Genomic DNA, 219,920 nt, shown 5'->3' with positions numbered 1-219,920 from the left:
ACATTAACCATCTCAAATAATGATGCCATAAAAATATATGTATTTTCACAGCTTAAATTTTGTGAACATTGAGTTTGAATAATAAGTGAGTGGAAAAATGACCACATACACAGAAAAGGACCAAAGAGAGGCGGTCAAGTAAGAAACAAAAATGGCTTAGTAGTAAAAGCCTGCAGAAGGAAAACATTAAAAAATTGTTGATGCAGAAAGACAAAGAAATAAACATCAATTAGGGATTTAAATACCTAATTAATATTGTTACAAAAGAACACCTGCAAAGCATCGACTACAGGGTCTTTTTACAGTTATTGATTGGTAGAAGGAGAAAAAAAGGGGGGGAGAAAATTGCTACTGCCAACTGTGGTTGAAAGGAGTTGACAAATTGACACTAAGTGCTCCCTCACATAGTGACTATCCACACTGTTATTAACTCAGCCCATCCTTGCAGATGCATATACTTTGTTTAGTGCTCAGTGTAATGATCTTAATTCCTCCTTGATTTGTTCTGTATCGCAATAATAGACTTGGTAAAATGCAATTCAACACAATAGATTAAATTTACCAAAGGGAAAGGAGTAAAGTATTTTCCTAACTTTAATTTTAAAAGTCATTAAAACTTAAGTGTATAGATGCTGACTACTTCTAATGCTGACAAAATGTTAGCATTTATGAAGTGCAGTTTTCCCACTTTTTGTAATACTACAGAGCCTGGGTCAATATACTGTAGAGTGTAACGCCTTACAAGATGTGTGTTGAAGATTTAATCCCAAGACTTTGGACCCTTTGCTTTCAAGACTGACTTGTTAAATATTATTGTAGTGAAATAAATATATCATCAAACATGTTACTTTGGCACAAGGAAAATCTTGCATGCATATTGCTTTGTAGCTGTTTTCATGCATATTGATTGTAGCTGTTGGATTGCGACTTCACCTGCTGACTGACTTCAAATGGGATCTAAACACCCATGTAGCAGAAGGCACAACATATGATCCAAAATAACATGCTGGGGAGTATCTATTTTGCCTCACAGTGGAAATTCAAGCTAGAAACTATACAACATTTTCATAAAAATGGTAGAACTGCCCTATCCCTTCTCCTCCCCCCCCCCCCCAAGGTTGTGTTCTAGAACTTGAGAAATATAACACAGGGAACTTTATGCGCTTTAAAGAAGTGGCATTTATTTAAAGAAAGGCAAATTGGGGGGTGAGTGGATATTTTAGAATGCAATGCAGCTGTGTGTGTCTGGCTGTGCTTAACCATAGCTCATGTGAAGAGTTTCTGTGTGTTTGAAATTGTGCAGCTACAGCACACTGCCTGCTTTCCCCTATCACTTCCTGAAAAAGCCTGTTAGGGTGCTGCTTTGGTGTCGGAAAATTTCACTCCATAAGTGAGACAGTGGGGTATAACCCATTCTAGCTCTGTTCCCCATTTGTAAGGACTGCAGCTTTTCTTCTGCTCTGAACTACAGCTGTGAGATTTCATGAGCAGCAGACTGAGCTCCAAAGAAAAAGACTAAAGAACCTGAACAGGGAGCACTAGCCTCATCCAAGTGTTTTGGGTTCAGCCAGAATCATGTCTGAGCATTTTTCTCCATCCTCCATCTGCCCCTGAGGGCAGAACAAAAATGTGTTGTACTTGGTGATCAAATCCACTGGAAGGTGCAACAGGATAAAGAAAGATAACCTTTCCTTACTTTAAACTGTGTCCTTTTAACTCCCTTTCCTACTCCCCCTGCCAACACTTTGGGCCCCAGCCAGCTGGATCTTCCTCCTCTGTCGGTATCCTAAATGCATAGTTAGAAATGAGTGCATTGTGGTTTGCATTATTTCATTTGTTTGTTTCTGTGATGAGTTATTTCTAGAAGCAGTGTTTTCTGTCTGAGGTATAATTACTTGGGGTTTTAGTAAATGAAAACCTCTTTTATTGATAAACAATAGCAGAGAATGACAGCGATAAGCATATTAGTTAAAAGGTTGCTTTTAACGTTAAGTGATACAAATTTATTTATTTTTTTAACCCATGGAGTACCCTTACTAAGAAAAAGCCATTGTTTTGACAAACTTTTGAAAAATTTTTTTCTTTTTTCTTTTTAAAAAAGCCTGCCCATGTTAATTGCTATTATTCAGCTACCCTCATTTGCTTGGTTTAGAGTTCTCCTATTTAATTTAGCAGTCTTGATACAGACCTCACCCACCAGGGAAGCTCCTGAGCTTTTGCAGCTGTATTTATTCTGCTCTTTTATGGAGTGTGTTAGCTAACAAAAAGTAGTTTCCAACATCCAATTTGTTTGTCAAGTTCCCAAATTACAGTATGGCCCCCTTCATTGTTCACAAGGAAAGGCTTCCTCAGCACCGTAACAAAAGCAAGTGTAAGGAGGCAGCACTAGCACAAAAGTGTTTTGGAGCAGTGCTCATCAACATGTAGTGCAACACCTGAACTTGGTTACTCTGGAATGATGAAGACCACCAAGCTCAACAGTACCTCCTGTTAACTGGGAAATGAATGAAACAGCACAACTGCTCTTGCCTGATGAAAGGGTGCTTCTTACCAAAATTCCATCTCTAGGAAGTTACTCATTGATGTACTTGATTTGTTCAGGCCAGTTTTATAGAAACTCTTTTGATGGTACCTCTAATCAGCTCAAATAGCCTTCTCCTTTGTTTTATTTCCAATATGTATGAGGTTCAAATCTACACTAATTAAAGCAAAATAGCAATAACCTGATGACAGTCAGGCAGAATATAAGCTCAGCCACCTGTCTTTTCTATCAGTCTGACAGTTTTCCTTTAAAACCAGAGACAAAACTGCCACTGATATGAGAGATGGATTGTATGCAAATGGAAGAAACCCACAAAACTACTAATACCTAATGCTTTTTTCTTATCTCAACACTCTATGTTTTTAGGAACTCAATAGAGACAGAGGCCTTACAGGCTTGGACTCTTTTCTTAAAAAAAAAAATTTCAACGCTACATATATATGTAGAATACAATTAGTTACACTAAAAATATGTTTCTAATAACCACTTTTAATCCTGTTTGGTAGAATGCTTATATAGTTAGATTGTGGTATGCAGATTGCCAGATTAGAGCTGTATGTCTTTGCAAGTACTTCCTGTGGGGTTCCCTAAGCTGATTTACAAATTTTGCAGTCTTCCATGCCATTCCATGAGGATGTCTGTCTGTCTGCCTGTGATGCACCTGCTTTACAATTGGCCTCACTTCACAGAGCAGGAGGAGCATTGATCACACCAGGGGTCAACCCTACCCAAGACATAAATAAGCACTCAAGGCAAAATTGCCAGAGTACTTTTCTTTCTCTCATTGTGAAACGCAATGGGGAAAAATTGACAAAATAATCACCAAGAGATGGGGCTAATTCAACCTTTTCAAGACTATTACTTCAGAAAATACAGTCATTCCTACAGATAAGAAAACTTGTAGTAATCAAGATCCAGGAAAAATCATTCCTGTTGGCTGATGTTCTCTGGATCTTTTTTATAAATTGGTATTTCAAGCTTATAAAAAGTCAGCATTGCAAATACATTTTTGAGAAATGAATTCTTAGTGAAGTTGCCATAAACCAATTCTAGTGGTTCGTTTGGAGCTCTGTGAAATGTAAAATCCTTGAAAGAAACTTCTCTAAGTTTGCCTTGTCCTTCTAGTAAATATACCCCAAACAGCATTATGGTATTCTTCCTTGAGCCTTTGGACATATATGTTTAGTGTTGAGATGTTGTGCAGCATCAGTATGATTATACTGATTTATTTTCTGTGATTTTATTTATTTTTTTAATAGTCTAGTAACAAACTTACAATCTAGCTCTTCTGGGTGAGGACCTCCTGTATTCATTTTGTTCCCTAGTATTCAGTTTATATATCAAAAAAGTGAGGTAGTAGATACTGCATGGATTCTTCAGATGTACCCAACATTAATTATACTGATTACACTAAATTCTGTGCAAATTCTCTCAAGAGATGTCAAGAGGGAGACAAAGGCTCTGGAGAATACAAATGGGCTGCAGCTGCTAATCTGAATAAGAGTGTAGCCCACTAGGAAAGGTAAAATGATGACACTGGCCAAAGATTAAATATAACATTTTTAAATCAAAATATTTAACTGTTTCATATAATAGTATAACACCAATATACATGATGTGGCAGACAAAGTATATTGGTGCTTTTTGTTTTCATGGGAGGAATAAAAGCAATCCCTTTTTCATAACTGGGGTGAAGAAAACAATATTTTTCTGTTGATTAGTTATCCAGCATGAACTTGCAAAAGAGAAAACACACAGTGGGGCTGAAACAAAGCCAGGAAAGCTTGAAGTGTTGTTCTCTGGTTTTGCCTCTCCACAACTCCAGTGAAAATAGAGAAATAGAAAAATATTTCCAATACAGAAAATGCTTAAAGCCATACCTAACTAATCCACTGTGTCAGTGCCTGTAATCGCTATGCTCTATAAAAGAGGGAGGAGACAAGATGGTGTCTCAGCTTCCTTTTGTGGAGTTATGAGTGTATTTACAAGTTACAGTAAGTTATGTTCACTAGAGACCATAAGCACTGCTAGAGATACCCCAGCACGGAGTGTGGTCCATCATGTTATTAGTTCAGTTTTCTAGTACCTTTTCTGCTTAACTGATTTACGTGAAATAGTATGTGACCTATAATCTCGAGAACCTTGACACTGTCAGTATAGCTACGGGAATCTTTAATAATTATAAAGATATATCATACAATTATGATGCATCTCATTTAATCTCAAAATGTAAATCTAAATGTACCTCATTTCATCTAAAAATATGAATTTGACTTATATTTTGCTTCCAATTCACTTAAAAAGAGAAATAACTTTACTCCTGAAATGTCATTACAAAATAAAAAATGGATGCTTTGGTTTGAAAAACATCAGAATAATATATATTGGTGAAATAAAAATGCTAATTTGATAAATTCAGCAATAGTTTCAGTCAACCCACGTGTACATTTTTGGTGGGGAAAAAAAAATATTCTGCCCAGCTCTCCCTGCACTGCTGTGGAGTAAGTATGACAAAATTTATAAGGAGGATGTTTAAAACTGTGTAATAAGACAATAAAAATCTATTGCCAGCAAATTACCTGTCCTCTAGCTCCTAGGCAAATAATAATTTACATCTATGTGGTGTCTTGAAACCAAATAGCATTGGCTTCATTCACATCTGAACACAGTGTTACCAGATGACAGTGATGTTAAGAGCTTTGAAGAAAAAGCTGAGATGTCATGAGGTGAATGTTCTGCTGGGCACAATATAGTTACCTTGGCAGCTGTCTGAAGATGATTGGCGCATAAGTGAGTTTAGTTCTGCCAGCAGTTTCTGGAGTTCTCGGGACTATGGTTAGATAGACAGTAAATAACTCCCAGGCTGCCAGAGTTGGAGCACAGCTTGCAGCCATGACATGGGAGGTACTGACCTCGCAGAAGCTCACACTGGCAACAGAAATTCCCCGTAAACAGTGTGACGGGTCAGCACTGTAGTAGCTGACTTTTTATGCCAGATGATTAGCTCTCATTGCATAGAGGGTCAGGAATTGTCTGTCCCCCTCACAGCTGACATAAAGCTGGCAGAGACTCCAGATAGCATGTTCTTTATTGAGTCAGGCACAATAATGCAGTTGGTCAGTGCCCAGGTTCTACTGAGCGTGGAAACAAGGCCTGGCTACTGGAAGTCTGTAGTTCCCCAGAGCATCTCTGGATGCTGTGGAGAAAAGATTCATGTAGCTCCACACTGGTCAATGACCTGAACAGTAAATTTTGACCACCTAATGGTTTGAAAAGTTCCTTTGCCAAGTAAATTATAATGTGACTCTATAGACCAAATCTGGCCACATGAGTAGTCATGAATAGATGTTTCTGAAGTGTCAGTTGAAGTGTCATGCAGCATATCTAGTTTGAGATAAAACCAGCACTTCTTCCAGCCACCTGTCTATGCTAAGAGTTCTGCAAACCTCATTAAAAGTTTTCTTTCAGGATAATTTGGCTAAATTGGTGCAGAAGATTCTGACTACTCTTACTGTATTTTGAATAGGGCCTAGTTCAGTTTACTGTAAGTTTGGGCACTTAAGCAGCATCATAATCAAGTGAACTATGACTGTATCATAATGAGGATGTACAGTTTGGCACGCTTTCTTTACACCTAGAGCAGGAAGCCCAACCAAAGTGAACAATGGAGATGAAGCATGGAGACATACAGTGACTCAGGCAATCCCTGCTTCCTCCTCTCCTTCTGACCAGACCTCACAGAGCAGCTCTGCTTCAGACCTTGACCTTAATTGGAGCCCAGCACAAACCCTCCCAAGTCTTGTAAACCTCTCTTTCAGCTAGAGCTACTTGTCCACACATCTTTTCATGACAGCCAAACCAATTACCATTGCATGTCTTCCCAAGCGACACATCTTGCTTGTCTGCCAAGACAAAAAATTTGGAAGGCTGTGAAGTGATATAACCTTGGGACACCTACTGTATTGATGTATTTTAAGCACTGCTACACAGAGCTCTGCTAGTGATCTGAATTCAGAGTACATCATTTGGTAATTGGGTGAAGCCAGACTGGTCTCTTCAGATTAATACTACCCCATGCAAGAGTCAGGACTGATCTGACTGCCCCAGCACAGCTTTTGTAATTACGATTGCTGCTCGTTAGTGCAATTTTACTTCTTAGGTGAAATTATTAGAGAAGCTGGCAAAACTAGCAGCATAAGAAACTGGAAGTCCCCACAGCTTCTGGAACCAGCAGGTAGAAGACATGCTAGAATAATGACAGCTCAGGGTCGTGCTTGCACTGTTGCCTCCCCTATGCTTATTGTCGTCCACACTCCCCAGGAGGGCACAGAGCAGTCGTGCAACACCGGTGCAGTTCTCAGCCCTTCTGCTATGCACATCATTAGTGGCCTAATGAAATGGACCTACGGAAATAGGACTGGCACAGCTGCTTTTACATGGGTCAGCCATAGCCATCTCTTCTGCTCAGGAACAACCTGATTCAGATTTGGGTAACAAAAAGTCTCAGTGGATTGTGTTACTGGCATCTGTACTATACGGTCCATTAAATGGACTGGCCCAGAGTCTGATCACAGTTCTCTGTGCGTAATCCTGGTGCTACTCCAGAATTACAGCAGACTAAATGAGATAAAAAAATTGGCCGCCTGCTTTCAATTCTACAACAGTCTTTTTAAATCAAGAGGTTTTGCTGCAGCTTTTCCTATTTTGGTGGACTAACTCCTTTGGGTGGCCAACAGTGTGGCAAAGACACATTGGTACTAACAAATACACATTCCCAAACTCACTCAAAGTGGTTTAGAGACACAATATGTGCTCCTGTTGACTGCAGATGGATAAATAAACTGTGACAGGCAAATAAAAATATTGGGCTACTACCCACCATAAACTAGTAAAGCTGCATTCAAGATATGCTCCCAGCAGGAATGATTGCTGTCAATATCCTTCAAGGAAGCCTCCAAGATTTTGTTACGAGCTTGTAACTCGAGCAACATTTGCGGCATGAATGTAGTGCTTGAAAACTTCAAGTGGCATTTCTGTGCTACATAGCTGAGTTAAACAGCATGCTGCTTTTCCATGCAATTTTTGTAGTACCTGTTGGAACATGGTCCTGATCAATTGATATCTTCTGTGTACCACTACTTAAAGCAACTCTCTTACTTTAGAGTAATGTCTAAATACTGCTCATTTTTATTTTTGATTTTTGCTTTGTGTGTGTGTTTATATCTGTGTGGAAGCCTAAGACAGCATAAACTACTGCCTATTTTAAGCAGTTGAATATTGAATACAAATATAAATTTACCAGAAAAATTTATGAATTTTCTGTTTTGTATGAAAGCATATCTGCATTGAAAAGTGACAGTCACACAGTTTATTCTGATCTGTGAGGAAGTACTAGTGATCTCCTCATCTGGTGTGAAGAAGCTACTGGAATTTCGTGGCCATGGGGAGAAGTGAGGCTGATGTGCGTTCACTGGATATATGAACTTCATTAGGCTAAGAACAAGAATTTTATTCCTAAAGCGAAGGAAACTTTTGTGCCTGAGATCTAACCTGGTTTCTTGATGCTAATCAAGCAAACAAGACATAAACAGTAAGTCCTTCATTTTAGAGTGGGCACTCCACTCGGCTGGTTACTCAGGGTCTTGAGCTAGTGATATGCAGTCTGTCAGTTTTCTCTTTTTCTTTTTGGAGTAGAAACAGAAGTTCAGCAACTTTAGGGGAACTTGTGTATATGTTTTTTGTCATTACTAACTCTTGTGTATTACAAAAAGTGCCCAGGCTGGGATTTTGAGGACTCACTTTTATCCCTTTTTTTTTTTTTTTTGTTATGAAACCTCAGTTTTAAAAGTTCTGTTGTTCTCCCTTTTGTGATATAACAGTTTTAGAGGGCACACAAAAAATTCTGGTAGTATCTCCCTCCAAAGCACAAGATTCAGGCATCCTCATTCCATAGTCCTGTCTTGGCTACATCTACATAATTGCTGCTACCATCTGAATTCAATTAAAAGCTTTTAATTGGTCATCCTCCCAAACGTTTCAGAAATGTCATTCCTTTTCAGAGATGCCTAGAGATCTGTTGCCTAACATAATTTTAGTCTGACACACAAGTCAATTACACTAATTGTTCAGCAGGAATTAACCTCTTATGCATCATCAGGTTATTACTGTTGCTAGATTCATTTTGGAAAGATCTGCCCGTTTCCTGTATCTGTACTTAAGCAATGCCAAGCACCAGTGCCTGTGAGCCTCAATGCTGACTGGGAAAGAGCTACTTCATTGAATTGGAAATGGACATAAATATTGAATGTACTTCTGAACTGATTGGAATATTGAAATATGCTGTGAAAAGACAGGTCATCTTCAGGTACAGAATAATGATACCAATTTTCTGATTAACATTAACTTTGCCTTAAACACAATTATCATCAATGAAGCAAATAGCCATCTGTGTATTGTCAGCTATTAAAATGATATCTAAAAAGCTGTTCATCAATAGATTTCAAAGCTTATGCTCCTGAGTTCACTTTGAGAACACACACTCATATCTCCCATTTAAGACAGGCTTATGAAAGTCCATTCAGAAAATTGAGTGATCTGGATGATTTGGGTATTGTAACCGAAGAGAGGCATACATATATGTGCAGAAGCCAGTTCACGTGTTTGTGAGACAGTGCTGGAAGATGAGCTCGCAGCGGGGGTTTTAGGAGAGCTGTGAGAACAAGGCGGGGAGGTTGGAAGTAGGAAGGGGAATATTGGTGTGTTAAGTTTTTGTCACTGCCTAAAAAAGGTCTTGCTGATTTGAGCAAAGAAATGTTTTCTTCTGCTCAGAAAATCATTACTTGTAAGTGAAGAAGGCTGCATTAGAGGTGTGCAACCCCCATGGTCAGTTTTCCCTCTGAACTGAAATCACAGAAATGTCCTGAGGTTTTGCCAGATAGCTCATGTCAAAGACTCATAGTAGGATCCTGAGATGGTTATGCACAGGCTTGTAACCGGTAGGGAGCTGCGGGCTCAGATGGGTACAGGCAGTGAGCTCCATGCTAACTGTAGTAAAGGAAGAGGTGGGACAGGCAGATCTGATAAGCGGTGCTAGAGCCCATGCTTTTTTCCAGATGATTTTGAAGGACTAGGTGCTCCATGGAGCAGCCTCCAGCTACCAGCTCTCTTTCTCTCCCTAAGAAGCAACCACAAGAACTGAATCAGAATATCTACAGACTCTTAGGATGTTGGCTCAGCAATAAAACAGAAACAGGGCTTGCCTCAACCATCCTACCAATGCATTTCCTGAAACTTCGCTGAAATATCCTAGGTGGAAATTCTCTCCGCATACACAAATGGTTTGTTTTGTTAAAACCAGTATAGTGTTTTTGATCAGCACCAAGGTCATGTGTGTAACTTGCAATGTTCTTCAGCACAGAGATGTCAGCACAGACACGAGGAGCTGTGCAATTAATTTTTCACGAAGGGCAAGCAGAGTCAGTGGGGGGAAAAGAGCAAGCTAGCAGAACACCAAAAGGCAGGGTGATAAAATGCCGGAGTATGCTGCATGCAGAAGTCAGTGTCTCTCAGTATTCAGTAGCCAGCTGTAAAGTGTGATGACAGAGGGGAGAAAACTGAAGCCATCTAAAATAAAGTGAGGCAGGGCAGACAAACCAGTAATGTCACAGGAGCGGTACACCTACTACTTGTGGTCATTTTGTGTGTGCCCAGATCACAAGTGTACAATGCGGCAGCTACACTTACACTAAAGCCTGCTAGTCACCTTTGCTGTAAAGTCTAGTGGAGACAATTATGCTGTAAAGTCTAGTAGAGACAATTACAGTTTTCCTCTTGCAGCTTGTCTCTAACGGGATTGGGCAGTGGGGTAAGGAACCGAAAGTAAAAGCCTACGTAAAGACAAAAGGTTTTCTTTAGCTGGGAGTGCAAAGCCACAGTCCTAACCTCAGTTTTGTTGCTGGTGGGTGCCGTGTTCTCACACACTTTTCCATGCCTCAGTTACGCCTGTTTGCTGTACGCGCATACAAGGTTCAGCCAGTGGGTGTTTCAGAGGGTCCTTTCACGCAGGACGGTTCGGCTACCACCTAAACGCCTCAGCAGGAGCCGGCAGAGAGCCGCGCTCCTGGCAGGGGTTACTCGCGCGGGAACCGGGCTGACAGCCGACACCGGTCCGTGTGCCTGTGCGGAGGTCAGAAAAGGAGGGCTTTTTGTGGCTGCCATCTGCCTATCTAAATCAGTCGGCAGCCTCCCAGGCTCGCCGGGAGCCCGGCTGAGCGGCGGGAGGGAGGGCGGGCGGGTCGTCAGCGACCAGGCGGGTGTCAAGGAGCCGCCCCGCCGCCAGCCCGGTTGTACGCCAAGCCGGCGCTGAAGCGGAGCCTGTGTCCCGGCAGCAGCCTCGGCTGCGGTGGGTGCCCCCAAGACGAGGTCCCCACTCGCTCGGGCTGCGTGATTTCTGGTTCAAGGCTTGGCTGGGTTTTTGGGAAGGGGAAGAGGGGCAGGAGAAGGCTGTGCCTGGCCGCCGGAGGAGTACGGCGGGCCCCGGACCAGCCGCGGGGCGCGGGCGGGAGCCAATGGGGGCCGGCGCGGCCGTGTGATAGGCGGGGCGGGGAGCGGCACAGCACGGCGCGCCGCTCGGCAGCATCATCCGCGGCTGTGGGGCTGACACACGCCTTCCTCTATCCTCCTCTCCCCCGGCAGCCGCTCGCACACGCCTCGCCGCGGGCGGAGCGGAGTGAGGGGCGCCGAGGCAGACAAAGCAAAGATGGCAGGGATCCTTGCCTGGTTCTGGAACGAGCGGTTCTGGTTGCCGCACAACGTCACCTGGGCGGACCTGCAGAGCACAGAGGAAGCCGCCTTCCCGCAGGCGGAGGACCTCTACCTCGCCTTCCCCCTGGCCTTCTGCATCTTCATGATACGGCTGCTCTTCGAAAGGTAACGCGAAGCCGTCCGCGCTACCTCGGGTTCGGCGGGGCCGGGCGGGCCGCGCGGCTTGCGGCGGCCGCTCGCTGTGGGGCAGCCGGGGAGCTCTGGCTACTCGCCGTCCTCCTCCCGACGCCGCTTCTCTCCCGGCCTTGCCTGGCGCTCACGTTTTCCCTCTCGCCGCGGTCGGTCACGTAGCGGGCCCGATGCAGGAAGGTGGAGGGGTTCGGGAGGCAGCCAGCGCTCCCCTGCCTCTGCCCGCAGCGCGGCCCGGCGCGGGCGCTAGGAGGCGAGGTCTTCCCGGGAATGGGCGCAGCCCGCCCTCCACCTGAGGCGGCCGCGACGCCCCGGCCCGGCGCTGTGGTGGCGGAGGGAGCAGGACCCTTCGACACCTGTGCGGGTCGGGGCCTGTGCGCCCGCGGGATGCGGCGGCGTCCTGTCAGCACCCCTCAGGGAAGCCCCGCAAGAAGCGCTGTGGGGACGGGCCGGGCGGGAAACTGTCCCGGCAGGAGTTTGCCCGTGTCCCCGCCGCGGGGTCGCTCACCAGAGAGTACCCAGAGGCGAGGCCCGGCTGCCCTCCCTCCGCGGGGCAGGACTCGGCCTAGCGCCCGCCGGCGGCCGTTAGACCTGGGGGTCAGGTAGGGATGGGAAGTTCGATGGCCGGCAGCAGCGTGAGGGTAAGGCGCTGTTGAGCGGCCGAGCGGAGGGTTGCTTGTCCAGTTTGTGTGGCAGCGGTAAGGACGGCCCGTGTCATGTCTCGGAAATACTCCAAGTACTTGTCAGGATGTAGGAGCTCAGTGAAGAAACACTCTAGACGCTGTTCATCAGTGAATCAAACTCGACGTTCTTTGAGATGGCTGAATTCAAAATACACAGTTCACAAACATGGATACTGTATATTTAACTACAAGATGTCAAACTAGCTGTTGGTCAGCAGTGACTATTTTCTGAGAGTGTTTCCCTGTGGGTATTTAACAGAGGCCGCCTGTCACAGGGAGGCAGCTGAAGCGAAGTGGGTTGCTCACCTGCACATGCTTCTGTGCTGCCTGACAAAGGTCGTGTTCCCTTCGTCTGCAGAGAACAAAAGAACGATTCCCTATGCCAACACTTACATGTTTTCAGTGCTGTCTTCCTAGGCAATGCTATTAGAGTAGTCAAGGAAGATAAATGAAGTCCAGTAGTTACCGCATGCCAAAGAAAAGCTATAAAGATACTTTAGAAATGATACAATAGATGATCTGCCAGGTAGCACTCCACATCTCGTAAGCATTCTCTTGCCCAGGTTAGAATATAGCACCTGAGATGTTGTTTTTTGAAAAAGTTGGCTGATTTTGTAACCCAGTTGACAGGACCATATTTGTTTTGAAAAAATAAGCAGTCCTGGGCTGCTGTTAACTTCTGTGTTGTTTTACAGATTTCCTGGAAAAGACAGCAAAACTTGTGGTCTGCCTGAAAAGCTGCGGTTATCAAAAGTTAATGCTTATCCAGAGTAAAATACAATGTAGTTACAATTTGCGTGCCAAGTATTATTTAGATGTCAAATCATTAGTGGGGTTTATTTTAATTTGCAGTCTGTACAATGTGTACTTTTGGGCGCTCAGACTGGCTGCGTGATGTTGCATCTCTTGCCGTCTGAACTGCGATATGTATCACAGCAGGGCTGTGTTTAGATGGAGGAACAGTTAGTCAGGGAGACAATTTCAGCCTGAACTTAGGATCATGTTTTTTCTGTTAGTTCTAATGCAGCTATTAGTGTTATAGAAACTACTCTGATTATTTGTTCGTCTGTATCCACTCCCTCTGTTTTTTTTTTTTTTTAATTTAATTAAAGTAATTCTTAATTTTGCAGTATAGTTTTTAGTGTTAAGTGTACAGATGAGCAAATCTGTACATTTTCATAATTCTCTTCTATTTGTTTGGCTAATTTTGAAATTTAGATCTGGAAATGCATTCTACTAGCCTGATAGCAGGTGAGAGACCCCCAAAGAGGTTTTATTAACAATTACTGAGGTATGTATTTTTTCCTCTTTAATTTGCAGTCAATTGCAAAACTCCACTGTGAGAGTAGGATCAGGCTGTTTTGTGTGGGATTAATCCACACAGCATGGTACAATTGTGATCTTTCATGTAGAGCATTTTATTAAAGCAAGCTGAACAAAAGTGACTGGACCTGCTTCCACTGATCAAAGCAGGGGGATTGTCTTTGACTTGAATGGGGGAAAGATCAAGCCTTATTATTGCTCATTAGTAATTTATTTTGTCAGACCTCTGTGCTTTGTTTGTTGGGAGCCACAGAAATGCCTCATGCACATCATTAATTAAAGGCTGTTTGCAGTTATTTCAATTGATAAAGCTATCTGGAAGGGAAGGATCTGGAAGGGAAAAGAGAGGAATGTCTGTTAAATTGATAATTTTTCCTTCTTCTGTGTATTAGAACCGATATTTTTTCCTTTCAAAACTTAAGCTGTTGATGACTGATGTACATGCTACATCCTGGAACAAGCTTTTGCAGATGTGTAACAGTTCCCTGTTTTTGCAGTGGTAGCAACTAAAGAAAAAATAATACCTTTAAGAAAAAAAAGGTCTGTTTTTAATCCATGGTTGCACTGCAATATTTGTAACATCAGTGTATTCTCTGTTTTGCGTTATAAGATACCTAATACAGGTGCTCTTGTAATTCTTTATACCGGTAGCTTAGCAGCCACAAGGTGTTAAGAATCTGATTACATACTTTATATCCATGACTTTCAGACTCCTTCACAGCAGCTGAATGCTAGGCTGCTGGAGCAGTATGGTTTTGCTTCCCTTGCTGTGAAGGGTGACTAACTTTATGGATCTTTACAGTAGTAAGAAATATGCTTCAGGGGGAGCTGTGATTTGGACTTCGTCTGTCTTTGCTTACACAGTTCTTGTATGTCTGGGGAATAAAGCTTGTCATGCTAAGGGTTAAAAGTTGACTTCATTTATCTGTATTTATATTTTATATACATATTTCAATTGCAGGCACAATTGAAACGACAGATCTTGGAAATTTTGTTCTATGCATATTCACCTGTTATCAACAGTTCATCCTACTGGGATGTTCTTGGGTTTTGGGGTTTTTGGGGGTTTTTTTGTTTTGTTGTTGGTTTGGTGAATCAACTAACCAAGTCAAGAAGAGAATCTAGACACTTCTGAAATTTTCTCCCCCCCCCCCTTTATTTTTTTCCCCCCTTCATTCAAATAAACGACTTTTTGTTGATTTCCTTGTCCTGCCATCCTTGACCAGCACTCTTGAATGAAAGGAAAAAGTAGATTAGAACATTAAGTGTATGCTGAATTGTTTCAGCAATTGGATCTGATGATGATGAGTGCTCTTGAAATAAGCTTTGCTCTGAGGTATAATCTCATAACCATGGGATTTAGTGGATATATCTGCTGAGGGCATCATAGTTATGGATGAGGTGCCAAAATACCTTAACAGCCTTTTCTCTTTTCCCTTCCTTCTCATTCATCTCTTTCTTTAAACACAAAGTATATTTTAGAGAACTATGATAACTCAGGGCAAAGATAGCGTTGCCTAGTAATTTGGAAGATGGCAGGAGTTTAGCAATGCAGTTGTAGCGTGGGGACATATTTCTTCATAGTATCCATCCACTTCGTATGCCGTACTATTTTTTTTTAAAGGCGTGTAAGCAATTAAGTATCCCCTCCTGTACTATACAATGCCTTCAGCTATAAGGAGATGACATAAGTGCTCAATAATACCAGTCTCTGTCTTCCCAGATTCTTTCAATTTCTAGTGCGTGCAAGCCAGGTTAAAGCTGAATTAAAACTGGTCTTACTAATAGCAGGGTGTTGTAGTTTTGGTTGACCTAAAAAGATAAAGAAACATCTATTATTCTGGGCAAAGATCATTTTTCTTTTTTCTTTTACGGGATCACATAGCTCTTCTCCCTCTGCGCTAAACCTCACTGCTCAGAAGCAGCATCCTTTCCTGCCCTCTGTGTGGGGTGTGTGGTTAAATGAAAACAATGTCGACTTAGCAGCCAGTGTGCTTGCTGGGCACAAAACAAGAGGGTAGCACACCTCTGCTTTAGAGACTTCTCTCAAGGGAGAAGTTGGCTGAATCATCCAGAAGTGCAAACTAAACAGATTTCTGATGTGGTCAATCTTCTGAGTCAAGTAGTCCAATATTACTGCTTCTTTACACTTGCCTCATCTACTAAAATTTCTCTTATCTCATGTTTGCATTGCAGTTGCAGTATACTTTATTCCCCTCACCTTTTTTGGACTCAGATCTAGTGAGATCACTCCATAAGTCGTCAAACTAGGCTTATAATGCCTCTCTATTGTCCTCTGGCCTTATTGGGGCAGGGCCAGTTTTCAAAGGTAGAGCTGATATTCCTTAGTTGATGGAATGGCTCATATGGTTAGGAATAGCTTGATCATATATAGGAACAGCCCTCCATCTGCGCCGATTTAAACTGAGCCAGCCTCATCATTTATTATCACTTAGATCAAGATTCTCTAGACATTGAGTGTATGAAAATTCACAGCTTTTGTGTGACATTTTGCTTTTATAATGATAATTCAGCCTCAAAGGTAACCTCAGCTGACTCTCATTTAGCGTTACACAGTAGAATTCCTAGTGGATCAGGGTGACACAATTACAATGACTGTGTGTGCACATTATATATATATTTTGCTAACTGTAGAAACTCATTCAGGTGACAGTACATTAAAACCTTGCAAGTGTTTCTGGTGTGTGGTGAGTACATGCAAGTTGGGGTTTTGTAATCCCCAAGACATCTAGTATTGGTGTTTTCTTAGAACAGCAAGGAGCCTAGACAGGATACGGAATTTGGAAGAGGGTGTACAAACTTGTTGCATTTCCAGCAGCCCAGAACCTCTTCTGGGGAGGTTGGGTGGGTCAATGATGGTTATTTCTGTCAAAACCTGTTTGTAGGCTGTAATATTTGTAGGTTTCTTGCTTAGTTCTCTTTGTGTTAAGCGAAATCTGATCATTCAGGTATAATTCACTTCTAAGTGGATGCACATGTTCACTGACTTTCTCAGTTTTTTCTATTTTATATATATATATAATTTTTTTTCCTTTTTTTTGGTAAGATGACCTGTAAGGTCATTTTTAAACTTTAAACCAAGATCTTTTTAAAATAGAGCACTAGCAGTAAATAGCTTTAAAATAAATTTCTATCCTACTGATTGTACTATCAATTTCTCTCTGTTTCTTTTCATTGGTTATTAATTTTCTGTCATTTATGTTTTCCTTTATGTAACCAGTTTTTGTTGCAGTGTTTGAGCTTCAGCCACTAACACAAGTAGATACCTTGCAGAGAAATTATTGTTCTTAGCTGGTGAGCCGTTGTCTGCCTTGGCATGGATGGAGCTCTGTTTTACTAGCTCTGACCAGTGCGGTGTATGCTCACCCATCCTGAATATGTCTCTGTTGGTTGGTGCACATCTTTGTTGTGCAATGTAGTTGTATGTTCGGATGCAAGCTGAGAGTGTTGCTTTAAAAGAAGGTGGAGTGGGTAAAATGCATACTATTTAAATATCCTTTATAAAGGACCATTTATAGATGCACATAAGTGCCAATCTTAAAATTGGGCGTTCAATTAGAAATGTATTGAGCTCCAGTAGAGAATGCAATTTAAACTGAATTCTGAAATATCCAGGTGGTAGAAGTATGACAGCCAAACCACAGCTCAGCTGAGGGAAAAGTTTCAGTGACAGGTCACTAGTGGGTACTGGAAGCCTGCTACTGGTGCAGAGCTGCTGTTAGTGGGTTTTTGTCTGAGTGCAGGTTCCAGTTACTGTTAGAAGCTCCCATTTGGTTCCTGCGTGGATTCCTGTAACTGAGCAGTTGCATCCCAATTGCCTGTGGCTCTTCTGGTTGTTCCTGCTTCTGCCTCTGTCGCTGATTAACAGGCATTTGCTAAGAATTTATTTTTAGAAAAAGAAGAGCTTCTCATATGCTGCCTCCTTCTATAGACCAGTGTCTTATTAGTTCATACGAAGTATTTACTACATTAATATTTGGGGAAATCTGTTCCCTTGATTCTTTCTCTGTTATCTGTCAACAAGGTAGAAAGGAAGGGGATGTCTGAGCTGAACAGTGCTTATGTGACCATATTTGTGTTTTGTTGTTTGTTTGTGTTTTTGCTTTTTTCCCCCAACAGTAGTTAAATATCCTATGCCTACAGTAGTTTTGATGGTTAATTAGCATGAGGGGTTTGTGTGCTTGTCTCAAGGTGGTCTCGGAGTTTTGACAAGAAGGCTAAAATTACCACATAAAAATACGTAGCTTTCATTAAGTTATGTAACCTTATATAATATTCAATAGTATGCTTAAGACTGTAGTTGTCACCTTTTAGACAGTCAGATGCATATGATGTGTATCAACAGTTCCTTGGAGGTGTTCATCTAATACCTTGATTGCTCTGTGGTCTCCCACACCAGTGACTCCCTTCACTCATTGGACAGTTACCAATTCTGGGGATACAGCAGGGATGGGCATCCAGGTCAAGGGAAAGGGAGGGAAATGTGTGGGTCTCTGATCACTTGAAAGGTGAGGAATCACCAATGTCTTGCTTTGAGGTGAGCAAGTTTCTGAGAATTGGATGGGCTGGTCGAAGGAGGTGATCCTGCCCCTCTACTCTGCTCTTGTGAGACCCCACTTGGAGTACTGCGTACAGTTCTGGTGTCCTCAACATAAAAAGGACATGGAGCTGTTGGAGCGAGTCCAGAGGAGGGCCACGAGGATGATAAGAGGGCTGGAGCACCTCCCATATGAAGACAGGCTGAGAAAGTTGGGGCTGTTCAGCCTGGAGAAGAGAAGGCTGCGTGGTGACCTCATAGCAGCCTTCCAGTATCTGAAGGGGGTCTACAAGGATGCTGGGGAGGGACTCTTCCTTAGGGACTGTAGTGGTAGGACAAGGGGTAATGGGTTCAAACTTAAACAGAGGAAGTTTAGATTAGATATAAGGAAGAAGTTCTTTACAGTGAGGGTGGTGAAGCACTGGAATGGGTTGCCCAGGGAGGTTGTGGATGCTCCATCCCTGGCGGTGTTCAAGGCCAGGTTGGACAGAGCCTTGAGCCACATGGTTTAGGGCAAGGTGTCCCTGCCCATGGCAGGGGGGTTGGAACTAGATGATCTTAAGGTCCTTTCCAACCCTTACGATTCTATGATTCTATGAGATATTCCGTCCTCTCTAGGGAAGCTGTTGTAGCACATGGTCCTTACAGAAGTCTAACTCTACACCATCTGGCATCCATCAGTTTCTCAGGAGGATGATACCTTTCTGGTTATTTTGAAATAGTCAAACTGTGGTGGAGGTTGGAGAGACGGAGTATTTACCATAGCCAGTTATAGTCTTAGAGATGGTTTTCATGCCTGTGAACCTGTAACAACACAAAGCTGTGAGTTCCGTACCAAAAGCAGAAAGTAAACTTTAATGTTTGTTTCTTTTTTCCAAGTAGTTAATACCTCTCATAATCGCAAATGTTGCCATTGGTAAGCTTTCATACTGCTGAGCAATTGTGAAGTCTCATGTAACTGTTACTGATGTAGCATAATCAAATTTTAACTCTCAAGGTAATTGTCTGTACAATTACTAAGAATGTCTGAGAGCAGTAAAGAAGCATAGCATCCAGTTAGCTATGTTGTGTATTTTATGATATGTAAGGTACATATATATTTGTATATCAGCTATTAATCCAAGTTACCTTTTGCACAGGGAGGAGCATAATGCTAAGGTTCTCCAGGCTACCTGGTATTAATGAAGTACCTTTCAGGTTCACTAACCTGAACCTCATTTTAGTATTATAAATGATGCATTTTAAAGTTTGGTCTGAAATGATGAAAAGCCTTCTTTGCACTCATAGGTCACACTAGCATGGTTAAAGCAATGTATCTAAATAATTTGCACTTTTTCTTAGTGGGAGTCCACTAAAGGCTTCCTTTTAATAGTATCTTCCCTATCCTGCTTTCTCCTGTAGGGATGGGGAGAATAACCTGTAATAGTATATTTAAAAAAACCCCAATCAAATCTAGCTGACATAGTTACATTGATGCAAAAAACAGAGGTTAGAGCCCAGAGGGTATTCATTGACATAAAATCTTAGATTCCTGAGGATGTTTGAGTATTTGTGCATGCAGTAGTATTTATGTATTCTTTTTAACAAGCTAGTTGCTCTATTTTTAACAGTGATGGGAGTGACTATGTGCCTGTTGACAAGCTTTTCTACAGTTTTCCATTAGATTTTCTTGGAACTTCCTGCTCTTTACTACCTGTGGTTGTCCAAAGCATGCCACTGATGACATGATCGGGTTCGGTTGGATGTATTTATTCCTCTTGTGGGCATTATGTTGGAAAGAAGCCTTTGAGAAAAAGAAAAGCAAGTGGTTAGACCACAAGCAGGAGCGTGTTTTGTATATATTGAAGCAATAATTGGGTTGTAATTGGGTGGTTGATACTTATCTGTCAACTTTTCCCACACACCTAGTATGAGAGAATGAAGAGAACTGATATGATAAGAGAGTAGCCTGAAAATATGAACAGTTCCAGTGCCAAATGCTCCCCAGGATTGCACCACTTGTTGTACTAAATAACTTTGCAGTGATTGCGTTGACATGGTGATAAGAAATTGAACTGCAAATGGAATCCTGGGAGCACTGGTCAACAAGTTGAACATGAGCCAGCAAAATACCAGCAGCATCAGGGAAAGTGTTGCCAGCAGGTGGATAGAAGGGATTATTCCGCTGTACTCTGTACTGATGAGGCCGTGTTTGGAGTGATGAGTCCAGCTTTGATCTGTCCTCTACAAGACATGAATATATTTGAGTGAGGGTAGTGAAGGGCTGCTAAGATGATTAAGGATTTGGAGCATCTGAGATGTGAGGAGAGGCTGAGAGCTGGAATGGTTCAGTCTGGAGAAGAGAAAGCTCGGGGGGATCTTATAATTGTGTACAAATACCTGATAGGTAAAGAAGGCAGAGCCAGATTCTTCTTGGTAGTGTCCAGTGAAAGGACAAGAGGCAACAATCAATATGCAGGAAATTCTGTTTAAACATGAGAACAAACTTTTTTCTGGGATGGTGGTGAGACACTGCATGGGTTACCGAGAGGTGTGGAGTCTGCAGCTATGGAGTTACTCAAAAACCAACTGAGCATCTTCCTGCTCTAGTTGTCTGTGCTATGAGTAGGGGGCTGGACTTGGTGATCTCTACTAACCTCAGTGATTCTTTGAAATTATAAACCTCAGTAAATGGCATGCTTTCACAATGCAGGGCTCCAAGGCGCTCCTGGGATCCTATGTCTGTATGAAGTTTGTAAACTGAATAGGTGAGGATTAGGTTGAAGTTCACTGTAAGCCTGCAGAAGAAACTTAATTAGGGCAGAGCACTTAACAATTGAATGGACATCTGGATTCTCCATTTGCTGCAGAATGGGTCTTTTGATTTTATTGTAGTCCAGCATGTGAACAGATGGGATGTAAATCAAGAAATAGATGTGGGCTTCCTCTACCTAAGACAGGAATTACTTTATGGGTGCCCAAAATGAAGTCGGAGTTGCTATGGTATAAACACATTCTGTTCCCTTCTAGGATCAATATTTTGAGTCTCCTACAGCATTAAATTTGGTTATAAAAGGCAATCTTGAGGGTAATTTTAGTTTTGTTCCCCGTAAGTTGATTCTTTTCCACACTGTAATACCTCGATACCTTCAAGATAATTTTTTGGGTTTATTTTTTGGGAGGGAGGGGGAATCACAGAAAAAAGTTCTTAGAAGACAGGGAATAGTGATCACATATGTTACTGGAAAAGCTTTTATTCCCTTTGTGTTCAAGATAATAACAGTAAATTAGTCTTAGGAAAAAAAAGGAGAAGCTGGTCTTCAGCTCCACATACACTAATTTTTATATAGGTAATATATGTATTGTTGTAAACATATATGTACGTGTGTGTGGCACAGTAATTTATACACCATAGTAGCATTATATCACTGCCATAATACTTTTTTTCCTATTTTATTAAAAATTATTAAATTAAAAATCTATAAGAGCAGCTATAAAATATTGACAGGTCTAGAAAATGAGATATTTTAAAACTGTCAGTTCTTGGGTGATAATGAAACAGTTTGATATCTGACAGAAGATACCCTACATTCTAATTAGAGGACCTCTTGTGTGTGCTAACCTGGAATTGCTATTTTCTAGAGCATTTATAGGAAATGTGAAAAATATCTGGTTTTCTTCCAGCTTAGAATGAAATGGAAATTTAGAAATGTCAAAATTTTGTCAGGAACAGATGTCCTGACTTTCAGCCAGCACTGATAAATGGGTCTGGTTACAAGACAACAACGTAGAGATAAAAATGAGTTCTCTGTAGCATTGCCAGCCTCCAGAAGCATACATTCTTGACCATCTCTTAATTGAAGAGTTAGTATCCGTACGCATGTTGCACAGAAGGTTATGTTGTGGTTTAGTTTTAATTTTATTAAAGAAAATTAATAAAGAATTGAGTCTCCTACAGCATTAAATTTGATTATAAAAGGCAATCTTGAGTGTAATTTTAGTTTTGTTCCCGGTAAGTTGATGCTTTTCCACACTGCAATACCAATACCTTCAAGATAATTTAAAAATACAATTTAAAAATAAAGAAAAAAAAAAAACCCACCCCTGAACAGGTTGATTTTCTTCAAAAGAGGCTGATGGTTTGCTGGAATCACTGCCAGAGCTCAAACCTTTAGCCTGGCATTTAGCTTCAGTTGTCAAGATGAAAAGTATGCCAGCAGAAATGGAAGAACACTACTTCACCTTGCTTACTTTTCCACTGAAAGCTGATTTCAAGGTTTGAAGAGAAAGTAGCATTTTGTATCCATCACCATAGCATTACTTGTGTTTTGCCTTGTTTCCTGATTGGAATAACTTAGGCGTCACGCCAAAGTGTCTTAGAGCTTTAAATACTAATAACAAATCTCTTACTCAAGTAAGGTGCCTTAAAGAATAGAAAACTCTAAAGTTACCTTGAAGCATCTGCATTTACACTTCTTAAGTGCATTGTAGTTAAATTGTTTTCCCTGCTCTGGAGGGTGGATTTAGTGGTGGTACAGAGCTTTATTTGGGGGGTGGGCTGGGTGTTGGTATTTGTTGTATTTTATTACAATGCTTTCATTTGTTACTCAAAATATGACAGCCATCACATCTTTGAAGCACCAGGGCTGTATGAATATACAGCTAGAATTAAGGATTCTGATTGTTTCATGTCTGCTATGGAAGCTGCCTATTAATGATTCAGAAAGAATGCATTGTTTTCAGGCAAAGCATGATTCATGACACTTTAACTCTCTTTCATTACAGCTGTGCCCCCATCTCTCCTACCTTAGTTTTTAAAATGGCATTTAATTGTAAAAGCAAGCATAGAGGAAGGCCTGCTAAGTGCAGTGGTGTGTAGGAAGACGGGTTTGGGTTGGCGAGGGGTTTCAAGCTGATACTAATTTTATCAAGGATCTTTCTCAGTTTGGTGGAAAAAAATATGTTGGTCATCTTAATCACAAGACCCTCAAAGTGTTTATTAGGAAAAATCATAGCTTCTTACACATTTTCTTTGTACAAAGTCCTGTATCTGTACCAGGAAATATTGCCTGAAAAATTGTTTGGAAATAACCCAAGGGCATTGACTAAGAAAATGACATTATCTGTTAAATAATCTGCCATTCTCTCCCAGCTCTCAAGACAAGTACAGCACGATGAGAAACCATATACAGAGAAGGAGATAGCTATCAAAACAAGGATGTTGCCAGCTATGTGGTCCATAAAATGATTCACAGAGCAAGGAGAAGGTAACCTTGATTTCGGTCTTCCATATTCCAAATTTGCATGCAATTTCCAAAGGATCTCTGCTTCCCTTGATAACTGTGTCTGATTTTAGACCTTGACCAGAATAGGAAGCTGTTGTATACTGGTCTGGTTTTGCTGTTGACATTGGAAGAGCAAGGCTTCTGGCCTCAGGAGGTCTAACTCTGGGTGGTACAGTAAAGCATTGGACTGAAAACCAGTGTGCTCATGTTCCCTGCTGATGACTTTGAGTGATCTATTATGCAGTCTTAGGGCTTGGGATCCTTTTTTATGGTATCAGGGTAAGAACAGTGACTGCTTCTTGCTTCGAAAATATTTTTGCCTTGTTTAATGAGAACCATCACAAATAGCAAAAGGTTGTCAGAACTTACTGCAAGGTGAGCCATTCTTCTGCACCCCTAAACTCCCTTCCCCTTGGACAGTTCAGTCTTACAGATGTAGTTGCTTCTATTCTGGAATAACTTAAAAATGTAACTGGGATATATGAGGATAGAGGGGAAGAAGGAAGATGGAAAATTTAATTTTCACACTTTAATTTTCTGGTATATATTCCTCCCTGCCTTTTAAATAAGACTAAATATAAGGTCTCAGTGACTGACAGTTGCCATCAACTTTAAGAATAATGATGGTGGTAAATAATACTTGCCTGTTCCAAATCCTCATTCCTTACCTCTAAATTGTATTGAAGTAGTAGTAATAATAATAATCATCATCATTATAATGGTGATAATATAATACTTGCCTGTTCCAAAAGGGTGTTTTGAGATCAGGTCTGTAAAGGGGCTTAATGCATATGAACAGTTGAGAAAGGTCTGGGTAACAATATGATGGCTGTGTAGCTGGCTGTGTGTAATAAGGTTGTGTGAACCTGAAAAGTAGCAGAAGGAAATGTTGATGTTTTTCTCTGGAAGCACAGAGTAATGCTTGGCATGAAGACCTGTAAGTAAAAGAGGGAGGGCTGCTGTGTGTGGCAGCACAAAGGAACATGTCCTCTTTATTTGGCTAAAAAGAAATAAATTTTAGAAAGTATTAAAATGTATATTTTAATAATGCTTTTGGACACCTGAATGCTATTTAGGACAAGGTATAAAAAGTTACTGTTTATCAAGTTATTGTCCTATCATTGCTATAATTTTAATGAAGGACTTTTTTTACTTTTGAGCTTTATCACAGTAGTACGCCAGTGCAGTGTAGTTCAGCTCTCTGCCCATAGTTACAGGTTTTGATCTTGATCCTGCAGCTGGATTATTTTGAGTATAAATAAAATAGTAATAAGATCTAAGTTCTTTTGGTCCTACTGCAGAACAGGCTGAGTGATTTGGTGTTCCAAAGCCTCTTAAGTAACAGTGTTAAAATAGTGAGTAATAAAACCAAAAGTTGGAATACTTCTGTGCCATCAATAAATATTTGTGTCTCAGATGACAGATCACGACAAGTCAACCCCCTCATCTGTGTGAGTAATGCAAATAATTTTTGTAGAGATACAGTGCAGCAGCCACATGGCTTGTGATGTGACAATCTGCTGCTCTTCAATATCTTGACACTTCTGTTGCTTACTTGAAATTTAAAGTTTAGGGAATTAATTACTCCTCAAATTCTTCCTGTACTTGCTAGGTAAAAAATTTTTAATAGAGAGGGTGAGGACCAGAGGTGGGAATGGGGCAGAGGAGTTGGAAGAAGCACACAGGTGTTTTCTGGAGCACGGGAGAGGGGTGTGAGACTAAAGATAGAGTGTGAGGGGAAAACCAGACCATGTTGTATGTGCATGCCCCTGGGAGGAATGTGGTGTAACCAGGCATGCCTATTTGATTGTCCTTGCGAAAACCAGTGTGTGTTTGCAGCTGTTCCCTTCAGATACACTTCTAAATTCAAAGGTATATGAGAACACTTCCTAGGAAAGGAGGAGACTTGACGTATGTGTGATTAGTCTGCCTCAAGTTGTGCATGGTACAGATCTGAAAATTCTTAGGAAGAGTTAACATTTCACTACTCTTTTTAAAGTAGGCAGTCAACAGCCATAGTGTTTGTGTTGTTGCAATCCCATCCCACCCCACATGGAAGGGTGTAACATGCCCAGGCACCACTCCCACCTTCTTGCAGCATCTTTAATGAACACAAATTGCAAATAAGAAAGAAAAGAAATGCCAGCTGGCTAATGTGTCCCCAAATGATTACAGACTGCTGTTTATCTCTGCTGATGGCATCCAGAAATCTGCTGTTTGGGAGAGACAGCACCCTTGCTACTCTTTGCAGATTAAGTCAATAACAATCATCTTCCATATTTGGTTGGAAAATGTAGGTACTGTTACTTCTGGCAGGTTTTGGTGAGAGATTGGATCCTTATTGTTCACCAGAGCCCTCTATGGTCAGGGAGAGCAGCAACACTGAAAGGAAATATTGGTTAAAACTTTGATTGGGGTAGGTGATTTCCATATGTGGAAGTTACGAACAGTATTAAAACGATACAAATGAATTGGTAATAAAACGAATTTCTGGTTCCTGAACTGAGAGCTCCTAGAACAGAATCACAGGTGGGCGTGAAATGTCAATATATCCAGGAAGAATGGGAGATCTTGAAGATGGAGCAAGAAGGTGAAATTTGAGTCTGATGGGCCTTTTGTGTGGAAGTATTATTGCATGCAAAGAGTTTTCTAAAGTGGACTCTAGCCTTTGAATGGAAAGAGCCTGTTTTCAACTGCCTGCCAAACTGCTGTTGACAAACCAAGACCAATAGAAGGATTCTTGATTTCAAGATAGCATTTTTAATCAGCTTCATATGCTTAAACTATCATGGTACAAAAAGTACGGCTTAAATCATCTAGGTAAACTTAGTGTGCTGCTCTGATGACTTCATTAGTGCTAAAGGTTTATTTTATGACAAAAAATAATGCCAAATAATTGGTTTTGCTTTATGCTATACTGTAAGGGTGGGGTGTGCATATGGATGTGTGCCTATGTGAGAGGAAAAATGGTAATATTCTCTAGTAACCCAGAACAGCTATGATCGCCTGTATCGTCTAGAAGCACAAGATGTTTTTAGCAATTAATTTATAGACTTAGCAGATGTTCGTTATGGCAAGAACCCAATAAGGGGCAAGAGCTGTTCTCTCAAAGACTGGTATGTTTTCCCAATAACTAAGGCTTAGGAAAGAAATCCAGAAACTTCCTTATTGAGAAACACCTAATTCATACGGGAGTTTTTCTGTTAAGTTTCTAATTAGAATATCATAAGATATTCTAAGAAGTCATAAGATACTTCAATGATCTAACAGAAGGAATTTAAACAATTGAAAAATTCTGCTTTCTTTACTCAATACCGAGTGCTCTTGAGAGCTGCTGTTGAATTGTATAAAACATTGGCTTGAGTAGCTTTTTAAATAAATGAAGGAAAAAGTAATTTCCAGGTTGATTTTTGAGTACACTGTAATTTCAGCCGGTAGTTTAAAAGTATAAATAAACATTGTTTCATATCAAAAGCAAACCTAATTGACAATGCTGTTCTGCTAGACATCTTTAAAGAACAATGCTAGTTCTTATGGTAGAGCAAGAAATAATACTTCTGCAAATGAAGCTGATCAAATTATTGTAGAATTTATCTATTGAACAAGATGGGGGGGAAAAAAACCCTCTTTTGAATCTCAGACTGTGTTTCTCATCCTGGGGTAGTATTTAAAAAATGAAAGAAAAATAAAAGAAGAATCATTTAGGTAAATACAGCCATTCTATCTGACCTGTGTTAAAAGGATTAATATAAAATGCTTTGAATCTTTATAGAAACAAAAGATCTTTATCAGAGCATCATGAATGAGCACTGCTCAAGAAGAAATATTGAGAATTAAGGTACAGCCTTCAAAACTGATTTACTTGTTTTGCTTGGAGTCAAAGTGTGCTGGATGCTGCTACCCGATAGTGTAGCAGTTCCAGAATGTTTTTAGTAGTTTGGCAATTTTCTCAAAGATGCTTGTTTTCACTACCTTGTCTAGCTCTTCAGGTCCACCTCAATAATCCCAGCACTGCCATTTTTTTACTTACCTTCTGATCCAGCAGAAATTAAGCTGAGCTTGTTAGATTGCATTTTGCATCCTATTTGGTCCAGATTCCAGCTGTTCTCCTGGGTTCAGGTCCAAGATGCCTCCCCCCTTTAAATGTGTCACTGTAAAAAAAATCCCAAATGAAACAAACAAAGCCCAAACAAACAAAAAAAAAAAAAGCCTGAAACTTTTCCTCAGGATTTCCATAGCTGTTTATCTAAGGTATTGAGGCAATAATTGTTTATGGCTTGCAGAGTTAAGGGTGGAAAATTACCCATAAGTCCGAAAGAACAACAGCGACTGCTATAGATAAGATCCAGCTCAGAAACAAAAGCCAGATGGGGCTGATTTAGATGAGTTATGGTTAGCATTGTCTTGGCTTCAAAGGAATTTAGCCAAAGGCGGGAAGGGTATAAGTAAAGAAACATCAAAGACAAAGGCTCCTGGTGAATGTTCTTGAATTTAGGATGCATTCTGTGTAGTCTGCTGCACAGCTATATACTGTTCTCCAGATAGCTTTTCTGGGTGGTCTGTGATAGTCCTGGGTGAGAGAAAAGGGCCTTAGTGCCATTAACAGTGCTGAACACTTGTGCGGAAAGAGAAATTATGGCAATTTCCATTAATTTGGACTAAAATGGCTTGAGACTGTTTGTATGTTTTGCCAGCCAGATCTACAAATGTCACATTCCACAGTGGTTTTAATTTTTCATCAGAGCAAATGAATGAGGGCGCTCCAGCCTAACAGCAGTGTGCTCCCCCCTGCCTCCAGCACTCCATTCGCACCACTGAAGTCCCTCAGCTGCTTGGAAATAGGGTATCCCAATCCTCCCTCCAGGGGAGGCTGCAGCCGGAGTAGTCTGAGGCCACTGTCACCACATGGTTAGAGGTGGCACTTTCCATTAAAAATCTGGACTGGTTCCCCCACGCAGTCTGGGGCATGCCAGCATTCCTCCAGCCTTCAGCTGTCAGCATAACATCCTGTGGCATTCAACCATATGAAGGTTGTGGTATGTATGTGGCTTGTCAAACCAGTTAGGTTGGCCATCACTGCAGTAAGTCAGGAAGTTGCTTTCTTTGCCTTCTTGCAGTAACATGTCAGGCAGCATATTGCCTGTGGTAGAAATGGAGTTCAAAAGTGATTTGTTTTAGTATTCAGCTGATACAGAATTGCCTTTTTTTTATTTTATCCTTTTTTTTTTTTTTTTTGGATGATGGAACCAAGTACTTTCTGTCTGTGCAATAGAGAGAAATGAATAAAAATGAGTAAGCTGAATTGGACTGGCTTGGTTCCTACATTTTATGAAAGATTTAAAAAAAACACGTAATGCCTTTGTGACAGTGAACATATGAATTGCAGTATGTGAGTCCTTTTTCCTGAAAGGTAATTGTTGAGAACATATACAGGGCGATAAGTAGATATAAAAACTGGTATTGCAGTTACTTGTTGGAAATCTAGTGTCAAAATGGAGATATTTATGAGGTTTCTAGAACCGTTCACCATGAAGAAGTAGAAAATACACTAGCAAGATGTCATTAAAAGCAGCAGATGCTATCATAGTTTTGCTGCAAATGCAGCAAAAATGAAAGCACAGCAATTCCTTTATTTTTGCCTCTTTCTAGCCTATCTTTGTCTGCCTCTTGCCCTGCTTCTTCCCCTTTTATTTTTTTAAAACATGCATCGTTGTTTGGCTGATAATGGACCCCAGTAGCATTGAGTACATATGCTCTAGGATTAGGATTTGTGAACTGGAAAGACTAGTGATTGAATTTCCCCCCCCCGCATCTATAGTTGCATAGATGACCACCCCCTCCCCGATATGCACAAGGCAGAAGTAATTTGAGACCTGCATGACAGGTCTGTTGCATTATCATTAATTGATTTCTTCAATAACTACTAAAAGCTAAAGGGGAGGAGGGCCAGGGAGGAATAGCAGTGAGAATAGCAAAAATTTGACCTAGTTTTTTCAATCTGCATGGCTCTGCAGAGAGATACAGTTATAAATCTGCCTTTTTAGAAGAGCTTTTATTTATTTATTTATTCATTTTGTTCCCTGCATGAACAGCTGCGTTTGTTTTGAATGTTCAGATTTTGTGGGTTAAAACATAAAATTTTGTCATCGTATATAGTGTCATGAAAATGTGCGTGTGTGGTGAGGAAGTAAGGGAAGAAATCTACTTCTGCTGTGTTGCTGTGGGGTTTTCTGCTTTCTGCCCTGCCCCTCCATCGTTCTCCTTTCTGTGTATTTGATAGTTGTGTGACATTACATGCTTGGGTTTTCGTTCTGCCTGCAGTATTACCAAGTATGTGAAATAATACCACTCTTCATGTTGTGCATAGCTTTGTGATGCTGCTTTACACACAGAGCTAAACAAGGCTGGAAGACTTTGTATTTTTTTTGAGTTTCTGATAACATCTCTAAGCTAGTAGTTCTGCCTTCTTATTTCTATTTTATATCAAGTGGTCCTGGCCTTTGCTTGGTTTGCTCGTTTGTTTATTTTTATTCCCTTATTTAGCAGAGAAGGACCAGGGATTAGTACTAAATACTGTAACAGCATGGAGATTCATGAACGGTGCTTTGACCCTCCAGATGCTCTGGATAAGCATTACAACAGACATCTGAAGGGGGATATTAAGTCGGCATGTGTGTAATGCAAAGGACTCTGTTGTTGACGGAGTGTTTTACCTGTTCTGTGTTCCATAATAACTGGTTTTGTTCTTGAACCACTTGAATCTGTTACAAGAAAATCATACCCCACTGAAAGCCAGGGAACTGACTTTTGTTTCTGAAACTGCCCTGAGATTTATCTGAAACTGCATCAGGAGACTGCATAAACCCATCCTTACCGGTTATACCCTGGCTCCATACTCTCCCTGTCCTGAGGATCTCTTCATTGTACTGTAGGCAGTGGCACTGGAGCACAGCTTCATGCAACTTTGCAGTTTCTTACAGTTTGCTTGGGATCTCTGCTCTCTTACGACACTGGCTGTGGCTCCAGTTTTGATTCTTGTCAGCTGGAGAGGCTCTTGAAGAGGACTAGCATTTCTAGCTCTCAGTCGGCAAGAAGGGGGCCACAGTGGTAGGGAAAGAGAACAGCTAAGGTGGTGATTGGACCAGGGGAGGTTCTGTAGGCTTTGTGGGAACTCCTCGGAGGTTGTCTCTCTCTTCAGCTGGCCTGTATGTGTTAGTCAACAATATTCACCTGCTTTAGGCCTGGAAAAGGATGGTTTCTGCATGCTGCTGTATGCTGTAATTTTGGTGTAACAGCAGTCCCCAGCCCTCTTCCTTCCATCCCTCTGGTTTTTCTCTGAAGCTGAAAAGATATTCCTGTAGGTAGAAGCTGATTTTGGCAGTGGAATAAATTCATCACTCTTTCCTCTTCTAAAGTAAAATTTGTGATATACCATAGTTCTGGGCATTCTGAAGTCTTGCTTTTTTTATGTTCCTGGCTGTAAGTGTGGAGGCAGCGGTCATGCTCATCGGGAGCCAGGTTGTGTCGGTAACATTTCTCTGGAGGAAAACGACTGACATGCATGTCAAGAAAGTGACTGTCAGCCCAGGAGCTGAAAAGAAGTGCCTGCTCACAGGAGCTGCTTTGGGTATCTTTCTGAGGCATTTTATCTGCTGGCCTGACATTTCCAGTCCCACTCTAAGTGAGCTGCAGTCTTGGGCTGTGATACTTCGTCATGTATCTGGATATAGATGTCATGTCTAATTTGTTCTCAAGAGAAGGCAGAGTTTGATCTATAATTCTGTGTAAAATTGGTAATTACCAAGTGCTCTCAATGCTTGCAAAGCCTTGCTGCAGCTCAAGCACTGTGCAGATACTTAACTGACATGCATGTTGAGTGTTTTGGAGTGTATGCAACAGGGAAGTGCAAGAGTCTTACCACGCTGGCCAAGTGCATGTGGTGCTGTAAATGCTTGTGTTTGCCTGGGCAAACAGGCTGTATGGGTAAGTCTTCAAAAGAAGTCCTGTAGTGATTCCTGCCTAGGTGTTTTTGCATCCTGTTTCATCTCCTTTCTTCCACCTTTTGCCAAGTATACAGGACTCCACAGTTCCAAGTGCAGCAATATTACACATGGCTAATCTCTAACCCAGCTGGGTGAGAGACTGGCTGTCGCTTCCATTTGAGTTGTCAGACCAACATACTAGTTACCATACTAAATAGCTTTTGTGCTTTTTCCACTGAGCTGTCTTGTAATTCTCTGCACAACAGAACACTCAGTTTACTGCAGTACATGGAGCAACGGGACGTGCCCTGAAGACCTATTGAAGAGGTGATCCCCAATAACGTAGCGTGTTTGTGTCTCAGTTCTGGTGGGTGGGTTTTGATGCTTGGGCTAGGTTAACCATTGCGTCTTAGCTCAAGCCGCACCCTCACATTGCTTGGTCACAGGTTATTTTAAAGGCAGAATGTTTTTTCCTTTTGACTTTTTAGTTATGCTCCTAAATAGGAATTACTTGATGACCAATCTTAGGAACCATGTTTCTTTCCATTTAAAAAGTAAAACTCACAGTCTACAGTTGTGTAAAAATCTCCCAGAATGCATTATTGTAGCTCATATTGGTTCCCAGTTTTGGTTATCAGTTTCTGGTTTTATATTCTAATAGAAGATATTAAACCAATTCAAAGCAGGGTCCAGTCCCTCTGTAATGTGGTGGTGGTTGTGGTGTGCAGAAGCAGCTGCTTTTATCCCAAGCAGCACGTGCTGCAGTGTGTTTAAAAACAAATAAATAAGCAAGACAATTCTGATGATCTCAAGGAGATCAGAAGGCATATAGCACCCCTAAACAGAAATATGAAGAGTAACGAATAGTTGCTGCTTTAAAAGCTTGAAGTAACTATTATCTTCCAAATATTTTGTGACCTGCTGGGGTGGATAAGTGTTCTGGCCGGTTTTTAAGTACTGGGAATTTGTCTCCTCGTTTTTTCTAATTCCTATAGAGAAAGAGCCATGTCTTGCGTTACCTTCTCAACGTTTACCTACTTAGGGCATCTAATATCACCCACTGGGGAAAAACGTTACAGTGTCAGGCTCCGCCAAATACGCACCTGCCCAAATTTATTTGTTTGTTTATTTTAAACCCTCTGCTGCTGGAGGTAGGCAGTTGTATACCAATCTAAGAAGGGAATCAATTCAGTCAGATGTCCTATATGGGATTATTTGAAGTCGGAGTGTGCAAGTTACTGAGAAAGTCTTGTAATGAGCTAAAAGAAAATAGAATTGTAACAGTTTATTATGTGTTTTGATGTGCAAAATACACTTGCTCATAGATCCAAGGTGTAAATGATTCACAGATACCCAAGATATGAGATTTCTTTTGCTTGATACATACTGCAGCATTTTCAATTGCTGTCAAAACTGGTGCGCCAGCATTGTTTTCATGTGATGAGCTCCCGCAGCTGGCCAGTAGCCCTGTGTGCAGCCCATCAACACATTGTGCCGCACAGCTCCTTTCCCTGGCTGCCGTTTCTGGCTGCAGCAGCCCATGGAGTTGTTTCCAAAGTGGTGTTTGGTTGATCCATTAGCAAATCCCATTATTTGTTAATAGGATTTGTTCTTGCACTGCTTTGTCTGATCACTAATTGTTTATCGCGTATTAGGAGTACAATGAGATGCCCGTCAGCTGTGTTATGAGTATTTTGTGTGCAAGACTCATTGTTTGCCTGCGATGGTAGGGTTTGCTTTGGGAAAGCCTCAGTATGGAAGGCAGAAGACAAAGGTTCTGCATTTCAAACACTGCAGTATATGCTGTACTCCAATAGGCACTAGTTTCCCCAGCTCCCCAGTAGACAGTGGGGTGCATAGAGGGTTGGTAAGCTCATCTGGAGGGCAGTGTGCTCTGTGCTTGTGGATGCAGAGCCACAGCTGCTTTCCAGATTGCCTCTCTGCCTTTCCGAAAAAGTGCCCTGCTGAGGTGGCAATCAAACAGAAAAGCATTAAGACAATTCAGAAATAATTTGAATTAGAAAGATGAAGGTATAATATGTACAGGAGAGCTTAGGAGCTAGTGAGAACTAGTTGCTTTTTTTCTTTGTTGAATGTTTTAATCAGTCTGGGTGGTATTAAATGATCATAAAATGCATGTAGAAACTACCTCTCAAAAAGGGTCTGTCTGAGCTGGTTTTTGATAAGCCCTGTCCCAGCTTAGTTGGATCCAGCTGTAAACTCCAGCTGCAAATTTTGAACAGTCCTTATATTCGTAAGTGATCTTAATCTAAGGATGAAATAGGCTAAACAATGCTGCATGCTTCTTCAGAAATAGGCTTCCTGAATATCTACATGTATCTCTTATCTTTTTGTATTGGAAGCTAATTAGAAACAAACTGAGGCACCAAATTCTTGTACCAGTTAGGAACAGGGTTTTTTCCGAGTTTGTGCAAAGCGTTTGGAAAGAAATAAGGCTCTGTTCTTTTATTTGAGTAGTCAGACAACATGCTGAAGTTTGACTGTGTATACACACACATATACAACAAACATACGTTACATATACACAAATATATAAATATGTGCCATTACATATGCTTTCTATATGTGTGTGCATTTCTGTATACGCATATATATACATGTGCTCACGCATATATTAAAAATAGAGTGAATGACTACCATTGTGGTCATCTTTTGTGGCTTACAACTGCCAGCCAGGATGAAAATTGCTTCATCTTGAAGTTCCTTTAAAAGGTTTGCTGATTTTGTGACCTAGCTCTTTGAATAAAAGCTTAACCTCCAAGTCAAATCAACCATCCCTTTCAAGTACTTACAGAAATACAACCATCATCCTGTGAGGTATCCATGTCCTATTCCCAATTCAAAGGGAACAGTTTTCAGCAGAATGAAGATTTAGTGTGAGCAGAAAGTTCCCGAAACACGTCCTACCTCTTGAAGTAGGGAGAAATAGGATTTGCAGGAGAGGTACTGGTTTGTAAGTGAGGCATGTGCTTAAATCTTCTCTGATATTAAGGTTCTTTCCAACCCTGACCATTCTGTGATTCTGTATGCATGACAGCCCACCCACGGTTCAGGAACCAAACTCTCAAGAGGACGAAGAGGAAGCTTACAAATATTTAAACATTTTGTGGTGTGTGCTCTACTTTCAAGACATGAAGTTTTTGCCTCTCCCAGGTAGTGTGATGACAATGTTGAGGAATAGAGCATGCTTATAAATTGTGCTGGGTCATTTGCTCAAATGCAAATGCACACTTGTAGCAGACAGGCAGAGGTTGAGACATTGCTGGTCACGCAGCTCCTGCCCTTGCTCATGGACTGGCTGCAGAACCTGTGGAGGAAGGCAGCAGGGTGGGATCCTTCAGCCAGACAAGCACTGAAACATTTTGAGAACTCTTTTTTTTTTTTTTTCTCTTTTTCCACTGAATGTAAAGCACCTTCTATCTTACCAGCTGTCAAAAAACTCATGCTAACGTGATGCAACTTAGTGAGTTCCTGTTCTAGGTAAACAGTATAATTTCTCATCATTTCAGACACCTTTTAATATTTTCCAGGAAGGCATTCCTGAACTGCCCAGTTCTGTTCTGTGACTTGCTACAGTCTTTTGTAATAACATCAGATGGACTGATTGTTGGTAGAGTGAATACTAGGGATTTTTAACTACATCCTTCATTATTTTGCCTCCTGGTAGCAAATAGATCAGAGTAAGGAAAATAAATTAGAACACAAGAGGACGTTGATGAGATGAGCTGTCAATGGCCAGGCTAAGAACTACCACAGAGGAAAGTGGAGGAGTGGCACTGGCTTTCTAGTGAGCAGAGCAATGTTACTTATCAGAATAATTGCTGAGGCTTTTACTTCTTTAGATAGTTGCTCTGAGTCACTTAGCAACTTTTGGGTCATGTCCAAGTAGCAGGTAACTGCAGCTTCTTTTTGCATCTTGGAAGCTGCATTAAGTGTCTGTCTCTGCCAAGAAGCCAGTGGATGGTATGTCTTGGCTACGGCTTTACTCTAGACATAGGCTCACTGCTCTTTTTAATTCTTACGTTCATTTTTCACGTGTTCACATATTGAAAATGTGACCAAACTAAAAGATAAAGCAATGCTGCAGGGCCTGGCGGGTTAGAAAAAAGTCATTGTATTAGGGTGACCTACTGTAATTTAAAAATTAAATTGTCAATCTTACCTGTCTGTCTATGCTTTCTTCCTACCCTTTTCTCTGTCCAGCATTTAATCCCATTTGGGCCATGAGTCTTTTCATACGCAGATGTTTTACGGCTGGCTGTTTGCTTTGGTTGTCCCAGACTTGCTGAAATACAGGGATGTATCAGCTCTGTATTTTAGGAGGCAGCAGAGGGGAGTAGGACGCGAACCTATAGGGTAAGGAGTGGAATGGAAAGGATGCGTTGGGAATAACTGTTTATCTTTACCCAGTGCACGAAGTAAGGGACGAGAAATTAAATTTGTGAGTGACAAGTTCAAAATGGAGATGACTGTCTTCACACACTGTGAATTTGCACTGGGGAGCTCTGACACAGAGCATTGAAAGTTTGTATGGGCTCAACAAGCTACTTAGGGGCAGCTCTTTGGGGAGTGCTGCATGCAGAGATGCCTTTTTTGGGCTAGAAAGTCCCTAAGCTTCAGCTTTTTCAAAGTTGGGAGAATATTTTTATCTCTGCTGGCCTTTAGTAGTGGGCTAGAATTTGAGAGACCTGAATTTTACCACTGGCCCTGACTTGTGTATCCTGATTTTACTGTGTGCAGAAAATGTGAGTGTGGTATCTTCAGCATTGTATCATCCATCTGGCCGTCTACAGCTTTGGTGATGCTGGTGGAGGGCAGCTAGGAGGAGACACTGTGTGAGAGGTGGGGGTGACTAGAGTGCATATCCCCTTCCATTCCCTTCTCCCTCAGCCTCATCTGCACTTGGAAAGTTACAGAGTGACTAAACTCTTTATTTTTAGGCATTACAAAGGAAAAAAGCATTAGGCAGCTGGCTGCAAAAATATTTATTTGTGACCTTTCTCTACATTTGTGCAGTTCTTGTTACTATTCTGGAGAAAGCATGCAATTCCTCCCGCTTCAGCATTTTGGTCTCACAGTTTCAGGAGAAACTGAAATACTTCTAACTTTATGCATGCATCCATTTAATGAATAAATAAATAATTAGCTTCCATGTTTGGAAAACATGGCTACTTGTGTTTGCAAGCTGCTGGCTTTGTTTGTGCCCCATTTTTGTAGTAACTTACTAAGTTACTACAAAAGAGACAGCTGGAATGCTGCTGGTAGAGGCTGCACTGGATTCCCGTATTGGTAGCTGAACACCCTGTGCTCCAGTCAGTCCTGTTATGAACTAACCTGCAGCTTGAGAGAAACTCCTTCCTAACTTTTCCTAATCCTTGTGAGAGAAAGGATTAAATAGGTTTACAGTGAGATGAAAGGGTTTAGCAGAATATGTGAACAGGGTCTGGTACTGGGGCTGTGACCAGTGGAGTCTGGCTGGCAGCTTGTGATAGGGGCTGCTAGGTGTGCAAAGGTAACTCAAAGCCAAACAGATGTTACTGGTTGTGGGTTTTGTGATTGAAACAAAATCTCAGGAAAAAGGGAGAATTTTTGACCTTGCACAATGGGGAGGTGTAACTTCTAGATATGTATGTTCAGTCAAAATAAAAAAAAAAATTAAAAAGCAGGACAATGTGAATTTTGGAGAAAGCCAACTGCAAAAAAAGAAATAGTTTTACAGTAATTGAATGGTGTGGGTCAGTCATATCAGTCAAGTTCCTTAAGAGTAACTGTAGGACAAAGCATTTAATAATACTGCTGTTGAGTGATGAGGATAATTTGGTTTTTTTGTTTGTTTTTTTTTTTTTTAATCACACCTACCTTTCACAAACTGCCGAGTTAAGTGAAACTTTCTATTACATGAAAGTACTGTTGGATGGAAGCCCTTGAGTCCCTTATTGCCCCCAAGCAGATTCCTGTGACCAAATCTTCTCCAAACTGATCTGTATAAAATCATTTTTCACTTACATGGCATTGAAAGTATGAAAAAATACTTGATGCTGAATGCTGTTTTGCTACTACAATATGCTGAATTTATAGGGTGCTTTGTTTCCCAGCTGAAAAATTGCTAAAACCTTTTTGAAGGTGAAGCATTGCTCTTGCAAGCAGAGATGGAACAGTTTTATACAGCTTTTATGTGTACATGTCAGTACTCCCATTGCATGAAGTGTTACAGCTGTAGTGCTATTCTTTAGCCTGCTTTTTATATCCATCTTTGATATATTAAAGGAAAAAATATTTTATGTTGAATGGTAAAAAAATGCATGGGAGTGGCACTGTAGCGTTACAGGGGCTGTGGCAGTACTTGTGTACTGGGAACTGGTATTCCAGAGGTGTGCCTGACCGATGGAGCAAGCCCAACAATGCCCATGTGTAGTGATGCATCAGCTTCTGCCACCACTGACCTCTAGGACTCTGCCCATGCTAGATCCTAGCAAATACCTGCACTCAGTAAAGTATTGGATTGCGTTTCCTTGCCTTACGTGAGCAGTTTCTCATTCTACACTGTTAGTGCCACCAGTCCTCAGCAGCACTGCAGGCTGCTGCCAGACCCGTTCCCTGAGGTCCAAGTATTGTAATAGATGCATTTTCTACTGCCACTTTGACATGTACTTTGATTTTTGTTATGAGGGATGAGCAACACCATTTGTTAGGGAGGATTTCAAATAGTTTCCCAGTTCCGAGTTTAGGAAGTAGCAGGACATTGGTGATCAATGTGTGGGCTGGGTTTTGAGTTGTTTTTTGGTTGGTAGGTTTTGTGTTTTTTAAAAGTCTTTTAATGAAACTTTGTCGAATGATGAGGTCAAAACCATGTTTGCTTGTTGGGAAGGTTTCTCAGGTCAAAACATTAACAAGAAGCTTTCAAAACCTTGGGGGGGCGGGGAACAACACAAAAACCAACAACAACGAAAAAAACCCTAAACCACACACTCAAGAAAATAGCCAACAACAAAAAATAATACAACTTCCACCAAACCCCAAAGCATTGATATTCCAGCAATCTTTTTTCCACCTCCAGTGAGTGTAAATGCTGTCTAATAATTTGAGCCGAAGAAAGAGAAAAGGTCACTCATTCAGAAACCTGAATATTCTTGCAAGCTGCTTAGCTTTTAGTTTTAGAAACATGTGAGTTCCACAGTATAGTCCTTAGTTTGTATAATTTGATGGGAGGTATGGGATAATGATGCTGGGGTGGAAGTAATGGGTAATTTGTTACTGCAAAAGTCTGACGGAGAAACTCTCTAAGACTTGATTTGGAGTTTTAGGAAGTAGGCATTCTTTATTGCAGCACTGGGCGCACATGTGAATAATTTCACAAATGTGAGCGCACCCGTTACTTGCCGGCAGCAGCTATATATTTAGCATACTCATGCATATTTAGTGTTTTTCTAGCAAATGATTTACATATTCATGAGATTTCCAGGAACTAATTATAATACCTGCATTCTAATTACGCATGTGCTTTCTTGCTGAGTGGGGGTCTCTGGTGGTTGTTGGTAGTTTTCCTCACTGTGTTTGCTGATTGACTTTGGTGCCTGCGCATGCTCGCAAGGTCCTAGTGCAGAGTTAGCAGTGGTATGTCCTTGCTTTTGTTCTGTTCCAGTCTCCGTTATCTTGAAGGTTAGCATCCTTGGTCTTACTTACTGCCTCCTTAGTTGTTATCAATCGGTCCCGTGATGTTCCTTTCCCCATCAGCCGGACATTCCTTACTCCCTATGTGTCAGTAAGTTAGAACAGCTTGCTGTATTTTACTATGTTAGCTTAAGGTCACACCCACTATTGTTAGTTTAAACCTTTAAATTAAGCCTACAAATTCATCTCTCTGACAACAGGAGAAGGAAGAGTATTGGACATCTTGGGTGCAGATGCGTGCTTTTCTGAAGTCATTTTGGGAGAGTTGGTAATAGGTCCCCTTGAAAGGGTCGGATCTGAGCTCTCCTGTACACTGCCCTCTGAGGCAGTGCTTGTGATGCTCATCAGCAGAAGGTTCTTGCTGACTTGCTGAATTGTGTGCTGGGCCTCTTGCTTGGACAGGCATGTTCTTACCTTTGAAAAGGTTTCACTGTGGGAGTTGTGACCCATTTGAGCCGTGAAATTTTGGTGAAGTTAATTTTCCTGTATAGCTACTGGATCAGGTAACATGGTAAAGGCCCCTGCCTGTGCTGCAGACATTGTATCCTGGGGGGCCTTCTGTAGCAGAAGGTGTTGGAAAACATAAAGCCAAAATCAGTGCTGGGCTAGGTATACTGGAGTGAATACCATACTTATCTACTGAATTTTTCCTGGTACTAGTAAGATTTTTCTGCCTTTTTTTTTTTTTTTTGTAATTAGTAATACAAGTAACTTCTGAATTAAGTAGGTCAGCTATACAAAAATAACAAAACAAATTCAGCAATTGTTTTTGTGTGCCGTGGCAGTAAATCTGTTGAGCATCTGCTTAGAAACGAGCCTCTTCTGCTTTCACTCATCCTTGTTGCTAGAGCAAATTTAGATTGTTTGTGTTTAAAACCAGCAAGCAATGTCCAACAAGTTAGACAATTGTAATTATAAATCCCTGGAACAACCTGTGTTTAGAGAGCATAAAGTAGATGAGCTGGGAAAACTTGTTCTGCATCAGTCTTTCAAAAAGGGCGCCAGACTCTTCAAAACAGATTTGGGCCCCTCTTTAGCACAGAGAGGGATTTGTGCTGGTTGTAGCTGCATTCCCTGATATTTGTAAATATACTGGTAGGAAATGGTGAGATTTGACAGACATATTTAATTTGCAGGAATAGCTTGCTTGGTTTTGGTGGGTTTTGTGGGGATTTTTGGAGGGTTTGTTCTTGGTTTGTTTTGTTCCAGAGCTTGCAGTCGGCTTAAGTTAACAACATGAGTAATCTTTAATGCAAGCGTCACTTCAACTTTGCCTGTGTCCAAGTGAGATTTTTTTTACCAGTTTCATAAAGATGCTGTATGTATGTAATCAGAGTATACCACGTAGCTCAAACTAGAGTTCGTTTATACTTGGAGATGACTCAGATGCTCTGTACACTTCACATTCACCATAATTTTCTCAAATTTCTCCATGTAGATGCATCCTCAGCGCAGGAAGGGAAGATTCAAACTCTCATTGTGCACTGGCAAGCAGTTAACTCAAATATCTTTGTGGACATGAAAAGCTAAAGCAAAATACATATTCTCTGTGCTTATGGGGACTTTGTAGCTAGAGTTCTGCCTGATGGTTTCATGAAATTTTTAATGTTAGCGCAAATCATGTAGGAGCAGTCTCCAGGGTGATTTTATGCAGATGCTTTTTACAAGACTGATTTTACCTTCCTGGAAAATAGATTGTTAGTTAGGGGATGCATGGGCTTCTTAAGTTTTGGGCTGTAATAAGAGGCCATTAGTCCTGTCTGTTGGTCCAGACCTACTTTTGATAAAAATGAAAGGCGAAAGGATTCAAGCTGTGATCAACAAACATGTTTTAAAAAGTGTGAAATATGCACTAGCTTAGCTTTTCTCTCTTGAAAACTTGTGAGTGAGCTTCCATATTGAATTCGACCACAAAATACAGTTGTTTAAGTAGGGGAAGAAGCTTTCTGTGCTTGAAACATATCAAGGGAAAAAGTTTTCTAGTTTGTGGGGAGAAGATTTTACACAGCCTGTTAGCCATTAAAATGTGTTACACCTAGACAGAAAAAGTCATTGCTTTAACAAGACTCAAGAGGAACAAGAAGGTTGATGAAAAACTAAGAAATGACAGTAACAAGGCAGAAACTGAAATGAATTCAGTGTTTGCTTGCAACCCTCAGGAGGTGTTTTGAGGTCAAGGTGCAGGCAGGGCACTTGTCTCAGTGAACGTAGTTTGAAAGTTTTACTTTATAAAATTAACAGATTTCAGAAACCTTCTTGATATACAACAACATTTAAAATATATCGCACGTGAATGGCAGGGCAGTGTATTAAATCTGGCAGAGGAAATCCATAAATTAAAAAAAAAAATAATCTAAGCTTATTTTGTTGGCCATTATTCCTGGGTGTGGGGCTGAGTAAGACTTCTTGCAGCTCCATCTCTCATGGTGGTGATTTATTTTGGGTATGCCGGTTTTAAACATGGAAGTGTAAAATACCCTTTTTCATCTACGTTAAAGAACCTTGTCTTGATTTAGATTACCATGAATGGATAATCTTGTCCTTATCCTTTTGTAAAAATAATTGGACCTGAGTTCAATAGCTTTTATTGCAGGTTATATTAGGACAGTATAGGAAAGTCAAGGATCAGATAGTAATTTGTTATCCTCTTGCAGGGGTGGCGGGGAATTTCTAACAGATTTTTGTTCATTCAGTCTGTTGTTTCCCATTACTGGAGCCCTTTCTTATCAGCTTGTGGGGTTTGAGTTTGAGAAAGGGAGAGAGAGTTGTGGGGTTTGGTGTGCTGTTTTGGGGGGTTGATTTCTTTTTTTCCCTTATTTACCTCAGTAAAAATGGAGAAAGGTTTATGATTTTCAATTTCTGGATTCTTGCTCTCTAGTTCTAGAAGGAATGTTGGTGAAATGAAGTGAGTTTCTAAATAAAGCAGAAACATTTGACAAATAAGCATTGCAAAGTAGTATAATTTTATCACTTCAAAGGGCATGGGAAGGAATCCAAACCTGCTTTGAACTGGTTAACGTGTAGCACTTGCCAGCTAAATTGTCAGTTATTTTAAGACTTATATTTTTTAAATTGAAAGTTTAGAACAAGCCATTGAGTATTTTGTTTATATCTCCCCTTACATGGAAGAAAAAAAAAAAGGACATATTTAATTACATGAATCAAATATTCATTAGCCCTGTTAGCTTAATGGTTTTGTGGTTTGGGGTTTTTTGGCCCTGTTTGGAAAGCCTTAATTCTTGCAGACCTTTTAAGCTCTTAAAAAACTTGTCATTCCTATTTACCTGTTGTGGACTCTGTGGTGTTTGAGCATCTGCAGAGCTGCTGGGAAACTGTCAGGCATGGATTTGCTAAAGGGCAGCCACTGTGGTCAGCTCAGAAATGGAAGATGACTTGCTGGTATGGAAACGCCACATTCATGTGCCATGGGAGTGCCCATATTTCCAGTGCCCCAGATGACTAAAGAGTTGATATGTATTAGTTTCTGACCAAAATTCAAAAAGATGCAAAGATTATATGTTGCAAGTAGGGTTATTTAATTTGTAGTAAAATCCAGAGGATCACCAAAAAAGTCTTTTCACTCTTCTCTTCCTCCTTAATGTGATACTTTAAAAAATATTTATTTAACGCAGAATTTGCTAGTGCTAATAAACATCAGCCTCCAAGGATTATTGAGGGTCAACACTACCATTTCTAGTTAATTCCAGGATTAAAGTGATGTAATTTGTCAAGATGGAAAGCAGTAAAGTAAAAGGTTACATGGTAATTAATTAGTAAGGTTCAAATAGCCGTTAAAGGAGAATAGAAAGTGCTCTGTGAGTTAGAGGGGGCATTTTCCTTACTCTTTTATTAGAGGTTATTTTATCAGTGATACTGCAGTTATGTGTCCAGGATGGTTTGTGCTTATTGCAGATCTGACCTATTTGTATTTCTAAAGAGAAACTTTCACAGGGTGTGGAGTTCCCAGGAAGCGGAGCCAGCGTATTTTTAAGCTGTAATTTTATGAATGTGAGGAATTAGACGTCTGGTGTGGGGTGGTAGGAATGGCTTCTGAAGAGTCTGCAGGTTTAGGGTTTCGTTTTTGCTGGGGCTGATGGCTGTGGGGGATCCTCCTCTTCCTCTATGCAGCACAGCATCTGCTGTGATCACTGATTACCTTCCTCCACCAAGGCAATTTTTAATTGGCTTTTTTTGTTGTTGTTGTGATGATGGTGGTGGTGGTGGGTTTTGGTGATTGGGGGTTTTTTTTGGTTGTTGGTTTTGTTTTGTGGGTTTGTTTTTTGGTTTTTTTTTTCTTTTTTTGCCTACCATCTGTTGTAATAGCCACTGCCTTTGTCTAGTTGGCGTTTGTTAAAGGACAAGTGAGAAACCCAAAATGGTACTTGTTCGTGAACAAGTTTATATACTTCTGATGAAATAGTACTTCTTTTAGTGCTTTAGGGGAGTTGGGGATCATTTTGTAAGGAGTTTCTTGACCCCTTTGTAGAGGAAAAGCTGACCTCTGATTTTGAGGTGGAGTATGAGGTCAGGCTGTTGCTGTTGTAAATAATAGATTTGAGGAAAACCAGACAAGATCCAAAATGCAAACCAGCACCTGCCTTCAGGGGGCACAGGACATTCAGAGATATTTGTGTGCAGGCAGAGGGTGCAGTATTTATGGGCCTGCAGAGACTGAGTGCTTCCCACTCCAATACTCTACAGTAACCCTTCTTGCCTGAACTGGCTGGCCGTGGGCTTTTTGGATTGGTTTTGTTTTTAAATGTGGCTTTAGACTGTGAATTAAGAAGCTGCATTTAAAAAGGTTTTTGAAATCTGAGTTTAGTTCCCTTGTTTATGTTAGTCTGTCATTTATAGATCCAGAATAGATGGGGCTGCGTTCAGCAGAAAATGCTTGTCCTTAATTTCTGTGTAATTGAATACCAGCTTTCAATTCAGCTGTATTGGAATCCACTGAAAGAAGAGATGCTAGTGTGGCTTTGTTCAGATTTACATGTTTTAAAGAGAAAAGCTGGCAATATACTCAATTCTGTTCTCCTTACTCTTTCACAATCGTTATTCCCTCTTAATTGCAGTACCTTATGCAATAAATAGTCCCGTGGGTTTCAGTAAGACTGCTTAGGGAACTGAATTGCACAGCATTAGCAGAAATGGAAAAAATTAATAGTGCTTTTAAGAAGTACAACATTTGGCAAAACGCTCGTAGTTTATGCATGTATCTAACATTAATTCTGTTTTGTTTACTTATGAATCTGTTTAAATTATTATGGAAAACTATTGGTGAGAATTATGTTAATGATGCTTTTTATGACACCTGCTGTGACATTTGGGATCCTATTGATTGAATTCTACTTTAAAATTCCATTTTAACCTTGAAAAACAATTTTTATACTGCAAAATATAGCTTGAATTCCTTAAGGTTTTGTATGAAAAGTAAAAAGTATCTATCTCTTGAATTTTACTAGTTGCACCAAAGGCAATCATATGGACATGGCTCTTGTGCACTTGAGTTGGTGGACAGACCTGCTCAGTATTGCAGGCATATAAAATGTTCCTGTTAAAATTGCTTTATTTCCCTTGAGTGTCCTAGTAGGAATTAACAATCCCTTGAGGAGATTTTTTTTAAAAGCTTTTTTTCAGATGTGGAGAAGGACCGCAAGAGCATATCAGGAGAGAGACCTTTGTGGGCTTTTTCATGCTTTCCCTGTCCCTTCCTCCCTGATGTAGCTGGCCAAGATCATCCTGTGTCTTGCAGCTGCATTCCCTGTACATGTACTTACTGTGCTTTCCTGTCCTTGTGGACGTGTGCCCATTCCTCCATTGCATGTGAAAAACATAAGTAGCAAAGGAAGAAAAAAATAAATATATTCCTGTTAAGTAAATACCAGAAGCAGAAAATGTGTTTTGTTTGAGGTAACGAGTATAATATCAATATAACAATTCTCTTCTGTTTTAAAATCTAGACAAACAAACACTGTGCTTTGTCCTATCTAGGCTGTTCAATAGCGAGACGTATCATTTTAGGAATGGCATTTAAGCAAACTCAGCTGATTTGCTTAGATTTAAATGAAGATCAGCTCAGCATGAGCTTGTTGGAATTGTTCCTTGTGGAATTTTTCTAACTTGGACTTTTTAATCTGATTTTGACTTTACCAAATTAATTTTTTTTTTTTTCTTTTAAATTAGCATGTTTAGGGAACTGCCTTTCTATTGGAGCTGTAGCATGGCTCTCTCATTCCTTCACTCCGCATGAGAAAACCAAAACAGAAATTGAAGATGCAGGTGTGTGAAAACAAAGCAAAACCACAAAACGTCCAAAAACCCCAAAACCCACAACCAACCAAACCAAAAAACCATACCCTATAAAGAAACAAAAACCCCCAAATCAAGTCTTGCTTCAAAGGAGACTGACTTTGCAAGTGCTCAGAAAATCCACAGTGAAACTGATATCGTCAAAGCATTTAACCCTAATGCAAGGAATTTACACCTTGTGCAGTGCCACTGATTTGGTTGATGCTATGGAGCTAGCAGTACACTTGCAGTCTGCTGCTAATCCAAATTGAGAACAAATAAGTAATAAGTTGTTTTGTTTTTTTTCTCTTATAACATACAAGGATCACATAACGAATTCACTGATAAACTGCATGCGTCTGGATATATGACTTCCCACCCACCTCACAAGTAGTCACCAAAATGATTTCAGGCTTTAGAATTGGTTTTCATATGGGAATGGTATCAATGTTTCAAGAATTTTTCCTTGGAAAAACAAGGAAAACAAGGTGGTCTGGCATCACCCATTTTTCTTCACCAAATGCTATTGCTGTAACCACTGTAACATTGCTTAGGACTTTAATCAAGTGTACTCTCTTAAACATAGCAGAAATAGCAGTTGTAGCTTAAAACAGTGCTTAAAATGGGGCTTGCATGTGGATGAGAATTAAGAACCTGTGGTCATTCAGCTGGATAAACATGGAACTGGAATGGTGGTCTTTGAGGGTCTGTAGTGTAAGCTATGTAATTCATCTCTAAAATGTGCCAGAGACACACAGTTTATAAACTGGATGAATTTATGGATTAGTGTTTGCATCTGTGACAGCTTCGTATTTTAGCAGAAGAGTTTGGAGGAAAAGCGAAGTCTTTGAGGCATGGCTCGACACCGTTTAAACTTTATCGTTTAGAAAATTGTATTGACTGGGCAGCTTAAGTGCTTACTGCCTTTAAGGACTTTGTTCGAATTTCCACTGTGCAAAAGGAGTCCTGAGGCAGTAGCTACTCAGGAAACCAATTTATGAAAAACACTCTGTATGGAGGAGAATATTGTGTGCTCTTCATCTCTGCAAGCTCCCCTGCTCTCTTGATTAGTTGGTGCTTCTTTAGGAGGCATTCCTCTCATGCTTTTGTTCTATCTTTTCTCTTTTTTACAACGTGAAAGAAAATCCGGTGTTTCATGTGCTCCCCAGAGTTTCTTTCATCGTTCAAAGTGATGTTACTTACTTTGTGATGAAATCATGTGTATGAGCTTGCTTTTGAGCTGTAAGGCTAAGTATTGTTTTTGTTTGTGGGGTTATAATGTTTGCGTGTTTACCACGCATCGTTGATTGATAACAGGAATTAAGTAAATAACTGAAGGATTTCACTTATTTCCTTTTTTCATTCTTCTGTTTTCCACAGGTTCATTGCTAAACCATGTGCCTTAGGCCTTAAAGTCCAAGCCAACGGACCACAGAAAGCTCAACCTAATGCTATCCTGGAAAAAGTTTTCACAGCTATTACAAAGGTAGAGTATTTAACTGAAGTATTTACCTTGTAAAGTGGTATACAGCACTATAAACCATGGCTGAACAAAATAAAGCTAACTGCTAAATTCAGTGCTGCGTTTTTACAGCTAAAATCAGAACATGGAAATGTCAAGGTTGTTATTGTATGCCAGTTGGAGCAGTTGTGCATCCCTTCATGATGTCTCCTGTAAGCTTTTAAACAAAACAAAGTTGTTCTACTGTGTAGGTGCCATATGGCCACCTACTTTTTTTTGCCGCTTATCTTTTAGAAATTTCAGAAAAATCATTGTGGGTTTTTTGGTGGTGGTTTGGGGTTTTTTTGTCTCCTTTAAATAAAAGAGAATTGTGAGTCAGTAAGATTGGCCTTACTGTTTTCCATGAATTTTCAAAACTACTCCTTTTAGGGAAGTTGCCTGAGCACAGACTGCTGGTGGCTTGCTGGTGTCCTAGCTGTTTGTGTTGTGATGAATGTCCTCTGAAATTTGGAGAGTTGGGGTGGTAGAAAAGCGGGGGGAACCTGAACAAATAATGTTTTGAAGATTGCACACTTTTTTATACAGTACAAGTGTTTTCCCACTGCTGATGTCTCTGTTCCTCCAACTCTCACTGCAGGACATCTCAACTAAAACTCTGTCCATGCTTCTGAAGCATCCTGAGCTTTTCCATAGCAGTGAGCAGTGATGAGATGTCCTTTAGCATCTCCTGAGGACCCCAGTGGTCAGCCACTTTGTAGTGGAGGCCTGAAGGGTGAAGTTCTGCAGGAACTTCCCAGTGCCACCTCAGCTGCAGGCTACAGCTGAGCACACCACAGCAAAGGCATCAGCCTGAACTTCAGAGAGTATTGAAGTCATAGGCAAAGTTGGGTTCAGTGTCAGGAACAGTGAAATATGCTGTGGATCTGTCTTGCTTATGTGTCCTACCCTATCCTGAGATCACTGTGGCACTTGTTGTGGTTTATGTCCCGTTTTCAGAGAGGGAATCACGCATACCTTGTTTCTGAAAGCTGCAGCACATGTGCTCTGGCCTGGACCCAGCTAGAGGAAGAATGGGATTTTTTTATTTGTATTTTTATTTTTCCTCTCAGAATCTGCTAGTCCAGCACAGGGCCTGGGTGTGTGAAGTGGTCTAACAGGTGTCTGTGAGTCATGCTAGGAGCTGGCACACAGCCCCCAGCACCCAGTGCACGGAGACAAGTGCCAAGCACTCCAAAAGAAAGTATCTATCTACTTTTCTGTGAGGTTTTGGTAGGGCTGTTTGGTAGCTGCTCTCAAGGAAACTGTCTGATTTACCTAGCTGTCTTTTTTTGAGTCATGTGCAGCAGCTCTCTCTAGTCAAACTCTGAAGAGCTGCCTCAATCATTTGATTTTTCTAAAGTTACAGAGAATGGATTTTCTTGATAAAGTTGTGGCTACTTTGGATTGACTAGAAAACCTTCTTTTTTTCTGAGATAGATGGCAAATATTTTACCTTTCTCTCATCCCTTCCCTTTCCTTTCCTTCCTGTCTTTTCCTGGAAGCCAATAGATGAATCTTCAGCTTGACAAAAGCTTTGCTGTTTTACCTCTTGGAACATTCACAAAAGTTTTTATCATGGCAGTTCTTGTATCTCATTCAATGCATGCAACTGGCTTGCAGAAATAAAGCTGAAACTCCAGAAAACAGATTGTCCAAAAGCTTTTTCTATTTCTTTAAAAAAATAATGTGATCAGGAGAAAATAGATAAATAGTCCTCATGCAATACTTTGTGTGGAATTGCATGATTGGAAGCGTGGCCTATACTGCTGTTCTCCATATACTAGTCAAGCTATAGTCTTTTGCCTTATGTCTGCACTGGTTTACAGCCACTCTAACAGAATGAGAGTTCCACATTTGCTGCTTTGGAGAATAATTGTGTGGAGCTAATTTTACAGGAAAAAAAAATCCTCTCTCCCTGTTGTCAAGATGATTTTCCTTTTGAAGTTGCTGCTTTGTTTAATGACCTCATTTTTTTTAACATGAACATGTACAAACAGGGGATATGTTTTCTTTCCATGTCTGTCAAACAATCTTCATTACTGCAACAGTCTATAGGACAAAGATCCTGATGCAGAGGGATGGAATAGGCAGAGCGTGTGGCCTGTGGGGGTGTTTCTTTCAAAGCCCCATTTTTTGAGAAATGCATGGCATTTTATCCCTACTTCTCATCATTTGCCAAGTTTCAAGCAAGATTTCATGCCATTGTCCTCCTTAATTTTCTTATTAGTAATAACCTGCGTGCAATATTACAGAATATGTCCGAGATTAATAATAGTCACTGTAAACTTATTTTGATGTAGATCTGACAGCAGAAATTTCTGGGAAAGTAATTTTATTTCTATGTATCCATGTGTCTGACAGGCAGCCTGTAAGACATCAAGAGGCAGTTTACAGTGGTTCACTGCAGTTGGGTAGAAACATAATGTTTATCCTTCTCTGTTCTGTAGCATCCAGATGAGAAGAGGCTGGAGGGCCTCTCCAAGCAGCTGGACTGGGATGTACGCAGCATTCAACGTTGGTTTCGTCAAAGACGCAACCAGGAAAAGCCCAGCACTCTTACGAAGTTCTGTGAGAGCATGTAAGGATGCACTTTCTCTTCTTGAGTCTTGTTGAGCCTGTGTCCTCATCAGTTTCCTCCTTTGTTCTTCATGGGTATTTTTGTAGATGGGTAGAAAATGATACAAATTGATAGAATATAACTTCTTGAATGAGAAAACCAGTTTCCTTTCTTCTGAAGGAGTCACATTGTACTTTCTGTGTACTTTCAATGGTGAAAAGCTGACAGAAATCAGGTGGTTGTGATTCTATACTGTCAGGGTGCCAGCCTGATCCTTCAAGACAAATCACCTGGTGTTAAGGTTGGAATCTATCTTCACAGCACCGCCTTTAGCTGTACAGCCTGACAGAGATCCAAGATGGAGGAGTAAAGATTAAAGTCAGTTGGGTTATTAAATCCTATGTTTGTTTGTTCTCATCCTAGGCTTGTCCCCTTTACTAGGCCATTTTCTCAGGTGCACTGAACTCAGAAGCTAAAGGCTCCTATGCTTTTTAGGAAGTTATTTTTCACCTGCCAGGGTTTTCTTCTCAGGAATCTTTCCCAGCACCCAGCTGCTCTTCAAACTGGTTATCTATGTAAAGGTCGCTTTTCTAATTAGACTCCATTGGTTTTAGTATCTAAGTTACGTTTCCGTGCCAGCTGGATATAGAATCATAGATTGGTTAGGGTTGGAAAGGACCTTAAGATCATCTAGTTCCACCCCCCCGCCATTGGCAGGGATGTCTCACACTAGACCGTGTGACCCAAGGCTCTGTCCAACCTGGCCTTTGAATACTGCCAGGGAGAGAGCATTCAAAACTTCTTTTCACAACCTTTTCCAGCGCCTCACCACCCTCACAGTAAAGAACTTCTTCCTTATATCCAACCTGAACTTTCCCTGTTTAAGTTTAAACTCATTCCCCCTTGTCCAATCACTACGATCCCTAATGAAGAGTCCCTCTCTCGCGTCTATATATAGTAACATAACATACCAATACTTAATCTGCATTGAAAGAGCATGGAAAATTAATTCTACATAAATATTTACATGTTTTTCTTAAAGGAGGACTCATTGAATTCATAACTAAACACAAAGAACAACATTAGTTTATTTAAAAAGACTTATTAATGTCAAGACTCAGTCCTCTAGCACTGCTAGATGTTGTTCCTTTGATGTGGAAGGTCATGCGTTTAAGGCAAATTTTACATCCCTCAAATCGAGAGACCTGGCAAATCTTGCTGAGGCCATAACAAGTATTGGCCAAGTAGTTGTGTTATTGCTGGATTAAAACTCTAGTTATACTTTCTGTTAGCTGGGAAAGAAGTGTTAGGTAGAAATGTCAGCAGAAATAGAGGATACCTATTTAAGTTAGAAGGCAAATCTTAGTTCATCTTGTTTTCCAAGTTTTGTGTTGTGGGTGGTGTTGGTTGTGGTGGTGCTGGTTTTTTTTATTCTTACCAATTCTTAAATGATTTCTTTAAGAAACTGCAAGTAAAGAAATCATAAAATCACTGCAGGCCAGCCAGAGAGAGAGGGGAGTGTGTGTGCATATACATACATACATATATATAAAAAGAATTTGTGGAATACACTGTTGTATTATTCATATAGATCTCCTAAATATATTTAATCTTTTTCTTTTTGTAGGTTTCCTAGGTATTTTCATTAAACTTAATTTTCATGTGGAGACATACAGGAAGGTTCATAATATGATCCTGAATAAAGACTGTATTAAGGCATTTTTTTTCCTAAAGCCAAACCACAGGTGAAATATTATTCAAGCAGTAACTGATACTTATTTTCAGTGTAGGACTGAATAGGAGAGAAATCAGAAGTTACTGTTAAGCAAATTGGCTCTCTAGCTCAGAGAATTAGTCCTTTTTTATTATTATTTTAAAAGAAGAAAAATAAATTGTCTGAAGGTGGTTGTCTTTTAATAAGGAGAGTATCTTAACTGTCAGAATGCTTAAGTCCTTTCCTTAGTATTTACAGCTGAAGTTCACCTTACTTAATATTTAATAAAGCCTGGCAGGGTGATGTTGTGGCTAAATGTAGTCATCCTGTTGCCAGCAGCTGATGGTCTTAGAGTTACTAATTTTTTAGATCAGTGAAGAACAACCTGTCTCCTTCAAGAGTTGTAGCTGTTAATGTATGCACTTGTCTGCTTAACTTGTAGGAAATATTGGGAAAAAATTAAAACTGTAATACTGTTAGAGCTAGCATATTTGGGTGGTGCATTTGGCTGTTTCTGTAACTCAGGTCAAAGATTTTTGCATTAGTGCCAGCAGATTTGGGCTGACCTAGAGGTAGAATGAGCTTAAACATACCATGAAATACAGGCTCAGACAGGAAAGTTATGGGTGCTGAACTTGCTCCTTTGTGGCATACGTTATGGAAGGACCATGCAGATGAGAGCTATGAATGCAAACTGGAAGGTAAGGTCAAGCTGTAATGAAAGTCATTAACTTACGCTGATAGAACTAAGTGCCAGCTTCATTTAAAGAGAGCCATTGGGCATTACTGCAATATGTATATTTAATAGTAATGATAATACTTATCCAGAAAGAAGCAAGGTGGCAAAAATAATAAGTGGATAGTTCAGGTTCTATCTGCTTGCGGTTTGCAGAACGTGTAGTAGGAGTTGCCTCTCCGTCTCTGTACATGTATGCTGCTGTGAGAATGTGGTGTTATTCAACCAACCACATGTGCATTCCCCCAAGAGTATTTCCAGTGGAGCAGTGTGTGCCATTAGCTATCCTGTCATGCACGTTGGGTGGAGTTGTTGGCAGGTAGTCAGAATAGTACTGGGAAGCCAGGGAATGCCCTTTTTCCCCCCTGTTAAATGGTTGTGTAGTTAAATCTATCTGTCAGGGCTCTAAGGGAGATGCTTTGCTTCAGTATGTTTGAGCAAAGAAATCCTTCTGTATGACGTCTGTAGCCTTTTCACAGCTATTAAGTTAATGTGGTAGCTTTTTGGACGAAGAGTCTATGTGTGGCAGCTTCTTTGGAGCTTGGGGCGACATAAAGCACATGTTCCCATGACAGTCGTGGGAAGAGTAGCACTCCAAGTCTTCAGTAACTGGGGTGCCAGTGGAGAGTTTGTAGCCCTGACAGAACAAAATGTGCCCTTACATAATAAGCAGGCACAGAGCAAGAAAAATGGCAGTGATCCCCACTTACACCTTCAACTGCTGAGCTGCTGCTGTCCTTCCAGAGAAGACTTCATTTTTTCTGGCAACTGCATTGATTGGCTGTGACTTGGGAGGAAAAGTGACAGAACCCACAGCAAATGTGGAGCTGCTTAAAAAGAACTTCAACTCTTTTTTATATGGGGATGATTCAATACTGCTAGAAAAAGTAAGCCTTGGGCCCCGAATGGCTTTTCCATGATGCAGAGAAGGCAGCTGTGCCAGAAGGGCTGTAGGCCATTTCTGACTGCCTTATCTGACTTGCCAAATGAGTAGTGTGGGTACTATCTGAGGTAGAGGAGCTTCAATAGGACAAAAGAGAGTTTCCAATAGGACAAAAGCTGAGAGTGAAACTCAATGATAAATACACTTGCCTGAGATGAATGACACTTGAGATCCAGGCCCAAGCACACTAAACCAGTAACTTAATGATCAGATTGTTCTTGTCCCTGATTTCTCGCTTTCTCAACCCCTTTCCTTCTTTTTCTTTTCAAGCAATGCCAATTCTGGACCTAAAGAGAGTTAAACATGGAATAATTCCTTTGCTGCCAGACTTTGTCAGATGTCCTGGGCATTAGCAGATGGTGGTATATGAAAGAAAAGGCAGTAATAAAATCTCGTCTGTAGATTCTGGTTTTGCCACAGCATTGTAGTGAAAATAAATTACTTGTCAGGAATCTTAACCAGTAACTGCCCCATAGAGTTTTGTGTGGCAATCTGAAAGACAGTACCATTTGATTGTCAGAGCTCTGGAGACCAGTAATGGTGAGACTTCAGTGGCATCGCATACCTGCTTAAGATTTCAGATGTTATAATGATTAGTACTTATATGCAATAGATAATCTCATCAGATGATGACTCATGATCTGGTATTAGTCAGAAAGACAATGATAAATGGGATGCTGAGGGTTATTTTACTAACAAGTCAATGGGTTGTTTCTCAAGGATTTGGTGATTCTGACATGAAGCTTGGAGTTAGCAGCAGAGTGTTTGCAGTTGCTAGGAAAGGCATCCACCTAGCATAACCTCAGACTGTAATGCCCAGGCACATAGCTTCATGTTAGCTGCAGGGGAGGGCTTTATTTTCTCTTGTGGGAATATAGGCAGTTTGCTCCTTCCTTCAACTTGAAAGATCCAAGGTGGATAATGGAGAAAAAAGTGGTGAACTGAGTGTGCAAATTGGCCTTTTTGTAGTGCCATGCATTTCTGTCATTTTTTATTCCTTTCTCGCTGTCCCCATGGCACAGCCTAATATCAAGGAAAGACAAGCTTTCTCCTGAGCAAGAGTAGTAGTACTCTGCTCTTTATGTAGTGCATGAGAATTCACAGAAAGTGCATTATCTTGAGTCTTTTCTGAAGCTTATGTGGTTTCTGCGTTATTCATGGAGAGTATCTGCAGTACTTTACAATGCTGAAAATTGTTTCTAGAGAGGACTATCAGTGTATTTATAGGCAGGTGATATAAATTGGATCCAATGCTCTAACAACTATGCTGGAGCGCAGTTCTAGCACAGGGAAAAAAAGTGTCTGACCACAAATAAATTCCCAAAAATGCCTTGAGGAAGAATGTTGCATCTTAATTTGGTGGAATGGGATTTCCAGGCATGGAATAATCTAGTGGGGAAAGGGCTTCAAGGTATGCTGGAGGCAACTGCAAGGATGTAACTCTTGGAAGACCATGAGTGGTGACTTTGCTGATGGCCAGATAGAATACAGGATTCAAGAATGTCTTCATTAATGTCTGATGAGTCAGAAAGCCAATGTGGTAGTGCCTTCCAAACCACTTCCAGTTTCTTCCTAGTTTTGGTGTATTGCATTGCTGCTCGTGCTACCAGTGTGTACCTGTTCTTCTCCCTTGTTGTCCGGAGCAAAGTCAAAGAACCTGTGACGCCCTAAGTTGTTGGCCTGGGACTTTAGAATGTCATCAGGCTCATGACTTGTCCGTCCTACAGCTATATACGTTTAAGCAAATAGATTATCAGAGATGTTTAAATGGTTTCGAAGGAGTGGCTGGCAGAAACATATGCCTAAGAGAGTTTTTTGAGTTTATGCAGCAGTCTGCATGTGAAAACATGGAAGTGTGCCAAATGAAGAGCCAAAGATTTATTCCCACCTCCCCCATTCTTCTCTAGAAGAAGCTTGGATACTAAAGTATGTCTTAGTGAGATGTCTTTTAGTTTTGATGTATGGGAGAGAAGAGTCTCTGTCTCATCTCCTAGCCAGAACATACTCTTTTTGCTAAGGAATTGAAACCGTGTTTCATTGTGTTTATGCATGATGCTTGTAGGGAGATTTTATCTACCTATAGCTGTATATATATGTGTGTGTGTGCACATGTATGTGTATAGATAGAGACAAACGTATACAGATTCTAGTTTGGTTTTTAGTTTTTTTTTTTTTGCTTGCCATGCACATTTGTGTGAAAATTTTAGGGCGAGTTTGCAACTTCTTGGCCATATTGCTTCTCTCAACTAGCAGAGTAATTCTCCTACGAAATTGTACTGGAAAAATAACTATGCAATGGAAAGAAATCAACACAGCTGCTTGGTTGTTGAATTTCTGAACTGTGGTAATACAAATCTTAACAAAGTGCATAAAGGAATTCATCAGTCTGTGTTTTGTGTGGAACAGTAAAGCACTAGAAAATAAATAGGCGTGAAAAAGCTTCTAGGTCTGAATTTTTAATAGCCTCAGGCCCTCTTAAGTCAGCTTCTAAAATACTGCTGAATACAATAATCTTTGAGATGCAAGCAAAAATATGTGGTAACTGGTATTATGGGTCCATTTAATTCTGATTCGTGAATACAGGTTTTCAGCTGCCTTGGAGCTACATGCAGTGGAGGGCTAATCAGTGTTTCACAACCAGAAAAGAGAACAAGGGGGTAGGTCTGTGCTACGTGCTCTGAGGCGAGTGTGATAGTTATTGTTCATTGGCCATAGAATTACCAATTCTCCCCCATTTTCCTCTGCTGTTTTCCATGGGGCAGGAATGGCTGTTCCTTCTTGCTGTCTCACAGGTATGAGGCATAACCTCTCCTCTGCTGCTCTGATCTGTTCAGAAGATCTAAAGCCCTGGTACCTCAACTACCTGCTTAGTGAAAGGGAAACTGCACACCTAACTAGTATGCTGATAAAAAGTTAGAGGTTTTCCTTGCTATTATAATTCTGGAATTTTTTTTAACTGGGCAGATAGTTCTGCTGCTTCTTCTTGTAATGTCTTGCAGTGGGCTGTGTCCTGCCACGGGCTGTGTGCTGCATCTGGGTGTTCCTGGGACAGATGCTTTTGTTGACAGATAATCATAGAACAGCAGGCTCGCCTGAAAGAGAAAGCATCAAGGAAAATCCAAAATTTCTGGAAGTCACTATGAAATAGCATTAAATTCTGCAATGAGGCATAGAGTACTGGAATCCTCTAAGTAATTGCCGTGATTTATTTCTTCTGAAACACTTTGTACTGAAACTTAATACGACTGATAAATGTTTAGGCAGGTGAAAAAGGTGAGTCATTTGCATATTTTTATTGCTGATCCTTAACAACTTTTCAGTATTTCAGTTAGCTTTCTGTGACCTTGAGTGAAATATTCATTGATGCTTCACAGAACCAATACTGGAGCTGCCGCTTTATATTTCTGATAGTGGGATCTGAAGAACGCAATATTGTGTGATATCATTGAGGAGTGGGAAGTGTATATTTGTGTACGCCTCTCTGAGTCTGGATGCAGATTTTTGTTTTAATTTTTTTTCTTTTCCTTTCTCCTCACTATGGCCTTAAAGCAAAGGGCATTGTGCAGGAGAATAGGAGGAAGAGTATTCCTTCAAGAACAATAGCTGGCTTTACAGCCAAGAGACTGCTTTGGCTCTGGTTAGGCAATAAGGTGGTTTCCCCAAAGCTGCTAACTCAAAACACCACTGTGCTAAACACACAGTGTTTCCAGCTGTGACTGGCTGTGACTGACGCAGTTTCTCTTAGTGCCAGTGTCAAGCTGAGAAGTTGCCCAAGCTAACTTCTTTTAACCTAGGGAAGCATCAAGTCAAGGCTAGACAGTGTGAACACAGATTTTTCTTTAATTCCACTCAGTGAAGTGTTGCACTTTGCAAAATAAATTTTGAGGCATCCTACTTTACTTTGAAGAAGTTTCAGTGTCACTGTTTGCTGCTGCTGTCTGTGCACTTCAGGTGTGTCAAGCTTATTTTATCAAAAGAAAAGAGGAGCAACTCTTTATGCTGTAGCTCATGCTACATGACCTATCTTTGTAAAATAGTGTGCTCTGTTAAAATTTATTATCTGAGAAATTACTTAGAATAAATCTTCATGGCTGGCAAGATTTTTTGTTGTTGGAACCAACAATTTTTTATTATCACACACACAGAGAGTCCCGTCCAGTTTTGATTTTTCCTCCTCTCCATGTAAAGTCCTCATTGGTTTGTACTAGTTGCACTTGAAAAACCAGTAAAGGTTGAGTCTGACAGCCTTCATCAGAAGTAAAGACCACTTCAGTGGTGTTTTCTAAAAGTCTTTATTGGTTACTTTTATTAATTTTTTTTCTTTAGTGAATGTCATGTAACTAAATAATGTGTATCTTTCCACTAAAAGATATGGGAACTTCATGTCAATGAGTCCTAATAGCAGTATGTCATAAAACTGCTGGTGGAAGTAAACTGGTGGTTCTTAAATAGCCGTAAATTCCTTGTAAAGCAAGTGTGTTCTTGTTTGGTTTTGTTTTTAACCACTAGAAGAAGGGAGTCATAAACCTGCTGTGTGATTTCTAAACTAGAAAGGCTAGAGAAAAAACAGCTAATAACAAAATCGGTTTCTTGGTATTATCAAACTTGAGAGGTTCTGTTATTATTTTCATTGTGCTAAGTGTCTCTAGAAACAGCAGCTTGAAGATCTTGGCTCTCATTTACTTGAAACAAAAAAATAATGTCTAAAAAGAAAGGCCAAGTTTTGCCTTCGCAGTGCAACCAAAACTGGAAAATAAGGGTCACTGTCACGCTTCGTTTTGCCCCAGGCAGTCTCATCTCCCATGGGCTGCACTTCGTGAATACTGATTTGCTACTGGACTCCCTTCTGTGGTGGTGTTACTACTTCTTGCCAGAAGGGAATGCAGGCCCTATTGAAAGGATAATTCATTGAAAAGATAAATCACTCCAGGGTTTCCTCCAGACAGATGATATGGATATAAAATTTACCAAATCTGACTCTTCCAGCTGGGGTATCTTGTTATCCAAGCAGAGCTAGTGCCTCTGCATTGTGCCGTAGGGCAAGCAGCACATGTTTCGTGTCAGGCTATAAAAACACCATTCCAGCAAGGTGCAGTGCATCAGTATTAGTGTTTCAGAAATGTGGATCCTTCTTGCAGAGATGGAAGAAAAGAAAGAAGGGGAGGGGGCAGCAACAAAAAACCTCCCACAAATCCTTATAAAGTTTCAGAGCTGTATTTCATATGAATGTGAAATAGATCCTGGGCATGTTCTATCCAGTGTTGCAGCCTGGAACACTGTGGATATGAGCCCATCCAAACTAGTTGGTCTCTTGCAACCTTGAACTCTGTGAAATGTCAGGGTAAGGATTCATACATCAGGTGATACAGGTTTAATGATGTTTTAATGTAAGGCAAAGGGGAGTAACAAAAGCTAGCTCTTACACTACTTGGGGAATGCCATCTTTGAAGGGAATAGATCTGTTACTGGTGAAACCTATAGAACTGGGCTGCCTGGCACTATTTCCCATTGTGCTGCTTGACTGGTGTAAGCAGAACAAACTGTTCCATTGCCATTTTTAATTAAAATTTTCATTAAATGTAGTGTGACAGTATGGTACTTTGCAGATGCAAATAGCAGCATAGTGACTGTAGATGCTACAAGGATTGTGCCGATCAGAGAGACGGTGGAAGAGAGAGGGTAGTCTTAGTACAAGATAAAAGCATATGGAAATGATTACTTGTGTAAAGAAAATAAATGGAGAACAGCATCTGCCTATCTCATTGTACAAGAACTAGGAGGCATTAAATGAAAAAGAAAAGGAAAGCAGCATATTCAAAATTGAATAGTGAAAACAATTTTTCACACTCATGAGTAATTAAGCAAGATTTCATGTTTCTGTCATGGAATTCATTGCTCTCCTGAGGCAATAATTCAGATAATTAAAAAGATTGTTTTATTTACTTGGGCAACCAGATTATTTGGTATTGTGCTGATAAATAGATATAGTATATATACACTATGGATACTATATATATAGTATATGCATGTAGTATATATCCTATATGCAACGGTTTGCTTTGAAAACTGTTGCAAAGACTGATCTTTTGTAGTCTTTAGCTACAAAGTATCACGCATGCTGAAACTGAAGTACAGAGGTAAGAAAGAGAAGAGCCATGTGAGTAGATGGCATTTGTGGCATGAAGGGCATAGCAGGGAGTAGGACCTCAGGTGCTGGCAGATTTGCAGTGCAGCCTGGCGAGGGAGGACATAGGTTTTCAATGAGATGTGGAGGGAGCTGGAGTTTGCAAAATTGTTCCAGAACAGGGAAGATGTGACCTTCACTGAATGCAAGAAGATTTTATTATAGCTGCAGGTGGTAGGGAAATTGAGATGAGTCACGGATGCCAAAAAGGAGACTCTAATTGAAGTCATCTAACAAGTGGCAACTAAAGTGTAGAGAGTAGCAAAGATGATCTGGCAACTGTTATCTATAGTAAGCATGTAAACTACTGTGATTTTATCACAGTACTGGAAGAGGTGCATCTAGTTTCTGGGGTTGATACATTCAAGGACCTATTATTCTTTTAAGAGTATTGTATCTAATACCACAGAAAAGGAAGAGGGATGTGTTTGAATGCAAGGCCTCAATAGAAGGTAAAAGAGAGTGAGGAATTTAAACTGACACTCATGTCAGGGAAACCAGTGCTGTGCAAAAAGACCTGGAGTCAGTTTTGGGTATATAAAGCTAAGACAGAAATCTTGGCCCGTTTTACATCAGGATAAGACGTAAATAGCTTAATAATAGCGCTGTACATTACAGATTCCTTTGTCTGATACCAGGGTAGACTGAGTTGAATTTGTTTTTTCCAAAGCCACATGTGAAGTCAGTGCAGAAGAGTATTGATGAAGCTTTTTATTTAGTGTAAGTACGCTTTTTCTAATGAGGTTGTTCAGAGCTGGTTCACTCATGGCTTCCCTGTGCCAAGAGAAAGAAGGTAAGACAGTACTAATTGTCTTGAGTTACATAAAATACAGTAATTGGTGACCTGAGTCCCTGAACACAGGAATGAGTTAGTGGCTGGCAAACTGTCCTAATTTCCAAGTTGTGTGAACAAAGTGCAGCCACTGACAGCAATTTTAATTCTACCCTAACACTTGCTCTCTGATGAATCAAGATTAAACATCTTGCACTTACCTCCTCTCCAAAACACAGCTTGCTCAGCGCTTGTGCTTCCGCAGGCAGAGTGTGGGCAATCACACCCAGCTGCTACTGTGTGGTTTGCTGAGGGTTTATGCCTTCAGCTTTGCCTTTCTGAGCTTCTGTATTAGGTTCTGACTATTCACATTTCTTTGGTGTCCAGCCTGGATAAGTAGCTTATTTATATATCCTTTTATGATTTTATCATGCACTTCGGTGCTGTGGCATACTTGTACAGGCTGGCTCGGGCTGTATTCAGCAGCACGGGCTACCGTTGCAGCTCTAGTGAGCAGTAAAGGCCACCTCCCTGACCTTTGTGTCCTTGCCCTCCCATTTGCCCTGTCCTATGCCAGACAGCTGGCTGTACAGCTGTTTTGTAGGGCAGCACACTATACTTTCTGGGGTTAAAGGTCACCCTGCATAAAATCATAGGGTGCTTGTCAATCAGATTTTCCTGTTGTGGGTCTCAAGGTGTTTACATAAGTACGCTGGAGAACTGTTGCTTGTGGTGGTGGGAAATACACACGCATCCAAGTAACATGGGAGGCATGAGAAGTACTTGCATCCAGTGTGAAAGCTCAGGTTTTGGTGTGGTGGAGGGGAGAAGGGGGGAAATTGCTGCAGCCACCTGTCTCCTTCTGATGTGGCAGGGTGGGAGGACATGGTGTAGTGGAGCAGGGCATGGTGTGCCATGCAATGCTGTATGTAACTGCATCTCTTCCTGCTGCCAGCTCTATGAGTGCTTAGATTAACACTGGCTGAGCAAATGAATGCTTTTCTGCTGAACAGCTGCTCCCATGGCTGTGTTTACAACCTTTATCAACTCTATCATTATTTCTCAATTTTGAATGGTAAAATGCAGGCTCTGGGTCTGTTCTTGTTGCCCAGCTATCGCACTGCATTAGAAAGCTGAACAGTCTGGTGGAGGGGAAGGTAGACTTCGTGCAACTCCTTAGTATGCTGCTCAAGAGACTCCAGTTAGTTTGGGACCGGTATGAAACAGACCCCAGAATTGCTCAAGGTTGGCAGTTTGCCTCACGATTCCTTTCCTACCATACCTGCCATGCTCATGTGTGAATCTGGTGTATGATCTCTGTTTTCTCTTTTTTGGTTTGGTCTCAGGATGTCTCGGTGCCCAAGCATGGGATTAGGGGGAAATGAAAACATTAGTTAAGTGTCAGGAATCAACAGTCCTGTTGACATGCTGTTCTGCAGGAGCGGACAGGCAAAGATTTCCATGCCATGTCCTCAGACCATGCTCACTGTATTTTTAGACCATGCTGTAAGCACTTTTCGTTTTGCATCTTATGAAATTCCCCTCTTCCCTCAAATTGGATTACTTAAAACTTTGAATTCCCTGCCCTTGCTGCCCTCTGTGACACAGTTTTTAACACAATTAATAAATTTAAATTAACTCATGTGCTGGTCCTGAAAGACACCAGCACTTAACATTATCCGCTGCACATTAAGCAAGGTTATAATAAATTAACTAGGTTTCCATTCTCTTGCGGCTTGTGTATGCTCATCATTATTTTATGTTATGGAAATTAAATAATTCTTCCCTAAGTTCTAGTTAATGTGAACACTAGTTCAAAATCACAGTGGCAATATAACAATTAAAAGCAACTAAAGGAAAACTGCAAAAACTGCAATACCTGCTGCTTTCTTGCATTTCACACTCCTTGAACTGTCTTCATTATGGAAGAGGCTGATTGTCTTCTTCAGTCAGCCTCAGCTTTAAAGGAAGTTGCCAAACACTGCAGAGAAGTTGCTTGGAGATGAAGGAACATGGAGGCAGAGCTGGGGTTTTTCATAAGAGCCATAGGGGATATACAGCTAAGAAAGCAAGGGCTCTGTCTGGGATGCTACAGACATCAAGACTACTTTTGATGGGATTCACAGTGCATAAAATGATTCTTGTTTGTTTGAGGAGCATCTTCTGTAAATTCAGTACAGGGTTTTCTGCAAATTTCTCTCGTTTTACTTTTGAAGCATTGGGCTGCTGCTTCTTCACCATTTGTTGGTGTGTTTTTCTGTGATGCTGATCTCTCCTAAGTGGTAGATTTCAGGTACTGATACCTCTTGTTCTCTTGTTAAAAATATTTTATTGCTGCCAAAATTTGAGGGCTTTTTTAATTTCTCTTAAATGAAACTTTCCAATAATAAAACTATTCTTGCCCAAGTAGAATAGCAAATAGTGTAAAATAGTTATTATCTATTAACAGTGAAAGTTGCATTTACTTCTCCAATCAGTAATGGTGCTTGTCAGTTCTTTATTTCATGTGCGATATTGGATTTAAAAGCTGAGTGGAAGAGGGGAGAGACAGCAGAAACATTTCTCTTCTTCCCTTTTACAACATGTTCTGCTTTGCTCATTGCTTTTATCATGTAGATTTGCCATTTGCTTCCTTGATATGCCTTAGTGGTTACTTGTGCAATTTTTGCCTTGTGCTTTTCATCTCCTTATTGCTTTGTCTTTTACTAGAAAGCTCTCTTTTCTAAGATGTTCATCTTGTTACCAATCCAACCTATGCTTTTGTTTGGCCTGTTACTTATTTGCAGTATGAAAGTGGCATGAGCAATGTTTACTTAGGGTATAATAACTTTATGAAATGCATTACAAGCAGGTATTTATTCATAAAGAGTCAAATTCAGAATAAATTCTCCGTTCTTATGTGGATGCAAATTTTTGGATCTTCAGTAAATGCAGATATCAAGTTCTACTATGATTTTAATTTAGAAGGGAAAGAGAGATGTGAACAAAACGCTAAGCCCATTTCTGTTGTCTTCAGAGTTATTAGCTTTTTTGCATATGTAGCACTAGCAAATGGTGTTTGCCAAATTCACACTGAATCTATACAGATTTGGCCCAACAGGAGCTCCCCAGGGATGCCTTTTGTAGCAGGTTGTTCTTTTCCACAGGTAACTGCAAACTGCACAGATGCAGTAGCCCAAAACTATTTGGTTTCTTTCCCTATTTCAGTTTTTACCGAAAGAAACAAACTTGAGTATGACTTGTTCTCTACAGGTAGCTAGTTTCAATCAACCTGTATCAAACTACCACTCAATGAAGAGTGGCAGCAGAAAAGTTTTATTTTATACATGGCAATGAATGATTTGGTATGCAAGTCCTTACTCCTCTCTTCTTTCTCCTATTTATGTTGTTACACAGTTTTATCTTACACTTTATTACCTTTCATTTTATAGGTACATGAACTGTGTCTTGTTCAGCAGCACAGAGTTACAGTGGAGAATTAGCTTCCACATTGTTTAATATTTTTCCCTTACAGGCATTTAACTACATTGTTTTCTGCATTAAGTTGTCCAATGCCATACTTTCATGCTTTTTAGCAAAAGCTAAACTGAGTGTTTTCTTCAGATATAGATGATCTTAAGGTCCTTTCCAACTAAATGCCACACAGCTGCTCCCTCGCTTCCCCCTCCATACCTCCTGGTGGGATCAGGAGGAGAATTGGATAAAGTTAAAACCCACAGGTTGAGATAATAACAGTTTAATAGCTGAAATAAAGTGAAATATAATAACAATAATAATAATAATAGGAAAAAGAGAGAGAGGAGTAAAACCCAGGAAACACAAGTGATGCACAATGCCATTGCTCAGCACCCACTGACCAATGCCCAGCTCATTCCTGAACAGCAATCGTCCCCTCGTGGAAAACACCCCCCAGTTTACATACTGAGCATTATATTCTATGCTATGGAATAGCCTTTTGGCTAGTTCGGGACATCTGTCCTGGCTGTGCTTCCTCCCAGCTTCTTGTGCCCCTCCTCACTCGCAGAACATGGGAAATGAGGATGTGGTTGCTGTGCATAAACCCAACGTATGCTACACAGCTGGGCAGTTTCTTCGGGGAAATGAAGAAACAACCCTCACACCTGGCCCAGTTCTGGAAAGATCAATACCCACAAGGGATCAGCATCTGCTTTAGCAGGCTAAAAATCAGTCTGAGGCAGATGACTTAATGCTACAGGAAAGTAAAAGTCAGCATGAGAAAAAAATGGAAACAACTAATACAAGTTGGTCACAAAACCTGTCGCAGAAGTTGCATTATGCATATATATTTGCTATCATGGCTAAGACAGCATTGCTTGGTGAAAAGCAGTCTGGAAGTTTTTGTTCCTCTAGAACTAGAGAAGAGTGGGACAGTTAGTGGCTGTTGTGGTATCCAGAGGGGTGCTGAAAGGCCGTGTTTTTAATCAGGCGACTTGTGAGATCACTAGTAAGAATGGAGACTAGAGGTCCAGGTTGAAAAGACTTTGGGTCAGTTTTCTCTCCAGGACTTGTCAGCTGTGTGCACTGAACATCACTGATGGGAAACAAGTTCTGTTGATCAGATGATAGGGAACAAAATGGCAGCAACACCTGGTTTTTCTGTGTGCTCTTACCATAAGCTTTCCAGATAGTAATACCTCTTTTTAGGGCAAGATTTGGCAATGCTAATAAATCTCTGAGGCCTTATCAGAGCTTTATTTCATATAGTCTGTGAAGTACTCAGAAGAGAACAGTTGCATAACAGTTAAAGCTATGTAACCTAGAAGGAATTACCAAAACACCTATTGTATTATGCATCTTTTCTGGTCTAATTATGTAAACATGCTGTATTATTTATAAAACTGCATCACTTTAAAATTTAGTACCTTGCTTCCTTTCCTTTTTCTGCACAACTAAATTTTGCTCTTAAGACTTTGAGAGCTGCCGTTTTGAGCGTACAGATTTAGGACAGGACTGGTCTCAAGTGGCACTGTAACATTAAATATTAAATAGCTGATGCAAACTGCAGCCAAGAGGAAAATCAGATGACAGTCAAATCTTAAGCCAGAAAATTGAAGGGGAAAGCAATAAAGATTTCTCAGTTTATCATACCTGCTGTTTTGCAGATCTTAGTGAGCTGTGCATAACTGTCTCCTTCATCAAATAACTTTTGCTTAACCACAGTGCAGGAATTATTTACCATTTGCATGGTTGCTCCAGTCTAACTGAACAGCAGTGCCATGCCAAAAAAAGCAAGAAGATTTTAATTTTTTTTTTTATTAATTAACATTCTTTATATCTACTTGCATCTGCCAGGCTTTGCAGAAAACCAGCGAATTATCATTACATAGATCTTGGGAAGCAGCAAATTGGAGCAGTGGGACTATTACCATCAACCATATTGTCACACTTCTAGCTTCGTATAAGACTAGTTGTCAGTAACACAGATAAGTAAAGATTTAGTGGAGGGTACAGACTGTTCGAAGGTGAGTTGCACTTCTATCCAGTTTCTGAACCAATCAAAGGTATGCCATGGGGCTGTCCTGTGCACTGATTGTGTTTCTGATCTGGTTTATGTTTGGGTTTTCAGTGTAGAGGTCTCATGATCTAAGCACATACAGATGTAGGATTTAATAAAGCATTTAGATTATTTTAAAGAGAACTTCACTAAGTGAAGGAGATTGTGAGATTGGAACTTAGAGTAGAAATTGGGCAGGAGAGATCTCTGAAGATTTTAAAGTGAAAACACATGTCCATGCATACCAGGCTGAATGCTGAAATTATGCCACTTGGACTATCAAATTACCTTACCATGTTCTATGTTGAGTTCTGTCTGGAAAAGTGTTGGAACTCAATTATGTAAAAAGCTGGTGTCTCAAAAAAAGGTAGCGCTTTGTTGCTTTACTCTTCTAGATAGTGATGCAGGCTATGAAGTATTGTCATCCACCAATTTCCTGACAGTCTTGTGGGATGGTACTGCTCACTGCTGGTGTGTGTTAGGGCTTTGATAGGGGAAGGCAAAACATCCAAAAAGATGGCTCAGAGTAAAACACGATAACACTTGAATTGTCGTGTGCCTGGTATAAAAGCACAGTTTTGTACAACTTAACTCGTGTAAGATCAACACTTGTGATACAATACAAAAGGTCTTCAGTCTAAATTAGTGAGACCATTATATGTTCAAGGTGCTAGTAGTCCTCCTACATTTTGGATGGTTTAAGCATTATTTTTCTGTGGTCTGTCTTGTATTTTTACATTGTTTATTGCCTAAAACCAATTGTTCTTGTGGGGATTTGTTGTTGTTTTAGGGGAGAAGGGTTGTTGTTTGTTGGTGGTTTTGTTTTTAACTTAAAATGGGAGCTACAATAAGTCTGTAAACAATGTCACAAATATGAAGTTGATCCAAAAGTTCAGAGTCCATTGGTTTTGGGATCATCCTCTAAATATCTCTCCTTAGACATATCCAGTCAGACAGAATGTGTCCCTTTGGTTATGTCACGAGCAGCAGTAATTGGATTGAGTTCCCTTGAGTGAATTAGAAAGTTGAGGGCTCTGTTTGTGTTTGGGGGAGCAGAAAAATGCAGTGTGAGGGTAAAACATGGACTGCTTCAAGTTGCAGTGGGCATGTGGGGAACTTAGCAATGCCTCCCATTTAAAAGAAATTTAAACAATTCAGTATCGTTTAAACTCAGCCTCAGAAATGCTCCTTTGAGCACTCTCACAGTGAACATACTCTCCGCAGCCTGACTGATCTCCACAGGAAATCAGTCTCACCTAGTGGTTGCAATAGTCCAGCTACATGCTTGCCCAGTTTAGTCAGGTGTGGGGATTAAAATGGAGAACAAGCTGCTTGATGGCAGTTAAAGACTTGTCATCTTGTCCAGAACCATGGCCTGCGCCTGTGAAGTTCATGTTAGGCTCAGTTTGGCTTTCAGGCCAAAGCCTGAGCCCTAGAGGTCTGTCAGCAACTGCCAGGAGTTGAGCAGAGGGTGGCTGAGAACTGCGAATCTGAACTTTTACCAAAGTGAATTTCCATGGGGAAAAACTTAAGGAGTCTGCAGTTTCTCTGAAAATAGTTTTCAGAGCCAGTTCCTTTGACTGCAGGCAATGTGGTGAGGCCATAGCCAATTGCTAAATGAGGGGCTTTTTAACATTAGCAGTTTTGAAGTGTAGCATTCTTACATTGTTGTTTGTGGCCCTGACTGTAGCAAATCAGTGGCAAAAGTATTTCTGTAAATAACAGCTAGAATTCTGGAAGCAAAATGGCTGTTAAGTTTTTAACAAAACTTGTCAAAAGTCAGATGGATAACTTTGGATCCTTGCACACCATTGCTGGGCAGCAGGCACTGGTTTAGCATCTGAGCTGTAAGAGGTGTGCACTGCCAAGGAATGCTGCAAAGCTGGGGGCTTTGCAAGGGTGCTTTTGTTCACAGCCCTGCTGGCAGGTAAGAAATGGAAGAACAAGAAAACTGCAGGAGCAGAAAACTGCAGAGGGAGCTTGTGCCTTTTCAGCCTTACTCTTGAGAGAAGCAGCCTCTTTCCTTGGAGAGAAGGAAATTTTAAGGACAGAATTTGTCAGTGTGATGAAGGGAAGGGAGCCTGGTTAGACATATGCATGAAATTAGTAAAGTGCTTGCTCAAGTGTGCTCTTAAATAGTTTTTGTGGAATTGAGCATGATAGGGTATACGAGATGACTTGGCAGAGGCTCTGTAACTTTTCCCTCATTTTACTGCTCTGTATCATGCTGAAGCATCTTTAAAATTTCATTAGCAGCCTGAAGTTAAAAGGGTTGAGAGATTAAGAAGCTCTGCTCTGGATCAGGAATGCACTCATCACATGTTGAACAAGAGGAGTCGGATCTGTTGCTGCAGTCTTGAGGGGCTCTAGAGCATTTGTTTTAAGACTACATTAGAAAAGGATTTCTATTTTTGTTACTAAAGAGTCAGTTTTCAGCTTGACTCTTCACTGCAGTGTGTTGCGCCCATATTTGAAACATTGGCTTTGTGAGCACCAGCACAACCTGAAGGATTTGCCAGAAGGGCCTTATGTAAACAGGACTGATTTTCCTCATTCTGAGCTTGAGCAGACCACATACAAGTCTGTTTCAGTCTTTAAGTCTTATAGGCATGTTAGTGCAGGACTAAAGCGAACCTCATAAACCCTATTGTGAGCAGACAAATGAAGTCTTCCAAAACACTTGTTCCTTGAGTGCTTTCGTGTGGGTTTGCTGGATTTAAATTAACCTAAAAAGTCTTTCAAGCAGCATGCTTTGTGTGTATGTGGGTCATTCCAATTTTCTCTTTATACAACTGACTGGAAGAGCGTTTCAAGTATGAGGGCCAGAGCAAATTCTCACAAAACAGAGCAGCTTCAGCTGTCATCATCTTTCAGATAAATGTGAATTGATGTGGTGGTTGCCCACAATGGGGTGCTTCACCTAGTGGCCTCCATTGTATTGCTTTAATAGGGCAGCAAGTATTGCTGGGGGGAATAGATCTTAGTATAGATCTTGCCTTGCTTTTCCTCATCTCTTGGGCTCTGCTACTGCTACTTTAGAGGAATTTGTTACTCTCCCTGTTGCAGACATTCAGCTGTGACCCAAACCCAGTGGCCTGGGGATGTTGAGCATGAGCTGGTTATGCTTAAGAAAGACCTTGAAACCAGGACACCAGGATACCAGAAAGGGTACTAGAGAGGGTTTATGCCACTGGCCACATTTTCCTTTCCCTGGGGTCTGTGACTGTTCAGACTGCTCAGGCTAAGGGCTTTTTCCAACCGTGAGAGCTGGAACTATTAGCTAGGACAAATTAAACACCCATCTTAATCAACGACTACTCTGTGAATTCAGCTGGGAATGAGACTTGATAATCTCACACTTAAAAAAGACGGCCTTCGCTTCAATGATGTCCTGTGCAGAGCGAAAGAACATTTTGTGTAAGTTCCCAAAATACTAAGGTGGTTTGGACACTGGAATATACTGTAAGTAGACTTGATTCCTACTCATAGCTTTTTCTCTCCACTTGCATTGCTTCGTCAGTGGGTTGCAGTGAGACCCAAATAGAGAGGTAAAGAATTATATGCTGTAGATTGTGAATGATGGATTTCTTTAGAGTACTTGTTGTAAGAGGATTGAATTGAGAATTCATCTTGGAGTAATCTTGTTGGACAACTCTGCATTGCATGAAACATTTATCTCATACCTTCTGGCCTTGTCTGTGTGATTTTGAGTGAATAATGCAGCTTCATAACCTAGTTCCTTTCCCTTTCCTCCCTGTCCTTCATCCCAAGTCTTGGAGTATTTTCTGCTACACAAAACAGCTTCTCAAGAAGAGATGGTCCTACACAGGACAACTTTGTGGCTAAAAAACCCTTCAGGAGTGTGTGAGAGATGTGACGGAGAACAGAATTGAACCTATGTTTTACAAAGCCTGACAGATGTTCTTACTGCAAGGCTACCGAGTAAAAGGGACAGCTGAGGAGTGAGGACTGCTCATATGCCAATAAAGCATCAACAGGGTCTTAGGTTACTGGCTTCCTGCAGCAAAGTAGGAAACTGAGCAGAGAACTGAGTGCTAATTCAGTTCCCGGTATGTTCAGAGGCGTAGTGATCATATGTGACCTTGTGTGAAGAATTATTGGTGTATCTACCATTGAATTTCTGACAGCATGTAGCTGACAACTACAGATAGACTCCTTGCCTTTTTATTTTATTTTTTCTTTATTCTATAGCTGAAGCTGAAGGCAGCAACATCCCTTAATTTTGACCATTTGTTGTAGATATATTTCTTCTGGTTGTAATGCCTCATAAATGTCACTCATTCTGTACATGGTCTTAACCTGATTTAGTTTAATGTGGATTTTATGGATCTTAATGTGTGTTAATTTGTTGATACAAGCATCTAGTTAATCTTTGTCTTTTTTATTAGTTTTATTTTTAAAGAGAGTTGCAAGTTAAGTATATCCAGTTGTTAAGGTTGTTGGTGTTAGCAGTTAATGTGCAACATTTACTAAAATGTTGAACATAGTAACTTAGCTAGTTAGACCAGATATATTCACTTACTGTATAATAATAAATAATAACTTAAAATTAATTTTCTTTCAAACCTTCATGTGATCATCTATTTGACCTTGCCGAGTGGATGTTTTGCTCTTAATTGCAGCAATAAACCACCTACAATTAGTGGTAAAACAATGTGGGAAACTCCTTGGACTTCCTTGTGTGGGATTGAGATTCCAGGTGTGGTACTGAGCCAGCAGAATTTCCCTTTGAAGCCCACAGGAAGGCAGCTAGCTGCCTGGTGCAGAGCCATGGAAAGTCCTTTGTAGCTCAGCTACCACCAGAGTTAGCTGATTAATGATGACAAACACGCTGGGGGCCAATTCCAACTTTGCTTTGTTTTGAATTTTTCTTTATTGCAGTTTGACCAAGCAGGAAGTTTGTTGAATAGGTTTTGTGGATGTTGTTTAGCAGGAATGAGGTTTTTATTTTCCCTACCAATATTACTTATTTTTTTAAGAAGTTAGCACTTTGAGCAGCTTTGTCTATCAGCCAGTTCTGAGCCTTTACCTTCTGATGCTCAATCCAAGAAAACTGGCAGGTTAGAGAAAAAGAGGAAAGTCGACCAATAGTGTATATTATCGTATACTTGTATGCATGTATCACCTTTGTAGCATTCAGACAGCTGGAGCAGGCTGGCTGTGTTTGGGAGCCCCAGGTAATACCTCATGGCCCTTGGCTCTGAGTTTTTTCCAAAGCTTCAGGAATTCTCCTACATGGCAGTCCATGGCTGTAGTACAGACCTGTGGCACTGGCAGCACTTTGGAAAGTGGGTGGAAAGTTAGATGGGGAAATCGATGTTTCTGAATTTGCTTATTTCAGGAAAAGGCTTTTTTATTTCCTCTGAGGAGACAGCTGCAGTAAATGCTTCAATCAGAGTCTTCCAGATGACTGGAAAAGCCCTGAAACCCACTATCTAAAATTTAACATATTTTGAATACTTTAGAGTGCTTTTGAACTCCTCTATGGAATATTGCATCTCCCAACAGCAAGCCACAAATGTCCTCAAATATGGTATGTATTTTGCTTGGAGAAATGTGAAGTAAAGGTGATAGCGAAAGGATTTTTAAAACAAGAAAACTCTTTGTGAGGAATCATAACTGCTCACACTTAAGAGTGACAGAAGGGCACTGGGAGTGCGCATCAGTGAGATTAGGTTAGACAGTTTTTCCCTCCTAATAGTTCTATTTTCAGCAACAGCCTTCAAACTTTCACTAGATGAGGTATGTAACCCTGAAGTTAAATGGCAGGTTTCCTAGCAGTAGGACCGGCCTAATGAGAAAACTGTTGCCAAAGTAAAACCTTCCTTCATATTGCTGTCCTTGCTGTTTCTTCCATGTGCACGATCTGAAGATTTCTGCCAGCATAATTATAACGTTTTGCCTCCAAAATGTTTTCAGCATGAAAGCTGAAAGCCATGTAGCTAGTGTGAATGAATTCTTCAAGGGATTGGTATTTGTATCGTATCAATTGAATAAATTAATCTCTGCGGTGCTGTGAAGGTTACAGGATAAGAGAGTTTCTGTTCAGCTGAAGTATCACACTTTAAATCTCAGTGGTGTTCTTATACTCTCCTGTACTCAACTTGTCAGAGGGCTATTTATGTATGACACAACTTTCTTTCTAAATACTTGCAAAAGTAGCTTTGAAGAGGAAGGTTTGGATTAACCTTCTTATACATAGGAGCATTTTCAGTTTTGAAACCATTCCATTAATGTCTGAACATGCTTCAGTGCCCGTTAACCGTAAGTTAATAGTTTTGCCAGTGGAGAGAAAGTTGTAAGTATTGTAAAATACGTAATTGAAGATGATTCATGCTGTAGTATTGCCTCACACTAAGGAAGCTAAATCTCATCTCGCTCTAAGCTTTATGAATAGCACCTCACTGGTGTTTCCCAAGCATGTTTGTGTATTCTCTCCAACCCTTGGGGGGAAAACAGAAACAAAGCAGAAATTCCTCTAAGAATTTACAGTGCATGAGGTTTTGATTTTATTTCCTCATATTTCCATTGATTCTTCTTTCCTAAGCCAGTAATGGGTCCAAAAGATAGGAAGATGCTCTGTATGTCTTTTTTTACTGGGGAAGGGAGAAAGACGTAGAGGAAGAGGGAGAGGATGATTGTGTATTAAATCTGCTCGTTTCTTTCTTATTTCCCATGGCATCTTGATCCTAGGTTCTGGTTTGCCTCTATCTGAAAAGCTAGAAGCCTAACAATTATGTCATGTGTACTTGAGGAAATGTAGATTCATCTTTATTAAGGAAATTCTTTGGAAGTGGACATAAATTGTGGATATGTGCCTGTATCCATCATATCTGTCTGACACAAATGCTCTCCCTAAAACCACGAGTGAAGTGCTGGAATCCGCTAAGTGAATTTCCAGGTCATTGTGGGTGATGCTTTTCGTTACTAAAGACTGTATTTGATGTGCAGCATGCTAAAGTCACCTGTTGAAGGCTTAATAAATTTTTTTATTATCACTGTCCTCGTGTCTAGTAAAAAGTGAACTTCTTTGCAATAGGCATGACAATTGTCCTCTGTCCTCCACTGCCATGCTAGTTTTCATGAAACTTAAAAAATTAATTATCCTTGAAAATTTGTTTTTTGTCATGTTTAGGTGAAATTAGACACTATTTTCAGAGGGCTGGTGGGAAGGTGGGAAAAGCAGGCAGACGAGCACAGTGCTTCATAACAAAAGCTATAGAAGACCAGACCAAAATTTTGCTTCAACTTCTGTTGATGTGAACAGGGTGTGATGGTTTGGCAGTGCTATAAGAAATCATATGTTGAACTGTAAAGTATGTAAACCTGTATCTTACAGTTAATCTCTTGTACCTTTTGCAGGTGGAGATTTACATTTTACCTCTATATATTTACCTATGGAGTACGGTTCCTGAAAAAGGTAGGCATTTATATTACTATGCTTTCATAACACATCACAGATTTGTTTCAAGTCTTGATGTGTTATATTTTTAAGTTTATATTATACTTATATAAGTATATTTTAAGTTTATATTATGTTTACATAAGTATAATATAAAGTGCAGGCATAAAACGTGTTCACAAAGAATAAAAAAATTTAATTTGCATTTGTAAAATGAGTTGCTACTGGCATTGGTAAAGAATGTAAGTTCTTATCAATACTTAATGGGGTAAAAACTCCCACAATTGGTGTAGCTACATGCCTAGGTTATTTTATTACTTTTAATTATAAGCATTAATCTGGCAGTAAGGCTTACCAAAATATTAATCTCAATTTCTGCATCATCCTTTTTTAAATGCCTGTGGCAGAGGTTCCTTTTTATTGACAAACAAAATCCATTAATGTTTTAGAAAATGCTTTTTATTTGCCCGTTCTTTGTCTGACATACTGTGGAAAGAAGTTTCCATGGAGTTTCCCATCAATACTGTGTTTCTGGTGGCCTTAGCAGAGAAGGGTGTTGATAGCTTCTAAACACCTTGGCATAGGTCTGTTAACCCTGCCACAGATGGTAATATGGATTTATGGTGCAAATTATTTTTTACAGTGTGACTAGTTCTCAGAGCTTTTGTGCAAGTCAGGCCATATTTGTGCAATTCTGAGAGGTGAAATTAGGGGGAATGTGTGGTCTCAGTGTGTTCATGTAATCTTACGACCTTTGCTTTGGACAGAAAATAGACACAGAAAATGGATCCTAAACGTTTCTGGTACTTTATAAGTAAAAATAGTATTAAAAAAATCTTCATCATTTTTATGATTGTAATTCTGGAGGCTGTCCCAGGTGCCAGGCAACTTGGTACCAGTAGGAATGGTGATATGCCAGTCCAGAAAGGGCACATCAGAGCCTTCTCAGCTATTTAGCGGTAGTCAGCCCCAGAGGAAGTGTGTGTACCGGTCCTCCAAACAGACCAGGCAATATGTAATGTGCAACCCCTCACTGCCTCCTTGAACATTTACATTTTGTGTATGCTTCATCCATTAATGTGCTGTATGGTCATGATGTAATACTCTGTTTTCTGCCTTTGATTCTGTCCATGTCTGTGGTATGAAATACGAGAATAGTTTTAATAAGCAATTGTCACAACCTAAAAAGTTACTTGGCCTGCGGGTGTGTAGAGAGCACGACTGTGGGTTCATAGGATTCTGTAATACACAAGGACACTGAGGCTTTATCCTCTGAGTTTCTCTACTTTATTACAGATTACCACAAATAATCACCATTAGCAAGTATCACAAAATCGCTACTAGAAAGCATACCTCCAATTAAAAAAGCAAATCTCTCTCAGTACAAAGAAAGTGTCTGTTCTAGGAAAAACTCTGAATACCCGCATTTCTAAAGACTAAGAAGAATACAGTAAATGCATGCTTCATTACAAGCCATTGTGAGCTGTTTCTAAAGGCTGAGCTGACATGCAAAGTGCAGGGCATCTTTCTCCCAATTCAGCGTATCACTGAAGTTTGAGGAGGGCTGGCTGACATCGCATGGTTGTTTGAACAAGGTATACCTATACTGTTACTTGCTTAACAAGGATCAGCTGTGTAATTTTGATGTAATTTAACTTTCAGTATGTTTAATTTTTACAAAAAGAGCATGTTCATTATGTAATTGTGTATGCATTGTTAATTACTCATTTTTACACAGTGTTGCAAATGAGTCAGGCAGCATTTTATGCTATCGTCATTATTCCAGTGTTCTGCTTTGTATACTCAGGTCTTTCACATGGGAATGTATGCAAATCAACAAAATTATGATTGTGATTGATTGTATTTACACCATCTCCCTAGCAACTTTATGTAACTAAAAGAAAGTACAGGCTTTTTGGGGTTCATCAAACACTAAAGATTTTGCTGCATCCACCTGGGGGGGAAATCTGGGTTTGCAAGGAATAAAATTCAGACCCCAAAATCTGGAGGGGTCACTTCTTTCAGAACTTCACTGCAGTACCAAAGTGGATAATGCTTTTTAATTTGTCTTGGTGGTCTAATGGAATAGTTTCAAAGAAACAATTGCTTCCTCAGGAAGCTTATGGGAAAAAAGTTAATAAATTTTCTTACAAATCTGATAGAAAGATCCTGCCTTCAAAAAGCCATTTTGCCTGGAGAGAAAGTTCATCTCATAGTCAGTGGTGTCATGCTATGCTAATGCTACAGTAGAAATCTGCATCCTTTCAAATAAAAGTTCTGCTTAAGACCATCCCTAATATACCTAGTCCAGAAGACTGATAAGCATGGCGAGTGAGCCTAGGTGCAATGGCATTCCCAGCACTGTGACATCAACACGTGCTGCCTTACTGGGAGAGAGTGAGAAAGAGTAAATACTACAGATGCTCTTGTTTTGAAGAATGGTATGTGCCACCAGCATAGCACCATATTGGAAACATTCACTTTGACTTTTAAAACCTAAACTAATGCTTAGTTAATATATAACTTTGGATTGTTGGAGAGCATATTTTGATGCAGTATGTCTTTCAAACATCCAAATGCAGCAAGAATATATTTTTTCAAAAGAAACTGCGTTTTGGTGCTTTTCAGACAAACAGAATCACTGGAGGTTGGTTGGTTTGTCCATTTCTGGATAGTAAAGATGCCTGATTTGAGAAAACTGGTTTTGCCATCTTGAGTGGGAAGTGCTCCTTATTAGTTGGTCTCATCACTTTTACTCTTACAAGGTACTCTCTTTAGAAAAGTGAACCAACTCAATTCTACAAAAGGCTCTTCCTAAAACACTATGCCCAATGCATTGTCTCTTTTGTAGTTTCTTTGTTGGCTCTTGAATTGCCAGGCAACAAAATACTCCAACTTCTATATTATTGTCCTTCCCCTCCAGCTTGACCTAGTCTCCTTGCAACCGGCGGTTCCTTTGCTTTGTTGCATATATTCCTAACCTGATGGGTACTTTGTTTATATTTGGCTCTCTTAAATGTTCCTTCCTTAATGTAAGGTTGAAATTCAGCTTTACCTACAAGACTGGCATGGGGCCCATCAATTACTTAAGCATCCGTTTGAGTCAGTTTTGAGGTCCTTTGCTTTGTGCTGGCCCTTTGCCTAGAGGTGAATTTCACCTTTTGGATTCTTTGTCAAAACACCTTTCTTGTAATGCCCACAGCACATAAATAATTGCTACTTTATCTTCTACTGTCACCTTCTCTATTTGCTGCATAAAGCAATATTACTGCATCAGTGCAGTATCAGCAGAAGTATAGGTGTCTGTTTCCTTGTTCCCATATAATTGCCCAAGGAAGATCTAGCCAGGATACTCTGGCAAACCACCATTCTTGCAAAGAATGTCATTAGGTCTTAATGGCTTTGTAGAGCTTGACAAGCTTATCTAGCTTTTTGGGAAGATGTGCCCAAGCTTAAGCAGTAATTAGTTAGCAGACTTCTCAACTCTGATTTAGTTCTTAAAGTGTGATACTGTCAGCATGGCATACATACCAACGTTAATTTATTTTTAGAATGGTAGTAACTAACTGCAGTTAAGTTTTACATTTGCCTGGCTAGAACATCTTGCAAGGAGATGTTTCAGCTTTGATTTTCACTTTTCTACAGAAGCATATGAAAGCTAATAAAGCTGTCATTCACAGCAGTCATAGCTGTCTCTAAAATGCTGTGGCAAACTTGTCTTTGTTACCGTCCATGGCAGCACTTAATGGCTGATCTAGATAAAAGATATTTCTGCACTCACTAAAGCAACCTGTAAGTCTTTGTAGTAGCAATTGCACGTGGTGTGATCTATCAATTCTTTTGCCATGCTATAGTTGCTGAGTACATTAATGGAGATTTAAAAACTTTCTTCTCACTGAAAGCCGTACCTCTTTATCAAACCGTTCTCTTGGGTTTTGTCTTTTTTTCCAGTGACAGATATATGCTGTTGACTCATAAATAAAGTAACAAAAAAAAAAACTTACTTTTGTTGAACAGTATTTAAAAAAAAAATAATCTCAATTCACAGGCAGAAGTGCCTGACATAAAGCTTTGTCTTCAAAGTTTGCTCTGTTGAAACAGAACCTGTCAATCTATATGTTTTAAATACATTTTTATCCTAGTGGTGTCTGCAGGACACTTAGATTGGGCCGTTTGCTCAATAAAGTTCACCATGAACTCAGGAAAATCCTTTTAAGTTGGGAAGGCAAAGGATTGGCAGTAGGGTGTCCTGCATGGGGCTGTAGTTGTAGGCCATAGTATCGTGATCACTAATACTGTATATGGTGTTTTTTAGCAATGTAAAATGCTCAAAAACTTATGCTTCCACCCTCTCTCCCTCCCTCTATCCATATGGACATCTGCTTTCCACAGCCTCTGGATCATAACAGCTGCTTCACAGCACTCTCCCCCGCATCCTGCCAACTCCACCACTGAACTCTCAAGGCAGCAGACCTTTATGGAGTTTGCACTGGTCTTGTCCTTGGTGCCTTCTAACTCAAATGGGTGTATGTTGTCAACTTGGTCTTTGTTGTGACATCATGTCACTCAGGAAGTGACATTGTAAGAATTAATTTCTTTCTTATAAAATGTACTGTTGATGGCATACACCGTATCCAGCTGCTTTGACTGTTGCCCTTTTCTTGGGCCTAAAGAAACAGTAAAAGTGAAACTTCTACCATTAGTGTCTGCACCTTCAGTCAAGAGGTGATTTTTAACTGCAGGGTGCAGCTGTGTCATTGGTATGTCTTACAAACATTTGTAGTATCAAGGAAATATATACTTCTTCCAAGGATTACTCTCTTCCAAGAGAGAACTAAGTCTGGTAAGAGAGTAGGAAAGGCGAGGCAGTTGCTCTCTTACTCAGAAATGGACCACACATAGAGGAATAGCTCACAGCCTTCCTCAGCCAAACCATTGCATCACTTACAAATTGTATCTAAATATGTATATATAAGCAATCAACAGACTTCAGTAAATTTTTTTCCATAGTCATTAGTATTTAATTATTGTATTAGACATTTCTCCTTTCCCCAGTTCCTGTGTGCTCTCAGCCTTGTTTTTTTTTTTCTACTCTCCTTTGCATCAAAATAAGTGAATTAATATTACAGAGCTGGTTTAATTTTATAGGGGGGTTTGCTGTCATTGTCTATAACTAGGGAAGTAATTAATGACATTTCAATGTCAAAGCATCTCAAAGATTAAATTGTTTCCTTGGTTGCTTTTTAAATGTTCCTTATAAATTCTTAATTCTTGCTTTTTCAAATCTTCTCTAATGTAACAATTTCAACTGTAGCTATCTCGTGTATATTACCAAGTGGTGTAATAGTGGGATGAGACTTTCTGCTTCCCAAATAGTCTCTCAGTGTTGAAGTGAAATGTATGTTTGTCTCTTCTTCCAAACCAGAACTTTCAATTAGATGAAAATAAACTGTAAACTTTCTAGGTAATGAAATCAGATGTTGGGAGATTGATGGGTTTGTCAGTCTACCGCAGCACCCCATAGCACTGTGTGTTTCAGGACATGCCCTGCAGTATGGTGGCTAATGCACTGAGGGCGTGAAATAAGTGATCATAGTTAGGATTTGAAGTTGCCTCTGTTGTTTCTGATACCTTATGAGAAGAGGCAATTGATGTAAATGTAGGTTAGAGTTCAAACCAGTTCACTTTTCACCTCAAATATTACCATTTTCAAGGGTAGTGATTCGTAGAACTCGTTAAGAACTTGCCAACAAAGTTTAAGTTGACAAGCTGGTATTCTTTATTGCGGCGCCGGGAGACACAGGCAATAACTCCTCCTAATGTGTGTCTCGTTTAAGCATCAAACAGACCATGATTATATTGTTACTTAACATACATATTCATTACATTTCCGATAAACGTTATACATATTCATTAGTTGTCCGAGAATCGTTTTATGTAATTCCACACGTATTTTCGCATGCGCATAACAATGTGGTTAGTGGCCTTTGGTGGTCGTTTTACTTCTTCCAGCAATCTTCATCACTTGGCTGTTCCTTGCACTCTTGCTCTGGAAGTCTTTGAAGCATGCGCAGTAGATAAATGTTTACACCAGCTTAATTAGTTCGGTAACACTGCTGACATAAATGAGTGATTTCTCCTTGTCCTTCTACTTATCAGTTAACTTCGCTACATCACCTCCTGAACATCTGCTTAGTTTCAGATACTCCTTAGCTGCAGTCCTGTTTTGGTTACAATAAATTTTGTACGAAGGTCATAAGGTCCTAAAACCATGTCAGCTACAACGATTTGTCTTATACAAGGACCCTTATTATGTTCTTTTGGTTGGGCTTTTTTTAGGTTTGGAAAGTTTTGTTGTTATATACAAAGCCACCAAGCTTAAAGTTACTTGAAACTAAATTTTCTTGTTTACAAAGGATTATATTTCATTTTGTACTTCCTTGTCTTAGTAGATTTGATCATGAATATTCTTCTATGTGAAGAAACAGACTGAAACACAACTTTCAAAGAGAAGGTGACGCTTTCTTTCATTACTCACTGCCAACTCCATTACTCACTGCCAACTCCATTACTCACTGCTTTCCACAGCAGCTTTAAATGATTTTAAAATGAATTGGGGGTAAAGAGTAAGTGATCCACAAAATTCTTCAATGCAAAGCATTCACCTTCCCATCTGCTCCTATTGCTCCCATTCTTGGCAAAATAGCAAATATGACCATCCCATCTTGGTTTTCAAGCCTCTGAAAGAGATGTTAGGTCAAGCCTCACAACTTTTTAGTAGTATGGACCGAAGCCAGTCCTTTCACCTAAGTGCTTCAATGCTTCATCTGAAATGAAGCCCGAATAGAAATAGGTTTATATTTCTTTTAGGACACCCAGAGACTCTTCCCAGAGTAAATGTTTACTTTGATTTTTTTTTTTTTTTTTTTTTAATTTCTGTTTCACACTTTACCTATCATTTATATGTATGAAAATAGACTGTGGGGTTTGCTTTTAATTTTACTTATTTCCATGAATCTTGTTGTTACATTAAGTGGTGAAAAAGGTGATTTTAATTTGTTCCATGTGGTGTATAGATATATACCCATACAAGATAAAAACCGTAAAAGCCTAGTTAGGTGATCTTAAATGTAGATCTTACAAATTCTATATTTACTGTTTTGTTAGCATAACAGTAAAGACAATGATAAGAAATCATTGTCTATCAAACTAGAATTTTGGGGGACAGAGGGTGTGTGTACCAGAACCCTAGTAGTGTTGGAAAAATTTTCATCTTCATAGGTAATGCATGACAAGATAGTGCTAGTTAGTGGCTTAGAAGGCCTGTTGATCTGTGGTGTAACATGGAATAACATGGACTCTTACACAGAGGTATTTGGCCTCAAATGCTAGCATCACTGTGAAATATTATTATGAAAATATGATATGGCCCTGTCTTTATCATGGTAATAAATATACTACAACATTCTTTGTGTCTTTATAAATAACTAATATTTGAAGTGTAAAAGATAACTAACCAATTATATTTCCACTCTGATCATGTATGTGCAAATTCTTCACCTTTCTGACTGCAGCTAAGATTTTTCAGCACAATCATTTATTTCATTTGCATATCTGCAAAACACTTCCTTGCAGAGCATCACACCAGTATTGATGCCAACAAGACATTAAGTCCAGTGACATTACACTGACTGTTTTGCTCATCGGTAACATAGGAACAAGATAAGGTTTTTGTTTTCTTCAGTAATATTTGCAATTAAATCAGTGATGGCTTGGATCATTAAGAGTTAATGGTCTGATTGTGCTCCCATTAAATGAAAAAAAAAAAAAATTAGCATTTGCTTTGGTGATAAAGAAACAGAGTGAGGAATTCAGGATTGGATTGTTATTTGCTTGTTGATCCTTGGTGCTGAGCAGTATCTGTATAATGCTGTAGAATGAAAAATCTCTACAAACATCTGGAAGAAAAACTTCCAGGTGACATATGGTGACTTTTCACATTCAGTTTCCTTCGTTTAATTGCCCATGAGAATTACAAATTCACAAAAGAAAGAAAGAGCATGAATTCCCTGCGGTGAGAGTTTTCTGAGGACTATATTGAGACTTAGGAACCTAAAACTGCATGTAGGTATTCTACTGGGAAAAGGACCATCTGCCTGGATAAACAAATAACTTTTGACTTGCTCTTCTTCAAATTTAGAGTTGAAGTAAGACTGATGATATGAGGATGCTGTAGCTATGGTTAAAAAAATGCCAGGTGCAACAAGCTTCTGTATGTATGTGGCTGGTGGAGTGTCAGTTCTGCATCTCCCTTTCTAAGAATTCATCCACTACAACAGAACTGTCTGCCATGCAATTGCAACTGCTGGTGATGCAGATAGATTGCAGAACAATAGGAAAGCCATACTGAAGTGTAAATTTGACTCCAAAAACCTACTCGAGTGGCATAAATGTATGGAAGGCAGCTAGAAAAACAGTGTAGTAAGGAGGAAAAAAAACCCCCGAGAGATAGTCTTCCACTTATGTTGTCATGAAAGTTTCTCTTTCTTGAAACTGTAGAATGTTTCAGAAGAAGAAAATTAAGTGCTTATCCTTGTGTGTGCACTAACCGCTGAGCTAGCCAATTACTGTGTGACAGCAGGAGGTGTTCTGTTAGTGGCCTACAGTTTCTATGCACACTTAGAGAGAACCTGGTTTCCTAACACTGTTTTTGTGAATGAGGGTGCTTCATTCTGCTGCTCAGCTGAGTTGGCATAGTTTTTTCCTCTCTTTGGAATAAAATAGCACAACGATACATGTAGATGCTCTGGGAGAGTAGTACAGCATTTGCAAATGCCATTTTGGATTACTTATAGTCAAGAATTTTAGAGCCTAAAGTCAGGCCACTTTCATTTGAAATGCAAAAAGAGAAGTTGTTACTTCATTGTGACTGGGTTTTGACATAATTTCTGTATTACACTTCACCTCTATCTCTTGATTATTGAGGTTATTAATCTTGGAGGAAGTTAATAGTTGTAGATATGCATAGCAACTTCAAAGAATTGTTATATTTGGGGAAATAGGCATCTCTGAAGATTGTGAGTTCATATCCTTTTGTGAAATAAGACTGGGACACAGGAACAATGGGATGTTTACCTGAAGTGGAGTCTCATTTGCTATTCTTGTTTTGGAATTTCCATGCTATTTCTCTTTCTGTCAATTTTGCAGCCACTTTGGTGTTAAACTGTTTAATAGCTTCACTATATGCTGTGTCTTGCATCTCTTCTTTCGCTGATACATCATCTTCAGTTTTCTTCACTGAAGGTCTATTCTGGTTGTGATCATATGTTCAGATGTCATCAAATACATCTCCATTTATTTTAGCTGTTAAAAAATTTCAGAAACACTAGTATAGACATCTTCATCAAATGAAATGTGTGTCTCAGTTTCTGGTCACTAAGATGATAAGTTGGTGATGGTTTATTTTAGTCAGGTTCAGGACCTAATTAAAACACAACTGCTGTCACTCTGTTTGCTCTGGTTAGTCATAGTAAGATGTTCTGAAGGACCTGCAAGAGGTGGTGGACTCTTACTTTTGGCCAAAGTAGTAGTATAGCTCAGATGCTCCTGGAAAGTTACTGGGAGTTGAGGAGTTGCTATTAGTGTAAAATTGCTACAGCACTTCTGTGTGCATTTATATTACTTAATCTTTTTTCCTTTAAATGGAAACTTTACTTAAAAAAGACAAATAGATGAAAACTACACACTGCTGGTGTTATTCCAAAGTTATTTACATTGTTGGAAGATTAAGGTTGAATTAAAGTCTTTAAGACTTTAACAGTTTTAAAGAGCAAGTGTATGTTGTCTCTATTATGAAAGACATACTTCATTGTACTCTCTTCACCTCTTTCTTTCTCAGCCGTATAGGGTCTCAGTGGGCTTGTGGGATGCTCAGCATACAGTATAAACACTTTCCTACACTGACTCAGTAAGGTAGCTTAATTCAGTCACAAATTACTTTGTCTAATAAACAAGAAAGGTTCTAGTTTCACAGCTTTATGTGAGTCTATTTTGGCACTGGTGCTGATTTTTCTTCATTGTTCTCCTAAGAGCTAAGTTGTATCTCCATGGAGCAGTGGGAAAGTACAGGTTTGGTTGGTTACTTGTTTGTCTCTTTTCCTGACCTGGTTTGTGTAGCCTTGCAAAGACTGATCTGACCTTGCAAAGCCCAGCGTGAGAGAGATCACTGATAGTTTTCTACCTGCTATACAGCATTTGTTTTCTGGCCTCTCTGTGCCAAGAATGACCATGGAAACATCATGGATTATCTGAAGATGAGTAGTTGGGAGGAGATACAGGTTTATCCTTGCAGTTCTCTTGGGACGGCTGGTTTGTCACAGTGGCCTGTTTCTCTCTGATCAGTTCTTTTCTTTTTGTACAGTTCAGGGCTTGCTGGGCACTGGGAGTGGACTGTTCTGGGAAGAAACTAAATTATACATAATGTTATGTAGTCTTTCCTATATACTCCTCAGCTACCTCATATGTCAGTATTTCCTGCTTTCGTCTTTCCTTGTCAGATCTCTATACTGCTTTTCTCCACTTCTTAAACTGACTTTATTAATTTGGAGAGTGGGTTTGGAAATTCTGTAAGTCTGCAAGTTAGATATGTTCCTGTGGACTACAGAAAGGCTGCCTTCTTTCATTCCTTGCTTGTTGCCATCTTCTTACTGTGATCATTTTGTCCAGTATGAACACATTTTCCCAAGGAAAAAGATAACTATGACCTTGATTTAGTTCTCGGGTCAATTGTGGTTCATCAGATTTGCATCAGGGTTTTCCATCCTTCTGGAAGTTATTTGTTCCTGTCAGTTCTCTAAAATATGAAGAGAATAAATAAGGAGCTTTATCTTTGTACCTTGCAATTTCCAAAGTGCTAGTGAGAACAGGGGGAGGTTCTGCCTTCCTTACTGATATCTGCCCCGTCGCCTTGTGGTTCAGTAAGACAGAGGGCAGCTGGAATTGTGATTGAGCAGCTCTGGAGGTGCGGGGAAAGCAAGCCAGGTACAGCAAAGGGTGCAGCTGCTTTGAAGCCAGCTGGTCTTTCTCAGTTGTCCAGTGACTCTTCACTGTAGTCGCATGACAGGAGATAAACATGGTAGTCTTTTCAAAAAAAGCCTCATGCTGGTTGCAATGTTTTATTGAACCATGATATTTAAGAATGCTTTTGAAGTCATCCTGCCAGTTTCATGGAAGATCAGTTGTGTTGTAGCAAAGGTGACTGCATCTGCAAAGAGCTGTTCAGATATTAAAGTAGAGCATGACTGTAAATAGTTTTCTTTTCCTAAAGTCACTGATTCTGTATGATATTGCTGAAATGGATTCTTTCAAGCTTAACGATAAGTTTTGAAGGTGACATTTGAACTGTTATACTTGCTTGGGAAGCTGTGCTGCATTTCTGGTTCCTGTGCACATCAAGTCATACTGTGAGGTCTACAGTGGAATGAAGCTGCTAATAGAGAAGATCCCTGACTGGGCTTTCAGACAAACTTATGTTGCTTCCTTAGTTAGCCTTTGATTGAGAAATGAAGAAATAAAAAGGAATCCATTTTGAAAATTATCCTGTTTGAAATGAAACCTGCAGTCATTGGGCTGTAAATGTTCTGCTTTGGGATTTTTGCACTGTTGCAAATTAGGTTGCAGGTAAACAAATATAAGTATATATTCTTATAGCACATAAAAGTATAATCAACCAGTATATAGGGCTGATACTGTGCTTCCCAAGAGCTTCATGTTTTGCAAATATGATAGCTGAGAAACATCCTGTTAAATAAAAGCCCTTGGACTTTGAGATCACTCTCCAGGATTCCTGTATATGGTCTTTCTCTGCGCTCCAGCTGGACTGATCTTTTGCTTCTGATTCATGAGCAATGCATGATTTCTGAAACCAACAGATACAGAAGTGTTAAATGTGTTTACCTGGATTTCTGGATTTGCATTTGGCTCAGGATTGTGAAATTAACTTTCACAATTTCAAAACAAAGGTTGTGCTGCAATTTAAATGGGATTTTAGTTAGAATATTAATGATACTGTTCTGGAGGAAATAAAGTTTAAATGCAGAAATTAATAGTTTCAAATTCTTCACGCAAGTCTTCTGCAGGACATAGAGAACATCCCTCTTGGGGGCTTTCAGCAACTTCTGTCATTAGAAATAAAGAATAAATTTATTTTTCCTCAATGTTGTATGGAAATCATAAGAGGACATAATTCGTGCTTAAATTATTGACAACAACTCTTCCTGCTGGAAGTTATCCTACACCAAAGATCACCTGTAATAGCTGAGTTCCCCAAGGCACCAGTTCGTAGCTGTGGCTTTTTTAACTTTTTGGATTAACGTTACTACAAAAATTCATCACAGGTAAGAATCAATTTTGGTACATCTAAACTGTATTAAAAAAAACCCCATACTGTGAAACACCAGCAGCTGCCAAACTGAATAATAAATTGCTGTATTGAAAATTTCCAGTGCCCTACACAAGTTTTTGGTCTTTCTAGCAGTAGAACAGATTTGATTCTGTTGCCAAAGTTTCTCAGCTATTGGAAAGCTATTCGCAGAACATGTTGCATGTTACTTATATCATTTGGAGTGGAAAAAAAAAAAGAGCTGCATCAGAGTAGTCAGTATTTCATTTATCATTTCCTCTTGCTGTACCTGCTGCATACAGCTAATGCTTCTGGATGTTTTGCAAATAGAATAATGCATGAAACACAGCATCTTGGAAACATTTACACTGCTGTTTGAAATATGTCTGACTGTCTGATTCTTGACTACTTAAATGAGGCTAAATTTTTCTGGTTTTAATGGTGAGGTACCAAAGCATGAGTTTGTGAAATGTCTACCACCTTGGTTTAGACCAGAACTGACTCTAGAAAACAACATGGCAAGAGCTTGAAGTGGGAAGTTTGCATCCAGAGCCTGTGCTGCTGCCCTCTATCTATCTCCTTCATTCTTGAGTAATTTGAAGCAGGCATTCAGTTGGGCACTTTTTCTAGTCCAGACTGCATCTGTTATGATGTTTCCTTCCTGTGCTACACCTGAAAGGTTGTTGTATTATCTATTACTGAAACCTTGTAATTACATTTGTTCAGTGAGCTTATCTGCCCAATACTGGATATATACTCTCATTTAAATGAAGAATGTCAGAGGCCACTCTGGAGCCCTTTCAACACAATGCTGATATTTGATACCTTACTGTGCTATTAACAGAGGGATAATGTGATATGTATGCCACTTAGGGAGGAAATGAAGCCTGTCTTTGGCAGATTGCACTTGCTTTAAAATTGATTTGGACTCTCTGGGTTTTTTATAACTTTTTTTTTTTTTTAAATCAGACAGCAAGTTGCTGAGTGAGCGTTGAAAATTGTCAAGCTAAAATAATTTTGGATGTTAAAATCGAATCATATTCATTCCTTTGTGTGAAAGTCGGGCTGAGCATTAGGTGCTAAATAAAACAATATCTAATTCATTGTTGCAAGCAGGAAAGAACTCTCGTGTCAGAGTCTCCTGAAGGATGCTGTTGTGAAAAAGGGGAAATGTCGTATTACATTTTTAAATAAGCATCATGAGTGGAAAAGGTTTCCAGTAAGACCACAGTTAGATTCCATCTAAGGGAAAAGGAATTTATTTCAGATATCTCTTCAAAATAGCATAAAAATTGTTGACGGCATTTAGGAGAGATTAATAGAGTGCTTTGGATGTCCGAGGTATAAATCATGAGTCATGCTGTGAGAAAGATCAAAGTCAGTGGAGAAACTAAATTTTAAATTACTCCAACCCTTCAGTGCACATTGACAAGGAAAATGAATGCATTTTGGACAACGAGGATTTGTAAGAGAAGGCCTGTCAGCATAGGAAGTAATTTATTGTGTAAGCTGTTGGAAGTTAAGATAATAACTGGATCAGGCAAAAGAGGACAAAGCTAAACTGGCTGGCAGAATTTATTTGTGGCTGAAAGGAAATAAAGTTTTTGAAAGAAACAAGGAAAAGGAGAATATTGAAATGCCCCAATTCATCTGTAGGACACTGATGGCAACGGGACTTTCAAATGTAGACAATGGGGACAAATTTGACATAAGTATGGGGAGGAAAAGCAATGCATTAATTTAAAAAATATATCTGGAGTTGAATTTTAGTTTATCTGCTTGGAATCCAGCTGAGGGCATTTAATAACATCAGAGTAATAACTAAATGTTCTGTAATCAGCAATTTGGAGAGTTACACTGGTACTGAGCCATACCAGCATCTTTAACTACTTGAACATTACACTGTTGTTCAGGACAGTAAAAGAGGGGCCACCAGACCTTGTGTCCCACGATGAACTGGTTGCCAATTTTGACTTAAGCACAGTATTCATCATCTTGGCAACCCAGCTTTCTGAAAGTTAGAAATTTTTCAATGACCTATATATAAAAATGGCAGATCTAGAGGAAATACTTTCCAAAGCGTTATATTTGGACAATTTTATGATAAAAATAGTTCTAATTCATCAGGAAACTAAGGTAGCTCATTCATACCTGTAGCAAAGTATTTAGCACAGCACTACTCTATTGCCAGGAGCTTTTCATGTTTTACTATTCAGATGAATGAAGCAGTCCTATTTTCCACAGCCAATTAAACCTGAGCAGAATATGTGTTTGGATATAAGAGCAGGTTATTGATAATCTGACCGGTGCTTTGAGTTGCCATTATTTAGTTGAACTCACTATTGAGGTGGTGACTTGGAGCAGAGTAGCTGTATTTAAGCTAGTATAATCTATAGAACAATATGTATTTTTACACTGTAAGGGCTTTGAGCCATAAAGCTGCTTCACTTACCCTTAAAGTAGTAGGGAAAATAAACTTGCCAGTTAAATATATTACTGGTGAGAATTTTTTTTTTCCATATTGTATTCCCTTCCAGTGTTACCTCATTACACCTCTCTGGGCTTTCTCATTTCTCCTATTCATGGTCTCTTAAAGTTAGGATTTTATAGGGGTCACCCTCCTACCAAGGTATGGTTTGCCAAATGTAAACCTCAGCACTTTATCTACAAACTAATTCCAGACCTACATTGTGTGTTTTCTTTTTAAATAAAATAAATTCGTAAATATCCTCTTAGATGCAAATTCTAGGCTAATTGGTGTAGTCTGGCTCCGCGATCAAAAAATATAAGGCAGCTGTAAAGCTAACATGTTTACAACTGCTTTGCTTCACCAAAGTGTTAGCAGGTTCGGCTGAATGTATCTGCTACTTTTTATGCACTCTTATAGTGCAGATAGATAGAGCAACTCCAAGATACATTGAGTAGTGTCAGTGGGAAACAGGTTACCCACAAATAAATAGGAACTTTAGACTGGCTTCTAGAATATTTATATATAGAACTTCAGCTGCTCTAAACCATCATAGCACCACTAACTGCACAACTTGCTCATGCCAGAACAGTCCTTGAAAATGTTACCATTATGTATGCAGGCAGAAGTTAAAAGTTTTGCTTACTACAAAGCAACTAACAGAGGACATGTCAGAGGAAAAGCGTGCATGCATGAGAGCAAATATTTTAATAGCTGGGCCTGGTAAAGGGACTGGTGGCTGGCTGGTCAGAGCAGAGGGAGGAGATGCTAAAGCTGCCAGCTTCTCCATCTGACGTGTTCTTCCCTTCTATTCACTGCATGTGATGCCTCAATATTAGGATCCTTCCATATTCTCTAGGATTATCTGTTCCTTTTGCCATCTTCATTTTCGACATAATTTGAAAGTTGAAGTGACACATTTATCAGCACAAGACATAAACACCAGATCTCTGTACATCATACATCCCCTTTTCGCTTTAAATATATGTGGTGCATGGAGCTTACTCTGCCTTTCTGGAGATCATTTTATGTAAATAAACCCAAACTCGAATCCACATTTTTTCTAAAAATATTTTTGTGCTCACACATGTATTTGCATTTGAAATGTCAAGTGCATCTTCCAGTGATTGTTGTTAATCTTGGCCTTTTATACATCCTTCCGTATATTTTATAGTTTCCGATTAGTAGAAGTATCATTTTTAATTATGTTTGGAAATCAGCAGTGCAGATTGCTGAGAGGAAGGGCTGAGCGTTCTTTGTTGCAAAAGCATTTTCCCCCAACACCTCGTTTGTGCAGACAAAAAGCACTAAGCTCTAGAGAAAAAAGCAGTTCTGCAGAAACTCGTAACAGCTTGCTTAGTCACAATATATGAGATGAGAACCTCAGGAGGTTCATCAGCAATGTGTCACATTGTCTTTGCTTCTGTTGCCAGCTTTGCCAAGAAAAAGGAATGACTGCTTGGGTTTGTGAAGAATTTATGAAAATGCTGTTCTTGGTGTGAGAAGCAACCACAAAGCAAATTGCCAGTTACTGAAAGGTAGAACAAGCAGAAGTTGATGCAAAATAGTAGCTGTGGATTTTGTCATTTTGCTGAGTTCTCTTCATCAGCAAATCAGCATGATGTTTTGTCAGACCTTAGTGACTTTTGTGGGTAGAGGGAAATGTGCTTAATTTTGATGTGTAGGTAACTGAATGCTGTGTTGTTGGCATCGTTTGCTGCTAAGGCTGTGACCAAAATGCCTGTCACAGGTGGACAGTAGAGACTGGAAACTGATGTATTTTTTAAATCAGTGAGACTTTCTTTAGTATGAGAAATGCTTAAGTAGTACCAAACAAATACAACAGTAGCAAGTGGTGGTGTTAACGTGGTTCAGATCCTTTCTTATCCAGGGTAATTTTTCAGAAGATAACAAGAAAAAACCTTACGTTTCTAGGTAATCTGGAAAAGTTTCCAAGACATCATAAATCTCAAGTCCTTGGAGGCCTGTCAAACTTAGTGGAAGACAACAGAAACTTTGAAAAGCCAACTAAGAATGTTCTTGTTGTTCCTTTATAAATCTTCTAAAAATCAAGGAAAATGAGGAAGAGTTTCATTTTGTTTATGCTGGAGAGAAAAATGCTGCAAAATATTGCTACTTGTGAAAAAGGAAAGATCACTTTCTGTGACTTGTAAAACAATATCAAGGAGTTTTTCTGTGGTCAGGAAGAAAAAAAAAATTAGGTTGTACATTATATGCAGAAACAAATGTTTTTATGGATATATACTCACCTTAACAGAGAAAGGCTGCAGTAGGCTACACTTCTACTGATCCCCATTGAGCCAAGTAAGAAGATGGGGAAGGAAACTCAGGGCCACTGTGGAATTTGCATTTAAGAGATTAATTGATTGAAAAAATCTCTTGATTTTACCATTAATGGGTGGAGTTATTTTTACACTAGAACAAAAGCTTCTGGGATGGGAAACTACAGAAGGATGCTTTTTGTGGTGCCTGGTAATCTGACTCTCTGCAGTATCAGCAGCCATTCAGTGTACCATGCCAAGAGGGTGCAGGTGTTGCAGAAAGAAAAGGCAAGCAAGCAATTTAAGTAATTCCCCTCTAAATGAGTGCTTGTTCAACCAAGTGATGTGCAAGAGGAATGCTTATTAATATACTGAAAGAGAAAAAATTGGTATAATCCCTTGCCATAACTGCGGGGGGGGGGGGGGGGGGGGAGGGAGTGAACATTGAGATACTATTTAATGTAAGCATGTAGAAAATAAATTAAAAAACCCCAAGCCACAACCAAAAAAAAAACCCCAATACCCCAAAACAAATGTTAGTTATGAATACTTGTTCTTCTGCTAATGTTATGAAAGGTGGTGTTCACTAAAAGCTTGTAATTTTCAGTTGAGGTGGAAAGAGGTGGAAAGCATTAAGTATGTCTGTATTTTGTAGTCAACAAAAAGATTGTAGGCTCTTCCTCATCTGCTGTTACAATTGCACTCTTAGATAAGCTGTAAAGCTCAGAATATGATAAGGTGTTGGTCCACACAAGCAGGAGGTGGTGTTCTGCCTGCAGTGGAAGAAGGCAGCTGCTGTTGAGGAAAAGACTGTGTATATGTCTTACGTTATACATATGTATCAGACAGTGAGCGTTAGGTCTAGGGGTAAGATCAAATTAAGGGGCCAATTAAATGCTACTCGAGGAAATCTGGCCTCAGTTGTACCACTTGTTTCTGTGAAGAGCAAGGACCTCCTCTAGATGATGAATGCAGAGATATGAATGCCAGGAGACATCTTTGCCTGTATCAGCCCAAAATAAATGCGATGGGTAGAACTTTGCTATAAGTATGTATTATCTTGACTTTAATTAATAGTGCTAATTTCAGTTCCACTTATTATTGCTTGTAGCTATGAGAGACAAATTATGTAAAGCTGTATCCAAATGTATTAACCAAGCCAGATAAAATCTGCCTTTCGAGATTGCAGAGTAGTGAGCACATACACCGTGAATGCTCAGGATTTCCATATTGTGCTGGTTTTCTTTCGCAGGGTCAAAAATCTATTTTCAAAAGCAACTTAAAATCTATTTTTGGACTGATGATGTGTCATTTTGATTTGAAATGTGGATTTAAGCATAAATATGCTTTTGTGCGATGTGGGGGTTCTGTCATGATGTTCCTGGATTTTTACATGCTCTATTCTGATAAAAACGGCAGGCAGATTGTATTTCTTTACCTGTTGGGTAAGTCAGAAGATTTTTGTTACTTATCTGAGAATTTAGGAAGAACCCCTTTGGGAGTTACAACATACCTGTGTGGTCAGGAGTAAATCAGATGCGTAACAGCTCTTTCTAATACTCCAAACTGCTACAGCAAAAGCTGCTCTGTGGAGACCTGGGTGTTGCTGTCATGAGGCTTAGTGGTGTATTTCTGGAAGTGGTTCTTCAATATACTGCTTGTTTCAAGTTTATGGACTATGAAAGAAAAAATTAGTGCCAGCAGCACTGTATTTATTAATTTTTCCCACACCTCTTATTTATCTGTAGGCTCACACTTCCAAGGGCAAAGCAACACCAGTGCTTGTGGTTGCAACTTGCATATTGGGATTTCTGGTTGTGCTGGGTGCAAGGAAAAACGATTCAGTAGCTGATATAGCAACTTGCAGTGAGACAAACTGTGGAACTAACTCCAGCTGCCCAAAAGCAGTTACTTTGCAAATTTATGTGACCTATATGTAATATATTTATATTTACAGACACAATTTACATTCTATGAAATGGGTGTGGAAGTCACTTTAAACCCATGACATGCCTGATACACACATCTGATGGTTGGCTTGCTGACAGTATGGGCAAGTACTTGCTCATGACATGTACAGCTCTTGTCCATCTCTTTGAGAACCTAGCCTGTGACCTTTGCATGTTTCCTATACTTAGTGGGTTCTGCTGGGTAGATAAGGATGAGGAGGAGTATTCTTTGTTATTTTTATTACTGTATGGTGAACCAAAATTTCTTATATTAAAATAATAATACTTCATTAGGTGCATCTATTGCCTCACTGATAAAAGGCACATAAAAATACCTTTCAGCCAAATGGGCTGTAAGGGAACTGATCACAAATGGGAGGTTTTTATTGTACTACTTTTTTTAGCCCCCTCCATTTAGTGTCAAAACTGACCTTTTACATACTAGGTACTAGCAGCACTTTGAGCAGGACAGGCAGATTTTCATTACTTTGGGGCTTCTGAAAGCCAGAGCCTAATTAGAAGCTTTCTCTAAAGATAAGCGAATGGGACAGCAGATGCAAAACAACCCGAGGCTTCTGGCTAAGCATGCAGGCATCTCAGATAATTTGCTTTTTTGTTTTTCCAAATCCTCCGTCATTCCCTTGTCTCAAGAGAAGTTTTATTTCTGAAGGAGTTCTTTAAAATTACTTCCTTTAGTCACAGAGTTGGAGAGAGGTTTAGTGGAGCTTTTGACAGATGTTCCTGTAAGGAACCAAAAATAATAGACATTTGTTCCTTAATACTTTAAATGACAGCAAATTCAACAGCTGTTTATCATCCTCCTCTGTCATTGATTCTGCACTGATGCGGCACTGCACCAAAATGTGGTAAAGCTTATGTTTCCATCTGAACTCCTTTATGTTCTGTAAGGGAGGGTGTCAGCATTGTTGGGCTGGTGCTTTGTGCCTGACATAATTGGAACTGAAGTTTTTAGTATTCTGTTTCCAGCTTAAGGATGCCTTTTGTTATCATGATCTTTGCATTTCCTCTATTCTCCGGTCCCCTCAGAGATTATATACTGAGAACAAGAAGTGGAAATTTGGGTATTCAACAGGCAGTGGAAACAGCACACTTTTTATGTTCATCAAAAATGGATCTGTTGCAAAGCCAAGTCGCTGACCTTTTCTTTCTGTCCATCATGGGCCTTGTCAGGAAGAGTTGGGCTCTGCTCCACGGTGAGCTTGCCTGGTGTGAGGAAGTTCATCAGTGTATCCTGTGAGCACATGCAGGCTCAGCTGAGCCCTGAGAATGCCAGTATTGGGTGCTTTCTGATTAATCCACCCTTCTTCAGTGTGTTTCAGTGTCATTCTGCAGACTGGGGGCTTTTTTAGGATTCTCTCCTTCCTGCTGAAGCCTGCACAGAATATCCCTTGATTGGGAGCTTCACAGAGGACTAAGCAATGCTTCTTGCTCTAGCTACAACCATGGTCTACCTGGATAAGTTAATTTCATTTAGGACCCTGTTCTTTGTAGAGGTCAGAGGGGAAAGCTGTGTTTAAACCAAGCTCTTTCTCTACCTCTTCTTTAAAACCCTGCAGGGCAAGCATAACCAAAGTCCCATTCTGCTACAGCTGTTAGAGTCAACTCAAGAGATGCCAAGGCAAGTCAAGGAGAGGGAAACTGGGGAGGAAAGAAGTGTAAGAAGGTGGTGTAGATGCCCCGCTGTCTTAACCACTGCTGCCAACATAGGATCCATTAAGTTTCCAAACAGCTACCCAGAAGCATTTTGTCTAAGAAGGCAGCATGGCTTTCCAAGCCTTATGCGGCTCAGAGAGGCAGATGTTCTGTCGGTCTTTGAGGCCTAATTGCATGTATTGTATTGTTTGTCAGTTTGTGGTATCCTTTCAGGCTTTGTGGTTATGGGTTCCTCTAGTGAGGCCTATTTTATTTAGCATTCAGCATTTTAATTACACATAAACTTCTGTATCTGCAGCTCCTACAGCAGGCATCTCTCTGAAGAAGCCTTAAGATGTCATAATATTTGAAAGAGAAAAATGTGCATTTTTTGCTAGCACCTGTAATTTAGGTAGCAAAATAATTGGGTAGGAAGCATCTCTTACCTCTTTTTGAATCTGATATGAAAGACAGTTACAGCTTTTCAAACCTGGCTAAAACTATGAATTATCCTATAATATTTGGATAGATCTAATTTAGGCAGCCGTCAGACAGAAATATTTTAGATTCTGTATATTAGTAACACTTGCAGAGGAGCTGTTGCTCTTTCCAAAGACCCTTTTTGTTGCATGAAATGAGGGGAGCTCACTTAGCACGGTAACTACTGTGGAGATGCTTGAAAAAAAAAATAATTGCTTGCCTGAAATAATTGTTTGTAATAGAGAGGAGGAGAAGTTTGAATGGACTTTAACCATTGTTACAACATCCTTGTGAGAGGCGTAGGAGGTCTGTTACTTTAATGCTGGTATACTACTCAGGTTACTGTAAAGATTATTTCTTGCCATTTCAGGAGCATTGGGTGTGCAGGTTCTATTTTATCTTATTTTCCATGTGAAGGACACATTGAAAAAAATAGGAAGAGCCTTTAGTAATCATATTACATCACTGTTAACCAACAAAGGCTGTAACAAGCTTCTGTAAGACACATCACAATTAGTACTTAAGTATCAGTTGGGAATTGGGCTATAGTTTTGACTAACATTTATCCTGGCTTTTGATATGGTACGAATTCTCCCTACCTAGCCTGATTCTCAGCCTGGGGCTTAACGTTCTGCCTAGTGTTTATTTTATTTGGTTTGTTCCCCCATTGTATTTTGCATGAGTTTGTCATTATGCTTTGCCTGAGCTGAACTGCTCCACCTGATGGTGAAAGCAAGAAAAGGCCATATCTCGTGCAATGAGGATTTATCTGAAAAAATGTAATCTAGCGGAAGCATATAATGCTGTAAGGGTATATATGCCTTTATCCAGGAGACTTACTGATGATTTTCTGCCCCCTTTATATTGGATGTAGAGCAGTTAATGTTATGTAAAGGAGTTGCACAAAGATCTTGAATCCACAATTTTCTTTATGTTTCTAACAAGATACCCAGTGGGTGGGTACTTCTACTGTAGACAGATGCTTCTCAAAGAGTACAGATGCTGCCAGAACCCCTGATGCAGGTTTGCTTTGCAAGACATGCATATCTGAAAGGAGTTGTTCCTGCTCATGCACAAAAAGGGAAGTGTAGCTCCTTGGTTTGGTCATGTTCTTATTACCCTATATGGAAACACTTAATGGTTGAGTATGTTGGGTAGAAGAGCTTGCCCATATGGTAATTTCTATCTCGAGTTCATTTAGTTGCATAGAGGAGGAGGTGAAAAATAAAGAACCCTGAAAGAAACAACCTGCTTACAAGGAAAGATTTAAAAAGCTCTCTTGCAGCATTGAAAGATAAATAATCACATAAATCTTCTGCAAGCAGCTAAGAAACAGGAAGCATAGCAGAGCTGCATGTTCCCAGGTCTTTTAGTTTGCCCAGCTTTTTGCAGTGCAGGAGTCTGTAGATGCACTAAAGTAAATTTCTCTCTGGCACCTTTCATGTTGCCATAAGATATCAGGTTTTTCTGTGCCACAGCAAGATCTATCATCTCTGGATGGTCATGTCTTCAGCCAGGAAAGCAAAAAGTATGATTTGCCATTTTAAACTGATGTGGCTGGGATGAAGGATGGCTCCTGTATGGAAGAATGCTTATGTGTAACAGCGCATGCAAGGAACATTCTTTAGAATGTTTGAGCAGCCTAAGGTGAAAATTTCTTTTGCTATTGGGAAGGAAATGTGAGATCTGACCGCCTGAGCACAAACTGATTATGTTCAGCCTGCACTCCCGCAAAAGTAAGGTCATGGGCCACCAACTAAAAACCTCTGTGTTGTTCTAATTCATGCTGTGAAACTTTGAGGAATCACCTTGTATTCAGTTTTAATAGCCTCTATCAAAAATCGCAGATTTTAAGCTGTTCCTGTAGTTTTGTCCTTCACTTGTATTAACTATATACACTTACATTGCCCAAAATGGTGTGCACAGACCCTTTTTTTTTTTTTTCTTTTCTTTCTCTCTCAGACACCCTGGCTCTGGAATACCAGACAGTGCTGGAACGGGTATCCATATCAGGTAAAAGTTACAAAAACCAAAATAAAAACCTTTGCCTAAAACCAAATATGACATCTCTGCAGAGCTCTGCTTTTACCATGGTGGGCTTTGTGTCAATATGGGTTACTTGTAATTTCAGAACATTGCTAGATACTCCTCATCTTGCTTGAGTTCAAGATGGGAAAGGTGAATATAGCTGTCACCCCTGTTTTGCAATAAAGGACCGGATCTGAAAACAGATCTGGGAAATCTAACCATGAAAGCAGACATCTGCAACAGTGGTAGAGTGGTCATTTTTAGAAAGTTCGGAGAATACTAGAAGTTTTAGTAAAGCCTCAGATTCAGTGGGTTGGGAAAAGCCAGTATAGTTCTCATAGTTGTTATTCTGCATACAGGGTGAAACTTAATCCTTTCACCCTTGATCCTTTCATGGAGGGAAACCATGATATCTTTAGAATCCCCATACATTATCATTATGTATGGGTTTAGAAATACTAATGATACTGTTAATAAAGCAGCTGACAATCTTCATCGTTTTACTAGAAATGTTCCCCAGTGAGCAAGGCCAGGGCTTGCAGTGAGTATAATAGTCGTTCATTGCTAGCTCATGCTCTCCTCCCTTTTTTAATTACACCTAGTTAAAAGCTTATCGTCAGTCTCACTGGATCAGAAAAATTATTATATTGGCCCAAGAAATGGTTTTAAAAGATTGGTTCTGAGTGTACACATTTTTCATAAAGCATAAGCATATGTCTCTATTTAAATAACCCACATAAAGCATTCAGTGGGAACCTAAGGGCTGTTTTTCAGCTGAAAAGGACTGGTCTGCAAAAGAGAATGGGAACAAGAGGAGCAACTGAACTGTTTCTTGACAGTGGAAATAGCTCATGCGCTGATTGGGTCCATGGTTGTGCCAATGCAAACTGTTCTGGAGATGGTTCATTTAATCCCTTAGGAGATGCCCTCAGGAGTTTCTCTTGTGCCAGTGCCCCTCCCTCACGCTGTGATGGAAGGCATGACTAGTAGGGAGGCACAATCGCACAGAAATTAGAGAAGGTCCTAGGACTGTCTCTCTTAGGCTGGGGGACTAAACAGCTTATGTGTGTTACAGCTACCTTCTTCGAAGTTGCTTCAGGTTGGTTTTGGTTGTGCACAAGTTCCTGTGTCTTGTTATTTTTATTATACTTTTAAACATCCATGTAACCATGTTGTGTATCAAGCAAGATGCCCGGATAAATTTATTTTATTTTCTTCTTTCCAAATCTTAACATGTTCACAGAAAAAGGTTAAATTATTTAAAAGTAGGATTTTGTATTAGAAAGAGCCCTGTTTAATGCTCAACATTTTCATCTAAGCAGATGCAATTATATGCTCATAGCATTATTTTAATCTGCTCTAGCATTGTTTCTTTTGCTGAGCTTTAAACCCACATTACTGATATACAGCAAGATGTTTCAAGTGATCTTTCAGAACAGACTTAGGAGTACTCAGAATTTAGTTCTAACTAGTTAGTTCTAATGGACAACATCGTAATTTTTGGATATTGAAGTATTAATACTGTAAAGGTTAAAATATAAAAGGAGGGTAGGTTGGGGAGCTTTATTTTTCCAGAGCACGAAAGTTTGAAAGAGGCAACCATCATAATTTTTCTTACAGAGGATGCTTATATATAATTCACTAATCACCCTGTGATGAAACATGTTCCACATAGACCTCAGCTGCCTGTAATGTCAGTTAGACTCTATTAACCTTTTCTCATCTCTATCTTTCAGCCACTGATGCCTGACCTTCATTATTACTACATAGTTGAATTGTCATTCTACTGGTCCTTAATGTTTTCTCAATTCATTGACATCAAAAGAAAGGTAAGAACAATGAGACTAAAATAATTGAAAGTTTTAAATTCATATCGTTCTTTACTTGAGGAATACTTGTATTACCTGTGCAGTGAACTGGAAATACAATTCTTTCTAGTCACCACCTCTTTCACATGCTTGTTGCTGAGAAATTGGTGTTGAAGTGCTTGTCTACTCTATTTCTTGTTACTATGATGTGGAGTTTTTCTGCACATGCGAAGAAGAACCTGGAGTAATCAAATATTCAAGGGGAAATAGGATCTGAAAAAACCTTTTGCTCTTATACAGTGATGTGAATGGAATTGAACACATGGTAGTTAGTAGATATACTGTTTCTTTTAAGAGTTAAATGATGAAATATCAAGGACAGAGCAAGACTGCCTCATAAATTCACAGTACCACTTTGGTAAGATCTCTGAGGGTTTTTAATTTATTCTACAAAGGGATGGTATAAACAAGAATAAATTTAATATTAAAAATTATGTTACATTTAATCTTACCTTTACTGTTATGAAATTTCAAATAGCTGATCATTGCTATTAAGGAGCTATTAATGAAGAAAACAAAATTCTGGCCTGTTAAAAATGGGTTTTCCAGTATCAGTTTCAACCTGTTCTATATTCCTTCATCCAAGTTCTCTCCTTCAAGGAACGTGCTGGTTCATAGCAGAACAAGCAGCACAACAACCATTCTGTAACAACAGCCCACTGACTATTCTTGCAGGCTTTTTTAATTTTGGAAAATTATTTGTCTAAAATATTTGGAAGGATTTTATAATATTTTATGTGCCTCCTTCAGCTGTCAATTAAATGATTGTACTAATGGAAAAATCCTGTTTACTAGAATTTAAGCAGGAGCATAAGTCTGAAAACAGTAGATGAAGTATCCAGTATGTCCTGAATAAGCTTATCTGCTATTTGGAACCACAGTGTGCTCCTAGGAATCTTGAGTCAGAGCTACGTGTACAGAAAAACACCCCTCTATTTGAATTTCCAAATATTCTTGAGATTTCTACTTCTGAAAAAAAATCCACAAAATTTAAATCCATATTGGAAGGTAAACTGTAAGCAAAACAACCAATTTAGGGTAAATACATGTATATCCCTTGCTTGCATTGTGTGTGGATGCTAAATGTTTTGTTCAACACGAGCTTGACATGAGTACAACTTCAATGTTTAAAAAAACAGACCTGCAGAAAAACACTGCTCAACAGAGATGTATAATCACAGTATCATAGAATAGTTAGGGTTGGAAAGGACCTTAAGATCATCTAGTTCCAACCCCCCTGCCATGAGCAGGAGATGAATTTAAATCAAGAGTAACGTTGACTAATACCTGTAAGTTGCAGGTGCCAGCAGTACTGAATAGCCATTTGTGAATTTATCAACCAAACCCAAACCTCTGCAGCAGTGTTACAGAATTGTTCAGGTTATTGCTGCAGAAATGTATTGTGTCTAATCAGTCCCCCTACATTCACGTTCAGCCCTCTGCACTGTGCCATTGATTATAATTGATTTTCTTTGTGTACCTCTTGAGGGAGAGGAAAATGTAACATCATTGCGATTGCAACAGTACTGCAATTTTATAGCACAATACATCTTTAAAGAATATTTAATTGATTCCTGTCCTGACTAGTTGCTTTGCTCATGTTGAAAAGTAATTGGAGGCTACCTGAACAGCGTCTAGGTTCAGCGCTGAAGTACACTTCTGAAAAGGGCCTTTGGGAGGGTCAGTAATACCTTTCTCATGTAATACATCTCATGAGCAAATGCCGTAGCTTTTTCCCTTGTGACTTGGGGAGTTTGTTCCCGCTGTTGAGCTGTGCACAGAACTAAAGCCTGATCCTGTCCATGGTATAGGTACAAGTAAACTACCTTTTGCAAGTCTGTTTCTCAGTAATATATAAATGACTTGTACTTGTTATCAGTAAAACTTTGCAGCAGCCTATTGTGGAAATAGAATGGGAAATTGAGGTGGGGAAGTGGATCACTAATAGCTAAGTAACACCCCTGCTGCAGATTTGCAGTGCTTGAACCCAGGGCACCAGGTGAAAGAGTGACAAATGGGACACCATGACACCCATGCATCTGCTGTGTCTGAGAACATCCAGCTCCAGCAGAGAGCAGGAGCACAATATCTGCAGCGCAATGATAGCAAGTCAAAAGCTTTTCATTGTAAGCACCCTGCAGGAGGCAGTGAAGATGCCATATTTATAAATAACCTATTAGATCACTGACCAGTTTGGACTGTGGAGGCAGTTCTTTTTATAGTGTAAGCAAAATTGTTAACTAGGAGGATCAGACTGGAGAAATGCAGCCATGTGCTGATGTCATGTAGTAAAACTCTTCTGTGGCCAGCGGCAAGTGCAAGCTGTCAAGGAAACCCATGAGTTGAAAAATGTTAGCACTGGGAGCTTACAGTAGTTGACAAAAAGTAGTACAAGCTTGACAGAGACACCAGCTCTTACAGCACCCTAAGTTCTCTTTTAAAGAACAGGTTTTCATTTAAAAGATGTGGAAACCTCTTAATGTGCCCAATATGCAATGTGTGAAACAGTGCCCCTGTCAAAAAAGGCTGTGTTTAACTCAAGAAGCAGGAAATTTGCCAGCTAATATCAGGTGCTATTGTAATACTTCATGACAACTTATACAAAGCAGATTAACAGTTCTCAGCCTGAGAAACTTGTTGATGTTTTCGTGTTACAGCGAGAGGAATACTTTTATGTAAATCTTGGTTATCATTTTAGATGCTTTAAGTTCAGCAGTAGCTGTGTTGTAGTCTAGGATGATCAAAAGTGCCCTAGCAGCCTCATGCACTGCAGGAATTCAGCCAACCACTTTTATGTAGCCAGGTTTCTCTCAGGGTGAGGTGTGGTAGGTCCTCTGTGAAAGCACCAGCATTCAGCACTGGTCTTTTACTTGCTGTAGCTCAAAAGAAATGCACTTGCTGTTTTCCGTCTCCATTTTATTCCTCTTTAATAGCAAAGTCATGACTTTAAAATTACTTCCAATTGTTTTGCTGACTTTCAAATACCTGTTTATTAGGTGTTATAAATTCTACCAGATTATCTCTGCCTGGCTGAAGAGGTGTGAGCAAACTGTTAAGGCTGTTGCACATACCTACTATTGGCATTAAGGCAGTGAATTGAGTAGCTTAACTTTTATGGTTTTATAATGGCATGTGGTTTGCTTCATAAATACTATGTTGCTGTAACGATGCTCTACGTGTAAGGGTTTTCATTTTCAAAGATAGTAACCTAGTATGATTTGGGGTTTTATCATCTCTGTCCAGCTTCCCATACTCCTCTAAAACACAGAATAAAAAAATTAGATCAGGGAACTTTGTTACTCTCACAAGACCCTGATGAGTTTTAAAAGCAGGGAAGCTTATTTACGTGCTTTCTGGATACTTGAAGTATTGTTTGATAGAAAAATATTTAATGAGTATATTTAAGGGTATATATAAAATTTCTATACAGTGTTTTAAGAGGTTTGTAGATCTGGGAGACCTTTCTTTGTATTCACACCTTTTAGTTCCAAGCATTTGGCAATTCCTATAGCTTCTGTGGTTTACTTTTTTTTTTTTTTTTTTTAAAATGACAGTTCACTCATTTCTAAAATAAAATAATCTGTAGATGATAATTTTCTTGAATATTCCATTTTGATTCTAGAAAATGTATGCTATATTCTACTGAATTTGGATCCTAGACCTCTTTCTTCAAACTTGGTAAAAAAAGTCTCATAAAGCTGATTTCTTTTTGTTTCAAAGGAAAGGAATTTAGATTGTGTACATTTTGCAGACCTTCACTAGAATTGTAATGGTTGAAATCTTTAGCTGGTAATATTCCGTTTCCTTGCTGATCTCTAACGTAGCCCATTTCCAGAAGCTGGAGTGACTAATGAAGATGATGTTTTACTCTTCAGTGGCACTAATGCTCCATAGCCACTTGGCAGTTGGTCAGTGAATGTGACATGTTAAACAAACGTGGGCAGCAGAAGCCTTGATCCCAGAAGGCTTGTCTACAAGTTGAGACCCACGGGGCTTCTCTGTTGTCTAATCCTTGTTCTTCCCACTGATGGTGTCAGGAGTAGGTTCTTTCTCCTATTCTTAGCCACATATTTTCATGACACAGGCACATGACATCTTTCAGCAGTTACAACTGGAGGCTACGAATCTGCTGTAAATAAATGCATCTTCCACAAACATACAGTTTGAAATAAATTTTTAAAAAGAAAAAAAAAGAAAAAAAAAGCCCATTCCTGTACAGCTGCTCTTCTGCCACGTATGGGTGAAAGTGCTTGAGTAATCTGGGAACACAAGTACCATTTGACATTATGGGGACTTGTGCCATTAGTTTCCATGTATTCATTACCCTTACATATAATTAAAATCTAACAGGTCACATCTTCAAAGCATAGTATTAGTTACTGATTTAAAGAGGAAACAGGAAATAAAGGACCAGAATTACAGAAGTAGTCTTATTTATGTCACTGCTACTTTTATCTGACAGTTTTCAGTTGGTCAGTGCAGCATCTCTCTTTCAGAGCTGGCAGAGTCAGATAACTGTGTCTTTCAAAAACATTATTTGAGGAGTTCCCTGGACATCATTTCTGCAAGTAGACTTCATGCAGAAGTGCAGAAGACTGCTGCCCAAGAGCATTAGGGCTGCTTAGGAATAATCCATATTGTCAGGAGTGCCTTGAAGAGTTCCCGAGAGGGACTAGAAATTGCGTATTTGTAGAACATGAATGTGTCAGCTATAAAAACAGAGAAGATTTTCTACTTGACTTCTTCCCCCGTTTGGACTGCCTATGGGCTAACATAATTAGAGTTAGAAGGAAAATGAAGAACAGTGCCATAGCATCTGCAGCTGAAGCAGGTAAAGAGCTGGGCTGCAGTATTGCCATATGGCAATGCTAGCAGCTTATTTCTGATCCCAGGGATTAAGGTAGGTGCTTTGCTGTTTTGATTTATGGTATGGTGAAATGGTCCTCAGGTGTGGGTTTGTAGTTACTGAAATTACTAAGATGCCAGACTTCTGCCTTCCCTTAAGACCCTTAGAAAGAGAAACAGCCTTTAACTCTCTTTTTGTTCAGTCTGCTCTAAGAAAATGGATTTAAAGCAATGGCTTGATATGACTGATGAATGTATTTGATTGTGCTCCACGCTGCTGGGGATCAAATAACCTGGCTGCAAAATGTTGAGCATATACCAAATGAGGATACAGTTCACTGCTTTTAGTCTTTTTTTTTTTTTTTTTTTTTATTCCATTCCACTTTCTTTTCTCCTCCCCCTCAGCTCTGTGTTATAGCACCTCATAGCATTAAACATAAAGTGAAAGGCTGAAAGCAGGTCCTGTCCCTGTTCATTTAGTGGGACTGCTCAAGATGCAGGTTTTTCCACAGACTCCAAGTGTATGTTGCAGGGAAGCCAAGTGCTGGTACTGAGAGGCAGTGGCATTGCACATCCTTGAAAATAGTGGTGCCTGCTATGTGCCTGCTGCATTCCCAAAGAGAAGTATGGTGACACTGGGCAGTTACTCTTCCCAGTATTGGAGAGACAGAACAGCTGGCAGCTGTAGCTGCTGCTTTTCTGGAGCTGACCCTGTGTTAGTGGGAGCTCATCGGCACTTTCTGTAAGGCCCTTCTGCCTGACACACATACCTTCAGTCCCTCTGCAAACCAGGTGCTGCCTCACTGAAGACTGCAGAGCCTCAGTTTCGGTTTGTCTCCTGAGTGCCACTTTGCTCAGCAAGACTGACCCACAAAAGCTGCCCAGAAGCCAAATTCCACCTTCCAGGATGCTTGCCGAGCAGGCTGCCTGGATCTCACTCCTTTCAGACAGCTCTACGTAACAGCTACTAGGTCTGCTGAGAGCTGTGGTAGAACTTTGCACCCGATGCATGGAGAAACTCCCCATGTTTGCAATCATCCCCAGTCAAATGATGACTGTGATCTTATCTTCAGGGTTTTGATAGCACTTCCTCAAAGCTGTGCAGGTAGTTCAGCAAACTCCAGCAAGGCTTCTTTTTGACTGAGTTGGTGCCTTGCAGAGGAGAGTCTCATCTCTGCAGGTTGTGTTCTGTGGGAAACCAGTCTGGGAGTCTAGGCCAGAGAGCACTCTGTTCCCTCTGTTTTGCCTGCCCCTTGGCATGTATCTGGGAATAAGATGTTAAAAAAGCTTTGTTGCTCACTATATTTTTTGATAGTAACAGTTACCTTTTGGCCAAATAGCTCAGAGTTACTGATCTAGAGACCAGCTAAGCTGCATCATTTGGGAGACAGCAGAGGATTAGATCTGAGTAGGAGAAAGTACACCAGCTCATTTGAAGACTTTTCTGACCCTGTTACAGTGTGAAGACAAAGCAGCCTCATTAAAAACAAACAAAAAACTGGTACTGGGATTCTCAGCGCTGTGAAAGCTCTGAGTTGTGCTTGGCAGGTGACTGCTGATAACTCCTAGTGCTGTGGAAATGTTTCCCATTTCTTTGTTGCTATTTGAACCCTTCTGAATGCCACATTATTTTGTGTATTGTATGTTGCTTGGTGTACAAAAAATATGGTGTAATTTGATCTGTATGTATATTTGCATTTGCAAAGTAACTTCAGCCACAAATGTTTACTTCATTAGGTTAAATTACTGTGAACTGAGAAGTGTAGATATTGCCTACCTTTCAATAATATTTTTGCATTTTGATAACGTACAATGATTATTTTATTCACTTTGAATGAAATGTATAGCAGGGTATTTAATGCACTTATGTAGCAAGATCTTTATGTAATATAAGCATGATGCTGGGTTTAAAAAACATCCATACATTTTCCTGGAAGAGTACTGAATCTCACTGTTTGCTTTATTGGTTGTTTTTTTTTTTCTTCTCCCTCCCCCCCCACCCCCCCCACTTCTTACTGCTGTAGGATTTTGGCATCATGTTTACACATCACATTGTAACAGTCACCCTGATAACCTTCTCATACGTAACCAATTTGACACGAGTGGGAACTTTGACCTTATGTCTCCACGATGCGGCTGATGTTGTCCTAGAGGTGAGAAAATATGTATGTTATCAATGTCTGTACGTGGCATTCACTATTCAGAGAGCTAACATATTAGTAGGTAGACTCTATTGGCTATGCAGAATGAGTATTTCCTAAGAAGAGTCCAGACCAAGATGGTAATGGTGATTTATATAGTGTATTTCCTTGCTGAAGTATATTACACTTGTAGCAGTGCATATTTGTGACTTCAGGCTGGTTTATCCTTTGATAACTTGCTTGTACAGAGCAGAGACTGGTAATGCATTGCATGCTGGGGAGAGTTACACAGATATGAAATACAACATGGTAAAGTCGAAAGTTGCAAAATCTGCAAGGTGGCAACTGTGGGATAGAAGCTTCTGATTCTTCACCCTCTGACATGGTGTTTGGGGCAAGAACACCATCTCCAAGAGAATCAGGGTGTTATAGTTCGTTTCTTCTGTGCGTTGCTGGGCAGAGGGTGCTGGACAAGTTAGTGGCTGTTTGTGTACGGGCAGTGAGCTGACCTCTGATCCCCAGGATTTTCCAGATTCCCATGCCTCTGCATCCAGATAGCAGTATTAAGCAGCTGGCTTTGGAGAAGAAGGGATGACTGGAATTCTTTTAAGTCAAGATGGTCTATAACTTCCATAGCATCAATTTAGAGGTGGTGTCATCCTGTATCTGCATCAGTTTTTAGACAGCTCTGGATGATGCTGAGTTGGGGCTGTCTGTGATCAAACCAAAGGTAATAACTTTGTCTAAAATGATTTTTTATTAAAGTAGTTGCAAGGATCCTGTTATGCAAGAATATAGCCTCAGTGTGTGAGTCACCTATTGCAGGATTGAAATCCTGACATTCTGATTTGATACTGCTGTAAATCTGGTTTTATTTTTTAATCTTCTTTTAATCTAGAAGGCACATGACTGCCTGAGAAAGCAACAGACAATCTGTATTTCTCCTGTAAGAAATAATTACATCTTTACAGGTTTATTTTTCTGTTTTAGCAATGTGTGTAGATCCATTGTGCTAGCTGTGGGTTTACCCAAACTTTATCGATTCCTCTTCTTACCAGCAGAAGGACACACTCAAAGGAGTTCATTCCAGATCAGACCAGTATCTGTGGAACTATAAAACCACTGGAGAGCAGCTGTAATAGGCTAGCTAAAACCTGACCTTGAACACATATTTTTGCTCAATTCCTCTATTCAGTCACTGGCTAAGACAAGGAGAAATTGCTGGTATTATCACATGATTTGCAAACATTCAGCAAATACACTTCTCCATGAGGCACATACTTTAGTAGTCTTTATAGTCAATTTGTTCAGTCTGTTCTGACTGGAAATACTAAAGCTACTCTAAAATGTAAAATAGAGAATCACAAGCCCTGACCAGCGTTTACTAGGAGGGCCATTATGACTCAATGGGCTTTCTTCTGCTAGGGCAGGGGGTCATAGCCCCCGTGCCATATGGGCGAAGATGGACTCCTGTACACTGCTGACATTACTGTGACTGCTGCCATGGAAATGCATCCAAAATTCCTATGTGAACTTTCAGTCACCTGAAAATCAAGGTGCTAGTTACTCTTCTGCTTTGCTTGTTAGCACCAAAGTGTTATTTTTCCCTTAAACTCATTTGTGTCCACAGGAATATAGGGCTGATTTGGAAGGGTTATGTTTTCTTTGCACCACTGGTGGCTTTCCTCGTGTTTTGTGAGCTTCCCACCTCCTAACCTTTATATTCAGGTTTTCAGTGGAAATATTGCAGAAATTAGGTAATATCCAGAAGTGTAGGCTAGTTTTGCCATCCAGATTGTCTAACATGAGCATTGAGCCCTTTCAGGTTCAGTGTGTTCATACAAAAAAAAAAATCAGACAGAATGCAATAGTGCCTGTCACCATTTTAGGCAGTCTTCTGGTTTGAATTCTGCATTCAAATTAGTGTTCTGTATGCATAGTTGGGGTAATTTTGCTGTTTCCTACCTCTCTGGAAAGTCTGCGGAAGTAAGCATCTTCTCAGTATGGATACAGGTTCCTTCAGAGGGTGGCTTTGAAAGAGTTCCCAGTTACTTAAGCGGACACTAAATCGGGTTCTTCATGTACTTCATTGTGCAGTGATTCTCTAGATACGTTTGACAGCAGGAAGAAAGACTGTCCCTGCCTTGAAGCAGATGTTTTAAAATAGGCAACTGCTTATGTACATGAACGCTGTGGAAGCAGCATAGATGTCTTACAACAACCTTGCTTGTACATACTGTTTTCTTCAGGGAGAAGAGAGCAAAGAAACTTCACAGAAGACTGGGGTTTTAATGAGCAGTTTGAGTGAAGAGTAATTAGTGACTCCTTTGCTGAGGAGGAGTCAGAAGACTGCATGAAGACAAATGAGAGAGGCGTGTAAAAATAGGCATAGGGAACAAGTTGTAAAGGCAAAAGTTGGAAAGAGAGGGGAAGAGAGCCTTGGAAAAACTGTTTGAAGGGGAGGGGTATAATCTTTGAGGTGGACAGTGTTCAGTGTGGGCCAGAAAGGAAGAATAGATGCTAAAGAAGAATGTAGGAGATTTGAGACAAAGTTTATATATGGCAAAGACAAGAATGACAGAGAGCATGGGACAGGTGGAAGATGAATGGATGCTGAAAATGCAAGTGGAGCATACTGGAAAGGTGAGAGGCGGGTAGGTAAACAGGTTGGGGACAGTGACAGCATAAACACAATTGGGATCAAGAAAAGGTTTAGAAGAGTGTTGTGAGTCTGAAATTGTAGGATTTCAAAAAGGAAATGGAATGGGGAGGGAAGAAATGAGAGATGTATTCTGGTTTTATGCAGTCTGGGTTTTTTTCCAAGAAGACATTTTCCAGCAGCTTGGTGGAGAAGAGTTACAAGGTCGCCTGTGAGGTGGCTCAATGAAAATGTTAGTGACTTCATAAAAAATTTATTTCTTCTTCTTACAGCTTATGCACAATACAAGAGAACACGATTGTCCTCACGGAAGTAAACAGTCATTTCTTTCTTTTGCAGGCTGCCAAAATGGCAAACTATTGCAAGTGTCAAAAACTGAGTGACCTTCTGTTCCTTACATTTGCCATTGTCTTCATTGTCAGTAGGCTTGGTATATATCCCTTATGGTGAGTAAGCATATCATTTTCCTCAAATGCTAAGCATCAAACAAGCTCGGAAATAACTATGTTGTAATTGAACATGATTCATTGAAATTACTCTGTGTCCCAAAGCACTAAGGAGAGTTTCAGGCATAACCAGGTGCTGAAATAGCCTATTTGCTAGAGTGTTTACTGTGTGCTAGGCAAGAAACATAGAATCATAGAATCATAGAATAGTTTGGGTTGGAAGGGACCTTCAAAGGTCATCTAACATACGGGGCTTCTGCTGCTTTTAAAGTAGAAGTGGGTTGGAGACCACATAGCTTCAGGTTAGCAGTTGGTCGCCTGTGTTGGCAAGAAGTTAGAAGAGAAATAAAATACTAGTCACTGACAACACTGATCAGAGGCTAAGCTTGAAGCTAGGATCTTCTCATTAGCTTTCAGTGCACACTTTATAAATGTGTTCAGCTTAAAGAAAAACACAGTGAGTAGAGAGTCTGGCCTGCTGAAATCAGTATAAGGATGTTACTGCCATGCAGATTGTAATACTGCAAGCTACTCCTTTTCAATCCACCTTTAAATTAGGGGTCCTGGGGAAGCTCTGTAATACATACATCTATAAGATAGTTAGATGTTACTGTCCTCTCATCTCTTCCCAGACAAAGGCAGCTGCTTGCATGTGCACATACTCTCTCTTCTAGGTACACACACGTGCATGCACACAAACAGTACATAGATGTTTGATTATTTAGCTAGACTTTTCAACATCCAGAAGGCAGTTGGCGAGTTAGGAAATACACTGATGTACTTCACTGTAGAAACCCATTCAAGTTTCTCTGTAACCTGTGCGCTGTATATGAGGAGAAGGCATTGGCCTCGCTTTTTTGTGTTCTGGATGCATCCTTTGTGTTGTATGAACAGAATTAACCCATATCTCTGTATCCCTATGACAGCATCAGAAGGCAGTGACAGTTTTGGTTTAGGGAAGCACCAAGAATGCCAGTGCTACCCTTTGCAGAGTTTTATTTAGAGAGATTACCACCAAGCTCCTTATTTAAGCATGTAGAGGATTTACAGATGTCAATATCAACCTCTCTGCCACAGTTTCCTTTCAAATCCTCTATAGTGGTATCTCTGGGGTTTTGTTAGTGCAAACAGGATGAGACCAAGGTGCCCTTAGGAAGCTGTGTCATCAGCTCTGCTTAACAGTACAATGTAGAAGTCTCATTTAGCATTTAATGACTCCAAAGATAACGTGGCAATGCCTGGTCCCTTCTGCACTGTGAGTTGGTGAAGGACCATGATAAAAGGAGAAAATGGATACACAAACAAACTGCATGTTTAAAAAGGCTTGTTATTTTTTCCTATGAGCAATTATTTGTTTTTTAAACATCTTTGCATCCCTTTCCTCAGTCTTTCCTTGAAGCTAACTTGGCCATTCACTGAATTTTTGTAAAGGAAGTAATGTGTTTTTTCTACTTGCATCATTTCAGATAGGAAAAATGGTGGCACTCCTGCTCATAGGATTTCATCTGCCTGTTGTATTCTGTTTTTTATTGAGAAATGGAGGGACAATCCAATTCTACCAGTGCAGTTCTGCCACTGGAGTACTACATGGCTCTGCTTCAGGGAAGGGCAGTCAGATGATGACTGGATGGGTTCACAAAGGGGAAGGCAAAGGGGAAGTCATACTTGACCAACCTGATAACCTTCTATGATGAAACTGCTGGGCTGGTGAATGAGGAGAGAGCAGTGGATATAATCTACATTGACTTCAGTAAGGCTTTTGACACTGCCTCCCAGAGAATCCTGAGAGAGAAACTAGTAACATATGGGCTAGATGAACAAACAGTGAGGCGGATTGAAAACTGGCTGAGCAGCCAGACCCAGAGGGTGGTGATCAGTGGTATGAAGTCTAGGTGGGGGCCAGTAGCTAGCAGTGTACCCCAGGGGTCAATAATGAGTCCAGTCTCATTCAACATCTTCATTAATTAACTGGATGATGTAGCAGAGTGCACTCCCAGCAAGTTTGCTCATGTTACAGCCTGTGAGGGGCAGCTGATACACCAGGAGATTGTGCTGCCATCCAGAGGAGGAACCTCAACAGGCTGGAGGAATGGGCCAACAGGAACTTCATGAAGTTCAGTAAAGAGAAGTGCGAAGTCCTGCACTAGTATATGCTGGGGTCTGCAGCTTTGTGCAAAAGGAACTGGGGATACCAGTGGGCACCAAGTTGAACATGAGCAACCAATGTGCCCTTGTGGCAAACAAGGGTGATGGTATCCTGGGCTGCAGTAGGAGAGGTGTTGCCAACAGGTTGAGGAAGGTGATCCTTCCTCTCTACTCAGCCCTGGTGAGGCCACACCTGGAGTATTACGTCCAGTTCTGGGCTCCCCAGAGCCGGAGGGATACAAAGCTACTGTAGAGAGTCCAGCAAAGGGGTCACTACGATGGATTAAGGGACTGGAGCACCTCTCACTTGAGGAAAGACTGAGACAGGTAGGGCTGTTCAGTGTAGAGAGGAGAAAGCTTAGGATAGATACTATCGGTGTATATAATAGATACATGAAGGGAGAGTGTGAAGAAGGCTGAGACAGGCTCTTTTCAGTGGTGCTAAGGTCCGGGACCAAAGGCAGTGAGCATGAACTGAAACACAGGAGGTTCCATGTGAATATCGGGAAACACTTTTTCAGTGTGTGGGTGACTGAGCATGGGCACAGGCTGCCCAGAAAGGTTGTTGAGTGTCCATCCTTGGATACTCAAAGCCATCTGGACATGGTCCTGGGCATCCTATTACAGATGACCTAAGTTGAGCAGGGGGAGTGGACAGGGTGATGGTGAGAGGTCCTTCCAACCTCAGCCATTCTGTGATTCTGTGAGCTGCCTTGTGCATTTAGCTGTGACTGCAGCATTTAAACCTCACTCTGTATTATTTCAAATAGCAGAAGAGGAACTGCTGACTTGAAATTTTTTTTTTCAAATACAAAATTTACCAGATCACTGCTATGGGCTTGCTTTGCTGAATAGTCAACAAAGAGCAGATTAATCTTGCTCAGAGTGCACAATTTTGAAGATCATTAGTCTTCACACATTTAACTAGAAGCAGCTGCCCCATGTGCCTTTTCTCTTAAGACACCTGAAAATCAGCAAGGTCCAGATTTTCCCATCCTTTACATTTTGACTATGGTATTCAAATTTTGGGAAGTCCACGCTTTCCACCTGAAGTGTTTAAAATAACACTGTGTTTATAAGTGGAACTGAAACTCAGAAACTGGAGGTTCATGCTGTCTCGAGTCATTTCTGTGAAGTGTTGCAGCCAACTGTGACACTGTGCAGGAAGCCCTTGCCTAGGACTAGGCAAATTATGAATTAAAGACTGACATGGCTAGTGGGAATCAGACATCATGGAGCTATGCAAGTGTCCCTAATACACATCTCATGCCATCTGACTGGCAAAGTCCCAGAAGAGATTACCATCACAGTGATAAGTTACCTAGCAAGTGTCAAAACGTGAGCCCTGCTTTACAGCTGTGGCTTTGTGCTGGTGTTCTGGATGTGCCCACCTGTACCTGTATACATTAGGTGACAGCAATACTTCCATGTCACTTTAGATTGAGTCATGTCTGAATCCTGCTCTACAGAGTAACACTGGCCCAGTGTGCTGAAAGCAGGGTAAAAGTCAAAGCAACTAGATCTGGGGAAAAGGGAAAGGAAGGAGAGCTGCACAGTATCTTCTGTACTGATGTCAACTCCTTTGTTACTGAATATTGGGTTAATGAGGGCAGCAGGTTATAGCTGTGGGTAAGGTTTGCTGCTGGGATGGAAAAGATGAGCATAGACATTTGAAGGCAGTGAAGGCAGAGGGATTGTGTATTACAGGAATGCAGCAGCTGACTGTGTGCTGTGTGCTCCTGTGTCACAGATGGAGTGGTTACACTGGTGATCCCTCTGTCTCTCCTCTTCCTTAATCAACAAAAGGACATATTTATTTATTTTGAATATGTAAATGGTTCTGTGTTGTGTATGTGATCTTTGATTTTTAAGACTTTCTTCCAGACCAAAGCCTTCATGTATGTACTCCTAATGGTTACCCTTACATACACCTATAAACATAGATAGTCCAGAAGCAGTTTCATAGTTCTCAGTACTGTGGGCATTGCATGTGGGAGTGAGGGTTAGCAGGGATGAAGTATGGGACGTAGAAGCTTGTCTCTCCAATTCCTTTTTCTATATGAAACAGCAGTTCTAAATCTTCACCCCCATTAGCTTGCATGTCAGCAAAGATGAGTCACTGGAGTGGCAGCAGGCCAGGAAGCATAGTTTGCTCTCCTTTGCTGAATATTCAAAATAGGAAAATATGGTGCCTGATTAATATTACATAAATATGTAAATTTTTCTAGCATAAAACCTGAAAGATATAAAATTGGTGTAATGTAAAAGGAAGACTGTAATTTATAAGAAAACTTCCCACACACAGGAAGACGAATACCCAAGACAGGCTTCCAGAGACATTGCTTATAAGCACTGGCACGCTATTGTGCTCTGGCTTTGCACAAGTGCCATTTAATTTTGCATAAAGGTGCTAATAAACAATTCAGAATGTATCAAATGCTGTTGTTTGAAGGTTGTTTAGCAGTGTGGCTAAGACAAAAGAAACTGGCAATTAGGTATATATTTAGCAGTCTTTCTGCAGGCATCTGGAGTTCATTTCAGCAATATTTCAAAAACCCCAGGACACTTTCTGCCTCCTGCTGCTAAGTGAATGTAGGAGTAAAGCTGCTATTTTCACTGACAAGACATTTTGCTTGTGAAATTCTCCCACTTGCACATAATCGCTGTTCTAGCAAATTACAACATAAAACACAACTCTCCATGAGTCAGGGGGAACATGATGCCTTCTCAGGTGATACAGGATTGTAGGGAGAATGAAGCAATCTCAAACCAAAGAATTGATGTAAATTACATGAGCCCTTGTCTAGTCTAACCAGTCTGGGCAAAGCAGTTACTGCAGGCCTTTCTTTATTTCAATAAGCCTTGCAATTCCTCTTCCCCAGGCCTCAAATGCTTGTTTTTTGCTGTAGTTACATGGTCATACTCTTCTGTCTGGTCATAAAGGAATGGTTTGCTTTTTGCTGTTGTTTTGTTTTTCTTTCACTATCCAGGCAGAGAAATTCCATGGGGTTGTAATATTTCTTAATCATTTTTTGAGCTCTGCAGAGGACAAACAGGCATCTTCTGTTCCAGGAGATGTGAATTAAGAGGTGATGTGCTGCATTTTCCAGTCTTTCTTTGATCATTGCTAGCTGCAGAGTTCACTTTGTGAAAACCATGAAACTCCACAAGTCTGGCCTGTATAAGAGATCCAAAACTACTCACTTAGTTTGCGTATTCTTCTGGACTAGATGCTTTTTTCGATAGGGCAGTTTGAATAAATCTCCTAATGCTGTGAAGAGTCTGGAATCTGAAACTGGTTTCAAGAAGTGATGATGAACCATGGTATTTCCAAGAGCTTCAGTGGAAGAAAGATGCTTGGCATGGAGAGAGATGTAAGGTTGCTAAACCTGTTCATCTTTTAAAAAGATAGCTTAAGGTAATTGCAGGTAAAGGGTTTGAAAGAAGGCGGCGGCTCCCAGAAAAGCTAAGCTGATATTTACCAGGTGAAGGCACCAGCGGGTAAATTCAGGTTCTTTTAGGTTGCTCTGACCAGTGCTAGTATGCTGTTATTTTTCACTACTTTTGATTATTTCTATAATCAGTTACATTGTATAAGAGGTAGGACACAGTGTTCCTGACAAAGTTCTGCTGTCAAAAGATGAGGAAGCCAGGAAATGATGTTCGCATTCATGTGACCTGTGAGGTCTCAGCATGCAGATATTACGTATATGCACTGAAAAATGCAAAACAATGGCTTACCTGTACAAATGTAAATGAAAGCCTGATTTAAGCTGATTAAAAAGAACACAGGTCATGTTCTGCATGTGCTTTCCCGGAGAGTCTCATCTAGGTAATTTTGGTATAGTCCAGGTAGTCTGTATGCCTTCCTGTCTTTGATCCCTTCAGACATTGTCAGTGCCCAGACTACTGTTCCAAATTAAAAAATATGAGGACAGACACTTTGGCTAGTTGGTATGGTATCATTTAATGTCAGTAGGTATGTCTTAACTGGATCTTCTGTTCGTGAGACTGTTTGGAAAGGTTCTGTCAAAAAAAAAAAGATGGCAAAAGTAATTCTCACTGTTAGAACTCAAAGATGTTTCAGGTGCATGTCTCCTCATCAACTGCTAAATGGGATTTTTATGCCAGCAAGTCCTATATAAGCAAGGGTCTGCCATTCCTAAGAACAACAACTTTGTTCCTTGTTATTTTTTCATTTTTAAAGCTCACGAGAGTACATGCAGTCTGGCTCATGGCTGATTTCTAACTGCCTTTTCATGGCAATGAGTATCCGCGTGAACCACGCAAGCATGGCATGATCCTCGCTGAGTTAAAATTAACTTCTGCTCGCCATGGTGTGCTGTAATGAACCCTAGTTACTTATTACCAGTCTTTCTCTTATGTCTACATGACTGGCTGAATAGCTCTTCCCAAGTTTCATCACTGATTGAGCAATAGTGTGGGATATAGCCATGCTGTTAATGTGCACAGTGCGTCTCCAAATAGTCTCTAATGTTGCCAGTTTACAGTGTTCTCTCTCCATTTTGATATCAGCTTCTCTCTGAGCAAAATTGCAGCTTGAGTTACAAATAGGGCAGCTCAGAGCCCCCCATGAGTAGCAGCTGCCTCAGAGATTTGCTGAACCTCTCTTTTTCCTAGCTTTGTTCTTTTTGTAGCTGATATGGACTGGTTTTGTGCAGCTCTTAATATGCAAGCAAGTTGAGTCGGCATCTTTCATACTGGTTTTCTTTGCTGGCACGTTTCCTTCTGTTTGGCCCTTGAAGCATGTGAATTGTGGAAGGCAGCCTATGCACCCTGGCCGAGTCACCCTGCTTCGTTCATCTGAACAAATTGGTAAAACAGAAAGCTCAAACCTACGCTTAAAAAGCATCCTGCTATGTTGAAGCAATATGTAGGCACTAGTTAAAGCAAGAATCCTGGTCAGTTACTTGGCATGTCAAGAATGTAGGTAGCCAGATAAATCCCAACGGCCCAGACCTTGTCTGGACTCTGAATGAATACAGTGTTCTATGATGGCTTTAGTTACTCTCACTGGGTCATGAAGTAAGTGAAAACCTTTCTAGCCTGACTTGTTTTATGTATAGAGCTGGACAAATATCTCTGATTGTTCTACAAAATAACTTTTTTATTAAGAAAATAAATCTCTTCTGATATGGTCTCAAGCTCATTTTGCTCAGAATATTACCTAAACCAGAGCACAATCTAAGTTGTTTGTGGGTAGCAGATACTGAAGGAATAAATTATGATTTTGATACTTGATTCCTGATGTTATTCATGCTGTCACTGAGTGAATACTGTAGAGCTAACAAAAATTATCTAATGAGCTTGTATTTCAGGCTGTTTGTAGTTTCAGTGGTCAATTTATAACCCATCAGTTTAACAAGAGCATTTAATAAGAAGTTTTTGGCAAGCTAAGTACAGTATATTTGAAGAACTCATAGACTTCAGTTTATAGATTAAAAAGAAGGTTTCATTAACTAATTCTCCATAAATTTACTCACAACTCTTGTCTTAGCTCTTGAGCAGAGCGTATATAATGTTGTCATCCCATCTGCTTTTGACAAAACGTTATCTGATGTTCTCCTTTCTAATGCCTGGTTATTTTATTTCCTCAAATTGTTTACAGTGTTTGTGAACTCAGGATTCTGAGTGCTGTATGAAGCAAGGCTGAAGTCTTTGGAGTGCCAGGTTAATACTGATCCAGCTGTTTACAGGGAAGCTGTAAGAAATTGAAAGGTTACAGGTGTTATTCACCACTGTGGGTTTGCAGTGTAAATAACAAAATGTGGCATTTGCTCAGTGTTTCCTTTTTTAAGATTTTCTTGTGATCACAACAGGAAAAAAAATACATAAGAAAGGATTTCATGAGGCTTCCAAAGCTGATTCTTGTCCTTATTTTTAGTTTCTACAGGCTGTACCCTGTGGCTGTAATAATGCTTTCCGTTGTCAGGGATAGACTGTTCAGCCAGTGTTCTCTCTTTCCTCCTTTTATTATGAAATATGTCCTCTCTAAAACCTGTGATTTGATTGAAAACAGGACAGAAACCTGTGCTGTGATACTTCTTTTGCTCAGAATTATTCTGGTGACTAAATGTCTCAGGGGAAGGGAAGCAGCATTGGTGTCTTGTGGCCAGACATGTTACCTACTTTTAAATCAGCTCAGCAAGGCATGGTGACTGCAGTGTGGATGACCCGAGGAGGCTGAACTGAGAGTTGCTTCCACCATGGTAATCAGCTTCCCATAATAAGCTGCCTTGTAATCAGCTGAAGTTCTCCAAGTCTCCTCTGAATTTCCATCATTTGCAGGAAGGAAGGAAAAAAAAAAGAGGCAGACCATAGGAATTTGCAGTTTGACTGTTGATTTAGGGGGGTGGTGGGGGTGGTGGTGGTGTTGTTATTTTTTCTAAAAGAGAGGGATGTGAGGAAACTTTGCCCCAAAGTACATCTTTAGTGTTGCCCACTCTGTAGAGGGGAGAGCTGTGCTGGTACTGTAGTAACACAGACAACGTATACAAATGCTGACAGTCTATGTGGCTGTAGGTGACAGTCTATGTGGCTGTAGGTAGTTCGAGCATATGCAAATATTCTGCCTCTTCTCAACCCCTTTTCTCTTAGAGGCTGTATCTGTAGCACCAGGGTTTGCTGCTAGTGGAGCATACTCTCTGGTGCTACAGACTGGATATAAAAGTGGAACTGGTTCCCTGTGAGCTGCTGATGTATGTGGGACATAAAAATTATAGCTGTACAAAAGCATGGGAGTATGATAGTTAACTTACCAGCTTGAAATAGTAAATGGCTTTTGAACACCATGATCAACAACTGTGATGCAGCTAGGGTCTCATTAGTGCTCAGCTAGGAGGAGGTCATTGTAGCTAAATACTTTGGGAGAAACCCAGCACCCGTGTAAGTGAGCACATTCTGTTGGTTTCATCATGTTGTACGATGGCAGAGTTTGACCCATAATAGCTATGAAAATAGAGATCATTATTAAGCACACTGGATTACACTGAAAATTGTTTAAGGCTAATTTCCCAGACTTTGGTGTGAAGGAAATTTTTATGATGCTTGTGGAGGCAAAGGTTTTTGGTGGTGGGTTTTTTCCCTCCCCATCCACATCTTTAGGCATTTCTTCTACAACTGGACCATAATACTTAAGTCATTTGTTTGAAAGGTGAGTCCTTGGCAAACACTGTTCCACCACATTTCCTGAAGCTGTGTGATTTTTATGGATTTTAAAATTATTCCATTACTGTGGGGAGGGGCAGTTCTCAGGACTGGACCAATGAATCCTAAGTGTGATACCCCTGCTGTTGATGGGATGTAAACCACCTGAAAAACATAGGGTACCTGGCAGAGAACTGGCTGCAGCTGTTCTGTGATGTTTTCTGGGCTTTTGAACTAGTTCTTTTTAGATCCTGCATTTACAGAATGTCTAGGTAATCTTTTTCCCCTTGAAATGTTTGCCATGGCATATAGCTAAACTCAAGGCAGTGTGTCAGTGTGTGCTCCAAAAGCAAGGGGAATAAATACTCCTCGAACAGAGGTACTGCACTTATTTTTAGTCAACAGAAAGAGGCGTGAGGAATGCTTTTTTGTTCTCTGATACCCTGTTTTGCAAAGATTGGAAACTGGCCTCCTGTAGTTTACAACAAATGCCTTTCCTATTTGGAACATGAACTCTAGGCAAATGGATCTTGATATCCTCTGTTGCTCATATACGAGTTTTATGTGTGCCTGGAGATTTTCAGATTTGGAAATGTCATTCTTAGCATAACATAGTTTCTCTGTGTGTGTGCGTGTGTTACGATTACAGGCCTTTACACAAGCATTTTGCCAGAACACATTACTGATACAACATTTTGCTGAGTATAATTACATTCTGCTAGGAAATTAGAATTCTTTTCACATCCTAATGTCTATTGAAAGGTTCTCTTGAGATTTGAGCTCGGATTGTGAAGGTGTCTCTGACCTTGTATTCTTGTTTTTTCCTATCCACAAGAGTGGAAATACTATTATTCATACCAGTGGCTGCAAAATCAGTTAATGGGCAGTAGCTGTTGATGAGAAAGAATTGAGTGAAAAGCACAGCTGAACCCAAGACAGTGACAGCTTGATCAGAATGTTTTCTTTAACAGTACATCAAACATGAATAATTTCCTGCCTGTTCCATCATTTTAGTTAAGTAATTGGAAAGCCTATTGATCTACGCAGGGCTTAAAATAACACAGTCTCAGTGGCAGAGCTGTGATTTCTGCAAAGAGGTGTTGTTCCTGATTAGTATTAGGACAGGAGCCACCCATCTTTACAGCAGCTGAGCTTGTGTTAGCATCATGTCAGGAAATCTGATGTGGGACTGGTATGAATGAGAACTCCACATGATGGCTGAGCTCACTGATAAAATTGAAGTGTGTAGGTTTAATGTTGTTCTGAATGCTGACTTGAGAGTTCATCTTTTCTGTTCCTGCATTTTGTGGCGATCTTCCATCAACTTACTGTCTAAAAGAAGAGGGTAATGAGCATCACCAACCAAAAAATAAGAGAAATCAGTCTGAGATGCTTTAAAAGTTCATTTCTCCTGCTTCCCCATCCTTCTTTCCCTTTTCATTGATGCAGCTCATCTGACTCTTCTCAGTTCACGGTGGGTCTCTGCTGCTCCCCTTATATTTGCTGTGCACTGATTAGTAGCATAAATCTTGCTCTGGGATAATGAAAACCTAAGAGACAGCAGGATCTGAAAAGGGAAACCAGCTTGTTCTTCCATTCAGCAAGAACCAAGAAGCATCTGTTCAGAGCAGAACAGTGATATAGACACAGCAGCTGGCCGAGCTGAAACTCTGAAGAGGAACAAAGTCGGCAGTACAGCCCTTTATGTACTGGATTTGCTATAATTAAATATTTAGCTGTGCTGCAGCTTGAGGGCTACAGGACATGCAAGTGATGTAGAGCAAAGTTTCATTGATTTAATGACTCTTTTGGATATCATTTCATACCCTTCTCAGGTAAAAAGTTGGGTAACTCATCTGAAGTTTCTTATGTAGAAACATCTGTGTATCAGGTCACCTGTTGTGTAAAGTTAGCTCAGCATTGTCACTGTAAGTAAGTAGGACAGCCTGGGATATGAAGTCTTCTTAGATTCCAGTCAAGGTCTAAATCCCAGCGATAAATCTTGACTAGTGATGAAATGTAGCTGATTTATCATCCTGTGGCTGATCAGCATGTGCACATATGTGTGCTTTCACACTTCACTGCCTCTTCATTTTTCTGTGAATCTCGGTGGTATTTTTTTCTACCTGTCAGTTTTATGGCATCTTTTAAGCAAGTAGTTCGTGATGTTTTATAAACAAGGTAATGAATTAATTCTCCCAGCATTTTTGTGTGGCAGACAAGATGTACCAATACCTTGTGCCCATCTTTAACAAAAACTAAACTATGGAAAGAAATTTGAAATTTTTTTGGATCACATAGTAAGTTAATGAAACAGCTAAATCCAGAATTTAGGACTCCTGACTATTTGTTCTCTGGTCTTGATCACTTTTTACTGTGTGTAATGGAGAACAAACTACTATGTTTTGGGGCAGAAGGAAGTGCAATTGTTTATTTTTTAAAAGAAAATTTCTAAAAGCAGAAACCTTGAAGCACTACTGGCAGTACTACTGTCATATTAATTGCACTAAATAGGATCTGAATTTTATTAATTCCCACCTAGATGTAATTACCTATTTGCAGTATTGAGGGATGTCCCAGTGCAGCTGGTTATGGTGCAATATGGAATACTGTTGTCTAATATACACTTGGTAAAAGAGATAAAGACATTTATTCTCAATTAGTTAGGCCTACTAGTATCATGTTTTGCTGTCTTTGGTTATACTTTGAGATTTCTGGCTATTGCACTGTGGTAACAACATGCCTTTCATTCAGCATGTTGCATGCACAGTATGTTGGTCACTGCACAGTGCTGCAGAAGTTAAGGCAACTTGCAGTAGCACTCCTTTTAGCTGCGCAGTTTCTGCTCCCATTGGATGTGATGATAGTGCCATCACCCTGCTATGCTTCATTCTGCAGAGTTTATAATGAATTTCCTGCCTGTCTGGAAGACTGCCTACTCTTTCCACATGGCCTTCTTTCTCACCTCCTTTCACTCTTCTCAGGGTCCTTTCAGAAGCAAGCACAGCACATTTTTGGCAATTCTCAGACAAATGTAAATAAGCATTTTATTCTTCCACCATCCCTCTCTCTCTCTTTATCTCTCTTCCTTCATCTCTCTTTTCTCCTTCCATCCCTGGTGGAAGACAGGTGATCCACTTGCCAAGAATTAGTAGCTGTTATCCCAGAGCCTGGAGTTGTGCCCACTAAGTCGAGGGAAAGGAGTGTAATCTTACCTGAGTCAGTGTTATGGGCCTGTTGCTGATAGCCTTCCAAGTACTTTTTTCACTAGATAGACAGTAGAGAAAAAAAACACGTGTTATTGTTGGTGTGTTTCAGCTGATTGTCTAATAGTTGTTGAAAATTTGTTAATTTTATTCTGAGTGTTCAATTACAGCTGTAGTACAGTAAGTACAGAGTTACCTCTCCCAGTGGCTCAGACATTGTGGCAGCATTCCTGAAAGTCTACCCCACAGTTCCGTAAGAGTAGATTGGACCTTAAGTGGTGAATTTCTTTTCATTTGCCTTCATCAAGCACACTACTTAATTCAGGATACTAAACCGAGATCTTTGTGTGGCGAGCTGCATGACCCTGCTTGGGATGCATTTAACAAGGGAAGAATATTTTCCATGAGATTACATAGTTTTGTCCAGATATCAGAATCTCTCAGGACCTCAGAAAAATCTCTACAGTCCAGAACCTATTTTCAAAAGCAGAAGCTAACATTCTGTTTCATACAGCAGAGACCTGAGAAATGCTGACAGAAGTGTTCAGAGAGGTAGAGCACTTGTGGCTTAAAGTAATTTCTCCCTGTGAGATGAAGTCCAGCTGTTTCAAGTCAGATAGCCAAGAGTCAAAGTTTCCACCATTCATTATGAAAAGCTGGGATTTAACCACTGGAGAGCTTTGAAAAATTCCAGCAAGCATGTTTGCAGATTTAAGTGCCTGAATGCCTTTTTGAGTATTTGAACCTAAGATTTATTTGCATATACATCTTATACACACTTTCTCTTTGTGTAATCCACTCTCATGCTGTTTTTTCCAGTCCATTATTTGTGCAGTTGGTTAAAATGCTTCTGTTGAATCTTTTCAGCAGTGGAATTGGTGGAAAGTTGTCTAACCTTTCTTCCCTTCCTCAGTCTCTATAAGTAGAATTTCTCTCTGTATTCTGCCTACTAACCTTATGATTTTTCAGACTTTTAACATGAAATAATTGATGTATTCTGAGAGAGAACGTTTATTTACTTCCTCCTTTTTTTTTATAGTTTTCTTTATTTTTCATTCAGTTTCTGCTCAGCCCTACATGCTTAGACATAGCCTTAGCTCCATCTGCACACCTACCCTGCACATCAGGTCACTGACCCCTCTTAGGAATGCTGAGCAATTACTGGGATCTTTATGCAGCTTTAATGGAGATTTCCAGTCCTGTCCTTAGTTTGCCAGACATGAACAGGTTAGAAAGAGGTCTGCTTTTTCACTGAAGGCTTATTTCCCGTATCTAATACACACTGCCTTATTTGCACGATGACTTATGTGCACAGTGGACCAGAAACACTCTTCTTGGCCTTGCTATCTTCCTGATATTTTGAACTTCTGCGGGAACAGACCATCTGCATCTCTAATGCTGCTCTTTTAACTTGACTGCTATGGAAGTCCCCAGAGGTCAATTTGGTTCGGTGAATGAAAATATAAACAGAAACCTGTAGAAACTGCATTTAAAATTCTGAAGCATATAAAATTTTACATGTAAAAAAAGACAGATATAAACAATGGTAGCTTTACACACAGGAGTTGTTGATTTCGAGTTTGAATTTTATATAGTGGTTAGAACTGAAATAGGAACTGGTGAAGTAAAACAGTGCTGGTGACAGCTGTGTTTTGATATGCATGAGAGCGTCTCCTTGGATCATAAAGTGGAGTATTGCTGTGCCATGTAAAGCTTCCATTGGCAGAACAAATTACACAAAGCTGAGACTGAAGAGTTATAGCTGACAGAAGCAATAATGTGATGGAGTTTTTGCAAACTGGAAAACTGTTTGTTTTTCTGATGTTTGCTCCATTAAACAGAAGACAGTGTAAAAACTCTGCTATATAGTAAGGCTATAAAACATCTACTTCTCAATAAATTATGGAGCAAATGTGCAGTTTAGTGTAGGAAGGCAAAAATAAAAATGTAGAAAATTTATTATGAAATGCCCTGCAAGTATTAAGGCCAATGCATTAGAAATCACTGGTTGATTTTTTACCAATACTGTTCATATACATAAATCATTGCCACTAAATGTTGTGTTCTGGGTTTGCTGTCTGTACATACTTCTTACTAATATTACTTGCTGATTTTTATGTGCTTGGAAAGGATTGTGGGAAATGTGTTCGCTTATTAAGAAGCTGAGCCAAATATCTCTAACTTTTCAAATGAGAGCTGTGCTGTTCTGAGGCCCTTGCAGGACCTCAGTTGCATCTCCTGCCTTCAGACAAAGCTGGTGCAGCCCAAGAGCTGTGCAGTCGTTTGCTTGATTAAATGTGCCATCTAGTGGCTAGCGGTTGATAGTTAATTTAAAAAAGAAAACATAAAGCCAATGGACTTTTTAATGCATTTTTACACCAGCAGGGAAAATGGTTGGAGGGTGACAAATCCTTATATTGCCTTCTTTTTCTCCCTCCAATTAACAGGCATTCATAGATCATTATTTGTTTCCCAAAATACCATTGTTTCTACTGTTATCCACCCTCCGTTCTCAGGCTGTTTGCTGAGGTCCAGATTGAAATCATCGGCAAAGTCTTTGGGCTAATTAGAATTTGAATAGTTAGTGCTGTATTCACAAAGCTTCAGAAGTCATATTGCAATATCACTGTTACTGCCTGCATCTGAAATTTTTTTCTCAAAAACTTGGTTCAAATGTCTAGAACTGCTGGAATTTCGTAGAATCACAGAATGGTTTGGGTCAGAAAGGACCTCTAAACGTCATCTAGTTCCACCCCCCTCACCACAGGCAGACACACCTTCCACTAGATCAGGTTGCTCAGAGCCCTGGCCAACCTGGCCTTGAATGTTTCCAGGGATGAGGCATCTACCACCTCTCTGGGCAACCTGTTCCAGTGTTTCACCACTAGATCCCTCCTCTCGTTTTGAAACTGTTACCCCTTGTCCTATTGCAACAGGCCCTGTTAAAAAGCTTGTTCTCATCTTTCTTACAAGCACCCTTGAAGTATTGAAAGGCCACAGTAAGGTCTCTCACGCCTTGCTGCCCCCATATACTCCTGTTATCTACCTGTCCTTTACGGTACTGTTAAACCTCAACTCTTGCTTGTACCTAAGTGGTGTGAAAATTGGATTTTGTGCACAAAATGGTCACCAGAACTATCCAATACTTCAGTGGTTAGTGCATGTACCCAAGGTTCAGCCCCTCTACTGGTTGATTATTTTGACTTTGTATTCCTGTTGGTGCTGAGGTTTCCACTGTATAAGAGTTTATGTTGGGATATTCAGCCAAAGTCCCCCCATTCTTAGAAAATGCTGCAGAAGGCTGAGTCCTGACACACATGTGCCGTTGTTTCACATGCCGCTGAAGTCTCACTTTAATTGAACAACAGTCTCAGGCTGTTCTCAGTTCCACACAGCACATCACTCAAATTGCTGATACCAAGAGGGCAAAGACATCCATAGCTGTGTACACTGAAACAAACCCATTGGCTTTGAGGTTGGGTTTGGGAGAGAGGCTTCAGATGGGAGCACTCTGAGGATCTTTGTGATGTTTGCGAAATTAAGTTAAATACTGAAAGCAACATTTTCATGTTATTTCTCTCTGGAGACAGCCATGGGATTCAGTCCGAGTCACTCTGAGAACAAACTGTCTATGTGGATCCCATCTAACCAAGTACTTATCTTGATTTTAAAAGGGCTTCTTTTAGATTGTTGGTTTAAGGAAAGTGTTATTATTTTTCTGTCCCTTTCTATTCTAGGATATTAAACACAACATTGTTTGAACTGTATGAAGCTCTGGGCAATTTTCCTGCCTTGTGGGTCTTCAACGTGCTGCTTGTGATTCTTCAAATTCTGCACTGTTTTTGGTCTTACCTAATCATAAAGGCAGCCTACAAAGCTATATCAAAGGGCAAGGTAAGACAGCATGGTTCTGTTTCACGTTTAGGATTTTAACTTTTCCAATACCAGTACAGGGTCGATCACTTTGGTTACTTTTTCTTTCTAATCCATAACACACTGCTGAAGACACATGTTGTTTTATGTGAACTCTTCTTTGTATTCATGGTAACTTTATTCTACTCCTTCTAGCAAGATTATACTCTTTATAGTGGTTGTATTTTATGTGCTTCCACACTTCTCTTTTATAATTTGGTACACTGAACCAAACTACATTAGGGAAATTGGATTTAAAAAAAAAAAACCAAACCCAAGCAAACTGCTTTCTTGAGGCTGCCAGTTCTGGTTTTATTCTTTATAGCAGCTGTTAGCGAAGTGTTCATTTCCTAGCTGGTAGTGATAGTAATACTAATACAAATTGAAAATCTGCTGCCTTTGCTAGTGGCGAAGTTACAAATCACAGCCTCTTTTGGGTTTTGGTATTAATGAGGTTCTGCAAAGGGCTACATGTTTTCTTTCTAGGATTCCTACAGCAAGACTATTTGGGAAAAAATTTAGTGTCTTGTTGCCATTGTTACATTTCTCAGGAAGATATAATTCACAGAAATGCTAGCCCCACTACACTTGCTGTGCAGATACAAACTCGCATTTAGATGGTAGCACTAACACTTGCAGATCACGTGAAGTGCAGAGCATTTTGTCCTTCAAGAGTAGAGCGCATGAGTAGATGTTTTAGACATGTGACCACCCCTGAAGTGAATGGGATTGTTCTGCAGAAAACTGCTTTCAATGAATGTACTGGAGAGCTCAGCCTTGCCTTGGATGGAGCCCAGAATCTGCCACTCGTTCTGTATGGAAGACAGTGCATTCATGAACTGTATTTTGCCTGGAAGCCACACTTCAGTCTCCTCTGCTTTTAGTGGTTATTAGCCTCAGCTGTCCTGTCTGAATTACACCAGTGACTTCAAAGGGTGCTTCATACTCTCTCTTACTCTGCTTGTTTATCCTTTCCCTTGTGCTGTGCTGGAAGGCTGGGAAGTGGAACCCCTTGCATGTAAGTTTCTTTAAATTTACTATGCTAAAGATTTATTCTGCTCAATGCTGGTGTTTGTGGTTTGTTGGTTTTTTGTTTTTAATTTGTAGTTTCTGTGTGGTATTTTTATGCATTTTGTGTGTTTAAATATTTAAATGAACGCTATCTTTAAAGGCCAGTTTTACTTTTTGCCTGTGTGTTGCCCAATACCGTTCAAACCCATTCTGTCTGTAGCATCTGGGTGCTATTGTGTTACAGATTTTTTTACATATCTATATGAGCACAAGCTGCTCTGTCACCATGCAGGAAGCATACTTCAGAGCATAAGCACTCTGCCTTGTAGTTCAAACAATTGCAGGGGAGAAAATTTAGATTGTATAAGAGCAGAGTTAGACACTCACAGTAAGACAGTGACCAGGTTAAAGATGCATATGTATGACATACACTGAAGATTCTTCCTTCGTATCTTAACTTACTTCCTCACTTGCAGCCCCATTCTTTTCATTTTTGCAGTAAAATAAGCAGTGTTTTCACAACACATTACAGATAATTTACAGCAGATCTTAATCCTAAGTTATTGTTTTATTTTTGTATTACTAGTATCCACCTTTGGAACAGCTTAGCTGATAAAGCAATTATTAAATTGTTGACTAATCCTGATCATCTGTTTCTTACTCACTGTTATGCTTAGGAGTTTTATAAACCTAGATATATATTTTCTAGACTCCTGTAGAAATTAGTCCAGTGGGTTCTTTTGGGGATAAACAAAGAGAACCAAGTACTGCGAGATGTGTTGCATTCATACCAGGTTTTAGGTCCAAAGACCCTGGTGTGTTGCTGCATTTTAAAAGTAAAGAGAGTGGACCACATATTTAACAGAAGTGGCTGCAGCATAGAATCTTCTTTGGATTGTTTGGCTTTAGGGCAGGACCCTAGCAGAAAAATTGGCAGTGAATCTGATATATTAAGAGAATTTAAGATGACACAGAATTTTTCAATCATCCAGTCTGCCTTCCTGTTGATCACAGACACTCAGTACCCTGTACTCAGCCCATTCTCTTCTGTCTGATAAAAGTGTAATTCTCAGCGTATTTATGTATCCCCACAGTTTTACTATTGAAGTCTCTTTATATTAAAGTAATCTGTTAATTGAAGCTGTGTAAGTATGAAATCAAATTTCTGACCTCCAGCTGAAATCTAGTTTCACATCGTCAGAATTGCAGACTTGCTAGACATTGACATTAAAAACTACTTGTTAGGAGGGATATGAAACCATGTGTTTCTTTTTTCCTCTGTTCCCAAGCAGAACAGTGTTAGTCAGGTGTTACGATATTGCAGGGATGCATTGGGAGCCCCAAAGCAAATGACTGTTTCTGAGGCGAGAGCTGGAGAGCAGAATTGTCATGAGGGCTTTCAGGAGTAGAGGAGGATTACTGTAAGAAAAAAATTACATGCGGTGGCCCTGTTCTTTAAGAGTTTTGATTTCTTTGGGAAAAAGACTTGCCACCATGTGTTTTGCCCCCTTTATGTCCATTTGCTAAAGTCAATTGTAATTGCCCAGTGTGGCAACCAGCACAGCATGGATGTGAACGAATTCTGAACAAATTAGAAGCTCAGCTGTACAAACGGGTAGAAGCAGGCGTGGAAAGCTGCATCTTTAATGCTGCGTGTAGCTTAGACTTTAGGCCTGTTTCCATTGATGTTGGGGTTTTTTTACTTCATCTGATGCACTCGTAACAGGCTTTTCAAGATCAGGCTGGGTGAAGATCTTGGTGATGGTACCTGACTCCACAGCTGACCCTACTTTGAGCAGGATGTTGGGCACAGACTTCCTGAGGTCTCTTCTGACCTGAGTTATCCTATAAGCCCACACATTGGCAGTGCCACTGTTACCTCCCTAGGGAAAATATCCTATTAAAAACAGGGCAGGCAGGGCCTTTTCTTCACAGGATTATATTTTCTGTTGCCCTGTTAGCTCTCCTTAACCTGCCTGTTATTGGCTTCCTCGTGTTTTAGCTTGTTTTGGGTGCATCTGACTGAATGGGGTGAAGCAAAGTCACCTCAGTGATTCGAAAGAGACTCAGGTCTCAAACTGAGTGAACTTCCTCTGTGATCTTCAAAAAGCTCTAAAAAGCTGGAGAGTTTCCTGTTGCTAAGGAACAGCATTCACCTAGTAAATGGGTATAAACTGGCAGGAAAGAAGTCAACTGGAAATTAGCAGGAAATCCCTAGCAATTAAGGTCAGTCTGTTTCTGGAACAGTTTTCCAGTGACACGATGGGGCAGCCAGTTGAACTGCTCAAGTATGTTTGTGGTTCCTGTGATAGGGACTGAAGTGAACTAACTAGATGATCTTAAGGCCCTTTCCAACCCTTACTGTTCTATGATTCTGTGTCCATGGTTTCCAAGCCCCCTTCTCACCACTTGCCTGAAGTCGGAGACTGCAGTTACCTGGTGCAGTGAGTTACATTTCAACCAATACTCCCGTCTCCTACTTCCACCTGTAGCACTGTTCCCTCGAGCCATATGGCCTCTAAAGAATGACTTGGGAGGTGGCAGGGAGGAAGTTGAGTTGAATATTTCATATTATCAGGTCAAAAAGAAGCACCCCAAAGGAAGCACAAAAAATGAAGTTGTAGTGGAAGGGCAGAGAGACTGGGGCTAGGTTGAATTTGGGAGCTTGGATTGTTGGTTACTTCAGCTTGTGCACAACCCTTTGCCTTGAGCACTGTGTCCTCACTTGGACATACTACCTTCAGTGCACCAGTGCAAAGTTCTTACCCTGCCTTTGCATATAGCATATGTGTATGCAGGCATCTGTGTTTGAAGTGAGTCCAGGCAGGCAAAGGCAGAGAAGTGTGTCCAAGTTGAGATTGCCTTCAAAGCTCAAATTGAAAAATGTTTGAATTCCCTGATTCTCTTGAACGAGAAAGGTCAGTTGTTTTCTTACAATGACCTACTGCTTGCTTCTTTGTCAAATTCTACAGGTAGCAAAGGATGACCGAAGTGACATTGAGTCAAGCTCAGATGAGGAAGAAACAGTACCTCGTTCAAAGACCCCACACAGCGCTATCTCCACTAATGGGACCAGCGGTGCCAATGGGACAAACGGGTATCTCACTGGTGGCACTTGCTCAGAGGAGCATTAATCCTTGAGTTCAATCATGAGACATGAACAGAATGAACTGTTTGCTACTGGAAGTAAATTATAAGTTGTGAATGCGGTTTTTTCATATATCTCAGCATCAGAAAAAATTAGGAGTATCAAAGCATTCTGATAGCGCACTGCCATATTTCCTGTTTGTGAATGAAGACAACACACCATTCTGTATACGTAGGCATGCTGTATGTGTATGTAACTGACACAATGGGAGCAGTATTTTCACTTGTACTGTCTTTGAAATATTATTTATTTTGTATTCTTTTGGGAACTTCTGGACAAAAGGGAATATCCATTCTCAAAGTTTATCTCTTGGGATTCTCAGTGGTGGAGAGCATTACGCTCAGATCTCTTCTGTCCATCCCTGTTGCTTTTGCCAAGTCTGCTATAAGTAATAGTTGCTTGATTTGTTACTTACAGTAAGATAGAACATAGCTTTATAGATTCTAGATCTGCTTCAGATATTTTTGCTATCTTTGTGTTTAAAAGTGCTGGTACTGAAATTGCCTATCAGATCACAGTGGCCATTCCTCCAACATAAAGTTTTTAAACACTGGATTGATATATTAAATAGTAGGTAATGTGGTCAATTAGCAATTTGGGGAAAAAAAACTGTGGTAATTGTAGGATGTTATTTTAGCATAATTTAAAATTCAATTTGGTGGTTAATTGCATTAGAGGTAGACTTGATTTGTTGTGCAAATACCCAAAAGCATTGGTGTCAACAGTTAGGATAAACTCATTCTCACTTTCTTCATTTTTTTTCTTTTTATTTTTCCCTTACATTTTTTGACCTCTGCAGATACTAGTGTCTTTTTGCAGAGATTCCATGTTGAAAGTTGTTTGTTCAAGTGCACCATTGTGAATCCAGACCTCACTCCTGTAACTGTTCTTGCACGTTCAGATGAATGAGAGCAGGGGTGTAATGGAAAAAACAGCAGATGAAAAGTTCATTGCTTCCTTGGACACAGTTCAGTCTAGGTATCATTCTTATAATTATGCCACTTTCTTGGTAGGGTGAAGAGACAGAAGGCAGAATGTCATACATTATTAGAAGTAGTTTATTTTAAATGCATGAAAATTTGAGCAAAATTCACTTAACGTAATTCACAGCAAACTTTGAACACTCAGCAGAATTTTATCACCTCTACAAATAAAATAAGGGTGTCTGTAAAATAAGTTTGCACTCCTTTTTCATCCAAGATTTACAAACTGTGTCCCAAAGAAGACAAACTAACATCCAAAATAAACATCTTTTTAAACATTATGTACACACCTCTTCTAGTCTCTAGATCAAAGGTTGGTGTAGGATGCTAAGGATCATGCAAATCTTACAGGACGCTTTTCTGGGATTTGCGACAGCAGTGCCAAAAGTAGGTGAGGTTCTTGGGTAACAGACTATGCAACCTACTGTTCAACAGTATTGTGTATGTGCACACAGAACCAATGTGCTTACAGACCAAAGACTTGTATATATATATTTAAAAAAAAAAAAAAAAGTAAAAAAAAAAAAAAAGGAAGGAAATAAATGTAACATTAATATGTAATAATGTGTCTTCTATATACAAAAGGATTGGATTGCTGTGTTCAGCTGGAACTCTAAGACAGGAAATCTTTCTGATTCCTTCCACCTATGCAAATAGCAAAATGCAGATGGTTTCTAATGTCATAAAACATGTTTAAAGGCTCTATTTTATACAACTCCACTGAAGAAAGTTGTGTTGCCACTTCTTTCTTTTGAAAAGCTGAAATTTGTCACTCTTTAAAATTACTGAAACATCTATTATCCATAGGGACCTTGTGTATTAGCAAAAAATGTACTAAAAGTAAGGGCAGAATGACATGAATGAAAAGTGTACCTCCACTTAGGTGGAGGTAAAGGTGAAAAAAAACAGAGAAATTGTAAATCATGAAAGAAGAGCTGTCAGTTTTACTTCCCACAGAGCATCTTTTGAAAAAGCCAGGTAAACTTGTAGTTCAACAGCCGCATAGCTTATATGAGTATATCTGATGGAGCAAGGGAGTGTTACTCAAATCTCCTTCTCCCCCAAAAGTTCCTCTGCCTCTATTTTTAATCACCTGTCTCCTGGGCCTCTGATTTCTTACAGTTATCTGCAGGGCAGGTTATGCATGTGAAAATACGCTGATTGTAATGGAAAGTTTTTTGAAGTGGCAGTTTTTAATAATTACTGTCAAGATGATACCAAGATTTTAAACCAAAACCATCCTGGGATACATTGGATGAACATTACAGTTTCTGAAATATGACCTGCTAAGATGGTAAGTGAGAATAGCAGTTTAAACACATCTCTTTCATGGTGTTGATTACTACCTCCACTGGACCATTTCCCTTCTGCAAAGGTGGCTACAAAAATGGCATTCTGGCAAAATATTTTGTCTTACATGAGGACAGAATGTTGTTCTGAACTATCAACATAGACAAAATAGTACTATCGTGTTGCTCATACCAGGGCAGAGAGCAGTTCCCAATTACAGTCTGTGTGCAAGAGGCAGGAGACCTTTGGTCCCTGTTGGTCCTCTCCAGCTGTGCTCTATAGTGTTGATTCAGATGTGCAGTCAAGACTACAATCCTTGAGATGGTTTACCATTGCTGGCTACATCTGTTTTTAATGTGTCCTCGCTGTTAAATAATGCAACTTGGATTGAAACTGTTCCTTTGAGGTTTAAATTCAGTTGCATTTATGATGCACTGAAGTATGTATACAGTTGCCACAGTTCAGCTGACTCCTGGTGACATATCTCCCAAAACCTGGCTTTTTTTTTCCCAAAACCTGGAGTCCATTCTTAGCAGTCTAGAATAAACTTAATACAGGTATGTCTGGAAAATAGGTGAGATGGGAGATTCAAACACATTTGGGGAAATGGAATGAGAGTAAGGAAGCACTAAGAACTTCACTAAACTTTAAAGCTACAGGGATTTTTATGAGTATTAAAATTCACACTTTTTTTTTCCCCGTCTTTAGTGGGAAGGACCAGGTGTTTTAGTGATCATAAGTGGCAGTGTGTTTTGATTCATTGCTTTAACCAATAGATGTCAAAACTTTGGCGTTATCTTCCACTCTGCAGAGAGAATGTCATGCAACTATTTCCTTTTTCAGTTAAATTTGCTTCTCTGCAGAAGAGCTTTGCAAGGTACTTTTGGAGACCATCAAGTATTTAGAGGATAATTGCATATATTCCAGGCAATTGATTGAAATGACTCTTATGGTTCATGGTAAATGCAAGATCTTAAAAGGTTCTGTGTATTAGTACCTTTTGTAGAATTGTCATTTTAGTCATTTTAGAAGTGAGGGTTTTTACTCTGTAACCTATTTGTCTTCAACTTCTATGCTCCCGTTTTATAGTACAGTACATGACACAGTGGTTGAGATGTTGAAGTAGAAAAATTAAGACATGATATGTAGAGTTTATTAGTAAATAGTAAGAATTTGTCGACTCTCCTTAGCCAGCCCAGAATATAGTAAAATAAGATTCAGGTCTCCCTTTGTTTAGCGTTTCCCGTATTGGCATATTTTGTATAAAAAAAAAATTGTGGGATTTTGGTGGTTTGGGTTTTTGGTGGTTTTTTTTGGTTTTTTTTTTTTTGGTGGTGGTTGTTCTTTTGTTTTTCATAAAAAACTAAAATCAAACATTGCAGAAAATGATAGAAATATGTGATCAAACAACAAGGGTGGACATTGGAGTCTTTTGGATCTTGATCAATGTTAAGTAGTGCTAGTTCTAAAATACCAAAGTGTCCTGTGCTCTTTCCTTGTTGCCATTTTGTAGTTTTTCCTATGTGTTATTTATTTAATTATTCCAGCAGAATTGGAATAGGTGTAACAGCTTCACATGCTCCTGTCTCGTCCTGTGACCAATCTATGTGGCTGCCGATGCCAAATCCTTTTTCTGAGATCCAAGTAGGTGCACTAAGGCTTTGCTTACTGTGAAGTGATTCTTGTCTTAAATCTGTTTCAGGTGAAAATCACTTTCTGTTTCTGAACAGGACAGAAGAGCGAAAGTTGTTACCCTGCAGCCAATGTCAATGATGATCATCACTGGTTGATTTAGACACCGTTGTGTGTTTTACAGACTATTCTAGTAGGAAGCCTAATCCCTGTTTCATTCATGTTCTCATTACTGCAGCCTTCCATATTCTCAGAGAAATATGGGCTGCCACTGTTTTCTACAGTTGATGCTTTGGTATTTTTTAATCTCTTTGCTACAACTCATTTTTCTATGTCTCCTATTGTCTACTTCTTGTGACATTTATGCGAGAGGAGCTATCGAATATTTTTTACCCTTCCTGTAATGTAGACCCTATTAGGCCTAAGTGCACTGTTTTGCAAACTACAGTTGCCTTTAAACCATAAATCAAAACCAGTTTGCATTACTTGTTTTGGCTGGTTTTGATTTGGAGCAGAGACCTAATGGGAACTTCAGTAAGACAACCTTTCTCATTTATTTCTTTTCTTTTTAAAAAGCACTAGTGGAAGTTTGGAAAAGAGGTGTAGGTGTATAGCCTTCAAATTGTAAAGATTTCTGATTGTAGTTGCAATGAAAACACAGTGTTTGTGTCTGTACAGAACTCTCAGTCTTTGAAATTGCTTTCAATTAAAAAACTGGAGGAAAAACTATGAAATAATGTTTTGGAGCTGTATCAATAATTACACGTCAGACAGAAGATAAAAATTACTGTCTTACATGACCTAATATGATCTGTGCAATGAAACATGTTTTCTAGCTTCTGTTGAGCTTCAGCTTCTTGCAGTTCTGGGGTTTAACTTTTATACATGAGCTCTCATACCATACTGTGCATGTTGACTGCCTGTTGCAAGTCAGGGTGAGGCAGATGGCACTATTTCACCTGTGTTTTCATGACAATCCTGTGCTTGAGCAACTCTTTCAGAATGCAGTGACGTATAGGAATTCCACTGTCCCAGACACAGTGATGTGCTATCTAGAAGTCCTTTCATGTATAGCTGTTGTGTAGAACTTTGAAAGTTATTTTGTGTTTAATTCGGTTGGTTTGGTTTTGTTTGTTTGGGTTTTTTTTTAATATGGAAAATAATGATTCCTCGTAAAATCTCTGGAACCAATCAGTATTGTGGGCTATTTTAATTTGGAGACACTTTCATAATAAACATAAATATTAGGAATGTAGTGTCGGTTTTCTTCTTATTTCTGTGAAATGCAAACAGTGTTTTCCTTTGCTTTAGCTGAAAGATTGTTATCCACATCACAGGCTCCAGCACTTTTGGAGCAAATCCAAGTATGTCTTTTTGACTTAGTCACTGCAGTAGTTTGTGTTATTTCTTATATAAAACTGTAACAGTAAGTGTTAGAAGGACAAGTTCTCTCTATAGAAATTAAAATATTTTTAGGAAAAAATAAAAGAAAAAAGACATTTCGCTAGGATTCCAAAAGTAAAATTTTTAATGTTAATAATTTCTAATGTCCAGCTGGACCCACTTTGGAAAAGCTGTCTTCTTTTCAGTCTAGCTGGTCAGAGTTTCTTAAAAGTAGATGTTCATTTAGATGTTTATGGCTAAACTGTCATTCTGCAAAGCACCACCTATTAACCACTTCTGGAAGCAAGAGAACCACTCTTATGCAGTGGTTCTCCTAAGAAAAAGCTGCAGCTCTTGATTTTGCCAAGGACGCTGAATCTTTCAGACTTCTTCCATTAGAGTAGACCAGATCTGCTTGCTTAGTTATGATAGGATTCTATGTTTTTTCATTACTATGAAAAGGAATAGGTTTTTTGGGGGGGGGGGGGTTGTTGGGTTTTTTTTTAACAAGGAGCTATCCATGTGTAGCAATGCACTGAGCTGGAATTGCTTTCATACACTCGCCAAAGTAAAGCCTGCAAAATACGATTGTCAGGCGGGCTCTGATGCAGCATGAAAAGGTGATGAGGAAGCATTTAGAAATGGGATGCATTAAAACATTCCTACAGCAGAAAGTTGATGCAACGCTGATTATGTAAGAATCTTCACACATCAGCTGAAGTTTTGCTCTGAAGAGAAGTAAACATAGAGATTTGCATTCTGCTTAAAGAACTAATTACTGTAGTTATTAATATGTCTCCATGATAATACATAAAGAGAAGCTTGTAGTGCGTTTAATATGGCATTTAATTCTGTATTGAAGAGAATTATGAAGAGATTTAATATGTGGAAATCTGTCCAGTTGTATGTCTAACATCTTTTGCTTCCTATTCTGCATATATGCCTCAACTTACATAGCACAGGGACAGGCACTGTTTACAGAAGATGGCTTGAGATAATGTGAAAAAGAGCAAGAATTTTTTGATGTACTGCCTTTTAAAGGCCCCTCTGTACAAGAAACACTGTGGTTCTTAGATGTTGATGACAGGTGGTCTGTGCTGCTTTAGAAAAGCTAAAAGGTGATGGCACAGTCTACTGTGGTACAGAAGGTGAGTGAAAGGAATCCAAATGTTTTAACTGTGCCGGATGGGCAGATTGCCACATGACACAGTAGCTCATCATGCTGTGATGGACAGAGGCTGGAAGCTTGTGTAGGAGGGATTCTCATTCCACACTGTTAGTCCTGGCTCTGCTAGTGTGGGTGGAAGGTTGCTGTTTCCCTGATTTCCGCTGGCTTTTTTGGTCACCTTTGTGCCCTGTTCTGCAGGATGCTGGTCTTGTCCCTTGAAAGGACAGGTTTTACACTGCTTACCCTTGTCATTGGTTTACCTTCTTCAGTGGATTTTACAGAGCAGGATGCCAATTTGTGCTCAGGTATAGAAGAGTGCAGGACGGTTGTCATATGGTTGTAGACTGTTTTCCACAGAGTTCTCATGCTGGGGAATTTTAGAATGTGAACACACTCAGAAGGTATGAGTGATGCTGAATGTACATTGGTATGTGGCATAGGTGTGAAGCTGGAATGCACACTGGGCAAATATGCCATATCTTGACTTCTTACCAGTTGCTGTCCTCCCTCCTAGAGTGTAAAATCCAGAGACTGCAGTTCTGTAAAAAGTGAATTCCAATAATTCAAAACCTATTTGTGCAAAGCAAATTGATAAAATGATAACTATTCATTAACTAGGCAGAATAATGGTGTACTTAAAGCATGTGCCATGCCAGGCTTATCTCTGCAGAGCTCTGCCAGTAGAAGACAATAGTGCCCACAGGAGGCTCGCTCTTGCAGGGAGCAAGGATAACGCTCACTTGCCCTCCAGCTCATACCTTAGAAGGCAGCTTTATCACTATAGGACAAAATACACTTGAGGAAGGTGTTTTATACCAATCTTCAGCCCTGAGTCTGCAAAGCCATTGATGATTCTTGTAGAGGGATTGCTTGAATGCAGAGTTGTGTGCAACACTGAGGTGTTTGTAAGGTTCTGACTTTCAAATATAATAGTTTAGATGTGACACAGAACCATCAGCTTTTAGTCACTGGAAAGTGCAATATAAAATTAGGTACTGCAACATAGTTGATTATTGTCGTTTTATCTGTAAGAGCAGCATGACCAACTTACAATGTTAGTGCTATAGTTCACTAATTAGATGAAAAGATAATGTACTTTTTAAAGCTGCCTGCTGGCAACATATATTTATATTCCCCAATTAATATCTTTTCCTAAACATCTGAAAAACAGCACTGTACCTCTGATCGAAGTGTAGAAAATACTACACAGGTTATTTTTCACTCTTTCCAAAATAGAACTGAGCAAGGCTCCCATACAACTGCATGTCAATAGCATATTTTGCTATATTTAGGCAACTTTATGCAATCTCCACACATGAAAAAACCATCCTTAAATTCTAAGGTAAAATGTGAATTCCTTAGTTAAAATTGCATTGGCTCCCTCCTGCATTAACCTAACTAGCTACTTACTGTCCTGTCTGAGCTTGTTTTTCAAAGATAACCTCCCTTTTTAGCTCCAGTAATAGTCATTCTAATTACTCTTGCTCTCCTAAAGTATCTTTGAAAGAGCTGCTTCTTACCAAAAAGGCTTGCTATTTTACAGTTATATTTGTGTAGTCTCTCATCTAATTTTAATTTAAACTTAATTCAGCCATAGTAGGTGTTAGTGTATCTCATTTTTATATGCAGTTTCTCACTGAACAATCTCCAAGTGAGATGAGTGCCCATAGCTGTTATTTTATGGGACAACCTAATCCATATGTCAGCTCCAGAAAAGGATTTGCACATTAGTAGTCTAAACTGCTTAAAGGTCCAACATTTGGTCCTTCAGCAATGTTGAGGAAGTGATGGCCTGAGTTGTGGTACCGCCTGGACCAGGTGGATGTAAAAAGGAACCAGGACTGCTGTCCAGACTAGAAGCAGCTTCCACCAAATAAAGAGCATGTGAATCATTCGATTGCTCATAGTTAAGCTATGATGGTCTGCGTTACTCTAGCAACTAGTCCAAGCACCCAGCACAGACAAAGCTATTTTGCATGGGAGAATTTTTATATAAGAACTCATCTGTAAGATTTGACAGGTAGCTGCTATAAAATGAAAACTACATTATTCAGGAGAGGAAGAATGGATTGCTAGCAATGACATCAGCTGCCACTGGGGTAGGATTAATGCATGATCAAAAGCAAGATTGGATGCAAAATTTTAACACTTATTCTGCACGAAACAATACAGTTGAGAGATGATAGGAAGGAAACTTCAGCAGGAGTAGCTGAGGAAAGCAGACCAGCTTTCTCATGTAAATTGCATGAGAAATTGCATTGGTTGTAAATTTGGTATTTTGATTCATTGCGATGCCATTAGCAGAGCACTTGTTAAAAGTGGTCCCTACTGTAATACAGTCCCAAGCAGACTTGTCAGAATTATGGGCTAGAGCCTAAAATGACAGGTAATTGCTGCAGAATTGCAGTTGACAGCATTGAGGATTGCATGTCAGAAGAGGTTTTCCCCTCTTTCCTTTAGAAACATGATTTTATCAGATGACTTGTCTGCCTTTGCACTGAGTATAGGAAATGCAGGCTACTAAGTCATGCTGATACTGAAGACTAATGTTAAAAGAATACAATTACCAATTTGATGCATTATCTTTCCATTAATGGGGCTATGTCAGACATGGAGTTAGACAAGCAAGTTTATCTCATTAGCTTCATTTGGAAAGTTAAGTGTTAGTTACTTGCATGTTTTATTTTTAATCTATGAGGTAAACATTTACATGAAAGTATTGTGCTTTAACTTAGACAGTACACCACCCATGAGGTCACCACTGTTATCACTTCTACCTACTCCTCACTTAGCCAAAAAGTTAACGCATGCAGTCTGCTCTTAAATGCCTGGAATCCTTTATGATAAATGCCATCAGTGTAACATAGGTGTAGCATGCTTCTAAATCAAAACTATAATGATGTATAGCTGATGTTCATTCAACAGAATTGTTTCTCTGTCAAGCCAGTTAGTCCAGCTGGAGCTCTGGTGCAGAAGATACTGGGAAGTGAAGAACTCAGCCCATGATTCAGTAGCCAGTGCAAAAGAATCCATTGAGGCAAGTCAGTCAAAGAACATGTTTCCATGTAGAGAGTTATCAGTCACAAAACAGGTATGTCAATAGCAATTAGCATTGTTCAACATGCTGTGACTGAAGAGGAAGGAAATAAAATTAACACTAATTGTATCTTCTTTCAGTTCATCATTTCAGTGCATAGCCACCTTAACATATACATAAGGTCATACAAAAAAACACTACATGCATGGTTGGAACTAGTTGATCTTTAATGTCTCTTCCTACCCAAACCATTCTATGATTAAACACTATTTTTAGTGTAGTCTGTCAGTTTCCCTCATAACTTTTGAAGCTGTTGCTCAATTAGCCCAAATGTGAAAAAGAGATTGTGTTGTAGCTATCACTTTTCTTACAGTTTACTAAAAATCATCATCCAGGTAAAAGAGAGAAGCACAAATTAATGCTCCACACTGGAAGAAGGGTAGGCTTTAGCAGCAGCCAAGCAGAAGCTAAAGTAGCATAACTCAGGAGTGATGCTGGCTCTCATCCATGAGGGAGACTGTAAAGAAGAGCTGGGATATTGCAGTGAAGAGAATGGAACCATTGAAGGACAAAACCACAGATGTGTAGGAACTCAGGCTTTATTGCCTCTGCTTTTGCTGGAACAACTTGTTTCTAAACTCAAGATTCAAAGGGTTCTTTGTATATAATTGTTAGTGATGAGGGATAATAAGAAGGACAAAGAGACGGACTCTCACTGGCAATCAATCAGAGTTGTTCCCCCCAGTCTTCCAGGTATACAGTCCTGTTTCAGCAGTAAAACCTGATGTAATTGGATTGCAGCTATTGTTTTCAAAAAGGTAAGAGTATTACCGTAATTATTTAGTATAGTTTATTCATATTGTTAAAAAATATACTGTAATCTGCCTGTGGGACCAAGTGATTTATGTGTGCATATGTTTGTTATATTGGGTTCAGCAGGGCTTTTAAAAAGTTATAAATCAGTCACAAATGAGTTCACAGTGATTTGAGTATTGTAATGACAGGACTAATTTAGACAATTTCAAGGTATTGAATAAATTCACAGTTTATTGAAGCATTAGAGAAGATGATAAGTAACACAGCACAATTGGAATATGACAGAAACACAGCATAACTTCCTTGTCTGTCTTAATTTTCACTAGTGTAGCCAGTACTTATTTGTTTGCTTTTCAAAATAAGTCTAGCAACATCCAAGAGGGTTTGTGAAAATTGTCAACAAACTCAGCTTAGCCACCTCCACCCTTGGTTGAGTAGGTGTGTAATAACTGGTTAGCCAGAAGGACTCCAGCTAGCATACAAACAGCAATTGTGATAAATTCACTTAATACATACCTTGTTATTTGAGCGTGTATTTCCAACATCTAATAAATTCAAACTTTTTTTTTTTTTTAATTTTTACATTATGTTTCAAGACAAATTTGCTGAGGTGCTGAGCACCAGTCAGTAGGGCAGTTTTCTGTATGGTCAGCATTAGTTGATGGCCCACATATTTCAGGCTTGACCTAAGTACAGGTCAGCAGTTTGAAAGGGAAAGCAATGTTCAGTGGGCAAACTGATTTATAAAAAAAGAAAGGCCTTTAGTGACCTTCACTAAAATCTATGACTGCCTTAAGATAAACCTGATTTTGCTGATAGATAGAGCACTAGCACCAACTGGAGGGGGCTGGTTGATTGTATGTCATGGTCTCTAAGCTGCATATTCCTTTTTTGCTCAAGAGCTTTCACGTATGCTCTTTGGGCATTGCAGTTGATATTTGTTTGCTAAATCAGTACTCTGCGGTCCCAATAATTATATCTGTTGGGTCAGTATAGTATTATCCTAGTTGTCCTTTGTTATTGAATATCACTGTATCATGCAGCTTCACAACAAATAGAAAATTCCAAACTGCCACAAATCTAGGTGTGTGAAATTCTGTAAGCACTAAGTCCATTCAATAACGGCACAAAGGTTTTAAGGCTTTTAAGACAAATCTTCAGCCAGCACAGAGGCTGCTTTAAGGATGTCACAAGTCAGTTTTACTTCATATTTTATAATAAGCAAAGAAAAAAATCTGCTGCATATACTTTCTTAGCTTTTACCTGCTTTTTGGAATGCCTGGCTCTGTTTTAGAGGAAGTAAGAGCTGCATCTGTAAGCAAATATAAGCAGGTTTATTATTCAAATTCCAGAAAGAGTTGTAAAGGTTAAACTACACACGATAAACACTTCAAACTTTATTTCTTGCCTTTGGTATATGCACAGAGTAGTTGCAACCAGGCACACCATCTTTTCTCGCAAGTAATTCCTAGGAATGTAAATTCCAATGCAGTCGTTGTCAGATATTTTATGTTCTGTACATAGCAATCTTGGCACAGTAATTTTGTTAGACTCAATAAACCAAGAGTCATGCTTGGGATGAACAAGAAAACAAAATGGCAGTAAGCCTGAGCATGTGTCTGTTACTCAAAGTGCGTTTCAATTGTTTTAATTAGAAAATATTAGAACTTTAATACTTTTTCACAGGGTCTTCCAAGTGTTGGATATTTTTACTCTTTACATCATTAGTTTTCAATTCAGGTGGTCTTTCACTTCACTAGAATTTTCAGTACTGAATTTAGCATGATTTTATTTGAACTATGTTATATTATCAAATTAAGAGTTTTCTTTCACGTTGCAGCTGTCCATTTAAATATTGTGTGGAAAGGAAAAGGCTATACAAATAAAATATAAAAAGAATAGTTCTAATCAAAGCTGAGTACTGTGGCAGTAATATTCTTCTTGGTAAGCTGCAAGATACATGGATTATTTATTTGTAACTACTGTATTTCATACTTCAGGTTTTGCCTTAAGATTTGCAATGACAATAGTCTGTCACTGCAACATGCTTTATGTAGTAAAGCAAAATGACTAGTCTCTTCTAAAGCATGCCAAGGCTTGTAATCTTATGAGTGTTACTTTGTCACTGAAGTTGAAGTTTCAGGCCAGCTCTTCTGCTCAGCGAGGTGTTTTGGGAGCCGGGAACCTTAGCACTCAGCAGGGTTCTATTTCAGGTCTCTAGGATTTCTCATCAAATCAATACAAAGTTTCTACCTGCTCCTGTTAAAAGCTTTATTCAACAATAACATGTACATCAAATGGTTTTTTTTACTAAAACAGAAACAGGCACCCAGACAATAATAGACAGTAAAATATATAGGTTGACAGACCAAAAAACCCCATGATTTACATACATGAAAATGAGCAATAACACTGGAGAGTACAAGATGGTAAAAATTAAGATAGTCACCTGTGACACAGGTAACTGCACTAATTGCTGAGCTCCGCTGCATCATTTTGGTAGGCTTCAGGCCTATTCCAGCCACACACAAACCTGAAAGATGCTTTTATGCATTTGGAAGAGACACATATATTACAGAAAGTACTTTTTAATGTCTTCCTGGGTTAGCTAAATAGAGGTCATTACATCGTTAAGTTACTTGCTACTAGATAAAAATTTCCATGGCTGGAGCCATTCAGTTAAGCAGATAGCTATACTATTATTCGAAGAATGATCCAAAATGTCTCCACATAACAACGGACTAAAATACCATTTTCATTATTTTTCTTTATTGAGAAATAAGACATGAGTAATTACATACTTTCACAATAGGGGAAGAAAAGAAAAGAGTGCTGTACAGCTAGAGAGGTATAAGCTTGTTTTATGTAGACTGTTTATAAGATAAAGCAATGAAAGCTTTTCTGATGTTGGCAACAAACACAGAAAAATTGTTAGTTTCTCTCACTTTGAGGTGGAACTCTTCTATGCAGTCCAGAGGAGGAATACAGGAAGTCACTAAAACAACATGAATTTCCAAGAGATTAGACTATTAAAAAAAAAAAAAAAAACCCAAAAAGAAAAAAAAAAACAAAACAAAACCAAACCTATATTAAGTGTTTTTCCACACCTATGGAATAGAAATGCAGTTTATCTTTGTATTTTTAGCTTCCTTCAGTATTCTTTTTTATTAGCCCATTAAATCATTTTCTTTCAGCAGACAAGGCCTAAAACACCACTCAAATTCTTTTTTCATTTCTAAGCCTCCCGCTCAGTGCTGTGCTCCTGCTTGAATTGTTACAGCAATTCCCAGTAATCTGTAGCCTGCTCAAAAATTGAAACGCATTCCTGAACATTTTTGTTGCTCTGCAGGCAGGCACATTGAAAACTGGTGTAGCCCAGCATGTGATAAACTTTTAACTTCAGCACAGTTTAGACTTGAATTAATAAAAACAGAAATCTATTCAGTCCATAGGCATAGCAAAGCAACAGTAACATTCATCTAGAAGCTACTCAGCACAGTACTGAAATTACTGCTACTGTTCTTCCTAACCGAAGTAAGATCCATGTTGCAAAAACAGCTTGAAGAGCTGAAAGGCCTGCTTACAGAGGGGGAATGGTGGATTTCAAGTTTTAATCTTTCTCCTATGTCAGACAGCTGTCAGGGCTCCCCTCAGTAGTGGGGAACCTAGTTTCTCCTGCCTTCTAGGCTTCTCAAACAACTTGAACTATGCCTGTCAGCATAAACACTCACTTTAGCATAAAGGAAAGAAGCAACAGACTACAAACTGACACATCTGTTTCCCTGTGCATCTCTTCTCTCTCCTGCTTTGTTTGACACAAACAGCAACTCCACAATTGGAGGGGAGTGAAGCAGTTGTATTTTCATATACATTAACAAGAGAAGCTTCATTTTAAAAAAATATTACTATTGCTAAATTTTATCACTCAAATTGGAAGATAAAGGTTACAACTAAATGGCACTTCATTCCCCTCGCCCACCCCCCTTTTTTTTTTTCCAATTAGGGGCAGCAGATTCTGCTTAAGTAATTAAAATTCACATACCTTCATAATCTCCTTGTTCATTTATGGAAAAGGTACACACATATGGTTTGTCGGGATCTTTATGGTCAATGTGTCTGAATATAAACTGTAATTGTTCATCTAAAGCAAGTACAAACACCACCATTAACCTCTGCTGGAGAGTCACAATGATGACTAAAAAAATCATAATGTGAAGATACAGTTTCAATTAATATTTTTAGAACACTTCCAAGTTAAGCAACCCTTGTCTCTTTGAAAGACAAATGCATTTTAGTATCCTGTATTTTGCCATTTGAGAGACAGTGGTAATACCTGGACTAAGACAACTCTTCAGTTGTCAAAGCTAGGATGTTCTTCACTGCACAATCCAACATTAACCATTTTGTATCACTGCACATAAAATCATAGAATAGTTAGGGCTGGAAAGGACCTTAAGATCATCTAGTTCCAACCCCCCTGCCATGGGCAGGGACACTTTGCACTAGACCATATCGCCCAAGGCTCTGTCCAGCCTGGCCCTTGAACATCGCCAGGGATGGAGCATTCACAACTTCTTTGGGCAACCTGTTCCAGTGCCTCACCACCCTCACAGTAAAGAACTTCTTCATTATACCTAACCTGAACTTCCCCTGTTTAAGTTTGAAGCCATTACCCCTTGTCCTACCACTGCAGTCCCTAAGGAAGAGTCCCTCCCCAGCATCCTTATAGGCCCCCTTCAGATACTGGAAGGCTGCTATGAGGTCTTCACGCAGCCTTCTCTTCTATGGAAACTTACTGTGAGTTCTGCATATCTCCAGTCCAAGCCTCTCTTCAAAGAATGCTTTCAACTTGCATAGTTGTTCCTCTCTCTCCTTAGTGCTTTTGGGTTTAGAAGCTATTGCTAGAATTTTAAAAGCCACCATAAATATCAAAGTAAAGGTGAAACAAGCACATTAAAAAATGTTTGGAACAGTAGAAAAGCCCATCAAGAACAAGTGTTGAAAACAACTCCTCCTCTAATTAAGAAAATATACTCATCCTTTGCTTGCTTACTTTCTTTCTTCATCTGTTCTTTAAGCTCTTGGATGCTGTCAGTCAAGTCCTTCTTTTGCTGCTTTTCTTGATTAAGGGTAGAGTTTATTTCTGTCAAGTGCTCTTGATTTTCTGATATGCATTGGCTCTGCTGGAGCATCTCTGAAAGGAGGCAAGTAATACGAACTTATACAGTTGATTAATTTAGGTCCCTGCTATTTAATACTCATCTGTATAGTTTGAGATTACTTATTTGAGTAAAACCCAGTTAAATGCATGCTACCTCAGATGAAGAGTGAAGTTAGCATAATTATACTAAGAGCATCAAATAAAAGCTGAAAGTTATTCAGAAGAGAAGCTACTAAGTAATGGGCTTCTCTGATACTTCAATCAGATGCAGTCCGTTTCTGGTGCCAGCACTATAGTCATCTTCAAAGCATGAGGATGGTGGATCCTGTATGCAGGCAAATAATTTGACAGAAAGCGAGGAATGGAAACACAGACTGAAAGTGGAGTTGCAGTTATTTTTATCTGATATTCTCAAGTTTAACTACAAGTTCAGAGAAGTTAATCCTAGACTGATAGGCTGACTGTACTCTATTACTAACATGGAAGAGGCATAAGTAACCTCACAATATTTAACTTGACTGAGCAATTTAATTTACTTTGCCTATTGCAGTCAGCAAGTTCTGGTACTTTGTTGTTTTAAATATTTAAGCACCAAGACCAGTATACAGAAAACTTTTAACAGACCTTTATTTATTTGCATCATGAATGAAGTTTTCCAACAAACTGCTTTTGACTTGCAATTTACATCCTGTACCCTAACCAACCAAATACGTTTGCTTTTAATTCTATCTTCATTCTCATGTTGTTTGTTACCTTTTAAAATGGGAAGTTAAACATATTATTCAGCTGTATTAAGTTAACTTTAGAAATATTAGACATAATAAATCAAACACCATACTGTACCATTGCTATACTCCTGAATTTTATCAATCATCAGGTCCCTTTCTTTCAGCTTCTTGGACCATTTCTCTGCAATGGAAAATTATTTCAGTTATCTGAAGAAGTTTGATGATTAACTTTGAAAAATTTAGAGGTAGGAGGAACATAGAGCCTTTTTACCTGTAAGTGCTTTTACAAACTCCTTGCATGAATCTCTCAGTGCTCGAGTCTGAGTGATTTGTTCAGTGACACAAATGCTTTTTAATTCGGTGCAAAACTCTTTAATTTCTCTTTCGAAGAAGGTTATTCCATCTTCTACTTTTACATTGGTCATCGTGCTACAACAAACATGTCAGTGAGTGAACACAGTGCCAAGACACCCAAGCCAATTGCAGCAGATTACAGTTACAGGACAAACCTTCAGGGCTGATTTTATTCCTTCAGGTTGTTAAGACCTTCCCGTAGGTTGTTTGTGTTGTTACCGTTACCGCAGTAAGCAGTTAGCAGCGGGACCTGCGTTTCTCCTGCTGCTCCACCAGCGCTGCGCCAAGAGAAGGCCCTGCGCCGTGCTGCCGGCAGCCGCTCCCAGGGTCCGGCAGCACCGCGCCTCGCCCCCGCCGAGGCGCTCCCACCCCTTCGCCGTGCACCCGCGGGCCTTCCCTCTTTCTCCGCCGGACGAGAGGTTGACAGCAGCGGCCGCGGCGGTGCACAGCTGAGCTGGGCCCGGGCTGGGGCCAGGGCGGGCGGCGGAACACCGAAGCCGCCGTAACCATCAGCTTTCAAACCCACAACGTCTTCCCGCCTCCCCAACAGCTGCTGTCTAACTGGGCACCGCTTCTGCCCGCCTGGCAAGAAGCGCGCTGCTGATTGGTTCAGCTGTCCTCTTTGTCGCGACCGGAGGCGCAGGGTGTGTTGGGAGCTGCCGGCCGTCGCTGAGGTAACGGTCCGCTGTGGCGTGAGGTCGAGACGCCATGTCGGGCAGGGACGAGTGGTGTTGCCGCCATGGGGTCCTTCGGGCTTGCGGCGGGGGTCGGTGCCCGTGCTGCGAGGGCGAAGCAGCTGTGAGTCGGCCCCCTTCCCTTGCGAAGTGCTTGTTCGGATTAAAACGTGTTCTTAGGGCCCGCTGAAGGGATGCCCGCTGCGGCGGGGAGTGTGGTCGGTCGAGGTGGAAAGCCTGACCGGGTTTACGGTTCCGTACTGAACGAAACCAGACTTGAGCCGGGGAGCAGGTTAGCTTCTTTACGTTACTGTGAAGTTAGAACTTGTTTCCAACGTGAAGTCTATTAACATACCTTGGGTAACCTAGTCATAAACGTAACACATAGGCAGAAATACAGCCTCATGACCTAAACTGGCACAGGTCATATTCTGCTTAAATCCTCCGTTAGGTCTGATTAGGGAGGCTCTGTAATTAGAAACACACCTAACCTTGCAGTAAGTTTAGCCCAGGCACTTGTTCTGATTTACTTTTTTTTCCCCTCAGTTTCTGTCAGCAAGCCACAGGGTGGTCTTGGGTGGATGAGCTTTCCATGGCAAGTTACCCTGTTTTTAGCACTAAAAGCTTTGCTGGAGACAGTGTAATTGTACCACATAGCCCTTTTCTGCACTTGCCAGTTCTGCACAGGTGTCTTTGTAACCCAGGGGTACTCAGTTAAACTTCGGGTTCCAAGATGTACAAGGACAGCAGCAGAGTGACAGTTAACCTGCAATCAAACTGAGGGGCAGGCTACTGCCAATGAAGATTTGTTGCTTTATTTTACTGCTACCTCAGAGTCCATATGGGGCTATTCCAGAGCTGGATTGAAGGGGTAGTTGGGAGCTATAGCTTAGGGTTGGAGAGCTACTGCAGCTTCAGTGGAAACGGCTAAGGGAACACAATATTGAAGAGCTGGTGCTAATAAACAGGCTCAGCTACTTCTGTGTGTAGGTTTCTGACCTCACTGAACTATGGTTGGCATGGGGCTAGTTTCAGGGATTAGAGAATGGCAATAAAATGTTAAATGAAAAGGAACAAAACAAAAAAATGCAGTGGAGATTTGTTGCCCTTGGGGGTCCAAACTCCATTTCTGCTTGCAGTTTATGGAGCTCGAAGGATTGTTATTCACTCTTAAACTCTAGGTTGCCTGTGATTTCTAAAAGGTAACTATTCATACTTAGAGTAAGTAGAATTCCTTAGATGTGACTTTTTTGTGAACATGCCAGAATTGTATTCCATGCGTGGTTTGTATCATTTATGCTTACACATACAGACACACATAAATAAAAGCAAGTATTAAGGTGTGGCAGTTACTGTATTGCAAACAGAAGGTTTATTAGTTTCCTTTATTTGCATAGTGAACTTCATAGCAAGGAATGATGACAGTGTGGTAACTAGGAAAATTAGATTAAGGTGGCAGAACCAAGAGAAGGCAGCTGTTTCAGGTTATTATTTGCTAAACCTCTATTGGTCAGTCCAGCCTTAAAGAAGCCTGACCTTAACTAGGGCCACCTGGGTCCAATGAGGAATGCTCAAGGGAATGAAATATAGTAACAAAGAAAGAAAGAGCTTCTTGAAAGATTCTTCTCTTCCTAAATCTAAAATTGAGATGTATCTTCTCAGTGTTCCATTTGGAAAGTATTCATACCTAAGAAAATAGCTGTCAGCTGTTGTATACAGTGTGCTTGTGAACTTACTAAATTGCTACTTAATCCTTATAGCTGCTCCAGTGCCAGTGAAAACACTGATGTGGAAATTAATGTTATTGTTCAATTAACTAAGTATAATGTACCATAAAGTTAGGCCCAGCACATAGGCCTCCATTAACAGTGTTTTAGAAGATGTTTGCTTTGATGGGTTTTCCTTCCCTTGCAAACATTTGCTTAACAACATCTGTTATGTAATATTTGCTCTAATATGTAGGTGTAAAGCAGCTGTAAACATTTTATCCTCCCTTCAGTGGGTCATCAGCATGATTCTTGTTTCTATATTATTACCAAGCATATGTAAAGTTTTGGATAGTCTCTGGTTTTGTATGTCTTGGGAAATATATCAAGATAATACCAATAAATTAAATTTTTTTTATAATGAACAGATAGCATTTTAAAGGTTTTTGCTTTGCACTAAGAATTGATTTGATCATGTGAGGGCCAAGCCTTGGTTCTGTAATATCAAAACAAGACAAAAGCAGACAAAAGCTTTGATTTAAAAACTTAATTGCATACAGATTGTGACCATTTTGTACAGAGCACTATTTTTCCTCGCAATTCCACATACTAAAATACAGCACATAGTTTTATTTCATATTATCTCAAGTAACTTTGAAATACTAAGTGCATTACAGAAGCATTTTGCAGTGCTTTTCATAGAAGGGGTGGGGAAGCCTTTCGAGGAAGTATTTCTTCTTTGTTAATTTAAAGAAGTTATTAAGTATTTCAAAACATTTTGCCATCTTTGGTTATTAGAACTAGGAAGGTCTTTAGTGTCTCAGACTTCCATAGGTTGTGAAATATCACAGGCAGGACAAGAGATGACTCGCATGTCAGTTGTTGATGGTCTCTTGGATGAAGCACAATCCATTGTGCTTCCAGGCACAGTGAGAGCATCACCTGAACTGCTGCTCTCACAGAAACCTGCTTACCTGTTCCCAGAAGTTCATGCTTTCTGTTTGTAGATTTGGGTTTGGTTGGGGTTTTTCTAAATATCTTTTATAAACATGATTCCTGGTATGTGTTAACATGTGGGTGTAGGAGCTTCTGAAACAGTCAGAAATAATTTAGGAGACAACTAGAGATTATTTATGTTTGCTATTAGCCATTAGTCTTCATTATGTCTAAGGTGCCTATCTTTATCTAAGCAGAAAGATAATCAGCAGCATATGAATCAGCAGTAAAATCTTTAAAATGAAAATCAGTAGCAGGTCTTTAGCATTTATACTAAAAGAGGTTACTTCACTGAAACATTGCCAAGACATACCTTCTTCATAGGTTATATTAACAAAGTTTCTGGAGAAACAAAGTGTGCCTGAGTGGTTCTGTGAAGAAGAGTTTAGCCTGAGCAGATGCAGCACTATCCCAGTGGATAACATGGGTGGGTGGGTGGATTTGTATTTATGAATAAAAAAACTATGCAAAAAGTTACTGCAATGGTTCTGCACATTCTGTGTCAGAGAGGCAGTTTTTCTGGTACTACTGAGTAACAGTGGTGGCATTATAGAGAGACTGGAAAGTGATCTATTTTGTTACTTGGTAGACTCTCCTGAGGACATTAAATTGACTCTTGGTGGAAACTTACTTATTGCAAAATATTTTTGCTAATGGAACAATAGTTATTCAGACTTAACATCATTACAGTTGCTGTTTTAACTAAGTACTAGAAGACGGCTGTTAGCCACCGATTTGACATTTACACTAATTACTCTTTATAATCTAGACTGATAAACAGAAGAAAAGCTCAGATTCTCCACATTTTTGCATACTAAGCCCAGACATGTATAAAAGCATGATTTTTTTTTTTCCTTTTTTAATTGTTATTCAAAGTCTTGCTTATCTTTAAAGGAGAGAGAATTTTGCAGAAAAAAAAATATGGCAAAAGGACATTTTTTTCTAGTAGTAAGGTATAAAAAGTTACTTGAGACAGAGATGTTTCTAAACAAGTTAATTTTTGGGAAAGAACTGGGAGAGAGAAAATAAGTTCCATCAGTTTCATTTGTATGACAGTTCCCTTGCCAGACACCCTGCAAAGCCATGAGCTATACAGCTTGGCTTAGCAAGAAAGAAACCTCCCCAAATATTTGCAGCTAAAAAGCTAGGAAAAACTGATTGTTGAAATATCCTGAAATTTTGGGGTTGGAAGGGTTTTCCTTGAAAGCGGGTGATACCAGTTGAAGTGAATAATTCAGTCAATGTACGCAAAAATATTGTAGTAGCTCTTCAGAAACAGTACATATAATTTGAAATCACTTTTTAACTTAAAGGTTTTCTACCTAGCTCAATGCGATGGGTAGCAATAAACATACGGGATTTAAATCTGCTAAAAAGTTTCTAAAAACAGACTATTAATAGCTAAAGTAAATGCCAGTAGCTGAAGTAAATGTGAGATTGAGTCAGGAAGAGAGGTCTTCTAAGTCCATTTAATTGTCATGCCTTATTTGTTGAATCTGCTTAATGTTTCCGTGTGACTTCCCTGGCCACACACCATAAAGCTGGATTAAGCTGTTAAATCTCTCTTCAGCAAAACCAGTTAAGTAGTTTGTATCTTTGTCTCCACAGCTTGTATAGTTTAAGTGCCATGGAGAAAGCAGCAGGGAGGTGTGCAGAGCATATATACAGCTGCTTTTGTTTTTCTGATTTTAATTGTTGCAGATACATAGATAGTCTTTAGTAAAAGATATTACTATGTCTGAATATTGGAGCCTGATAAAGAACTGAAGTTTTCTTCTTGTTGCTCTAATGATACCAGATGATGATATCATCAGACTCTTGGTATCCATTTAATCTCATCTGGAAAAAAGTTTTTCATGTAGCCACCTCACAAACTAACAATCTTTTCCTACGCTACAGTTATTAGTACTAATATTGATAAATCTCGTGTGCTAATATGTTATTTGCTGTACACTCTTAAAATCCTGCTATCTGGCAGAATCTCAGTTGTCTCTTGGCTGTTTGCCCTGCAGAACCTAAGTGTTTCACTCGGGGATACTTCAGGGAAATACTCCTCATCATCTGTTCCCAGGCTTTCTCTGCAGGTAGCATTTCTGCTAGGCTGGGCAGCCAGAAAGGGTCCTGCAGGAGGTTGGGCTTCAGCTCCTTTTGGCAGAGGTGTGTAGGACTTGCCTCATGTATGCAGAACTCAAGAATGGCAATACTGAATGAGATGACTTGGAGACTAAGTTTCATCTGCATTGTGCCCTGGATTAACGTGGCCTCTTGTATGAAGGAAACAATTGTTTTTCAGTGCTTTGAGAATATTGCTGCTTTAAAAAAGAATCTAGATCTCAACAGCATTGTTGATGGCTAGTTTTATTTTCCATGACTGAAAATACGTTGTGTCACAGCATGGTAGCCAAAATCTGTTTCAAAGTGAAATGTACAGCTTTGATGACAGTTCTGCAAAGACCAATTAATTGTGTATTCTTTCTATCCTTTATACAGGCAACACTTAATGAAGTATACACATTACTGATGTCCATCCTGCAGAGAAATGAACTGTGAGAAAATTCAAGCAAACATGTTCCAACTGTTCATAGAGAGGATTGCGTAAGTTACACGTTGTGTTTCCACAAAACTTTCCCTACAATTTGCTGCTGCTCAGCATGTACTTCACTTAGCTTCCTCCAATTACAATTTACAAACAGAAAAGCTTTGCAGTGCTAACAGACTTATGTGCTTTCCTGGCGATTTGGAGCCACGTGTTCCAGGAGCGGCTGGGTGCACCGCGCCGATACAATATAAAGGCAACGTCAATCACTTGCTCTCATTTTTTAATAGCTCCCCTCTGTGGTTCTCATTCTCCATCACTAGAAACTTAAGTTTAAAGGAACTTTACTATATTTCAAGTATCGTTTAATCCATTAAGATGGATCTCCTTCATAGCAATGGCGTGCTTATCATTCAACATTTACAGAGGGACTACAGGGCTTACCAGGATTTGCTTAATTTTATGTCACACGTTGGCGATCCCCGGAATATATTCTCAATTTATTTTCCTCTTTGGTTTCAGCTCAACCAAGTGGTTGGTACTAAAATGATATGGGTGGCAGTCATTGGTGATTGGTTCAACCTCATATTTAAATGGTAAGAAGTTGGATTTATTTTAAAATATGGTATTTTTAATGATGGTTACTATATGTGCCTCAAGTTTAGAAAACTTTTTGTAAATAATGTACTAGTAGACTTTGCCCTGTAATTGTAAAACAGGAATTCACAATGAAGATACTTAACATGTGTTTGAAATGACATTTTGATAAGACAAGAACATCATATAGAACTATTACAGAATAATTTTGGCAATATAGCTCTTTGTATTCCTTGTAAGAGTATTTATCATGCTTTACTGAGGCCTTCTCACATAAAAATCTTTTTATCATGTTTCTGCCTCTTTTTTTTTTTTTTTTTTGGCAGGATTTTATTTGGCCATCGCCCATACTGGTGGGTGCAAGAAACAATGATTTATCCCAATCAGTCAAGCCCATGCCTTGAACAGTTTCCTATAACATGTGAAACTGGACCAGGTAAGAAATATTGGAGATTACATTGGCACATTCAATAGAGATAGTGGCTTTTGGGGGGAGAGGGTGTGACTTATATGATATACAAATCTCAGAGCTCATGTCCAAAATAGCAGCAAAACACAGGAAGAGATGAAGAAATAAAATGTGATAGGTTTGCTTTAAAAATAACTCCTACTAGAATGAACCAGCATATCAGTGAGGAGTTTCACAAAACCTGTGTCATGGGTTCAGAAAGAGTGATTCACCTGCTTTGAGAGATCATTTTTAGCAACAGTGGCAGTGCCAATGACATCAGCTTGGGAAGAGAAATACCACATTGTCTAAGAGTGTTCCAAAACAGACCAGGGGGTCATTGAGTTTGAGGGCTTGTGCACTATTGCAAGGATTATTCAAGCCATAAACTGGTAGTAGGGGATTCAGAGTAAATAACAATAGTGTCAGCAATCCATCATGTAATGTATCAAAAGTGGAAATGGAAGCCCTCTTCCCAGAACCAGACACTGACACTGAATGGGAACACACACACACACACTACGTGTACAAATATAGGGGGGAGAAAAACATTTCTTTAAAAAAATGCACCATTTTCAGGTATTTTCACTTTTTTAATCTGTCTTCTCTGGGGAAGTCAGAGAACTATCTAGAGCGCTATTGCTCAAGTTAAATGAGCTTGTGCAACCCTGCCTAATATGAAACAAGATAAACTTGCTTGGAGCTAAGGGACTGAATTTAGTTGAATGCCTTGTACAAGAAAATAGTGACTGTGGAAATTAATGTGCTTAGTGCCTCGTCAGTGCCACTGCAAGCTTGCTTTTGTTTTCGTCCCGCAGAGCTGTATTTTGTTGACAATATCCTGCATTATATCCCATTGTAATTTTGAACCAGAAGCTTAAGCCCTTGTACCAGGCAGGTTTCATAATGCCTGGTCTGTATGTGATCTGCAGTCTGTTTCAAGTTAATTCATTTGGGACCTAACCCAAAGTATTAAAGTCCTTCAGATATTTTCAAAAGCCTTCAGAACTGTGCCCATTCAGTACCATGTAATTTCAAGCCCTGGCTAAAGAACCAGTCAGTGTGTTTCATTTTGATTCATTGAACCAGAAGGCCTTTCTTCCTGAAGTAACAAGTCATTCCTGTTTCTGTGCAGTGGCTACAACTGTCATACTGATTCCTGATTTTTCTTGTAATGACCAAATTTTCTCCCACCTCCAGATTTGCCCTTGACCATCAACAATATCTCAGACAGCTTTCCCTCCTTAACAAGAGGAGGTGCAGTCAGCACAGCTGTTAGGTGCACACAGTCAGTGTGTGAGCCTACACTGTACTTCACACACTTTTTAAATGTGCAATTTACATGAAAGGATTAGAGAAGCAGCTGCAGGCCTGAGAAAGGCATATCCAAATACTGCTAACCCCAAACTCTGTGGCTCAACAAAAGGCAAACTGTTGTTTGCCTTCAAACTAAAGGAACTGTTTATATGACATGGCAAGCAATCTAGGACCTGATTTTGGTTTGTACTTCTGGAATGAACTGAACTAAAACCCTGCAGCCATCTTTTCTCTGGCATATGTAAGATTTTGAGAACATAAACCTTAAACTGCTTCTAGTAGGTAATTTGCAGATGAACAGTGAAACATTTTTCCTAGATTACGTTTTCCTCCATGACAACAAAGCAGCTTTCCTAGTGCTGATATACAACATTATGGTTTCCTTATAAGTGATATTTGTTCTGTTGTGAGGTTTAGAAGTGTACATCTGTTCTGAAATGAACAAAATAGTTGGTAGTTTGACTACTAAAGATACTGCCAAGCAGAATACCGAAAATAAGTGCAGGGAGCCAGAAATCATTGTGCTTGTTCTCCCTAGACATTCCTGCTTTACTGCTTCAATGAACTATTCTTTTGCTTTGCAAGCTACTACGTAGTGCTGGATCATAACACATTCTTCAGCCAAAATGGTTTCTTTTGCCAGTGAAATCACCCTGTTTTACTTCTCTTTTGTTTCCACAGAAAGCCAAGCTGTAAAAGTCCAATTATCTAATTTTCTCTCCTTCCCTGGTGAACAGGGGTAAAGAAGTAATTTTAGGAATCGTTTCCCTTGCATCATGCCAGCCTACTTTGTATTTTGGTGATTTCCATGGTTGTAGGAACTCCTCTATGGCTTCATATTGTTTCCAGCAAACTTAAAATTTTATTCATTAGATTAAAATAAATTACACATGTATTTTTATACCTGGACTAAAAAGAAATCACTATTGATCTCTGTAAGAGTGTGTTTCTGTGTTAATAGACTACTGTGAATACAGCCATTACTCTGGTATGTTACAGCATCATTTCATGTGCCACTTCCACTAATAACGTTTCCAAGCTATTTGAGGTTGTACACCACCTTAAAATTTATAAAATAAAGTAAAGCATAAAGACACAGTTCTTCCATCACACTTCAGATACAGTTCTAAATTTATTACAAAACTACCTAAAATATTAATTACCTGTAATATTACTAATGAGACACAGATCACAATCACGATTGCTAATGCCATGGTAATTGGTGAAGCAGATAAAGGGCAATTTGGAAGGGCCATCTGAAGTTGTACTAGTAATTTAGTTTAGAATGTTACAAAGGGCTAAATCTCTGTTGCACCCTTAATTATGAGGTAGCCCATTAAAAACCTATTTCAACCAATGCTCATATATAACTTCTACATTACAAGCCCTAAGAGACCCCTAGATGCTATTTTTTTCAAATAAATACATAATCACAATCCAAATCTAAGTAATAGAAAACTACTCTGCTTTCCAATCAAGACACCAGTGTAAGATGGTTAAGCTGTTACCTACTTGATTTCAGACAAATATTCTGGATTCCCTTTGGATGAGTCTTCTGAAAAATTAGTTTTTGACAAGCAGTTGACATTCATTCAGCCTTTGCTAATCATTTTCTTTCTGAATGATTAGGTGGCCGAGGAATTGCCAGTAGACATTTTCTATATGACAAATGTTATGAAAATATTTCCTTTTTGTTTTTACTAGGAAGCCCATCCGGACATGCCATGGGATCTTCTTGCGTCTGGTATGTAATGGTCACTGCAGCACTTAGCTACACAGTTAGATGGAAAGATAAATCAGCAGTTAGCCTTCACAGGTCAGTGTCACCACTATTCTGACTCATGCAGGTATTTCTTTATATTCATGCTGTATTTTAATGGACTGACTTATTTTAACCAAATATTCACAGTCTGCTCTGGCCAGCTTGTTTAAATAAAAAAAAAAAAAAAACAACAAAAAACCAACAACAAAAAAACCAACTGTTTATTATTATCTACTTTAGCTGGAGAAAAAGAATATTAAGAGGATTTATCCATTTGTATAGATTGGTGTTTATTAATTTACAGTCACTGCATAAAATATCTCCGAATCAGCTCCTGTTAAAGGTTGTGTCATGTCTTCAGTGTTTGCTGCTTTGACAGATGCCTTCTTGGCCCGTTTTAAAGCAGATGCACATAAAGTTGGCAAAGGTCAGTGCAACATCTTGCTCAGCCCCGTGGGGAACTCTTGTGACTGCTTTGATGGCGGCTGTTTCAAAGATTGTTCCCATACTATGTGAATTTTGTCATCAAATAATTGAACTTTTGCATTTAGATAGGACTTCATGATAAGAAATATGTTCAAGGTACTAGTGCTCATTTAACTCGCCTTTAATGACTTTTATTGCTAAAACCATGGTGGCGTCTTGGGCCTAAAACTACTGGGGTGTGTTCCTGCAGCCATAGATGTAGCTGCAAGAGCAAACACTCTTGATTGATAATGTTTTAGTACTGACTTCTGGTTTTTAACCACCTGATTGTAACTTTTGTACTTGTCACCCTCTGCTTGGTAAAAATATGAGCCTGACACGAAGGGGCCTGGTGTAAATTAGTAGGTGAAATCTTGTCTTAATTTTATTTTTCCTTTTTAGACTGACATGGTCATTCCTCTGGAGTATTTTTTGGATTATCCAGATCAGTGTGTGCATCTCGAGAGTATTCATAGCAACGCATTTCCCTCATCAAGTTATTCTTGGAGTATTTGCTGGTAATGCTACTGGTTTTTCTTTTCAACGTGTATGCAAAATCTGAGAAAAATAAAGTATGAGAGGTGGCAAGAGATTTTTAGTAGTGCCACTTAGCTTGCAGCTCTGGTGGTGCTCTTCTCTCTCCAGAAGGATGTGATGACAGTCTAACAGTAGAATTTGTGAGTTATCTGCTGTCTCTCTAATTCACACGAGGAGTGAGACCTTGTCCACGTGCCATTTGATTCTGCTCACTGTCACAGACTAGCTCCAGCTTCTGTGGCTGCACCTGATCTTTATCTGTGTGGAATGTGTAGAAGGGATTAGAGAGGGAGTTGGTCCTCTTATGGGGAAGCTATTTGGTTCACTTCAAATGGTGTCCAGGCGTAAACTACCATGTGTGCAGTGTGGACAAGCCCAGGGCCAGAGGCCTGGAGCAAAACAGAAAAAGGCAAACTGGCAGTGCAAACTCCCCAGGGTGATTTAAGAAGCTAATGAACATTTTTCAGAGTTAAACATGCTTCAAATTGGTATTTAGGAAGCTCAAACTATGAACAATATCTCTAGTATCTATCTGATCTTGAGGAGGGTCTTGACCAGAGCATTGAGTGGGGGCTGCCTGCTCCCCCTCTCACGGATGCATAGCAGCCTGGGCAGCACTGGCTAAGAGCCTGCAGTCCAGCTTTCCCTTTTCATAACCAGGATAAAATGAGTAAGAAAGAAGGATGTTCTGTGTCTTTTCCTTCAGTAATCAAAGCCTGTGTTGGAACTGGTATTGAATTCTGCATTGCTGGGGCCAGTCTTTGAGTGAGGAACTATTGTATAGTTCTAGAACAGGAATGTTCTAGTTTACATCTAATATTTGATAGGTTGTCATCCGGGATGTGCAGTCAGGCCTAAGTTGTGCTTCATATCAAAGTCATGTAGTGCTTGGTGTTGAATGTCTTTTTTTTTTTTTTTTTTTCCCAAATTATCATTTTTGAGAAGGAAAAAGGGTTTTGTACTGTACTACAGAAATGGTAACTTGTATGTGTATAGATACTTATCTAGATATAAAATACATATCTTCCAAAGTCAAGGTCTGCAGGAGCACTTTAAAAAGTGCTTCTTCAAAGTACAAGTATATTGTTCCCTGTAACACTGAGTTTCTAATCTGCAGGCATTCTGGTGGCAGAAGCATTTGAGCATACCCCTGCTATTCAGACAGCAAGCTTGAGAATGTACATCAAGACAAACTTGTTTCTTTTCATCTTTGCCCTTGGCTTTTATCTGGTCCTCAAGCTTCTTGATATTGACTTGCTATGGTCTGTTCCAAAGGCCAAGAAGTGGTGTGCCAACCCAGACTGGATAAACATTGACACAACTCCATTTGCTGGACTGGTGAGGAATTTAGGTGCGCTCTTTGGCTTAGGTCTTGGAATTAATTCTGAAATGTTCATCACGAGCTGTAGAGGTAAAAATAGCTGTAAGATAAGTTTCCGTGTGCTGTGTGTAACTGCTTCTTTAGCTACACTGCAGCTGTATAATTTTGTTAAGATACCTACTCATACTGAATATTTGTTCTACATTCTCTCTTTTTGTAAGAGTGCAGCTATGCCTTTGACTGTAGTTGCCTTGGTTCCGTACTGTGTCCACTCATTAATGAGGACAACTGAAAAGAAACTTAATTAGATACAGTTTCCAGATGGTTAGCAATGGGGGGATGGATATGAACTGGTCAAGAACCCTCAACAAAAGGCAATTTTGCCAACTCATTTTAACCCAAGGGGATGCTGCTGCATCTTTGATGTGCTTCTGGTAAGTAACTAGTGCATCCCACATCAGTGCATTCAAGAATGAGCTTGCCAGCTCAGGAATACTAATTGGTGAATTTTTTTTTTTTCCTAGAAGTATTGCAACCACACTGCAGTATGGTTAGAAATGACCCAATACTCTGGGTCATAACAAAGTTTTAATCAACTACTTGGTGGTCTTTTAGTTCTGTCCATCTCCAGCTAGATGGTGCTTTGAGCCTCAGTTGTACATAGTGATACTCAATATTTAATTTTTTTTTATATATAGATAATTGTGTGTTAAACTGCTAGAGAAGGGGGTGATAGTATCACACTCCCTCCAACTGTACAGCTGTACCAGGCACTGTGGAAAAGGCCAGCATAGTTATAAACAAGGCTTTAGAGTTAACTTACTTATTGAGCTTCCTGAGCAAAACAGCTTCTGATTAAGCCGGGGGGGGGGGGGGGGGGGGGGGGGGGAGAAGTTTATTTCTATTATTACACTCTGTAGAATATATTTTTGCGCTACTGTGTGGCTTTTGTCATTTCTGCTTTTTGAAAGTGGTCACATAAATCATGAATGATACAGATTACACCTTTGACATTGAAAATGCGTAAATATGGTGTAACAAAAGTTTGGGTTTTGTACATCTGCACAGAGCAACAAAGGAAGAACCTTGTCAATAATGAAATCATCTCAGCACATCACCTCAAGAATGTTGTTCAAGCTCCGTGTTGCAAAGGTAAATTAGTCTAGTTCTCTCAGGTCAAGTCACACGCCTGAATCGCTGGTAGCAGTTGAGTAAATCATGCCAATGTGATTGCAGCCTGTCATTGCAAGTTTATATCCTTGTCAGCTTTGTTTACCTAAGTTACACAAGTAACTGATATGTTAAATACGTTTGCTATATAAAATGGATACGCTAAATAAGCAAAGGCAGGTATTTTCCTTTTTTATTCATTATGCAGCATCTACTATTGCATATTCCTTTTCAGTGCATAATCTTAAAGCAATATTTTGCTGATGCCATCTCATAAGACATAGTATACAAGCACCATAAAGCGATAATGTGGGTAATGAGGGCAGTGTATGTATGATCTGATAGTAGTAAGGCTTAGAAGATATAAACATGATATTGCTTCTAGACTTCCAGTTAGTTGTGTGGTAATTGAAATGGAACAAACCTTATTTAATTGGGAAAATAGGTGAATAGTTGGATTTGGCCCTTAGGAATGAACGTGGTACAAATTACAGAAGCAAATCTGAAACAAGCATCCTTACTTAAGTGCCTCCTAAGAATGCCTTAAGAAAATTAATCATCCGGTTTTAACAGCCTGAGGAGTACTGTGCTTTATGCATCTCCTGCTGTCTTCTTAAATGGTTCTCTGAACCCTTTTTTCCCACAGCAGCTGGCCTGAAGCCAGTCTGTTCTATAATTGTGACTCCTGAAGCAAAATTACTAAGCTAATGGGACTAGAAGCAAATGATGAAGTACAAAGACAGCTATGACAGTAATTTCTCTCATGTTCAAGTTGCTCTGTGCTTTGTTATTATTTCCTACTGGCGAGGTGGCCTACAGAGGCATCATGAAACTCTAGATTGGTCTGGGTATCCTTCTATTCCTCATTCCTGGCCAACACTAAGGGATTTGTAGGAGCAGACATCGCATTTCTAAGTTCCTAACACATGAGGGTCTGTGCTTCCCAATACTAACAGAAGAATCTTGGGATAGACACAACCATAAATGTAGAACGATGATGAGTATTTCTGCAGTATTGTTCTAGGTCCTGTACAAACATGTGAGAAGACATGGGTTCTCACTTGCTTTCTTGGTGTCCTGTTAATTCTGCCCCCAACATCAGTGTTTCAGGGAAAGGGGCAAAGATCAGTTTCCTGTCTGAACCACCTCTTATTCTTTCTACAGCTATTAAAACATTACTAAAACCAAGAATGGTGGGGAAACTGAATAAATTAAGTTAGTTTGATTTTTATCGGTAACTTCAGAAATGAACCTATGGATAAAGTAATGGCAGTAGAGTAGGACACTTTCTGTCTGAGCTGAGTGTGTTAGGCTGTAGTTTTGTGCAGCTGCCTGAAGAATCTCCAGAGAGGGCTCCCAAAACGTCTAAGTTAGCCTTTCCCAGAGTGGTGGGATAAACAAGTATCAGGATTATAATGTTATATTTTGATAGAGCTAGAATTGTAAATTAGGAGCCAGCCATTTATTAGATACAGTGAAATAGGCCTTCATCTCTCTTTATCGGGCTTTTGTGAATTGATCACAGTTAAAAATTATGCTTCAAGCCTTATGTATTAAGATTGTGTGGCACCCTAACTGAGAGCTATTAACTTGATAATCATTTAAACTGTAACTTCACCAAACTTTTGCAGCCTTTCATATGGTTAATATTTGGAACAGCTAGAGAGTGTGGACACTTGCACAATTATGGGCTGAACTACTCACTTTTGCTAATAATGCAGTTTTTCAGCCGCCCCATTCCCTGTTACGGTTTCCTGATGGAAGGACTGGCCACAGACAGGCTGTTCCTGCTCAGAATAGTCTAGCTGGAGTAGGGGCTGTATTTGCAGTGTAGTTACTCAGGTGCCATCCCAAAATATATTTATCCAGAGGAATAGGGTGGTGAGAAAACCAGATCATGCAGTTGCTAGGGACCATGCAGAGAAACATACAGCAGGACACACCAACCACCACCATCAGTTACTTCTGTCAACTCAGGGTTGGCTCTGCAAGACATAAGCTCTGCTCTTGTCACCAAGCTCCAGGACTGGGAGATCTTACCTGTGAGGCAGCTGCAGAGGAAAGGCCAGCCCAACTCTGTACTGTGCAGTCAAAGCTTGTCACTCATGCCCAGATGGTGTAGCTCCACTTGGACTTTAATCCCTTCACACAGGTACTGAAGGGCTTTATAATCAACTGGTCAATAGCACACAGATACGAAGTGGCAGGAGATGGCACCCAAAAATTGTAATACCAATGTGTTTGTGTACAGCATGATTGTTGTCTGTTCTACAGGAACACTTCCCAATACACAGCTCCCACTATTTACTAGTTGCCTAAAAATAGGATGGTTGTATGATGAAGAGCTGTAGTAGTACCTCCCAGCAGGGCCCATGTAGCTGTGCTCCTGCAAAGAGATAGCAGGCTCCTTTGGAGGCAGGGACTACTCTAGTTGCATTGGCCTTCTCACCAGCTCTGTCCTGCATGGCAGACCCTTGTGAGAAATATGATCCAAAATCACAGAAATACTTGTTACCTGCTGCAAGATACCCATCTGCTTGTCTGAAGGGTAAGAGGTGAAGCACTAAAGCACAAGAGCCAGTAAAAAAATACTATTTATTGGTATAATTTGGACCACAAAAGTGGTGTTCTTTTTGCAGAAAGAATTATGGACTAAGTACATGGTCACTGTAGTTTTTAATAAAGTTGTTATTTTTCCATGACCTAATATAAATTAAATATCTTACAGGTATGTCAATAGGTTATTCATAGTCACTCTGTCAATAGTTTCAGTCCTGAGCCATCCAACTAATTATTGCTCTGAAACATAAAAAGGCTAAAAAGATTAAACTATGAGGCAAATAATTCAGCTTCCTCTTTCATTTTCAGTTAAAGATTAAAACACAGACTTCCTTGGCAAAACAGTATTTCAGTGTCAGCTATGTGAGTTCAGCTGGGTCTGTTGAAGCAATTCTATTAATGGAGTTGTACAAAAGTTGAAATTGTTTCTTTCTGCCTGGAATTAAGGGATGTATCCTAATATAAAGTGTTCATCCTCACAGCTCCATTCAAGTTTGCAGTAGCTGGTACTGTGGTGTGGATTTATAAGGAACTCCATTGTGCTGGGATTTGTTCTAAAGTGGGTGAACCTCCCCCCCAGCTGCAGCTTTTAGGACATGGAGAATGACTTTTCCAGCTAATACTCTACGATTCAAAATCGAGAGTTAAAGTTTGAAAGAAATTTAGACTTCCTGTCTCTCTGCTTTGTCTCCAGGGGCCTAAAAGTCACTGAAGGGAAGAGTCCTGTTGTCCTGCAGACAATAACCAATAACATATTTCAGAGAAAATAGCAATAGACCTTATAACAAACTGTTACAGAGACAAGCTTCTGCCAAAAGATACTCCCTGACCTTTGTCATTTCTGAATTAATTGTGCCTCTATTTATCAGCTCTGTTTAATACAAAGAGCTAATTATGGCTATTTTTTCCACCTTTACTGAATATACTTATGATTTCTGTAAAAATCCTCGTCATTGTCTTTCCTTCTGAAAAAAGAAGACGTATTATCCATCACCATCTCTACAGAAGTGTTTTAATAACTGTGATGATTAACTGTTGGATTTTACAGTGATTTAACTAAAGCATTTATTCCTATTCAAAATCTATTTGACAGTTTTGATCCAAGCGGTGAGCGTAGGGCAAATGATCCTCACTAGCTTTTGTTAGTCTCCTTGATTGCTTTCCTTACTTGTGTGGAGCTGCCTTCTTTGTAAGTACAGGGGTTTGTTGAGGGGGCATGGCCAGACCAGGCTCAGGGCGCCAATGTGTTAGTGCTGTCACAGCACACAGCGGAAGCCCAGCCTGATGGGTAAGAAAGATGTGAAGGGGTGTAAGGGTGGGGGTCTGTACCCACAGCACAGTAAGGGTGGCTGCTGTAATCCTCTGTAGACCAAATGTTAGGAGATACCTGATCCCTTCAGATATACAGCAGCATTGTCAGGATTCTTACTCATCTAGCTTACCTAGCGAAGTGGCAGTTTCCAGAGCAGTAGAGCAGAGTCTTCCCTGATAGCTAGTTGAGGAAAGACAGGATTGTGCAGCCTGACTGCAGGTGGTGGCAATTCCCCAGCTCACCAGCAAAGGTCTTGCCCATTTTCAGGCTTTTTTCCCCTTAGTAGTGGGCTAAGCTATTTCCTGAATACATCAGCCTATGCTTAGTCCCTTGCATGTGCCTGACCAGTGTGCTTGATGCAGAAAGCTACATACATTTAGGGTACCACAGAACTCACAGTGTCGTAGAGCAGTTTGTAGCATAGTGGGGTCCCAACACGGAAAAGGAATCTTTCACATTTAGAATACAGTGGCTCAGCTAATTGGGGCTCCAGTGGTAACAAGCTTGTAGTAAGCTCCTTCCATGGCCATCAGTTCATCGTGAGTGCCCCTTTCAATGATGGCTCCTTGCGACATCACAGCAATGATGTCGGCGTTCTGGATCGTGGACAGGCGGTGGGCAATGACAATGCAGGTACGCCCTTCTCTGGCCTTATCCAGTGCCTCCTGCACAGTCTAAAGGCAACAGACCAAGTGTCAGAGTGAAAATATGCAAACCAAAGAGAGTCAGAGCTGGAGAAATGTGATTGCTTCAGATTAATTAACTGTATTTGTGCAACACTTGTAAAAGTGACTGCAAGGCTAAATCACAGGTTCTGTTACTAGGTGTACTTAGCTGGGTTTATTAGCAGTACAAAAAGGAACATCCTGGCGTAAAGGTTGGACTTGATGATCTTAAAGGTCTTTTCCAACCTAGTTGATTCTGATTCTATGACAGGTGAACATGGACAGCAATAGAAATTAAGGCACACCTTTATTAACTGACATAATGAATGTCAGCTCAGTGGATGTTTTTAAATTTCCACCATTTCTCTAATCAGGGTGTAACCAAGTTAAGCAAATTACTGCCCAAGTTCTTGGCCCCCTCACTGCTGTTTTTATTGGATATTCAGGCCCATTATTTGTATGCTTGAATATATTTCAGTTTGTTTATTAATGTGCAGAAGCTGTATTTATGAGAGATTCCCACTGAATGCTCGGAAACCCAGGGAATTAGCATGGACATTTCTGGAAGGTGCTGCCTGTCACTGGCAGTCTGAGGGCCCATGCAGCAGGCAGCTTTTTTAGAGCTGTGCTTCCTGGGTCTTTCTCAAAGCCCATTAAAGGTGTAAGTGCTGACTTAACAATGGGACACAACATTGCAGTCATGTAATGGAGCACATTGGGATGTCTCTAAAGAACAGAAAAAGGCATTGTAAATTGTAAGCTATTGTATTAACTTTCCCTTATTGTCTATCCCTGCACATTTACCTTTTCACTTTCTGTGTCCAAGGCAGATGTAGCTTCATCCAGTAATAAAATCTTAGGATCTCGTATGACGGCCCTCGCTATAGCAATGCGTTGTTTTTGCCCACGAGACAGCTGGGATCCTTGAGCCCCAACGTTAGTTTCATATTTCTGAAAATACACAAAAGGAAGATTTTATTGAGGTGTAGGCAAACACACCAGTGCACAACCTGAAGGAAGAGCAGGAGGAGAGAGGTGAGAGCACTGAACATTGCTGCTTCCTCCTTAAAAGCCCTATACAAGTGATACACATGGCCAGGGAGGCGTTTCCCAGCCACGCTGTGCAGTGTGGGGGCCCAGGGGCACAGACGGCACGGTGACGGGCCTGGAAGAAAACTCTGATAGCAGGACATTGGCTGATTTGTCTGAGGCAAAAGAAATCCCCCACCCTAGATTCGGGAGAAGACTCTGAAAGCAACTGAAGGGCTTTCTGGACAAGTGTTTGGTTTGGGTGCCTAAATTGCATCCATACCTAAATTTTATCTTTTGATTTATATTTATATGATTTCAGTGCATTTCAATACTACTGAAGTGCACATAAGCAGCCAGCTTCAAATGTTCTTGTCAAAGTATCATGCCCTGCTCAGAAGGAAAATCTCCCACAGTATGGAACAGGATTTGTAACAGTCTGACTGGTGAGCTGTGCTGCTGCTTTTCTCATGTCCGTGGCTTTGAAAAATGTTTTCTCCTAGTTCAGAGTTGTAACCTCTGATTTCAGTTTTATAAATATTTGTCTACTCTGTAACAATCCAGTAGCAACTCATGCCCAAAGCCTCAGGAACATAATGAATGGCCATGACACCCTCTTTGCTCCTACTGTTACAGCAGGAAAAGTAAATAAAAGGTATATATGTGGAGCAACTTCAGCTGGGTTTGGAGCAGTTACCACTGCAGTAAACACCGAGCAGACAAGCTGTAGCTCCACAGCTGAGGCCTCACAGGTACTTACATTAGGCAGTGACATGACAAAGTCATGCAGCTGAGCCTTCTGGGCCGCTTCTATGACTTTTTCCATGGTCACCTCTTTGGCATTACTGCCATATTTGATATTGTCAGCAATGCTGCAGTCAAACAGCACGGGCTCCTGGGACACAATTCCAATCTTTGATCGAAGAAACTGTATATTTATTTTCGTGGTGTCGTGTCCATCTATTAACTACCAGGAAATAGGAGAAAAGTTGAAACATCATAATTCCAAAACAACAGCCTGCAAAACCCGAACAGTTGTTTATAACAAAAATAAATGATTTAGCCATATTACTAAAATACAAACACAACTGATTTAAAGTGATTTGGAGAATCTGCTTATCTTTGACTCCTTTGTGTATGACATGCATTTTCTGAGTATGTCTGTGACGCAGCCAGGCACCAGACCATTTGCTTAATCTTAAGGAAGTCCAAGGTGAACTATTTAACTGCTCAGGGCTAGGTACATGCTTTGTTGCCTTCCCGGCATAGCAATCACCACGCTTATATTTTCAAAAGAAATCAAACTAGATGGTCAAGTATTTACAGGAGGAAAAGATACAAAAGTTTTTTAAGCTATCATTAATTGAAGAACTAGAAGGTAAATGTAGACAGTCTCAACCTGCAAAAGGCTGCACGTTGAAGCTATATATTTAGGGATGTTCCAGACTCCATTACTCCATTCAGACTTAATTTTTGCTTGTGCTCCCACAATAAGCGCCACACATTGTACATTTCATACAGGAGTTACCAAGGTAAATGCCTACGGCCTGCATAATACACAGGGGTACACCTGAGGCTTGTAGTATTCCAACCTTGCCTGAATACATCTAAGATGATACTTGGGAGTTGTCCAAACAGGCCACATGTTCGAGAAGGAGCTGACGCCCCAAGGTGCATATGTACCTGCCACCACGGCTAGGCTGCACAGTAGGACACATTCAGAAGAGTCTTTCTAGCATTGCTGAAAACAACAGCATGCAAAGCACATTTCCTTTGCTTACCACACGTCCCTTCTCAGGGTCATAGAACCGCTCCAGAAGCTGGACACTGGTGCTCTTACCACAGCCGCTACTTCCAACAAATGCCAATGTCTGTCCAGGCTTAACAGCTATAGAGAGTCCTTTCAGGACCTGAATATCAGGCCGAGAAGGGTATGTGAATTTACAGTTAAGAAATTCAATGCTTCCCTTGAAATCATCCTGGTGAGTAAAAGAAATGAGAAAGACGCTACAATGAGTTTGAGCTCAAAACTGAGTTGTAGAGTACAAAGTAACTCTTCCTACATCTCTTATTTAAAATACGACATTTGTGCTTGCGAAATTAGCCCAGAAAGAGCAATAAAAACGATATTGGAGTAACTGTCCTAGAGATGAAGCCATTAGTCATAACACTGTAGCTGTGCTTCTCCATACTGCCTGAGGCATCAACTGGAAACAGCATTGCCTTGCCAAGGGGTAAGTTATTTTAATACAGACACTGTGTAAGTGTAAAGCTGGTGACAGGCCAAATACAGCCGTGCAAACAGTTGGATTTGGTAAAAGAATTCAATGGAAATTTGCAGTGTTAAACCAATACATGAATTGAGGTCAGTTTTCCCAGAACTCTTAAAAAGCTCTGTTAAAAAACTCTGAAGGAATCAAGATACTTAATTTTCATGGTTTGATACAAAATACTTAATGTATTTAGTTCATAACAATTATTTCAAGCTTTCATTTACTTCTGAAATAAGCTAAATGAGAAATAAACTTTGAATTTTCCGTGTCTGACTTTTCAATTCCCCAAAACTTGAGCATTTTCATTTCATCTGACTCAGAGATGATTCGCCTCCTCATGAACACCCCCAACATTTTGACGTGAATGGAAAAAAAGCCTCCACTATAAGCTAGCAATAGTTTTACATGCAAACTGTAGCGCTGAAAGAAAAAACATCCTATCCTATGAGTCATCCAAATTGGTCCTCTTCCAACCTACAGGAGTTTTACACTGACAAATTCCCAATAGCCACTCTTTATATTCCTCTTGCTGTCTAGTACAGAGATCACTGCTTCCAAAAGAGCAAGGACAAGTAACAGTTATACATTCAGCATAACCTTCTTGTAAAGCAGTTATCCTCATGGACTGACACAGCTCTGTTGCAACATCAGGGCTTATGCTGGTCTGAACAACATCACAAATTACTCATCTCCACACTTACCCATTTTTCCCCTTTTTCACTGTAAACACTGATTTTAGGAAGCCGATCAACCAGTTGGAAAAGGCGTGCAGCAGATGTTTTGGCTTTGGCATAGTTTGGGGTATAGGAAGAAGCTCTTCCTAAAGCAGTTCCACTGGTCACGATAGCAGAGATCACCCTGTGCAGAAGAGGAACATGGTCATTCCTGGGAAGCCATCCGGAAGTGACCACTACACCAAGATCAGGCCTTCTGGAGAGGAGCCTGTTTCTGGCTCAAGGCAGGCGCTCACCTGAACACAAAGCTGTAATGCAGTCCTTCACTGTCAACTAGAAACCCTCCGTATCTGTAGGAGACAGCGTTGGCAATGAACACGATGCTCTGGGCAAAGCCAAAGCAAAGTCCGTAAACGTGCGCTTTTTTGATGGCAGCTCGGTAGGGCATAGCCAGGTGCTTCTCAAAATTGTCAACAAACATCTTCTCTTTCCCTATCCCAGCTACAGTCCTGATGTTAGAGAGGGCTTCACTGGAAATCTGGAGGAGAAAAAGAAAAAAAAAAAATGGGTAAAAGCTCCTAATTTTTACTTGTAAAAGTAGAGTGTGTTCTTTCACAAATGGACAATTCTTTCATGAACACAGGGCACTAATGACACAGATAAATGGGTTCAGATATGATACCGACTGCCCAAACCTAAAGAGAAATAGATATGATAGATATAGATATGCCCAAACCTAAATAAAATTTTCCTACAAGCAATTGCCTACTAACATCCTCACTGGTAATGCTCCGTCTGCTCCACTAGAGCTAAATTGCAAGCTCTCACTTATGACTTAATTCACATAATATGAATAAATGGGATGTCCACAAAGGCAAAAATGTTTTTAGGAAAAGATGTTTATTTCAATTATTTTGTTTTACTTATAGCAGTAGGGAGTTAGAAGGGATGCTATCCCCAACTTCTGTTTCATGAATTAAAACCACTTGAATTTACTACATATTCTCACTTGCTCCCTCTTTCTCTTGTTTATGTATGTCCAAAAAGCCTGATGAGATGGAACAACTAAATAAAGGGTGACACCTTGATTCCTCTAACATCAGTGACACCAGTTCCGGGATTTTTACCTTTTACATAGGCAAAGAGTAAGCACATTATTGTCTATGTGCATAGAAAGATGCAACACAGGAAATTATGAGATAATCGCCATGGAAACTTCTCTGAAGCTTTAGTTGTAGGCTTTATATTGGGCTTTGCTGCTGGTCATAATTTGGGTTCCCAAGAAATAGCACTACAGTTTCATCTACAGAAGTAAACTGACTGTTTGAGCCTAAATTTCACCCTACTTATCTCAACTTTATTAAGAAATTGGTTTAAACGCTGTAGTTTGCCTGGACTTTGATGCAGCTTCACAGTGTGACACTTCCCTTTGCGAACCAATAGGCTGGTATATGGCTTATTAATGTTTTTAGCATGTAGGAAGAGATCTGAATATAAATCACTAAAAATATTCCATCCAAATTCAAAGCTTTTTTTCCTGGCCAAAATCAAGTGTCAAATCTCTTACATCATGACACAATGTGAGGGAGCTGGTAAGTAAATGCTGTGAATTGGATCGTTGGCTGTGCTTTTCCATGTTTAGCATGGCTGATGAGCAATCACTGTGGAAGAACTCAAAGAGTATTTAGCATTTGAATGCAGAGCTGCCAACTACACTAGCAAATAGCACCAGACCTAAGTGGTGTTATCGCCAAAACTGCTGAAGCATTGAGTGCCCTTTTCATCCCAGCCGCTGGGTCATTCTCTTGAATAAAAGCTGATGCCCTGACTCATTAGTGAAGTTTCTCTCCTTGTCAACACTATTTTGATTTATCACTTCTTGTAAATTATTTTGTAAATAATTAAACCATTCTGAACGTGGGCAGTTGGTCAGGTCTTAATTCTTCCTTGGCCTTCCGGAACTGAAGACTGTTCCTAACAGCACCCAACAGTGGCCCGTAAATGTACTCATCTGATTAATGATACCAAAGTCACACTAATTCACGTAATCCTTTTTGTATATTCCAGAATTCTGCATGTGTAGGTAGTCAACCAGCACGTGGGTTTTCTAAGTTCTGTGCCCCCAGTCATGACATACTTCTTTAAATCACACCCAAAAATGGGAATTTGGAGGTGAAGATTTGCTACTTCTGGAGATGTCAAGAAGGGGGGTGGCAGGGTACCTGCAGCCGGCAGTGATAAAACAGCCATTAGCTGCAGGGCAGAGGGCTCCAGGCCGTGTGTTTGCAGCACAGATTAAGGGCGAGAGGAAGCTGAAGGTAGTTGATTGAGAGCTCAGATGGGTAGAGAGAAGGTTCAGATGGGGCAGGGCAGAAGGTGGGATGAGTAAGACATTTGCTGGGCAGGACTTTGATGTAGGAAGAAGGAGGATGGGGAGGAGTGGGTGCTCTGCAAGAGTGATTTTAGGATGGGTTAAAGTAGCTCTGCAGAAAGAAAATGTGAGGCTTACTTTTTCTGATGCTAGAAATATGGCAGCATAAAGCAGGGAAGAAGGTTCAAGTGTTACTCCGAGGGGTGCAACCTGAGGTAACCTTCCTCACTCTGCCCGTCTCCTAAATCCCCTGTGTTTCTGATGCAGCTCAGTTTCTGCACAGTTGCATTAGGTATATTTTAAAAGTATTAGTTTCTGGGTCATATGCCAGACCTTAGTGACCCAGAGCTAAAGTTAAAGGTGTTTGGGTGTTTCAAAGGCAGCAGACCTCAGAGGAGTGAACCCATAAGAAAATGCCATTCCTTTCTCTTGTGTCCCTACCTTTTCCTTCCACCTGCACTGGAAGTCTGCTCAGCCAGTGCAAACTACAGAAACCTATCCTCAGCCTTTGGGTGAGGCAGTTCGCAGGGTCTTGCAGCCATCAGAGCATGGGATGCTGCTAACCCAAATACTGGAGCTAGAGTAACGAGGGGAGCTTTAGCCAGGGGTCACTGAATTCCTTCCTCGTGTCCCATGGTGGTTGGTTTAATACACACACAGGTGTGTTTTCACCCTGGAGCAAAATTTAAAGTACTATGAGAAAGTGCCAAGTCTCCTGCTACAGATCAACAGGAAAAAAGGATAATGCTAATCTGCATTTAAAAAACAGAGATTTATATACTAACTGACAAATGAGAATGGATAGAATTTCGACTCTTACAATCTATACCAATAATAGAGTTATGCCTGTGATCTAGCAGCACACACTGATGGAAAAGCTGGTACACTAATAGGGCCCACTCAAGGAGCAATTCTGCTCTCTCTAAAATGCACAAACTGACCTGGGTTCAGTGCCGAATTCTCAGGTGGGAGGATTCCGATGTGAACAAGTATCAGTGCTCTCTGAGGACAGCACCAACAAATGGGTATTTAAATAAAAGCCAACAAAGGTGAGGCAGATTGCTGAGAGACCTCTGACCACCAATTTTGAAAAGTCAGGCACATTCCATGCAGCAAGTGCTTTTGCAGCTGGGGAGTTCCCAGTGGTGTTCTGATGATTTGGCAAGCTGAAATACTACAACTTATTTGCAAGCCATTGCCGGTTTCATGACATTTGAACTGCTGATGGCCCCAAATGCCTGATTTTTCAACCACCCATGACTGCAAATATAAATTACTTTTTTAAATAACATTACCCGTCCAGTAGCTTCCAGCGCTTTCTTGTCCTGAGCAGCAAATCCTGTCAGCATTTTAGCCTGCACAGCTCCAGATAAGGCCAAAAATGGCAGGAAACACAGTATAACTAAACTCAGCTTCCAGCTGAAGACGAAGGCAATGATTATGGCCACCCCAATGTTGGTGACAGAATTGACGATCATTCCTATCTGTGATCCAGTTGCCTTCAAAGAAAAGAAAGAGAGATCATAGAATTATAACATCACAGAATCATAGAAAGGTTTGGATTGGAAGGAACTTTAAAACTCATCTAGTTCCAACCCACCGAGGTGAGACTGACTGGCCTATAGTTCCCCATATCTTCCTTTTATAACTGACATACTGATAGAAGCTTTTCCTGTTGCCCCTGACATCCCCGGCCAGACTGAGTTCTGCCAGGGCTCTAACCCTTCCTAACCTGATCACTGGCTGCTCGGACAATTTCTCTGTATTCCTCCCAGGCTACCTGTCCATGCTTCCACTATCTCGAGACTTCCTTTTTGCACGCGAGTTTGTCCAGGAGCGCCATGTTCACACACACAGGCCTCCTGGCATTTTTGCCTGACTTCCTCTTTGTCACAATGCATCACTTCTAAGGTTGGAGGAGGTGATCCCTTGAATATTAACCAGCTTTCTCGGGCCCCTCTTCCCCCCAGGGCTTTATCCCATGGTACGTCTACTAAGCAGATCCCTGGAGAGGCTGAAGTCTGCTTTTCTGAAGTCCAGGGTAGTGAGCTTGCTGTGCGCCCTCCTGCCGCTCTAAGGATATGGAACTGATTGATCTGTACTCAGATACATGATGACTTGTGTTCCAATAGTAACTTCAATAATCTTTAAATAAATTTTCCTATAAAACTTTAGAAACTCTAAATGATATTAAACTATCATAAAGCACCAGTGACTGCTGACTGCACTGCAATTTCACTAGTTTGGATAAACTGTTTCCAATTAATTGTATCAAGAGAAGGACTACAAATGTCCACTATTCCTCTCACCCACCAAACTTTCCATTGCAGAACTCTGAAAATCATTTCTAATGATTGTGAGAAAGATCACCTAACAATTTTCATTAGTTCCCTTGGTTCCCTGGGGAATTCCTCATCTGAACACTGATACTTTTTCCATCTAGATTTAAATAATACACAGAACCGTTTGCAACTTACCTATTAACAACAAATTCTCACTTGTGCTAAAATCAGTGAGAAACAGCACCAAGAAGGGATGACTCTGAAGTTGCATTTCTGCCTGTCTCTTTATTAAGGAAAAATTTTAAATATGCCTTTGGCATCACATTTATTGAATGCATTCACCTTCTCCTTATGTACTTCAAGAACACTATTCTTTGTAATAAACCTGATTTATTTAAAGTCATTTTCTTTCTCAGCAGTAAACAGCAGCCCTAGATAGGAACCCGGTTGCTATGTATTAGGGAAAAAAACCATGCATTTGATATCAGTCAAATTCATTTGCAGGATGTGAGCTTGCAGCACAAAATGCTCATCACCCACTCCTCCTCTGACCAGCAGCAGTAGGACCTGGTCATAGAGGAAGGCACCTCCCAGCTCTGCAAAGGGAGCAGCCACAGGGCTGCTCTTTCCTGGATCCTGCAACTCTAACACCCCCCACACACTCTTACTCCTGATGCAGACGTAGACATTTTTAGACCTCGGACACTTGTGTGCACCTTCTCACCTTCAGCTCACTTTGCAATAGCAGCGTTTGGCCAAGCTCTGTGCCAGGCAGTGAAAGGTGGAGGGGACTGCTGCTCAAGTAGCTCTGTTTTCTTAACCCTGGAGCTGTGGGTTGAATGGTTGTGCCCCACTGCTCTACATGTGCTTAGAACTAAGTGTCCTTTAGGAGGCTATAAACGGTTCAGTCAGTGTTTTACAAGTCTGTTTATTTCAATTAAAATGTGCCTGTCAGTGCCTGTAAGAGCTGGAGCTGAAGAGGTTTGCAGCTGGTTTCTCTGATTCTGTAGGTACTGCTGCTGACGGGGTTTGGGAACCTCTTAGTTAATTTGTCTTTTAAATTCTTAAAACCTCCATTAATAGTTTTGAAAAACTAACCTACCATCTTCAGTCAAGCTGAAACAGGACAATTTTTGTAACAAAAAGGAATCTCTATGTTTCCTTCTTTGTTTCAAGAAAATTGCTTGCAAGTAAAGCCAAGTAAAATGGCATCTGACTCACTTCTACCAAAGCATCAATTCAGATAGGTAATATTTATAGCACAGTATGATTTAAGCCTCACCTGCTAAGGAACGCAAAGCATGGAGTTAGTGGTTCACTTTCCCAAACACCCAACAATAAGTCCCACTGAAACTGGCCCCAGCTGGAGCACCAGCCAGTCCTGTAAACTGTATTTCAAGTGGACTATCAGATCAAATAAAAACTGTCACAACAAGCATAACACCATGCTGGAAACTTGAAAACATGGATAGTGATGCATGTCACTAAAATACCAGTCTGACATGCTTTTGCAATAAACGCTTCAGCATTGTGGCAAAAAGCTAATTCATCTCCAGAAAAAAAAAGAAATTAAAACATTTGCACTGAATGCTCCTTCTTATTCCATTGATGGGTGGTATTTTATTGATTTTTGTGTTCTTATTTTGGTAATACAGGCAGGAATAACAGGCAGTAAACTGTGACCCTGCTTGTGCTTTTAGGTAAATATAATGATAATAGTTCCACATTGAGAGTCTGTGATAAATGGAAATAGATTAATTGACTGACCAAGGACTGATCTACACTGACCTTGCCAAAACACACATTCAATCAGTGCTTATAGCAAAACAATTCTTAAACTACCAGGTCTTACCCCTTGGACCTGCGAGGCATCTGTCGCAAGTCTTGTAGTCAAAGCACCAGGGCTGTTCTTCCGGTCATCAAACCAGCCAATGTCTTGCCCCAGCATAGACTGGAAACCAATTTTTCTTAACCGTCTCGTAAGCAGCTCACCAGACTTGGCAAAGGTGTAACCCTGGGGTACACAAGAATAAACACAGACATTGTACAGAAAGAGAGACCCACAGAGTAAGGGATCAGAAACAAAATGTACCTACATTGGACTGCTATTACCTGTAGAAACTGCGTGAAAAAGGAAAGAATTCCAACAAAGACGAAGAGCAGGCAGACACCATTGATCTGGGCTTTCTGTTCTTCTTCATCAAGAATGGAGAAGGTCTTTGGGGAAAAAAAAAGGTGGCATCATATTCTAAGTGTCAGGTTTGGTGTTTGTGAAGTCTGTTCATGGCTCACTATTGCCCAACCTAGAACCAAAGCCAGAATACAGAACTCTCTCTCACCCCTTGCAAAGGCCCAATTCCTTATTTTCCTAAGGTGAGCCTGGGTACAACATAGTGGGTTTACTCCTGTTAAACAACAAGTTTATTGTACTCAGTGTCTGCACATACTGCTATTACTTGCTCCCCATCCCTAGTTGTAATTAATCATCCCCTCACTCTAAATAAGATCAAGTGTGATAACCAGAGAATAGCAATGAAATAAACAGCATATGACAAACACAGTGCAGCAGTTCCCTTACCTCCTCTCTGATCTATGCCAAATGCAACTTTATTGGGTCATACAAAATGAAGTCTGTGTAAATAATTATAACATAGTATGACTCGCCCTGCACAACACTAATGGATGCTGTAATTGCCACAGGTAGGCTTCAAGAGGATCCAATTGCCTTTTTACTGAAGGAGGGTGGATATGAGCGATTTGCTTACTCCTGGGTACTGGAGAAAGAGCATTAGTGCTTAAAGTACAGCCCCGCCACCTCATTCTGGTCCAGTCTCCATGGTATTTTGCTTTTATCTCTTGTTCTGAATATCTGCTCTTCTTCAACACCTGCCAGTGCTACTGCCTGCTGCTGGAATAGTGGTCCAAATCTAAATAGCCATTCTTTAGCAACTCCTTTCGGCCAGAGCAGTTGATATGTAGGTCAGTTAACTTACCTGAAGTTGTTACATTGCTTCTGCTACTTGCAGATATAAGCCACAGCTCATGTTTGTACTTCTTAAATTAATTCTGATTTGATTTCATAGGTAAAAAACACTATAAATTGACTAATCTTTCAATCTGTTATCATAAGGTGTAATTATATATAACCTGTGCATTTGACTTTTATCACAACCAGCTTAAATTCTTTTAGGTAAGTATTTAACAGTAGAAAGAGAAGAAGGAATTTTCATTGCAGCTGCAAAATAGAAACAAAAATAAACTCATGTACTAGTCTGAAAAGGTGAACCCAAGTCATTTATGGTTCAAAGTGAGCTACGCATCAAAGTAAGAGAGGTATTAGAGCATGAAGCTGAGAAAAAGAAATAGTCGTTCTCTAGTGGGAATTCTATTCCCACTTCAAGTATTTTAACTTTGTACTTTGGCAACAAAATAAGTCCTGCAAAGTCGAGAATGATGATATCAAAAAGGGACTTAGTGTTTGAAGCTAAGAGCTGCTCCAATGCCATGCTGTCATACAAGCAGCAAGGCATGTTACTTTCTCAGATTAATCTTTGTTTAAAAATGATCACCAGGTATGTTTTAATCTGTCATAATAAGAACAAAACTACTGATGTATTTGTTCCAAAGGTATACTGAGGATCTGAACTGATCAGAAAACACAGAATCATAGAATCAGCTGGGTTGGGTAAGTCCTTTAAGATCATCAAGTCCAACCATTACACATATCCAGTATTATCCAGTTCTTCATTCACTTTTGGGGACTAATTTCTGAGAACTTCAAGGCAGGACTTTGCTAAATTTGTCTTTCCATTTCATAGCTGTGGTGATTTTTCCCCTCACTTCCCCACCAGATTGGTCCCAGAGTACAAGCCCACGAGTCTGTCACATCATTGCGGATATTGAGACAGCTTGGAAAGCAGATGCATATTCCATCTGCCTGACTGCCTTGGCACCAGGCAGAAATGTTTTAAATTTATGAATAATGAAATACAGATGTTGGACCTTGCTCATGTTCATTATGGCTTGGTTTTTTCTTGCAGCCTCTCTCCTCTGATGGACTGAGACCTTCAAGAGAAGGCATTCATCCTTGGCAATGAAGGCATTTAGCATTTTGCAGGATGATGTCAGCCCCGGACCTCCTACTGTTTAGGAAATTTCTCTCAAAAAGGAAGCAAAGTAGATTCATTGCATAATGCACATAGCAGTGTCTCACCTCCTTTCTTGTAAAAACCAGAGTTCTCGGCATGAGGTCTAGACACTCAGAAACTGTTTGGAGGTTGCACACCTATGGCTAAAAGGCAAGCACATGGGCCAGAAGCCACTAAGTTGAACAACAACGACTGGAAGGTCACTTGCTCTGCCCCTCCCTGGATCTTAGCTAGCAAACATCAAGCTGTAAGTAAATGTGATTCGAAGTCCTGAGTAATTTCCCAGAGAGAAATGTCTAAGCCAAAACAACCCCCCCCAAAAAAACAAACAGCAAAAGGTTAATCTTTCTTTTGATAGATTGCTGGCACTGCTATCAAGAGCATTTTCCCAACCCTTTTCTCAACAGTAGCATAGATGCTGGGGCAGTCATTCGTTTGCTCTTTCCTGCCTGAAAGGTTTTGGACCTTCTGTTTCTAGAAGAGTGTCTTCCCTTTAGGTCATATTTTCTTTGCATGCATATGTACCTACTGTGACCTAAGCAAGTAACTGGGAATCACAACACAAGTTTTACCCTACCTCAGGTGGGTACACAAACCACAAAACAATAGTGGTATTCCCGTTTTCTTCCCCATGAATGTGCCATTAGTTTGCCTATAAGAAACAGCATCAACAGAGGGGTTTTCTCTATCCTCCTAATTCTTGAAAATTTAGGACACTTTCCTAGGCATTAGAGCAGCACTGAGAATCTCCAGGCAGCCCTCCAGTTTCCCACTTACTTGGCAAACGTTTCCCCAAAAAGCTGTTTTACAAAAGGAGAAGCATCCTGTTTTTGAAGGAAAAAATAATCATGGTTGAACTCCTGAAAAGTATCAAGCAAGGCTGTGGATTTTGGTGGTAATACATCCTTTAGTGAATGCCAAGGTTTAAAGCATATTCCTGTTTCCTGCTTGTCTTCCAGACTTGTTGATACATGACTACTTTTTGCTGGCAGCTGTGAACCCCACCACAATTATCTACCTTTCCCTGGTCATTCTGCAGGGAGTGGGCATCATTGAGCTGCCTGAAATATACAAACAAAATAGTGAAGTATTTTTTTGATCTGACTCAAAACTTTCTCAAAGGCTTGGCCAAGTCTTTAGAATAAAATTCTGCAGATCAGGACCTCTGCATGTCTCTCTCTCACTGTAACTGCATGTGAGGTACATCGTCTCATCTAAAACAAACTGTATGCAAGTATAGAAACCAACTCCAAACAGTTCCTTGAAAGGGAACAAGCGAGAGAATGAAGAACACATGAGAAATGCTAATGAGCCTACCCCTTCAAAGAGCTCAAATGATAGCGTGATGACAATGATATAAATATCTACTGAATAATTGTTTATAGGCAAGGCAGCTAACCCCATTTACTTGATGAGATACAAACATGTCAAGTTCCACATCATACATTCACTCCCCTCTATTTCGGAACTAAAATAGACTTTAAAATGTTAGCAAAACTTACCCCAAGAATCTGACTGAATAACAAAGCATAGAGTGGACTGACTGCTCCATTCACAGCTGCTGCCAGAGATCCAAGTACCAAGTATGGCCATTCAGAGGCATTGTATTTCAAAATTCTGGCAAATGGTACAGGCTTGACATCTTCCTCCAAAACAGATTCCTAAAAAACCAAGTTATATTTATGAAGCAAATGCATTCCCCCAGTGAGGTTTTCCCTGTGACAGTGAGATAATAGTTAGCCTAGTCTGTTAAATGGCCATCTAGTGCCCTAACAGCTGCTCTAGCTTTGTACAGGAAGGGACAATAATGCTATCTGGATCTCTTTTGTAGGGCTGGGGAGTCACAAGAGAGTCACATAAAGAGGGTCACCTTTACTGTCCCTGGAGAAAAACAGAGAGATTCATGCCTTGGACAGCTCTACTGATTCTAACTTAAGAGGTTGATTACGATCAGTTTAAGACTTTCTGCCACTGAAACTCAGGCTGTTCCCTTTTGGCTGCCTTCAAATGAGGTGTGATTCAATACCCAGTGCCAAAACTTAAACTTCTCCCTCACAAGCAGCTTTCTGTGTCACTACTAGAATCTTAAGAAATATTATTTTAAAGTATTGTAGGTGAACACACTGATCAGACTCTACATCAAATTAATATGTATGCTATAGAATTAAACCAAGGAAAATCTCAGAGCAATAGCTGGATTCAGGTGCTAATTACGCCTCCCTTCTGTGTAACATCCTCAGACTATATGCTGAATTCCTGTAATTATGCCCAGTAAGAGCAGAATATTCATCATCAAATTATAACTTACCCTAACCCTGCAGTTTGATTTGTACAGAATTTTTGTAACACTCTGTGAGCTCAGCCCTGCTCATCTCCCTCAGTTCATATGCCTGGAAATGCCCAGACAAAACAGGCACTCTGAAGACCTATCTGCTGGAAATGTGCAAGGATGATTGGGTGGAAGCATCTTGTATTTTCTCTTCTGAGCTACTACCAGAAGGAGGGCACTAAAGCCCTCTATGTATCCACAGACTAGGCTCAGCGATAGCAAGAACAGTGACTTCTAACTGCTGCTTTCTGCACTGAACAATCATAGCCACGCAAATTGGTGCAGGGAGCTTCATAAGCACTTTGGAAACCCACTGTGTATATTCCTACATATTCTGCATGATTTTAAGGCATGCTGTCTTTGTTTTCTATGCCAGTTGATTGCACAAGGGCACTATCAGTGAAAGGACTCTGAGGTAGGTTGCAGTGATGGTGTCTCTTTACAAGTCTCCAGATGATTTTGAGACAAAAGTGAATTTACTCTTTATTGAACAAGAAGCAGTGTTATTTGTATCACTGAGTGGCTATTACATTTCACAGACTGAGTATTTTGCTTTTTGCCAGTTAATTCAGCTTTTATGAATATGTCGTCTTCAACTTATTTTACAACATATATTAGTTTACCAACAGGTCATGCTCTGGTAGGAATGGGCCAGTAAGCATAACTGCCACCAAAATGCAGCCTAGGGTTTACAGAGGATAAGAACTGATGCTGTGGTTTTGTTTGAGAAAAAGATCAATCCAAGAAGACGTATCTGCCAACAACTCCTATAACAGAGGCACAAATCTACAGGTTATCATTACTAAGTAATGTTGGGTTGAAAACTTAATAACAAACTATAGACCTGACCTTTTTTGCTTGTCCGTCATCTGCTCCATAAGAAGATGTAAGATTCATAGTCTCTGCATGATCTCTTGCAATGGATAATGGAGGGTCAGGGACCACATTAGAAAGCTGAGATCTGGAGCGCTGCCGAAGTGAAGCTCTGTAAAGAGGACAGAAATGGCCTGTTATTCACAGCACAGTAACACAATACTTGCTTGCAAAGCAGGTGCAGTTTTCATATCAACTAAATCAGGATTCACTGAAGCAAATCTTAGGAATCCCATGGACTTTTTCTTTCCTTTTCTACATTCTCTCAACTTCTTGAGAATAAAATATCCCACAACAGGGACAAATGCTTTTGAAAATCACATTCCACTACTACCACTTAGATGTTATCTTTTATGTACCCTGCCCTGTGTATTTGCTAAGTAAAATCTCAGTGTATCCTACTACATTTGCACAAGCCCTTAAGACACCAAGTCAACTCACCATTATTGCTATCACGTAATTCAGTCCAGCAAAACCCACCTCTATCCCTGACAAAAATAACCCTGTAAGAAAGCATTTGCATATGCCTGTCATGGGCTTGCCTGAAAGAAATATTAAGTGCCTAGCTACAAAACAGTCTGGCTTGTAAAATGTGTTAACTTTCATCAAGTAGAAGCTATAACAAAATCGTCCTTGTTCACTGCATTGATTTCTCAAGTAATTGCATAGCAAGTCATTTTTCAAGTGACTGCACTGAAAGCGCATTAAGCAATACAAATATATGGCTCTATGGTAGCAATATTAAAAATGGAACATTAACACAGGAGACCAGAACTGGAGGGAAGGTATTATGGATAGAAAGGGGAGTAAAATTAAGAGTCTTGCTATTTATCCATGGCCCTTCAATCAGTAGCATATTTACGCAAGCTATTTCTTTCTAAGTGAACTTCTGTCTTAGTAAAATGCCCTTCCAGTCTCTTTACAACATACAGAGAAATGATTCATTAGCACTATTGAGATTTTGGAATAGTGGGATGAAGTATAGAGCTGGAAACATATTTTACAGTCGTTTTTAAGACTCACCGCAAACTGGCCCGATAGCTTCCTCTGCTGAATGACTGCACTTTCTCAAGACTTGGCTCAACCACATTATTTTCTGCTGCTGTAAAATACAGTAGATAGAACTCTTCAGTTTGTGCTAAAATTGAATACAACCTAAGTCCACTGTGCTCTGCAAGAAAGTGCAATGTCTCCAAGCCATAACTGGAATACTTTGTAGAAGGTAAGGAATGTAATACAACCTTGCTACTTAACCTACACGTACCACACGTTTTATATTTGTGTTTGACATGATGAAGTTAACTGAATATTAACCTGAAGACCATCTCACTTGGATTGTGACTGCTAAAGGCTGTTTCCCTATTTTAGCACTGTAATTGTTCTCTTAAGATAATAATATCCAAGGTATGATGCTTCATAAAAATACAACAGATCACTGTATTAGACCTCCACTTCCAGAAGCCTCTAGTAAATCAGATAGGGTGGTTTCAGCACACTCTGTAATTTGCTTGCATTCCAAATACAGCAGGGCTGGACATATATACTAAATGGAGCTATGAAATGATAGGTATTGCAAGTCAGGATTAATGTTTCAGGACAGATCTATATTAGGAAGATCATTCAGTGCATATACAATAAGAACACTTTGGCGAGGGCTATCAATGTGTTACTTCTATGAATGCTGAAATTCAGCCAGAAAGGCAGAATTATATTAAAAAAATAAATAAAAACAAAAGAGCAACCAGCCCTCATTAAAAAAAAAAATAAAATAAAATCTGCATTCTGTGATTTTTACATCATTTTCTAAAAGAAAACAAAATACTCACTTTCTGTTGCTTCTCTGTTAAGTGCTGTGTCTCCACTGCTTTGCAAAGTCACCAACATGAAATAAACCCCCTTCCTCTTCAAGAGTTCCTCATGAGTTCCTCTCTCCACAGCCCTTCCGTGCTCAAAGCCAACGATGACATCGGCAGCTTTGATGGCTGACAGGCGGTGAGCTATGGAGATGGCTGTGCGGCCAAGGCGAGCCTGACAGGGAACAACAGCTCCAGTCCCAGGACAGCAAACACAAATGCTTGGAACCTGTGCTATGTAATCTAAAGCTTGTTCAACAGCAGCCTCTCTAGTGGTTTCAGCTGACTTTGACTTGACCTCCACCCACAGCCCATAGATGAGCCCCTGTTTCTGAGCAACGGGAGCTAGAGATGTCTGTTAATGCCCAAATAAAAGAAAAGATTACTTTGCACTAATACTAAGGTTCTAGTTGTGTATATGAACCAGCTATTAAGAAAAGCTTCTCACTGCTTCGTTACAATTCAGCAGCACCCTCTGCAGAGCGCATAAGAAATAATTTCTGCCCTTGTAAGTCTGATTTATGCCATGCTATAGCAAACCTTATGAAGTGCTTCTTGGACAGTAGCTTCACTTTCATTATCAAGTGCTGATGTAGCCATATCCAGTAGCAGGATTTTCGGGTTTCTCACAAGAGCTCGAGCAATAGCTATCCTCTGTTTTTGACCTCCACTCATCTGGCTTCCACCCTCTCCAACATGAGTGTCAAATTGCTGCATGAAGGGAAAAAAACCCAAAAAGGTCTGTTAGGCTCCTGATAAAGACATGGATAAAGTGTCTCTCAGATTTGTTCTGGGGGTAGACTTCAAAATATATTGTCTTTGAAAGACAAAAACATTGTTAGTGCACCAAATTTGAAGAAGAGCTGATGAAATAACATCCTTCATATTGAAAAACATCATTTTGTCTGAATTAGGGTTCCAACCCCAAGCCAAAGTAGGTACTGATAAAAAGGTGAAATGTTTTTATTTGGCTCGAAAAGACTATATGAGCAAAAGCTGAAATAGAGAGGAAAAACCTGCCCACTCTCCATCAGATGACTCACCAGCAAACTTTCCACAGAGCTGGACTTATGTCCTGTTTTCAGCTGGGATACAGTTAATTTTCTTCATAGTAGCTAGTATGGGGCTACGTTTTGGATTTGTGCTGAAAACAGTGTTGATAATACAGGGAAGTTATCGTCACTGCTGAGCAGTGCTTCCACAGAGTCCAGGCCTTCTCTGCCTCTCACCCCACCCCATCAGCAAGCAGCCTATGGGTGCACAAGAAACTGGGAGGGAACACAGCTGGGACAGCTGACCCCAGCTGGCCCAAGGGATATCCCATACCATATGGCATCATGCTCAGCATATAAAGCTGGGAGAGGAAGAAGGAAAGGGGGCACATTCAGAGTGATGGCATTTGTCTTCCCAAATAACCATTATGGGCGATGGAGCCCTGCTTTCCTGGGGATGGCTGAACACCTGCCTGACCACGGGAAGCAGTGAATGAATCCCTTGTTTGGCTTTGCTGGCACATGTGGCTTTCCTTTACCTAATTAAAACTGTCTTCACCTTGACCCACCGATTTCTTTTTCTCTATCTGGTTCTCTCCCACATCCCACCAGGGGGAGTGAGTGACTGCGTGGAACTTAATTTGTGCGCGGGTTATACCATGGCAACTTGTTTCCTGATGGTCTGTGAGCCATGATTACTGTGTCTGTGACTCATGATCATATACTTGGTGGCACTGGGTTCAGGTAGAGAATTCAATAAATACATAAAGCCTAGCATACTGAGAGCCAGGATAATTATATTCACCTAGAGCCAAATCTTGTTTATTCCTCCACTTCCAGGAAATCAACAGAGGTCTTTACACAGTCTCTATGATTAGTTTCCTGGAAGCCTGGAAATGCATAGATGGAGGTTAAAAGTACCTACAGACATTAGTTAATGGTACTGAATCCTTCCAATCTGGTCCACTGTTGTAACACCTTCCTTTGCGAAGATACTTGCCAAAATATACATCTAGAAAAGTAACAGCCCAGTACTATCAATGTGGAAGGAATGGAGAAGAGAGAACCTTTAGCTAACTTACAGAACTTGTACAAGGAGACGAAGTTGTGAGGATCAGTACAGACTGCTCAAAACCATACGCTGGCTAGTGAGAGTCTGGGCTCTAAATTGCATTTAGCCTGAGCAGAAACAGATCTCCATAGCATGAAAAATACATATTTTAAAATCATGCTATGATTATTACCATGATATTGAATGTTGTGCATATGATTCCCTGAGGAACTAATTTTTTTTTTTAATTTGGTGATATACACGTAGTAAAACCCAATTAGTGAAATGAAAGTTTGCTGCCTACTATCTATAACTATCTTCTGCCTTTTTTATTTTTCCATCAAATTGTGCCAAACATAATTACAAAGCACAGCATACCTGTGGCAAGTCCATGATGAAATTGTAAGCATTGGCCTGTTTGGCTGCTCTGATTATGTCTTCCATGGTAGCATCATCCCGACCATATCGAATGTTCTCTGCAATCGTGGTGGCAAACAGCACTGGCTCTTGTTCAACAATACCAATCTGTGAGCGTAGCCACTGGATATTAAGGGAACGAATGTCATGGCCATCCAGGGTAATCTACAGAAGCCAAACAAAACAGGGACAAAAAAAAAAAAAAAAAAAAAAAAAAAAAAAAAAGAAAAAGAAAAAAACGTCAGGGACATTACCCTCTCCAGATCAGAGACAAGAAAGACACAAGGAAATGAAGGGCCTGTGTTGCCCTTCCATGGTGTTTCCATGACCAGTATAAAAACCAGCTTTCATACACAAAAGAATGCAGTGCAGTGGCAGCAATATATGCTAGTTCTTGGGCCTAGGAGTTGGGCTCTTTGATTTCATTACCCAACACCTCTTTTTGCTTGGCCTCAGAAATAAAACCAGGTAGAAAGTAACATCAAAATTATGATTATATCTTTACAGTAAATTGGTCCTTTGTCTTTTATACATTCAAATATAGGTCACCATGTATGTGATTTGTGTCAACTAGTAACACGCAAGTGGAATGAAAGTGTTTATAGATGTAATTCATATTCTTAGCCATTCCGCTACCAAATGGTAATTGCTTATACTAAAGAAATATTCTGGGATAATGATTAAATGTTTGATACTGGTTTTGTGTTTTCCAGAATGGAAAATGATTCGTCACTCCAGAAATATCATATGTACAGGTACAGTTTTTACTAAGATTTAGTACTTAATTTTTATTTATCCCTAACAGTTTTTCTCTTTCACATAATTATATTTAGGAGACTGTTCCTCATTCCCCTGAAATGCACAAGAGGAATTGCACTCATTAAAAAAAAAAAAAAAAAGGCAAAAAGAAAAGAAAATAAACTTAGGAGTCTTCCTTCCACCATCGGAGAAGAAACCATGTCATTCATTCAAGTTCCTAAGGCTAGAGAAACCCATTCTAGGCTGGTACACTCACCATGCCATCAGTGACGTCATAGAAACGCTGGATGAGCTGCATTGTTGTACTTTTTCCAGCTCCACTAGCTCCAACAAAAGCTGTTGTCTCCCCTGCTTTAATAACTATATTAAGGTTATCCAAAATCTGGGCGGGGGGGAAAGAAAAGAAGAAAAAGAAACTGACTCAATTCATTCCAATTCTCTCACAGTCATACAACCGAGTGGGTATATTCTGCATCTTAAAATGGAGATTCAAAGCATTTTTATAAAATTCAGAAAAATATTATGAAGAAAGAGGAAAAAGAAAGCCAAATATTTTTACATTGTCTGGAGAGTTTATAAATGCAGAGCCCTGTTTTTTGTGTCAGTCAGGCAGATTTTGATCCTTCTTTGTTCCTGTTCTTCATCATTAAGAACTAGTCAAGTTATTATCACTGCAGAACTTGGCAATAAATCCCCTTTAAAGAACACTGTACATGTATTATAAGTGCCTGTTAAAGGATAAATATTAAGAATATAACAGTGAAATTATGCATAAAATTCTGATACTTCATATACTTCTGTCTTTAGAAGCAACCGCACTCATTTGCTTGTCCAATAATATGCTTTTCCAAGGAGAATTTGTCAGTTCAAACACAGTAGTAGGGAAATAATGGCACATACGGCCAATGCTCCTGTACCTTTTCCTAGCACATTAATGGGTCACACGGTACAGCCCCAGGAATGGAAGAGTGTTATAAAATCTCCTTGCACCAGTCAGCTTATTACACTGTGTCCTCTCTAGCACGTATTGATACAAGTGCATAATTGATTGTCAGAGAAGATGTATGCAGGTGAATTTGTCTGAAATTACTACGAGTTTATGTTCAGCAGCAAGGAATATATTTGGCAACGGGTATGTCCAATGGTAAAATAAGCACAATGGTAAATAGAAGAACCCTTTAATGGAAGAATTATTTAGTTTACCTTTAAACACAGGGGCTAGGCCTCTGGGAAACAAGTCCTCCTGAAAATCTAAACTGCTGGCAGAACTGGGATATTTTGTTTACAGTAATTGTGCACACAGGAGGGATGATGAATAATTACCTTTATGTCTGGTCTGGAGGGATAATGGAATGTTACATTATGAAATTCAATTTCACCTCGTACTTTATCCAGCTTGTAGCCATCTTCTGACATGCAGTCAATGGCAGGTTTCTAGGATAGAATTTGTTGTGTTACTTATTTGTTGTTAAACAGCCAGCACTGCTGCAGTAGAAAAATATTCCCAACACCATACAAAGCCATGGCACTTCTGTTTTAACAGCAACTGACTGCACTGAGCCACCAGCAGGATCTGCCCCAGGGCTAGCAGGCAATGGACATGAAATTGAAGGCCAAAGTGATGGGGGAGTTTTCACTGGTGGGTAACTGTGGGAAGAAGAATGCACTGTTGTAGTCAGCTACTAAGAAAGAGAAAAATGACTGCTACAGCTGAACCCAGGGCAACCCTCTATCATTTGAAACTTACCGCAATTACCAGAGTCAGCCACTCAGCTAGTTTTTGCTGGAACAGAACAGCTGAGTGAGGCATTTTGACTAAGCTAATTTAACTGGCTCCTCAGGAATAAAATGGCACTACTTCACTCACATACACATTCTCCTATGGCACTGAACCACCAGTTCACTGCTGAAAATCCGCATGCTTCACCACTTCGCATTTGAAACATCCATCCTTGCACACACAATCCTAAGAGCTGGAATCCTGATTTGATGTTTTCCCAGTAAGTGCTTTGGCTCTCATATACTTTTGGCTAAGGCCTTGGAGTATGCTGGACTACTAGACATGCGCAGAGAACCAAGAGGAAATTTGAGGCATTCCCAAAGAAATCAAATTTTCTGAGAATAGATTTTGAAGCATGAAATACAAGAGAATGAAACTAAAACTACAGCAACACCAATATTTTCATAACTGAAACATGCATGTCTTTTATTAGCCTAACAGATTGAAGGAATCTAATACAAGAAATGTGTATGTTTTAAGAGGCTAAGAACAGCTAAAAGATTGTTCTCTTTAGGAATATATCTTACTTAGATTCATATATTAAGCTATGAAGAAAAGTTTCACTGATCCTGCAAATAGAAACCTCAGCATGGTTTTAGTGTAGTGCCAGAAAAAAAAGCTGCATCAGGGCAGAGCTGTGCTTTACTGTCTAATCACAACCTACAAATGCAGCAAGCAGATAGATCTACTTTTTCACCCTTTCTCTAGGCAGATGAAATCTCACTTTGGTTTGCCTTTTTTACTTTAAGGTTTATCTGGACTCGGCCTTATCTTGAATTTTGTGATTAATTCTAACTGTTGCAACTCCTTGTGCTTTTTAATTTTTCTCTAAAACCCACTTCCCTTATTCATCTCTAATCTTAGAGCTTTCACTCTCTGAAGTGCATTTGTAAGGCATGTGTTTAACCATTATTACTAGAACACTGAAGGGTTACTAAAACGACTGCATTAGCGGTTACCACAAGCCCCCTAGCCTTCTTTATATACCTGTGATGTGGCTCTGGTAAAACAGAGCAAGCAGCATTTTAATGTGTTTACAGAGCTTTTAGCACAATAAAGCTTGTCAATAACCAGAGATACTACACACTGCTACGAAATCAGTAGTATTTTGCTAACCACTATATTTGTACAGGTACAGAAAGGAATCATCAATAAATGACAGTGATTCTCAGACTTTCTCATACAACCTTATTTCAAATATCTATCTGTCTGGATAGTATTATGATTAACATTTATGGCTGCTGCGTGACCAGTGCCTGTGCTTCTCTGGTCCCATTTTAACCCCAGGTAACTCTGGGAGAGGTGACAGAGGCCACCTTTGCCACTAATGCCAGCAGAGTTACGTCTTTTGATGCCATCTGGAGGCTGGGGGCTAGATGCTTGCTGCGAGTTTGGCTGCAAGGTGGTTATTACTACCTGCGTGTACACTTCCCACGGGCCGGCACTGATCAGTAATTGTATGTAAGAAGAGATGGGAGTAAGGAACAGTAGTAGCTGAGGTAAAATTTCACTATTCAGAAACAGGCCGCTTAAGAAATCTGTTCGACACCCTCTCTGAGTCCATGTGCATGCCGCTAGGCCTTGCACAGTCAATTTTTCTTTAATTGCACTCATTTTTCTCATTTACACAGTACATAAAACTCCTACTTCTTGAGGCTTATTATTTTTTCTACTACAAACTGACACATTTTAGAAATGCACTACTTACTTTATCTATTGTCTCAAAAATGTTTGCTGCAGCCCCACGGCCAGTGGCAAAGGCTTCCAGACAGGGAGATGCCTGACCAAGATTTAAAGCTCCTATTAAAACACCAAAGAAAACCTGAAGAAGTGGAAAAAGAAATTAACAAAATATGACATCACATTTTTATTACAGTTTTTGAGCTTAGAGAGGCAAATCAAGCTACAGTGGCTTAATGGCTTCTTGTGCATCAGCTGAGCTGCAGTGATTCACTATATGTGCATAATTAGCCCACAAGAAAGCAAACAAATGCATCTTAGAAGGGATTTTCACTCTTTCACAACTTTGCTTCCAGGCTGAAGTAAATCAACTTATCTCATATTTGCCCTGGCCTAAAAGCATGTGCACCCAAATACTTACTGAAGTGCCACTGATGTATTTTTAAGCCACCTCAATTTGACTGGGTGTCTGTGCCTTGAAACAAGGGCTGGAACTGATCATCAGTGGCAAGCTGATTATTTTGGACATGTCTTTTACCAATAAGCAGATGGGAAGCTACAATTGAAAACCAGAAATAAGCCTAAAAGACTGTATTACAACCTTTGTTGGAAGCTGTTTTGGGCAAAGCGATCACAAAATGACTGGATTTTCAATCCTTGGAGAAGTCAGGAAGAAGGTCAGCAAAACCTCCACCTTAGACTTCCTGAGACCTGACTTTGGCCTGTTGAGGATGCTGGTTGGCAGAATTCCTTGGAAACATTACTGAAGGAAAAAGGGGTCCAGGAAGGCTGGACACTCTTCAAGAATGAAATCCTTAAGGCACAGGAGCAGGCAGTCCCTCTGTGCTGAAAATCAAACTGGTGCAGAAGAGACCAGCCTGGCTGAACAGGGAGGTATTGCTTGAACTTAGGGGAAAAAAAGAGAATTTATCACCTGTGGAAGAAGGGACTGTCACCCCATGAAAAGTACAAGGATGCTGTTAGGCTATGTAGAAAGAAAGTTAGAAAGGCGAAGGCACAGATGGAGCTACACCTGGCCACTGCCATAAAAGATAATAAAAACTACTTTTACAAATATATATATGAGGGTTTTTTTGCTTTGTTGTGGCTGATAGTTTGAACATTCACCCTGAGCATTAGAACTGGTATTAAATCCTTCATTGTAGTTTGGAAATACGTGAGAATTCTGCTAAGAAGCAATCAAGGTCTCAGCTAGCCTTTTGAATACAACACAAGTAGTAGTCAGGATAAATGGGCAAAGCATATAAGGAAATGCTACTCTTGAGAACGAATGAAAAGTACGTGGTACTCAGTTCTATGCACCATGGTGATGTTTACTGAGAATAAGCCATGGCTAAAGTGGAAAAAGCTACTGTACACATACTGTGCACGGCAAACATCAACACTGTGATGTATAGATCATGGTGTAAGTTCACACTCAGCTTTACTACAAACTAATTTTCTTGCATGAAAGAGTTCCATAAGCAAGTAGGTTATACGCATGCCAGAATCGATCATGAACATTAGGGAGCAGGTTCTGTACATCTGATAGAACAAGGGAAGAGCACTGCTTAGTGTATTTCAGTGCAGTATGGCTGATCATGTCATGAAAAACATGACAGTTTTTCAGAAACCAAAAAAAGCATATTTCAATGTTTTGTATCTATAAATCCTTCCTTCGTCTCCCCAGCCAGACTTTCAGAGTATGGTACAAGACATGACGGACAGGAAAGGACTGGAAACTGAAAGAGGAATGGGAGCAGAAGGGAGACTCTCTCCACCGACTGCTCAAATTTTTCAGCTATAGGGTAGCTCCCCACTATTTGCCACTTGTCATTTGGAAGCACTGAACTATAGTTACCAAGTGCAAGGCAAGAAAATTGCTCACTTTGTTTTTCACTGCACTAACTTTTACCATCTACTGGTGTCAAGAGCAGTTGCAAATGATTTCCAGTGAGGGACATCCTCCTTGAACAGAATGACTCAATTTTACAATGTTCTCAGAGTAATTTACCAAGCTCCACCTAGCAGGAAGCTTTGCATGCTGCTGGTGTTTGGGAGCATTCATAGTGAGCAACAGGCAGAGAAGGAGCAGAAAGAGATGTCTCATCGGAACACCCAGGCCTTATCAAGGTTTGGGAAAAATTCACTCTGTCTCTGGACTGCAGCCTGCCGTTTGGGCAGTCCTGGCTCAAAGCAAATAACCAGAATATCAGCAGACGCTGGTTTTATTGCATTTAGGTCATCATTGTCTAAAGCATCTACTGTGCACAAGTGGAGGCATGAGTGCTGTACAGGTTAGTATATTTTTTGTATACACTGCAGGAGCCACAGCCCTGTGTGTTTTAATCAGCATATATGTTTACAGATTCTTTGTCATCTATAGAGCTGGGAGGGCAATTAGCAACACAAAATGGTGATTCAAAGGAGCAGAAGCCGTTAATGAGATAGAGGTTAGATGGGATAAAACTTTCTTTGATTAAGTTTCTCTTCACCGCAATGGGGTTTTTCATCACAAAGGTAAGTTCTTCAGAGAAGCCAGTATCACAGAAGCCACATGCTTACCCACAAAATGGGAAAGCTAGTTTAAGGGTTCTGTTAATTGTGTAGCAGGCTCTCATACAAAAGCATTATGATCATTGCAGGAGGCAGCATTCCAAATCTTTAAAATAAACATTCATTAGGGTTTTTTTTTTAATCTTACCCAATCGTTCCATATACTTTCATACATATACTGAGTAAAAACCACAGAGTGTTGCCATTGAGCCACCAGATACTAGAACACTACAAAAATGTGGTCCAGAATGCACGTTTTAAGAAACAGTCCAGAAAAGCTGGATCGAGCTAAAATGGGTACCTGCAGAAGAGTGCCAGGTGAATACTCTTCTTCTTCAAGGACAAGTTTAGAGCCATACCAAAAGGCTAATGCGTAACTCAGGAAAATTATAACCCACATGTAACCAGTGAATACTCCTATTATTATTCCTTTTCGAATTCCCCAGTGCTGAGCATACACCAGATTCTTGTCATATCTGTAGAAAGAGAGAAAAATAAAAGAGGATGAAATGAATTTGATTGAAAATTCAGAATCAGCAAAGACCAACAAAATGAGTCCTCTCCAATGACTGGCTGTGCTACAGTTAACAGAGGGTGCATATAAGGTTTGTACCTCTTACTCTGAAGTGGTAGACCACTGGTTAAACCACGAATGCTCCCAGATCATGAAATCCTTTTATGATCTAGTGCAATAGGCACATGAAAAGCCACACTCACTGCAGATACCTCGCCATGGGGTTTGGGGTTTTAGCAGAGTGACACAGGATTCAAGAATATGGCCAATGCTTCAGAGCATGTCCTACAGCCGTGTCATATTTTAAGTGAATTAAAAAGAAATTTGCAGTTTAACAACATCAAATCATTATGTCTTGCTGGATCTAGTTCTCTTTCTTAGCTTGAAAATACTCAGAGTTTTCAGATGTGCTGGCAAAAGCGATATATCCACACAACATTAGGGGAAAACTTGACAGTATGTTCCTACAAGTGGGAATGACTTGAAGATAGTATTGCTGATATTTTATTTCAACTGATTGACTGAACTGGTTGTGCAATACAACGTTATTTGAAACCTAAAATTTCTGTAAACATGGATACAACTCTGAAAGCTAACAGATGGTCACTGTTGTACAACTTAGAGATTAATTGCAATGACTCTGAAGTGCATTACAGTGTTAGGTTGCTACAGGAAAAAGAAATCAGAAACTTTACAATTTGTCCAAACAAACCTTTCAACTTCTCTCTTCTCCCCGCCAAAAGCAGCCACTGTTCTGATGGATGAGAGCACTTCATCAGCCACAGCTCCAGCTTTTGCATAAGCCTTTAATTCTCGGCCTGTTAGTTTTGCCACAGCCTACAAAAGCATAGAAATCTGGTTACACCTGAACTGTAGGTACAGACAAGGACAGTGTAAGCAGTGCTGGCTGTTCACACTGTGCTGTCTGCTCTGCTTGAGGTCATCTCCTCCACCCCAAAGCAGGCTTTTATTAGGCATGCTGCATACCAGAAGACTTCTGTCTTCTCGTATTAGAGTGTATACCTCTGTAGCATTTGTTCTGCAGAACAGTTATCCCCTTGGCCAACAGCTTCTGCTCCAGGTAGCTAGAAAGAGGCAGCTGGCAACACATGCTTCCTTTTTCTCTCCCTCTCTGCTGCTAATTGGGCTTAAGAAGGCTGCAGACTGTGGGTTGTGCATGGTGGGGAGGGAGGGGGAGCTTAAGCAGCAAAAGCAGCCCTTCAGCCACTGTGACAGAGCCCAGCTTCAGGAAGAAGAGGTAATGGTAGTGGAGGGGGAAGAGGGAAACAGATGTTGCCAACCACTGTGCTTTGTTTCTTGGGCTGACAGCAAACAGGTACCTACAGAGGAGCCCAGAGAGCACTGGATGCCAAAAGCTTACTTAGGCTTAATAAAAGCTCAAATTAATGGATGAAAATGTGGTCATGTAACAATTCTACACAAAGATACCACATTGGCTTGGGAATGATATATCACTAGAAAATGTAAAGTGTCATTTGCATTTCTCTCTTCAAATACCCTATCCCAGGCATCTATTAGCCACTTTTGGAGACAGGAAAACCAGGCTAGATTGATCTTGGGTCTGTTTTCTTCATGGTAAAAAGCAAAGACTTGGGCTGGAAATTTCCTGCTCATAAGCAGGAAACAACAGTCAGTACATGAAAGCAAAGAGATGGGGACAGAGAAATAATGGAAAGGGGAAAATTACAAAATATAAAGGGGAATGAGCTCAGAAAGAATTGCAAATGAAGGAAAGAGACATTTCAGGATTTATTGCATTTCCGCCAGGATTCTGCTCTCCCCACTTCACACTGAGTCATTATTCATGTCATCAACTAGCAGCCAGCACAAGGTGCTAAAGGAAAGCAGGGAAGACAAGAAATTAGTCAGTTACATTACAGGTTTGATAGCAAAAATGTCCTGACATAGAAGAAGTGACATAGCCAAAGGGCTGAAACCCAAACAAAAGAGCAGTGTGAGAGAGTGCAGAGGAGGAGCAGGAGTTGCCAGCCGTTATGATGTGGAGAAGCAGGTGAGGGACAGAGAATCCTGCTGTCCCCTCTTCACTGTCTTTCCTCTGCACAGTGACAGGAAGTTTACAGGGAGCGGATGGAGGAGCAGAACAGGAACAACTGGGAGAGGATGCAGCAGCTGCCTGGAGCAGGGACAGGCTGAGGTAAGTCTGAGCAGTTGTTTTCAACTATTTTACAGCTCTGAAACTTGGTCATCTCTAAAAAGCCACTAACTACACAGAGAAATCAAGCCAGTCCCTAGTAACCATCTAAAAGAGGCGTGTAGTAAAAGAAGGTGTAGGCCAGGGTTCTGATCTCAGCAACTGTAATATCTATCCACAGGACCCAAAAGAAGGTATGCTTACACTCCCATCTTAGAAAGCAGGATATATTATTCTGCAAATCAGAATAAGCAAAGTGGGAGGGGGTTTTTGCAGTGACAAGGTGGCTGGCTCACCCCTCCCATACCCTCTAGTGCTGCTGTGACCATAATCTGCCTTTCTTGACTTTAAAGGGGTGTAACAGCCCTCTCTTTCACCAATCCTCCCAGCTCTATAGCATGACCTTCCCTGCTCATCATACCTCAACACAAGCTCTTCACAACCCACTTACCAAGCCATAGACAGCCGCTCCAATCCCAATCAGAGGGCTGACTGCGATGATAACCAAGGTCAATTTCCAGCCACTGACAAACCCCAGTAGGAAACCACACACAAAGGTGGTTAAGCGCTGGATAAAGATTGCTACTTGGTCAGCAATAGCCTCATTGATTTTGTTAACATCACTGAAAAAAACAAAACAAGAAAAAAAAAACCAACACAAGATTGGTGAGTGTATCTTTTGCTTGTGTTGCAGGTCTTGGCCACATCTGGGTTAGTTGCTTTCCCTTGAAGAAGGCCTTTTGTCACCTCTGTTCTTTCCACCATAACCCCTTCCAAAGACCCTGAGCTACAGAGAGAAAACCTGGTGCCTCTGCAAAGGCAGAAGGATTTTATGCACAGAATCCAGCAGAGAAGATACCGTCTTTTCGCAGATAAAGTTGTCCTGCCAGCACTCATTCACTAGCTGGTTCTTACTACTGTGCCCTCAAAGGAGAGGGCAGACACATCCCAACTGGATTCACCTACCTGATAATGGAAAACCAGTACAGCTTATATGGCATTCCTCCCATCATGGGGCACTAAGAATGCATTGTACTGCCCTGCGGACGGGACAGGAAAGGGAGAAGAGCTGTAACTCCCTTCTAGTTCCACCATCCACCACCTCCCAGTTCCTCTCTCCACTCTATCAGGTAGTTTGTACTTTAAATGAGAGCAAGAGTGGGAAAACTGAGGAGGGCTAATTTATCACTGGAGGCAGTGGGAAAACATGACAACTCTATCCTATGGGGGACAGTGGTACAGCGGTCAACATCATTGGACATCTAGGCAGCTGCAGAGTTCATTTGTTCTCTCTTGCGCATTGCCAACACAGGAAAAATGTCTTAAAGCTAAACAGTCATTATACTTCTGCTACACCTTTGAGGTTAGAAGAACTGGGAACTCCTGAAATAAATAGGAGCAAATGGTGTTGAGGTTTAAAGTGCAAAATTGTGAGTTCATTGACATATAAAATGAAATTAGAGTCTTATCGAAAAATGTAAGAGCGCTCAGTTGAAAAACATGTTTATATTTCTTCTGGAAAGTGGTGGTGGGGTTTTCAGCCAGGAAAACCCAGCTTTTTTCTGGCACAGAACAATGTTGTTCAAAAAACCAGGGAACAAAGTGTTATTTATTAAATACCTGCTCAGTTCCTATTTTTTGCCACAGAAATTCTTCACAGTGACTTACACTTGGCGTTTATTCTTCATAAAAAGAACACCACAGAAAGTCATAGATACCACTGGGCAGTGAGTAAAGGCAAATAAATTCCCCTTCAACTACAGAAAAATCTTCTGCAAATGTGACTACTATTATGCAGACACGACTGAGAACAGGGAGCCATCTAGAGTCAGCATATTCACCTCGAAGCTAACTTAAGCCTGCGAACAGGAACCACTAAGAAAAGGAGCAAACCTTCTTAAATTCCTCTTTTCTCAGGGCTAAATGTTACCCAGGATAAGAAGGTCTCTCCATACACCTTAAGTCCATTTCTCAAGGCAGGTGCTTGTGCCTTCTTTAGCAGAAGATTAAGAAAGGCTCTTTAAATATATATATATATATAAAGCCAACAAAAGCAAGGAGTGCCCATAATGCAATTTTCCTTTCTGGGAAGTGAGAGAGAGTTCAAACCCGCATTTCCAGGTCTCCAGGCTCGGGGGACTGTGCACTGGGAGCCAAATTATAGATCACTCTGAAAGGACGGGGCACAGGAGGAGAAGGGAAAGATAGGACAGCCTGGCAAAAATAAACCACCTCAAAATCCAACAAAAAACCACCACATTTACTGACAGACAAGGCACAAAAGGGAAATAACTGTGGCTTAACAGTTATGGTACTTGGTTCAAAGATGGGGGAGATGCTCACAGGAACATAGCTGTATTTTATATTAGGAAGTGTTTGTCAAATGCCTAGTTATTGGCACTCCGTTGTGTTTGGAGGGAAGTGCAAAATGTTCTCTGTAGCATATGTTTTTTCTAGATTACTTACTCAGTAATTCGGGTGTTCAGCTCTCCCACAGATGTACAGTCAAACCAGCCTATATCCATTCGCATTACTTTCCTGAAATAAGCTTTCCTGATTTTCTGTATCTGACGAGCTGCAGCCACCACCCACAAGCAGATCTGGGAAGAGCATAATGTGGCTGATAAATTCAGTAAAAAGTCTTTGTGCTCCCAACAAATGCAAAAAAAGCAATTTGGCTAAAACTGGAAAGAGCAATTTGGCTATTCATAAAATCAGTATTCAGGTAAAATACATTCTAGCTACACAGACATGGTAGCTGTTTTACGCTTCCGATCTTTAAAGAATACAAGAATTTTACAAAGCCTCTGGATCAAGCATTTGTCTCAGTTCTGATCGGCTGAGAGGAGATGCAAGTTAAATTGTATTGTTACATGAATGTCATACAGACAAAAATGTTTCTATCTACAGCTATAAGTAATAGAGAGACGGCAGCCATTCTGCTTTAGCAAAACTCTGGCATAGTTTTCAGGAAGGAGAATGGCAAGTGATTTTGGAGATTATAAAAACTTCAAAAGCAATGGACCCTTTAGCTGATTATGCAGGAATCATCCAAGCTTGTAGCTCATCTCAGTCAGAAGGACTGAACCATTACTACAGAATAAGAGGGTGTGATTCTTCTCCAGCACTAGTTTTACCCTAGTATTACTCTGTAAAATCTCTCTAATAGAAACACAAGGGTCAACACAGTTGAGATGCCTACTGTGAAACTGCATGCCCTTCAGCTACATTGGGAGGGTATGTGGATCCCATAGTAACCACATCTAAGTATTCCTTGTTGCGTGAAAGCAGCAGCATGCATTCATCTCCTTGGGTAAAACATATCCGTGTACAAAGGTATGTATGCACAAATCCAAGGAAGTCTCAGACTGCCAGAGTTAACCTATTTCAGCCCACAGAATGAGAACTAAAAGCTTCTGCTCTGCTCAATTTGGCAGCTGACTAAGCAGTTAAAAGGAAAATAATTATTTAGTGATTTAAACTTTGAAATGAAAATGAGGAACAAAATACTGACTTGAAGGTAGCCTAACACAAGTATGGCACAACCAATTCCTCCATAGTAACCTGCAAACTTGGTCATTTCTTGTTCAATATCCAGCAGCCTGGAAAAAAAAAAGAAAAAGTTAAAAAAAGAGTTAGCAATACTGTTTTAAATTCCTCATGGGTTGCTAATCTGGAGTTTCTTCCAGTCAGAGTCACATCAGCTGGCAAGTCAGCTTGTTCTGCTAAGAGACACTGTTTCTCAATACTGAGGCTGTTGCTAGCAGTGGGTGTTTTGCTTGCTCTGCCTGTTGCACAGGGGTAGGGCGCTGGCAGGTACCAGGAAACATCGCCATCCTGGAGCAGCCCTGCAGTCTCTGAGGAACCCCACCAGGCTGCATGCTCCAAAACAGCAGAGGTGAGAGGCTGCTTCAAGGAAGAGCTGCTCAACATGTTTTCATTAGGTATTGAATGTGCTTGCTTTGTGCCATTATACCAACTAATACTACTCAGTTTAAACAGCGTTTTATGGGGAGAAATGAGAGCTGCTAAAGTCAATTCAAGTATTACTTTGCACCATAAGCTTGCTAATCTGAAATGATTGTTTCTTTTAGCTCAAGTAGGAGTACTAAATTACTCCTAATATCAATGAAGGGCATTGAGTTGCTGCTATTGTATTTAGATTACTTTGAAATAGGCATTTCAGGTTGTTATCCACTGTGCTTTTAGACAATTTTTTTAGAACATCCTATAAGACAGCAAATTTTATTCTGTTTACCCTGAATTTGGTACACTGAAATTTTAAGCCAAAAGGGAACACTATGGACCTGACCTGGTCTCTTGCAAAACACAATCATGGAAACAGCTCATGTGCTTGACAGATACGCAGTATAATTATCAATACTTCAATTAATATCATGGAGCAGATCCCTCCTGGAAACTATGCACATGGAAAATAAGGAAGTGGTTGGTGACAGCCAACAGGGCATGTAGGGATAGGACAAGGGGGAATGGCTTTAAACTGAAAGAGGGTAGATTTAGCTTAGATATAAGGAAGAAATTCTTCACTGTGAGAATGGTGAGGCACTGGAACAGGGTGCCCATAGAAGCTGTGGCTGCCCCATCCAACCTCAAGGCCAGGCTGGACAGGCCTTTGAGCAACCTGGTCCCTGCCTATGGCAAGGGGGTTGGAACTAGATGATCCTTAAGGTCCCTTCCAACCCAAACCATTCCAATAGATTCTTTGAATGCATACTGCCCGGTATTCCTCCTTCAGAGGAACAGAGGTCTGTAGCAAATCCTGTGTTCCATGTGCCAGTCCCATCTCAGAGGGCTGGCTTGGACAGCCTAGAGCAAAATGATTTGGCCCAAGTCGCCTACTTCTATGAATGTGAATCACTTCCCATGTGCTCTGAATTTCAGAGACCTTTAGACAAGTAACTTTTAATACTAATTAATTATTTATCTAAACGTCACTCAGAGATTAGAAAACTCTTGGAACGATGCACTGAAAAATGAGCCTTAGGAAAGGTTACGGGTTCAAATTTGGCTTTGACAGATATCGGTATCTGAATGAATCATCTAGACTCCATTTATTACTGTTAATGGAAGGAAACAGGCACTCTTATAGGGCATCTCATCTGACCTTCCTTAGACATCTCCCATAAGCTAAGATGAATTGCATCCCAGAAGCACTCATTTCTCTTCAATGGCTAAAGTTTAGCTAACTTGCTCAGAAATCGGCAGGTACCTATAGGTACCTAAGTCCTAACCAGAATAACCAGAAGTCATTATTACTTACAGTGTCATCAGAGAAAACAGATTAATTAACTCAGATGTGCAGCCGATACAACTGTTATCAGAACAATCATCAAAGAATATCCTTGCTGACATCTATAGCTGAAAGACCAAGACCCAATCTGACCTTCTCTCCAAGTAGTATCTCCAGCTCTGTAACAAAAACCATGCCCATTTTCTGCCTTATGGATAGAAAATGTAAGGTTTAAAGGCTGAACTGGACCTTCTCTAGCAATACAGTCTCTGACAAGCCATAATAACAAACGAAAGGAAATAAATACATCTACCACTTACCCACATCTTATCGTGGCGTTCTTTTCATTCTGATGAATAGTACCATTAATCCACACTATGGTGTTATTTACACATGTCTTGTCTGGGTCTTTAAGCTCTTGCATTTCAATGTCATATTCAATAAATGTGTCTGCCATTGCACCAAACACAAGCAACACAGCTGGCTGGGCCGCTCCATGAACAATAGCACAGAAACCACCAACAACCATCATTAATATTTCCGTAGGTGAGGAAAAGCGAAACTAAAGAGAGAGGAAAAAAATATGGTCTCTGCTGAGAGGCAGTCTTCATGATGGTTGTATAAATCATTAATCAGGCGGATCGCATAGAAAATCATTGTCTTTAAATTTCAGAATTATCTTCAATACAGAAAGAAGACAAATCTCTCTCTCCAATCTAATCTAATTGCACCTGTGATTACAACATCATAAACTATTACGAACTCCCTTTTAGCTGACAGCAGAATCTGACCGTGTGAATGAATGTATTATCATATAACATTAATAGCTCAATATCATGCCACATTACCATCATTCCAGAAACTAGCTAAAAGACTAAGAATAGTAATTATAATTCATATATATGGTCTGCTTTGCATATTTCCTGTGGGGACAGAGGGAAAGAGAAAGGAAGAAAAAGCCACAGGGCATTATGCAGAGCCTCTGAATAAAGTTAGCCAATTTCTCAAAAATCTGGGGTACTGTGGTAGAAAGCCAACTAAATGTCTCAGAGCAAGTTCTCATAGTTAATATCCTAAAACATGTTGGCTGAGCCAGGCAATTGTGCACTGGCTCTTAATCTGGGAGAAATGAATAGAAATATGCCGTAGTATGCAGTAAAAAAAAGGACTGAGCTAAGACCTATTACCTTACATTTGCCATGGGCCAAGAGCAGGCACACATGCAGCCGGTGACTCAGCAACTTGAGTTACCTTTGTCTTGATTTTGTGAAGTCTGATTCTCAGGTTGAAGTCAGGCATAAATACATAGATTAAACTGTCCATATAGAATATCAGTATCAAATGCTGTTTGTTTTGAAATAGAAGTGTAAAGAGGAATCATAGACTGCTGACGAACCTGTCCAGGTTCTGTAGGTGCTATAATGTGTCTAAGAGAAGAAAGGGTGGAAATTTGGAGCACATATGGAAAAGGGACATTAGGGCACAGACAAGATAAAAGGAAAAAGTCAGTTAACATAAAAGAGAAATAATTAAAAGGTCTTCCTACAATAAATATCAGAAGAAAACTGTAGCATTACCACTGTTTTGCAAACCTTGCTCTTAAGAACTCTAGGAATTCCCTTGATTAAAAAAAAAAAACGCACAGAGAAAAGGCAGAGAGATATGTGTCATCTAATCTCCCAGCACATCTGATGCAAACATACTGTGTTTACCAACTGCACTTTAGGAGTTAAACAACTGTGCAAAATAGGCTACAGAATTCAAACAGAATTCAAATCCCTCTGCTTGACAGACATAGCTCTCTGTGTGGACAGACTGTTCTCTCCATCCAACTAAGAGCTGAGAATCTTAGCCAGGTAGATTACAAGCCACATGGATGTAACTGCACTATCCTGGTACAACAGTCAGGCCCATTTTACTTGGGACACATTACAGGCTAACTGCCTAGACTACATGCAGAACAGAAGCAATAAAACCTCTTAGCTGCATGCTGCTGGGTTAGACACCTCTCCACTACATTGACTTTAAAATTTAGATGCACCCTATGGGATTCCAAACCCATCAAAGGCTAGGCATACCATACAGTATTGTGCATTCACAAGTTTCTACAGCTACAAGATCTTCTAATACCCATGGAGCTACTACAAGGAAGCTAAATTATCTACCAGATATTACACATGAAATTTTTGGCAGAAATAAGAAAGAACCAAGGTCACCTAAAGCCCTGCTGTGCACCTTAACTTTTTTCCCCATATCTACATGTAGGTTCAATATAATGTGTTTAATTGACAATTATGACACAAATATTGATAAACAATACCAAGCTGACAAAATGACAAAGGGTTCTATTAAATTCCATTGACTTTAATGGCAGGATTTCATGCCAAATGATTTAATCCTTTAAAGTTTGGCTTAGGCACAGCTATTCCAAAAACAACCATATAGATTATTGTCACTTCTTCTGAAGCACAATACACATAAAATATTTATAGCCATTGCTTTGATTACCAGCTGAAAGAAGCCAACACGAGTATTTTTTTCTTTCTCTTCTGATGACCTTCAAGAACAGAAAACATAAAATTATAAACTTGCACTTTAGTATATATTTTGTTCTATATGCAAAGATACTACACAGAATTGAACTTAACTCACTTTTCACTCTTCTTCTCTTTAGAAGGTTCTTCATATGTATGGAAATTCCTAGCAAAAAGGATAAGATACTACATTATTTCTTTTATTCTCTTGGCTGCTGCACTAATATTACATTTTGAAACATTTTGCCCAAAATTTTAGGAGGCAAGCTGTTTCTTTCAGGTTTCTCTGGAACCAGTGATTTGATGGTTCATTTAAATTTTAGACATTGACTAGAACAGAGGCTAAGTTAAAATGATCTGAAGGATTGTGCTTTCTTTCATTAGAAGCTCCTCAAAACACTGTTGCTGTGATGTGGCTTTGTGGGTTCTTTGAGGTTAATCCAAATTGCTGGCTAATACTTCCTTTAAGACAGATAAATGTCCAGTTTCCATTCCCTTTTCTATTGCCTGTGTGTTCATATGTCCATAATAGCAATAAAATCTCTCTCCCTACTAGTTTTTTCTCTCAGTGCTCACATTCTGTGTTGCTATTCTGTATGATCAGTTAAAATCTAAAGGACTAGTTGCACCATTATGGATGGGAGCCATACTATAGCAAGTACACATTGGCTGTGTACATTCAGTGATGAATGAGTAGAGATTTTCATTTTGGACTTTTTTTTTTAATGAAACAAATGAATTCAAGCTGTATATGTCATGAACAGCCTTCAGAAACCAGATCCTAGAAAGCCTGAAGGAAGCTTCATACGGGTAGTAAGTAGAACCATGTGTGTATTACATGTGAAAGCCCAAGAGAACTTGAGTTTCAAGATACGTGCAAGGACCATGGTAAACCTTGAATACTGGGCTGATGCTTTCTGAGATGGTCAACCCGACAAAGGCAAAAATTAAAGAGATGCTTTTGCTTCCTCATTCTAGGAATACTTCTGAGACTGTGTATAATGTGTCAGAAAAAGCTGGCACAAATTACAGCACCCATCTGCATGTCCAGTCTGCTACAGAGTTGTTCCAAGATCCAGGAAGAGGGAGGCTTTTAACCCCAACCAAATCTCACATTATAGCTGAAGATCAAGGTCTCTAAATCATTTCAGCTTTTAACTATCCAGCATTCTATGTTTAAATCTTAACATCTAAATTCAAATGAAGTGAGCTAATTCCTTTTATTTTAAAGTCTCACAGTTAAGCTTTAAGAGAAATCAATCAAGATTGATTAAAATTCCTGAAAAACTCATTTCTTAAACTAAAAGCACCAAAGAAAGATAAATCTGAATATCAAAAATATTTTCAGAAGAAAGACCATATTTCGCTGCCATTACTCTATGTTTTTAAAGGTTTCTTGGTCTGGTTTGGTCTACCTGTGTCTGTTGTATCAAACAAGGCAATTCAACTCCTAGAGAACAGCTTTTCATTAAATACCATACATTCTATAAATGCATCAATTTGATCCAATGACATTAACCTCTTTGAATATTCCTTGAAATATTGATTGTCCCGTTTGCATACATGACTTGACTTACCCTGATTTCTTGAGGCTGTTAGCTGTTAGGGAAAATAAATGCACAATCTAGTTAATAATTATTGTTAAAGTACATATTCTTCTGTAGATATGTGAAACATAAATCCCAGAGCCCCATGAGACTGATCATTCCTGAGTTATAAGCATCTTATTCCCACTGATAGATCTAGCTAGGCACACAAACTGACATGGGTCCAAAAATTCCTTGGTAAGTTTACATCAATTTATGCCTGCTTTCTCTTGAAGAAGTAGCTTCAAGTTTTCAATCGCTCAGATGACAAAATGGTTTTCACTAAATACATTATTCAGGACATTTACTAAAATCAGCACATTTTCATTGCAAACTCCTAGTATTCAACTGTTTCTCCTGGACACTGTTCCATCAAGGAATACTACTCTACTGGCAGCCCATGCATGATCTCTGACAGGAGGAGCCGCTGCTCTTCAATCTCGCCTTCCAACAATTTAAGAGACTGCAAATCCTGTGGAAGAGAAGCAGCTCCTCCCCTGGAGAGTACGATGAACTTTTCACACTGATGTCTATTCTTGGGATACTCTCCAAGGAGCCATAGCTTAGAGAAATGGAATTATACTACAAAATATAATCATGCTGTATGTCAACTTCTTAGTCCCTAGAAAAGCTCCTTTTCAAGAGCTATTGTTAACACGTCATACCTGAAGCACAGTTTGTGTTGGCAGAGGCCCCTAAGAAGTGTTATCATGGGGGCTGACGAAGAAAATATTTGCTATACATCACTTGATGACAACAAACAAAGAGCTAGTTTTATGTATACAACACAGTTTGGATAATCTAAAGGCACTGGGCATATGCACCTTGCTCATTTACGATGCATTTGGCAGCTCAGCATCAGGTTCAGAACTATAGCATGATTTTTAAGCAGTGTCTTCCTTTTTTCAGGCCTAGTGACAACACTGAGCATGCACAGGCCTGTCTCACAGAGCAAACACAGAGGAACTTTGCATCGCAATCCACAGTAGGTGTAAAGACAAATTTTGTGGGCAACCACAAATTTTGCCTACATCATTTTCCTACCCCAGGGAAGAAGACTTTTCCGCTACCTCCAGGGTTTTGTATATCCCAAGGCAACATGTTAGATGGAAGCAGTCTGAGTTTGGGACTGGGGGAACAGTTCATTACATCTCCTTTTGGGGGTTAATAAGGTAACCTTATTTGGCTTCAGCTAACAATGACTCTATTGGTTTTATTCTGCTCTGTTTGCTATTAGGGGAAGGTAAAAAGAAAAGATTCTTTCAGTAAGGACATACGTGTATCCCAAGAATCCCAAACACCTTCCAGAAAGGTTCTAATGTAAAATTTTTGTTACAAAGAATCACTTGGTGTTAGACGACATCTGATTGCAGCTTTTTTTAAGTTTGGCAGCTGGTAACACCTGTAATGGTTTGAAACCATTCCTAGCCATTTATCCAAGGTTTATCAGAAAAGTTAAGGTTTAGAGAAAGCTTCCTCTGCAGGTTGGTAAAGTGTTTTGCAGAAGAAGAAGAAACTGGCTACTAGGAGGAAAGTGGGAGGAACAGAAGAGTCTGGTGAAATAGCTTTCTGAGTCATATCAATTTAGAGAGCAAAATAAGCATTCTCCAAAGGTGAAGAAACCCGAATCTATGAATTTGGAGAAAAAAAAAGTATATCAATGCTATCCAAGAGTGTGAGGACATGCGGGCCAGCAGTTTTTAAGCAGGAAAATTTGGAACAATGCTACCTATGCTTAATTTGAAACAAAGAAACAGATGAGTAACAGTTCACACTGCTACAATTGAAAAGGTAGAAAAAGAGGACAGAACATGATTTTCATAGAAAAGAAAATAATGTAGGGAAGATGACAGAATTTATTAACTCTAAAGAAAAAAGCTATAGTAATCTCTGAATTCTCAGAAAATTTTGAAAGAGGAATTAAGGCATTTAGGGAAGAAATTTTACAACTTGAAAAAAGCACAGAATCAAGGAAACACTGAAGACCATTGCCAAGAATTTGAGTTTTTACTGGTATTGTGAAAACACAGTAAAAGTTAAGCCTCAGGAAATCTGACATTTGATTCAAGTGATGAAAAATTGTTCTCAAAAGGCTCCCAGCTAAAGCTGGCTCTTTCCTACACCTAGTGTAGTGGTGTTCAAAGGTTGATTTGGGGAGGGCTAATTCTTATTAATATATACAAAATATGGTCATTGAAACAAACCTCACTTGAGATGAGATCAATAAGCAGAATGCCAGTAAGGTTCTAAAGCAGTGATGTTTTCTCTGGGAAAGGTGCTCTAACAGTTCAACGAGCTGCTCACTACATTAAGCAGAAAACACAGTCTATTCTCAAGGAAACTGAGACCAAAGGCAAACTCATTTGAAAAGCCAAAAAACCACCCCAAAAAACCACCACCACCACCCCCCCATCAAAACAAAACAAAAACAAAACAAAAAAAAAAAAAAACAAAACACAAAAAAAAAAAACCCCCCACCAAAAAAAAAAAAAAAAAGAAACAAAAAAAACCCCACCAACAAAACCCCCAAAAACCAAAAAGCCAACCCAACTGTGAAAAGAGGAACAGCTTTGGTCCCAACAGAAAATCTTTTGCCAAAATCCCTCAACAAGTAAAAGCGACAAATACCTAAGACCAACTAGCAGACAAAAAGCAACCTCCCAAACCAGGTAGATAAATCTGGGAGTTCTAAGTGGCTGGAAGAGACAAACAGTTTTCTATCCAAGACAGACATATCCCCTTAAGCTGTTCACTTCCTTTTCTCTCTCCCTCCTCCACCAATATTACAGCCCACAATGCCCCATGCATTGAAACTGCCTTTAGTTGGCAGCCAAAGTGAGAAGTTTTAAAAACAAAACACAGCAGGAGAGTGGGGAGATCTGTACTGCTTCAGCACACAGATGGCTGCTCATTCCAGCAGGATGCAGAGCAGTGTGCAGGGGTAGCAATATACGGGGGAGAGAGCAGTCTTTCAGAAAACATTCACGTTGGTTTCTTCCACAGTCATGGAGCTGAGGTTGTGGTGCTATGTTGCAGACTTTAAAATCAGCTGCAGAGTCTAGCATGCCAGCTTTGATTTCAAGAATACATTCAAGTTATGTGGAGAATAATTTCCTACACTATCTTCTTACCATCTGTAACAATAGATTTGAAATTCCCGACAACAACAGACCTTTGAATCTACTGAACATTATAGTAATAACTACAATTATTGTTGTTTAGAAAACAGGCTATTTCATGCATGGTCTGAAGCATTTCATTTGGTCCTAGAAGAATGTTTTAATAAAAGCTTAAACATTCCAAGGATTAGGCTATAGCTGTCAGGGAATCTGAAAATACAAAATGTATGTATGTTTTGGGAATCTGGTGATATCTGAGTGCTGGAATCCTTTTGTGACATCTTTTTACTCTATGGGAGGAGAGTGTACATTGCACTGTATTGCAATTTATCTTCCATTATGTGCTACAGTTTTGCTTTACACTGTAAATACTTAATACGCCCCTCTGTTGGCTTTTCTCAAATCATATAAACAGAAATCAAAAGATTTATCAGTTTTACTTCATGTTTCTCCTCGACTCTTGCTCCATTTGACTGGCAAAATCAAAAAGTGCTATTTGCAAAGGAAAAATGGAAGAAAAGAGGAGACGCTCTGATGAGGAGAAGGAATCCAGATCTTCGCATAGCAATAGCTCATAAGAATTCTGCCTAATAGAAGTATGACTACAGATATATGTGTTCGTTGAAAGCAGTTCTAGAAATGACTGAAGACAGGACTTTCTTTTCCCCAAGTAAAGGCCTTTTACTTGTACATCAAAGTGCTGAGTATAAAAACCTAGGTAGATACCATGAACTGGAAGGCTGATAACTTGTAGATTGGCCATGAGTAGGGATTGCTATACGCAATTTTACAGAAAAGTTGTTTTGTAGGCAGCATATCCATAACAGCAGGTACCACATAATGCTACACTTACTCCACAGACTCTTTGCTTTGTATTCTGTAGACAATTTGCTCCACTTAGGCCACCCACCACCTACTTTACATGCTGTATAAAATAAGGAGATGACTGAAGAACAAAATGCTTACATTTGCCATCCAACTCAAAAGCAGAGTTATCCTCTCCCAATCTCTTGACGTTACGCAGAACAACGGGGTCAGACATGATGACTAGTTGCTTAAATCAGAAGTTCTGAAGAGAGATGGGGGCAGGGAGGAGGAATACCAGCATACGTTTGTCTGTGAACACAAAACATTATTAAACTCCTGTTTACCTCAGTTTTGTCCTCATTATCCCAGGGCAATGCCACTGATTACAGCACAAGTTATAACAGAATACACGTCTCAGGGTAGAAAACACCTCAGAGAAGCATGCCCAACTCACCCCAAATGCAAGGCCTCTGAAGGGCTTCAATGCCACTCATTGTTTAGAAACAATTTGCTACAGAGCGAGTTTTTTTCCAATCTGTATTTTTACAGTTCATTAATCCTGCCTGTTATTGTCCATATTTAATAGCACCTTACATTCTTCAGCACATTTTACCCATTTGTTAAGGGGATTTTGACTTCTAGTACTGTTCTTCAGCGTACCTACAGTCTGTCCTACCTTTATGTCATGATCAAATTTAATAAGGATATTCTCCACTGTGTAATCCACATCATTATCAATATTACTGGATTATACCAGAAGTAAGACAGACCTCTGCAGAACTTCAATCAGTACAGCCATTCATTTGGAAATTGGTTCATTTCTTGCTACTCTATGGATGTAGCTTTTCTTGACTAAAAGTTTCTGATGACCACAGCCAATTTATTCCTCCACTGGTTGGTAAATTCCAACCCCCTCACATTCTGCAACCCCCTAAATTGTGACTCAAATCCTTTCCCTAACTAAATGTGTAAAGCCAAGTCACCACTGCAGTAGCAAAATGTCTGGCCAGGATTAGAATAGCCACAACATAAACTCATGGGTGCTTTTAATTCATCCTCTCATATAGTGAAAAAAATTTACAATTTTAATCATATTTTTTCCATTCTCTGAGACAGATGACAAATGGGCTGAACAAGTCACGGTACTTCCTTAGTTAAAGTCTCTACCATGTGCACATTTCCAAGCTCTCTTTCTGCTCTTTTATATATCAGAAAGCGTGTAACACCTGCTTCTGACCAGAAAGCAAGCATCATATATGTATCACTGTTTTACATGGGACCTATCTACAAATCATCAAATTTCAAGTCAGCTGGATTTGCATCAAACATGTGGGAGAGGATTTAACAAGGTCTTAATTTCCAGATGACATTATTCAGTTTAGATCGAAATAAATGAGCAAGCATATATTCCTGGCAGTTTTAAGTCTCTTGAGATTATGTTTTCACTGAAGATTAGTGACAGTTTTCCCGAAGTGGGAAAAAAATTTCACTCAATTCTTCAGTGAAAACACAAAGCTTATTCTGCTCCTTCCCTCCTGCCTTTTGCTGTGCCTGATTGACTGAAATAGTCTCAAACAGAAGACCTCAAAAAAAAAAGGTTGTTCAAATTATCCTAGAGTTCCAGAAGTTTCTCAAGGAGAAAAAAGAAAAGAAGTTTCTCAGACAGCTCATTTTTGGCACTTTCGTCAGTGATCACGTTCTTAAGGCAACTTTTTTTTACATGTTAATTCATGAGGTTGGAGCTCAAGATCTGAAAACACAGACTTCTTGCTCCATTTTCGAAGAAGTTTGACAATAGTAGCACAGACTGCAGAGCTCTTCACAGAGACATGATTCTAAGGAAAACACAACTTATACACGCAACGGGCCTAAGGCTGGCCAGTTTTTTTACCTTAAGTATATGTTTTTAGGAAGGACACAGTTAAAAAAACATGAATAAATTTCAAAGAAAGCCATCAGTGACCAAGAATAATCAAATCACAATGCTTCTATCTTTGTTAAAGCTTTTCAGATTTTTGGTTCAAATTGTTAAAGCATCATTGGCTGCCATTAATAATACCCCAAAGACACCAACTGCAACCATACACTCATATTTTCTTCTGCAAAAAACAGTTCACCACAATGGTAATTTTACTAGCAATTTGTCCTTTAAACATGAAACCATCATTTGCTTCCAGATCTAGTACTGACTGCTTTGCACTGTCTAGCACACAAGTAATGGAACTGTATAAAGAAAGCTGAGCAAATAGACAAACCCTTGATTTTACACTGAAATTAGTATAACTGGAAATGTCACCCCGATTATGAAAATGTGTTCTGCTGCAGTAAAGAAGCGATGTTCCTACCTGTTTTGTTATCAAATCTAAATTTTAAGGGTGGTGTTATACACATAGTCCAGCAGCTTTAAAATACTTTACGACTTCACAGAAGCATAACCTACTTAAATTAAGTGATGGAAACCATTTGAACTATAGTACTGAATGTGGCTCCCAGTGAAAAGCTATGAATTGGTTAAAAAAACAGTCCCATTGCATTTCTGCTTCAGAAAGATAATGGATAACGTCATACTGTAAGCTGATGAAGAAGGCAAAGATAAGGGAAGCAAAGCCACTCTCCATCCACTATTTCTCATTTGACTTTGCAATTATAACATTTATACAAAATTTTGTAAATGGAACACTGTAAAAATCGATCTATCCTTTAAATGCTGATATAGAATATGGTGCTGGGAAGTCTTATTTCAGTGCTTGCTCTGACACTGTATTTTAACACTATGAAACACATTTTGCAACTGATTTTCTTTAAACCTGAATGCTGATGCAGTTTTAAATAATAGGAAAAGTGGGAAAAAAAAACCCAATAATTGATAGACTCAAATAAGGATTCTAGTTCCAAACACTTGCTAGAACTAAACTTCCTGGAAGGATGTAACTTTTCCAATAAAATTCCAACTGTCCCACATTTTTGAAAGAAAACACACTTTTCCTATATTTTCTAAAGCTCAACACATCAAATACTATTCACACACTATCCTGTCCAGCAGGCATCATTCATTAGCTGAATTAAGCACATTAGTATAGCAGATTAGGATGCTGTATTCGAATACTAAAACAGCCTTTCTCAGGGTCTGAATATTTAACCAGGGACCACTTACAACAAGTTGAAAAATACCGTAGCCAATGTCTGCATTAAAAATTATTTAAATAATAGAAACCAGAGATTGTAGAAGATGCTATATCGTCCCATCTACCCCTGCGTGTGCAAAATACAAACTAGGAGCAGCAGAGAATATCCCAGAAACTGCATTAAAGTAGAAGAGTATTTTACTCTAGTCAATTAAGGTGTGGCTGCTGGATTTTTGATAAACAAACATCTTTAAGGAGCTCAAAATCCAGATTTAAACAAGTAATACTTGGAAAATGCTCCCAAAGGAACATATCCCGTAGAATGAAGTAACGTTAGGATCTGATCCAAAGCCCTTTGAAATCTTTTTCAAAACACATCTTTATTCAGACCAGATCTTTATTTAACATAAAGGGGGAGTGGGGGGGAAACAAACAAACAAACAAAAAATCCCCAACAGTTACAACTGCTCCTGAAAGTACTATCCTTACATTTCCTTTAAAACTAGGTTCTTCAGATATTGATAGCATACACGCTGAAAGACATTATGATTCAAAATAGAAGTTGAAAGTCTCGTTCTTCAAACAGTCCCAATCAAATAAAAAGATAAAATTAAAACCAGAAACCAACCAAAATCAAACACTAACTATGCAAAGGGAATTCAGCATTCAGTTTAATTTGCTCTGAAAGAAAAACACAGGTATCTTTCCATTCAGGAGGTTTCATCAGTTAACTCTGAAACATTAAACATGATAAATCTTTTACTCACTGTGGCTGTGAAAAATCATGTATCATAGAACAAACTGCAAGTATCCTGTTCAATTAGTCAGTGAAGCACCCAACCACTTCCCATGATGTTTTCATTATTCGAACCCATTTGTCAGAACTGAATCTTTAAATTGGGCATTGTCTATTTACACCTGGGTCAATAACCATGCGGTCACAATGGTTACAGTTCATTGACATCTAATGGAGGGTTTAAATTTGACTAATGTAATCTCACAACGTAAAGTCAGAGCACTTGGCTATCAATTATACTCAAGGAAACCAGCCAGTTCTCTGGGGAAAAAAAAACCAAACCACCAAAAAACCCCCTCACAATGAATACAGAAGAAGAGATTATTATAGCTTTATCAGCATTAGTATAGAATTACTTTATTAGCCATGCAATAATTCACAGTACACTACTGTCCCTGCAGTAAACAGCAACATCAGCAGAATAATATGAAAACTGATTCAGAGATTAAGCTAAATTCAAATTAAAAACTTGCTCAAAAGCTTTGTTTTCTAATCCATAGTTTGTCCTTCTCCCTATGGCTTCTAATATTTTACCATTCTTCCTTCAAAATGAAGATTTTACAGCCTGGAAGCTCCTGAGTAGTAGCGAATTCTCGCTGGAAAGGAGCCCTCCATGGATTTTTCAATAAAGGACATTGGTGATAACAAAGCTATGACCTCAGCCAATGTCACACAGAGTTCAGAGGGAAATGGCAAACATGGTTTAGTTCTCCTCTGAAATCAGTTCTCACTACAGAGAGCCCTGACTGACAGGACAGGATAGAAAAGCATTGCACTAATCTTAGTGACTGTCAGCTCTCCTGAAGCCTGTGCTCTCAAACTTTCCATGAAAAAGCCTCATGCACAAAAGTGCCTCATGATTAAGTGTAGCTAACCAGAACTCCATTGCTTAGCATCATTACGGTGTTCACAGTCACAGCACAACCAAATGCAAACCTGGGATCTTCTCCCATTTTCTTAACAAAACAAAGGCTACATATATACTAATGTACACAGCACAGCTTTGAGAATAACGCTATGTGAGATAAGGTCACGGTACTAATAATCTTGTTCACCTCATCACAGAGCCAGAAGGAAAAAGATAGCTTCTTGCAATGCAGGGCCCAAGACTGAAAAGACTAGAAGAAAAATTATATGGTGGAGCAGAACTCTGCTTTGCTTCATTCTCCCCTGAAAGCTTCTTCAGGAGCAACATGACTGAAGGTCATGCAATGCCTTTGATTTTTAAGGTTCTTGAGCAGAGCTCACACTTAGCATGCAAGGAAGTCCCACATCTCCAGACAAGGCTTCGCTTGCCAGAGAAGTAATATAATTTTAACATTACACAAATTACTTCACTGTTTTCACTCATAAGCATTCAGAAAGTGTGCACAGAGCCTATTTCACGTTGCTAATAAGGTAGATTAAGGCAGTGATGAAATAGAGCTGAGAGCACAGGCTACCCGCACCCTTCTGAAGGGCTCTGCTCCCTTCTAAACCTCCTTTTCTCTCAACTTATCCTTACAAAAAATCCTGGAGATCAATAAATTCTGACTTGACTTTCTGACACTGGCCATAAAAATGAATCTATGCTGAAAAATCATCCATCTGTGTAGAGAAAAGTGGAGAATATAAAGCACTCAGTTTTGATCCCCCTTCCCCTTTTACAGCTGGTAGTGGAAAAACTAGCCAAATCCACTTCATCTCCTCAAGCCCCCTTGTACTTTGTTTCCTTCTGGTGTCCTGGGAAGGAAAAACTCAGTTTCTATTGTGCAATCACCCACCTAAAAGGGAGGGCTCTCGACCGCGAGCAGTTCCCTTGGATGGCGTCCTGACCCAAGGGGAGAGCTCTCAGAGCGCCGCTCTGAGGAGAACGGACTCAAAATGGCTGCCCGGCAGGGCAGCTGTGGTCAGAGACCACGTAGCCCATCATGGGCTCAGCACCCGACTTCCTGCCCCTGTTCCTGCTGACCGCCACCATGTGGTGGGACAAGAGCTGTGCACACGGGGATCGCTCCGGGCTTTTGTGTGTGGCGGGAGGCGGGTCTTTGCCAGGGCTTTGTCAGGGCTTTTGTTGCCACAAAGGCAAAGTGGATTTCACACTGATTTGTGGTTTATGCTATTAAAAATAGAATTCTGTCAATCCCGTGAGGTTTCTCTTGTCATAGAACGTACAAAGTCCAAGTTGGTAATTGTTGGGAGAAGATACCTCCAGGTGGGAGGCTAGCATGGTCTACATTACTATCAGAGACACGAAGTCATGGCCTATTTATTTCTTGGTCACAAAAATATGCTCTACTGAAACTGCAAAATACTTTCTGGAGTAGGTCCAGCAAGGAGGCTGGGAGGAGGGCAGCAAGGGACTTACCTCTATTAACTTGCCTTGTTTCTATAGCTAGCCTCTCACCATCTGCTCTTGGAAAGTACCAGAAGCAGGACATGCAGTTGCTTATTCCATTGATCCTACCCACGTCTGGCAGCTGGTATGATTTTTCCTCCATTCCAAATACTTGTGCAAATAAAAATAGCAGAGATAGCAACAACAATTCTAAAAAACAAACCAAAACTGAAGAACCGTGTAAATTTTAAATGCAAACTGTAACATTTATATCAAAATTAAGTGAGTCAGCGTATTAGAATTCAAAAATTCTGTCAAAAAATACCTCTCAGAGTGCTTGCTCCACCCTTTGGGCAACCGGCCTCTCAGTTACCTCGCCTGTTCCTATTACAAGCTGGCATGTCCATGTGAGCCTGCTTCCACTTTCCCAACCACTCTCAAATGCCACCATTTGAACACCTTTGGGGCTTCTGACCAAGTGCCTCTTATCAGTCTCCCACCTGGAAACTAGAGAAAAATACATTTTTTTATCTATGAGCCTTTTGGGTTTTTTCTTTTTTGGTTTGTGGCACCTATAAAAAATTGGAGGTAGATCTTTACACTGCAAAGTTGGGCCACCGTGGGCAGGTGCTGGACCTGTCAGTCTCCCTGGTGGGCTGGAGCTGGAAACACAGCCTGTACAAAGCACTCCAACTGAAAACATTGTGATTTCAGCAATTTATTGATTTGATATAAGGTCCCAATGACCTGCTAGTTCAAGATCACAGGGACCAGAAGCTAACCCTAAGTCCCATGTTTGTAGACATGCCTGTTGCCATGGCAAAACAGGCATTTTTCCCTCAGTCTAGCTAAATCACCTTTAATTTGTATTTACTAACCAGATTACTCTGTTTTGTTTATGTTAATTTACTAGTTATATTTTATATCTACTTCATAGTTGATGTAGGTCATGATGAAACACAGTTCTACCTCCTTCTCTAAAGGGGCTTTTCTCAAACCTTCTCTGTCCCTGGGCCCCCCGGTTTGCCACTGCGGCCGGACCCTGCACAGGCTTTAGCATACACAAGATGCAGCTATCTGGCATGGCTGGGGTCTGCTGGGGTCTGGGGACAGGTAGATGTGGGAGGGCAGGAGTGGCAGGGAACTGCCCTCTGTGCCCAGGAGAGCGAGTCTCCATGCAGCCTCCAGGAGCAAGCCTGGCTCTGAAATGTGACAGGGACTGCCAAGGCTGCTAATCAGCTGCAGGCAAAGGCAGGCTGTGAAGGAATATGGCAACTCCAAGCAGAGCAAGGGATATTACAAAAAGAATGGTAACTTTAATAACATTTGCAAGAGAAGGAAAGCCAGCTGGTGTGCTGGGTCCACTATACATGCATACATATGCTGAAAGAAAAATTTCTTTGTCTTAAAGGAACTTTGAAATACTACACAGGGAAGGCAGTTATCTGATCACTTATTCATACTTTCTTCACTACTGATGCTACAAACGAAGCGAAGCAACAAAACCCAGCATCCCTGCATTGCAACTTTTGCAACACCCTGCATAACTTCCAGCCAGCACAAGAAGTTGCATTTCACCAGCATACATATTTATGTAAACAAGCACCATGAGCAGCGACGGGCTTGCAGTAACAATGGACATATATTGAACCTTCCATGTCAGAGCAGAAAGCAGTTCTACATGCAGAAAATAAAAGCAGTGTTCCTGTTCCCATTATGATGCTTAAAGTCATGTCAGGTGTTTGCAATTGCTTTCTAAATTAGGTTTAGCCAGAGCAGAATTTGGCCATAGTAAATGCAACTTCATCTGCCCTGCAGAGATGGATTGTCTGCAGGCACAGACAAGCTCTAAAAAGATCTTTACTCCTTTATGTCTATTTAGAATTAACTTTTTAGTCAATTGGCATTAGGCATCTCCTGTTTTCCAGGCCATGAGCACTCATGAAGTATAACTGAATTGTTTTCTCTAAGCAGAATTTCATCTGTCATCAATAGTTACTTGTAAGTTCACTATGAAGTCAATTGGAGTATAATCCCAGATATGTAGCCTCTTCCCAAGCATATTTTGCAGTATTGATGTTTTCACATTTTTTTCATTTCAGGAGAACACGTCCAGAAGACTTTAGTAAAATGCTTTTCTATGTACTCTTTCTTGGTGTAGTCTCTCTGCGGTGGCATTGGAGGGCAAGAGACAGGATGATTACAAGCATTCATCACTGGATGTGACAGAGTATTTGGAAATATTGCAGCAAAGATTTTTAATAAAAAGGGATTCCATGTTTTTTGCTGTCTGACTGAAACAAGAGCCAAGGAGTTAAAAGCTGTGACCTCAAAGCAGCTTCAAACAGTGCTGCTAGATGTGAAAGATTTAATGTTAAAAACGTGGCTGTATGGGTCAAAGCTGAAGTTCAGTCAGAAGGTGAGTGCCAGGATATCTGTCTTAAAAGAAAAAACAAGAGTTTTCCTAAAAATACCAGCTCATTATAATTGACATTTTACAAGCGAGTGTGGATTTTTGTCGCCTTCCAGAAACATGGAAGAAGATCTCACTAGAGCGATGTTTTATACATCTAGTTACAAGTAGGTAAATATTTGGGAATGTGCTCAAAAAGTCAGGCTTATTGATACATCACTATCAGAACTGGAAACCAGTTCCTGGAACCTTCATTAGGACTGTTTGCACTCACATGTTTATCTGGGTTATGGCACGAGTGCTCGGCACTTCCCATGCTGTGTTACCCAGCTAGGGAACAAATAACTTCCACTTAACAAGATTAAAGAGTTCTTATTTTTAAAATTGAATACATTTAATAAATGACTTTTAAGTAATTACTCATTCTATCAAAAGCAAAAATTTCATACGAACTCTGTTGAACAAATCCAAATATAACTATTTTGGAATATTGCTTGCACACCATCTGAAAAATAGAAATATCCCATATCTCTGATTTGTGCAAGACAAGATGCTGCTGCTGTTACTGATGCTAACTGATTTCAGCAGAAGTGGTATCGCAGTAGAGTTTACAAAGATCCAGGATCCTAGGGGCTGGATTCTGCTACCTTTGAGTCTTAAATCTGCTCTATTATGATATGCCATAGTACCAATTATACTTAATGCTAAATTCCAATCTCCGTTTGACCTTTCATCTCTTCATAAAATTACTTGCCAAATTGCTTTTATTTGAAACTTGTGCTTGGTTTCAGGCCAAAACTCACTTTTATTCCCCCCTAAGAAAAACTATGAGTATGGTCAGACCAGCAAAAATATTCATTCGCACAACTCTAACAGTTGATACAAGAGAAGAACTTTTTTCACATTTTTGTATTTTCCCCTCCCACTTGTAAGGGCTCAGAAAAGTTTTTCAAATCAATCTGGTGGTTTTTCCTTGCCTCCACCTCATGCTGGGACATGTCAGTCAATGTGAGGCGTTAAGTTCTCTGCTACCACAAAAATGTCACTGTGGGGAGGAAGAACAGCAAAAGCCTTCTCTGTCACACAGTTTTCAAACCTCTGAGAAGGAGTTTTTAAATTTTTTTGTTACCAAAGCTGTTCTCTACTGTCCTGGCAGCTCACCGGCCTCAGCAGTTATACAAGACTTCCTACTGCTGTGGAACAGAGTAAAGCTTGCAGTTTCCTTCCCATGCAAAGTAAATATTTGCCAGTATATCCCCCATCACAGGCAAGGCTGATTCCATAAGATCTGTCATTTATATTGGCATGATAGAAACTATACATGAAATACACACACATTCCCTGTAAATGTAAGAAATATATCTATTTCTCCAATATGTGGCTATTATTAAAAAAATACGTTATTTCATTTTTAATGTCCAAACCAGAAAGAACAAAGGAACTATTAAACTTTCAGAAATCACTGATTTTTCAGTTCTTTCACCCTGAAGGTACTCAATTTTAGAACCCCTGAAGGCTCCAGCTTTCACAAAGAACCACAAGACAAAAATATCCCAGGAAAACACGGAATATGGCTTTAAGTCCCTACAGCAGGAAGAGTTCAGTCATCTCAGGCAAAGGAGGGAATGGAAACTAGGCCTTCCTCTGGGAGAACTGAACTCCTGCAGTATAAACTAGGAAGGAGGACAGAAAATCCTGATACTGCTTTCTTTAGCAGTCACCCCTTTTCAGTATTGAGGCCAAGGAAACAGTGGTTGCCTTTCCTTGGTTCAGTCCTTACTGAGGAGAGAGCAAAATAAAGTGCCCAAATTGTAGAGCTGGTTGGGATTCACACCCCTTCCTATTCAAGAGAGATTTGCAAGGCTTAGGTGAGGCATTTTCCTGGTCAACATGCTAAATCATGAGGATCATGAGTCCATCTGTACCCCTCTGCTGTAAAGGATCCATAGGTGGGAGGGGAGAGTGGAGTGTTCATTTTAAAAAAAATAATTCTGAGCTTGCAAGACATCAAGTCTCGGAGCTATTTCTTGGCATAAAAATGATAGCCCTTTGTTTTGTGAGTTGCTGAGTTATTCCTGGGGAGAGGTGCTGCCTTTGTTTAAGTCCTGACACAAACGCATGTTCAGACCTGGCTCCACTGGAATTAATCATGGTAAAGTGCTGGAGAACTGAAGAGACCCCATGTCAAGTCTGTAACAGCACGTTGCTCAGGATGCCATTTCCCACTGCCATGCAAACTACTCAGCAATGAAATAAATGCTTTCCTCATGCTAGTGAAATAGCTGTGACATGATTGAGTTAAAGAGCAAGTTACCTGGTGGCTATCCAAATAGTGCTGGTTTTCAATTTAGTTTCTATGGAGCAAAACATCAGTTCTACTTTCTCAGTGTAGCTTATGCTTAGGCTTTAGTAGGGTCATTTAATTTATATCTGTTACCTGCAAAAGTTATTCCTTCTAGAGCAGGTTTGAGGTGAATACCACTCAACCGGCTACTTTTACTAAAGTATTGATGGCATTGCTGTAGTAGATTTTATCTTTAAACCAACTTTCTGTTAATGAAAGTGATAGAAAACCAAGTTTTCTTTATCTAACATGTAATCCAAAGGCGGCTGTGTGGCAGTCTCGTGAGCTACAGCTTCCCTGTCCCAGTCCGCATGAGCTGTTAGCTTTCCAGGGAAGACATCACTCCACCCTGCAGAGCAGGCAGAACTGGGCCCTAGAGATGTGAGTCTTGTCCTCTGAACTTAGCAGATAGCCCTGGTGTCATTTCACACAGAGCCTTTCTAGAAGCTGAAGCTTTGGGGTTTTTTTTCCCCAATCAAGATTGCACAGACAAAAGTGATCAGGGAAACAAAGAAAGTATGAAATTGCACCACTTATTCTGATCTTTATCTTTAGAAATTACAGTTTGACTGGTTTAATTTAGTTCCTGTCACACCACAAGTACACTGTCAGCTGCTGCAAGACCCTAGCCCTGCGAAGGTTAGCATTTAAAGGAAAATACAAACAGAATTTGGGACAGGGCACACTAACTTTAAATAGATTATTTAAATTAGAAATGCAGGGGGGAAAAAAAAAAAAGTCTACAGTTGAAAAATATGCTTCTCACTCTATGGAGGGACAGATTCTGCTGGCATTTTCTCTCCTGGGACCCAGATACCTCGTTTGCTCAAGTGTCAGCAACAAAAGCCAGTGACTTCTGGAAATGAGCAAACCACACTGCTATGGATATCAAAATCTGTCCTGTTCACAAGACTATATGAGGCAGATGAATATTTAGACATACATTTTTTTGGACCAGAAGGGACTTGTTGAGAAGAAGACCCATGACATCCACAAGGTCAGAACATCCTGGGGGCTGCACCCACAGGACCTGGTTTCAGTTGCTTGTTAGAGCCAGCACACAAAGATGTGCTTCAAAACCTTCACTTGTCCAGCAGGCATAATGTTACCTTCTTGCCTTTCACTTGAGAATCAAATTTCCTTCCCCAGTGTTATGCTTCAAGCAGGGTAATTTTTCCACATCCCTTCTAGGAGTCAGGGATCTCATTACAAAATACACTTAAGGAGTCAATAGGAAATCAGACAGTCAAGTGCTGCTTTCTGCAGATGGAAGACTGTCTCATGCCAACCCCTCTAACAGAAAGCCACATATGGAGCTTACATTTTGCTTATGTGGCTTCTCTTCAGCTAAGCTCCCTCTCATGCTGTGCTCTGAGAAAGTCAGAGGATCGTCTGTGAGGAAGAGAACTTATTGGAAAAAAATCCCCATTTCGATGTTTTCCAAGATGCTACGCAGGATTTTTTCAGCTTTCTGAAATTATTTTCTTCAGTTTAAAAGCAGTTTGCTGAGAAAAAATCAAGAGTAGAGAAACTCTTTTTATGCTTTTTTCTGATACATTTCTATGGCAAAGGATTGCTACCTACATTAACAGGACTCCTGACCTGACACTGCCAGAGAAATGCTCCCCTACAACAGGCTTTGCATGCTGGTGGAGGGAGTGCTGTTTTGTGGTCATTTCAATCACATTGCACAACCTGTCATTAGAATCAAGCCACATAGAAGTGGACTAGGCAAGCCCAGCAGGCACTTGTACCCGGCTTGTGCTGGAGAGGAAACCTGTCAGCCACCTGTTGAACCCCCAAGTCTCCGGCAAGCTGTATATCTCTCCTGACTACCCTGAGAGTGCTGAAAGCGCAGTAACAACCAACACTGCAGCTCAGGCTGTTGTTGCACTCAGAGCGGCAAAGCAGCAGGAATATCCAGACTGAAGCCAAAATAAGCAGGGAGAGAAACTGGAGGGGGAAGAGCTGCCCATCAAGCATAGGATGAACTAACAACTCTGCAGCTCCTGGCAGGGAGCAGCCAGACAGGTGTCACCAGCCATTCTGGGACAGGCCACCATTGCCATGGTCCGCTTAACTGAACAGGACCACTTCCAGCTCCATCCTGCAGCATTACTTGGTTTTCCCAGTCTAAAATTCCTTCTCGGTCACTTCCAAATACGTTTTCATAAAATGCTTATTCATCCACTCTGCTATTGAGAATGGTCTTTGCCCAAGCCCCCTCACTTCCTGCAGCATCAGGCACCACAGTGCTCTGTGAATGGGGAGGCATGACAAGGGGGGAAAGGAGCTCTGCTGATGTGGTTAAGCAACAGCACCCAGAGCTGATCAGAAGCGCCCAGCAGACTCTGGGCCAGGGAGCAAACAAACAAGCAGCCTAGCAGTCATGTGCTAGTGTCTTTTCCCATGCAAACTATAGAGCTTCTGTTTGCACAGTTTGTAGCATTTGAGCTTTTATTTGAAAAACATAGCTTAGTTACTCTGACAATTGATTTGTTTCTGGTATCAAAAAGCTGCCCCTAGACTAGAAAAAATAATTTCATCCCTGAAAGTTTTCATACAGAAGGATGATTAAGATTAAGTCCTATCAGTAATAACTCGCTCACATGCATGAGAAAGGGTAGAGGTCTGAACCAAGCTCTGTTAAATTAATGGAAAGACTCCTGCTGGTTTCAAGACAAAGCACAGATCAGTCCTTCCCAGCCGAGTAGATTAGTCCTCCCTAATGAGTCTTGACAGTCCCCAAGGCTCTGTAGATTACTATATATAGCCAGCAATGCTTATACAACCTAGGTAGTATAGGCAGGCATAGAGGATA

General features: G+C 40.0%; 4 protein-coding genes across 11 annotated transcripts; 2 read left to right on the top strand and 2 right to left on the bottom strand.

The window, feature by feature from the left end:
* Window positions 1-11,144: 11,144 nt before the first annotated feature.
* Window positions 11,145-133,054, top strand: CERS6 (ceramide synthase 6). 2 transcript variants are annotated; one of them, XM_030487849.1, is made up of 11 exons: window positions 11,145-11,470; window positions 46,665-46,770; window positions 49,233-49,363; window positions 72,590-72,647; window positions 95,823-95,873; window positions 97,625-97,717; window positions 104,626-104,754; window positions 107,741-107,847; window positions 124,103-124,259; window positions 125,272-125,295; window positions 128,261-133,054. In XM_030487849.1, exons 1-11 carry the CDS (start codon window positions 11,301-11,303, stop codon window positions 128,420-128,422), a joined length of 1,188 nt encoding a protein of 395 aa, XP_030343709.1. In that variant the 5' UTR covers window positions 11,145-11,300; the 3' UTR covers window positions 128,423-133,054. The 2 variants fall into 2 exon arrangements, with proteins under 2 accessions (XP_030343709.1, XP_030343710.1); XM_030487850.1 differs by lacking the exon at window positions 125,272-125,295.
* A 7,948-nt stretch (window positions 133,055-141,002) lies between these two features.
* SPC25 (SPC25 component of NDC80 kinetochore complex) lies at window positions 141,003-145,540 on the bottom strand. The gene is made up of 7 exons (XM_030486377.1): window positions 145,144-145,540; window positions 144,906-145,063; window positions 144,750-144,815; window positions 143,799-143,939; window positions 143,542-143,646; window positions 142,788-142,886; window positions 141,003-141,740 (listed from the first exon to the last, which is right to left on the bottom strand). The coding sequence occupies exons 2-7, from the start codon at window positions 145,057-145,059 to the stop codon at window positions 141,607-141,609; spliced, it is 699 nt and encodes a 232-aa protein (XP_030342237.1). The 5' UTR covers window positions 145,060-145,063; window positions 145,144-145,540; the 3' UTR covers window positions 141,003-141,606.
* A 66-nt stretch (window positions 145,541-145,606) lies between these two features.
* Window positions 145,607-162,050, top strand: G6PC2 (glucose-6-phosphatase catalytic subunit 2). 6 transcript variants are annotated; one of them, XM_030486373.1, is made up of 7 exons: window positions 145,607-145,662; window positions 150,855-150,959; window positions 151,423-151,496; window positions 151,824-151,933; window positions 154,967-155,078; window positions 155,892-156,007; window positions 157,144-162,050. In XM_030486373.1, exons 3-7 carry the CDS (start codon window positions 151,447-151,449, stop codon window positions 157,653-157,655), a joined length of 900 nt encoding a protein of 299 aa, XP_030342233.1. In that variant the 5' UTR covers window positions 145,607-145,662; window positions 150,855-150,959; window positions 151,423-151,446; the 3' UTR covers window positions 157,656-162,050. The 6 variants fall into 6 exon arrangements, with proteins under 6 accessions (XP_030342233.1, XP_030342232.1, XP_030342234.1 ...); XM_030486372.1 differs by lacking the exon at window positions 145,607-145,662 and adding an exon at window positions 145,669-145,786; XM_030486374.1 differs by lacking the exon at window positions 145,607-145,662 and adding an exon at window positions 145,669-145,954.
* Window positions 161,096-206,413, bottom strand: ABCB11 (ATP binding cassette subfamily B member 11). 2 transcript variants are annotated; one of them, XM_030486369.1, is made up of 28 exons: window positions 206,264-206,413; window positions 202,170-202,191; window positions 200,711-200,758; window positions 200,567-200,615; window positions 198,379-198,620; window positions 196,322-196,409; window positions 195,274-195,407; window positions 193,259-193,430; window positions 191,347-191,471; window positions 190,422-190,596; window positions 187,593-187,706; window positions 185,428-185,538; window positions 184,361-184,486; window positions 183,307-183,510; window positions 181,426-181,596; window positions 180,859-181,060; window positions 180,056-180,134; window positions 179,009-179,144; window positions 177,333-177,491; window positions 173,795-173,899; window positions 173,535-173,696; window positions 170,696-170,899; window positions 167,326-167,567; window positions 167,057-167,213; window positions 165,864-166,061; window positions 164,843-165,049; window positions 163,858-164,004; window positions 161,096-163,062 (listed from the first exon to the last, which is right to left on the bottom strand). In XM_030486369.1, exons 1-28 carry the CDS (start codon window positions 206,337-206,339, stop codon window positions 162,862-162,864), a joined length of 4,056 nt encoding a protein of 1,351 aa, XP_030342229.1. In that variant the 5' UTR covers window positions 206,340-206,413; the 3' UTR covers window positions 161,096-162,861. The 2 variants fall into 2 exon arrangements, with proteins under 2 accessions (XP_030342229.1, XP_030342230.1); XM_030486370.1 differs by lacking the exons at window positions 200,567-200,615; window positions 202,170-202,191; window positions 206,264-206,413 and having other exon boundaries at window positions 200,711-200,753.
* Between the last annotated feature and the right edge of the window lie 13,507 nt (window positions 206,414-219,920).

The sequence above is a fragment of the Strigops habroptila genome, chromosome 5, assembly GCF_004027225.2.
Source record: "Strigops habroptila isolate Jane chromosome 5, bStrHab1.2.pri, whole genome shotgun sequence".
NCBI lineage: Eukaryota > Metazoa > Chordata > Aves > Psittaciformes > Psittacidae > Strigops > Strigops habroptila.
This window is presented reverse-complemented; position numbering and strand designations above follow the sequence as displayed.

Bases quoted from the DNA above. Each gene is read 5' to 3' on its own strand.
- CERS6 (XM_030487849.1), top strand. From the start codon at position 11,301: ATGGCAGGGATCCTTGCCTGGTTCTGGAACGAGCGGTTCTGGTTGCCG. The intron at 95,874-97,624 runs GTAAAAGTTACA...TCTATCTTTCAG, and splicing joins GGAACGGGTATCCATATCAG to CCACTGATGCCTGACCTTCA. The intron at 97,718-104,625 runs GTAAGAACAATG...TTACTGCTGTAG, and splicing joins TCATTGACATCAAAAGAAAG to GATTTTGGCATCATGTTTAC.
- SPC25 (XM_030486377.1), bottom strand. From the start codon at position 145,059: ATGACCAATGTAAAAGTAGAAGATGGAATAACCTTCTTCGAAAGAGAA. The intron at 144,816-144,905 runs GTAAAAAGGCTC...TTTCCATTGCAG, and splicing joins GTTTGTAAAAGCACTTACAG to AGAAATGGTCCAAGAAGCTG. The intron at 143,647-143,798 runs GTAAGCAAGCAA...TTAAAATTCTAG, and splicing joins AGAACAGATGAAGAAAGAAA to CAATAGCTTCTAAACCCAAA.
- G6PC2 (XM_030486371.1), top strand. From the start codon at position 151,279: ATGGATCTCCTTCATAGCAATGGCGTGCTTATCATTCAACATTTACAG. The intron at 151,497-151,823 runs GTAAGAAGTTGG...TTTTTTTGGCAG, and splicing joins TTCAACCTCATATTTAAATG to GATTTTATTTGGCCATCGCC. The intron at 151,934-154,966 runs GTAAGAAATATT...TGTTTTTACTAG, and splicing joins AACATGTGAAACTGGACCAG to GAAGCCCATCCGGACATGCC.
- ABCB11 (XM_030486369.1), bottom strand. From the start codon at position 206,339: ATGTCTGACCCCGTTGTTCTGCGTAACGTCAAGAGATTGGGAGAGGAT. The intron at 193,431-195,273 runs GTAAGTAATCTA...TGTTTTTTTCAG, and splicing joins CTGAACACCCGAATTACTGA to TGATGTTAACAAAATCAATG. The intron at 185,539-187,592 runs GTAAGTAGTGCA...ATTCTATCCTAG, and splicing joins TTTTTGAGACAATAGATAAA to AAACCTGCCATTGACTGCAT.